Source organism: Chelmon rostratus, chromosome 17 (genome assembly GCF_017976325.1).
Source record: "Chelmon rostratus isolate fCheRos1 chromosome 17, fCheRos1.pri, whole genome shotgun sequence".
NCBI lineage: Eukaryota > Metazoa > Chordata > Actinopteri > Chaetodontiformes > Chaetodontidae > Chelmon > Chelmon rostratus.
This window is the reverse complement of record NC_055674.1, coordinates 23545219-23781488: the sequence shown is the minus strand read 5'-3', so window position 1 is coordinate 23781488 and position 236270 is coordinate 23545219. Positions and strand designations below refer to the sequence as shown.

Sequence of the window (236270 nt, the reverse complement as noted above, 5' to 3'; positions counted from 1 at the left end):
TTGAAACGTTGCTTTACTCATGGTTGTCTTTTAATGTTCATATTTACGGTGCTACTCTAATGTCTTTACAGACATGCAACAACAATAAGATCAAATGCTTGTCCTGGTGTATTTGCTACTATTTTCTCAGTTTGCAAATGGCAGACAGTGAATTTTGAAATGACATCTGGTATTCTGTATGGTCAGTGTGTACTTGTGAAATACATGATAAAAGTAAAGAATATGGAAAAAACAAACAGGAAACAGAGGCTAGCTTAGTTCATTTATTTGAAATTAAAAACTTTGAAACAGATATTTTTTTTTAGTAAAAATGCATATTAAGATTTAATATTCCACCTTAGACATATTCTACACAGTTTCTCTTTCCTTTCCACCATATTTTTACGTGATTGTTCAGTTGGCCAATGGCAATAACATAACATTTTCAAAGAATAGCTGTACCCAGTCTAACGATTTGATTGCTCTGTCATTTACAGAAGCAGCTGCTGCATGCTCTGCAATCCTGTCCACCACATCAATTCACATTGCACTGTAGTACTACATACTGCAAAACCTACATTACGGGGGTTGTTCCAGTTCTTGCTCCACCCATTCTATTAGGGATACTGGCTTTTATGTGACATAAATGACGAGAAGGTGTGAAGGATACATTTTAGATGAACCACGGGCAGCGGTGGGGGACAGTCAAACCCACAACTTTTCATATTCCAACTGCTATCGTCTCATTATTAGTAATGTGGTCACTTCACCTGACTAATGCCTACTCCAAGACTTGCTCTGACAGTTTCACCAGGGCCTAGTGAGCTGGTGATGTTCTCAATAACAGCCTGTAGAACATAATAGAACATAATGTGTCTTCCCTTGAACTTGAAAAGTGGTCCACGGTGTCCCTGTCCATGCCCTCTCCTGGGATCCCTGACGTGTGTCACACATCACAGACATGGATGTTTTTGCCAGCTGACGTACACAGAGCTACCTTTAGTTGACGTTAGTCATCACTTAGCAGGCATTGGCCGAATGGTTTGGTGTCTTGTTAGTACAAGCTAGCACAGTGCAAAAAAAAAATCACAGTGCATTTTTTGTCCATGTCACTAGGTCTAGTACAGTCCATTCACTCTGTGTCTCCAGAAGGGTCTGTGGCAGAGCGGATGGTACGTAAGTCAGGAATTTTCAGCTTCTACAAACAGGGGTTTTAACAGCTGGAATGGGACACAATGAAGAAGATAGTGAAGCCAGTGCTGAAAATGTATGGTGCTGATCCAGTTTCTGAATGTCATCCTGAGTGTGGCTAAGAGTCACTAGACAATTAAAGCCTCCAAATCAACAGAGGATGCTGGAATGTGCTTTTTGCCCTACATGCTGTACTTCCTTATTTTTTTTTCAACTTGTTCGAGCCCTCGCCCCCTGAGCTGTCCATGCACAGTCTTTCCAGTCTGTCTCTGGACCCTCCCCCAGACAACAAGCAGGCACACAATGAATAGTATCACAAGGTAAATCTCTTTGGCATCTGTCCCACCCTCTATTTCCTATAAATCACTTTACGTACCACCCCCTCCATCATCACATCCTTTTATTTTACCTCTACACGTGAAGAAAATCAGCATTCCTCGCTGCAGTGTCATATATGTCACACCCCAAGGCATGGTGTCTCAGTAGGGGATTTGATATAAACTTTAATCATCATATTTTAGTTTACAGTGCTATATATAATACACAAGTCTCATTGCCATATAAAATGAGTACTCTATTTTAATTGGAAGTAGCATGTGATGATTCTATTTGGATATTTCAAAGGGTACTGCCAGTGTTGCAGTCAAAAACCTTTTTCTGGTTCAGTTCATGCCGTTGCTCATGAAAAAAGTTTTATTTTTACTATCTCAATGAACAGAACCAGCAGGGGTCACATTTTCTCCCTCTATTTAGCTTTTCATTCTCCTCCCAGCAGTTCAACACCAATGTTGTTCCAATGCCACACAAACACAGATTTTTCTAAGTAACAGCTACTGAAATGATATGACAATCAGTAATGAGCCAAACTTCAGGTCTGACTAACACATCCATACTGACTAACCTTTGGGGCTGCACCAGTTTGCACCCAGACAGAAATACATGTGCCTGTTTGTGCATTCATGAATCTTACAAATGTTAATGATGTCTCCAAAAGACTTTGTTGTTCGTGTGACATTTCTCTGCTCCTACTTTTGTTGTTAGTCTAAAACTAGGGCGGTTGCAGTGCAATTACAAACAATACAGCCATGTTTTCAGTTACTATTAAGGATGCTTGCTTCTCCGGTGCCAATAATGCATCTGTCCAATTCCTTGTCATGAACATCCTGAGAAATAGAAGAAATATCTGGGAACATATTCACACATATTCAGAGCTGGTCATGCCTGCCTTTCCCAGTCCTGGACTAACCTAAACCCCAGACTAAACCTCAAACCCCAGGCCCAGGGCCTTTTCACACTGCAGGCACTAGATTAAATGTAACATCATGTGTACCCCAGGCTCGGTCTATGTTTCCACTCTTCTCCACACTAAATTTGGGCTCTGCTCAGCAGGTGATACTAAATCTAAGTTCATGTACTTTCAAGGGTTGCCTGCAGTGCTGTTGATGGTGATGAGTCAAGCAAATGTGACATCACATCACTACAAGGATGACAACTACAAATACAACAATAGTAACGAGGTCCAGAGCGACCAACACTTAAAAAAAGAACAGTAGAGAACACTTGTTGGACAAACTAGAATGTCCAGGCCCTCGCTCCTGTCTGGGACAAGAGTCCACTCAGAGGGAGCTGGAGTCAGCTGTTAGAAAACAAAAAGTGGAGCAAAAGATTTCTCAGTATCTGGCAAATGTAGGGATACAGCAAAGAGTCAAAATGTGCAGGGAAAAACTGAAAGAAGTTGAAACAAGAGTAGCTACTGAAAAAATAAACAATCAAAGTGCAATGCAGTGGAGCCAAATGAAAAACTTTGAAGTGGTTTCACACACTAGATACCAAGCAGATCATAAAAATACATAATTGGTCCTGCTGTTGCCTTTCAGTCACATACGTCTGAAATATTCCTGTCCAGTGGGGCAACAAGCATGTGTCTTTCATGTATGCATTTACAGAACGAAATGCAAGTATTTGTTAAAAGGACAATTATTTATATTGTGGTCTTTAATAACTGAATGAATAATTTTTTCATTGTGACATGAATTTGCCTTGTCACATTAAAATCAAATCCCAACACAGAAAACAAAGTGACGAGGTGTACAACGTTTCAGCATCACCCAGCAGAGAGCAGCATTGAACTGCCAGTACGAAATACAAAGCATTGTCATTAGTTTGGGTGAAGAGGTGCAGTAGAGCCTTTTCTTTTTTGAGAATGGAAAGGCACTGTCAATGCCAAACTGAAAAACAATCAACTGTTGAATCACAGCTTGAGGGGCAGAACCATGGGTAGACCTTATTACTGCTGAAAGGAGCTGACAGCGGTCCTGACAGCCAGTGATTCATAATAAAACAGTTTCAGTCGATGCTACCATTGACTGTGCATTTAGTTACATTTCTGACTGAAATGTTGTGATTTTAACGTGGCATGGAAAGTTCTCGTCACAATGGAAAACAGTAGATTGCCTCAGTAATTGCTAAGTAACTGTAGTTGTGCTTCCTTAACATTGCAGGCTGAGACTGCTGTTGTTGGTGTTGCAGCCAGCAGCAGCAGCCTTGTGCTGTACAAGCACTGCCCCCGGTGAACAGAGCACTTCTTGCCCCAACTGTCCATGATGTCCACATTTCAACTGCAGCTGCACTTAAATGCAGACAGTGTGGACTGAACTATGATGCGATGGTTAGGTAGAAAAGGTGCTGTGCACATATCAAAGACTGAACCATTAATACATGCTGTGAACAGCAGCAGGTATTATTATATTATATTGGAGTTTGCAGCACCCCACCCCTCTATTGACAGTGACATACAGTTGATGACATTTTTCTATGATCAACACATCCATAGTACAAAAGTCATCTGCCATTATGTCAAAGCTGTTGTAAATGTACTCTGTAGTGTACTCCATGGCACCCACCAAGGTGTGTACCAGCTGATCAGACGTGTGGTCCATTTCCACTGGAGATGTGTGGGTCTAATTGGGCATGGCTGGAATTTTTTGGGATCTGTAGTCTGATACCAAAGATGCCAAAGGGATTTGTAGTCCATTTCCTGTTTGGTCACCGGTTTGGTGAAAATGAGGCTGGGACATGGTGGGATTTGTAGTCCACACTGAGGTTTTTTTTTTCCAAATGGCAAGAGTAATCCACAATGGCTTGTAAAACTTGGATGTCTTTTTTTCTCAGTATGTAAAGGTGAAGAATATTTCAATGAGTACACAATATACTACCATGCAACGACCACACATGGACACCCTGGGACGTGTGCACTGTTCAACTACACAGAAGAGACATCTAAAAGACAGCAGCTACAGGCTGGGATACACGGGTAGCGTTTGGTAGCAATGGTGATTGGCAGTCATTATTATCAGGGAGAGAATCTATTCCTGTTAAATGCTGCATGTTTGCAGGCAAAGATGGCATTAATAGTTTCATAGTGAGTGTTTTTGTAATGAAAAAAGGTTAAACTGGGCGTTATAGTTAAATATAATATAATGGAACTTCTTAATGATTAACATGGGTGTTTCCAATGAGAAATCCACATGTGGGAAAAAGATCCCTGTACATATCACAACTAATATTACAACAGGAACTGCATCACCGACGACACAATTTCAAAATAAGGTTGTAACATTTCAGCAAATTTAAAATTCTCTGTAACTTCCTTTAAAAATGAAATGCGAAGACATTTGGTCAGGATTATCAGCTAGCTAATCAGAGTTTAGTTAAGCCCTCCTGTTTGTCCTGCACACCCCAAACTGTTAATGTAAGACATTCTTGCCTAACTTGATTGCTTCAAAAAGTTACCCGTGTAACAATGCCTCAAAACTTTAGACAACCCCCCGCTTTTAGCCCACAGTAAAACATTATAACAAAGTTACATTTTTCATTTACAGCAACAATAAATCTCTTAATAAGCATCCTCTTTTGATAGTTCTTGATTGCCAAATGGGATTTTTTTTTCCATCCTTTGGAAAGGGCTCATTCACTTTGTGATTAAAACCTCCAATCTCCGTCCAGTCTCCTTCCTCCATTTATTCCTCTAGTCTTTCTTCCTCTGATTTGGTCTTCTCTTGTTTCCTTTCAGCATTTCTGTTTTATTCTCCTGCAACAACAAACAACAAATCAGCAAATATCCTCAGGTTTGATCATCGACTAAACTGAGTTCAAAAAGATTAGAAGAAATCCACATTAACGCTCAATTAGCTAATCACTCTGAAAATATAAATATATATTTAAAGGATCAGTTTAATGTTTCTGGTGGTGGGTTTGTTCACTTTCTTTTCCAGAGTGGAATTAGAAGATCAATATCAATCTCATGTCTGTGTATGAAGTATAGAGACATCAGGATATGGTTAGCCTAGCTGAAGAGTGGAAACAGGGCGACACAGCTACCAACACTGCTAAAGCTCACCAAGTAGCACGTATCTCATTTGTGTAATCTGTATCCAAAAAGAAGTGTAAAAATCACAATTTTTGTTTTTGTGGGCTACATGCTGGATGAAATACGATTTATCCATCCACCCAGGAATTCTGCGCAACATATCTGGCTATCAGGTGGGTTGTCAGATGTGTTTTTTATACTTTCATTTTAAATGCAAAGCATATGTCTCTGAATATTCCAAATCGTCCAGGTCATATGATGCCTTGAAGTGCAAGGTCAAAGGCAACTAGTCTTGCTGTAGATTTCTTGAAAACATTTGACCTTTCGTCCAAAAAGCGTCTTCAGTTCTGACTAAGGGGTGAAGGGATCCCAGACACTTAACCTCTGTAGTGTGCTTCACACATCGAGAGTGACTGAGCTCACATGTGGGTCACCAGGCCACACGGTTGTTACATCAGAGATGTGAACATCACAGGAGAGTCATACAGAGGGTAAATGTCTGGGACTGTACACCGCTCTGTCAGGGCTGACAGAGCTGACTCAGGCCAGATATTTACAATAAAATACAAAAGGATAACACCCAGCAGTCCAGCAAGCATGCACCAAGGATGGAACCACAAACCCCCCATCTCAAGCAGCATCTTCCTCTAATGTGTATGTCAGCACTTTTTTTGTTCAAATGAACATTGACAGTTTGGCAAATTTGCTTTCCTAAGTCCTGTTGAGTGCTATTGCGATTATATGATCATGATAACCAAGACCTGCTGCTGCAGCCACCTCTGATCCTAGAGTGGGAGCATCATTATACTGGTCAAGAAATCAGTGTCTCCAAGGGGAGGCAGGTTTATCTGATCCTCTAGTTTGACTACAGAAACCGGGGTTTTGTTTACATGATGCTTTAGACATCAAGACCACATCTACATGAAGTCATCCATATTTTAAAAACTGAAGTTTTGAAGTTGTTTTGAGACCTCTGTCCACAGTTAAACACATAAATAACCAGTGACATCTCTTCCTCTTCACTCTCCTTTCAGTCGGCAAACAATAAAACTGCATTAAAGCAAACATCTGGTAAGAAGTGGGACAGACAGCCCGGCTGACCAAATAATCATTTCATGCAGGTCACAACATCACCTATGAAAGCAACATAAATACAAGCTAATAACAGTTGTGCTGCATCACTGGTTATATCTGTCTTTAAAATGCATGATCACACAAAAAGTTAGAGATAACAGCTTAACTTTGTTGCCTCACACCCCCCGTTTGTGACTGGGCACACAGCTGGTTACTCTGCCACATGACAGCAGCAGTTCAATTACAACCCATAAATGCTATCTATTATTCTTCCCAAGATGCAATGCTTGAAAAAAAATCATTATTTCATAATCATGATGTTGTCTGACAAAATCAACAGAAATCCTCAGCTATGCTGGCATTTCAAATGAACCATCACAGATAGTTAGAGGTGGCTAAAGGTTGTCCTCTTTACTGCAACACAGCCCCCGACCCTCACTGGACAGCTTATGTCATTGTTTCGGAAAAGTACCTAAAACAGACTGAAACACCAAGCTGCCATTTTAACATTTATACAATCTGTTTTGACAAAGCTCCATTTTGGGGGGAGAAAAACTCTCTTTTATTCTGGATGAAGTCTGAAATTAAGCGAAAAAAGGCATTAATTAATGCTTATGCATCAATAACATAGTGTGGACATACTCCAAGCTTACTGCAGAAGTCCTGTTACTGATCATCTATGCATGATTGTGAGGCTGTTAAGTCTGGACACGGTTGGGACAGATTGGTGGGTAGCTTGATAGAAAACAACATATAATGCGCAAATAACACAAATAATTTGCTTGGTACAGTAAGTACGTTTTTTTAATTGTCTGAAATTTGATACATACAGGTGGTCAAGGTCCATCTATTGATGGCGAGAGGGGCAGTGGATAATTCTTGGAATTGATGGTCTACACATGCTAAAAGGCAGACTGAGGTACTATGTTGTTTTCATTTTTACTATTATTATGATTAGGATTCACAGGAGATACTGAGCCAAGGAATGTCAGTTTGGCAGGAAGCTCTATAAAATTGTCCACACTACAACCGTCAATGCTGTGTTTTGTGTGTGTGTGTGTGTGTGTGTGTGTGTGTGTGTTTACCTGTTAGAGTGGTTCAGGGTAGGCCTGTCTTGGGTTGTAGGTCATGTCAGGGATGTAGGACTCGTGGAGGTCTGGGTCTAGTGGCAGGGTGTCGAGGGGCAGATCAGCATAGCCATAGGGAGGGTAAGAGCCATCTAAATCTGAGACACAGAGGATCAGAGAGGAAACATGATCTGATCAACCAAGTATCTTTTACAGATACACTTTACACCACCCAGAACACACCGGTGTCATGCATATTTTACATGTTTTATCATTTAACGGGTTGTGGATGAAATATGAGAGATACAGTGTTTTAATTAGTGAGTCGAGAGGTGTTGTTATGCTAAAATAAGCAGACATGAGAGTGATATAATTTTCATTTCATTCTCTGAAAGGAAGCAAATATATGTATTATATAATAGGTCAAACTATTTCTTTAAAAAACATCATCATCTTTTAATAAATACAGACAAAAAACAATGTAACGATGTGGAGTTAAAATGAAACTTAAAACTGACACCTCCAAGCAGTTGGAAGTCATGTCAACTGTTGCCAGGGCAATGATTGGGATGACTAGAAGATGGGAGACTCAGAGGAACATTAGAACAGGAGCACATTGCCTGTGACAAACACATCCCTATTATTTATGATGACACTGACATTCACTACAAGGTTGTAGTTACCAATTCTTTGGTTAGACAAGGGCACAAAGTGTGATTTTATGCTGTGTTCCACAAAGTGGTCAGTGGTCTTCCTTCCACAGTTGCTGAGGTTATCCATATTTTCCAGGACACATGTCTGGTTATTGGCTTCAGTGTAAGGTGTTCAACTGAAAATGTAAAAAGCCGAGCCCCAAAGATGAATGTGTGGAGGTTGACTATAGGGAAGGTTTTACTGAGAGACACTGAAATACTGAATAAATTAGTTGATTTGGCTCTGACAACTGCATTATGAAATCAGCACCTTCAATTGACCTCCATTACAATCACTGACAGCTGTGTGTGTGAGTGTGTGTAGGCAACTGTGGTGGATTAAGCATCTGGAAAAAAAAATGACACATGAAGATCCTGGTTTTAAATAGGACCAATGCCCTCGTCAATCACACACACACACACGCACGCACGTGCGCACACACACACGCACGCGCGCGCACACACACACACACACTAGGGATGAAGACTAAAACATTAATTAAAGATGGTGAGATGGAGGGATTTGCAGAGGAAATGAGAGAGGAACAATTGAGTGAAGGGGAGAAAATTGACAGGGAGTAGCGAGACAGAGAGCTCTCCTCTGTTTGAGCGGTCTTCTGTTTTTGTCATCACTCCTTCTTCTCCTTTGTTCAAAGAATTATCTCTCCTTCACTTCATCTTCCTTCTTCTCCCTTTTTCTTCCATGTTCATGTCATTTTTCAGTTCTCTCCTCCATTCCTTCATTGTCTTCTTTCTCTTTCCCCTTCCTCTAATTACCTTGAATTTCTTCCTGCAGTGTCCTCCATTACAGCAGTTGATTTATTTATTAGCTTTGATAGTTTAAGATTGATCTAAATAGCTGTAGGTTTGAATTACAAAGCAGCAATACATCTCATCACATTTCTTCTGTATTGTATTGACACAACACAATATGAATGCATTTTGCTGTATAGTACATACAAAAGCTTTTCAATTGTACAGTCTAGACACTGACTAAGCACTTCAACTTGCACCCAAGACTGATGGGTGGAATTCATGTAAATACTAGGGATGCCCCCATCAAGTTTTTTTTGGCCAACACCCATTATTGTCATCCATCTTAATAATAAAAAACAATAATGTTAATGTGTTTTTTGCTGTTGTTAGTTGTTTCAAATTTTCAAAACCATATTTTTCTAACTGTTCAATCATTTTGACCTAATTATTTACCTATATCATTCCCCCTGCTGCACACACACACACCCACACACACACACGCAGAACTGCAGTATCTTGGAAACAGCAATTTCAGTTTATAGTCAATCCAATCCTAGCCTAATCTTTTTTGTTTTTTTCCTGTTGACGTTGTACATGGTTGTTGTAAAATAGTCGAAAAGATAGTTTCAGTGCAAATTAACTCCAGGAGGAATAACATTCTTCTTAAAATAATCAGCGACCTGAGACTAAATTCTGATGAAAAATAAAATTCCTGTCCTCTTAGACCTAAGTGTAGCTGTTGCTATGATTGACCATCAATCATCTAGGTTGGTTGGTCTTTCTCTGTGTTATGCTGGTTGAACACATACATCCAAAAGAGAACGTTTTATCTCAGTCTTTGAAACCATTAGTTTTTTGAGAAACATGATATTTGTTATACTTGTATATGCAGCAGTGCATGGAAGCAAGGCTTTAGACCCAAATACACGGCTCTGAGCAGACAGGTTGAAAAAACAAAAGCAAGTATTAATAATGTAAAGCTGATACCAACCTCCAATCCACAAAAAGAAACAGGCAACAAAAACTGAGGAAGCAGGCTAAGGCAAATCCAAGAACAAAGGTGAAACACAAAAAACTAAACAAAGAACAAATCAGGCTCGTATGAGGAACTAGGCTAGAATACTGGCGAGCAGCAAATCCAGATGAGTTGCCAACCGAACGTGGGAAAATACTTAATTAAATGACCTTAAATTATGGACCTCAAGAGGCTAATTCAGAAAGAAAACATACAGGAAACACACCAAGAAAGGAATAAAACAAAAAGTGACAAACAAGGCTAGTAACCTTCAAAATAAAACAGGAAACAGAATGAGCAAACCCCAAAACCAAACAATATCCAGTGTTGCAAAAAGGAGCTGCCCTGGCGTATTACTATTCTCCCTATACATGCTGCCACTTGGTAACATCATAAGAGACCACAAATGTATGTTCCATAGTTATGTGGATGACACACAACTGTACATGGGGAAAATAACTCTCTGCAATGAATTACAAGTATTGGTGCAATCCTACATTCACATCGAAACCTCATGTCCAACATCAACCAAGTGACAAAAACAGTTTTCCACCTTAGAAACAAAGCATGACTGTTTATGAATCAAAAAGATGCTGAAAAACTGATTCATGCCTTTATTCACCCCCTCTCGATTAATGTAATGCACTGTTCACTGGTCACCCAAAAGAAAACATAGAGAGACCTCAGTTCATTCAAAACTCTGCAGCTCAGCTATTAACCAGAACTAAGAGAAGAGAGCACATTACTGCACTGGCTTTCTGTAACATTAAGAATTTATTTTTGGGAGCAATTACCACGCGTCTAGCATTTCTTCAAGATCAGATAGCAACAGAGCCATTGGGTCACTTTGTCGGTTGTTCAACGACAGGCTGGTCCTTGTAGGCATCAGAGGAAAGCAGGAGCTGACTTAATTTAAGTAACAGTAAATTCAAATTTTCCCTATGAAGCCAATGTGAGATTGTTGGCTATTCAAACAGCTGACCTTTTTGAGGATCCAAATGTGTTTGGTGAACAGAAGCCTGCTTAGGTTAATTAAAGCACTTATGTTTAAATGATTTATTATATCCTTGATGACGACGTGGCTGTGTTGTGGGGATTCTCCTGAGTTCCAGTGGGCCTCGTCCAATAGAAAACCAGGATTTGGATTGAAGCCAAATCTTATACTCAGGTGAGATTTTCAAGATGTTGGTGCTATTCCTTTGTTCTCTGTCCTGACTTCTTTATCAGGCTTTAGTTTTTACCTGTGGGCCTTTGTTGTCTTTTGGTTTTACATGCAGGCCTGTCTTTGTTCATCCATGTGGTGAGGCCCCTTTGGTCTGAAGAGGGGCTGCTGGCCACAGTCTTTAGAGCACCCCAAAGGCCAAACAGTTCATGTGGGTGTGGATAACCTGAGGGTTATGCAGTCCATGTGATCCTGGGAATGGAAAAGGGGTTCAAACAGTCCATATATTTCATAGACTTCATAGGTTTCATAGAGGCTCTGGTGTCTTGGTAGACATTGAGGCAACATCTGGGCAGACGACTACATCAAACACCATACATCAAACACAAAATTCAAATCATGGATAAGCAATGCATCAACTCTAGTACAATCCCTTGCTGCTTTTGATCATTGATGATAACGTGAGTGGAGTGGTGCTGAAAGCATGGTTGCACAAGCAGGAGGGAATCAGTCTGGCCTGAAGCTTTTGAACATACTTTTACATGATGTGTACTATAATCGCTGCTATAATCTGGAGGGAGCCCCAGGGCGATCATACTGGTGGGTGCTGATAGGGTACACATGTTTAAGTTAGGGATGAGGTAGATTTAAGGGTCATCATGGTAGGCATTTGTGATTTCCTAAAACCAACATTCAATACAGACTTCAGTTGGTTTGTAGTCTGCCTTCTACAATGGGTAGATGAAGAATGAATCCTATTTCGAAGAGCTTACAGTCTACATAAATCGGAATTGCACTGTCAAGACAATACACCAGCCGTACCTGTGAAGGTTGTACTACAACAGTGGCGGTTTTAAGGATCTGCTCAACCAGGTCCAGGGAGACCAAATCAGCTGGAATCTCACATTAAATCTCTGACTACTCACACATATGTTCTGTCTTCTTTTACAATTTCTGTCTCAAAGACATGCAAGGTGTTATTGATGAAAGGAGAACGTCAATTCACAGTAGACGAAAGGGGAGTGATGTTAAGAATTGGTGCATGCCACTGGGGTTAGCTGGAGCATGCAGCTATCACTATGGCACTATACTAGGGCGGGTCTCCTGAGTCATAAGGGCAAATACGACCATGTCACTGCAAATGCAGTAAGCCTTTGAGCCAGATTGTGTCATCCTGTAACGTTTTGTGGATGGCAATGGTGATCATTTTGGTTGGAAAGGCAAAGAGGACATTGTCCAGGTTGTGGTCTATGGCTAAAGATGGGGGCAACTCTCTTATGACTGGCACTGTCAGTTCAAAGTCAAAGACAGAACTGTCGACCAGTATCCCTAGCATTTTACACACAATCACCTGAATGCACCAGATTCTGAACTAGTAAGTAGGTTGAAAGATTGTTCAACTCAAGCAGGGATGTGCTGCTGATTGTCAAGCTGAGGTCCTAGAAGTGAGGCAGGGACTGGTAGAATGCCTGCAAACCAGGTATCTTCTGTCTCTTAAGGATACCGAGGTGGATGGGGCACCTGCTGTTCACATGGGTACAGTTACACCAACATCACTGGAAACTTGACTCGTATGGGAAATGAAAACGTGCTCTGGCGGGATAACTTTCAGCATTATCTTGGGACCATAGAACCTGGCTGACTTTGTCCAGCTGGTTGCCAAGCCTGACAATAAGGTCCACCCCCAAGAAGAATGGTGTGTGTAGTTGGCGGGTTGCTCTCACAAAGTGCACAACTGCAATCTGCAAACAGAGGGCCCATACCTCAATTGCCTTGAGGAAATTGAGAAGGCAATGGCTTTAATGTGTGAAGGCTAGGAGGATTAGGTTGATGAAGGCCATAGAACAGGTCTTGACTGACAACAGACTTCTCAAAACAGAGTGCTAAATGCACATGTGGTGTCACACTGCCATTAAGGTGTAGACTTCAGACCACACAGCGGCTGTACAGTGCTTTACAGCAGGGAAAGACCTGTGACTGAGAAAAGAGATTGTTTTACTGCCAGCAGCTGTAGGCTCAGGAAGAGGCATTGGATGATGGCGAAGTGTCCATCTGGGACATGGGTGCCTGCATGACCAAATTACTTTAATGTGTCCACCTGAGACCAAAGGTGTCCATGGTGGCAGTCAATGAGGTCCTGACCGATGAGCAAGGTTCTGTGTCAAGGCTACAGATGTAATTGGAGTGCACAGGCGTCATCCACTGGAAAGTAATGTCGACTCACGTGCCTTTTGTGATGGTCAACTTATCCTGTATGTACCTGTAGTGCTCACATTGCAGGACACGATTGGTAACGGCTTGCCGAGGGAGAGCATCGCTCTAGCACCTCTGCTAAGAAGGAAGTGTTATGGCATGAGAGAAGTGCTATTATTATTATTATTATTGTTATTATTATTATCACTCAATGTGTGTTTTTCTCTGCTGTATTCAACCTTGTCAAGCTACCCATACGTGCTGTCTTGTCTGTTATGTCTTGTGTCACTTAAAACAAATCAATCTTTAAACACTGGCTGGCACTTGTCCACTATCAAGTCATTCATATACCTAACCATTATTAGTGACAGCACCAACTAAAAATAAATAGCTGCTAGCTGATTTTTTTTTTTTTTGTACACTGAACGTAGCTAAGAAAATCCACATATTTTGCATGTCTGAACCCAGTGCTCCCAGTTTAATTTTCCTTTTGTCTGCAATTGCATAGCAACTACTGTGGTAATGGAGTGCCACGCTATCATTAGCTGACTGTAGTGGACAAAAGTAGCAGATTATAGAGAAGAAAATATCTGATTTTAAAACCCATAAAAGTATGCCTGGATCGGTCTCTGTACTCAATTTGGGGATCAGCTCAGGGCACCTATAATACTGCAGATTTATGACAATATTGACACAAATGTCACTTTTTCGACATGCTACAACTTTCACAGTTCAATTCCTCAAATCTGTGATTATAGCATCAGTACTGTTTTTAAGGAGTCTACAAAATCTCATTAGGTTGCATCAAGATTTATAGCAATATGATGGAAATTGAATGTTCATCACATGTTCATAGAGTGGACAGTGGCAACAGCACTGCCTGTGTATGACATGAAGGCCTCATTGGGAGAAATGGCAATATCAAATAAAAACAGATGTATGCATAAAGAGATTTTAAAATAAAATGCTAAAATACAGGAACTATTGGATATATTACTTGAACTTTCAAAGTATTGTTGAATTAAGGGTAGCTATTATACATAGTATGTATGTCCTTACATCACAGTTATATCAGGATTACCATGTTTTCCTGATGTTAATTTCCCTCTTTTTCTTTCTCTCTGTCAGCCCTCCATCATCCCTCCCACTTTTATTCCATAACACCTTTCACACATTTATCCACATGAAATCACACACACACACACACATACACACAGGTTGTAGCAACTTCATTGCCCATGTCTATTCTGTTAACAGCAGGGAGCCTACCAGCCTGAGTGCCTCATGATGTGTGTGTGTGTGTGTGTGTGTGCGTGTGTGTGTGTGTGTGTGTGTGTGCTCATGTACACAGTTCTTGTCCTGCTGTTGAAAAGGTATGTGACGGGAAAATTAATATGATTGCTCAGTATGTGCACAGACTGGGTGATTGCTGTGCCTGTTGATGTCCAGCTTTATTTTGGCATAGTGTTATTTTGTTTGTTGTGTTTTCAGTGTCTGCTGCTGTGGTGACAACTCACTTTACCCCTCAGCCATCTGTCTAATGAGCCTGCATGTTTTATTTAAGGGTTCTCTCCACCTATTGTGAAGTTTCAAGCAAACTTTGGTATAGGTGGGAATGTGTGAGAAAAGAAGATGCAGGGGGTCTTGTGGGTGATGGAGAACATAAAGGGGACCAAAAATAGTGTGTGTGTTCAGAGTCTAGATGGATGGAGGACAGCAGTTGCGGCAGGTAGCCGAGTATTCCAAAGATAATTCATTTTTTATCGAATGTCTTATCTCTCCTCTCTGGAGAGATACAATTTGCTAACGTTAGCAGGCTTCTCATTTTTAGCTGGCCCTGGCTGTGTCTGTCACTGGTTAAAATGATTAACAGTACAAGGGGCAGATTACATCAGATGGAGATAATTAAAGTTAGTTTCAAAGAATAAAACATGTTTTGTTATTGTGAAGTCTAGAACCCAGTGCCCAAACAGAATATAATTTGTGAGGAAGAAGAGACATCACTCTGTTACACCACTCTAAAGCTCCATTAGGACTGGATTTATGTTTCCTCTAGGGGAGGTGGGGGGAATTTAACATCACCTGCGCTGGTTAGTGATCTTCATCCTGTTTCAAGCACATATGTGTCTAATTTTGTCAATCCCACTCCAGTAATAAGGCTGCAATTCCCTACAGCTTTTCAGCAAACTTGCTGATCCTCACGTAATTGAAATCCCATCCGGAGCAACATATGACTTCCTTTAAGTAGATCTCAGAGATTTTTCCATAGGAAGAGCATACTTGTGATACTACTTAGTTTATTTTTCTAATTAGTTCATTGCAAAATTTGGCTCTTGTGCAAAAATGGAGGATTAAAAAAGGTTTTTGCTAATCTAATAGACGGACTCATGCTAACACCAACATATAGGCCCATTTGGGAACCAACAAGATGACAGAAAAGAATAAAACCATCAGCAGAATAAGATCTCAAAAAGCTCACTGAATGTGATATTGTGATATCAGCTACAGGTGGGTACTGGTATTCTCTTCTGAGCTAAATTTTAGCCTAACATGTGGAAGTACTCTGAATTAGATATTAGCAGTTCCTGCACAGACGTACAGACAATTATCATGGATACTTATTTGATAAAAGTAAAAATGTAATGAATCGTACATTTTTTTGTTGTGAAGCATCCTTTTTCTCTTATTTCTATTCATGGACATCAAAGATAATGCTATCCTCAAGAGGAGTCACACTGATTATTATCAATGTCTTTTTCATGTTTGCGTGTTAAGAGTTGACTGAGCTAAAACTCCAAGAAGGAGTATGATTTTTGAGTCAGCTCTCACCACCATGGGAGACTTTTAGCTTTCCCGTTTGGCTTTGTGCTGCTGAATATCTATTACAGACCAGATTTTGTCAGTTCACATCGGTTAAAATGAGGTCAGAATGGGGCTTAAGACCACAAGTGGGCTGTGTGTTTTTGTAGTTCAATGAGACCAAGAGTACAATTTGGTTGTTTTCCCTTTCAGTTTTATCCCCATGCAAAAGTTTAGATAATATGGATTATGTTTCTCTACCCATGTGGACAGGAGTTTCAAGGACGTTTCTGTATTCTCAGATCTTCACTTTGATGAGTACTATATAACATAAATTTCTGTCAAAACTATGAAAATACATATAATAACTAGATGTTATAACCCGCAAGTCTTCATTAACTGCTGAAGAAATATCACTGTTGTGTTGAACTTGTGTGTTACATGACCATCAATGAGAGGTCACCACACCAGTCGTGTGTTCTGTTTGAGTGTGTAAGATCCTAATACTCACCATCAGCTAGGTATGTAGGCTCCAAAGGAACTGCAGTATGGGCCTGCAGAGAAACAGACAGACAGAGATGAACAAAATATGCAATCATTTTGTACACAGTTATGACAACATAGTTTTTGTCACAGATGTTTGCTGCATAACATCTGTGTGATCCAGTAGCCAGCAATGCACTGCTCTACGTGGTTATAATATGGGAACTGTACATATTTTCTTCAGATTATTAAAATTAGCTTGATCACCAAAATCAAATACAATTTGTTCAATTATTTGGATTACTATGCATGTTTTGTTTTGGCATCATCAGTGTAACATCATTATATGATTTAGTTCTTGATTTTGCGTCGGACAGGTGGGAGGCCTGTTGTGTTAACATAGCTATTAGCATTCATATCTCTCACAACACTGGTCTGTACAATCTGTACAGTATGAGGGAACATTTTTAGTAAGCATAAGAAAGTATGCATAACAGATGGGTGAGGCAATATGTCGAGGAGTGTGTGTGCGAGTGTGTGTGTGCATGGGTGCGTTTGCGTGTGTGTGTGTGAACAGTCTGTCATATTGTTAAGATAGTTGTCATGTGACTCTGGTGTGTGCAGCGGCCAGTAGCTCCCTCAAACTATGCTTAAATTTTTGTTCTTATTTGTTAATTTTTAGACTTTATTACTGAATATACATTATCAGTGACATCATACAACAGCAAATGACTTCATGATGTGGCGATCACAAAGACAATAAAATCATTCCCCGACCAGAAAACGTGGATGAATAGAGGGGTGAGGGCCTGACCCAGAGCCAAAAAAGCTGCCTTTCATGCAGGTTACATGAACATACAACACTGCCAGCATAAAAGAGGCACAGCAGGAACATCAGGAGACACTAGAGAGAGACCACCAACAACAGCAAGGAAATGTGGCAAGGGATCCAGACCATCACGGGCTACAAAAGCAGGAGTGTCATGGAGGCCAAACAATTTAAACACATTTTGATAGTGGATGTGAGAAGAATCCTGCTGAGAATGAAAACGAGTAAAGCTGCTGGGCTTGACAACACCCCTGGCTTTGTACGAAGAACATCAGCTAGTTGATGTTAATACAGACATTATTAACAAACCACTGTCACAGGAGAGTCCCAGCTGCTTCGAGACAGCCACCATCATCCCTGCACCTTTAAAGATTTATGCTTTAGTGTAAATGACTACCACAATGGTCCACTCACCCCAATTCTCATGAAGTGCTTTGAGACACTGGTTCTACAGCACATCAAAAACAACATCTCAGCCAGCCTGGACCCTAAAGCCATTTTGCACACCAGCAGATCCACAGAGGATGCTTTCTACACTGCCCCACATCAGTTGTACCTACAGCATTTTTAAAGTGGGTGTTCAACAGTGTTTCAATTCATGTCCTGAAGATTAAACATACATCTTTGCAAGCAGACATCTTCCCAGATGCCTCTTTGCATCTCATTGTGCCTCATTAGTTGTCCTTCCTGATGTATTTAAGTCTGTGTTTTCCCCTCAGTCTTTGTCAGTTTGTCTTTGTTCCTTTTGTTGTCAAGCGTTCCTGTCAGCATGAGTTTTTCCTCTGAGATTCTGTGATTTTGGATATAGATTTAGTTTCCTTCAACTTTTCTTGTATTGGACTCCCGTGGTTCCTATCTCGTTTTGCCTTTTTCTCCCCGGACTTGTTTATTTTCTAATTTTATGGATTCCTTCCTTGGTTTGGATTTTGTTTGCTGCATCGCACTTTTTCTATGGCTTCTGTCCTCTGCTGCCCAGCATGCCAGTCTGTGCCTCTCCAGTTCCTGGGTTGATGACCACCAAGTCTGCGCCTGATCCCCTGTTGGCAGAGCGAATGACACCTTCCCCAGGTGTTTCATTGGTGGTCAGGCCGACACTCACGCCCGTGCAGCAGCGATCCTCTGAGCCAGGGTTGCAGTCATCTCCTGAGCTAGAGTTGCAGCAATCCACTGAGCCAGAAATGCAATTTCCTCCAGTTTCTGAGCCACAGCAATCCACTGACCCAGAGCTGCAGCGGTCTCCTGTTAGTGCTGCCCCCGTGCTGGCCTCCTATCCTGATGTCCCATTGCTGGTCTCTAGTCCTGCTATCCAGTCGCTGGCCTTCAGTCCTGTTTCCTTCTCACCAGCTTGCTGTTTGGGTTCCTGGCCACTGGTTGTTGTCCCTGGGTCATTGTTGAACAACAGCAAAACAAGTAATCCTAGTAATTGAAAGACAATGCAAAGCCACACTGTTGTAACACATCTGTCTGCTGTCCAGACCTATCTTGCATTGAAAATGTGTGGCACATTATAAAGTAGAACTCAAGAAGACCAACAAGACCCTGGACTGTTGACCAACTGATGTGATATCAACCAAGCAAAGCAAAGAATTAGTTTTATCAATTAGTGTCCTCAGTTCCCAAAATGCTTACTGAGTGTTGTTAAAAGAAAATGTGATGCAACACAGTGGTAGACATTACATCATGGTTTTTATGCCTCCAGGGATACAAAATTGATATATAAAAAGATGGAGAATACAACCCACTTGATAATAACAGTACTAATAAGACAATAAGGATGACAATAGAAATAAGACATAAATACATACATAAAATAGAAAATAAAATCCACTGACTAATAATAACAATAATAGAGTACAGGTAAGTCATAGATGGTTGAAGACTAAAGTGAAAAGATACAGGTAATGTGTGCCACAGCTTTGGGGCATAATTGACAAAGGCTGCATCCTCGATTTGTTTTGGCAGTTGCTGGGAACCTCCAATAAACAAGCAGCAGATGATTGCAGTGTTCTTGAAGGCAAATTGTGAGCAAGGGACTTAGCAATGTAACTTGGTTCTAGCCCATTGAAGGCTTTGTATACAGGGAGGAGGACATCATTTCTTACTTTCTCATTACAGTCATTACAGCTTGAAAAATGCTAAACTGGATGAGATGCAAGGACAAATGTGCTTGGATAAAGCTTGAAGAGTTTGGATGCCCAACAAGCAGCTGTCATGTGACCGCATTCTGACAGAGACAGTGTTATGCAGGCAAGTTTTATGGTGAGCAAGCAAAGAGCCAAGAAGCTTAAACATCAGGAGAATGTGTATCCTTTGCTATTCTTATCTTTTGTATTAGTATAACATGACGCTGGGTAGCACCGACCAGCCTGCAACCAGTGATGTTAGGATGTATCCCATCAGGCTTTATGCGGTCTTTACAGTTCCAAAAGATGTAGAAATAGTCCAAAAAGCCATGGGTGAGGTATGCCACTGTCAGCCATTTATTCAGGGCAAAGGGTCTGCTGAAAGATTGAGTTCCTTTCCCCAAGGTTTGAACGGGGACTGATACATGCTGTGACTGACAGTCGCTCAGTTTCTCCATTAGCAAACTTTGGATTTTGACCAGCCTTATTGCTCGTGGTGTGATTGGTGCCAGGATATGCCACAGTTGATCCCATGTGTTAAAGTCTGTCCATTTTCAGCATCTTGTACAGAAGCTGATACAGAGTCAATGAATTGCTCATTCTTACTTAACTGAAGCGTTTAAATCTTCTTTTCAAGCTGTGCAAGTCACTCAGTCGCACACTCTGTGCAGCTAACAGATTTTGCCATCTTTTATCTGTCTTGATCACAGGTTTCCAGTCAGACACAGCAACAGGACATGTACTGTTTGGTACTCACATTTGCACACTACTAAGAGTGATAAAAAATGTGGTGGTAGCCTTCCGTTTCTTTCATGAGTTTGAGTCTGTGTGATTTACGTATCCAGGATCCACTTTCCAAAACTTTTGACAGAAAAAAAGCAAGGATATTACGACCCATTTACAAAAAAGTTGGGATGTTGTGTGAAATCTAAATGGAAACTGAATGTGATGATTTGCAAAACATTGAATCCGCATATTCAATTGACGAAGAAAACATATCAAATGTTGAAATGGATAAATGTCATTGTTTTCTGAAAATTATATCCTCATTTAGAAAATATTGCCAGCAACAAGTTTCAAAAAGGTCAGGACAGGATCATGTGTAACACTATCACCTCTTCCTTTAACACCACTATGTAAGCATTTGGGAACTAAAGAGGCCAATTTCTCATTTTGAAAGTGGAATGTTTTCCTGTCCTTGCTTGATATAGAATTTCAGAAGCTCAACAGTTCGTGGTCTCCTCTGTAGTATTTTATATTTCTTAACTTGCCAAACATTTCCAATGGGTGACAAATCGAAACTGCAGGCAGGCCAGTTTAGCACCCGGACTCTTTCACTACGCAGCTGTTGTGATATGTGCAGAATGTGGTTTGGCATTGTCTCACTGAAAGAAGCAAGCACTTCCCTGAAAAAGTCATCACCTACTTGGCAGGATATGTCGCTGTAAACCTGTAAATATCGTTAAGCATTAGAGCAGGCTACCCATGCCATGTGCACTAATGCACGCCCATATCATCACGGATGGGCCTGAGACCCTAGCCCATTTTTCAAGCCAACCACTGAAAAAAATCAAAATAGAGCACCCTGGTCAGACTCCCGATTGTTTAGAGGACACTTTTGGTGTAGAATTATTAAAACATATTTAATTGTGATCTGTGCTGACTAACACATGTGCTCTTCATGTGGTGTTGAACTTTTGTGTCACAAAAACATCTCTGCATGCACACACAGGGTTCTTACCATTTCCCAGGCAGCGGGGTCGTGTTTGAAGAGTGAGTGTGTGAGCTCCACTGACACTCTCTTCCTGTAGTCTGAACTTTTGTCCTCCGAAATTCGGAATAGAACTGCTGCAGCGTAGGTGGCTGCAGGTAGACAACAACATTAGTCATTTACAAACAAACTTAAAGGAAAAAGCAAGCAACTCATTTGCCCTCTTTGAAGCACTCAAAGGGCGAAATGTCATTTCACCCACAACATGAATAGTTTGTTTGTCCAAGAATCCACATTCATATTTTATTTAGCCAACTATCATAATATTTATGAGGACTTTTCTCAAATTTCCACTTTTTTTTTTTTTTTTGCAAAAAATGATCAAAGTGGGACAATGTCAGCCATTTGAGACAGCCACTGCAGTTTTCTGCATCAAATTATAATCCAATTCACAATCATATTTGAACAGAATAAAAATTAGCCATGAATCTCAACAAACCAACATGTAACTACAGCATTGGACTTCACTTCTCAGGCAAACCTTGCCTCTTGTCATCATAGTGCAATCATTCACTTATAAAGATATAAAAACAAGTCATTTCTGATTTGATACCTAAAGCTAATGGAGATACGTAAGCTTTTATGGAGTTATTTGTTGTTATACTATATGTTTTTTTATTTTCAACTAATCCTATGAAAAGTCTAAAAGCAATGTATTAGTTTGTAACTCAATACTTCATGACTTCTTTACCCTCTCTGTGGCACTGAGCCCTAATCTTCAAAAAAAGAGTAAAAAGTACATAGTTTCATTTAAAAAAAAAGGCCAACTTATATCCCAAGACAGCTGAACAGTGTAGCTTTTAGAAAATGTCTGTCAATAAGGAGGACTAAGTGCATTTAGTGTAGCATTTAGAGTATGCAAGTCTCAACTAAATGCTGCTTTTCATGATAGACAGTATGACGCTTCTCTTGTTCCACGTATTAATTTGAAGAAAATCTCCTGTAGATTGAAAGCTTCAATGAACATTAAAGTCAAATGCCTCATATATTTCCTCACAACCATAAGGAGACTTCTTAACATCATCTTTACATTAAAGCAATTTGGGTTTGGAGAGAAATATATCCTGGATATGCCTACTGTCTGCTTCCCCACAGGCCTGTGTATGTACCAACAATCAGTGATCGCAGTTCTTTCCCCTCTCATGCAGGACATGAGGATGCCTGATTTCCCCCCTTTTTTCACCATTGTTAATGAACCCCTATGAATTGCCAGCTAATAAGCTAATAAGTTGTCTTCAGGTATTAAAAGAGGTGGAATTGGGTATAAGTGTATGTAGATGACCTGGTCCTTTATGTTTCTGATCCAGTAAGTTCCATTCAGCAAATTTTTGTCAATTTCTGTCAATCTCTGCTGGTCACAGGGGGGCTAAATCTACCAAATGTTCCATCATATTTCTGTCAAAAAGCTAACTCTTGCCATTCCTTGTCCTTTAAAGGGTGAGCAGCTGCTTTCTATTCAAACCTAGACATCACTCCTCCAACCAAATAGTTACTACCACTTTGAAAAACTGCCAACAAATTAAACAACATTTACGCTAGACTTTTCTGTCCCTAGCTACACCTATTTGAAACAATCAATTCTTTCAACCAAACAAGACCGATTCATGATTTTCCGCCTGGCTAAGGCCTACCCTGCCTGGGTGACCTTTATGTCGATGGCCTGTTTGATATTTTTGCACAATTACGCTACCACATTAAACCTTCAGCACTGTGATTTGTTCGGGGGGTAAATGCACACATATTTATATAGCTTGTATATTAAGTGGATAAGTGGATAAACGTTTGCAGATGCATCATTGTATGGGTACAAACATCTTGGACTATGACCTTGCACAGTGCTCAAGGTTAGGTTTACATGTTGACATTATGTATCACCAGTTGCCCTTTTTTGTATTTTTATTTTTTAAGTATTTGATAAATGTATTCAAGCACAATTATCATGGTTCATTTGAATTATGCATCATTCTTTTTTTTCTCATGAGCAGGTAAAAGGGATAATGACAGGATATTACTGTCATGAATCTGTAATACTGCATTACCAAATGCGCAGATTGTAGAATAAACTTTGGTTTTAAAAATGCTTCATGATTTGTCTCCATTGAACTTTTTCACATTTTGTTTTTTGTGACAGTGTATTTCAGAAAATGGTAACCCATCAGTTAAAGTTTCATCAGCTCTCAAGAGGTATAGACATACATTAGTCTGAAATATCTTTGCAAAACATAACACATATTGCGCACTATCAGCTGTTAGTAGAGCGTTGCCTCTGGAGCAGAAAAGGAGAGAGAGGCGTACCGATTCCCTCATTGTTGGAGTGCAGCAACTCCATGAGGGGTGCTGACGCTCCCTCTGCATCAATAAGCTCTGCAGACTGTTTATCCAGGGCCAGCTCACACAGGACACCTGCCGATACTCGCTTCACGTTCTCCACATACGAGTACAGCAGCTAGATGCAGAGGCACACACACACACACATACACACAAATAAACCTGTGACCTCAGAGTTTGAGATGGATTTTTAACAGTAAAGGTTTGCAGACTTGCAGACCAACAACCTTCCTGCAACAAACTGTCAGTAACAATATGTTGCTGCTCTGTAATCAGTCCAAACATGTATCATTTTTGACTTAGCACTAAATATGACTGATATTTATTGATTTAATGTCACCACCGTCCCCACCCATTTCTTAAATGGATCAGGATTTGAGATATTTTTGTATGACTCATTTTGTTACATTCATAGGCTGACCAAAAAGTGTCCCTTAAAACCAAACGTACGTCTTTGGTAAAAACTTTTATCTGGAACAAAATCTGTCCTAGAAAAAGCAAAATGTCTTCAAGGTACAGGTAGATTTCCACCAATGAAAGCTTCTCCCTCCACTTCATCCTCCATACAGTGCAAACTTTTATGATGCTTATATCATGTCAGCTAATTCAGTAGTTTGTGCAGCCTGGTAGCCTTCATGTCATATGCATGTTGTAGAACACATGTGAGTGCACCTGTACAAATAATGGAATGGTTTGCATGCTGGCGATCTCTCCTCTGTTTATAGGGTCTCTGGCCAGAATGTGGAGTGCTCCTGTGCAGCCCTCTACTATTTCCTCCATACGAACGCCATCCTAGCAGAGAAAGACATAAGGACAGAGGCAGAGAGACATCAAAGAAAGAAATAAACCAGTTGACTTAATACCACTACTGACACTACTGCATCTTTTTTTTACGCTTTATGTTTTTCCACTTTGGTGACATTTTTGTTTGAAGGAAACAGAATAGGTAACCTTATTGTAATTTAGGGGTGCAGATTATTTTAACAATGAAATCTCACATGTGCACCTCTTTGTGAATAGGTGGTATTCATCGACTTCAAAAGAGCAATTGAAGGCATCTTTGTGCAATAAAGGAGGTTTATTGAATCTGACTTTGAAAAGGAAAGGAAAAAAACAAGATTCAGGAAAATAATAATCACTTATAAATTAACATCTCTGGAGTGGCTGCATATCAAAAGTTATCTTTCTCCTTGATGGGCAGACTAGAAAAGCTCAGAGAGTTTCTATAGCCCAACTTGTAAACCAAACCAAAGTTTGCATACAGCTCTATACAGTTTAATTGTTATACAACAAAATATGTCAAATTGCTATTAGATACATCCTGATGCTAACACCTTCAGTCATTTTCTTATGACTGTAGCTTTTGGCTAGGAGACGATGTCGTCAGGTGGCATCCAACCGTCCTCGGATGCTTCGACCCTGAACCACATTGTCCTCCAGTTGGTGGGCTGGCAGTGATGGCCAGTTATTGCCCATCTGCTCCTGGCTGCCAGCTCAGCTCCTCCCACCAGTTCCAGAGCCAATAAGAGGCTCTTTCCATTACCTCCCACAACCTGCAAGCAGTCTTCTTCTCCCTTCCTGCTGTCCCCCAGCTGAGAGTGTCTTCCACACAGACAGTGCTGAGACACCCCTGCAGCCAACCTCACCTGGACATAGCCAGGCCTGCCACCCTTTGCCCATGCATTTTTGTACCCAGCCCTGGTCCTTTGTGTCTTTCCTCTCCGAGGCCTCTTTGCACATGTCTTCCCATGGGATCATCACTTCAATCATGATGATGCTACTAGATGATTGCCAATTTTTAGCTTTAATTTATTATTAACATTGTTGTTTAGTATTGTAATGTCCGGTTGCTGTGATGTATAAATGTATGTATGGATTTAACTTAACTTTAAGTTGTAAAGTAGACTTAAACTTTAAAACCCAAAAGATTAAACTAGAGACAGGCAAAATCTAACATTGTAAAAACATCCATAATAATGATGGGAGAGTTTCCCTTTAACTGAGTTGGAGACAGTTGGAACTGCTGCTGGAAAAAATAAATCACTGTGCTGATTCAGGTAGTTACAGACAATTCAGTTCAAAGATTAGTAGCCAGTGATTTTGTACTGTTTTTTGTTCATTGCTTTCTAAGCTAAACAACTGCATCACAGGAGACTGACATTTGGTGCTGATTGTACCTTCATTTCAAAAGTTCCTTCAGTCTGTTAGTGGTGCAAACTGTTCAGTTGTGTACAAAATTAAGGCCATGCAAGCACTCTGTATAAGGTTAATAGCTGTGTGACCCTTCTGTTACTTCCTGTGGCTAACCAGGAAGTACCATATTGTATAGCTGATGGGTCAATATTGGTGCATCAGTAATGGGGTCTTCAAGAGCTATTGATTAAGGCACTGATACGGATGATGCAGTTGAGGTTTGGTGTTGTGAGCGCATGTGTGTGTGTGTGTGTGTGTGTGTGTGTGTGTGTGTGTGTGCGCATTGTCCAGACCTGGTATGTCTGCTGTGCGGAGGATGCGTGCCTCTGTGTGTCCTGGTGAGCCTTTAGCAGCAGGTTGACTAATCGTGGAATAGCACCCGCCTCCCTCAGCGGCGCCTGATTGGCTGGGCACAGTGCCAGGTTCCGGATCAGACCAACTGTAGCCTGAGAAGACAGAGATCAAAGCGTTTCCTCTATTTGGGTCAGCTTTAAAGGCAACTTTACATGTGGTGCCTCCAAATGGCAGTACTCGTTACTGTTTGGAACTTCAGCAAAATGCATGCACTGCACTCATGTTTACCAACCAGTGTGTGATGCCTCATATCAAAAGAAATCACAGGGATGAGATTAAAAAGATCTAACACTGTGGATGGCTTACTGCTGAGGAGATGGCCGGGCCGACAGCCAGCATCTGAACATTCACAAGAACTCTGAGCTATCTCATTGCTACACTAGCAAAGTGCTAAGAAAAGCCCTTTTAAAGCACTACATGCATAGTCTGTATCCATGCAGGCCATTCAGAGGGGCTAGCATCAGTGAAAAGCATGTTGGGAAAGTTCCTCTAAAATGCAAACACATCACAAATGCAAAATTTTAGAATTCATGGGGAGAAATGTTTTTGTGAACGTTTTTTTGAGAAAGGTTCCTGGTGCAGAGCCCTGTTTTTATGGCCAAACATTCTAATAACCTAGCAATTTTTTTCAGCATCTGCATATCAAATGACCCCACATCCTGACACCCACCAGTACTGGCACTGAAGTATCACAAGCTTTTAAGTACTGAGAGCTGGCATCGTATGTCTGGGCAGTTTCAAAATCTCCTTTACTTCAGCTTTTAGTGCTAATCAACTTTTTATTTACTCTTTGACAAGAAAATCTTGTAGGTTAATGTACATTCTTAGATAACCTTTCTCTGTGATAAACTGGGCCGACTGGACCAGGAGCCAACAGGCCCCCTGCTTAGCTTTATAAGTGAATCCATTTTTCTAATCACTGAGTTTTAACATACTCACTGCCCAGATTATGAGGAAAAGCACTTGTTTTTTAAATTGAGATGCATGCACAATGAACTGAAGTAAATGTCTTAAGTCTGTCTGAAAATTAACACATCATTACATCATTGCCTCATGGTACAAAGAGTTAACCTGCTAGTCATATTATGTAAATCATACTTTAAAAAAATGTAAATCTTGGATCACGATGCAATAGTTCAATAGAAAATTCTATTCACACAAAGGTTATGATAATCAAAAAAAAAAACTTGGGACTGAATAACTGTCACATTCACAAGGGATCCCTACATCTGCAGAGCGTGACCCACTGAAATATCTCTACTTACACTTCATGTCCACTCTGCCACTATAGTAGTGGTGCCATCACAGTGCACACACTGTATCATCTGCCTAGTCATCTGACTTTTCAAACGGGCAGCTGTGGCTTAGTAGGTAGAGCGGCCATGAATGCGGCCATGAATGAGAATATTCACAGGCATAGAGCGGCCATCCACTAATCAGAAGCCTGGTGGTCAATCCCTGGCCGCTGCAGTCTACACGTCGAAGAGCCCTTGGGCAAGACACTGAATCCCACATTGTTCCTGATAGCTGTGCCATTGGTGTGTGTGGGTGGTATCGTTCCTAAAAATATGTGAATGCAAAGCGCTCTGAGTGGTCAGTAAGACCATAAAACCATTACCAAAAAAAAAAGGATTTCTTTTTTGGTTTCTGAACCAAAATTCAGGTATTGTATTAACACTAGAATTGAAAAAGGATAAAAAGACATCCGGTCCTAATGTTGAACACGTCTCTTTCAGATTTAAATCCAAGGTATATAGAATGGTACTGTATCATGATGTCATATCTGAGAGCATTTTTAACATTTGGAAAGAGAGCAGCCTCTTGTCCCTCCCCTCCCACACCTTCTCTGACTCTGTAAAGCTTCCTTATAAAGTCACAGTGTCCATTTCTCCATTCCATGTCATTAAACTCCAATACCTCAGTTCATTAATATAATCTGCCTGAGTTGGCCAGACTGTCAGACTGAGAGGGAGAAGAGCAAGTGTGTGTGTGTGTGTGTGTGTGTGTGTGTGTGTGTGTGTGTGTGTGTGTGTGTGTGTGTGACTGAGTGTGCAAGTGGGAGAGGGACAAAACAAAATCTTACTGTTTCTTACCGTCACCCAGTGAAAAGACCCACACCAACAGTGAAAGTATTCTACTAACTAGTATTGCATGTATATCCAAAGCCAGAAATATCTTATTCTTTATCAATGTTTATCAAAAACACATGAGTGAGCCACACCATTGCACTGGGTGACATGGTCCCTCGGTATCATGAACACACTCACAGGTTGGCGAGGCCATCGGCCAGCTCGCCCTTCCTGTTTTTTCAGTCCGTTCACCATCTACTGCTGCTGGCCACCAGGTTAAATTAAACTGATGTCAGGCAAAGTCAAAAAGGTGCCCCTTTCTTGTAAACACCGGAGTCAGATGCTACAGCTTGTTCATGGTGTTAACAGCACCACACATAGCAGCAGAGTGCAAAAAAGCTGTGGCAGCTTAGTCCCTCAGTCGTCGCCAGTCATCTCCAGTCACCCCAACAAAAGGAAAAACACCACAAGGGCCGTTCAGCTTCTGATATGATCACTCTCCAGAGAGCTGGCTGTTTCTGCCAGTCTGACTGGTCAACTGACAAAAACACATTCAAACTCAAGGAGGTAGAGCTAGAGGAGAAGTAGCTCAACTTCCTCAACAATGTCGACATTTAAGCAAGAAGTGAAACGGGCCAAGGTGCAGTCTGAACTCCTTGGTGTTTAAAATGAGCAAATGGGTTTCAACTAGGCTGCTTTAAACGCAGGGAATGAGTGCAGGCGGAAAAGCACACGATGAGCACCTCTGCTGCTTTTTATGCCAAAAGCTTAAAACGACAAGTTGCATGATGTAAATGTAGCTCAGAAGCTAACGTAAGCTAAATTATTTTTTCATGTGTACATCAATCTTTGATGTTTTGATAATGACATTAATTTATCTCATGACTCATGGTCCGTTGGCCTTTGAATTGATGTGCTTTAGAAAGCAGGGAGTGCCGAGCCTGACACGCCCAGATCTTTGAGGGCGAAGAGGAGGATTTGGTGGTTCACCGTGTAAAACGCTGCTGAAATGTCCAGCCAGATGATAAACAAGACTGGTGGGGGTCAAGAAGGTTGTTCTGGTGGAGATTTGCAGAAAGCTGAGTGAAGACAGCATGTTCAAATGTTTGAGAAAGAAATGGAAGAAGATCGATGCGTCGGTCTGTAAATCTTTACATCAGCCATTAGCCAGGTGTGGGTGTGTGTGAAAGTGGCCAGGGTTTGAAGAATCGAGTCTAACACGGTGCATGATGCCTACCACAGGTGTGATCCATTCACTATCATTTAATAAAATACACCAAACTCCTCAGTGCATCAGTGCCCTATATACAGTGTGTAGCATTTCATGCCAGGCTGTGTGTTATTTTGTTGACCCTCCCAGCGGGGGAAAGCAGTGCACAGAGCAGATGAAGTGTGAAAGTTGACATTTTAACTAAACCATTTAGCTTCATTTGCACATCTGATTGCCAAAATCTGAGTCATGCTAGACGGAGAGTGAAAAGGCTTTTAGTGTCTGGATCAGCAGATCTGAAAATGACACACACACCCTTACAGAGTGAAGTGGAATGAATTTAGGCAATAAGAGCAAATCAGGTCGCATGTAGCTGTGTGTGTGTGTGTGTGTGTGCGTGTGTGTGTGCGCGCGTGCGTGCGTGCGTGCGTGTGTGTGTGTCTGTGTCCTGAGACTAGGAGGAGGTGTTATCTAAGAGAAAATGACTGGTGCCTATTTAGCTGCAAGAGCAATTACACACATGCACACACACTCTCTCTCTCACACACACACACACTGTGCATGCAACTACAGTAAGCACAGGTCAAAGATGAGATGAGAAGGGGGATCTGTGGACTGAAAGATGATTATGGACAGTTTGTGTGATAATTCAACCATTAAACTTGAAATTTGTATGATTGTGGTTTATGTAAAACAACAATAACTAATCCAATATATTTTTGGGAATACAAATGAGAATGATTGACAGTGACTTGAAGATTTGAAGATACTGGACATTGGATATGAATATTTCACCATTATACAGATAAATCATATAATCCGGCAAGCATTTCTCGATACGTAAACCCCACTATCCTCTTGTTCCTCAGACTACAGGACAGCACACTACCACAGAAGAAGTACATGGTGCTGTTCTTTTTTTCATTTGCTATTCTGTAGTATTTTCCTCATAATATGCCATAACTCTTTACAAGAATTGAATGGAAGTGCAAATTGTACTGTTTTCCTCCTAATAATGGCTTGAAGCAGTGTTTTTCTGCCCACCATGAGCTTCTAAAAATGTCCCACATGCTGTTTGGTAGCCTTTGCTGTGGTTGTGAAGCTATTAGCTGGTGCATTAAACATGGCCATGAGCTTTTCTTTGTTGTCCTCTCCCACCAGTGTGAAATATGGCCAACATTAGCAGATATCAAAAAGCAATTTGCGTCATTCACATGGTGGTCAGTTTGAATTAACGCTGAGCAAAGGCCTACACAGCAGAGAGAAAACATGTCAAAACACACCAAACAAATAATATAAAACGTCCACCATATCTGTCTTTGGACACTGTTGACTATAAACCACTGCTGCAGGTTGTATTACTGCAAGATGCAATACCAGCCCCCCCACAGTAACCCCCTGAAGGCTGGCTGTTGGTGGTGAGCCTTTAGCCTTTCCTCTACAACCATCATCAAGTTAATTTGTCCCATACTTTGGCTTATGACCAAATTCCTGCAAAACTAATGATATTCCCATCAACCCTAGCTGTGCTATGGGTTTTGCATAAATTTACAATTTTTCAGCTGACTAAAATAAAATGATGAAACGGTTAACATTATACCTGCTACAAACTGGCATGCTAGCATTGCTCTTGCAAGCATTCAGCTGCTGTGCTCAAGTCGAAGCCAACACAGAAAATCCCAAAATTCACCATAAGTTTTTTTTACTGTTCTGTTCTATATGATGGCATTAATTATTATGATGCAAATGTAATTATAGCAGTTTTCTTTATTTTACTGAACAATAATAATGTCGGCACACTCCAGGCTGTAAAGTAAGGATCCAGAAATAGCTTCATTGTCAGTATGTTGTTCATTTCCTCCAGCACTCTTGTTTTGTAAATTACGAACCTCGAGGGACTGCCTGCAGGGCTTTAGACAGGACTAGAGTTTTGTTCATTTCACTGGGATTGAAATCTGGCTACTGTCAGTCCTCTCTCTCCCGCTTTCTCTAAGTGCCGCTCATTGTCAGCCTTTCTTCCTCACTGACAAACAAAATAACCAGCTTTGTCTCTTGAGCTCTCACTGTCTCTCTTTCTTTTACCTTTCTGTCTGTCAGTCTCTCCCGGGACACAGCACGCCAGCGGGTGTTGTCACAGTCGAAGTGTTCTGGGAGTGAAGCATGATGGGAGATGTGTATCACAGTGTGTTTGTACTTGTCTGTGGGTGCTGTTCGGCCTGTTTATTTATATATATATATATATATATATATATACGTGTGTGTGTATGTCTATTACATACACACAGACATACACACACACACGCGTATATACATATATATATATATATATATATATATATATATATATATATATATATATATATGTACAAAAGAGAAGGAGGAGTTGGCCAGTGGATTCAAGGAAGTTGCTGTAAAGCTGCACACACCTAATCCATATTCTAATCAACAATAGAATGTGTATTGTAATAATATATATACGTGTGTGTGTGTGTGTGTGTGTGTCTGGTATTTTTGTTTCTTTTCCTTTCCAGCTAATCCATCGTGGCTGATTCCTTTACCTTTGCATGGTAATGCATGGTATTAGGCATCAATACAAACCACTTCCACCCCTCACCTTTACGACAGGCCAGTAGTGCGGCTGCCCCAGCAGCTTGACAACAGCTGGGATACCATAGTGCAGCCGTACTGCATTCTGGGCCAGTTCGGCGTCCTGGTGGCGAGATGTGAGGTGACGCAGGGCGCAGACCGCTGGCTCAGCAACATCCTCCTTCTCCCCAGCACGAAGCACAGCATGGATCAATGCCTCCACGCCGCCATACTGAGTCACCAGAGTCTGAGGGGTAACAGGTTAAGAGAATAGAGTAGCTCATCGGAAATACAGGTGTGCCATGAAGCTTCCTCTCCGGTATGAAAGTACAACACAGAAATTCATTTCAAAACATGGAGTGGAGAGAAAACATCGATAAATAAAGGCATGTGTGTACAGTGTGTGTAAGTGTGAAAACAACAAGAAAACATTCAAAATCAATATGATACATAGCTTTTGTACATTGATTTTCCTCAGGAGTGCAGAATGCAGATTGTCTAAAGTGAAGGATATACAGACACCTTTCAGAATCTTTCTTTAAGTAAATACTATAGCACAAACACACAAATGTGTGTACTTAGGCTGCTTGCAAACCTTTTTGGTATGGGACAGATGAGCTCTGGTGTGTTTGCCCATTTCGTGCAGTTTGTTTGGACTGTCAGTGATTTCTTGGTCTGGATTAAACCAGCAGCTCTGGTTACAACTGATCTCTGGTGAGCTGATATTTGTATTGTATGTATATATTCAATTTTAGCATGGATTTAAAGTTTAAATTATTGTTATCCATCGGCTGACCATCAACTGTTGAAGAAGCAATCTGTATGAACAGTCTACATTAATGTTACCTTATTTCTGAAAAATTCGGTCTAGTTTCAGTCTTATTTGTAACTGTGTTGTTTTTGACACCACAGAAGATAAATGAACAAATCAGTAAGTAGCAAGCAGCACTCATGATGAAGGATGGCGTCATGAGCAGTCATGTCCAGTAAATGAGTTGTTTGTAAAAAAGGCTGTGTGAACACAAACTGGACCAGACCATAAAGTTAACAATACGTTTTTTTCTTTGGTTCAGACCAAATTAGGTTTTGCGGGTGGTTCGCTGGGTTTTCTCTTCCCTTTTGTTTGTGCATGGGTTCAACCCCTTTTGCGCTGAACAGAAGGAAGTGAAATTAAAGCTGTAAGCAGCAACAAGTGACTGTCAGGCTTCACAGAAGTTAGCAAAGTCGCTTCATCAAGTTCAGTCTTATTTAAGCAAGGAGGGAGGTCAATCACACGCTTGTTTCATTAGCACAAAGCCTGCAGCATTTCAATAGTAATGCACTCAAAGTCCCACCTTCTGTCTCCCCTTAATCACATGTGTATGAAACTCAGTGTGAATGTTCAGGAGGTAGGACGAGATGTCTCTAGTGAGCTATAATCAGGTTGCTCAAAGGCATCCAGAGTTATGAGCAAATATGTGATAGGCCAATCAATGTTGCACTTGGGCCCAGAGCATGCACACCAAAAGTGGTGATATTCTGTCTACTAGGTTTTCCGGTACATGTTTGTGGTATTTGAGGTGGCCCTTATGGGTCTGTGCCAAAATGGTTGGCTATGCCTATTCCCAAACATGGTGTAAAGATATGTACCCAGATTTATGATGATCAAACAACAAACAAATCATCATAAAGTTGTGGCCACTTTTACTTTATGACCACCTGGTAAGCTCTAACCTGAATTAAGAATTCTATGAAGTAATAAATCTCATTTGTGTCTCATAACTCAGTGGCCAAACATACGAGTTATTATAACATCGCTAGGATTTAGTTCAGGATATAGTAACTCAAAATAATGTCTCATGATAATGACATAGAAAATCTTGGCATAGTATCTCATGTGCTGTAAAAAAAATTATGACTTAAAACAGGTGTTTGATTCAGAATGGTGAGATACACTACAGTATGTATAACTGATTCTCAACCATTCAAGAAGAGGAGAGGTTGCTATAGCTGCATATTAATACCCATGGTATTTGGCCATAAGCCACAGTCATTTGGCCATCTCATGATGGTTACCTTGTTACGTGAGTTATTACAGGTGAGGTTGGACAGGATACCAGTTGCGCAGGTCAACATGTTGACATCATCTGAACCCAGCTGGGTCACCAGTATCTGCAACAGACCATCTAACCCCTCCTGCAGAGAGAGACCAATGGAGACAGACAGAGAACAAAAGAACAAATCTGAGCAGTGATATCTTGGATTAAGTAGCCTCCACACAGCAGGGTCACTAGTAACACAGTGTTACAACAACTGATAGTAAAAAAATATTTAGTAAATAGTTATTTCGATCTCATATCAGATAAACGTAACGAATGTATTCACATTTTTGTTCACACCATGAAACACTTGAAATTGGGTAGTAGCAGGCCTGTCAACTCAAGTGGGCTGAAAAGATGAGTTATGACACCTACAGTGGTTTCTGTAAAAAACAAAATAAAAAATAAAAAACAATTTGAATATGGATGACTGTGGCTCAGGTAGAACAGGTTGTCCACTGATGACAAGGTTAGCAGTTCAAACCCCTGCACCTCCTGTCCACACTTCAAAGTGTCCTTACCTCTGTGTGTGGATGGGTTGACGACAGGAAAAAATGCTTTCTCAATGGATCCATTTACCATGTGGAACATATTCTACTATCACATCCACTTGTTGAATTTTGCAAGCAACCTCAGCAGGTAATCCCCCCATCATAAAATATGATAGACAACAACTTTTGCATATTAGATCACTGGTTAACAACACCACTGTTCACTGGTTCACCATGATTAACAAGGAAATATTCATGGGATGGGATTACCTGCTGCTGCACCTGGAATATGGAGGAGACAAAAGAAAAGAGGGTCGTGGCCCAGGTCCTGGAGCAGGATGGGCTTTTCCATGGAACACTAAAAAGTACAACATCATGGTTTCCACAGAGAACAGACAACCTGTGGCTGCAGTGGTGAAAAAAGTCCTGCTGAGGTTTCACGAGCACATCAGCTGTCCTGTGCATAGTCTTAACACTGCCTCCTGACAAGGATATAACGCCCTCCCTCCTCCCCGTTTGGCAAATAAGGCAGACATCAGTTCCGCTTCTGCCAGCCTAAAGGCAGAAACTCAAACAAGACTGACTGATATTGCAGACCAACTCAGGTGAGAGTGCCCACCAGAGGACTATTAGCCCAGTATCTCCAGTACTCACCTCTACTATCATAAAGTGCTTTGGGTGGTTAGTCAAAACCTCCACACTGCCCTCTCCCACCTGGACTAGAAGAATACATATGTGGGAATGCTATTGACTATAGTTCACCATTCAATACCATTGAGCCCTCTGAGCTCATCATTAAGCTCTGAGACCTGGGGCTGAACACTGCCCTCTGCGATTGGATCCTGAACTTCTTCATGCTAGGACATCAACCTCCATCAGCAAATTAAAGGAGCTGATTGTGGACTACAGGAGGCGACATGCTCCCATCTTTATCAGCCGGGCTACATTGGAGAAAGTCAGCAGCTTCACAAAGACAACAAGACAACAGCTCTTCTTCCTCCACAGGGTGAGGAGGTTCGACCACATGAGTAGTGCGGTTTATTTAAGTACCTATGAGGCCTGTGCATTTGCGCAAGCACACAGTTAAATTGTGGCTAGTTTTAAAGGTTACCACAGTTGTTGTGGCAATGCGTGGCATTAGGCAATATAGGTGAATAAGCATAAGTAATTTGTGTTTTGAATGATTTTAGTTACTTACTTGTGCAGAGCAAAGTAAGCTGCACTCGAAATGTCCATTCTGATGAAAAGTTGCAGTGCAGGCAGAGGTCAAGCTCATCCAAGAGGGTAAACTATGTGAAGCTAAGAGTTTTCCTTGCCTGCAGGCAATGTGGATGCAGAACAGTGTGGCTAAATATGTTAGTAATTGCTGTATTGCAAACTTTTCCATTCCACCCCCCTGAAAATATCTGAAACTTAGATTCAGTACGCAAATGTAGTTCCGAGCTAAATCGGGAGAACAGTGGAAACAAAAGCAGAACCTATGACAACAGCCAGACCCTAATTTATGGGTCATGTTTTGGAAAAAGCGCAAGTGCAGAGGAAGTGGCCAGGATGAGTCAGTCTTGGGAAAGAATGGAATAAAATGCTGCTTATCAGGTGCTATTCATATGCTGCCAATTACAGTGCCTTGAGAAGTGAATCACTCCTGTCTATTAAAAAATTATAAGGGGTGAACTTCACTTAGTGCCACCATGCGGCTTTGGTATCTGAACAAGGCATCAAACAGGCTCCCTCACCAACAGATATGTCTCTGCAGGCAGAGAGGGACATCAGAGGTTGTACCTTGCTCCCCTGTGGCCTGTGGCACTAGTAGCAGAAGCAATAGTAGCAGTGGCAGTAGCAGTAGTAGCATCAGTAGTAGTAGTAGTAGTAGGTGAATCAATACCTACCTGTTTGGTTGCAGCATCTGACAGATTGCGGAGCGTCCACAGACAGTTCTGGATCAGACGCTGACTGGAACCTGTAAGATGTTGGCCCAAAGCCTGCATACCACCTGGACACAGATGTGAAAATACACTTAGATGCTATACAAACATCAACACTGGTTCTACATTAATGTTCAGTGATGTGGACATACCAGCCTCAACTATGGCTGGCTTGTTGCTGGGACAGACAGACAGCACTTTGAGAACGCGGCTTGTGGTCCACAGTAGCTTCTCATAGTTGTAGTTCCTCATAATGAACACCAGACCCTCTGGGCCCCCATTTGCTAAGATGATCAGCTGACAAGAAACAGGAAGTAGGAGGTATAATTCTATTTAAAATGAGTGGGCACAAGAAGGACTTCCTACCAAATGTCAAGGTCCTCTCCTCACCTTGCTCTCCTGGTTGCCGTAGGACAAGAGCTGCAGACAGTCAGTGGTTATGGCCAGAAACTTGGGGTTACTCTTTTTCAGTAAGGGAACCATCCTCTGCAGGCCATCAGCAAGACGCACCGCCATCTTGGCCCCTTCTTGGTGCAGCAGCAAATTGTGGAGGGTAGTGATGGCATAAAATAAAACTGATTCCACTGGCGAACTGCTTGAGTGAGATAAACAGAGAAAGAGAGAAAGAAAATAATAAAGATATTTCTTAAAATGAGCTAATTTCAAGGGGTATTAAGCAATATATGACCTTTACTGACCTCTGTCAGCCACCAGTCTCATTCTACACAAGTTTAGAGGACGTGTGTGTGTGTGTGTGTGTGTTTGTGAATGAGTGCTCTCTGTTCAAAAAATTGAAAATGTCAGTGAAGCAATCATTGAGACGTTAGTATGTATGAGCAACCTTTTGAACTTATAACTTGACAACCAACCTCCCAAGCAAAATAAACTGTTTTCATAACAACATCAAATTAAGCACTGATTGACCGCTAATACTATATGCTTAAGATATATTGACACAATTCAAGTATCAGATTTAAAAAATTTAACTAAACTCTTTCAACTTAGCCAGTAGTACAGTATATTAGCCAGTATATTTATTTATTTAATAAAACTGTATATTACAGAATAAACCAATCATGTAAACACAATAATTTTGGCAACTGCTCAGTGACACTAACAGTGAAACAATTTTTTTTTTTCACCATTTCTTTTCAAATTATTTTATCATCTCTAGCAACATGAGGAGTTAGCAGCAATTAAGAAATGTCTACACTGGTTGCATAATGGTTCACGATTCACTCATATTATCCACGTACCCTACAACAACGCATCACATAGCCCACTGTATTTTTACCATTCAAGTCAATTTCTTACATTAATGAGAAACACCCAAAACACCCAAAACATGGGTGACCTTCACTCAATACATTCTACAATTCAATATAATAGCATTCTGTGGAACTGCTGCTGCTCTGCAAACATGTGGCTACACCTCCTGTGTAGACACCGTGTAGATCTTGTTCATATCAAAAGCAGCAGCAGCAGCAGTTCACATGTGGTATAACATGTGACACCTGTTATCAAGGAATCCTCAAAGAATAGAGTGCTAACAAGTAGTTTCAGTTGTCTAAAATGACCAGAGTACCAATTTCTGAAGGCAACTTCAGACAGCAGATTTCCCATGCCAAATTTTTGTTACTTTTACAGAGAAGCAATGTAAAGCATCCTGACTGGGAACATTAAAAAGTAGCATGGGATGTGCAGGACAGGAGGGGGTCTGCAGTGGGTAATTAAAACTGCCCAAAACATCACAGGTCCATCACCTGTGCATCAGTGATACTGGGCTCTATGCAGGCTCATCACCTCACCAGTGGATATTAAAAGACAATTCCCTTCCCACCACAGTCTGTTCACCCTGCTGCCTGCTGGCAATCACAGAAGAACACCAGACTACAGAGCAGCTTCTTTCCTCAGGCTGTGAGACTCCTCAACTCATCCTCCACTTTCCACCATAAAAATATATACAGTATATAAAATGTAGCACAAAGGGACTAAAACTAAGACTTCACTATACAACCTTGTGTTGGAGAATGATACATAGATTAACTGAGTACCTCGCTGTTGAAATGTGAAGACGCTCATATAGCTCGTAGAAACGGATTGAAATGGGAAAATGCTCATATGGGCTGGAAGTTGATGTTGTGCAACCTGCTTTGTCATTTAGGTTGGAGGACTTGATGTGCCCAGTCAGTCATCACAAAGGAAAGAGCAACTACATGAATGTATTGTTATGGCAGTGAAGCTCATCTGAACTGATAGTCATCTTCTATCCTTAGAACATATGAACTCTGTCAGTGAGAGTATGTTGTGGGAAAATATTTAAATTAGAGAATGAGAAACAGGACTATTTTTATATTAATGTTGAACACACACACACACACACACACACACAAACACACACACACACACACACAGATACACAACGACTCCATAATGCAGGAGGTTGCATAGGGTGACAGTGGCAAAGAACAAAACAGCGAGGGTGGGAGTGTGTATTAATAGGCAGAGGTGAAGAGGGACAGTGAGAGAAAAGCTGCATGTTGATAGCATTAAGGGAAGTCACACACACCAAGTAGGCTGTTCTGTGTGAAGCTCTTTTAGTTTTGATTTTTTATTCAATTTTCTGCCACTTTCTGTGTGAATTAAGCTCCCAAATCAATTAAGAGTGTGAATAATCCTCAGTTAAGCCTCAGTGTAAGGGATTAACTCTGCAGCCCTGCCTGGGGGTTGGAAAGGCCCCAAATTTGGTGCAAAAATTGAAGGCTAGCCTGGTAGCATCACCTCATACAGTTTTCAGTTGGCCCCTGGTTGCCATATTGGATGCGGAACACTTTCAATATGTCATCACATGGCAAAAAAAACTTTTAGATTTTGCTCACTTTTAGCTCTGCTAAACTTTGTTAAACTATTGTACACTTCATCCCACAGTTTCTGTTTGTAGAGATGTGTGTCTTTCATCTATTGTGTTTAGAATCAGGAAACAAACTGTTGATGACCATATCCTTGGCAAAAGCAGCTATAAGCAATACTTCCATAACAATGCACAAAATGGAAATGTGACCATTTGGAAATATGGAGAGGTCACTCATAGTGATGAACCAATACAATTATCACCTGAATCTGCAGCTCTTCTCATCTTTACAGAACTGTTTTGGATCATTTTCATCTCTCCCACAGCATTAAAGGGGATAGACTCAAAATACAACAGCTCCTTGCTTCATAACTTCAGTTTCAGATATCTATAATAGAACTTTGGCTAGCAATATCTTAGTTTGAGATATATATAAAGATAATCAAGATGTCTTTAAAAAAGTGTGTTGAATTGCAGGATTGAACAAGGATAACCATATGCATTGTCTCCCATTTTATCTGCAGTGTATGTAAATGCATGGCAAATGCAGTTAAGTCATGAAATTACAGTATGAAGACCATGAAGGCAATAAGTATTCTGTTTTATGCTGATGATGTTGTCCTCGTTATTGGTAAACATGACATGCAAAGCCATATTGTTTTGCATATATGGCTGATGTGAGAAATGGAGGTTTCTTCTAAGTGAAATTAAAACTGAAAAAAGTATTGACATTTTCACTGTGACCTTGGACCTGTCATCTGCTTTTCCAAATATCATCATGCCAACTGATTTTTTTAGAGCAACTATTCATGAGCATGAAGAAAATCTAAGCTCTGTTTAAAGGCTTATCCAACATTATGCATCTATCCATATTCATATCTGTGTAAGATGCAGCTCCCATTCACATTTTATATACATTATTTTATTATTATTATCTCCTGAGAGAGAGTTGTACAGAGTAGGGGCCAAAGCTGGCTAAATCCAAATATAATATAACAAATATAAAAAAGCATTAATAGTATGAATAAATAGTGCATAAAGTATTCAGTATACAATGATAATATAATAATGACATTACTAATAGAAGTATTTGATATGTGACGAATGACTGAATACATGCCTCCTTTATCCATAAAGTTACCAACCTGCATTGACCTGTTATTTCAATTCAAGATGATTATAAATCACATGCACATTTTTGCAAGAGTCAAACTTTTTACGTCTTATCCTTGTTTTAAAGCAGCTGTGCTTTATACTTTTATAATAACAATGTATCAAATGACAATCTGAAAACAATGTGAAAGGGGTCATATATGAACTTGCAAAGTATTATCAGCTAAATCTGTAACTTCACTCGGTTTAATGGAGCTTTAACGCAAGTTCAGCTCATTGTTTGGCTGTCCAGCCCAAAACTTTACTGTAGTGTCATAGTGTCGCTTTGGTTGCAACAGGCAGCTGCCCTCCCTCAGCACCTAACTGCAGAGAGATGCAGTTAATGGCTCGCTGGTGAACACACAGGAGAATTTAGCAGCGAAAAGACACACTTTTTTCTTCAGGAACTGAAACCAAACAAAAACAGAGTAAAAACAAAAGGTAATATTGGACTTACATTTATTACATGTCCAGAAAGGACTCCAAATGAATGGTAATGTTGCTTTGTAACTGCTAGATGTGTAATTAGGCAACAGCTTCATAACAAGTTTGCCATCTCAGATTAAAAGATGCTGATTTGTCACTCTTGTATTCACAGCTTGTTTCTGCTGCCCCCATGTGGTCAAAAAGCAATTATTTCAAGCATTTCATGCAATTTATAGTAATGGAATCAGTAATCAGTAATGGAATCAGTAATGTATTGTATTGTATTGCATTGAGGTATGCTACCTTAGCATGCGGACCAGTGCTGGTATTCCTCCAGACTTGAATATGGCCAACAGTCCCTCCCTCTGGTGCGACAGGCTGTGGAGCACGCTGGCCGTGCAGCGTGCTGTCTCCATGTCAACCGCTGTCGTCATGGCACGCACCACAGCACCTATCATAGCCGGAGACTGCACCAGCACCCGACGACTGGCCTCCTTACGGGTCAGCTGGTTGACTATCATGGCCGCCTTGTTCACCACGACCTAAAGAATAGAGAGAATAACTGGGTGTAGAAAACATGTGTCTAAAAGCTCAATAAACACATTATTAGTGATACAGTGTCACAGCATCATACCGGATCATCATCTGCCAGCAGTTTGGTGAGCTCTGGCACTGCCCTGGTGGCCAGCTCAGCGTCGTCCTGGTAGTTTATCAGGTGGACTATAGCTGTCTTTAGCAGCTGGGACGGCTCAGCCAGTCGTTGCACATTGCTCTGCTGTGTAGGATCTGATTGGACGGGCATGGCCGCTTCCCCCTCCACCAGGGTCTCTGGGAACATGGCGGCCCTCACGCGCTGAGCCCTTGTTAGTGAGTACTGAGCATCTAAATCTGTCATAGGGAGACGGACATAGAAAAGGAAGAGGAAGAATGTGATACTGCTCGTGTGTGTTTGACATGAATAACTCCAATGAATAATTTCCAGTGAGAAACATGCTGTCTTCACTTAGAGACTACTTTTAGAGAGGAATACAGAGGACTGATAGAGAGCTTTGTCACATGATGCAACATTCACCTGAAGCTCATTATCAGCAGAACCAATGAGCTTGTGGTGGACTACTGTATAACATAAAGTTTATCTAGTTTTCCTGAGGTTTCTTCCATTTTGCCCATGAAAGGAAGCCGTTCCTCATCCGAGTCGAGTCTACAGAGGATGTCATTTGTTGTATTGATTGTGAAGCCCCTTGAGGTAATCTTGTGATGAAGGGTTATATGAATAAAATTGCTTTGACTTGAGATTTGTTGTTCTGTTACAGGTCTATAAGTGAGTTCACTGAGAGAAACAAAAAACAGTCAAATTCCTTGCATGTGTTCACAAGCTTGGCCAGTAACGCTGATTCTGATGGCACACAAAGTTGTAACCATGACAGCACACGATCCTTCAAACATGAATGAAAACTTTAAAATGTGAATGATTCACACACATCTTCACCCTGGCAGTACAGTCACCACAGTTTCAAGGTGGGCCCTTGAATGACTATGATGTGGTTCAACAGGCAGCACTAAAAACATGTGAGTTAGTTCCAGAGGACTGCCGTTTCAAATGGGGAGAACATAGCCACGACAGACTTACTTGGACAGACTTACTTGGACTTATTAGTGAGGTGCATGATTTCAAGAAGCCGTGTGATTTGAGCCAACGGTCGTGCAGACGTATTTGAATGACCTCAATGTTAAAACTGTGTTTAAAGATGCTAATGCAGCTGGTAACTATGTCCTCATTCAATAAGAAGATAAAAACAGTAGTGTTTGGTGTCCACCAGTGAACTCCCAGAAAGGTGCGTGACAATGAGAGAAATCATCTATCATTACTGTCACAGAGCTGGACCCATCAAATCTTGCTACACGTTTCATGTGGAACCAGCTGATGTGTCTGACAACCTACAACACAAAATCATTGAGCTGCAAAGCAACAACCTACTGGCAGTTCTTTTCAAAACTGACTCTTGCAAAGACTCGCTCTGCTCACGACTGTTTACACCTAAATTCCACAGCGAAGGGCTGAGTCTCATTCTGGCTGATCATGGCTTGAGATGGTCTTGCATGGTCGTGAAGCATGCAAGACACCCAGCCATGTTGGCAAAATCTGTCCACAGACATATAACCCCCTGGCAAAGTGCTCAAAAGTGCTTCTGTGGTAGTTCCCGCTACAAAAGTTGTCTCCAGGACCACATTTTGCCATAACGATTTTAACAATTTATTCATGTCCACATTAAAGAGAGCTCAGTACAAGGGCTCAAATATAAGAGGTGCAGAAGGGTACATTGACGAGATCACAGACCAGTGGCATAGACCTGGGCGAACATGAAGTTCACAAGGGTGTTGGTACCAGCATCTCTCTACATGACGGCACAGTCACTTTAACTGTCTGTCAAGTGATATGATATCACAGTCAGCATAATGATACTAATAAACCACTTGTCGAGAATCTACAAAAAGTGTCAGTAACACATAAATTAGCATTGGGAAGGAATTAACTTGAACTCAGATAGAAAGAAGAAAAAGCAATCCCATATGTAAAGTGATGGAAAGTAAGTTACAGAAAATTAAGGCAACAAATTTATACATAAAGAACAATACACAGTAACTTCACAAACAATGATACTGCAGTAAAGGAATAGTCCTAGATGAATGTAGAACCAGACTTCAGCAGGAAAATTATGTAACAGACGAATACATGAAGAAAAGGTAGAGACTGTCACTGGAAGCAGCCGATAAAAGAGGTGATAAACTCAGAACCACTTTCTGATAGAGAAGTCATTGTAATTTCAATTGTCATTTCTACATTTACCCGGTTAGCAGAGGAGAAGTGTACTTGTGCCTGTCTGTTAACTGGTCGCTGCTGAGTCAGTGGGGCGACATCAGGGGTTGAAGGTTGGTTAAAACACAGAGACAGAATGACCCTTTCACCTTTGCATTCATGTGACAGTCTTTTATATTGAAAGTAAACAAATTCAGAGAGGCGTCTGACCAATCCATGGATGTGCTCAACCCCAGTGTCAAGGTTCCAACCCACCTGGGAACGCTGTCCCCTAGAGGCCACATGACAATTTGGTAAAGTGACATATTATGGTCATTTTCAGACTCATAATTTCCTTTGGGTGTCTAATAGATAATGCTTACATGCTTTTATGTTTTTAAAAACACATGATTTTTCTCCTACGATCCATTGCTGCAGCATTTCTATTGGCCTCAGTTTGAAACGCTCTGTTTTAGTGCCTGTGTCTTCAAAACCCCTCTCCTGAAAAGTCTACTCTGCTCGGACTGGTCAGCTTCCACCCAATGACTTCTGTATCAGCTCCACAGATGTTTATACAACTTAATGAATCACATAAGCAAGTTGGGCCACCATGTGTAACACGTTGGTAACCAAAAACCCTTCCATACTTTCTGTTTTACATCTTCAAAACAAAGCCCAGTGAAGCAGAAAGCATTTGTTGTGAAGAGATACAGAGGTAAAGTGTTAGCATGTAACATCATATCATGGAGCACTGGAACTTGTGTAATGTTAACACTGTAGTTGTCAGGATGGTGATGGTTGGAAGGTATGATATGAAACAAAAAGACGATATGAAACATAAATTAAGTAATTATTTCTGACAAAAACAAAAACACCTAATAAAGTAATGGCATAGTGATTACTGTAGTCACCCATGTGTTTTCTTCTATGTACATATTAGCTAGGTCAGCTAGGTTACCGTAATGAGGCAGAGATTTTTGCATGGAATAGACCTTATCCTATTTGATGTCAACATAACTAAAAGTGGAATTAATGGTCTTGTAAGTAACTTGCTCAGGTACTTAAAAAACTGCTGAATGACTAAAGTATCAGCAGCTACTGTGACCTATGGTCAAAGATCATTTTTCCACACATAACCTCTGTGTTTAAGCTCTACTACACATTTCAAACAGGCATGAAAATGAGGGCTGTACTGTGCCCGTGTTTCATAGAGTAACTGAATCTTTTATTAGAGATGTTTGTACTTGTCAAGATTCAAGATTCTTTATTGTCATTGAGCAGGACATGTCAATGAAATTTGCAATTATCACCATATTTATGCTTTATAATGTTTGTCCAAGCTGCAGATTATCTGTGCAATATCCTTTCAAAATATTGTAGAGAATGTTGTATCATTTATATTGTGATGTGTCAACAATGATAAAGTTTGACAAACAGAAATGTCTTGTGTTGCTTACAGAGTCAGTATTTGCAGTTTATAGTTATGGATTACAAGTAAAACCTTTTTTTTTTTACCCTTCTACATACATGAAATCACACATTTTTCAGAAAACCTTTGTGAATGATCATGTTATCCTCATCATTTCTCAAATACCACAAAACCCTCACTAAATTTAAAAAAGACCGAAACCCTCCTTAAAACACTTTATTCATAGCCACTGACATGTAAATAGAAAGTGGGTATAAATAATGCACACAGTAGCAAAGCCCTAACTGTCATGTAAACTGCCCAGATCATGGCCTTCATCAAGGTAAAGGATTTCTTGTACACTGAAGTGTCAGCAGGTCACAGTGGACATCCTGACGTCCTGACTGTCACCTGGATACCGAGACTTCATGATGTTGCTGGCTGCTGTTTCGTCTTCAGGTCATGACACCTGCCCTGCGATATCTTCCTCCTGTGATGGTATCTCATACTGTGAGCAGAGTCTAGTGCGTCCAGGAACACCTCATCAAACACGAGCTTCATCAGGTCACTAAGACAATCTGTAAAACATGGCAGATTCAGTGTTTCTTACATTATATTGTCATGTTTTATCAGAGCCAACAATTTAAGCCTACAACTGAAGATACATTTGGTCTTGAATGAAGGAGAAGCGTGTAGGTGTGCGGTGACTACAGTATGACCAGAGGAAACCAATATTACAGAACATGTGTAACAGACCCGTCCATCCTAACTGTGTAAATCTTGAATCTAGCTTGTTAAGTGCTTAAGCTTTGTTAAGTTAATGTAGCCTGATGGAAGTGCTGTGACATTTGGAAGACTTTTTACTATGTTTATTTTAATATTTATTGTAATTCCAGTAGGCATCATCATTCATCAGTCATTTTCACTGACCGCATTAGTTTCATTAAATAAACGTCAACTGTTACATACACACAATTGCAGGGTTATTTGAGTAACTCACAACATGTCAACTCTGTCAAAGCTTTGGCACAGTGTGCAGGGTCATAGGTAGCATCTAGGCCTCCTCCTCCTCCTCAAAGTCAGGACAAGGTCTCTTTGTTGGTGTGGATGTTAGAAAGGTAAGAACAGGTAACTGTTTATCAGGAGTAATCCTACTATATCCGGCTACAAACCTGTACTGAAGAGGAGTCCTCTGCTGTCCTTATGGTTTTTCTCTGTGGTGGGTCGGTCTGGTAGTGATGTGTTGTATGCAGGACAGTTACAGTTTACTTCAGCATTATCCAAAATATATAATTACAGCATGGCAACAGCTTCAGTTCAAGTGGTAACAAATCATCACAACTGATTACAGAGAACATCTGACTTTGACTTTAACTTGTGTTGTGGCTAAAAGCTTGAAAATTCCTAGTAAAAAAATAAAACTTTGAAGTGGGACTCAGTGTTGTTTGTAATGTAATATAAAAGGGGAGACCCAGACTGTTGACAGTATTGCTATATGTATTTTACACTTGAACTACAATGGAGATGTAGTCAGTAACACTAGTATTGCAGTAGCGCTAGGTGTATCTGGCCTTAGGCTGACTTTGCACACACAGTCCAGAAGGCCACTGCAGCTTTTGGATATGTGCAAGTTAGCGGCTTGGTGCAAATCAAAGTTACACATTGTTTTCAAGCAAAGAAATTCCTTGCAGTATGACCATTTGTTTTTCAGCTGTGTACCATGGGGCATATCAAGTACATTTACATACGGCAGCAACATACACACTTACTGCGAGGAGCAGAAGGAGCTTTCATGTAAATTAATAACAAAGCCAGCTGAGCTGATGTTGCACCAATACATTTTATAGTTCCACAAAAAGCAACGTGAAAGAAAAAGAACAATTATCAACATCCGACCTATCACTCGTTATTTAACTGGCTAAAAATGAGGCTTAACATTTCTCGACTGTCTGTCAATATTAAGATATCAAGCTAAGATCAACATGCAAAATAAACTGTAAAGCGACATAAAAACAGCAAAACTTACAGTTTCCAAGTTTGAAGTCAGCATCAATCCGCCCTTGAGTGTCATTAATCCTTTCTACTGGCTCTCATTGAGAAAGCGGTCCAAAGTAACATTAAAATGGTTTGAGCACACATAAGCATTTTGTGTTTAGCATGGCAGTTCCATTTTCTGTTCGTCCAGTAGTAATCAATCCAATTTTGAGAAAAAATCCATTCTTCTGTATGGAAAAGGTCTGAAGGAAAGTTCTAGAGATTAAACACCAGGCATGGCAGTGGTCCAGCTTCTCTGCTGTCAGAGAGGCCTGTTTAATCTCAAACAGGGCTATTCACTGGCCAATTCTGCGCTCTCCTCCAGGAGGGTTAGATCATCTCAAATACAAATACCAGCACTTGTTTAATTAATTCATCCACAGCTGTGGGAAAGGAAACCGAGCCCTTAGTCTGCGGGGAACTTCAACCTTTTGGCGGTTGGTGCATTAAAAGGTCTCAGGTTCCTGCTCAGAAATACCCTTCACATGTATCAATACAGCGCAAGTAAAGTGTCCATATTCTAGGAGGCAGAACAGACAACCACGTCATCTGGCTCTGACTGTGCACAGTTGGTGAATCTGTGTGTCCTATATGTTATGTGAAACTAACCAATGAACATGCGTGATATTACTAGGGACCTACCCATAACCTTATAAACACTGCAGTTTTCATTCAGTCAACATTGGAGAGGTTTGAAAAATGGTAGTACTATTTTCAATCAAACTTGTTGCAACAATTTTTACAAAGCAACAAAGACAAAGCTTCAGAGCCTGATGGGTTGGGTCACTAAGAGTTTTTCTTTTTCAAAAATGTTGTTATGCAGTGTCACAGTAATAGTGCTCTTTGTGTGGAATGTGACCATCCAGGCTAAATGCTGCTTCTGTCTGCAATACAGAAAATTGATTTGTGTATCGATAGTCATGAACTTTTTAGCATAGGTTTATTCTGTGTCAATAGTTAAAGTTAACAGTTAAATAAATATATAAATATATAAATATATTATATCCTGGGTCTCAAGATTCCAAGATGGCGGTGTGTGCACACGCAGCGGCTTCTCTCTCTCTCATTGTGACAGAGTTTTTGTGTTTTTCGTCGTGCGAGACACAGTGTCTTTGTTCGTCTTCGTCGCGTCTACCTGTCTACAAGCACACGTACAGTCGGGAGTTTTTACTAAATGTCGACAGGATCAGTTTTCACAATCTAAACCCTGTGCAAGAGGAAGAGTTTACAGCCATACTGCTTGTGGCTGGTTACATCCCTCCGAGCTCCAATGAAAACAACAGGAGCGAGGCATTGAATGAACTGTACCAACACGTCAGTGAGCAGCAGACTGCCCACCCAGATGCCTTCCTCATCCTGGCTGGGGATTTCAACCATGCAGACCCAAAGAGGATGTTTCCGAAGCTATACAAACACATAGACTTTCCAACATGTGGACATAACACACTGGACCAGGTTTACACCACCCAGAGAGGAGCTTACAAGGCCCTTCCCCTCCCGCACCTCGGCGCCTCTGACCACATCACTGTTATGCTAATGCCAGCATACAGACCACTGGTTAAACTCACCAAACCAGTTCTGAAAGAGGTGCGAGTGTGACCTGAAGGGTCTTTGGAGGAACTTCAGGACTGTTTCAACACCACAAAATGGGACGTGTTTAAACAGGGTGCCACCTACAACAACATCAACGACCTCCAGGATTACACAGACGTCGTCACTGCTTACATCACCAAATGCATCGATGTTGTAACAGTAACAAAGACCATCACTGTCCGGGCCAATCAAAAGCCATGGCTGACAGGAGAGGTCCACAGGCTGCTGAAGGCCCGTAACACGGCCTTTAGAAAAGGAGACGAGGAGGGCCTGAGGACAGCCAGAGCCAACCTGTCATGCGGCATCAGAGAGGCCAAGAAGGTGTACTCCAGGAGGATAGCTCATCGCTTCAGCGACAGCAGGGATATGCAGAGCCTGTGGCGAGGGATACAGACCATCACGGACTACAAACCCCCACCGCAGACCTGTGACAGCTCCACCTCCCTGCTAAATGAGCTAAATGACTTCTTTGCTCGCTTTGAAGCACACAACAGCACACCTGCACAAAAATCCCCATCCCCTCCCGGCGAACAGGTGCTGTCGCTGTCCCCTGACAATGTGAGGAGGACACTCAGCAGGATCAATGCTCGCAAAGCTTCTGGTCCTGACAACATTCCTGGTCGTGTGCTGAGGGACTGTGCCGGAGAGCTCACGGATGTCTTCACAGACATCTTCAACATCTCGCTGAGCCAAGCTGTTGTCCCCACATGCTTCAAAACCACCACCATCATCCCTGTCCCAAAGAAGTCGTCGCCCTCCTGTTTCAACGACTACCGTCCGGTAGCACTCACCCCCATCCTCATGAAGTGCTTTGAACGGCTAGTGTTGAAACACATCAAGACTGTCCTCCCACCCTCCCTGGACCCCTTCCAGTTTGCTTATCGGCCCAACCGCTCGACCGATGATGCCATCTCCACTGCCCTCCACTCAGCCCTCACACATCTGGACAAAAAAGACTCTTACGTCAGAATGCTGTTCATAGACTTCAGCTCAGCATTCAACACAATCATCCCACAACAGCTCATCACAAAACTGGACCAGCTGGGATTAAACACCTCTATGTGCAACTGGCTGCTGGACTTCCTGACTGGGAGACCTCAGGCAGTTCGGGTCGGCAGGAACACATCCAGCACCACCACACTGAACACGGGGGCCCCCCAAGGATGTGTGCTGAGCCCCCTCCTCTTCACTCTGCTGACCCACGACTGCACACCGTCCCACAGCTCCAACCTCCTCGTCAAGTTCGCCGATGACACAACTGTGGTGGGTCTCATCAGCAACGACGACGAGGCGGTCTAAAGGAGCGAGGTGAGCCGCCTGGCCTCGTGGTGTGAACACAACAATCTCTCTCTGAATGTGGAGAAGACGAAGGAGATTGTTGTGGACTTGTTGTGGCGAGAAGACGCCCCCAGTATGCCACCCTTACCATCAATGGTGCTACGGTGGAGAGGGTAAGCAGCACCAAATTCCTGGGTGTGCACGTCACTGAGGACTTCTCCTGGACCACCAACACCGCTGGCATCACCACATCGCTGGCCAAGAAAGTGAACCAGCGCCTCTACTTCCTCCGCAAACTGAGGAAAGCTAGAGCCCCAACCCCCATCATGCACACCTTCTACAGAGGCACCATCGAGAGCATCCCGACCAGCAGCATCACCGTGTGGTATGGCGCCTGCTCCACGTCCTGCAGGAAGAACCTCCATCGCATCGTGAGAGCAGCCGAGAAGATCGTCGGTGCTTCTCTCCCCTCCTTCCACGACCTCTACACCTCCCGCCTCTATCGCAAAGCCCTCTGCATTGCGAGAGACCCCACCCACCCGTCACACAGCCTCTTCAGCCTGCTGCCATGAGGGAGGAGACTGCAGAGTCTGCGGGCCAACACCAGCTGTTCATTGTTTAGTTTGTACAGTTTTTACTTAGTTTGTACAGTTTTTATTTAGATTGTACAGTTTTTATTTATCTCTTTTTTTAATATATGTCCTGTCACAAAGGGTTGAAGAGTAACGCAATTTCGATTCTCTGTTTGTCCTGTACATACTGCAGAATTGACAATAAAGCTGACTTTGACTTTGACTTTGACTTATTGAACCGATCCTGGGCTTTTTTCTGGGCTTTGTTTTTTTGACATGGTTCTAAATGTTTTGCTCGTTGAATTGCTCAGGGACAGGTGAGAATGTTCTGGGATGTGGGGATGTGAAGTTTTCCCTTTTAGTATAAGTAGAGAGCATATCCAGACACTATTGTGTGAATTTGGTGGAATGTGAAAGTGAGATTAGGATACATTTGAATTGAAACTATTAGGCTGGAGGATATATGCTTATATGTATTACTTACCTACATCTAGATTTATTTGTTTGTTTGTTTTACTTTTTCCATTTCAGAATGCCTCCAGCACAGAGAGGTGTTCTTTACAGTGTGCAGGATGTGACTGATGCCATCTCAAATGGAGACAGTGATTTTGAGATAGAATCAGAGACTGATACGAGTGACAAAGAGGCAGATGAAGATGCCGGTGAAGAGGACAAAGAAAATCTAAAGCCCAGCTCATAATTATGTGGACATTGAGCCCCAAACTAACAAGCACACCATGCCACATGACAGGTATTGTTGGCTGAAAAAGGATTTTATCAGTCCCAATACTGATTTTTCTGGTCTGGATATCACCAATGATGCCCTTTCCCTCCACACATCACTGGAGAACTTCTGTCAGAAGTTTCTGTCAGAAGACATGATTCAGGCTCTGACAACAACACAAATGAGTACAGCTTTCAAAAGAATGGAACATCTATAAACACAAGTACAAAAGAAATTGAAAAAGTGATTGGCATGTACCTGAAAATGGGCCTAATGCACATGTCTGGACTCCGTATGTATTGTGAGACAGACACCAGGTACACCCCTGTTTCTTGTGTAATGCCACACAATAGATTTAAATCCCTGTAGAAATCATTACATTTTGTAAACAACTTGACAGTGTCTGAAACACAAAAGAAAGACACACTCTGGAAATGCAGACCGGTCAAAAATTGTTGACCGATGATTTCAAAATTGACTGATGTATTGAAATTTCCAACTTAAGAGTTGCGTCTGTAGATGATACTGACTCAGTTTCCATTTTTAGTGCAGACTGCCAAGGATTAAAATGACTGAAGACTTTTGACTCTAAGCCAAACCATTTTTGAGATAATTGCAAAAGCAAAATTTTATTGTTACAACGCCACCTTGAGGTCAATGAGTGTCATTTTATGAGCCTGATTGTGCAAACAGCGTGCCCATTTTGGTTACATTTGACCATGCAGTTGTTGCTGTGGGAACATTTTAAAGAATAGAAAAATGAGAACAAAAACATAGGGTTCAACAGTGAGAGTTTGTACTTGGACTCCAACTAAACTGGACAGTGGGACAGTGGCAAGTTTACCTGAAAAAAAAGCACCTGAAGAAGACAACAATGACACCATCCTGGTCAACAAAGGTCAGAAATGTTCTTCAACCTGCTCCCCTTACAAGTAGAACATCCCATCAGCCTCCTCAGCCACATTGGTAAGCTGTTTGAATGCACTATCACTGCTTGCCTCAGAGAACATGGGACTCCTGGGTGTTCACCACTTAGGCTTCTGCAAATACACACCCACCCAGTCACTCACGGTTTCACCAAAAAATAATTCATGGTGGCAGTATTTTTTACATTTAAAAGCCTTTCAACAAAATGTGGCACAACTGATTACTCGAAAGATTACGAGACCAAAAACTCAAAATTCCACTTCCCGTCCCATTTCAAGATTCCTCCACAATACAAGGTCATGGTTTCCACTTCCTTCTCCACCTCTCCATTCCTGAAGTTGCTTTGTGACAAGGTGCAGTCCTCAGTACATTTTGTCTACATTTCTGAAACCTGCAACCCTCCACCCACCATAGCATATGTCTCACAATTTGGTGATGGCCTCTGTTACTGGACTCCAAAGCAAAACACTCCAGACATGCATCACAGCGATAGAAATCTGGTCCAGCATGTGGAGAATTAAACTCCCCAGCAACTTTAAGCTCATCCTGTTCACCGGAAAGCCCCAACTGGAAACAAATATCCATCTCACCCTCCCCAGCACTCCCATCACAGAGGCAAAGTTTTTAGGAGTCACATGTCAGAGGAACATGACGTGGACCATCCACATCAGTAGCCTGTAAAAATAAGGCAATCAAAGACTATCACAACAGCCTCACAACACCAATTCAACGGACTGCAAATCATCCAAAACAGGGCATTAAAAATGACATGCAGACTGCACCAGAACATCATCACCCGTTTCATCCACAGTATAGCTCAGGCTCAAAACCATTCAAGAGGAAAACAGCTGCCTCACAAGGAAATATACAGAGATCAATTCACAACCCAGCAATGAAGAAGCTAATCCATAGAATACAACAGGCCTCCGCAACACCTCTCTTCATTATCCTCCAAAACAATGATCATAATTATCGTTATTTCACACACCTCAAACAACTACATCAAATTCATCATTTTTTCTAGTCAGTAGGCTCCTGTTTATTTTAGTAAAAGGTAGAGGAAAAAGTACAAAAGAAAGGAAAAATGACAAAAAGAGAAGGGGCAGAAGGGTTCGCCAAATCTCGGTCCTGTGTTGCCCCCGACCTCCCAAGTGGACTCGTCTTCGTCAGCTCCTCCTCACATAGTTTTAAATTTTGAATTGCTTTTTAATGGATAGAAAAACACACAACCCCTGAGCCATATTCCAGCCATAACTCATGAACCAACTGCTTCTTCAGGAGAGGGAAACATGGTTGTGTAGATGTGTGCACATGGTGTTACCCTAACCTGAGTTAAGTTTGCCTCACTGAAGCCAAATGAGCTATATAGTCATTTGGATTGATGGGCATGAAGCCTTGTGTTTCTGTCAAAAAAGATTTGAAGCTTCGTGGCTTCAAATGGAACAAGCAGAGTGACATTGAGAGGGTTTGTAATACTTATAGCAGCCCATCAAGAGTCCTTTGCTCTCATTTGTGAGCAATGAAAGTCAAAGCGTGTTATTATTACGTGTGTCATACTTTTTTTCAGAAGTGCTGAATTAAATGCTGACATTATTGTGCAATGCATTATAGTAAAATGATTAATAAATGCATTGTCAAAAAAGACCTTCTATAAAATATTTTTATATGAATGTACTTTATTGGTTTGGTCCAGTGTCCACTTTGGGCCTCATGTTTATTTATATTTCATAAAAACTGTACACTGCCTGCCACACAGGAGTGAAACAAGCCTCCGAGCGTCAGTTTCATCCACCCATCTGTAGAATTTGTTTGGTTTTTTTCCTGCAGCAATACCTCTGCTTTCAGCTGACGCCTCCTACAGAAGTGTACTAAAGCGAAGTGTCAGTGAAGTCTATTCTAATACCATGTTTTGAAACAGAGAAGTTTTCAAGGCTAATGGTGAATAAATGTAGCATTATCTAGCTCATGCTCCCCTCTATTGGCTAAACCTATGCGCATGGTAAATATGGAAACAAGAAAGATACCAAAGCAACAGTCGCAGTTGGGTGTAAAAGTCACAAACAAGCCATATTTGCTTAAATATGAAAAATGCATCATGCCTAGAGCTGCCTCATGCCCCCAGCACAAGCTATTTTTCACACATCAACAACAATGATAAATGTCAACTTACATATTCATGTGCACATGCACACACACACACACACACACACACACACATACGCTGACCAAGTCCACCATCAGTTTAAAGGCAGGGCACACAAAGATTTCAAATGTTGAAATTTCAGGTCAGAGGATCTGCTCAAGGAGGAAACTAATCTGTGCAAATTTTGCATGTAGATTTTGATTTTGGTGAACAATGACAGGAAAATTCATACTGTTGGCCAATAGAAGCCACTTTGACAGTGCTGACCTTTGAGGGGACGTTGAGTAAGAGAGTCCACAATCATAGTTTACTATATGTGTGGTACCGTTCACCTTTGTCAGAGAAAAACTGTTACCCAAAAGGGGAATGGTTGGCAGACATTTATGAGGCAGGAGTCAATGGTACAAACGTCTTTTGAATGAACTTTGTCAACTTGTTGCCCATCTGGTGATTAACAGTTACAATGATCTCAGATCAACTTATTTTAGTCATGAGTCCAATGCATCAGGATAATTAGGTTTCGTGTGTTTTCAGCTCTGTTAGACTCTATATATGAAGGCCGGGTCAGGAAGAGGGCGAGATCCATCACCACGGACCCTAGCCATCCGGGCCACAGACTGTTTGTACCTCTTCCATCAGGAAAGTGGTACAGGAACATCCGCACCACCACTAACAGACTGAGGGACAGCTTCTTCCCCAGAGCTGTCAGAGCTATCACCCCCAGCAGCCCCTCACTGGAGTGAGAGACTGTGAGAACTATGAGCCACTGCACTTTAAAACTTCACCTTCACCTCCATCTGCACCTTCTGTGTACTTAACATATTAGTACACACACGCTTAACTAAATGGTCAGCTATTGCACACAGTATATACATTTTAGTATATTTCAGCTGATGTTGGTATACTTCATTGTTTATTGTTTAGTATATTTTTATTGTCTTAGTATATTTTCATTTCTGGTATATTTTTATTGCATTTACGCTTGTTTTTACTGCATGTTAGTTTATTTTATTCTAGTACCTTTATTTTATTTTATTATCTTTCTTATCTTTCTCATTATCTTGTTTCCAACACGGGGGTTGCAATGCAAATTTTATCAACATGTCATGTCAGTGACAATAAAGGCAATCTTAAATCTTGAATCTTGAATATGTTGAAAAGTTAAAACTTCACTAAGCACAAGTCTATTGTTTTCCATTCTGGGTAATTTACATTAACTCTTCAAATTATGGCTCCTCTTAAAATAGCTAGTGAAGAAGTAAGTGCTTCAGTTTCATGCTGTCATAACACAGCTTACTGAGGAATTTGATTTCTCTTGGAAAAATGTCTTGGAAATGAACGTTGATGGTTTTGTGATGTGTAGGAAAGGAAAGTGTTTAGACATTTTCGTGAAAATGATATTCACTCATAAACTGACAACATGAAGGTGCTAAACTTGCAGAACAGACTTTGTGAATAGCTGTGGGTATTTCTGACTGAATGCTCAAAAAGCATGTTTGGCTTCAAACTACAAAGTCCACAGCGACACCATGGGACCAGATGCCTGTGCCAGCTGCAGACTGGAGAAATTGACGTCATGGAATAAGCCGTTCCACGGGGGAAGAGGGTGATTAGAAAATGTCCAGGAAGTGAAGCAAATCGTCTTCTTGGTCTGGACAGGGGTTCCAACGAGCTCAGCTGTGTTTCTCGCTGTCAGATGCAGGCTCACTCACAAGCATTTTGGTTTCAACAATGAGGGATAAGATGCACGCCGAGCCCAGTTATCATGGATAATCCCACCAGGACCTGAGAAAAAATTTCAGAGCAACCAATTTGTTTTATCTCTAAATTTGTATGGGAAGCTCCCAGGTGAGGGAAGTAGTCCCTTTCCTTACAGCACCATTTCTAATGGTATTACACTCTCTAAATATTGTGTGGCACATCCAGCGGTCTGCCAGATAAAACATCCAAATGTTTGTTAGGACACTACCTGCTTCCTCACTCCTGACAACACCACACCTGTGCTTCTTCACTCGCGTAAAGTGAGAAGTCTGTAGAAAGGCCTACATGCAGATTCTAACAACAATCTCAGACTGAAGAAATACCACCAAAATCCTGTCCGGCACTGTAAATCACAAGCTATAGCCAGATTTGGCCTGAAGCCAGAAACTGGTTTCCTGTGAAGATGACGCAAGGGAATCCCAATGACATGACCGTGTTTATTGGTTGAAGGATTAATGATTGTTGATCCGTATTGCTGAAGTAAATAAACACTATTGTACATGTAAAGAGCAGCTGTCTGTGATTATTTGTGCATATTTGGTAACAGCTGGTTGCCAAGGTCAGTGCTTGTAATCAACCCTTCTCTGTTTACCCCATAAATGTAAAGTGGAAGTGCTGTGAATCACTACTATCTACAGTATCTCAAGTTTTACTTATTTGCAGCTCAATTTCATAGCATACTGAATGAAGTGAAACCAAAGACAAGCTTGGAAATACAGTAACTTGTGCTTCACTTTGAAAAAGGTCAGTGATATGCAATTATACAGCATATGATTCACCATAAATAGGTGGGAAATTTCCAGTTTGGTTTGGTTCTTTGATTAAACACTGGTACTATCCTTACGTAAGTTCTCAAAATGACCATCCCTGTTTTTAATGCTTGAACTGACTAAACATTAGGTTTCAAAACACCGTCTTTTGAAACATTTGGTATCCCTCTGATGGTGGAAGTACTTCTGTGTGAGAGATTTTTGGGATTCAGGACATTCATTTTGAATCATTGATGTTTGTGACATTAGCTAGTGGCACCATGGACAAAGACACAGCCGAGTACATTTATACTCTTGATCTCATTCACAGCCACTCTGACATTTACTAATGTTGACAGTTTCACTGGTGGTTTGACAGGTGGCTCCATTCAGCCTTTGGATGAGACCTCTTGATCTCCAGATTTGACGATTATGTGACTACCAGGAAAGTGTGACTCATCAGGCACAGCATTGGCCTACTTCAGGAGGGAGGGAAATCTCTTTGGCTTTATAGAGATCCTCCAAGAAATCCTTGACAAATTAGCTGAAAGCACCTCTCAGTGTGGTGCCGATCCTACAAGTGCAGACTTGTTGCAATTACTGACTCAAAGAGACCCCTGTCTTAAAAAAAACACACTCAGTCAGTTGATGTTTGTCCCTTTCTAGAGTTAAGTGTTCATTACAATGGCAGCACTCGCCCTTCCCAAAGAAACCTATCATTCTGTCCTTTAGAAAACAAATATTCAGCCCTCTGTTGCATGCAATGCATGTGAAATTGAAAAATCTGTGACTTATGGACTGCACTGCACACCCACATACCACACTTCCTGTGTGCGGTGTGTTCAGTGTCACCCCCTTTTACTTTTCAAAGAGTAGCACACAGAATGCTGGGAAGTCTACAATATTATTCTCCACTATAGACCAGCTACTCAGCAGCGCCCCCACTTTTTACTGTGAAGAATTAATTGTTCCTCAATAACAAGACAACTTCAATCAGATCCAGCGTTGCTGCTGATGTAAACACAGATGAGCTCAGCAAACACTGCAAAACAGATGGAACCATGGGAAAATGTTCCTGTATTACATTAACTGAGCTCTTCAAGGCTGTCACTGAGTCCAGCTCATCCACCTCCTGTGTTGATACCTACAGCCTTTTTAAAGACCTGTCTTAAATGTGGGGAGTGCTGCCCTCTAGAGGAGCTTTGCCCTCCTTGGTTCACTGGCTGTGGTTTTAAGAATCATCACACTTGTATTTCCTTTAGTTTTGGCTCAGTTTGGAAATTTTAATGTTTAAAATTGTGTGTGATAACTCAATAAGCTGTGTAATTATTTATTGACCCTCCCAACTCAAAGATTGTGTTTCTCAATGAATTCTCCAAGTTGCTGTCCTCTCTTGTTCTTAAATTTGATAAAGCCATTGTTGTTGATGACTTTTACATTTGATGACCCCTCTAACTCCTCAACTCAGCGATATCTAAATATTTCTTGTGCAACAGGTTTATATGATAACATATAATAATAATAATAACCAACTAAAGGCTGATATCCAACTGGATACTGGAGAAGATAGATTCAGTGCAAATTAACTCCTTTCTTCAACAAAATAACCAGTGACCTCACACTAAATTCTGATGAAAATAAGGTCTCAGTTCTTGTCCTCTGCCTTTGATGCAATTTGACCATAATATCTTACAAATTTTATCTTTTCAATCACTTTGAACAGTTGGTTGGTCTTTCTGTCTGTGTGTTAAACATGTTTCGAACAAACATCAAAGGTAGAAAGTTTGACGTCAGTCTTGAAGATCATGTGTCTGAGAAACATGACATCTGTTTTGGGGTTGCAGGGAGCTGATTGGTCCATCACTGTTCTCACTATACCTGCTGCCACTTGGTGACATCATTAGAGAGCACAATGTATGTTTCCATAGTTATGCAGATGACACACAACTGTACACCTCTGCTGAACCAAATGATGCAATAGATCAGCTATAGACTCCATTACTAACTGTCTTTTGGCAATAAATCAATGCATGAGGAATAATTTCTTGAAGGTAAACCTACTGCTGTGGCCCCGCTTGCCACTTTATATATTTTATATTTCTATTATTATTATTATGTACATTATATTCTTATGATGTTTATACATATACTATCATACACTATCATATATCAATATATACATATGCTATCATACACCACATACTTATACTTTCATATACTATTTTATGATTTGCTATATTTCTATTATTATATAGCCGTTATTATTATTGTCATTGGTGTACTATCTCTCTCTCTCTCTCTCTCTCTCTGTTAAACCCAACAGGTGGAGGTAGATGGCCGCTCACCCAGAGCCTGGTTCTGCTTAAGGTTTCTGCCTGTTGTAAATATCATGTAAATGTCATGCCTGATTAGACTATAAACTGCCCACATCTTAGGCCACAATTGTAATTTTTTGGTTACAAGAAACATTAAAGTTTTAAAAGGTAAACCTTTGCTTTTATGACTGGCATACAGCGATGTGTATTTGCACATAATGACTAATAAATGCAACTTTAAACTTTAAACTGAGCAACACAATCACCTTTTGGCAGGGAGGTTGTCCTTTTTTCCTGCTAAATGTGTGTGTAGGGTTGCCAGCTTCCACTGGTAGAAGTACTGACAGCTGGCAGATGGATAGTGGTGGAGTGACTTTGTTGCAGCGTGTTTTGTTTAGTAAGAGTAACTCTTGTTTGATTTTGAGGGATGGATTTAACCTGAGTAGATCCATGTATTCACTTGTGCTTACAAGTGTCTCCAGATTGCCTACAGCTACCAACTGCTCACTCTGCAGACAACCTTGTCTAAATTTCAGATCAGTCCTGCAAGTGCAACATACAAAAACACAGTTTAAAAAGCACTAATATCACTCCTTCAAGCCCCAAACACAAAGCCACATTATTCAGAAATGCAGCAACAGTTCATTCAGAACCTAGTACCTGAGAGCTTGCACTTTTGCCATATTCTCAAATTGAAGCTCAGAGAAAAAGGAAGATGAGCTATTTTGAATTTGAATATTTAGTTCAATGAATAATTTGATCATTTCAAGTATGTTCACAGCTGTTACTTTATTTTCTGTCTTTATTTCACTTCACCTGTTTATTTGTGTGGAATTCGAGAAAATCACAACACTCAATCTTAAATCTAAGCTTCATATCAAAATGTGACTCATGGAACCAAAACTAATAGAGCTAGCTGCATGTATGAAGATGAGACACATTCAGTAGATGCTTCTTCAGATGTTAAGTTCCTCATTCCAAAGGAAGGATATTCAGAAATCTTAGTATTGACTTCGCTATAACCAACTACTGCATTTTCTTTCTGTATTTTGTCTCAACTCTGGTGTATCCACTCAGTTTCATTGACATGTTTTGGCCCTTGGAGAGACTTACTGATGCATAGAAGCTGACTAAAGAAATCAATGAGAACATTTTTTATCTACTTGATACCACAAGTGGAATCAGTCAGAAAGTTACAGTTAAAGCATTTATGTAAGAAGGATACAGTATTTTGTATCCTCAGTACCTCCTGAAAACATGGAGGAGTCCAACCTATACTCAACTATGTCATATTCTTAAAAAGTGTATGATGCGGTATCATAATGCTGACAGACTCAACTATAAGATACTCAATCTACAACATATGAGCAGCAAGGCTCAGCTACATCATGTTTCCCCTATGGATACAACCCAGTGCCCTCATTTCAGCTCCTCTCATCTTCACTGTTGCATAACTCAGAAATTACACTTCAAAACACACAGAGACAGCACACGTGCACATGCTTGTGTTCATTCTACACTGGAAGTATGCATAAGTGCACATGTCCAAATGTGAAGACAAAGCAAACAGTCCACATGGACTGCACATGGATGTTTCCACAGCGTGCCTGTGACCCCACAGAGGCATGGGATAATGATTCAATGTTATGTATGTTTAACACACCTTCAGGGCTGCACGGATGGAAAGAATATCATTTGAAAATAAACGATAAGGCTGCCGATATTCTGTATTTCTTCTTATTGTCAACAAATTCCATGACAAGCCCAAACGAACCAGGGAGATGAGATGAGAGTTTATCTCGCAGTACTTTCTGACTTCCCCACTCTGTCTGTGGTTCTCGACTCCAAGCCTGTTGGTTCCCGCTGAAGATGTGAATCTTTAAAAACGCCACACAAATATTACAGTTTCATTTGGACAAAGGCTCAAGAACTTCTCAAAACAGCTGGCCACTGAAGTTTTTATCAAACATTACATTATCAAACAGGAGGAAATTCTGAATTTGTTGGCAACTATTTTCAGGCGGGTCTTTCTGGAAACACGATTGTGTATATGAGATTGAATCAAAATAAACCGCAGTGGCAGTTCATGTAATGAAGGAACATATCACCCTGTGCAACAGTGTGTGTGGCTCATTAATGTGTTTTTAATAGATTTTGGACAATGATGTCTTGTCTAAAGGAGAGAATGATAGGGTTTCTTTGGGAAGGGTGAGTACTGCCATTGTAATGAACACTATACTCAAGAAAGGGAAAATAATCTACTGACTGAGTGTGTTTTTTCAAGGAAAGGGTCAGATACATTCATTGTTGTTGATGAGACTGTGGGAGTTAACTACAGAGGAAAGGTAGCACCTAATATATAATATTCATGGCATGTAACTAGTCTTATTATTGTCTATATTTAGTTTTGCATTTTATTTTCCAATGCAGGCAATGTGTAACTGGAATTTTCAAGGTGAAAGTTTAACATCATGGTGTAAAACTGAGGACGAAATGGTCAGCCGTCTCAGTTAACTGTGACAGTAAAGTTTGTAAGGCAGCATGGATTATTTCCTCCTGTGTGTGTCCAGTGGATGGCAGGAAGCAGAGCGTAACAGAATAAAATGAGGACAAAACAGTTTCTTCATATTTGCTGTGATGGATTATCTCACACTGTGGAAGTTGATTTCATAGTGAAGACGGATGAATGGCAGCGGATGGTTTCGTTGTCTGAAGAAAAACAAGTCCTCTTACCTGCACTTCCTCCAAACAAACGTTATATTTTCATTTGGTTCGATACTGATCACTATTTTAAGCACATCACGAAAAAACACTCAATCAAACGACTATATGTTTGTCATTAAAATTCATTCAGTGGTGTCTGGGATAATCATGTGTATCACACAACTCAATGGGCAAACAAATAAAGAAGCAAATTATGAACCAGCAAATTAATGTACCAGCAAATGGACCAATGTGTTTTATATTACATCAGTTCATTTACTCAAGCAAAAACCAGAACTGTGAACACAGATGAGACACACAGATACACAACAATTAAGACCAGATATCTGTGATAAACAGAGAGAGAATCAGGTGATGAAAGACTGTGTTAGCAATAGAAAGAAAGACAAAGAGAGCCACGAGAGAAGCAATGGCAGAAATAAAGCAAACAAACCCAAACACTCCATTAAAACAAATGATTCCTGAGCTCAGTAGTCTTACCTGTGGGGCTCTCCAGTCCACCAGCTGCTGCGTCTCCTCCTCCCCCAGCGGTGGCAGTCGCAGGTGCAGTAGTTGTACTGGTTGTAGTACTGCCAGTGTACTTCTTACGGCCGCTGTACTCAGTGCTACTCTCATCGTCGTGGACTGTGGTGGCTCCTGATTGGATGCCAGAGTCTGAGGCGTAGTAGGTCTGCTGCCACTCCGCCACCTTCACCACACTGTCCGCCTCACTCACTACAGGGAGCAACACATGGCTGGCATAAGACACTAGCTTCTGCTACTATGACTGCTTGTTGCTCCTACCGCAAGTACTACTGCTACTGTAGCATTAGAACTACTAGTGCTATGACTGCTAGTCAGTATTCTTTATGTCAAGTATTGTACTATGTTACAGAGTAAGAACAAAAATCACACAAAAAAGTCACGATTAAGTCAAACTGTGAGACTAGAGGAAAGGCTGCCGGTGCGTCTGCAGCTGCAGGAGGGTGGAGCTCCATGTCCAGAGAGGTGACAGTCACTGCTTAACTGTTGCAACCAGGACAGGGCTAATAAGTTGTGAAGAGTACAAAAAATGCACAACGGTGCTATCAAAATTAGGGATTATGGTAAAGATTAGCATTATTGTGTCTTTGCATATATCGCTTCTATTAGTAATACCACTGCCACTGCCACGATCATTACTGCCACTGCTACTGCTGCGACAAGCACTACTACTACCTACTACCACTACTACTGCTACTGCAATCGCTGCTACTAATCAGGATGGACATACCAAACTACAGTTACTCTCATTTGTATAAGTCTTTTTTTTTTTTTTTTTGAGTACTTGAACTATTTTGAGTAAAACCAGTAATTGGTGGGATCACATGGGTCACAGAGGAGGAGGCATTAACACCAACCAACCAACAGAAGGAACAACACTGTTGAAACCTCTTTCAGATATCTGGCAGGCAAAACATCTAAAGGACTTGATGAAGGCTTTAATTTGGCGAACGTGCAAATACTACTGCTGACATGTCTACTGCTAATACTGCTACTTGTACTACAGCTGCTGCTACTGATTCCAATACTACAGCTGCCATTTCCCGGGCTACAACTGATTGCACTACTGATTATATTGCTAGTACTAATGCTGCATCTACTTCAATTACTGGATCGTCTGCTGTGTCTAGTGCTGCCACTACTACTGCCACTATTTATATGCTACAATTAATGTCCCCAGTACTGCTACTAGAAATACTGTTACTAATACTGCTGATGAAGCCTGACCACAGTCATAACCAGCAGATTTATGATCAAATGCATTTTATAATGTCTTTGAGATCAAAAGCTTTGAGACTAAAAGCTGTCAAGATTGACTTTGCTTTGGTTGTCTCTCACAGACATCCTGTATGGAGTCCCATACAGTTCTGTCCTTTACTGTCGTTTCCCATCGTTTACTCTTCAGTCTTGACTGTTCAGACTTTAAAATATCCCTTCTTAATGTGTTCCAATGCATGGACAGGTAAATAAAGACTTGAAAAACTTGAGAGTTGAAAAAAGCTGGGAGCCTATCCTAAAAGAATACCTTGTTCCACCTTTGTATTAAGAGGAATCTAATAAATGTATTAACCTAAATGTCATATCTTATGCACAAGGAAGCTGAAATCACTTTAATAAACTTTGGAACGTTGTAAACAAGCTGATTTGAAGTTGTTTGAGGAGATTTGAGGAGAAGATTTCTGTCACGTCAGGTCGTCCTTTGAAAATAATTTGTTGTTCACAACTTAGCAGGTTGTCATTATACACTTGTGCATCACTGGTAGTTTGAAATAGAGAGCAGAATTCACTGTCTAGTAAATGATGAAATTGATGATGATGATGATACACTGTGAGAAGATGATCGTGATCACCATCATAATTAAATGAAGCTTTAAGAGCAGTTAATACAGGTTAGGCACAGTGCGTGAGAACGTTCCTCTGCCTTCTCTCATACTGCCACTGAAACTAATGGCTGATTCTTCCTTTTCGCTTTTTTTGTCAACTTGAAAATTTGAATTTATAGTAGTGGTAGATCATCCTGTTCAGCATCTCCTGCTCCCACAGGTCTGACACCTACAGGTTATACTTTGTTTAGCCAAACTGTCCAAATGGAGGTAACTGTGTGCTTTAATGAGACACAGCTTAAATGCTGTTTGGCTGATCACTCTTTTCCATAAAGTGTTGGTTTGTACAGAACAGTTTTCTGGCAAATGGTGTAACAAGACTACTTACTTACAATTTTGGCTGAAGAATTAGGGACTTTTATTCTGTGTGGTCGGCACTGCAGCACGCTCTTTTAGCCAGTCCAGAGGTAAGTATCTGACCAAGCCTTTGTTTTTTATGGTCTGGCCCTGACAATCAAAGTCATTTAGGTCAGACGTTTTAATGCAAAAACTGATTCATATTAAATAGATGCACATGATGTATGTTAAATGACTACCATGAAAAGACTTATTTACCCTATATTTTAATAATGACACGGTTCAGTCAAAATGGTGATTATTATTATTTATAAGAATGGCCCATTTTTAGTACTAATAAAGCTGCAGCTGTCTAAAACTAGTCTAAATAACACTGAACCAAATGTAAAGTTTTTCCTTCACTTTTGCATTGAAACGTACAGCCGAGCCACAAGGCTCAACACATTCTGTTAAGTGTAGTAATGACAACACAAAGGTTGAGCGTTCCACATGTTTTGTAAGGTTTGTTGAGGAAGACAAACAAAGGAGGACATTCAGTAATGATATTATGGGATATCAGGGCAGTAAAAATAGATATATCTGCATAAACTACTTAGAAGCGTAAACCTCAGAAAATGGACTATGCACATTTGTGTAAAATAACAAAAATGGCTTACACTGAGAGAATCACGAGGGTTTCTGCTTTCCAACTAGTTTAATTCATTTGTCAAAGCTGTGTGAAAATTAAGTCTCCGGTCAGCCTACAGACAAGCTGCACGACAACACAATGATTTAAATCAACAGTGATCACATCCACTTAACACAGTGAGCAGTTTGGGACTGTCACTGTGAGTGACTGTGCATATGTACTTTAAATATATACAGCTTATATCTAGAATAGATGGAACAAGCCTGGCTGCTGTGGTGACAGAACACTTACTTTGCATGGACATCATCTCTGGCCAGTGGTACCACTGCCTTTACTGACCTCTGACCTGCAGAGAAAGAGAGGACGCGTTAGGTCTTTCACTCATCTTCACTTTTCTGTTGTTGTTTCACTTCTATTGTAGTAGAAGTATATTAGTTATTCTATTTATCTTGCTGTGAAAGTAAAATGAATGGTATTTAATTCTGCGCTTTTAGTGCAATATGCAAATAAGGAAAAACAAAACACAAAATCAAACCAAATTTTAGTAAAAAAAATATACTGTCATATCCTCTGAATTTTCATATTGCGCATATTTTCTTTGAGTTTATTCCCATGTTGTTTCTGTTCAAAATAAAAACAATAAAATGCTATATCGTATACCGTCATAATCAGTTTCCAGTTTCCAGCATTGTGTTGACAACTTCCCATATGCTCGAGAGTTCTCTCTGTGTTTTAATTGCATTATTAAATACTGCAGTGACTAAGTACACAGAAAAATTCAGATAATAATTCAAAGACTTTCTCATGAACAAGCAATCCTGTTTCCACTTAGTTCAGTGTACATTTTTCTCTCTAAATACCATTTTTGGCCCTAACCCTTACAAAGCTGCAGGGTACGACATCCATAATGAACTTGAACATGCTCTTTACGATGTGTGAGCTGTAAAGAACACACTCTCTGCTGCCATTGTGAGAAAAGATTTCTTTCCATAAAGCCAAAAAGGGCCTGAGGAGCAGCAGCATGTTACACAAATGTCAATATTTGAAGCGTATTAAACTCTAGAGAGCAAACTTATCAAACTCCCAGAAGCAACGGCTGGTGAAAGGTCACAGCGTCTCATCTTCCCTGCCAAGAGCCCCTCACAGACCCCCACTGCCTGGTGGGAAGACACACTCACGCTCAGAGGTGGATGAAGCGTATGGCGCGTGCCCCAGTCGAGCTGGATGTACTGACACCGCATGTTGACCCAGGACAGATCACGATTGGTTGGCACGCGCTAGTTCCCTGTCGGTCTCTCAATAACTAGCTGACATGAAAAAATAAAGACTATTTGCTAACAAAAGCTGGGTAAACACCATTGAGAAATGTATTAGAATGGCTTACATGGTAAATTCAGTATACTATACATCGCCACAGTTCTAACTCCATCAGCACAACAAGAGGGTCATGTCACCCTCACAACTCTGCTGCCTCACTTTAGCTTTGCAGTTCTTTGGTTTGGTGTTGAGCTTGTGTCAGTGACACACAACACATCCTGAACAGCTGCTCACATTAAAAGTCTCAAAAATCGAGTCACATACTGAAAGACTGCATGTTTGATAAAACCGACATCTAACCAGACAAGGCCAGGGTCATTGTCTTCCTGATGAAGCAAGCTTATCTGCTGAATAGGTGACTTCATTAAACTACATGGAATAGTGCAGTGAGTGTGTGGCCTGTTTTTCACTTGGTGTGACATATGACATGACTCTATCGTTACACTGCTTGAATTAGAGCTGTGGAAATGTGTATTATACTGAACAGGTATGTGTGTGTGTGTGTGTGTGTGTGTGTGTGTGTGTGTTTGCTTGGCAGGTTTAAATGTGTCCTCTGATCTCCCCAGTACAGTGAACATACCTTATCTAATCACATCATCAGACCACATAAAATCAATTGACTCTTACTTACAACACATTTTCTGCACACTGGGAGACAGCAGCGGCTGCCTTGAACAGTGAAGTATGGTTGAAAATCAAATATAAGTTGGTGGGATTTTTTTTTTTTCATTTTGTGCCTCCTCACTGATTAAATTAACATTGACCACCTCTTTTGTCTGATGACTGTGTTGGTTAATCAATAGAGGCAGGCTGCAGGAAGCAAGCTAATCATTAGCAATGATGATAAGTGAAGCTCTTGACTAATGATATAATGTCAACCTACACCAGGCAAAAAAGGTTAAGCACATAAGACTCTGAATCATTCTTTATTCGACTGATTATATTCAAATATATATAAAATATATATATTGCCGTCACTCAGGAGTTATTGTGGGTTGTCCATTTATCACAGGGTTGGTGGTTTGATCCACAGATCCTGCTGAAGTTGCCCCTGGGCAAAGCCCTTGCCTCTGATGGTGAGACCATCAGGACCATCTACCACCTTGTGTGGTAGCTTGTTCCTGAATATCGATTCATGAGAGGCAATTAAATAAAACATTCGGAAGAAAATAATTTATCTTAGCTGGGAACAGAAAGTCAAATCTGGCAAAATATTTTCTGTTTACAGCTCAGACAATTAATTTATAAGAATCCTTATAACGATTATTGTGATGATATATGTGATCATTTTTTGTCATATTGCCCAGGTCTGCAAATTAACACTAATGCTAAGCCTCTCCTCTAGCTCTGAATAGTTCCTTACATTATCATAGTTAGTATGGCTAGTGAAAAGTAGCCTACGGATGCCTTTAGCTGTCTCATCTGTCAAGTGGCCCCCAGCTTGTTCATTGTTGCAGTCCCATGACAACATCCTGTATCACTTACTTTGATCATGCTGCATTTGTTGACAAGTCCGCGAGCTCCGCCAAACTGATTTGCATATTGAGATCCAATAACAATGCTTGTAAATCCCCAAACTCCATCCCAAGCCTTCTGAACAACCAGAGGGAGTCATTAGTGCAGCATCTAGGACAGGAACCCTCCCAGGCCGCCCACAGGCGAACACACAGCAGCATGAAAAGCACTTAAAGTCCTGGTTTGAGCCCAAAGAAAGTGAACTGATGAAATCCCGTACTGAACATAAGGCAGTCAAACTCAGTACATTCAGCATGTGTTTAACAGGGTGGATGGGTTAGCAGGGGTTGTGCCATCATGAACTCCTGCAAGGTGGCCACAGCAGGCTTCATTTTATGAAATGATGAGCCGAATAACAAACATACATCTTTTCCCTCTAGCTCACATAGAGTGCACCAGAATGCTTCATTTACATATTAAAATTGTACAAAAAAATGTTTCAGGGGAGCATGCTCCTGGACCCAACTGCAATCCTTTCCCACTTGCTTTCCCAAAACCTTGTGTATCTGCCCCCTGAGCAGACAGAGAGCCTCAGTGTGGTGTAAATTACTTAGAGTCCCTGCCTAATTAAAAACTGAGCAGACTCAGTAGGTTACATACGGAGTGAAAATGTCATGGGAGGCTTAGTCGCTGGATATTGAAGCATTACCCCTTTGGTGTTTAAGTACTGCAAATTATATACGTAGAAAAGAGGAAATGAGAGAAATATAAGAAGAGAAAGAGAGAGAGGGCAGCAGAGTACAGCGAGAGGAAAGAAGGAAAAAGAAGGAATGAAGAGAGAAGAGATGAGGATGAAGTGAAGGAAGGTGAAGAAAGAAGGGAGGTAGAGGAAGAGCCTGACAGGAAGGGGAATGGAGAGAGAATAAAAATACCCTGTACCTGGGGTTGTTTGTGTGTGTGTGTGTGTGTGTGTGTGTGTGTGTGTGTGATGACACGTAAGCCAGTGTCTGCACTTATCTCATTCCCCCTCAGCAGTAAAATCAATGCCTAATTCATGCCCACAGACACAGTCTGGTTTACTTGTCTAAGTGTTTGTTGCTATCACTGTCACTAACACAGAGCTTTTTCCAGCCTTGTTTAGGGGCACAGTCTTCTTCAGCCTTTTTACACTCGTTTACTTGTATTAAGGCGGGATTAGGAGGAAGCTTTAATAGTTCGTGTTATTGGAATGGAGAAAATGTAAAAGCCCAGCAATGTTCAAAGTAAAAGCGTGACAAAAGAAAAGTCAAAACCAGGGAAACAGCCGTGTAAAATAGACACATTTTTGTGGTGGTTTTCATACTTTATAGTTTAATTTGCAATCACATTAAAATGCTTGAAAAGCGATTCATTGAGTGGCTCATCGAGGATCTGCTCCAGCGGCAGATGGAGTTGTGTTCACGGCCTGTCTCAAGCCTGCGGACAGCCAACGGCCATAGTCCTCTGATGCAGCAGCTACTCCTGCAGACGTCCCTGCCCTCTTGGTTTCCCCTCCTTGATATCAGTTGCTGAGGGTCGTAAAGGCTCTGTCTTCAGCGATAATAAGGCCATCACGCTCACTCTTTCTCTTCAGACACTCAGACCCTGTCCTCTAACCTGCTCTGCTTCCCACTCACAGAGCCGACCATGTGTGGTCTGTTTCAGAGAGCTCTCCTCACTGCCAGCTCCACCATGTCCACAGACTTGCTGTTCTCTTTGTCAGGGCCCCCCAGCACAAAAAAAACCCTGAAATTCCTTAGTTCCTGTTAGGATCCCTGAAAGGCAGTGTGCAAGACCAAAATATACTCACACGCTCAGAAACAATCTCATCACAGTTCCTCCATCCCCTGTTTACTTGATGTTCGATTGGTTGCTAGTAAGTCTTCAATCTGCAAAGACTGCACCTGCTGCCAGCTGATTTAATGTCAGTGACCACCCTCCGCTCACCTTTGTTTAACAGCTTGCAATCAAAAAAGCAAGGAACTCCAGTTAATCACATCTGATCTTTAGGCAGGGTCATAATAATCCTGGGACACTCTTTAAAACCTTAGACTCAAGATTGTTTCCAGTTGAATCCGCCCAGCTAGCTCTATAACAAAATAGTGAAGATTTAGCAGCACATTGACACACAGTTCAGAGAACTTGATTCTGATTCAGTCTCTCTGTCAACCCAGGGACACACGCATCCACCTGTCCTTCAGATGGCATTTGGATTTTAAAGGTAGTATGTCAGAAGGTCGGTCCAGATATTTTAGCTATTATTAACTGCTCTCTGTCCTTTACCCTCCAATTTTAAACATGCTCCTGCCTTTTAAAGAAGCCCTCTCTGGATCCAACCAATCTCTAAGATGGCTTTTTTTTTTTTCTCAAAGATTTCACTTAATTCATGTCTTCTATGGACAACAATCACATTTTTGAAAAATTTCAATCTGGATTTTGTTTTCCACAGGTCAAGGTAACCAATGACTCAGATAAATATGAATATGCATGGCCAAAGTTAAGAGAAAACATTAAAGCATTTCATTTCTGTGCTATTGTTATCAGTTTTTATTGACTTAACTTGGAGGAGGGTAAGGCTTCATGTTGTGGTTTTACTGTGTTTTCCAGCCCAGATATTGTCATCTGCAAGCATCTATTTGCAGAAAAATATTCAGGTGAAAAAACAGACCCTTTTGTGTTCAAACTTCTATTCCTCAATGCCAGTAGCACTCGCAGTGACGAGCATTACCTTCCAAAGAGAGCAAAACCATATCTGTACTCCAAATGGTTCAAGGAAAGTTTGCAGTTTACTTTTCGTGTGCTTTGGAGAGGTGTTTTAGGATCATTGTTACTGGAATGGTAAGAGGCGTTGGTGTAGTTTTAAACCTTGGACAGACTCAGGCTAGCTGTTTCCCTCTGCTTCCACTCTTTATGCTACGCTTGGCTAACCACACCCTGACACAAACTTCGACAAAGAAACACATTTCCCATATTGCTACTATCCCTTTAATGAGGGAACGCAGGATAAGATCTTGAAAATTTTATTTTTTTATATAACTTTCTCTACAACCTCCCTTTTAACACCCCCCTCCTCTGTCACCACTCTCTCCCTCTGTGTCTCTGAGGAAAACTCACCCAGAATGTGATGTGGAGTCTTGAGATAGATCAGTTGATTTGTTGCATTGCTCAATTTGATGCTAGTATTGATTATAAAGACAAATCTTGTTATACTTAACGCTTTAGCAATCACATTACCTTTGGTTGCTCATTTATTTGCTGTCTAAGAAACTGATTAATCAGTGGTAAACTGCTTTAGCGCAGGTTGCAACAGTTATCATTTCAAGCTAACTAGCTTGCTAAATTGCCAACAGTAGCAACTGTGCATTACTTCCAAAGGCAGTATTTCAACCAGCCAGGTGACTTGCCCACTTAGGGTAGTTCTAGGCATGAAAAAAGTATTAGGCATCAATTGTTTTGTTTTTTTTTTCATTTGTGCAACTAATTTTTTTCATGTGAAAACCTTGCAGACCGTAGCATATATTACAATATTTATCAGCTTTTTTAAAAAAAATCTTATTGTAACACAGAAATCTAAATATAAAAGTAACATGATAGAATAAATGAATCAATTCAACAAAACTAAATAAATACAAATAAGAACAAATGTAGGATCAACATATACAGTACAAATGCTAAATCTTATTCAGTAACATCTGTATAGAACGTAGGTAGTCATTCTAATATAAAAGAACTGCATGCTCAAATGCATCAAGTAACATCTGCATAAAAATGTATTGGAGAAGGGTTGTAGTCAATGTGAAAAAAAAAAGAAAGTGTAATTCAAACTTTAACTGCTGGATGCAAGATGGGTGCTCCGAAGATGGACTACTGCAAGCACATCTTAGATTTGTCCTGCGCCTTCTTAAGGTGCAGTTTCATACAGGCTATATAAATGTGGTCAGCCTGGTGAAAAAAAGGTTGGAATTTAAATAAAAAAAGGAATAACGGTATGGATGGGGGAAGTAGGGGTGCTGAGGAGGCTGCAGCACACTCTAAAACCATGCATTATGGAGAAAGAGGAAGAGAGAGAGAAAGAGAGCTCACATGGACGAGTGAGAAAGAGGGAGAATATGGACAGAAGTGTGGTTTATCAGTGAACTATAATCTATGGTGAACTGGTTCTGGGTCACATCTCTCGCCCCCGTCCTGGCGTTGTCTCTCCCTCTTCATCTCCTTGCAGTTCTCATACATCAGTTCTGTGTTGTTGACTGTGTAGTTGCCGTGGCTGCTTTGACATGCAGTATGTTGGTCTTGCAATGTGACCGTACAGAAGCTAACTAAATGTGCGCTACAAATAGAAAGAGATGTACTGTCAGCTTATGCTAAATAAATATGTGTTATATGAAAACAAAAGATACGTGTCATCCTTTATGTGTTTGCTGTCTGCATGCGCAATGTGGATGTCATGAGGTCAAAAGGTCAACTAAATGAATAATTAAATGTAAAGAAAACTAAGGTGGGTGTAGGAGGTTTACAGACATTTTTGCAAGCTGTGTGGCAGCAGTTTTGGCCATCACACGCTCGTTCAGACACACATTCATAAACTGGCGGCAGAGTCCACCATAAAAGGTGCTACCTGCTCATCAGGAGCAGTAACCTTGCAGCTTGTGCTTGACCCATGGGGAACCGGCCAACCCTGGCCAGTAGCCTGTTTGCTCTCTTCAACGTAGCTGTCACCAACAGACAGAACTTCTGAGGGGCATCAGCTTCTCTTTGAGAATCCTGCAGCCCCTCTTGTAGATGAGCCTTGCATTCACGATGCTAATGGCAGTGATGTAACCAGGTAGGTTGGGGTTGGGAGGTACCAGCAACATGCCTTCATTGCTGTTTTATAGAGATGCACAAGCACATCTGAAAGATCAATGTCCCCCACTCAAAGGCCATCAAGTTTATTTCTCAGCCTTCAAAAGAAATGTTAACTGCCACCCAGTGAAATATTTGGCATGAGGCACTTCCAGTGAGAGGAATAAAGTCAAGCAGCCAGAGATGTGTTTTGAATGTTTATTCCAGCAATCTGATCATTAATGCTTGATTATAATACATGTAAAAAGGTTAAGGTGACTACTAACACCCATCAGCAAACCATGTTTCTCACATTGTAACATTGTCTTAGACTTCGAGTGTGTGACACTCATCCATTGATCTTCATTCAGCTGCAAAGCACTAAGTGCACACTGGAAGTGATTCTGTGATTTAAAAAAAAAAAAATCTCCACTCTTTGGCTGAGCGTTGGGGGTTGCATTGTGTCATTACAAAGTGGGTTGGTGACAGAGCCTGTTCAGCAGTCCTTTTTTCAGGTGTACTGTTCCATGACAACTCCTGGATAGTGCATTATAGCCAGTGACGGTGCTGGGTTAGATTTAAAGTTTCAGCTTTAGCTTGCTTTCTTTTCTCTGAACATCCAGCTTGTTAAAAGTTCAAAATGGTTCCAGCTCAGGGCACATCACTACTTGGAACCTATAATAAACATTTTCTTTCTTGTCTCTGACTAGCTGGCACTACGTATACATTTTCAGAGTAGACCAATTTAATTCAGCCAGAGAGTGACAAAGGTTATTTCCTCTCTTTGTTTTCTTCAAGGTCAAAATACCTCTCTGTTCTTTTCTGCCTCTCACAAGACCCACAGGAGCACACACACACACACACACACACACACTCAGCAGTGTCCAATTTTATCAGACAGGAGGGAATCCAACAGAGATGAGAAAGGAGGCGAGAAAGCGAACAGTGAGAGATTTGACTTGTCACTTGTCATTGACCCCGTCAGCTCCATCTTGACGACCCAGTACACCTACTGTTTGTTTGTCTCTTTGTGTGTGTGAGTCATCTGCCCAGGCTTGACAGTCGAATGACAGTTTGCCTCTGAAATGCAAACACACACACACACATGCAAGCACTCAGCCATGTTACAGTATTTCAGTTGGCTATGTACATGCCCTGTGTGTGTGTGTGTGTTTGTTCTCTGCACACTGTTGTGTGTCCATGCTAACAATGTGATCAAGGATGCTTCGATATGTGTTAAAATGGGAGCGCATACTTGGTGGTGGGGCGGTCTGGGGGGGGGCTCCTTCCCTAGAAAAAAAGATAATTTCCTGTATTTAGGCTAAGGCTAAAATGACGGTTGCAGGCCACACTATTCCCACTATTCTAGTTGAGTCTGCTGCTGTGTGAGGCGAGTGAGAGAGCAGGGCAGCAAATTAGCTTGATTGAACAAAATCACAGAGGGGTTGATAAAAAGTGAATAAACTATAGATGTCCACTGGCTCCACTGTCAAATTTTAAGCGATGGCAAACTCATAAAAAGGAAAATAAACCTTTTGATGCAATCGAAAAAGAAGGTAAACTGTGTCAATCTGCATTTGCCGTCCACTACATATGTACAAATAATAACATCAGCTGGGCTAATGCAAAATACTAAGAGCCATGTTAAAAACCTGACTCTTGGATTCGGCTCATCCCAAATGTCCCATCCCCACAGCCAAATCCTGTCCGATCAGTGAGCTAACGTCTGCAAGCTGAGCTGGCAAAGTCGGGCAGGTTTGCCTGACTTTCAGTGGGCCAAGCAGTTTCATTCAACATACGCTAGCATATCTTTCCAGTGGTCTATTCTCAGTCCACGATCGCAATTAAGCTAAATGGGAAGTGTCTCACCTTTGTGAGCCTCCTGTATGTGTCAGAGACTGGTTGACAGCCAAAGCATGTTGTGGCAAACAATCAACGACGGGTTTGACTGAACCAACTGAGAGGGTGGTCCAAAACTGTGTGATTTTTTGTAACAAGCACAACAAATATGTAAAATCAGGAAGTGGGTAATACTTTTTCACAGCACTATATATATATATATATATATATATATATATATATATATATATATATATATATATACACTTTATGATGATAAGTTTTTTTTTAAAAAAGACAAATAATGGGGTAACAAAACAATAACTTTGTTTGCCCAAATGAATAATGGGGATACATTTGCTCCACTTCTTCCATTAGTCAGGCACCTCTGTTTGTTCATGCATGTGTGTGTGTGCGTGCACGTGTGTGTGTGTGTGTGTGTGTGTGTGTGTGTGTGTGTGTGTGTGTGTGTGTGTGTGCAAGCACGTGTGGGCGTGTGTGTGCGTGAGTTATCAACCTACTGCAGTGAATCTGATGACAGTATAACTCCCACTGATGGCTATCTGATTACACACCTGGCAGGGAAAACACATACATACACACTCAGAAACACCTGCCTGTGTTGCGAGCAGCTGCCTGGCAGACAGTTAACTTTACCGAAGATCAGATTTCTGGCATTTTTGTTTCCAGGGGAAACTGTGTGAGAGAGAAATGAAGAAATAGACAAAGTAGGAATGTGTGTTTCACTGTGAATGTGTGTAACTGTCAGATAAAATGTTTCCTGACCTCACAATTACTCAGTAAACTAGTGCCCGGATTTTGGTCCAACCACAGCACAAAAGCAACTAATTTCAAGGTTTAAAACTATAATCATTTAAATATTGATTCTGTCCTAATGCATTGTAATATGTTTATTATTAGTATTAATGTTAACTCAACACTTCATCCATCTTTCCCTGCTGTATTAAAATTCAGTGTAGTGTACATTCTCTACATCACTGCTTTAACAACTGTTGTTAAGATATTGTCCTGCACAGAGCTTTCACAAGTCTTCTTATCTTGCCACCTGCATTGCAGAACTCCAAATGTTATCCAAAATATCACTGTGAACTTGCATGAGAGTAAGGTGTGTGAGTCTTTTTGAGTCATGTGTTGTACCACAACCATGTCTTCAAATGTCATAGAGTGGAACATGTTCTCTCAGATGAAGCAGCTGAGAGAGGCATAGCTTACCTTTTTGAAAATAGCCCTTGTTTGTGGATGGAATCTAGACATGCTTGTGTCTTTTATGGTATCACAGGGAAAATCACAGATGACGTTGCTGATTATTTTCAGCTAGATCTCCTGTTGGGCTCTGTGGATACCATGTGTAGTATGTTCTCCATCACTGCATCATCTTGAAGTGTTTTCAAGATTCAAGATTGTCTTTATTGTCACTGAGCCTGACATGTCAATGAAATTTGCATTGCAACCCCCGTGTTAGAAACAATAAGAAAAATAAGAAAGATAATAAAAAATAAAGATACTAGAATAAAATAAACTAACTAACTAAAAATGCGTAAATGGAATAAAAATATACCAGAAATGAGAATATACTAAGACAAAAAAAATATACTAAACAAGAAACAATAAAATATACCAGTGAAATGTACCAACAGCAGCTGAAATATACTAAAATGTATAAACAATATATAGAGTCAAGGTCAGGAAGGGGGCAGCCCACGATGCCCTGTGCAGTTTTAACCACCCGTGCCAGTTGTTTCCTGTCCTGTGCCGTGCAGCTGCCATACCACACTGTCACACTAAGGCAGAGGATACTTGTAGAAGTTGACGAGCAACCGAGAGGAGAGCCCAGCTCGTTTCAGTTTCCTGAGGAAGAAGAGCCTTTGTTGTGCCTTCTTCACCAGGCCGGAGGTGTTCATGGACCAGGAGAGGTCAGATGTGATGTGGAGGCCCAGGAACATGATGTTGTCCACACGCTCCACCACTTCTCGTCCATGAGGAGGGGGGCGTGATCCGTCTTTCTGGACCTCCTGAAATCCACAATGACCTCCTTGGTCTTCCCTGTGTTCAGCACCAGGTTGTTGGCTGAACACCACTGGGTGAGCTGGAGTATCTCCTCTCTGTAGTGGGTCTTGTTGTTATCTGAGATGAGACCCACTACTGTAGTGTCGTCCGCAAACGTCACGACTGTGTTGGTGGGGTGGATGGCAGCACAGTCGTGAGTAAAAAGGGTAAAGAGGGCTGGGCTGAGCACACAACCCTGTGGCGTGCCCGTGCTGAGGACCAGAGGGGATGATGTGATGTTCCCTATTCTCAACACCTGAGGCCTGTTGGTGAGAAAGTCTCTGATCCAGTGGCACAGTGACGCAGGCAGACCCACTGCGTGTAGCTTCAGCGCCAGCTTGTCTGGGATGACGGTTGTTGAAAGCTGAGCTAAATTCTACAAATAGCATCCTGACGTAGGTGTTGGGCTGCTGCAGGTGGGTCAGGGCTGTGTGCAGGGTGATGGAGACAGCATCCTCTGTGGACCGATTCCCCCTGTAGGCGAACTGAAGGCTGTCTAGGTCCGAGGGGATGAAGCCTCTGATGTACCTGAGAATAATCCGCTCAAAGCACTTCATGATTACCGGGGTCAGAGCAACAGGCCGGTAGTCATTCAGGCAGGTGATGAATGTCTTCTTCGGTACCGGAATGATGGTGAAGGTCTTGAGGCACTCAGGCACTCATAGACAGCTGCAGGGACAGGCCTCGGCGATTTTGTTGGTGAGAGACCTGGCGTTGGTGAGGAAGAGACTGGGGAGACAACTCTGTAAGGGTTAGCTTGTAGCCTAGCACGCAAGCTGGCTCTCTTGCCACGCTTTTGTTTACGGTGCCTCCTCCATCTCCTTGACAGCGGTGGGGGGATGGTGGTGGGCTCTGGGGTCCGTAGCATTTTGCAGGTACTGTGATGAGCCTCCGCAAACTTGCTGAATTTTTTTGTTTTGTTGAGGCTTCCCAATAAACAAATAGCATTTTTGCACTTTTGACATCAGTGACAACAGTCCCTCTGCCTACTGACAGAGCCGTCTTTAAGGTCAAGTGATTATGACACAAACTGTTGCTGTCATAAATGGCTAACTACTGTCACAACCATTCCTGGTGTAAATAATTTTCATTATTTGTATTCAGTTGTATTTAATCTATTTATTTCTGGGTAAATACGTTTTTGGCAGGCAGTGCCAACAGGGGGTGCTGCAGCACGCCCAACAGTCCTACCACTCACAATGATGAGACATGATGTTCGTTTTTTAAAAAGTAACTTACAGTATGTTCATACCTCATTTAAAACACCCTGATTCTTTTCGAAAATAATACCTGGTAAAGCTATTATATCTTTAAAAATCTCTACTTTTGTTTTTTAATCTGGACAGATTTTAATCAGCTGTTCAATGATGGAAGCTTCTTTAAATTACCTGCTGAGTTTGAAATGTACTTCACAAATTATTATGGTTCACTGACTTCAATAACTTTTACAGCAAATGACATACTTCGTTTGTTCCAAGAGGCCATTTCATGGTTAGGGTAACTGTTATTTTTACTGTCAGGTTTTCAGAGTGTGACAAATCATTGATCAATTGATTCATCAATTACCTTCCCTTCTCTACCAAAATAGATGGAATTGGAGATATTTGTTGGTGCTACTTGAGTTGGGTTTTAGGTCAAAATGCACCAATCCTTCACTTATTTTCTTTTTTAACTGCAAGGGTTTGTCTAATTTTACCTGGTTCCTTGATTACATTCTAGAGCTGACACAGTGGTCATCGACCTCATCTTCATCAATGACAAGTCTGCATACAGTAGGGAGATCGAGCTGATCCTCTGCTCTTTTCTATTTACATCCATCATCTGGTTTGGTCTGTTTTGGTGTGCCACCAAACAGGACAAGATCAGACTGCAATGGACTGTAAGGACTGGTGAGAAAATGAATCATTGGTTCAGGACTTGCACACCTCCAGACCGAGGAAACAGGCAGGAAGCATCACTGCAGACCCCTCACATCCTGGACACAACCTGCTCCAACTCCTCCCCTCTGGTGGGCGCTGTAGATCACTGAACACCAAAACAACCAGACACAAAAACAGTTTCTTCCCACAAGGCATCACCCCGATGGTTAACCCTCCAATCACCCTAACCCTCTGACACCAAATCATCCACTGACTGGCCACTTAAAATCCATTAATGCAGGATTTTAACGTGTACATTCACCTCTCACAGTCACTATCAACGTGAATCCCAGCACATTATTAATTTCATTGTATATATTGTTCATTGCTATATCATTCTATATCAGTATAACTGTATAATGTTGATCTTGTATATTTTGCACTACTACTACTATTCTTTGTATCTTTTATGTCGTAGTTGAGCTGTATGTCTTTTTTCTTTTTTCTATGCATGTACATTTACAGTGTTTAAGCCGAGTCAAATTCCTCATATGTGCACACACACAATTATCCAATAAAGCCAATTCTGATAACAATAATTTCTACCATCTCTGCTCGATCAGTCATTGTGGAAATACTGAGACAGGCCTGGCAGGACAGATTTAGACTGAATGCAGAACAGTTTAAAAGTAGCTCTGGATTAAATCTGTAAGGGTTGATCTGCTGGCTGGTGGCGTGCTGCACTGTTATCATGGTCAGTTCTATTTCAGATAAAACAATAAAACATAACTGGCACCGTCTGATACTGAGAAATAGTGAGAGCATCTGGTTTAAATGTTCTGTTTATCTGGTGCACAGATATCTTCTTTCATCTGGAATCCAATTCGCTGGCAGAATAACTGTATAATTAGCTATTTATTTCTGGCATTAGCATTATCTGTTTGTGTGAAAATGTCCTTAGGAGTAAATGTAGGCCTAACAGTCAATGCAGTGTCTGTTGACTGTTTGATGGAGTTTAAATCAGCAAGTTAAAGCAACTTCATACTACAAGCACGTTAATAGTCTGCAATGAGTTTTGTGATATTCATCTTGCCAAACTAGCAACATTTCCAACAGCCATTAGCACATTAAGATTGTTACTGAAGACACTGATTTTTACACCACAGCTGCTATGGCTCAAAAACACTTTAGACCTCAGCTTTTAGACAACTTTGCCTTTGTTCACAATGAACATTTGAATTTTTCATTAAATTTAAATGAAAGAGGTTGAAAGTCCATTTTTTTTTCAGTACCATTTTTTAATAATGTATTAATACATACCAAATGGCTTAATTAGTGGTAAATAACTTATTTACTAATGCTTTATGAAGGAGTTATAATCCTTTAATAAGAGCAACTTTTAAGTTCTTACAATAATCTATGAAATCTGCGGTTATAAAGAAAAACTGTGTTTATTGGTGAGAGTTCCCTATCTAGACTGGTTTTATGTGTCTAGGATAGGGATGGATATTGTTACAATTTTAACAGTGCAACAGAATTAACGGAATCAATATTAATTAATTAATATGTATAGTAAATAATATACACTGCATATATATCATATAATAATAGATATAGAATAGTTTTTTTTTCTCAGATGTGCCATAAATAACTTGCATAATAAATAACTGCAACAGCATTGTTTTGAACAAATTACTATTCCAGACCATACTATGGTAACTGAAGTATAAAATAAATAATTAGCAACTACACAGCCAAAGTGTTACTGACTGTTATATTAGCAAACAGTCTGAGTGTCCAGAGGATTCTCTGAGCACTTTGGGAATATCCAAAATGCATCACAGCCAAATATCTTTATTTCTCCAATACCAACGCTGATAATGTTAGAGCTTACAGATACTACAGCCTTTAATAATTTACCCCCAGGACCTGTTTAATACCTAGTTTCAGTACCCGTCCCTACTCGTCGTCGGGGTCGATTTTCAACCCCACCCCAGAAATAATTACAACTGCAATTACCTTAGCAACAAATGTCTGGAAGCAGGTTTTTTCCTGTGATTTCTAAGTGAATTGGTGTTCTCGGTTGAGATCAGAGATAATAATGTCCTCGGGAAGTCACAGTGAATTATATCAATATGTGTTTCATGTCTGTATGTTCAGATTGTAGGTGTACAATAATTGACTCAAATTCACCTCAGACAGTATCTTTGCCTTCCCCTCGATTCTCTTTGGGGAGACTTTTGGCTTTTCCTGCTGAATGTCCACATCTATTACCAACCATATCCTTTAATTTCCTGGTCAAAATGCCACCCGGAACAATGACGGGCACAGTGGATATTTTATTCCTCACCTCCCCCTGTAAGGTTAATTCTGTCCGAATGGGCCTAAAGACACATTTCTTCCCCTGATGGGACGATAAAGTTCTCGTCTCTCCTATTTTATTCCAAATGTTAGTAGGCTTTAATAAATAGATTCTGGTCCAGATCCTCTGCAGCCCTTTCCAGTAGGTCAGAGGTCAAACGGCCCATTTGGTTGGCCTTCCTACTAAACCTAAGCTAAAGCCAGCAAGCTTTTTCATAGCTTTGCAACTCAGTTCTTGCTCTTCTTAATTGCTTGTACCTGCGCATTAGAAAATGATCACTTAATTGGAATTAATAAAGCCATTAGTCAGAGCTCATAAAACCTTTGAAAATGGTATTTTTTTATCAATGTCATGCAATGCCATGTTTCATCCATGAAGGGAGAACTCAACAGCACACTGTGGTCAAACCGTCATAGCAACTTGCATGAAGCGTGGGAGTAAAGAATGTGGTGAGACGGAAACAACAGCCTGTTCTGTGCTTTCTCAAATGCACAGTATCTTATGAGGAACAAACCTGTGACAGTTTCAGGTCAGGGGTGGCGTCTTTTTAGCACACGGCCAGCCTCTTTATTTTTCCATCAGGAGCGAAAGCTTCAAGCTCGGAGATTTTCACTATTTGACAGACAGATGAAAACAGCCTGTGATCATTTCTGCATCATAACCACGGCTGATATATTAAGGGCAGCACAATATCAGTCTGCTTCAATGACAGCGAGACATGAAAGGGTACAAGGCAGACTGAGACAGAGAGGCATGAACACAGGAGGGAATATAACAGAGACACAAATCAGAAGGTACATGAGAGAGGAAAAGGTAAGATGAAGAATTTGGCTTAAAATGTCATGACAGAGAAGGCACTCAGAAACACAGAGCAAAAGACAGGAAGTAGAAAATGATTCAAACATGATGGAAGGATGGAGGGATAAGAATGTATAGGTTTACTCTGATCACCTGGTATTCAACCCTTCCAAAGTTCCAACACACTACTCCTCTTCTCCATCCACGACGATAGCTCCCTGCTCTGACTCACATCCACACCCTGCTGCTGCCTACTGCTTCTTCTGACCTCCAAGCCATGATCAAACCCGACAAGGACTTGGTTAATGATCCTCTTTGTTCTGGTCAGGACACCATCACCCCCCATCTTCCAGTGCAGGCTGAACACCTCCTGACAGACTACACCCCACACTAGCACTTAAGGGTTAAGTATGCTTGAAACTATATGGCACACCATGTAGGAAATCAACAGGTCCAAACATTAAAACTTCTGAAGGTAAAGTCTGCGATAACAGAACTAAAATTACAAAGGAACTTGCTGAAGAGATATTTAAGTGTGGTTTTTAAAACCTTTTCAAAGTTCTGTTTGCATAAATACTCAGTGTAATGTCATATTGTGAAGGGAGGTTGGCTCGCTGGAGGTCTTTCTTTGGTTTGATTATTTTCAGTTTTAAATTGAAAAATGTTGCTTTGATTGCATTTGAATCACTGTGATTCCAATAAGTTACTTATTCATTAAAACTAAATAGAAGTGAAGGAGTAAAGAAACAAGTCAGGATGTGGCACAAGCTTTACAGTAGCTGTAGAGTGGTTTACTAGTTTTCAACAGACAGTTGTGTTTTGGGCTTCCTCACTGATTACTGACTACTGAATAGTAACTGAATGATGCCTAAGGTTGTTGTCGTCCTTTTGACAACATTTAGCTCTTGTTTCTGTTGAGGATGAATGTTGTAAAAGTATTGTGAGTCTCTATGTAATGTAATGTAAAGGGTTAAAGGGAGGAGGGGATAATAAATAAAACTAAATGATGGGAGAGGGGAAGGAAGTTAAACGTATTCTGTAGAAAAGGAGGTTAAATTAATGGAAGGCAAACAGCCTTTCCTCCCTCTATCTTCAGCCTTGTTTTCTTTTGTTTTTGTGTTTTGCTTACTTAAATTCCTCTCTTTTCCTCTTCCCAAACAGGAGGAAAACATCAACATGCACACCGCCACTCTATCGTCACACCACCTCTTTTAGCACAGACGTTTATTCATTTATCAGGCAAATGACACAGCAGCTGCCGGTGACACAGCACTGCTGCAAGGCTTTGTTTATTATCATTTTTTTTATAATACAATGTCAAAAAGTGGTTTCTCGGGGACCCAGGGGTAAAATATCATGCAGGCCTCGAGTCACAGACAAAGAGGAAAAAAACAGCAAAATTGCAGTTGAAAGGGTTTTCTTTCATAGCAGCAACACTCCGCTGAAACCCCTGCACCCTGGAGAGTAGATTTCCTGGAGAAGTATGCTGAATTTGTAAAGAACCATTTAAAAACACTCTCACAAGAGCTCTTCAGGTTCGCTTTCATGTCGTATTGTTGCATTGGCAACACTGAATGTATAAAGCTGCACCTCCAACACTTAAAACTCCTCATGTGGTTTTAAATTAAGCACCTGAACACTTTCTATCAGAAATTAGCCACCGGCATGTATCAGTGCATATTCTGCCATGCAAGGCTGCAGCCAATCATGCTAGAATCTTTGATATGATCTACCCTGTTAACTGCCTTTCAGGCAACACTTCCTTCTGGGCAGTGTACCTCTCTGAGTGTGGACAAGCAGGATGTACTCATGAAACAGTCCTTGCCTTGCTGTCATTCCATTACCCACAAGCTTTGTGGAGGGGTGCGAAATGGATGAGGAAAGACTGAGGTTGAACTAGTAGTGGCTAACTGCTCTTGCACATGCACAGCTACAAGTATGACCACATGAATTAATCATATTATTAAACTAAAGCTCCTCCAGAAGGAGACCACAACTAACGGTAGTCAGCCATGCTGCAGCAGGAAGCGCAGCACCACAGGGTTTTAAAAGTGATGCTGATCAGCGATCGATCAATGATACCCCAACAGGATTTTCAAACTGTCTCAATATACCACTCTCCCAGCAGGAACGACAGCATCAGTCCTTTCAGCAAATGTCCCAAAAGGACAGCCCTGTAGCAGATATAATCATTAAAATGGTAGCAAAGGAGAAAGCATGGTTATGGTTATGTATAATAGTTGTCGAGATCATTAAATGAAAGCAAAAAGCCCCCCCCCAAAAAAAAAATAATAAAAACGCATTCAGCATACTTTCATGATTTTATTTTAATAACAAGCACTAGAACATAAATCTAAACATAATCACTGCTCCCCCTGGTGGACAGATTAAGTGTTGCAACTGGTTGTAACAGGCGTCTTCCAGCCTAGGACTGAGCAGGGACCCGGTGAGGATCAGACACAGAATATCCCCCCACCAAGACTCCACCACACCACTGGCAACAAGATGTCTTTATATTTCTTGAAACATGGATATCCTCCAGTTTCAAATTTCTCTGACATCATTCAGCAATGCGCTGTCAGCCAGTCAAATACGTGCAAGTGCAAATTCCCAGTAGACGACTCTGTATCTCACAGTTGTGAGTTGTGGAGTTGTGATTAAGTGACTGTCAGCATGATAAATTCCTGTCCCATAGTATCATAGCAATGGCTTGGTTTGATTAGCCTTCAAACTCAAGTGTTACTCACACTCCCAGAGTTGTATTTTGTCTTCTCGTCAGTACTTGTACTAAAAAAAACTGCTATTTTTGGTCACTAAGCCTTTGGGACTCATTTGGGTCATTTGTCTGAGACAACACAGAGATCTTTATAGTAACGTCATAACCAAAAATAAACTCCAAACACATGACTTGAGGAACCTTCAGGACATTTGTCTCCCCTAGAGACTCCCAACTCACTAGAGAGCAGTGCTGTCATTTTCATTTAGCTGGATCATGGAGGAGAGTAACAATGGATGGAAGGATGCAAGAACAGTATGATAAGGGATTGTACGAAGGAAGAAGATGTTAAGTATGTCGACAAAAAAGGATGGAAAGAATGGGAGTAAAGGACATATGATGATTATGTGATGGGAGAGGTAAGAGAGAAAGACAGGAGGGAGACAAGGATGGACTGCTGAGGATGCAAGGAAGTATGAAGGAATGAACAATTTAATAAGAAGAAATAGAAAAGAATGGAGAAAAAACAATGAAGAATGAGAACACACACACACACACACACACACACACACACACACACACACACACCCACACACATACACACACACACACAGTAGGGGTCTAATATCCAGTGAGTGAGCTAATTATGAGTCAATTAAACCTCTCCATAAACACTGTGATACTGTCCTGCTTTTAAAGACAGTTGAATTTAATCTACCACAAGGTGCATCCTTGTTGCTTTGTGTGTGTGTATTAACTGTACACATTATGTTAAATGGTAAATGGACTGTATTCATATAACACTTTTCTAGTCTGCCAACCACTCAAAGTGCTTTACAACACAAGCCTGCATTCTCCCATTCACACAGCTAGGCCTCCTGCTCATTACAAGCATTAACACACTCACACACGGACACTCAGCATCTGGAGCAAATTGGGTCTCAGAATCTTGCCCAAGGAAACTTTGATATGTAAGCTGCCGAGGCCAGGGATCAAACCACCAACCTTGTGATTAGTGAACGACCACTCTACCTCCTGGGCCTCAGTCGCCCCCAAATGTGTAAACAGTATGTTTTTTAATGTGTGTTTACATATGTTACATATGTGTGTGTGTGTGTGCGTGCGTGTGTGTGTACATTTGTATGCATGGGGAAGTGACAGCCCGTCTCTCCCAGCAGACTTCAGAGCCTCTGCAGCAGGAACTATCATCACCCACTTCAATGAGAATGTCAACATCCAAACACTCCTCCTGCAGCTGAAACGTCAGGGCAACTTTCCCACTAATTAACAGCACTTGGCTGTTTTCAGGGAAAAAAAACACTGCACATCTAAGTACAGCAATGAAGACAGATTATGGATGAACTCATTAGCATCCAGGCGAATAAGAGAGGCTGCTCTGTGACTGCAGACTTGAATTACCTGAATGGCCATGGAATACTTTGCTGTGCAGCCTTTTGAGTAGTGTGCTAATTGGAGAAATGTGTGTCCTGTGGTGATGGGAAAAGATACTACTTGAAGATTCCTTGAATCAAAAGGGTTAATGTCCTCAGGAGCATGAATATGGACAACAAATCCTTAAGACCTGTGAGAGAGACAACAGGCCTCTGTCATCTGTCTGATCTGACACCTCTGCCATTAAAGAAATAATTCTGATGAATATGCTTACTCATGTCTGTACATTATGGAGCTGAGCTAGCAGTCTTATAAAATAGCTTTGCTTATATATATATATATATATATATATATATATATATATATATATATATATATATATATATGAATGTCATGCTGGGTAAGACAGGATAAGTGGATATTTGCAACTTGAAAAATCTATTTCAGATATTTGAACATTAATTTGAAAAGATTTCCCAGACATACAGACTGCTACCCAAGTAAAGAAAACTAAAACAGCAAGGTTGGGGGTGTATAGAAGCAGACAGTAGTGTCTACCTGAGATCTGCTGTAATGTGAAAAACTGACCAGCTTCCACAGCAGACTTTCTGCAAAGCAGACCGTGAATGGTAATCTGCAGCTTTGGAAATAAGGCAGGAGAGGGGATAATGATGGGCTCCTCCACTAAGCAAGAATGATTTCCCTAACACTCATCGAGGATTTAAGTGTTCCACACGTCTTTACCACCCATGCCTTCAAATCCCCTGGAACCACATGGGGCGGGGTGGTACTGTACGCATGTGAAGTGAAGACGAGCAGACGAAGGGTGGACACGTTTAGTCATCTGACCCAGCAAATCACTCTTAATACTGTTCTCTTGTTCACGGAAACATCATTGACAGGTGATCTGATAGCTCTGGTGGTTGATCAATAGAGGCAGCCGATGAGGGGGGGTATACTCATCATTAGTAATGCTGATGTGTGAAATATGATCTCGCTCTGCAAGGATGAGATGAAATATGTCAACATTTCCTTTCTATGGAAGTCTATTGTCAAGGAAAACAATGGCGAGCTCACCTTGTAATTAAACTTAGTATGTTGTAATTACGAGACACAGATCTTGTTATTATTATATCTTTAGCTTATCTAAACAGGCCATAGGAAATTATGTTGCAGGTTGCTATGGTGGTCGCATTGTTCACAATTAGATCTCAAAATTTAAGGTAAATATCTTTGAATTACAAGATCACGATCATTTCACAGAATTCCACTTTTTCACGCTTCGAGGTCCTGCGAGGTGCATGCAGTGGTCACTTTAAGCATGTGCACGGTGAAGAGAAGCCATAAACACACACCATAAACAAAAACTGATGACACACTGACCCACTGCTTGCAGTGTGTTTGCCTATTTGGTGACATGGTCAGTTTTTGCAGCCTGTTTCTGTACTTGCAGCCTGTTTTGTAAATGCTGCACACGTGTTGTCAAATTGATGATGCTTTCGTAATATGCTTGTGTTTTGTCTATTTGCATGTGCTTTTTTAAGCTGCAGTGTATTGACGTCTCAGGGCCACTGTAGTGATGTCACTTGAATGTGAACATATGTGGTTTTGGAGCATTTGTTCAAATGTCTGATGCTGTTCTTCTTCTCAGTGATTTCATGTTGTAGGTTATCAGGCACATCAGCTGGTTCCACACTGAACATATGAAAATGTGAAAATATGAAAATATGTTCAGTTGCTTTTGTTTACTTTTCATGTCCTGAAACCTCTCTCCAAATGCCTGAAGCAGCATGTTCAGATGTCATAGCAGCAGCTCCTGTTGCCAAGGAGGAAAATGTACAGTGTTTAGTGCTTTACAGTTGCACTTGACACTTTTTCCAGTGCTTGCAGCTCTGCAGCAACAACATGGCTCTCCTTCACAAATTCTCCTTCTGAATGAGCTTTCAGCTTCTTAGCTATTAGCTCGCTCACCACAAAACTTGCCTGCATAACCGTGTCTCCGTCAGAGTGTGGTCTTGTGAAGCTGCTTGTTGGGCATCTAAACTCCATCAAGGAGCGTTAACCTTATCCAAGTGCATTAGTCCCTGTAGCTCATTCAGTTCACCATGTTTGCAGCTGAAATGACTCTTGAAATTGATCCTCTTTATCACCGTGAATGAATCCACACAAACCTCGGCACACTCACACTAATTGTTTGTCCATTTCTGTTGGAAAACGAGATATTCCACATTTACTTTTGATTTCTTGATAGTCACCATGATGACCTGATGCACAACCACTCCATGTATGTTGCATTTGAGAACCATTTAGAAAGATGTGTTAGTTACTACTTTCTGTTTCCTTTTGTCAATAAAAGTTGCTGTCTGGAGTTTTTTTTGTATGTATGAATTATCTCATGTGCCAGACAGGCTCCAACCCCTGTCATATCATAGATACTATACTATATATAGCTCATTGCCAGATCAAAAGTTCCATTTCTTCTTAACTGAAATACTCTGGTGTTTCTTATTAAATAATTGTTTTCAGCTCTGTTGACAATCTCCCTAATCACTGAGAGCTGAGGACACACCCATCAAACACATATAAAGCAACTGTGGTAAATGTAAAAAAAAGAAAAAGTCTCTAGCCATTTTGAAGGACCAACAATTAGTGTTAACTTTCAGTGGAATAAAGCTCGGATTAAAGCTAATGGTTGTGCAGGTTAATCAGTGGAAGCAGCCGGAGAAGAGGAAGTGAGCTAATCATTAGCCGATGATGAGGAGCTGACTGGAGACTCTGATGATGACTGATGAAGCTATTAGGAGGATAGATTAACAGGTAGTGGCGGGGGGAGCCGAGGAGTGTAAAAGTGAAGAAGAAGAAGTGCTTCTGTTGATGAAGAGGAATAGAGTGGTCTCGAGGCTTTGTTTAGGAAACATCACAACATGACATTAAAACCATCGAGTGAAAGTAAGAGGTTGTCAATAGAAATCCCTGTATTTACTGCACAGACATGACAGTGGTAGCATTGCTCTCATCCGACTCTCAGCAAGAAGTTGAATGTTTCATTTAAGTTAAATATTACATGGACATTTTGTTTTCATATCTCAGCCACCACATACAGTGAACAGTTTATGGCTTATAAAATGTGTTTTAGTCCATGGAGGCCCATTAACTCCCATTCATTTATTTATTATCTAAGTCAGCAGCTGTATACGCCTTGAAATAACAATAAAAAATTCAAAATACTAGCACTCACTGGTAAAGTACATGATGATGACATGTAGAGGGTTAATTATTTTACATTCTCTGTTTGAAAGTTTAAGTGAATGTTATATTTTTCAGAGCCAATACAGTCAAAGCCATATTCAACGTATTACCGGCCCTGAGTTTTCATATTATTAGGATGTCAAACAATTTCACACAGTGGAAATAAAATCATGCCAGAATGCAGAATTGAAAAAGCTATTTTAACTAAGCATGACTAATTTTTGGTGTCATATATTATTATTTTTGTTCTATAATTGTTGAACTAGAGGAGCCGCCCAGTTCCTGTTGACCACATTGCTCTTTACAGAGATTGGTAACATAACAAACACACACTCTCGTATATTAAGGAGCAAACAGCATCAGAAGGCCCAACGACTGTCTGCAGTAAACACCAGTCAGAAAAAAGAGCAAATATGAAGAGGGAAATAAAAAAAGTGCCTGCAAATGTGAGCTAATTAGTTCTCCTAATGGTGTGTGTGTGTGTGTGTGTGTGTCTGATTGCTATGTTTATCAATTTCTATACTATGTATATTAAATCCACCAAACCTATGTACACACACACACACACACACACACACACACACACACACACACACACACAGGCACAACACAAACACTGTATCATTAGTTGTAATGTATCATATCACTGTATCATATGGCTGTAAGAGCAGACATGTTTCCTGGACTTTTACACACACTGGCCCTCTGGGTTGTTTGTAACGACAAATCAACTACCGTAATGCGTATGTGTGTGTGTGTGTGTGTGTGTGTGTGTGTGTGTGCATCTAGGTGTGTATGTGTGCCTTCTCTGCCACTTCACATTGCTGTTATACTAGCTGGAGGCCATATCTTATATTCAGCTCATACATAAGTGAATAGCATTTCCATGTAGTGTGTGTGTCAGTGTGTGTACACATAGTGCAAGCATGTTCGCACATCCATGGGTTCATGCTTACATGCTACCTTGAATTTGTTTCTGCATGTCTGTGTATGCAGTAAGCAAGAAGACATGAACATATATCCTGTTACAAATGAGAAGTGCTTGCTTCTCAAAAAAAAATTACAGAAATGTTATCCTAAAAAAATATATAGATTAGAATATAGTTAATAAATATAGACTGATTGGTCCTTATTTGTCAACACTTAGAGAAATCTACAGCGTTAGCTTGGGCACACCAGAATTTTTTTATTTTTTTACTTTTATTTACTCTTTACTGAAACACACACGCAACATGCAGTGAAGCTGCAATGTGCACCTGGGGAGCACACTGGGGGGTTAAGTGCCTTGCTCAAGGGCACATCAGCCGGCTAATGGAGGGGGAGAGGATAGTCCACCACACCCAATTTTTTTCTGCCAGTCCGGTCCAAATCATTTGCAGGTCCTGTTGTTTTAGCAGCAATAATATATGTTACTTTTATCAATTGAAATGACAAACACCACTGATGACAGAGCGCTCAGTTGTTGTTGGGTAAAATAATTATCACTCTGTCTTAACATCACAGCCACAAAGTGTGTATTTCTGCAGTAACACAAGTGTGATAAGTCCTATACCTCATGTTTCAGTGTTTCCCTTTTTAATTTCCAACTTTCAGCACTTCAAGTTATCAGTATATTCTTAAGTATACTACTGGTTCCTACATAAAAAATCCTGGTGGCAATCCGCAGACTCAGGACTATTGAGTTAGACTGCTCTGCCAGTTACCCTGCTCTGACTTGCCCTCGAGCAGCGCAGACATGGTCATCAAATGGACCCAGAGGACTGTTATGTCACCTGACATGCGCACTATGTGAGTTCAGAGAGGCTGAGTGTGTGTTTTGGTGCTAAACAAGTCATTGGTGAGTTGTATGTGATGCAATTTGAGGTGTATATTTATATATTTATGACTACAGCTTCTTCAGAGTTCTGTTCATTTCTTTCTGTCAAATAGTGTTATAGGGTTTATGGTACTTTTTAAGGTATGTTTTGTTAGAAGCTTGACTTCTAGTTTAACAGCAGCACTACCGTTCTCTGTTCTGAATGTTTGTTCAAATAGCTTTGTTACAAACAGGTGACGTGACTGCATGACATTAACGTTGTAGCTTGTTGTGTCATCCTTCTATGCTGCTATCAGCGGCCGTGTGTAGATACCTTGCTGTAGCACCTCTTGTGGACATTTCGAGTACTGCCTATCATTCTGTGTAGCCCATTTCCAGCAGACGTTGTTTTGGTTATTTCCTTCATTATTCTGACCAGTTTGCATTACTATATTTTGTTTGCATATGTTCCTTCGGGCAACCATAACTTTATATTACACAAATTCTAATTGGCTGTCTATTCATACTGGGAACAGGATTCAATGTACACTGCATGTACTCCTGAGTCAGACTGTTGACAACCACATTCTTTTTAGCTAGGTGTACCTAATAAACTTGGAACTGAGTGTACAGCCCTCATGTGAGGCCAAGGTGTTTGAATTGATAATGTCTTATTTAATATCCTGCTCAGATGAACCAATGAGTAGCTACTGACTGCTGACAAAATGTCAGCACCTTCAGTTTCAGTAATGGCAGGCTTTTTAAATCTTGTTTGGATGTTTTTTTCTTTCTTCTGCCCAAAAGTCGAAGAGAAAATTTGTCTAGCAAGGACAGAGACAGACCCAGAGAGAGCTACAGCTCTGGGTTAAGGACTATGTTAGGTACTTTGTCTCTGCCTCATAAAGTACTGGGTATAACTGGAATAACAACTTTTCTATTGAAGATTTCTTGGATCAGTGCATACTGGCATGCTGACATTACTCTGGGCCTGCGCACGCTTGTATGCTTGTATACCTAGAATGCTGTGTCAGGCACAAACAAAGCTTATCCTGGCTTTATATGTCCCATTTCTTCCCATGCGTTGGCTATGATGCTGTTTGGAGTTTAACAAACCAAAGAGGACAAAGAAGAAGAGATTTAGCCATTTTGCCAAAAATAACATTAAAAAGCTAGTGTGGACACGCATCATTTTGACATGTAATCAGCATTTTTAATATTAGTCGGTTTAGTGTGTACATCTCTACAAGAGAGAAGGGACAACGATCGACAGACAGAAAGACAAATAAATACAAATCTAGAAAAACACCAAGAGTGATGCCAGAGAGACGTGAGAGGGAAATAGGAAGATGGAGAGAGATAAACACTAGACAGACAGCAAGGCAGAGAGAGACAGAAGAAGAAAGAGAGAGCAGATAATTACTCACTTTGTCTGGCTGCTATTTTCATCTATGACAATGTGGCACAATAGTCCTTCTTAACACAGAGACACACATAGAGGAAGCTCAGAGAGAAATGAAACCCTTTTCATCTTCACTATGGATAATCCGGCGCTATTAGGACTGCTGGGAAAGATAGAAGAAGAGAGAGTGAGAGGGATGACTGATCCACCAGAAAAACACTTATTTTCTCAGCAGCTTCTGTCCCAGTTTTCATCAAACTTCTTCGCTGTCACGATGTCGTCACAGAGCAGTCACAAACTGCATTTGTACACCAGCTGTCCAATCAAACCGCACCCACGCTCTCTCCGTGACAATAAATTCAATCAAATTAGAGCAAGGATTGTTCCAGGATTTTAATACATTTACAGGAGCGTGTCTTACCAAAGAGATATTCTCATAAATGACACAAAGTGGGCACAAGAACTCAATGCATAAATAAAACTATATATAATACATATGAACAAAATGCAAATAAACTGCTATCCAACCCAGGATGGATTAAGAACACAGAGAAACATGCAGTGATCGTCATCATGTTCATGTTAATGTTATGCTAGATATATTTTGCAAGTACGTGTGAATGTGTGTGTGAGGCTAAGGCAGGCATGATCGTATCTGCTTTCTTGTCAACAAATCCCACTGAAGAAAATAAACCAACAATCTATTGATAATGCGTTCTGGCTTTCCAACCCTCCTCGAGTGCAGGTGATTCCTCCTCTCTTGGTGTTGGCACTGCAGTATGTGAAGGTGAACCTGGTGCCAGCATGGACAGGTTGGCCAGTCGCCCAGTGTAGGAGGCCCCAGGGCAGCTGGTGCAAGAGGCCAGATGCCATTTCATGGTGCATGATGCCACTCCTGTTTTTTTTAAAACCTTGTGTCCTGTGGAATCATGTCCATATTGGATTATTCTTCCATTTTTACATTTGATGTAAATGTGTTCTGTGGGTAGTAAGACACATAGCAGAGGTTCTCGGCATGTGAGACCTCAGTGCAGGAGACCAAAGTTTGTGTCTCACAGACCTGCAATTAATATAATGTACAAACTTTCTCTAACCCTAACAAGGTGTTTTGATTGCCAAACCCTAACCGTTTGGTTTTCCCACTGCTAGACGCTAATCCTGCTAGGCTCAATCATTGGCTGCAGGGCGGTTTGCCTGGGACCACCATTCTCACGTGTTTTGGCCCTTATCCCAAAGAATGAACAGGGACGTCTTCCTGACACCCCCTGCAGCTAACCTACTTTAGGAGTTGCAAGCTCCTTATCACGTCCTCTCAACCACAGCCAAAAGCTTGCCTTCTCTGCTTCCTCAAATATCTGCCTGGTGGTTTTGTACAGTCCTCTTTCCTGCAGCCTTAGGTCTTTGAGTGGGCAAAACCACTTACACTACTAACTCACATTGTCCAATGGGTAAGGCGAAGCAGGAGTAAGCTGTTCTCGCCTGCTGGTCTGTGGAAGTCAGTCTTTTCAGCGAGGCTCTGCTTATATCATTCTCCACATTCACTGCACCTCTACATGTTTTTAATTTTGCATCATCCTGAGAGGCTGGTTCATGTTGTGGATATGAATGTCTTCAATGCATGCAGCCATGCTTGCAGCTTCACCATAACATTGCCCTCTGCAGTTAGACCAGGACAAACCCAATTTCATCAGTTTGTCGTTCAGAACAGAACACAGAGCATCAGCAGAGGCTGACTCAATTTATACCCCTGCTCAGGGTCCGGACACAACCCAAAGCCAGCATAATTAATATATAAATACAATTAAGGCATCCCGCTGGAATGGCTTCTTGCTTGCCTCTCCGTTGGCCCGTTGTATTTAATAATTACTTTAGTTTTGTTATATTCTTATTGCAGCCATGTTATTATTAATATTATTGGTTATTTTATTGACCAATAAAAAAAGAAGCTTCAAACAGCAGGTTCACTGCAGGGTCAGCACACAATAGCTGGCTGCCCCCCCACCTCTCTGCTGTCTGTCTGCCTCCTCCACTTGTCATGTCTCATCTCTTCTTATCCCTCCATCTCACCCTCCCTCCCTGCCTCAGCCCCGTTCTTTCCCATCTGTCTCTGTCTCTGCCAATCATTACCTTGCTCTTTTTTCATCTCTTTGACTTTTTTCTCACTCATGGTCCTCACTGCTAACTTGCCATCTGTCTTTCTCTCTTTCACATCCTTGCTGTCTCTCTAGAAATAATTACACACCATGTTAGGTCTGTTCTGTCTGCCAGCACCCACACAGGGCAAATGCAGTCACGCTCACACACACACAGATACACACAGCATATACTTTGGATGGCCAGTGTGTCGCTGACTTTGAGATCACCTACAGTAGGGAAAACCTGGCATCGCTAATGTCCACTAGGAGCACCAGCCAATAGTTTGGAATTTGTTATCGCACCAACATGAACAAAAGAACAAGAAGAAAACACAATGTGACCCAAAAAATCTGGTGCAGTGATATTAGCTGTGTAAATGTCAGTGCACAGCTAAATGTCCAGGGTGCAGGAGGCAGAAAGTCCAGATGAAGGCACTGTCAACCAGAACAGGGTGCCGACTTGCACAGCCGATAACAGTTTGTCTTCAAGCCAGGCCTTCAATAAATTAATGGATGCAACTGTGTTTACAGTAGCTTCTTAGCAGCCACCGTATAAGTGCAGAACCTTGCTGCCAGCAAATAAACCTGAGCATGAATAGTGATTGGCTGACACACGGAAACAGTCAGCTGGCAGGAATACCAGAATCAGATCAACAACCAAATCGAACCAGCTGAATGTTGGGCCGCAGTCATGTGCCAGTTCAACTGCAACTGTATCACATTTCATCTTAGCAAAGAAAACATACAGCAGCCATGTTCAGTGCAGAAGGAGGCACGCAGCACCACAGCCTCGTTGGTTTATATTGGCAGGAGCATCCTCCAATTTCGCAAAGTCCCAGTATTAGAAATCTCTGTGCTCTGTTCCATCCTAATCTCTCCTTGAAAAACATGTTAGCATATTACAAAGACTCCACAAATTTTCACTTTCATAACATTGGTAACATTCTCTCCACGCTAAAGCACTTGTTCAAGCATCTGTCTCGTCCAAGCCTGGCTTTTCTCTGGCTCACCTACATCAACTATTAGCAAACCTTAACTTGTACAAAGTTCTGCTGCCACAATATTAACCAGAACTAGAAAATGTGATCATTTTGCCCCTGTTCTCACACTGGCTCCATGCATGTTAGATTTGACTTCAAGATTCTTCTTAGCACCTACAGTCACTCTTGATCCACCTGTTATAGCTCTACGATCTCAAATTGCCAGTCTCCTGACTATAATGGTGTTAATGGTCTTATATTCAAGACACTACCTCAGTCAGCTTATTTAAAACTAAACTCAAAATGTATATTACTCAAGTATGGTTATCCAACTTATACTCAGTATACAGTATGTGTGCATGGTTATACAGATGTAGTGTATGTTATACTTATGAAGCCGTTTGACACATTTGTGCTTTGTGACACTGGGTTATAAAAACTTTGACTTGACTTGATCACCCAGTGAGGTTTTGTGGCTCATAACAATTTCATGGTACGAATCGTAACTGACCCCATTTATACTTTGTCATGTCTTCTGTGTTGGGTGGATCAGATAGCTATTCAACAGAAATAACAAGGTGAAAAAACAAACTGCTAAAACCCCCTGGAGGGTAGTTTCAGATGCATTCTAACAAGAAATTAAAAAGGTGTAGATGCACTCATCTATCTAGGATACACATGTAGTCTTCACGTCTCCCAAGCTTAACTACATTAGATTGCAGTCAGTAGAATTTGCCTCTATAACCAAGCAGCATCCAGCCAAAAACCCAGCTGGTGACCCGCATGCTGCCTCCAGCTGGCAGAATGCAGGTATCCAACATCACTCACCAGTGGAAGAGGCCCAGTCTTTAGCCTATGTTTGATAAGAATGACTTTGCCACAGAGTTGCTGCCAGAGTTTTTGTCTGAGCTCAGCTTCAATTTTGTGTCTGAAGTGCGTTTTGTTGCATTTGTAAACATGCCCAACAGTGACGTAGCAGGTATCTGGATTACACCTGTACATAACTAGAGCAAGGCGAGAAATCCAACCAAAGGAGGTCAGCAAAAACACAAATTTCTCTTTCTCAACTCCTCATCTCTAAAAACTGTGATTCAAGTCAGAAATCAGAGATTTGTCTTAGACTCGGATCAAAGTTTTAGCTGTTAAATTATATCAGTTACCACATAAGCCTTTTATCATCTCAAAAATATTGGTAGAGTGGTATTCATGTCCACACACGCTGTCACTGGCCTCCACGTCACTTACTAGGCTAAGACCAAATTATGGCACTGCCATGCTTCCTTCAGTCACCTCTCTTTCTAGGGCACTTAGTGACACATGTGGGGCTTTTTTTCCTATCTTTATTCAAGAGCGTGGCCTTTCCATTTGAGAGCAGGACTTAATGGATTCCCATTCAGATTTTGTAGTTCTTTGCCTCAAAAGCCGGTCCTCACACTCAAATGGCTCCTGCTTGCACTTGCATTTGCTCTGCTTCTGCTCAAGCCGCATGCTCGCACTCTTTTATAGCTGCTGCACACATTTCTTACATTCTGTCTTCAGCCCTTCAGCGTGAGCTCGTGAAACACATGCTCTCCTGCATCTTTCTTTGTGCAACTGCCCTGTCAAAATTCCCAGACCAATAGAAAGCCAGGTGTAGCGCTGGCCAGTGAAATGAGCCGTGGCTTGTTGTGGCCTTGTTTACCGCGCCGGGCGAGAGTGAATGAAGCCGGTTAAGTGTGTAAGTCTTGTGACCAGTCTGTTCCTCGAGTCAACACAAAACACGGAGAGGCTTCTTGTTACTTTGCTCCGCACAGTTGGAACAAGAACATTCAAACATTTTCGGTTTCATTTTTCTCGTCGGTCTCTCTCTCTCTCTCTCTCTCTCTCTCTCTGTGCTGCTTTAATGCTCGGTTTGCTTTGCTGAACACAATGACTCTAATCCTCTCTCCATTCGTCTCGGCTCCTCTCCCTCTCCTCTCCTCTCCTCCTTTCCTCCTTTTGATCTCTTCACTCCTCCCACTTAATCTGCTTGTCTTTTTTTCATATCTCTCCTCCTCCTCCTCCATCTATCTCCATCACCTTCATCTACACTGACATCAGACTTTTTAGAATATTTAGATTTTGGTCAGATTTCTCCTTTCACTTGTCCCTCTGTATATGGAATATATAATGTATACTATACTGTTTTACTGTTTTTTCTACCACTGTCTTCCTCCAGCTTCATCTCATTGTTTTTCAATTAATCTTTTTCTTACCTAATTAGTCTTTTACCAGAAAGATTAAAAAGTGAACACTGTTTTGAGATGAAAGTAGCAGATTAAAGCAAGTGAGACAGGAGAATACGAGGGAGGTAAAGTATGGAGAGAAGAGCTGGAGGACGGTGGGAGACATCAAAATAAGTGCAGACGCCTCTGGCACAGGTTTGTCCCTGTGTTCGTTTCTGGTCTTATCTGTATTTAATCAGCTGACGTGAAACAGCACAGCAGAAGGTTTCATACATGCACGCTCACACACACATCCAAGCAGACAGGCCGTAAACAGAGCCACAGACACAGTTTGCCAGTGAATAATTCACTCTTCACGTTTTTGTTGAATTTCAATAACTGAAGATTAACTGACAATCAAGATTTACAGTCTTCTGCAGACATGCATACAAAGAAAGCATTATGAGCTATGTAGTGCAAAAATGGCTGTCACAAATGTTAGTGAAGGCTTATCTTACTGTAAATACTCAAGTAAAGGCAAAATGTTTTGAGGCTGCTCAGTAATTAGGTTAAAAAATCAAAAAGTAACCTAGGGTGAAATGTATTACATTTTTGCCAACAAGTCAAAATAAAGGATAACTGAAAGAGATATGAACTTTGAATTTCACACACTGTAGCTCCTGGTTAGTAAAACAGTACCACTTGCCCTCCAACAATATCTTCTTGTATCTTGCATTTAAAGGATAACTTTTGTTTTTTACAACCTGGACTTTATTTGTAGCATTAAATACGACCATTTACTCACCCAGACAACTTTGGTGGCATTTGGAGTCATTTTGAAGAAATTAGCCCCAGAGGAGCGGCGTGTATATCCGTATAATGCGAGTAATTGGGGCACCCGTGCGTAGCCTCTATAAACGCATAATCTGCGGCGAAACTCGTTCATATTTCAATATTTTGTTATGATATGCTGGTGCTATTCCCCTCTGAGCCCGTGGTGGCATGTTATCAACATCCAGTGTCTCTAGACAACTACTTCTGACGTGGATGACGTCATTTTCGAGCGCCGCGCGCTGCGAGCAACCAGCCACAACAAGGCTAACTCTGCGGCGGTCGGCTAGTTTAGCTGTAGTTTGCGACTGTTATTTTTCACAAAATGGATGAATATTTTTCCGACTCTGAGGTGGTGGACGATGACTTTGTTTACGATGGACGTCGTTACCGTTTGAGCCAGAGTACACGGACGAGGAGCTCGTTGAAAGGAGGACGCGGAGGCAGAGAGAGGAACAGCTGGCCAAACAACAACAAACGGCTGCGCGTCCACGAGTAGACGGTAACTGGTGGTGTTCTTGTGGACAATGTTCATCGATGACAACAGAGGAGGATGTGTCAATAAACGTCTGTATCACAACACTGGAGGATTTCCGCGCAGTGATAAACCGGGCTGTGGTGGAGACGTTTTTTCGTGTCCCTAAAGTGAACTGGAAGACCCAGCCAAAGCCTGCAGGACCAAATGGGAAAACTTTTCGATTGAGTAAGTAGCTTACACACATGTATAGATTGTTTATTTACCTTGGTTTTGTTTGCCAGAAGTTCATCATTGCGCGGAAATCCTCCAGTGTTGTGACACAGACATTTATTGACACATCCAGACGCGTATCTCCTGGCTGCAAGTCCCACTCTGAGCAACAGAGGCATTCCTCCTCTGTTGTCATCGATGAACATTGTCCACAAGAACACCACCAGTTACCGTCTACTCGTGGACGCGCAGCCGTTTGTTGTTGCTTGGCCAGCTGTTCCTCTCTCTGCCTCCGCGTCCTCCTTTCAACGAGCTCCTCGTCCGTGTACTCTGGCTCAAAACGGTCGTAAACAAAGTCATCGTCCACCACCTCAGAGTCGGAAAAATATTCATCCATTTTGTGAAAAATAACAGTCGCAAACTACAGCTAAACTAGCCGACCGCCGCAGAGTTAGCCTTGTTGTGGCTGGTTGCTCGCAGCGCGCGGCGCTCGAAAATGACGTCATCCACGTCAGAAGTAGTTGTCTAGAGACACTGGATGTTGATAACATGCCACCACGGGCTCAGAGGGGAATAGCACCAGCATATCATAACAAAATATTGAAATATGAACGAGTTTCGCCGCAGATTATGCGTTTATAGAGGCTACGCACGGGTGCCCCAATTACTCGCATTATATGGATATACGCGCCGCTCTTCTGGGGCTAATTTCTTCAAAATGACTCCAAATGCCACCAAAGTTGTCTGGGTGTCTAAATGGTCGTATTTAATGCTACAAATAAAGTCCAGGTTGTAAAAAACGAAAGTTATCCTTTAATAACATTCTGTCTCACAGAACAGATTCATAGACTAAATTGATTTACAATCCACTGAGAATCAGTTGATAAGTGGTGACAAAAAAGTTGGGACAAACTATAACTGGAATTAGCTTTCACAATACTCACATGTGTGACTCCACTGAATGATTTCCAGTGAGACATGCTGTCTGCCCTTACAGAGGAGCACAAAGGACTGACAGAGAGCTTTATCACATGATGCAGCAACAATCACCTGAAGCTCAGTATCAGCAGAACCAATGAGCTTGCGTGGTCTGTTGCATACCTGCCCATCCTGGGAGGGAACTCCCTCCTCTGTTGCTGTTCCTGAGGTTTCTTTCATTTTGCAGAAGAATCTATAGAGGAAGTCATTTGCTGTAGGGTTTGTGAAAGGGTAAAGGGTGTAAATAAAACAGTTTTGACTTGACTTTATGAAGTTTTACTCTGTTGTTCTTGTTCTGCTGCATGTGGATTATTGTTAGTTCTTTCAGAGGAACTAAAATCAGAGTCAAATTCTTCTTCTCTGTAGCCACAACAACAGAGAATGCTTCAAATATGGATGCTGCTGCAAAGAAGCCGCAAATTGTAAAAAGTGGATGCCTCACGCACATCTTCAACCAGGAAGCACAGAAGATCTGAACAATCAGTACAGTTTCAAGGTGGACGCCCAAGATTAGTGTCACCAATTCAGTATCTGACCAAAGGTGAAATATGGTCGCAGTCTCCTGTTTTAAGCATTCATATGAGCTTTTGCCATAATCAGTGTATGAAGTTTTGATTTCTGGCCAAAAATGGTTTTGTGAGGTCACAGTGATCTTTGACCTTTGACCAGCAAATTCTAATCAGTTCAACCTTGAGTCCAAGTGGACATTTGGCCAGATGTAATGAAATTCCCTCCAGGCGTTGCTAAAATGTCACGCTCACGACAATGGGATGGACGGATGTTACTTTCAGTCCATCAGTCTTTCTTGTAGCTATTTTAAAGGACTGAGTAAGTTCCAGGATTAATGTCGATGGTCAACCATCTAAATCTTCCTCTATTTGTTCCCATAGAGATATCACTACGTTACAGTACTTACATTTATCTTCTCCTAAACTAAACCCAGACAGGGGAGAGTATTTTAGTTAACAGGTGAGTGAATCCAACTTCTGAATTATCAGCTGCTCAGTGAAGAGAGCAGCTGGCTCTGGCAATGCTAGGTGAGCAGGGAGGTCGCTGTGTTCAAACAACTGGAGTTTGGAGATGAGAACTGGATTAACTGAGAAGTCAGTATATTACTGCAGAGCAGAGAGGCAGAAAACAGACACTTTTTCACTGACCTGACGATAGACGAGAACAATACCTGTAACCACGGTTAGCGGCCACAACAAAGATGACGACAGCTGTTGCCTACAATCGACTTTTGATTGATTGTTCTGGTGGCTGGACAGTCAGAGGACAGTATTGAGGGAAACTGAGTGAATAGATCATGGTGTTAAAGTGTTGGGTACTTTGAAAAGAAAAGGCCAGGGAAAGAAAGCCCTTGTTTGAGCCACTGGAGGGCTTTTAATGTGAAACATCTTAGCATGATATGACTCTGACATGACTGATGGAAGTAGTGCTGTGGGAAAGTTTATGAGGCTGAATGTATGAAGACAACGGGTAATTATGAAGGAAGTATTGAGTTTTGCATTAACAGAGAGTTAAAACAGGTCGAGATCAGAAACAGACTGTAAAACATGATAAAATATACTCAATCAAAACAAGAGAAGAAGAAGTTAAGCCCTGTCTCTCATATGAGCCTGTTTTCAAAGGAAAAACTGATATGTATAATTATGATTGTTGTCTTGTTGTTAATTATTGAGAGTGTATATGTGGACATATTTCTGCTTCTGCTGATTCTTTGCCGTGTTCACATCTGTGCTTTTCAACAGTGTGGTTATGATCTGATCACTTCAGGTGCATTTTAATACAGGGCTGGTGGGAAGGGAAAAAGACACGCTGTACATTGTTACCTTGGTAACAGGTCAAAAACCCCTCACTAGCCTGGTTGCTCTGGTCAGCCTGACACAAGGAGGACAGGACATAAATCAGGGGGGGAAATGTCAGGGTAGGTAACGAAGGAAATAAGAGGGGAATGAAAGATGACAGGTGTAATCAAGAAAGAGAGGTGGAGAAATGGAGGCAAGGCGATAAGAGGAGGGAGAGGCGAGGAAGAGCATGAGAGAAGAGCAAACTGAGGAGGAAGGAGATAACAAGAGGGAGAAGAATGTGTGATTGTAAAGAGAAGAGACAGGCTTTTCAGTCCTCCTACATGCTCATCACTCACTCACACACACACACACACACACAGTCAGAGAAGTTTAGTATTTTTCTTAGGCCCATTCAGTGTGATCTGCTCGCACATCTCTCTCCCTCTGCCTGATTCAGAGCTCAGCAACAGGCCCACACAGTCCACATAGGTCTGCATGGAGCGGGTTTACTGGTTTGGCTCTCCGGTTAACAGGCACGCATGACAGGTTCTGTTCATCTCTATTATATTTCACTTTATGCTACAAAGCACACATTTTGAATAAATCTGCAAATGTAATGATTGTGTGGCACACATGGGAACAAAATGGCCAAAGCCCCAATTAGTCATACCAGGCCCACAGGCCATGACGAAAATGGGAAACGATCACGAAAATGCCAATCAATGAGTTATTGATTGTGATAAAGATAAACTGAGAGGAAAATCTGGATGTGAGGTGCGTTAGTGGCATCAGTTGTGTTAATGTGGATGTGCGTGTATTGTGGAGTAAACAGACGCCAAGCAAAGCTAAGCAAAGCAAAAGGACGTGCAGCAGATGTGTCATCCCACCTTAATCCCGCCTGCAAACCTGTGATTGGCTCAGTGGCTTTTCCGAAGTGGAAACAGTAGTAAAAATTCGCTGTGGGTGGTGATTCACAGGGCTGAAGCCAGGTTAGCAAACACTGGAGCGAGCATCTTTACATCGAGGTTTATTAAGACACCACTGAAATGTCAAACTGCTAACAGGACCAAAGAATCCTGGTGCAGTACTCTGCTGCCTTTTTTAAAATGATGAGCACACTCATTAAGTCACTGAAATAAAAACATTTATCAACATTAGAGCTGTGTGTTGGCTCTGGCAACTACTGAGCTGCAGCATTTCCAGGCTTTGTCAAGATTATTTCTTTACACTTGGCTTCACTTCCTAACACTCCCACTGTACACATGAACGCACACACACACACACACACACACAAAGCTCCATCCTGCCCTGCTGGCTATCTCTCTCCTCTCCTCTTCCTCCCTTTCTGTCTTTCTCCATCTTTATTCCCCCTTCACTCCTCATCAATCTCATACCCTTTCCTCCTCCTCTTTTCTCGTCTCCTCCTCTGCCGCCATGACTGCTTTTATAAACCTTAATAAGATACACACGCACCCAAACACACACACACACACACACACATTAATACTATAAGTAGAGGCAGATATAGTGACTGAATGAAAGAGAGAGAGGTGGACTGTACTTGGCCAGTGGGTTGGCACAGATACAGCAAATGTAGAGTAGGCCAATCTGACAGGAGAGCATGTGCACGCACACACACACACACACACACAGTGAGCAAGCAGTATGTGCATCCAAGAAGAATGGTATGTGCATACAAATGTATGCATGCATGTGTGTGTGTCCATGTGTAACAGATAGAAGAAACTACAGGAAATACTCGTGGTTCTTTTTATTTCTTATGCTGCATGTTCTACTGCAATATGTATTCATTTGCAAGTTTACCTTTCATGGTAATAGGAGCACTGTAGTTGTGTTACTGCGCCCTACACTGATTGTTAGCAGACATGCAGCGTTGATTTAAGTTTCTTCATCCTAACATCAGCGAGGTAGATCATGGAAAATGTATTTTTTTTGTGTCTATTGATGGCAAACACACATCAAGAATATTTATTTCATGGTGTTAATGTAGGTTAAGCTGAACACACATATTCAGTTACTTGAATGTTGTTGTTGGAGACACAAGCTAATGGCATTGTATTTTATTTGAGTTAAGTGTTGTCAGTTTGGAATTGAAAATGAGTCTGCAGTAGACTTGACTGTGAGAGAGTGTTGCTGTGAAGCTACAGTTCACATGACAGCGTTTCGCTCTCTGGACTCAAACACGAGTAAACCTGAGTTCCACAGGAAGCCAGCGTCCAGTCTGTCATCGCGCACCAGAACACGATTTCAACGCACACATGCACACAGTGTGTCTGTCTGTCAGCAGTGTGGACGGATGTTTGCGGTGCACGGTACAATTACGTGATTTCTGTACATGATTTGTGTGTGTGTGTGTGTGTGTGCACCACGCTTGACTGAGGAGAGAAGCAATAACAGCAATACAAAGCTGATAAAAAAAGAGAGAAAGATAAAGAAGACATGCGAGGGAAGAAACGAGGGATGATGAAGAAATGCATATGAGGAAGGAAGGAAAGGAAGCATTGTCACGCTGTGTTTGTGTGTGTGTGTGTTTGGGGTAGAGCCTGCTACCTAACAGCTCATTATCATGCAGACTGTCGACTGGAGTATAGCTCTGCTGCCCTCACTGCTTCTCTCCTACACAAACACAAACTTCAACAATCACACACACACACACAAAGCGAAGTGAAGGTGCACGTGCATGCATGCACACATACGTCGAGGCTAGCAGAGGGTGAGCAAATGTCGTGAGGAGAGGATTCTGGCTGAAAATCTACCTCATTTTAATCTCTCTCTCTTTCTGTCCCTCACCTGCTCACACACACAGATGCAAACACACACACACACAGACTGGCACACACACCTGCAGGTCAGACCTGCTGAGGTTCACCATGGCAACGAGCTGAGGTACCACTCTGCTGTTAGGGGATAATTTTCTCAGTGGAAAGATTACAGGAGCATTTTGGGAACCAGCCTGTAAGCAGAGTCATGGGTTTGATTCCCTGTGAACTCTGTAGCATCCGCTTTGTTTGTGGTGTGTTTGTCTTTTAATGCCTCAAAAATATCAGGCAAAGTGCAAACATTGACTACATCACGTCAAACTATGACTTGACACTTAGCTGTGTGTATGTGGATGGATTAATGCTTCCTGCTGTGATGATTCTGGGTTTTCAAAAATGAGTCCAGTTTGAACAGTCTGTCCTGGGTTACGAGGGTCCTTCCTGCACAGACGTTAAGATTTTTATTAAATCTTGCTTTTCTTCTGATTACAACACAATAAATCATGGATTGAAAGCTTGATGATTTATGATCATGCAGACACCAGTAATTTCAAGCTTAAAAACAATTATAGTGTATGAACGTCTAGAATCTTCAATACCAGATAATTCAATACTACTGAAAGCTGCTTTAAAGGAGGCTTTATAGCCCACAGAATAAGAATAATAAACTTAATTTATATAGCACAAACAGCAAATAATGATACTGTGTGATAAAACAACAAAAACAAGAAAAATACAATCAAATAAAAGGCTGCCTGTCCGTGCCTTTTAGTTTAAGAGGTTTGAGTCAGATGATCTAAGACAGTGGTCCCCAACCTTTTTATCACAGGACCGGTCAACGCTTGACAATTTAACCGCAGCCGGGAGGGAAGCTGGTGTACGTAGATTATTTATATTGTAAATATAATAATAAACGTAAATCCACTGTGTACTCGTATGCAACTTTACTAGCAGCTTCCTCGTAACAACATAACATGAGTATAAGATCAAAGTCTCTGGTAACATCCTCTCTGCCCACTAAATAAATTATGAAAAAAATGAATGTGGAAAAATAAATAAATGACAAGAACCAGCAATTCCACATGCTCTCAGTGCATTCGCATTTATTTTTGTGGTGGCCCACAGTAATTTCTTCTGTCCTTCATGTTCCTGTTTTCATACTCTGGGGGCTTGTGTTTTAATTCAGGGTGCTTGGTCTCCAAGTGGCGAAGCAGTTTCCTCTCATTAGAGACCCGGTCGCCGCATATGATGCAGAGCGGGCTCGGTGTGTGGGAATCACCTGTTGCAATAAATTCATATTTCAAGTAGCACTCCTGGTGTTGTGTGCTAAAAGCTTTTTTCTTGGAAGTCGTTGACTCCTCTTCTGCCTCTTCACTGGGCCTTTTCCCCTTAGCAAAGAAGCTTTCCAAAGACGTCTGTGGGTTAAATTTGAGCGCTCAAGTGACCGAGATGTAACCGAGAGAATCCAGTCATTTTTTCAAAATAAAAGATTTTTCAAAATAAAAGCTTGTTCAGACTCAGATAAAAAAAAAAAAACGAAATAATTAATTATTTCTTGTGCGGCCCGGAACCAATTGATCCATAGACTGGTACCAGTCTAAGAGACCTAACAGGCCCATATGTCTTCACCATGTCAGACAGATAGGACAGGGCAAAGCCATTCAGTGTTTGTTTGTTTTTTGTTTTTTTTAAAGAATTCTAAAATGAAGGTAACCAATGTAAGTTTTTAAGACTGGAGTAATGTGGGCTCTCTGTCTGGTTTTCATCAGAACACATACTGCTGCTGCGTTCATACGAGCTGTAACTGACCAATAGCTTTCTTAGACACACCAAACAGAGGAGCGTTACAGTTGTAAGGAGATAAAAACATGTATTAACTGTTCTGTATCTGCCTGGGAGAGAAACAGTCTGACTCTGGCATTATTCCTTAGATGATAGAATAACACTTTAGTCATGTTAACACGAGTCAGTGATAAGGTTTCTGACCTGTTCCGTGGTGTTTAGCGTCAGTAGTTTTATGTGTTCAGTTTCTCTCTCTTAGCTTTTGCTCCAAAAAGAACAATCTCAGTTTTGTCTAAATTTAGCTGTAAGAAGTTTTCCACAGAGTCATCCACAAGCTGATGTCTGAGATGGATGTAATGTAGCTGTTGATAGAACTGTGAGCATTTGAGCTTACAGACATATATAGCTGGGTGTCATCTGTGTAATTATGGAAATCAATGTTAGGATTTCGAATAATATTGCCAATGGTAATAAATACAGACTCAGTGAAAGCCCTTTAATACAATCATGCTTCCTCCTCTGACTGATTAGTGGACACTGAACTGCACACGCTGAACTGTGGCATCAGAAACATGATGCTGTTGTGGTTATATGAAGAGAAAAGAAAACTCTGCGCTTGTCCACTTTGTACATCACACTTCACGAGTAATCCAACAATCACTCACTTATCAAGCCTGTTTACATTCAGGCCTCAGCTGGCTTTATTAATATTATGTTTGTTCTGATCTTGTTTCTGAAGCTGCGGTTGCTTTTTTGTCTTGCCAGAGTCGACAACACTGCTGGCAGCACGGCTGAAGCTTGTAGAGGAGGGACGGTGGGAGTCCAGCAGAGCACTGGATCAACCGACCATGATGTAATTATAATGAACAGGGGGAACTGGGCACAGATGTAGCTCACTTAAAGGGATGGTTCAGGTTTTTTGAAGAGGGGTTGTGTTAGGTACTTATGCATAGTCAGCCTATTAGCCACAGCAAATGGTGGTCAGCACACCCCCAGTTTGGGAAAGCAGACAGTGCCAAACAACTGGCACTGTGGGCAGGGTCAGCAGCAAAATGTGTTTTAGGCACCTAAAAGAAGGCCCACCTAAAATATTTAATATCAGTCAGAGTGTACACTGTTCCTTCCTTTGGCACTACATTTTCTCAGCTGTGAACAACACTCACACCACTCATACATACCTCTCGCAGTCTCCACCTGGTCTTCACTTGCAAAGGTTTTTTCGTCTGTATCCTCGGGGTCATAAAGGTATCCTCTTGTCTCCACGGAGTCCAGCATTTCATCACTGCTGTCATAATCGCTGATTTTTTTTCTTCCATAAAAGACTGAAACAAGGACCCAAACAGCTGATCCGCAGCATAATACAGCGTGCGGCATGTGTCAGGGTATGAAAGCTCTACAGTTGAGAATATGTAGGGCCAAAGGGAAGTGCTGCCTGATAGCAAGGTAAAACGCTGAAAATATTCATGATGTTGCATACACTTAAACTGATATTGATATTTTCTAAGGTTGAGCAAATGTGTTTTTGCTGCTGACGCCTTGCACTGCAGCACATTGCTTTGCTTCCGTGCCTGTGTTACTCTCTGCTGCTCCAACCCGGGGGCATGCAGACTGCCATCTATGTAGGTAATACAGTGACAAAGTGTAAGAACCTCACACAACCCCACTACTAAGAAGTTGGTGGTGGAATTCAAATGGCTGAGAGAAAAGAGAGAGAGGGAGAGAGTGTGTATGCTCATGAAAATGTGTGATGTGTGTTTCTTGGTGTGTGTATGTGATTTGCATACCTCTGATGTCGCCCTGGTTCAACTGGCCTCAATACTCTGCTGAGCCCTGAGGTGCAATCACTCATGCACACAAGACACACAGGCAACACACGCACACACTCATATGTACACACACGTTTAAAGTGGTAGAGACGTGCACATATTGGCATAGGACTACATGTGCCTGTACGCGCACACACACACACACAGACAAGCTCAGAAGCCCAAACACTCACTGATATGGCCTGTCAGCTCATTAGAGAACATGTATGTGACTCACTCTCACCCAATCAGAGCACTCTGAGCCCCAGAGATGAGCTTCACTCTGCTTTAACCTCGGATTATTCACTACCACTGTAAATACAGCAAAGCTCAATAAAATATTTTGTTGTTTTCTGCTTAAAATCAATATAATGCTGTGATATTATCATAGAAATGGGTTTAATTCCTGAATTTCCAACATTTACAAGGAGCCAGGAAAGCGCAGGTGAGTGGTCAGAGCCATAAGATCTGACATGAATTCTCTGACACAGGAATGATGATCAAAGTGGAGATGCTTTGGGAAAAGAAACTGAGCAGAGAGGCAGAGCGAGCTTGCTGAGATGGAATAGATTGAATAATGAAAATCATAGACATATAGATGGAAAAAAAATGTGTTCCTACATTTACTCATTTTTAATCTTCTTCATCTAGTCCACGCAGCTTAAGCTTGATACATAAGGACATATACTTTATGATGATAGGATCATTTGGGTTTTCTCAAAAACTTAAATGTACTGGGATCTCCATGATAACTACCAGTGTGGTAAGTATCCAGGAACTGTGAGATTGGATCTTTACCTACAGTGAAAGGTACCTTGGGTCACAATTTTTTGTTGGTTTGGGTGCAATAAACTGAGTTGTGATCAAATGCTCTTTTCTGTACTCAAACAGACAATCTGACAATCCTGCAGTGATTGGGCCGGTGTGTGGAGGTGTGAAATACTACTTCTGTCACAACACCATCCCTGTTTCCATGATTCAGTGCACTGAGACAACAAAGACATGCACGAGACAGACTTGGTGAGAGATCAAGGAGGCAGCAGAATGCAGCCAGAAGGAATCTATAACACCTTCCTTCTGCAACCAGACCTCTGCAGCTGCTCCAGAATCTGCTGCCTGTCTGAAGTTCTCCTCTATGTTCTGGCTCCCTGCTGCAGCTCGTATCCAGCTGTGGACTAGAGTTGGCCTACCAGACAGTGGCAGAAACTGCTTCTGCCTTCATCCGTGAAGGCCAGCCATGATCAAACCCTAATAATAATAATAATAATAATAAATTAAATTTCTAGTGCACTTTTCATTGGCAGGATCTCAAAGTGCTACAAAGTTTAAAAAAAAAACCCTAGACTCCAGCACAACCACTGCTCTCGTCCGCCTGTGGATGTCTCCAGGAACACTGTGGTGCCCTATCCCTTATCCTAAACTTAACCTAAACCTAGCCTTAACCCAAGTCTTCACCCTAAAATTTAATGATTTACATTATAGGGTCAGATTGTAGCATGTGCTATGTATGGTACCATGTACACACACACACACACACACACACACACACATTTTATAAACTGCAGAAAAACAATGCCACTATTTCAGTCAACAAAGTTGTCACCCATACATGCACAAATGGCTGCATTTATACTGTATTTTTTTTCCAAAGGGCTTTACAATTTGCCCCTTCACACGAACACTCAAGCTAGAAGCCGCCATTCATTCAGCATTTATTTAAAATTATGTCGAGAGTATGGTTAAAATGGCAAATACACACAAAAATCCTATCACAAAGCCTCTGTTGGAACACAACATGATCAACAGTGTCAAATAGTTTTGTTAAATCTATAAAGAGGGCAGCACAATATTTCCCAGCAGTACTATGTTTAGCTCTGAAACAAGACTAGTGTCGACTGAAAAGAGAATTTCTTGAGCTGATTATTAACTAACGGGATGAGACATGACAGTTTAGAAACGTGCCATCAGTTGTTAAGATGTTCTTTTTTATGCATTTAGTCTACATGTGCAGATTTCCACACCTGAGGGATAATTTACACAGAAACTGAGAGATTAAATGGGTTTATACCATGGTCTGGGTGAATACTCGATTCTGATTGGCCGCAGGGTGTCCGTTAAAAAGTGTTATAGGACACCTGTAAAAGAAATTACGGTCAAATAGTCTGATTGTTCTAAATTATTGCGCTGGCTCAAATGCTAGTTGGTAACCGTGGCAACAGAAACTCAGAACATACATTAACATGGACATCAACTTTGAGAGCTACACTGCCACAACTCACAATGACAATTTGCAACTGTTTTATGCGTCTGTCCAGTCAAATAAGGAAGGAGGAGAACACAGTGTTGCCAGTTTTAGGAGTTTGAGCGCCGGCATTAATCGACACTTAAGAAACGTCAACATCATTAGCGACACTGTGTTCAAGAGCAGTAATGCTGTTTTTAAGGCATACTGAAGCATCACAGAAAGAGTGGGAAAGACACCAGCTTCCACCATTCTTGTATCCCTGAGTCGGACCTTGAGATAATCAGATGTTCATCTGCGCTGTCTCCCGAGACGCCCCTCGGCCTCGTCAGAAAGGTGTGGTTTGACATCCAGCTGTGTTTGGCTCGGCGTGGCAGGGAGCGGAACCGTGAGCTGACCATGACATCTTTCAGCATCCAGACAGACGAGGACGGCGTTGAATACGTCAGCCTGACGCATAATCCTGACTTGCCCATTTAATGATCAGAGTGAGGCTATTTCTTGCAATAAAACGATTTAGGAAACTATCTGTGGACTCTTTGAAATAAATTTTCGCATCATCCTCTGGACAAACACAAGCGGTAAGAGGTGCACTTGTCCTCTGAAATGATTCTTTGTAACGTAACATAACGTTAAGCAATCATCTCACTCCCCTCCACTGATTAGGCCTAATATAAGAGCTGCGGCCGACTGAGCTGCAGGTTCTGTGGCCAGAGCTGGTTACCTTGGCAACGCGTCACAACGAGAGATATTAAAAAGTCCGCTCAGCCGCTTCTTGTGAAAAACTTAGGATTTTAACGGTAAAAAACAACATTAAGGTATTCATAATTGATTTAATATTTATTTTTTTCGTAAGTGACCATGGTATAAGCGGGATAATGCCCTTCGAGGTGTCCATTATCAGAAATGAATGGACTTCGCGTCAGATGGTTCACGCCTCCGCGTCGTCCATTAATTTCTGATAATGGACACCTCGTCGGGCATTATCCCTTACATGTAATTGGCTCAGAAATGACTGGAGTACAGAACTTTGAAAAATAAGAGTCTAGTTTATTCTCCCCAGTTGCTTTCCTGCAATCGATAGCTTGAAGTGCCTCCTTAACAGCGGAGGAAGTGAAGGCCTGTAGGGTGAAGTGGCATTTGAGCACAAGAAGGGCACATGGGCCAATGGCTGACTACGCTGGTCGGGGTGGCCAAAGACACTTGGTGGACGAGTGGACGACCTGCTCTATGTGCTCAGCCACAGCCACAGCCTTTACCAGTGCTCTCATCTCCTCAGTACTGTAGAATACAAACATGTGCAGAATTCTGACGGTCATACAGGAAGAGCCCATATGCCATTAAAGTGTTTCCTCATGAAGTGAACTACCAGAGAAACCCACCCACAGAAAAACTTTACAACACACACACACACACAGACTGTCTCTTATCAGGTCTGAGGCAGACTGTGAATCAGTGTGTGTCCTCACATGCTTGGCAGAGCTGCCCACAGTATCAGGCTCTGTGCTTTTCTGTTGTCTTGCCAGGATGGAAATTGGCATAAGCCTCTAAAATTCATTCTAATGTTTCACTTTGTGATAACGCATTCATTTTTCACTCCTTCAACTGGTACTTAGTTATCCCCAACACCAATTCACACATTGTCAGTCGCTAATGTATCCTACAAAGGCTTCTGTACCATTAAGCTCACAGAAGCCAAAGGAAAACGTGATTTTGAGGTCTTATATACTGTGAGGCAGCTGTTCCTCGTGTCTGGCTGCTAACAGTTTCTCCCTATAGACTTCATGTTATTTGTTTGAAGTTGACTGAGGGTCTCTGCATGGTTGTTGTGCCATTTGTTGCACTCTTGCAGAGTCACACCAAAAACTCATAAACAAGTGCACAATTGCAGCTGCCCTACAGACTCTGCAAAGTAACTGCATCTGTCGAATCAATTCTGTGGGAAAAAGTATATTTCTCTCTGAAATGTAGTGAAGTACAAATAAAATACTATAGAATTACTCAAGTTAATTAGGTATCAAGTACACTACTTGAATAAATGAAATTAGATTGCTCATGGATTTAAAGAACAAACAAAAAATACAAAATGTAAAAAATGTGTGAAAAATGTTGTTGTATAACTCGATCAGCTGTCAGCTGACATGTGATGAAGAGAATGTAGCTCAAAGGTCCACTTACAAACATTTAAAACACTCACACCACTGAATAACTCAGAGCTTTTTTACCACATCACTCAGTCTTCATTAAGTGAATGTGCATAAATGTAAACTTTCGATCATGTGATAGTGGTCATATTTGAGGGGGTGTATAACCCCTTTGTCCATTAGAATTCATTGAAATCTCATAGATTGTGAGATGCAGTGAAAACACACAGAGCTAATCCACAAATCTGCCCAGCAGAAGTGCTGCTTTGAGCCTGTTGACCCCTGAGAGAAAAACTAATACATCATATATATGATGTATTACTAATACATAATGTATTAGTATTAGTATTACTAATGTAGTATTAGTATTACTAATGTAATGCTAATACATCATACATATGATGTATTAGTACATAATATATTAGTACATGTATTAGTACATGATATATTTCCTCTGAAATGATCCCAGCACACCAGAAGATCATGTGTCAATAAACTAGTGGGTAAGTTGTGTTTTTCAGATTGGAATGAGTTTACACATTCAGTATTAAACAGATGGACAGAGAGCAGTGGAGTATGCCTGTGCAGTAATGAGCTCAAACAGATTCACACACACACACACTCGACCTTTCACATTTCTTCCTGCACTAGTCTTTTGAATGAATTTGGGTGCAACAGTGAATAGAATGACTTGACTTTGTCCCCCATGGACACGACACAAACACTTCAAATGATTGTCAGTCATTCTGAAACACTCACACACTAGTACACACTAGTATTTGGTATTTTCAGTCAACAAATTGTAAAATGTCATAATAATTACCAATCATGTTGATTACGGCAAGATCGTCACTATTATTTTGGTCAATATTGAGATAACATGATTACTCATTGACTTCATCATGCATTTATTGCATTGTATTTTTTTATCTTGGCTCTGTAACAGTGGACAGTGGATAGTAGTAGTAGTAGTAGTAGTAGTAGTAATAATGATAATAATGATAAGAGGAAGAAGAAGATATAGAGACTTTTTTCATACATGATGTGTATTAGGATGTTGTTTTTATTTGGTATATAAAATGTGAGAAAGACTTGCTGAAATGCAACACAGTAACAGGTTTATCTCAATTATCTTGTTTTCAGAATCATTGGAGATCAAAATCGTAATTTTAAATAAATTTATGATTATTTGACCTGCTCAACTTAACAAGAAAGTCCTGTTGAAGAACAACTGTGTCTGCCAAACTGTGGACTGAGACGACTCAATACTTCATGTTGTTTTAATAAAGAAGAGAGTGAATAATTGGCCATTTCCCATCATGCTATAATCACCATGGTCTGATCTCACGCTGTCCACAGGGCGAAGAGTCAGAGCAGCAGGATATAGTGAAGTTGGTTATCTTGCTGTGGAATTGGAGGCGTGCAGCCTGTAGCCTGCTGAGCCTATCGGGCTCAATGTGGCTGTTTCTGCTTGTTGAATTTCTCCCCCATCCCCTGACCACAAGTGAAGAAATAAATGTTGCTTGTTCTTGTTCTGTCTATCAGCGCTTAACCTCTGTCACATATACTCTGCCATCCCAGTAGCAACTTCAGAGTTGCTTTTATTGCAAAGCAACGGCGGCAGCAGATGTTGGGTTTGCATTAGCAAGGCATGAATTATAGCACAGGCAAATGGTCAGTGCCATGGATGCCCTGTGGTGTGGTTCAGTAAAGATATCGCCCACTCTAAAGATTGACAGCTAACCCACCAGCAACCATTTGCTGGTATGTTTTAGTGATGACCATGCACAGGTAAATGTAGGTTTGTTTCATGAAAACTATCCAGGAGTACCTGTTTGGATTTACCTGACCACTAGTTCCCACTACATCGGTAGAATTTAGAAAACAGAAATGGTCGCTGAAGCTTGGCTGTACCTGCTGAGTGACCATTCTCATTAGGTGAGCTTTTCTTCTTGGTAAACCACTGTCTTATGTCCATTTCCACACAGAAATATGACTGATTATATTTAAACCAAGCAAGCCAGATGCTGGCTGAAGTGAAGCATCATACAGACTTAAAAAAAAAAAAAAGAGTGCTGTAGTAAAACCATGTGGTCAGAATCAGAGCCAATCCCTTCAGTCTGTCACTCCACAATAAAAATACAGTATCTCATTAACTGTTGCAAGTTGAATACAAAAGAAACATTTGAATAAGGCGCACACATATCCAATAACAACAATAATAATAATAAAATATATATACACACACACATGGGTCTGCCTACAGCACAGTAGGGCTGGGTGATAGGACGATGTGTATCATCGATGACACATATCGTCCTATCACACACGGAGAAGGCCGAGCACCCACGTGTTGCAGCGTAGTCGGGGCCCACTGACAACAAACTCCGCACTAAGCTGTAAGCTGTTCTGAGAACACTAGTTAAAGAAATAAAATCTGCTGAGTTTTTCTCTGTGATTATGGACGAGACAGCCGACATTACAGTTTAAGAGCAGGTGTCTGTCTGTTCCCGTTTTGTGACTGAAAATCTGGAGCCAGGGGGATTTTTTGTCTGGTTTATTAGACATCAAAAACAACGGCAGACACACTTTTTCAGCTGTTAGAAGACGTTCTGGTGAGATCCTCTCTGCCAGTTGGTAAGTGTAGAGGACAGTGAGCTGGCATCAGAACAGGTCTACAGGGGCGTACATGCACTGCACTGCTCATTGGTTGTGCATAATGTTACCCAAAACATTCCCGCATGTCACAACTTCATGGTACTTATAATACCATGTGACATGATCACACTGATCAGAAATTCCCCCACAAGACTCACCTGGCTCCAAGAGTTTCAGGGCAAGGAAGCATCCTCTGAGGCCTCTGTGTCCGACGTGCTGGACTGAAAACGGCCTCTTTGCAGTCCATTGCTTCCAACTACAGCGCGCTAATGGAAGGACCCATGTTTTAACAACAAAGGCGATGCAGGAGGTAACACTAACAGTCTGCCTTTGCACCTGCAGAAATTCAGGACTTTTTTCTGGTTGCAACTCATGCTGAAACTCTTCTCTCGCATGGAAACAGTGAATGCTGCACTCCAAAACAGTCAGTTGCACCTACATAAAGCTAAGATAGCTCATTATAACTTGTATGGCTTTTAAAAGACGGGCCCCTTGTGTACTGTTAACCTAAACCGTGCTAGGTGTATGGTTTTACTGTATTAAAGGTGGTGGCAGATTTGTGTTGTGTTGCACTTGGCCTATAATTTATCTTATGAGCATTTCTACTAAATGATTTTGGTGGCACTGATTATGACTTTCTTGTGTGTCTTGATAGTGAACGGTAGTGATGAAAGAGTGGAGCTGTCCACGGTGATTAAAGTTACTTCATGACTTATTGACCATCAGAACCACGGGCAGCTCCATGTTCATGGTCGTCAGGACGTGTGGGTTTTCTCCAGCTTGGGTTGCATCCAGCTTCGGTAGTGTTGGACTTTGTTGGACTGTGCACCTGGCAAATGTATGTTCGTATAAGCCTTTTTACTGAATAATTTTGGTGCTTCATGGTGTGTATCTCTAATCCCAATGAGTATTTTATCTGTGTGCCTGTGTGCTTTTGAGTACTTTTTCCAAATCCTTATTGCAGCAAGTCATGTCGGCTATAGTATTTGCACAAGGCTTATCTTGGGCCTGCGAGGTGGGCATTCAGCTGTTTTGAGCACCCACCAGCAGAAACATAAATCAGCACCTATGCATATCGTGTGATTATAGAAAAACATTTATCATTTCAAATTATGCTCTCTCACTTATTTCAGCTATGCATCCAGTGTTTTGACCACCATCTTCATCTAGTGACTGGTAAAAAATTAGATATTATATATATATGTGTGAGTGTGTGTGTCTGTGTGTGTGTATGTATATACTGTATATATCAGCACATGTACCTTACTGTGGTTGTTCAACTAAAGTTTGAGTGAAAGATAATAAGGTAAACTATGGTTCTATAAACTGGACAACAGAAACTCTGGTTTTGTGAGCGCAGTGCATTCAGTGCAGCACCGCTGCCACAGTGCTGCTTTTATTCCCACAATAAATTCAACTTTAGAATATTCATTGACAGCCCTGGAAGACATTGAGATTTTACAGCAGTATTTTGGAACTAAACATTTCTGTGTAACTGCAGATTTGGACATTCATAAACTGGGAGGTATGTTATTTGAGCGCTTTACTGTGTGTTGTGATGTAAAGGAAGCTGTAAAATAGGTTATAAGAATATATAAGACTATTGTCAACTGTGACACCAGCTTTGTGAAGATGAAGAGACAAGAAGGAGACAAATTCTGTTTAACAGAGACAGAGAACAGCCTGCTTCACAAACACAACTACCAGCCCCAGTCTCTGCTTCGCCTGCCTTAAACAGGACGTCTCTCACCGGTAACTCATGCTTGAGGCCTGTAACATAGGCCACACAGTGTTTCACTGTCTTGAAGCTTCTCTGTTTTATGTGCCTGTTAAAAGCTCGGATGAATGGGGTTGTAGTCAAAGCCAATCCCGTTTTAAGTTAACTGTTTACGACCAAACACATCACATTATATTTTTTCTAAACCCCTAACTCACCACAAATGGTATTTAGAGCTTAATTATAGCTCATTAACCAATTTGAAATCCTAATGGTGTGTTTGTTTTTTTTACTGGAAAGCAGTAAGCTTGTTGGTTGAGGCAAAGGATTTGAAACCATACAAAGCATCTAAACTAACTAAAACGCACTGAGATTCTGTTTCCTTGTTATATTTCATATATTGTGAGCATTATTTTGCTGCTGTAGTTCAAACTTGAAATTGTTCCATGTTTGCATTTGGTGTTTTACAGACCAATATCTTTTGTTGTTTATTGTTTGGCCTATTGCTTGTCTTTGACAGGGCAGCTGAACGGAGTCATTAAGGGGAGAGAGTGGGCATGACATGCAGCCAAGTAGTTTGGGATTGAATCCCGGGATACTGCGGAAAGGAAACGGCCTAAAGAGCTAAAGAAAAGCAACATGAAGCATCCTGACTGGAAACAGTACAGACATGAGATGTGCACGGCCCAGGACAGGAGGGCTCAGCAGCAAGTCATTAAAACCAACCAGAACATTACTGATACCCAGCTAGTCTTTGGCTTTATATCCACAGATGCATCGTGCTGTTTCTCTAGCTCTCGGACCGTTTTGTGGAAGCTGAGCTCCACATGCTTCCTCCAGGCTCCTTTGGCCTGGCTGATGCTTTGTTGTTGTTGTGATCTGAGCTTTTCTGGGTGGCGATGTGCCAAATGGCTTCTCATGTTTGATGTGTTTCCTGTAGTGTAGTTGACCGCCGTTCGGCAGTTTTTGCAAAACGCTTTGCGTTCGCCAGCTTCCTTTTCGCCAGTGTCAGTTCTTGAAATGGGAAAAAGTGAAATGCTGCCACACATGAGCTCTAAAAGTTGATGGAGCATCTTAAATCTCTTTTTCGTAATCGGCACATTCATCCATCATTTTCTCATTGACTTTATCTTTTAGCAGCGCTTGGCTTGCATGCAAAGGATGATGGGAGTCTGTCCTCTTGACTACCTTGTGCCCCCTGCTGTTGAAACAAACACAATACCATTTCAACAAAGAGAGACAGTAAATAGATACAAACGTAAATGTGTTGTAGAACGATAACCGGACCTTGTATTCATGGTTATGATTTGGTTCATGATTTGTAGATGATAATAAAAATTCTACATGTAGAATAAAAAAAAAACTGTCAAATCCATTGCAAATTATTATTATGATTATTGTTTTATTCAACATTTCATGAGGTGTGTGGTTCATTCTGTTATTTAACATGTGTATGTGAGGGAATAATGACACTTATATACACAGACTGGCTACTGCATTTCACACAGTAACCTTGCTGTTTGTGTGTGTGTGTGTGTAATCATTTCCTCTATTCCCTGGCTTATTCCTTCTCATCTTACACTGTGTGTATGTCTCTCTGTCTCATATACACACACACTCACATGCCGTGTGTTTACAGCTTTACATGAGAGAGAAAACTGAAAAATGGAAGATGAAGAGACATCCAGATCCAAAGCAAGGTCAGCGTGAGGAAGAGAGAAATGATGAGAATCTTAGACAAAAGACACAGACAGTCTCTCTCTGACTCGATCTCTCTCTCAGCACACACACACACACACACACACACAAACAAAGAGATCCCCAGAGAGTGTAGATTTAGGAGTGGCATCTCTACAACCACTGCATTGATTTTCATGTCAGCCAGTAAAATATCCTGCAGCCGTCTACTCATTCTGCCTGTCCTCTGTGAGAATTAAGCCGCTCCGTCACAGCAGCTCGTGTCATGCCCAGTTTACACATCTGACATCTAACACCTTTCAGATAGAAAATAAAATTGAAGATTTTTGATTTGAAGATATTTGGTCATGATGGTTCAGACAGTGGAACAGAGGTCCCACCCTCTCTGTCTGTGTTTCTCCCCTCCTCAGGGTTGGTTTTAGCCCACATTGCTCCACTGTTGCCTGCAGTACTCGCCTGCACCGGCATCAACTTAAAGCTCTCCCAGTGGGGCGGCTGTAAATAAATACAGTTTTATTAACATTCATTACTCACTAAAATGCACTCTGTGCTTCCTCAGGGTCCAAAGCACGTTGAAAACATTAGTACCTTATCAAAGATTTGCAAAAGTTTATTGAATTTTCTTCACTTTTCTTCATTTTTTCAAATAGCCAAGCTATCATGGTGCATGTGGAATGCTGCTAACTCCCAAAACCAAACTTAGACCCTTGCTTTCAGTATACAGGGCTACTGCACACAGCTTTTGTCATTCCTTTCACTGCACACGGTGTAAAATGTAAATAAAACAGAATCTAATCATATGAAAATAAACCCGTGTAGTAATATCCTTCATACAATGTGTCCACAAAGTGTTGAACCTCGCTCCATCCTTGCTTGTGAGCAACTGAGCCTTTCCAGGATGCTCCTTTCATACCCAACAAACCCAATGATATTATCACCTGTTACCAATTAGTTGATGAGGTAAAACATTAAACATATTGTGTTTTTGCTAGCTGGTGAGATTCCTATTATCTGAAGTTAGAATGTCTTAATGATATTAGCTTTGATAAACCAACACAGATAAGGCGATGTTCAGACTGGCATCAGCGCGCAAAATCGTAGCTCCATCATTCATTTCAGTGAGTCCACTCCATGTGGGGTTCCAGCAACAGAGTTGCCAAGCTCAATTCTTGCCACAACCCAAAGCAATGTCATCCAGCAACACACTGCATACGTGCCCATTACTGTTGGATTACTTTGCAACATTCACACAGAAGGGATGAGAGTCAGCAGCTCAAAGTCTGACACCATGATACTGTGCCAAAAAATGGAAAAGTGGATCTCTGTCACAGATTGGGAGTGAGTAACTGACCCAAGTGAAGAAGTTCAAGCATCTCTGGATCTTGTTCACAAGTGAGGGTAGGATGGAAAGCAAAACTGACCGATGTACAGGAGCAGACGAAAGGGAGTTGAGCCTGAAGGCGAAGCCTTTGATTTATTTGTCAATCTTCCAACCCTCATCTATGATCTTGAGGAGGGTCTTGGCAGACCCAGAACACAGTGGAGAGACAACATATACCATCTGACCTCGTTTAGACTGCTACCACCACATCTCAAACCCAAACGGATGGATGAGTGAACAGCCAGCGTAAAGGTCTCCCAATGGGCTCCCATCTGAAAAACCTTAAGGAATATTGAGGGATACACACTTATTTGCTTTCTTGCAGAGAAAGACAGGAGAAGGTCAATATCTGTCTGTGTGCTCAGTATAGACATGGATCCAAGCCCAACATGAAGACTTTAAGGGGGAGGTTCAATGGATGCCAGCCCGGTCTCCAGGAGGACCCCGGCCACTGTTCAACAAGAAACAGCTCCAGCTCGTACTGTAACTCTGCCCAAAATTACAAGTTGCTGGTTGGATATGCTGTTTGTGCATGTCATGCAAATGAGATTCAATGCATTCATCACTGAGCTTTAGAGATGCTGGTGGGACAGATTTAGAACCGAGGAGATAATCTTCAATCTTTCTGCTGACCTAATTGCCCACTGGCTCGAGCGTCATCCTTAAACTACAGACATGAGAGTAATATCATACCAACATACCAATACCAATACCAACTCTCGACAAAAACAAATGAGTGTATTTCCCAAAATGTCTACGTATTCTTCTAAAACTCATCGATGTGTTACTCAAACTGGCTTTTCCAGAACGGAATCTTCTGACCATCTCAAGGTCACAGGAGGCACTCTAAAACCTTCAGACACAATGGGAGCAAACATCCTGAAGCATGTATACGGACTATTTAAGTTTAAAAGAGTGATTTTTAATGAGGGACTGAATTAGCTAGGTCTTCAGGCACATTCATCCGAACTGATAAGTTAAATACCTAATGTAAGTGTGAGCGTAGCGCCTATTGGCCTAAAGCAGTATGTCTAACACTAATAATGCAGAGGTGGCTAATGAGCTAGCCCTCCTAATCTTCATTTAAGTACTCCCTCATTCAGCTGGCAATTGGAAGGTAATGTGTACTGTTGGCCTCATTTATCAGCTGCATGAACCGTTACAGCAGTGGTGGAATAAAGTTTACAGAAGCTGGTTTCACACAGGTTTGCTGAAGTTTGCTGCTTGAGTCACTTCAATAAAGATTCAAGCTTGTTCATTTCTTTTGTCACAGTAGGAAGGCATGGACTTCATTGAAGTCATTTTGCATCTCCTACTGTGAAATTCATAAATTCATTGCTTACTTCTTTCATCAGTAGTTTTCATACTACTAACTCCAATCACAATTTATGTTTCACACGCTGTGTGAAACATAAATAAAACTGAATGTGATAATTTGCTAATCCTTTATTACATATACTCAACTGTCAACAGTATTCTCTCTGTTGTTGTATTCTTTTATCTCGTGAAGCACTTTGTGTTGCATTTTAAATGGATGAAAAGTGCTGCATAAATAAAGTTTGATTTGATTTGATAAACAGCACAAATACAATATATTTAATAGGGCTGAGGCAATGAGCCTGGTTTTCCGTTCTATACTTTCTTGATTCTTGGGAGCCGATTTGATATGTATTGCAATTAATAATGCTGCGATTCTACCACTGCAATTCCATGTTATGATGGTGATCTGCTTTTTGAACATGGGAAACAGTTGAAACGTAAACTTTGAAAGACAGCATGTAATGAGTCATGTATAATGCTTAAGTTGCAGAGTAGCAGAGTGAACTTTCCACAAAGTATAGGAAACATATGCGTGTAAATATGCGCATACACACTGTTTCTTGTTAAGCACTGGAAATAAAATGACTAATTTGCTAAGATAATATTGTCGTTCTGTATGTTCTTCCAAATCTACGTTGTAAATATATGGTTATTAGGAATCTGATGCTCGCAACATGTTTCAAGCACAGGTCAAAAACACCTGGAACACTGCACAGTTCACCGGTAGCATGTGACGGGATCATGACTGAGTATAAAGGCATCCTTGAAAGGCCCAGTCCTTCACAAGCTGGGGTGGGGCAAGGTTCACCACTTTGTGAATGTTGACAACTATACAGTAAAAAAACAAATCAATAAGTTTTCAAGATATTTTTGTTGGTTATGTCCATATTCTAATGAAGTTTTGATTCCAGTAATTGGTCAATAATGTTCTATCCAGTTCTATGACATTTATGTTTCATTTGACCATGCATGCATTCACTGCACACAGGCACGCAACAGTACAAGAAAATGGCAAAGTTCATATTTCTTTATGAATTCATCAAAAAGAGCAACACCTAGCTGATCCGAATCAATAAGTGACAGCACTCACAATGATTGGTCATGAACCTCGGCCAGCAGTAAGTAAAAGAGAAGGAAGCTAAAGTTTATCAACGTAGAGGAGAGGAGGAAGCTAACCGGAACAGCAACCCTTTACAACAAGGAGGAGGCAGAGCTGGTGCTAGCAGCATCCACGATGATGATGGGATCATCGCCCAGTTTGTACATTCTGTTCAAAGGACAGATGCATCAGGCTGTGATTTTTATAGACTGACAGCTGATGGCACAACGGATATCACCACTGCACTGAGACACATTGTGACTTTTTATGATTTCTTCTTCAGGGGCACTGCTTTGACAGTGCCTCCAATACGTCAGGCCATGTGTCTGTTGTTCATGCCAGGCTGAAAGAATTGTACGTACACTGCTGCAATCACTCTCTGGATCCTGTACTTCAGGAAATGGCACATGATTGAGCTAGATGGGAGGAGGACTAAAATTTGTGCAGGGTGTTGCTGTGCTTATCAAAGAATCAGCTAAACACAAGAAGCTGTGTGAATCACGCTTTGGATATGTCATTGTGAACATTTTGGATTTTTGTCCTATGTGGAGTGCACAAACAAAAGCATTTCAGTGCCTGGTCACACTGGAAAGTTTTAAGGAGGACAGAAGCTGAGGAGGGAAAGTAGCTGGACTTTATAAACAGGCACTCAAAGGAAAAGCTCTCCTCAGTTTCAATGCTATGAACTGTTGCTCTGCCCTTGTGAGGAAGTGGTGACAACCTTGCAGAGCAAATGTGCTCTTGATGCACTGAGTGTGTGAGCCTTCTGATGGAGTGAGTATAGGCACTGTAAATTGATAGCATATTGATAGATGTGATCAGCAAGGTCAAAGCCAGTGCTACCCAGAATGGTGTAAAAATCCCCAACGAAGCTGAATCCAGGGTAAGTACAACACCTGGCTGGTCTCGTCAGACCAGAGGCGCTGCAGCACTGTCACAGGCGACGTATGAGGTCAGATGAAGAACACCATTTTACGGAGTGGATTTGATTCAATCCGAAGTCAGCGGGAGATTCAGTCAGGGCAGAATTACAGTTGCGGCATTAAGGGAGACGGCTGCTCTCAATTCGGCAAATGGAAAGACATCTGCAGTAGTGGACACACAGTCTCTCTATCGCCCCATGGAGTTTGACTGAGGCTGACTGGGGAGATGTCTTTAAAGACTGCTCCTCACAAGACAGTACAAGAGATTGTCTCAGGTCTCTCAAAACTTTGAGAAAAGTTTTTCTGCACTCAGAGGCTCTAAAACCTGGCACCTAAAACACACCACACACTCGCACACGTGCACAGCAAGACATACTATGCATAGCTACAGATTGCAAAATAAACAAAATAATGTCCTGTTGAATTATTCTTTCATTTCAGCTTGACATTTCAGTCCAATACTTGTTTAATTAGGTTAATTAAAGTATATAATTTTTTTTTAATGGTCATAATCATGTCAGAAAACATGCACAACCATTGCACATTTTACAGCATATATCATTTATACATATCTTTTTCATAAGGGTGTTGACCCCCACTCCACCCCAACTCACATATTGCATCATCATCAAGTGTAGTTGCACCACATCCAAAATTATGTGTATCATGTCTGTTCAGTTTTGACCCAATTATGACTCCAAGAGGGAATAATATTTTGATGTAAAAAAGAAAAATGTTAATATCCTCCACGAGCTGTGTGTCAGCTCACGCTGCTGCGTCAACTGCACACCCTGTGGTTGATGAGCGGCCGAATCAGCACGCCAAAACGCATTAACCAAATTCCTGTTTTCCAGCATGCACCAGCTGTCTCTTTCACCTCACACGGTATCTTTGCCTCATACCTCTCCCTCCACATTTCCCCTTCAACGCTCCCACACTCCCCTGGGGAGTAGGAGGTAGTAGTATCATAGCTGTAGTAACATTGTTAGTAATGGCAACAGTACAATAAGCAGCTGTTGTTGTGGGGGAGTAGCAGTTCTTACTGTGTAGTAATGGCAGCACCAGTTGCAGTACTGGTTCACAGTAAAGTGTTAGCAGCAGTATTGCAATATGGCACTAAGAGCAGCAGGAGCAGTAGGTATCAGAGCGGCGTCAGAGCTGAAGTGGCAGTACGAGGGGCAGTGTTATTAGCATTAGAAGAGTCAGTATATATTAGTTCAGTTATAGTGGTATTCAGCCTCCGCTGCATTCCACTGGAACCAATCCAGCAGCAGCAGAATGAGGGTATAGCAGGTGTTTGCACCTGTGAAGGTATAGAACTGTGACAATGTGAAGTGAGGTTGAAAGATATGACAGTGGTCACAATTCCAAGCTTTGATAAATATGTATGAGAACGCACCCAGAAAACTGTTTTGTTATCACTTTCCCTTAACGGGAGAACGCAATCCATAATTTATGCAACCGAATCCAAGCCTGTTCTGTAACCTCTGATGTTTCTCAAAGGTTTGCTGCAAACAGCCCCATAGCTGCAGCATCACCAGTGCGGAAAATGTACTGTTCTTCACCTGTCAAATCATCCTGGGAGTGTGTGTGTGTGTGTGTGTGTGTGTGTGTGTGTGTGTGTGTGTGTGTGTGTGTGTGTGTGTGTGTGTGGAACCTCTCCCTGTCCGCTGACAACTGCTCCCCACGGCAGTTGCAGCAAATAAATAAATAAGAAAGTGTTCTTAGACAGCTTGTCTGGATGAATAATAGTTGTGTTAGACAACTTAATAAGAATATGTTGTTGGTCGAGTATTTTGTGTTGCTGCAGACCTTCAGTGGACTTCCCTCGTGGAGCGAGCTGCAGCTAATGCACAAATACATCAAGGAACCCCATGTGAGAACTTGTAAGTCAAATCAATTGTACACTGTACAATATGCTCAACCAGTCACCAGAAGTGCATTCATTCTAAACAAAGCTCAGCGCCTGGGGAAGAGCTGGCCCAGCTGCTGAACTCATCATGGCAAACAGACGTCAACAGACATCTACAGCTCTGCCCGTTAAGTGAAAATATAAAAGAAAAGGCGATTCCAGCGCCGCAAAGCTGACCAGGGCTCATTCAAAGCTGTCTGCCTCATTTCCTGAGTTAAATTGGTTTCTTATGCCGTTTCACAAAATATTATTCATAAAACAAATCACATCATAAAGCATGATATGTGTTTGAACCCCACCTCTAAAAAAAGACAGAGTGTGAACTCAGTGTTAATGAAAGCTGCGTGGCTGTTAATAATCTGTCTGGAAGCTGATATCGGAAATAAAATGTGGTGGTTCAGCACTGGGAAAATAGAAGTTAGTGGATCGCACAGTTTTTCTTTAAGAACTGAAGGTTGTGTATTTAATGGGAGGAGGCCCAAAAGAAGACTGTGCGACTATATATATATATATATATATATATATATATATATATATATATATATATATATATATATATATATATATATATATAGACAAAGACATTGAGAAAAATCTTCAAAGTTTTTTTTTTGTTGTTTATTATGAATGCTCGTCTGAGATGGTCTCTGACTTCAGCTCATCAGTTCCAGATGTTAAAGGATTTAATATGAGACCATGAGAGAAAAATAACACCTGTACATTGTCAGAAATGAACAATGTTTGACTGGATGACTGTTACGTCGAAGCCAAAGTAATACAGTGCTAAACTTATGTACTTATGACCAGGTTCTAGCAACCAGACTGGCTGGTGTAAGATGAGATTTATTTGTATTACCGTATTTTTCTCAGGTTTATTGAGAGAACAGGCAAAAGTAGTTTCAATTCAGTAACTATCGAGTTTCTGGTTAATGCTAAGAGTAACCAGCATTACACTGGTGGCAGTGGGTTCATGGAGTGCTCATTTTTGCAGTTTTGAGTTTCGCCAAGAATTAACGAGCTTCCTGCTCCATCATGGCTACAAGCTAATGCTAAGCTAGTGACGCTTAATATGAACAAAGGATGACATATGTGAGCAACAGTGGCACAGAGGAAACACACTTTCTGCTCTCTTCATGGATTTTCATGCCGCTTCAGACTCTCACTCTGAACGCTGAGTCGTGCCTCTGCCAGTTGAAAAACGTGGTCAGTGTAACGACCAAGTTTATCGTTAACACCAACAGTAACCAGCATGAGCAGAGACAGTGTAAAATGATCTCTGGTAGGCTACACAATGACATTACCTTGACTTCCATGCAGAACGGTAATGTACATCCCCACATGACTATTGGAGGCTGCGCAGCCATTGGCCGCTGCCAGGGCCAAGTTCCACCAAATTCAATGGTTTGCCACCCATCGGCGCAGATGATCAGCCAAACTGACCCCTGATTTAAACTGTCAGCATACAATAAAGGCTAAACTCCAAAACATACAGTGAGTAAGGGGATCAAAATGCACACTGACCTGCAGTCCCATATTAAACTCAGTCTTCACATGTACGTATAGTAGCATACATGCAGCATTCATAAAAATGAAATATAGCAACACATGGGGGGGCACCTTCATTTTAACCACACAAATAGAACGAAATTATTAAGAATATATTAGAATCTTTCAGTATTCTGCTGTCAGTCGTATAAGATGAATTGGATCTGTGCTGTGCCACCGTTAAATTCACATCAGCAATGAATCATCATCACTTCAGGCTTTTCAAACACAGCCTGAAGGCTGGAGTTCCCTTGGAGGGAAAACAGGCTTCACCTGATGAAATGGTTAGAAAGGTGATAAATCTGCTCTCTCTCTCTCTCTCTCTCTCACACACACACACACACACACACACACACACACACACACACACACAGAGCAGGTCTAGAACCTGCAGGAGGCTGTCGTACGAACAGGTGACGACTGCTGATGCTGTTGCTGAATTATTTAACAGCAATAAAAATAGATGAAAGGTTTTACATATTGATGGGGTCTGTTACAGGTGAGGCGGTCAAACTCCCCATTGGTCACTGTTGGTCATACACACACAGGTACACCCAGTGAGGTAGGAGACATATACACACACACACATATGTTTAAACACACACACAGGCACATACACAGTCAAATATTGAGAGCAAAGACTGCACCCTCCCAATCACATGCACCGGTGCTCACACTGACACACACACTGTATTGGCTAGCTCTCTGGCTGCTACATTGCTTGTCACAGCCAAAGAATGTGGAGTCAACAGCAGAAACAAGGAGACAGTGTGAAAATGTGTGTGTGTGTGTGTGAGAGAGAGAGAGAGAGAGAGAGTGTAAGAGAGACAGAGAGAGAGAGAGAGTTAAATACCACTGGTAACAATTACATCTGTCCTGAAGGGCTCTCTCTGTCTCACTACAGATGCATTTCACAGCTTCACCCTCAACATCTGTTGGGGATGAGACGCCTCTGCTGCCTGCAGGGACACACATGTGCACATGCACATACATGCAGAGTGGAGAGGGAGCTTTTAACAGCAATGTTCATATTTTACATGGAAGTTAAAGAAGTAAAGCTCACTGAACTGAAATGGGAGTGTGCATGTGTGTGCGTGTGTGTGTGTGTGTGTTTGACAGAGAGAGAGAGAGAGAGAATGAATGTCATGCAGGGGCAGAATGCACGGAGACACGAGGCGACATGGAAAGCCACACCGGAGGGACTTGAACCCACAAACCGCACTATGTGTTTCCAAACAGTCTCATTCCAATTACACACACACACACACACACACCCAAGAAACAGCGACGTCAAAGTCCTGCGCACTGCAAGATCTCATTATCCATATTAATCTTTCTAATGCAGACATGATCGCTGCACCTATAGCAGCGCGCATCTCCAGCATCCTAAAAAATATATCCGCTCCAAGGATGCGGTTAAAGATGAAACCCGCATTAATTCAGATCACTGTTCCAGGAATCATGTGTTTCTGTGGGATTTTAAGATGTCAGTGAAAAGCTGGAGCCCTCACCGTGGAGAGACACATCATCAGACTGATTGAAGTTTGGGGAGGACAGAGGGGATGCAGTTCACTGCCTGTGTGTCTATCGGTGGTCGTGAGGCTGTATGATGACCACCGACTGGAGGTCACTCTTCAGCCTCCTTTTTATTTACCACCACATCTGTAGTGGCCGAGCTCGTTCTCTGGCTACCATGCGTAAAAAGACGGGTCAGCTGGGTTTGGTTACCTTGTTAACTGGACAGCAGTCTGGAGCGGCTCGCAGCAGTGACGGCTTCAACTTTCCCTTCCTTCCTCTGCTTAAATCCACAGTCCGCGCAGTTCAGGTGCAGGTCCGTCCCTGTGGCTCGTTCCCCCCTTTGTACCCGCTCCGTCTCGCTGGGTCTCACGTTAAACGCGGTGTGCAGCACGCAGCCAGCCGGGCGGAGTGAGGAGGGCGAACCGGCAGCCGCTCGGCTGCTACAGCGTCACAGCAGAGGAGGGGGAAGTGAAGAGGTCTCACTCTGACGGCGAGGAGCGCCGCGTCCACGCGCCCGCGCGTCCCCGTCAGATGTGATCATAGATGTGATGTGGTGCAGCACCTGCTCAAAGCACAACATTCATGGTCAGTTTGTCACACATCATTGTTACCTGCCCTCAAGAATCACAAAAAGAGCTGATGGAGAAAGTGTTGAGATTTGTTCAGCTGAATTTGCATTTTAATATTTCAGACCTCAGTTCCAGTGTCTCTTGGATTTCTGTACATCTATATTGGACTATCTCCATCTCTTCATTTATATCCAGATGTATGCTAGTCCAGAAAGGAAGTGTGTCCTCTATGTGGCGAGGCTGGAACAGGGCAGCTCTGGTATGGTTACAGTTGGGCACAGATGGTGGTTGTGGTTAGAAAGGGCGAACATCAGACACACTACTGGCTGCATTCGAGCTGAGCGTTGGCATTGGGAGTAAATTTAAGTCCGGTATGGACACACTGTGATTCTTGGAGATAATGGGCTCACACAAGCAAGTAGTAGACCATGAATGCCTTTGAGGAGAGATTTTCCGTGCAACCTATTATCCCTCTCTATGTGGTTCATGACGTCTCACCCCTCATATGACAGAAGGCTTTTTGGCTTTACTCTTGTACCTTCAGAGGTGATTTAAGGCACGCAGGGCTGAGACCTGGACAACGCTGATGTATTGTGAGTGAGTTGCTGTCCATCGATTTCCACTGTGGTCCAGAGACCGACAGCTAAACCATTTGTCTAACTGTAATATGGATAGTCACAGCCCTCAGTTTGCTTTTAAAAACTGTTTTTGTTGTTATGTGTCTGCCTATCATATACCATCTGATAGTTTCCTCTGAAGTGCACACATGTATTTAAATTTAAGAGAGACCCACATTTAGACTGTATATTAAAGCAAGAAACAAAGTGATATATAATGATATAATGAGATATTATGGGATGGATGGAAGACGTTATCATGTATGTTGACCTCTTCAATCCATTCCTTAACACACTCTCTTTATCTCACACTGTTATTTTCTATAATGCATAATAATTGTTAATTGTAGACAGAGTAAGGAAATACTTCATGAACTATTATTGTTCTTATTTTTTTGATCATTATTATTGTTATTATTATTATTAATCTGCCAATGATTAATAATAATAAAAATAATAATAACAATAATAATGAACTTGAACTATACTGTAAATACTGTATGAAAAACATTAGGTGTGAATTTAATGTCAAACAAAAACAATTCAAACAAATAACATATTAACTGTTAACATGGTAACAATACTGCACGCATTATGACTTCACAGCTGCTCACAACATTTTATGACAGTGGCACAAAGATTTGTCTGGACATATAATGAACATGGATGAATAAACAGTCATTAGTGACTAGTCAGAATATTTATCTATTCCCATGAGGGCTTTAGACATGTTGCCTACTCAAACAGCAAGTTATAACTGCTTTGTTTGTTTGTTTTTGGTTTTAAGTCAGTAGTTAGCAGGAGGGAATCAGTGGAATATTCCCCTGAGAGTGTGATCTGCCCCCGGCCTCGTTGCATTAACTCCACCCTGTACGGCAGCACCATCACGGCTGTGAGTGAGCCTTCTTCTCAGACATAGAGCATCTCTGTGCGGCGGAGCGCAGTCTCCGCCCCGCGGCCGGAGAGCAGGGAGCCGCGGAGCCGGGAACACCGGAGCAGAAACACTGCCGCAATTATTACCAGGTGATTGAAAAGGATGTGCAAAGTCTCCGTGACTATCTGCTATTAATTTAATTTTCTCGCCGTGGAGCAGAGGCGAGGCTGCGACATCACATTTCCAGTTGTGCAAGCAGAAAAATGTGGAGCCATGAGCTGTTACACAAGCACACAGTGTGCTGGCAGGACTGACTTCCCCAGAGAAGAAGAGCATGAGGAAAAAGAGTGTTTACAAAAAATGATTATAAAAAAACAACAACTGTATATGAATAGTCTATTACTGTACAGAAGAGGAGGTGATTAAAACAGTGAGGTTAAGTCCAGTATGGTGACAGGACAGAGCGCTGTCATCAGGAGAGGAGCTCCACAAACATGCTCCCAGAATGAAGACTGCTGAGGTGGCAGTGCACCTGACCTCTGGAACAGTTCACTGATTTCATCAAGTACAGCAGAAACTCATCATTACTTACAGTCTGTTGGTCGTTTTTATGATTAATCAATTACATCTGTAGTTTATAAAAAAGGGGAGAAGGAAAAAAGCCCAAGGTGATGTTTTCAAATTGCTCATCTGGTTTGATCAACAGTCCAAACACCCAAAGATATTCCGTTTAAAATGATACAACAGCAGCACATCCTGACCACAGATGATGGACCAACACATTTCACTTCAGCAATTAATCATTTATCGAAATTGTTTGTGAATCGTCTTTTTTCTTTCTGCAGATTCAAAGTTAGCCTCCACAAAGTGATAGTGATAGCCAGTTTTGCTGGGGTCCTCAAAAAAAAAAAGACAACAACCCAAAATCACACCATTAATAAGACAAGAAAATATCAAACACAAAAATCAGGAAATAAGTGACATGACTCCACACTTGAAGACATAAATAGCAACAACCTGTAGCAAAAACAAAAACAGTGTTGTCACAAGCACCCACCACCAAAAAATAACTAAATGTCATACTTATGTGGGAGTCATCAAATAATGTTTTGGTGACTTTTTGAAGGAACATCTGTTTTTTATCAGTCTGACATGGGTGGCGAGTGCATTCCAGTTGTTATCATACAGTTTGTTCATGGACTTCTATGTAGTAATCAGCTAAACAGTCATTTCATGTAATGCTAGACTAAGAGGGTTAAACTCAAGTGCAGAAATGCAAAGATTCAGAAGGCTGGAGCAGGGCTGTGTAGCTGGGTCTATGCGCTGAGCACAGCACAGAAAGATGCACAAAGAGAAAGAGAAGTTCTGTCTGGGATGAGGTAGAGAGTGTGACAGTAACCACCTCTATGGGTGCCACCTGACACGCGTTTGAGCCTGTCTAGTTGTCGCAGATGAAAATTCCGCACAAGGTCCAGCATCTGGCATGACTCCTCAGAACCCTAACCCTCCTTGCTTCACTTGGGAAACAGGGAGACTCAACCTCAAAAGACTGTCATACCCCAGGAGCTTAGCCTGTTTTTGCCTCCTGCTAGAGGAGCAGAACAAAGTGGTTCTGGTTTACAAACCCTGTGGGCTTGTGGGCTTGGACCGAGGGGATTTCCGGTTCATGTTCCTATGTAGGAAACAGGGAAGGTTGATTGCCAAGGGAGCAAAGAAAAGGTGACATACCAGAGGAGGCATTAAGCAAGGTGTTATGAGTGTATTTTGCCCTGGCAGACAGCTCCAGGAAGATGGGTTTGCAGGTGATGGTGATGCAGCGGAGTGATGCCACCATCTCCTGATCAGTTCTCTCCACTCGGCAGGTCTGGATCAGCTGTGTGGAAGAGCCAGTCAGCCCTGTGTTTTCCCTAAGACGCCTTCACCTTGGTAATACAAAAAGTGTTTGATTGTTTTACAAAAAAGTATTTGATAATTTTACAAAAAGTGTTTGATCATTTTGATTAGGCCAGTGGCTCTGGCTTGTTTCCAAACCCTGAAGGAGCGACGAATGTGGGCTTGGACAGAGGGGTTGGCCAGTTCATGTGGGCTGACGATGGTACCCACAAGAAAGCCTGATAGTGGCATCAAGGGTGGAACACAAGGCTCTGCAGACTGAATGGGTAAACTGCTGTCTTCTGCCTGAAACGATGTGCATGGGCAATCCATAGAGAAGAACATGTGTTTAACTAGGAGGTCAGCAGTCTCCCCAACAGAGGGGAGTTTCGACAGGGCAAGAAGCTGAGTATAGTGGATGCCTTAATTTGAGTGAAAAATAAAAGAATGTGTGTCTGCCTCCATGTTTGACCTGCAGAATTACTTAACTTTTTAACTTTTTCATGTTGTTTTTTGTGTATTTGTGTTGCAATGCCAGCTCAGCAAGCACTGGCTTTACGAAGCCTGTTCTGATTTGGGATCCTCGTCAGTTAAATTTACTTGACAGGCCTGCCTGCAGGTAATGATATAGCTATGTACTGTATGTGTAAAAAAGAAATGGTCAAACTGCAGGAACTAATTTCCTTGGCAACAGTGTGTAACTTTGATTCGCACCCAGCAGCTAGCTTGCTCAGACCATGCAAAGACAGATAGAAAGCTGGTGGCCCGCTGAGCAGTGAGGCCAAGGCTAATAGGGATCAGATTCATGGTTAAACATGCTGCGGTGAAGTTTTTATTTTGGAAACTGTGATTGTGGTGATTTTTACGGTGGAAGTGAAGCTACCTGGAAGAGCTGATGGGAAACATGGCGAGCGGTGTCTGCTCAGGCCTGTGTGAGCTTACCGATCAGAGCATTTCATACAGAGAGAATAGCTGTGGGGCAGCAGCGGACAGTATGAGAAAAATGCATTTTTTACACTTAAAATGAAAGTATGAACCTTGAAATTAGCATAATATTGCCTCTGTAATTTTTTTGCTGACTTTGCCAGAAAGGTGATAATTCAACCATTTACTGAGGTCTTAGTGGGTGGCAGTGGTGTACTGGAGTACATTACATTGAAAAGTGTTGCTAATATTGTGTCAACCCCATACATGAGGCAGGCAAAATATTATGAACACTGGTTGACACAATGTAAACAAAAATGCATAAGCTTAGTAAAAGTAAAGATGTATGACATAGCTATTGTATTGGATTGCATTAGATAAAGGGAAACCTGAAAGGCAAAAGGTAATCTTTGGAATTCTACAAAATCTGTGATTTCATAGTCTGGTTTTGTCCTTTCTTTCGCTCCTTTGTAAGGATACTGATGGCACAGCTGTTCAGAGGGAGCTTGAGCGAGTTACCTTTGTCATCTACAGCGTCAAAGTCGAGGGAGGTGATGCCACCACTCCTTCAGCTGACGTTGGAATAAAGATCAAGGGTGTTGAAGTTCTGCATGACCTGGGAGACATCGCCTCCGCATATGCACTCTTAATTGGTGTAATTTATGCACTGAACCTCACTTATGATAAGGTACTGAAAGCTCTTCCTTCAACTGGATGGTGCCAGACTCTCAACCAAGGTACAGATGCTGGAGAACAAACTGTATGAATGAACCAACCATTGATTTGGATGCCGAATGTGAAAAGTCTACTGTACTACTAAGTGACAAGTGAATTGAGAGACAATGCAGCACCAGAATTTGAGACAACTGGATGGATATTTTTTAGACTTTTTATCAACAAAATGTATCCAAAACAACTGCAGTTGACTTACACCACCATCAGCCATCAAGCTGACACATTCAGACTGGCACGACATGAGGTGGAGCTTCAGGAAAGTAGAGGTGTGGGACTCTAGTCACGTGACTTAACTCAAATCAGACTTAAGTAACAAATTTGAAGACTAAAACTTGAGACATTTTTTCTAAATACTGAGAATGGAAGGTATGTGAATGACTTTTTTGTTAACTTATCGGCTGATCAAACATGAGCTTCTTAGGTTAAAGCTAAGTTAAACTTATTAAACATGTTGCATATCTGCATTGAATCATGTTATGTTACTAATCCAGTGGGATGTTTGAGTGATTTGCACTTTTAATTGTTTATATATGACTCCTCACTGATGTGTTACTATTTAAACAGATTGAGCAAATTGTCACACATCACAAACCCCATGCTTAAACAGTTGCAGCTTATTAAATGACAGATCATGTCAGAGTAAGACAGACACAGTGTATTTGTCCTCCTGTTTAAATGGAAATCCACAGGACCTGTGGGTCTGTCAGCCTCTGCATTACAAATCAATTTATCACATGTCTTATTGATATGTATGTAAGGATTATTAATGGGCCTGAGGCAGAGGTTAGGAAGATAATGTTCAAGAACTTCTCATTTTGTAACCTGTGTGTCTGTGTGTCTGTGTCTATATGAAACTAAAAGAATATGTTTTTTTTTAAATAAAATGTGAGAAAAAGTTCTCGTGTTACAGTAATAGACCAGCCAAAGACCAATGTAATTATGAGCTGCTGATAAGTGTGAGTGTGTGTGTGTTAGAGAGAGATACAGAGAGAGAGGAGGGTGGGGAATGACTGGAGGTCTCTCAGCTCTCTGAATCCTGTAGAAACAATCTCATCATGAGCTGCTGCTGCTGCTGCTGCTGCTGTCAGCCTGATTGGCTGCAATTACTGCTGGCTGAACAAGCACTGTAAGTTTGTGTGTGTGTCTTTTGAACATGGTTTCCATGGTGAGAAAATATCCCTCAGTGCTCTCCTCACACCACATCTTTTTTTGCTTTCGTATTGTTTCTTTCTTTTCTCTTCGATCCTTTATTTTAGTTTATTTTTTAGATTTGCAGTATTACTCTAAATTTCAGACAATACAGCTGCTAAGAAGATGTTATTTTAGCCCACTAGCCTCTACATTGCAGCGTATTATTTTTCAGTATGGAATTGTTCAGCTTCTGTTGCTTATGAGGGCCATGAAATATGTACTCCGTAATGGATGTGATTTGAAATGTAGTGAGGTGCATTACTTAAATAACAACGTACTTCAGTTTATTAAGCATTATTTATTGTAGAAGATATTTGAAAGTTTAAATTTTGCATAGATGAACAAAATCCAAAACCTTAAACACATCAAACTAGCACCGACTTGCATCTTATATAAGCCCATTAACATTCTGATTCAATAGAAAAAATATCTGTTTTTGACTAGTACTAATACTCATGTCATGACAAAAAACTGATCAGGGATTAAACAAATTCTGACTAAGTGTAAGTTAATGTTGTAATTAGATCATTTTAAAACTGATCTAGTTGAGCAAAAAATAGAAAAAACTTCACCGTCCAATAATTCTTTAACTACAAAACAGCTATTATTTACAGAGGAAAGGAGCTTTTTGATGACTTTTACCTTGACAGACCAACATCCTCATAATATTAAATGTCACAGACACTTATTGGCAAAAAGTGCTGCAACAAAATGGTGACGGTGTGATAAAGGGTCACCTTAAACATTTGAAAGAGATTTTTAGACAATAGACTTTCATTTTGGGCTGCACGGTGGCTCGGTGGTTAGCAGCGTCGCCTCACAGCTAGAAGATCCCCGGTTCGGAGTTTGCATGTTCTCCCTGTGCAGCGTGGGTTTTCACTGGGTTCTCCGGCTTCCTCCTACAGTCCAAAAACATGGTTAACTGATAATTCTAAGTTGTCCGTAGGTGTGAATGAGTGGTGTGCTTGGTTGTCTGTCTATATGTGGTAGGCTGGCGACCTGCCCAGGGTGTCCCCTTCGCCCGAGAGACGGCTGGGATAGGCTCCAGCCTCCCCGTGACCCTGCAAAGGATTCAGCGGTGTATAGATAATGGATGGATGGACTTTCATTTCAATGTAGGCCTAAAACATGCATAGTTGTACTCAGGTGGATAAACTAACTGCTGTAGGTTAAACTGTAGTGGTGAACACTGTATTGGTTGGTTTAGATGTACTGTAGGTTTAAAATCAGAAATACTTAATTGGAAATTAGGTCACGTTACAGTTTCTCTGTTCTACAACAGAAATATGCAACAGCACAAATAACTGACCCGGCCCCCACCTTACCCAACAGGCCAACCCCCTGTCCCCCACCTCTCCATTACAGCAGATCAGGTGAGGAAGGAGTTCAAGAGGACCTGGGTGTACACCAACAATAAACTGGACTGATCCACTAACACTGATGCCCTGTATGGGAAGGACTCCATCTGCTGAGAAGACTGAGGTCCTTTGGAGTTTGTAGGACATTACTGAGGACTTTCTATGACTCTGTGGTCGCATCTGCAGTCTTTTACGCAGTGGTCTGCTGGGGCTGTGGAAGCTCTAAGAGGGACAGAAAGAGACTTAATAAACTGGTCAGGAGAGCTGGCTCTGTCCTGGACTGCCCTCTGGACACCACTGAGGATGTAGGTGAGAGGAGGATGTTAGCAAAGCTGACATCCATCAATGACAACCCCTCCCACCCCCAACATGACACAGTGGGGGCCCTCAGCAGCTCCATCAGCAACAGACTGCTGTAAGAAGGAACGCTACTGCAGGTCCTTCATTCCATCAGCTGCCAGAGTGTTCAACTCCAGCAGTCCTTCATGTAGCACATGGTCCCTTGTATAATATGTACATATATATAGTCAGCTTTTTTTTGTATTTTGTATTTCTCTATTTCTGTTCCTATTTTGTTTTCCAACTGCTATTGCCTGCTGCTGCAAAACCCAAATTTCCCTGGCTGGGGATTAATAAGGTCTCATTTATCTTATCTTAAATAAATTAGATCAAAAATAGCAAATGCAGGTTAGAATAAGTGTATGTAAAATATATACATTATTCTACAACATATAGCCGATATAGGAGATAGTAGATAAAGAAATAGGAATATTTGCATTACACTACACTATATAGCTATGGCATGAATAATAATTTTGAAACAGTTGAATAACTGCTCAGATGAATAATTTAGGGCTGCACGGTGGCTCGGTGGTTAGCAGCGTTGCCTCACAGCTAGAGGATCCCCAGTTTGATCCCACCTGGGGTCTTTCTGTGTGGAGTTTGCATGTTCTCCCTGTGCAGCGTGGGTTTTCACCGGGTTCTCCCACAGTCCAAAAACATGCTGAGGTTAATTGATAACTCTAAATTGTCCGTAGGTGTGAATGAGTGGTGTGCATGGTTGCTTGTCTGTATATGTAGCCCTGTGGTAGGCTGGCGACCTGCCCAGGGTGTCCCCTGCCTTTGCCCGAGCCCCCCCATGACCCTGCAAAGGATTCAGCGGTGTATAGATAATGGATGGATGGATGAATAATTTAATAATTGCACAGAGCTGATACAAAAGAGGAATAATAACAGTTGTACTCTTAAATGTAAAGTGGTCTACAATTCAATGTAAACATTAAGATGTTTTTGTGCATATTAACATTCTCAGCAGCAACGGCACACATAAATTGTCCAATAATAATAACAATCAAACAAAAATAGAATAATTGGTAGAATCTAGATAAATGCTCTTTAACTGCAGTAGGTGGTGGTAATGCTCCACATTTGGCTCCAATCGGACAATAAAATACAAAAGAAGAAAATGACCACCCGAATTAGTGACAAATCTAGCGAGCCTCAACATGCGAGTTAGGGACCAGCCTCAGCATGCTAGCTGCATCAGCTGATTAAAAAGCTGATCCAGTGGGTTTCTAAGTTAAATGCATAAGATACCACCCTGGTCGAATGAGTAGTCGCTTTTCATTTCCCACAGCAGGCCTCTCAGTTACCACCACTGGCTTATCACTGGCCAGATCCGTGGCTGGCTTCAGCAAGGACACAACCTTTACCAACTTGTCAGTATTTTTAATTTTGTCTGTTACCCTGCGTCATGGTGTAATGTCTATAAAGTTGAAGCTGACAGAGTTTACAAGGTTTTACAGTGATTTTGTTATAAATGCTGACTTTCAGATTTCGAGTTAACTATAGACACTGTTGAAGAAACTGGAGCAGGGCAACTGTAAAAATAACCAACACTCAATGTGTCACTTTCTGCAAGTAATACACAGAAGAACATATTTTCCCAATCCCATATCTGACAGGTCTGGCCAAACAGGAAGGTCAGTAGGTGCTGCCTTAATGGACTCACTTGTTGTAGGCTGTGCTCTGGCTGTACATGATGTCGAGGTGGATGTCTCTCCATCAGGAGCTACTGTAGTGGGTGAACATGGGGTTAGTCGTATAATTGCATCTGAAACAGACCTCTGTACTTTCTCTTCATCACTGTCCTTCCTCTTCTTCTGCTTTCTCTCCAGTGGACCAGATGGGTTGGATCTCTCCATCATTAGATAAGGAAGGAATAAGAAAAAAGACTACAGTTGTTATATCTTTCCAAATCTGATGTTTTAAGTTGCTCTACTGCTTGTCGTCTGTTAATGCACAACATTCACATTCATACCCCACATACCATTTGCTTTTTCCTTGATGCTGCTGTTGATGACAGTTCAAAGTGTTGTGTCACAAAACTGACTCAGCAAAACCATAAACACCCCCTCAAGACCGGTTTGTGCATCTCTTGGAACTTGGCAGAACATTTTTAGATAAATAAAAAAACTACTCATCTTTACAGAACCAAAAGGTTGTTTACAAGAACTTCATGCTGTTCTGAGGCTATTTCCAGACTTCAAAGAGTCCTGTGCAGAGGACCAAAACTGCCAAATCAGAAATAAATAAATGACTTAGCTCAATAAATAAATAAATATGGCATAAAAAATATTTCTTTTATGTATTTATAAAATGTGACATAAAATGATAATTCAGTTTTAATTTGCTTTATGTTTATATTAAATAAGACTTTCCCATTTAATTTTCCATTTCTCTGGTGATACCAAAAGTGATACCTTCAATGGCAGTATTGCAGAACAGGAGACAGTATTGCAGTCTTACAGTGATGACTGCAATATTTCATTACGCACTGCAATTTAGTTTAAAGTGAGATTTAGTATCAGTGAAGTCACTGCATTAGGCCTTCTGTGACATTACCCACTGCAGAGCTCAGAGTCTTCACTCCTCAACCCCAAGGAGTTTCATTTAAAATGGTCAGCAACCAAATTCACAATTTTAAAGCATTTATAGATGAAAAGCCAAGTCAATGATCATGGTCTATGATGAATAAATATTGTTGAACAGCAAAAACCCAACCTCCAGAAAAATCTGTATGGGAATCTTCCCCCAGGAAATTGTAATTTCAAATATTTTTTCCTGCATTCTAGTGAGGGGGGCATTAAAAAATGTCACTCTCAGGAGAATCTGTAAGTAGCTTCATGTACAAACAGTAACACTGTATGACGAGTTAGTGAAAGAGAACAACTCAAAAGACAGTGGATCCTGCAATATAATTTAAAGATAGATTTTAATAAACTAGAAAACCAGCTAACAGCAAGAATAAAGACAAGCAGTAGAAAAAAAACAAAAAACAAAAAGACAATAAAAAAGTTACAAAATAAAATCAATAGACAGATCAGATTAAGTTATGTGCGTGATATACAAAAGAGTAGAAAGGAAATTGCCTTGTGGAGAATGGCTCCATTTCACAGTGGATCTTGAATTGCACAACAGTAAAATATGAATAATAAATTCAGTGTCTTTGGGCTATTGCACAGTAAAAATATGTAAGCACAGTAAAAAAAAAATCTAATATTGCACAAGATAAGTTGCACAGATGTAATGGATACCAGCACATGTTAATATAAATAATAGAGTAGAGCAAAAAGTAGGTTTGTGATGTTGTGATGTGAAACATTCATACACTGTTATGTTAAATGATGCTGGAGAATACTGAGCATGCCTCTTCAGGGCAATTGGTTGGACACAGAAAAGCAACAAAACAAAACTGCAAGGCTACCCAATTAGTAAGCTGCTAGATGTACCTAAACTCATAAAGACTAAACGATATGCTGTTCAGTTCATTTAATAAATAAAACAAGCAGCAGAATGGCATTAAAATAAACCAACTTAGCTAAACAGTAGGAAGATTAAACATAAACTGCCCTTAAGGGACAGAACAGCAACAATGTTAACTAATTGCTAAGTTAACTTAAAATAATCAGAGGTACTACCAAGTCAATGGGCTACAGTGTGCTGGAGACAGCTCAATGTTGGAAGGCCATCTAGCTGTGGACATTTGAACTGGTTCCTGGTGTGGAGGGGTGAAATGAGAGCGGTGGAGGTTGAAAAGTGTTCTGGAGAAAGACCTCAGCGTCATGTAGTGTCCAGAAGGTGATGGTCTGCAAACAGTAGGGGACTTTTAGTCGGGAAGGGCAGAGCAGGAATGACTGGAGCCCAATTGAAGTCATCTTCTTGTGGGCAAAATCTCTCCTTTTGCTTCCAGCACAGACTGGGCGAATATACACAAAGGGACATGTATTTGAATCCAAAAAAGACCACAAGAAGTGCTGCTTCAGGATGGACAGGGTGCAGCTGACCCCAGGGTGACAGGTGAACCAGGAAACATGTGCCCACTAGAGAACGTAGGAATGGACAGTGTCTTGAACAAGAGAGACAATTAGGTGGGCTAGTACCTGGGTCTGCCATAGGCCATTGAGTCTGCTTAACAAGTCACCAACCTAAATCTTCCAAATGACCGCAGTCACTACACAGGATAAGGGAAGGATGGTGTCAGGGTTGGCAGGAGCTTCGGGAACATATTGGCGAGAGAGGGCATCAGGTTTGACATTTCTGGAACCTTGATGGTAGATAAGATATAAGAGCAGCATCTGATAGCAGTGGGAAGAAAAATAGCAGCAGAGACACAGAACAGTAGAGAAAAAAATAAAATAAAAAGTAGACTATATATATGTACATATTATACAAGCAAAATGAAATTTGACTATATAAAAGAAAAAAGTATGTAGAAAAAAATATGAAAAAATATGTAAACAGAATGTATTGCCCCAATTGCTGTTGAAAAAAGAACAATGTATGCTGCCTTTAAATTAAAAATAATAATAAATAGTGTTACTACTATTGCACAGAAGAAGAAAATATACAAAACAGTAAATGATATATAATATTGCACAAAATGTAAAGGAAATATGTAATATTGTACAAAATGTATGGATATGAGTGTAATTTGTCAAACAACATCAACACAGTCTTATGTTAGGTGATGCTGGAGTTGAATAATCTGACAGCTAATGGAATGAAGGACCTGCGGTAGCGTCCTCCTACTAAAAGAGCTGCTAAGGGCCCCCACTGTGTCATGCAGGGGGTGGAAGGGGTTGTCCATGATCAGTGTCAGCTTGGCTAACATCCTCCTCTCATCTACATCCTCAGTGAGGGTAGTCCTGGACAGAGCCATCTCTCCTGACCAGTTTATTAAGTCTCTTTCTGTCCCTCTCAGAGCTTCGTAAAAGACTGCAGATTCAACCACAGAGTCATAGAAAGTCCTCAGTAATGTCCTACATACTCCAAAGGACCTCAGTCTTCTCAGCAGATAGAGATGACTTTGGCCCTCCTATACAGGCCATCAGTGTTGGTGGACCAGTCCAGTTTATTGTTGAGGTGTACACCCAGGTATTTGTATTCCTTCACGATCTCAATGTCAAATCCCTAGATGCACACAGGTGAAGTCTGTGGTGCTTTCCTGCAGAACTTTATCACCATCTCCTTGGTCTTGCCGGCATTGATGTGCAGGTGGTTTAGTCCACACCAGTTGACAAAGTTAGTGATGACTTCCCTGTATTCCAAATTGTTCCCCTCCAGGAACTCTCTCCAGGCTGAGGCCCATGTCCACAGAGTTCATCTGCACAATACTTGAGCAGTCTGGAGCTGATGCCATCAGGGCCAGTAGCCTTCCTTATCTTCGTCCTCTTGAACTCCTTCCTCACCTGATCTGCTGTAATGGAGAGGCCAGGTGGGGGACAGGGGGGTGGCTCCTGTTTGCTGAGGTGGGGGCCTGGGTCCGAAGTCTGTGATGTGGATTGGAGGGGGTGAAGGGCTGTCTGTTCTGGGCTCTGGTGGTTTGGGGAGGGAACGGGGGTAGAATCAAACCTGTTAAAGAACAGGTTCAGCTCATTTGCCCATTACCGGTCTCCAGATTTTTTTTTCAGCTCCCTCTGCACTCTCCTCAGCTCAGTTCTATCCCCAGCCTTATAAACTCCTTTCTTCTTGTTCAGTAGGGTTTTCAGTTCAGGGGACACCCAGGGTTTGTTATTTGGGAAACACCGTACCTTTATGGTCAGCACAGTGTCGTCCACACTAAAGTCAATGTAGTCCGAGATGTATGTTGTCAAACTGTCAATGTCCTCCCTGTGAGGACTGCACAACACTTCCCAGTCAATGGTGTCAAAACAGTCTCTCAGTGCCATACTGGACTCATCTGACCATGTCTTCACATGCCTAATGGTTGGCCGTTGTTTACTCACCAAAGGTATGTAAGTAGGTGATGCGATGTCTGCAGCTGTGAGACGATCGAGTACAACGCTTGAATATGATCAAACTCCCAGTTTATTCTTTGTGGTAACTGGCCTTACTTCCAAGGGGTGACTGTGGCTCAGGAGGTAGAGCAGTCATCTTCTTATCAGAAGGTTGATGGTTCGATCCCTGACCTTGGGGTCTAAGTGTCAAAGTATCCTTGAGCAAGATAATGAACAAGTTGTGAATTGCTCATAATGAGCAGTTGGCCTAGCTACCATAGGTAAATGCAGGCTTGTGTTGTAAAGCGCTTTGTGTCTCAAGTTAAGACTTTTGCAGTGTGCATTTGAGTCCAGTGTCTGTTGGTACACTCTGGTTGATGGCTCTTTCCAGCCACGCACTGAGGAAGACCCAGACTCATCAGCGATTTCCTTTAGTGATATTTTTTACTGTGATAGGCAATGAAGGCTTTTAAACTCCATGGTTGGCTCAGTTGGAGTTATAGCAGCAGTACAGCAATTATGCTGTTCAAATAAGACTCAGAAAGACTGATGTGATGTGCATTGTTTTTGAAAATATGACTCATGATATGAAGTCTCTAGAGGAATATGTGTGCTCTGGGGCCAGTTGTCTTATAATCCATTAACTGTCTTCTGTCTGATCAGAATCCACAAACTGCAGTCTAAAATCAGGAACCATCTAGAGAACACGGGGGAACTAACTTGCATTCACACACTAATCGAACAGAGAGATAGTGCTGTCTAACTGACAAGCTTGATTAAAATGTATGAGATTTTTGTACCTCTGTTTAATTAAAATCAGAGGCAACGTTCGTTGCCAATATGTGTACATACGCAAGGAACTTGATTCTGGTTTCAAGCTGATGGACTGTCACGTTGTCATTTCACGTCATACTGATATATAAATTTTATACACATCTGTGAAGATTCATATCCAGGCCATGGTACTTCTAGGTGCTTCTAGGCAGCAACAGGTCATGTTTGAGGTACTAGAAGAACTCTCACTATGCTGGGGGCTTGTTTCCCACCTGCCTGATCTCAGCAATTAGCTTGACTCAATTAGTCAATTTTATTAGGATGGACAAAACTTCTAATATAATAAACCAGATGACCCTTAAGACCCATGTCTTCATTGTGATTTACTGATTTTGATACCTTAACTAACAGTAGTACCCTTGTTTATCTGGAGGAATAATTCCTGACACACATGGACAGCAATAAAGCAGAAACCATTCTGCTGCACATGCATTGTTTTTGTTTTTTCTCCAGCAGCAGCAGCAGCATTATGTCCTGCTGTAATTGGCATTTCTGAAACAAAGTCCCAGCTAATGACTCAGTGTTATCAATGGAGCTCATGCTGGTGGGTGGCAAACAGAGAAGAAGGCAACAGACTGCTGTCAATCTGCTGCACAGGAAGACACTGAAAGCACAGAGAAGCAGGGGGAGAGGCAACAGCCGAGGAGGTGGCTTGTTTTCTCTGTCGCATAGCTGCTGTCAGGAAGCGTGCACACGCACGCACAAACTCCCACACACACACACACACACACACACACACACACACAGACATATTTATTTGTAGCAAGTGTAAAGCTGTTTTGTGAGATTTGTTCCACTCTGCTATGGGTGACACAATAATAAAGAATAATAGTATGGTATGAACACTGTATGTTCACTTGATTTGAATTCATAGTAGAAATGCAAACAAATCATTAACAATTGAAGCGCTCTTGAAAAATCTTACCTTACAGACCTTTTATAGCAAACACTTCTATGTTATGTTATATATGGAAACGCAAAGATGTCATTTCTAGCATTAATGATTGATGAATTTACCTTAAGTGAGCCAGTCACAGTGATGTTGCATGTTGATCGCTCACAGACATACAGGAGCTTCCTCAGACACTGAATAGAATGGAAACATCATTAATGTTATTAGTAACACCAGTTACTAAGAACAGGTGTTGGTCTTGACTAATCAAAATGTCAATGAATAAAAATGGTTTACAACAGGGACCTGGAACTGACATAGACTAAGCAAAATGCTCACCTCACGAATTTGATTCTACATCTGTGTAAGGTTAAAGCAAACATTAACAAATGCTGTTAATTACACCTTGTGACAGTTTGATTGTTTGTGGGTTTTTTTTATTATCATTTTATCATTATTTGGTTCGGGGTGCAGCCAGGTCTGTCTTCTAGCTTTTAAGATCTGTCAGTCAGGCTTTGTTCCTTTTGTATTTTATTTTATTTTTCAAACTTCACAAAAGGATGTTCAACAATCAAAGTACACAAACAACATGAAGGACATACTCAACAAAACACAACAAAAACAAAACAAAAGACAAAGACAAAATCTCAGTGCAAAAAGCAATATATTCATATATTTAAAGACTTACACAATACACCAAAAATCCACAAGTTTTCTTTCACATTTTTAGCCCTTGTAAATACTGCCACGCAAAAAAAAAAAAAAAAAAAAAAAGATTGGATTAACAAAGTTCAGTTCAGTTCCGAATGCGTATCAGCAACCACTAAAATAAATAGATCCATAAAATAGTATTTTCACTTATGGTGAGAAACAATGAGTCAGTCCAGTCTAGTCCAGTCAGTCTGAGTATCTGCTCCAGGCTTTTGCAGCAGAGTGGATGTGGAGCGATCTGGGAGAATGTAGAGTTATGCTGTATTGTAGATGGCTGTCTGTGGTGGAGGAATAAACGGTTCACAAGGGATTAAACAACCTTACTTTCTGTTTCCCGCACAATTGAGCATGTTCCTCTGTCTGATACTCTCCTCTGCTTGCAGGCTCTCCTGCTCTCCTCAAAAAACAAATGGCAGATGAATGGAGATGAACTGTGGCGCGTACCAGGAACAAATCAGTGAGTGTTGTGACAATGTGTGTTTCCAGGAATGTACACAGGTGATGAAATCTAGAGAAATCTAGGTTGTCACAACAAGTCAAAAAGTCTGCCATGAAAAATTCCTCTTTTTTTTGTCCTCTAATGGCTGTAGCAATTATGATGGGAGCAAAGGAGGACGCAGTATGAAGAGACAATCTGGAGGATGAGGAAAGAGACTTAGAAAGATTATATGCAGATAAAGCTAACATAACACATTTTAGAGAAAGAACTGAATGATAGACAGAGAGCGAACATTTTGAAATTTGTAGCATACAAATACTGTAAAGACAAATGATTTAATAGGAAATAACAAAACTCTTGATAAACTGATGGAAGTTTTGCTGGAACAAAAAACTAAAAACATTTTCAAAACTATATTTATCTTATGTTAGTCCTCCAGTAGATGTATGACATGAAATTATTAGGAAACATAAAAGTCCAGGAGTCAATGGCTGGTCAAATTGAATCTAGCAATTGTCAAAACAGGATTCATGTGGAAAGTGTAAAGACTACATTAAAGAATTGGAAGCCAATTACTCTACATTGTAAAAATGTTAAAATACGGGTTAAATGTCCAGGTAGATTTTCTTCCAAATATTATTCATCCAGATTGGTGTGGCTCTTCACAAGGTAGATCTTTCATAGACAATATCAAACAAATAATCTGATATATGAAAACTTCTGCTTCAGTTTTCTTAACTGATCCTGAAAAAGCATTTGATACATTTTGCTTGAATTGTGTGTTTAGGATGCTTTAAACTTCAGATATTTATGAACTAGTTGGATAGTAACAAAATGTTTTATAGCACAAAGTGTACAAGTATAATATTTGTTTTCTCTAAAACAAGGATGTCCTCTCTCTGCTTATCAGTTATAGCAATCGAAATGCTAGCTACAAAAAATAGGACTGAGAAGGTTGGAGAGCAGAGAAGTAGCTTAGAATTAAAAATGTATGTGGATGATGTAGATTTTCAAATTCAACCAAATATTGCTCATCTTGTTGCACTGGTAGGAGAACGTAATCAGTTCAGACTGAAACCTACTTATGCATTGGTTGTGAATTGATCTTCAGAGTGTACTATTCACTTCTGAGCTCTGCTGTAATCTAAAAATCTTGGTATACATAACCCTAGAGAACCTTCACCTCACATTGCTGAAAAATAGAAATATTATTAGATGCAAAAACGTGAATTATCTAGAAACAGCACACTGATATATTGGAATGAAGAAGGTGCGACTCCCTTTATTTTCAGGAGGGAACACGATTGGATTTTGAATCTCTTTTGACTTGAAGAGTTTTCTGTAATATATTTCTGTTTACTGAATATTTAGATAAAGGTGTTGATATCATTTAGTTTTTCTCTATATATCTATTAGACATTTATTCAAACTGAACATATTTTCTAACATTTTGGAGGATACTTGACCTTTACATTGTTTGTAAAATTTGAGTCTCTACATGTGGTATGAGACATAGTGGTTCTTGTCACGTTATCCGACTGGCTGTAGCTCCTGTTCTGTGTGTTTAAAGTTTTTGATTCGCCAGAGGCCTCTTGATGTTGTTTCTCACCCTAATAGTGTAACAGGATTATCTATGTCCCAGTGCCTGGGTCCTATGAATTGTGATTATGTAGAAGGCCTGATGGCTGAAATGCCATCCTAGTAAAAGAGAAATGCATATGGAGCATTTCTTTTTCCTCTGCTCACACATACCCCTAGAAACACAGACCACATTACAAAAGAAAACTTGATATAAAACCATAAACACTTGACAGAAAATTCATGTTGGAGAATGACTCATTTAACTTCATAAGGACACATAACTGTGATCAATTATTGAGTAATACCTCGTTTTATCTATATTCTCTTGAACAAAGGGGAAGAAATCATGTCATATGACGGTCTTAGAGTAACATATGGTAATATTTGTGACACATATAACCATCTGCAGCCATACCACTGACCTGGAAAAGGAAACTATCATTGTACATGTATCTCAATAACGGATCTGCTGCACCACCAGCTGTGCAGTCAACATGGGAGGATTTGTTTTAACATGCATTTACAAAACTTCTGCACCATTAATGTCATCATTATATTTTACAACTAAAACTAATTTACAGATGTTTGCCTACTAGCAAAAGGCTTAGTAAATGGATCATTCAACAGTGTGGCTTATGTAGATTTTGAGAGAGGGAAATGAGTCAGATCTATTCCTATTTTGGTATTATAAGGAAGAAGCAATATTGTAACCTGGCATGCCAGATGGTTTGTTACACAGAACCATCTGGGAAGTTGTCCATGGAAACTGTTTGGAAAAGGGCAGACAGTTTCAAAAAATACTCGGCAGGTGATTGGATGAACCATCTGTCTAATCACTGTGTATTAGAGCTGTCAAAATTAGCCAGAAGTGATGTTCGATTAGTCCTTCTGAAAAACCACACAGAATCGAACCATTCGACTATCTGTTTTTGTACATTATGTCCATAACAGGGCAAATCAATACAACAGGAGACGTACAACTTGTATATTGTTTCAGCATAAACACGTCTTTTAAAAAATCTACATAACTACAAATTACAAAATAAACAAAGTGTCATATACTGTGTTGTTGAATTATTTCCTCATTTAAGCTTCACCTACATGACATTTTCAATCAATGAAAAGGGACATTATGTTTCCAATTGGTGCTGGTCCACTTGTCCTGGAATATTTCAATGTCCCAGACAAATGGGTCAAGTTCCCGTCACATATTATCTGTGTGTTTGTGTACTACCAGCGCACGTCCAATGAAAGTGTTTGTGTCTGACAACATTTCATTATGTACAGTGCAGGCCAGAAGTTTGGACACACCTTCTCATTCAATGTGTTTTCTTTATTTTCATGACTATTTACATTGTAGATGTAAATTATATTCTAGTTTCTTCAAGATAGCCACCGTTTGCTCTGATTACTGCTTTGCACACTCTTGGCATTCTCTGATGAGCTTCAAGAGGCAGTCACCTGAAATGGTTTTCCAACCGTCTTGAAGGAGTTCCCAGAGGTGTTTAGCACTTGCTGGCCTCTTTGCCTTTCACTCTGCGGTCCAGCTCACCCCAAACCATCTCAATTGGGTTCAGGTCCCGTGACTGTGGAGGCCAGGTCATCTGCCGCAGCACTCCATCACTCTCCTTCTTAGTCAGATAGCCCTCACACAGCCTGGAGGTGTGTTTGGGGTCATTGTCCTGTTGAAAAATAAATGATCGTCCAACTAAATGCAAACTGGATGGGATGACATGTCGCTGCAGGATGCTGTGGTAGCCATGCTGGTTCAGTGTGCCTTCAATTTTGAATAAATCCCCAACAGTGTCACCAGCAAAACACCCCCACACCATCACACCTCCTCCTCCATGTTTCACAGTGGGAACCAGGCATGTGGAATCCATCTATTCACCTTTTCTGCGTCTCACGAAGACAAGGCGGTTGAAACCAAAGATCTCAAATTTGGACTCATCAGACCAAAGCACAGATGTCCATTTCTTGTGTTTCTTGGCCCAAACAAATCTCTTCTGCTTGTTGCCTCTCCTTAGCAGTGGTTTCCTAGCAGCTATTTGACCATGAAGGCCTGATTCATGCTGTCTCCTCTTAACAGTTGTTCTAGAGATGGGTCTGCTGCTAGAACTCTGTGTGGCATTCATCTGGTCTCTGATCTGAGCTGCTGTTAACTTATGATTTTTGAGGCTGGTGACTCAGATGAACTTATCCTCAGAAGCAGAGGTGGCTCTTGGTCTTCCTTTCCTGGGTCGGTCCTCATGTGTGCCAGTTTCGTTGTAGCGGTTTATGGTTTTTGCGACTCCACTTGGGAATACATTTAAAGTTTTTGCAATTTTCCGGACTGACTGACCTTCATTTCTTAAAGTAATGATGGCCACTCGTTTTTCTTTAGTTAGCTGATTGGTTCCTGCCATAATATGAATTTTAACAGTTGTCCAATAGGGCTGTTGGCTGTGTATTAACCTGACTTCTGCACAACACAACTGATGGTCCCAACCCCATTGATAAAGCAAGAAATTCCACTAATTAACCCTGATAAGGCACACCTGTGAAGTGAAAACCATTTCAGGTGACTACCTCTTGAAGCTCATCAGAGAATGCCAAGAGCGTGCAAACAGTAATCAGAGCAAAGGGTGGCTATTTTGAAGAAACTAGAATATTAAACATGTTTTCAGTTATTTCACCTTTTTTTGTTAAGTACATAACTCCACATGTGTTCCATTCATAGTTTTGATGCCTTCAGTGAGAATCTACAATGTAAATAGTCATGAAAATAAAGAAAACACATTGAAAGAGAAGGTGTGTCCAAACTTTTGCCCTGTACTGTGTATATATGTTTATGTGTGGATATATCTATTATTGTGTATGTCTGTGTGTATACATATACATATTTGTGTATATATGTATAAGTTTAAGCATTAAGTGATTCTGGAGAAAGATGATTGAATGCTGAGTCTCATTCCCAGGTCATTAAATACTGATGCTTTAGATTGGTAGCTGGACCCGATTTTTTTCTCTCTGCTAATATGTTGTCATTTTCAGCTGGTGGCATTGTTTTTCTGATGTGCATGTGTATGTATCCTTTTGACCTTGTGTAATAATGAAAAGAAAAAAGAAAGAAATAAAGTCTTTTGAATTTGACAGTGAAAATGGCTTTGGGAGCAGGAGGAAGGTGGTAAGCTGCTATCTAACATCCGCGTTCATGTGAAGACTGACGGGTATCAAAGGTGTGCTCCATTGATTTAGCATTGCATAACATTCTTGGACTCATAATGGCCAGTTTAGGATCAAAAGCAATGCAGCAGAACTAGAGATATCTTTGTTTTTATTTCTGCGGCCTTTTCATTACCTGTCTGCTGGGAGCTGCTGCTGGAGCCTGGAGCCTGGAGCCTGGAGCCTGGAACCTGGAGCAGAGATGAGGAGTGGGCTACAGAGGTCTGGTCACTTCACTTATCTGGCTCTACAACAACAGATTTCTTTTATGTTTTTATGTTTAAACTTGTAGTCTTCAGTCCCAACCAGCGCTGACTCAAGTGACATCACTTGAGGACTTTTATCAGACTCTCTCTGGAGACACTAAAGGCATCATACATGCAGTACATACACGTATACAACTTTTTCACATATGTTGTAGTACTGCTCAACTGCTTCGATGTGTGAAATGGGGACTCTTGTGGGTGTGTGGCATCATCATGACATCACACGTGACAGCTGTGGGGAACACTAAATCAGTGAAACAGCAGGACCCTGGACTAGAGACTGAATGAAGAGAACAATCACATCAGTTGTCTGTGAAGACCATTCGGCACAAGGAGTTTCACCTGTTGCAGAGACATTTTGGACATGCCAAGAGGAGGACGCCAAAAGCAACATATGGAGTCAAAAGACAAAAGAATATGGAGTCTATACACTGTGTGTATACACATTTTAACTGAATGACCACATCAAAGAGCGAATGGCCAAATGGACCAATGGAGCGGTAGTCGAGAGAGATAACCTGGTCTCAGAAAGCAGGAGCTGTGAGTTGTGAGTTAACCACACACACACACACACACACACACACACACACACACACACACACACACACACACACACACACACACACCCCTCAGATAGGAAAGGTGACATTCACCCAGAGAACGTTAGGTGACATTTTCACACCGACTGCAGCCTGCAGGGAGCCTTGAATTTGAGATTCATCACTAGCCTAGGTTAGTGTAGCAAAGTAGCACACACTTGTTAAAATGAAAGCACACACACTAGAAGCATTTTTGGCACACACACAGGTACACAGACATTATTATTAACGAGCAGAATGTGTGTCATTCTGTTATTATTATCAGTATTGTGTGCACATACATAGACACAAAGACCACTGTTGTCAATTTGATTGGTGGACGGACACTATGCCAACTCCATCTTCTCTCTCTCTCCACTCTACTCTCCCCCAGTCTTCATTTCCTTCTTTCCTTTTTCCACTTTCTCATTCTCTCCTCTGCCACCTGCCCATCTTTCTCCCTTCATACTTCATATGTGTGAGGCACAAAAGATGTTTCTAGTAATCATTAGGTATGTGTGGGTTGATAAGTGGAGCATTGTGACAAAGAAGTAACTCATTGTTAAGAAAAAAAAAGAAAAAAAAGGTCCTACACAACGCACATATCAAACAAAGACTGCGTATTGTCTTGGGGACTCCAGTATATAGAGTACATCTGCAGCAAGGTAAATCATTGTTATTATTTTCTAACAACAAATCATTTTTCCAATCTGCAATGCAGAGCTTTCAGCTTAAAGGTGCCCTCTGCACTTTAATAATAAGGTTATGTCTACATTCAGTGTTCTTCACCACAGTGCACTGTGTGTACTAGGGCTCTCACCTTTTATTCGAAATCTGAATTTTTTGATAAAAATGTATAATCAAACTGTCTTGATCTGATCGTATGATAGCAATGGACAGATGGGAATAATGCCACCATACAGTATGTGTTCTTGTACACAGGCATAATTCCAATAAAACAGGTCCACAGTCTGGAAAATACACAGCACTAGTTGTGGTCAAAAATTCGACAGGGTACTTTTCAAGGCAAAGCTCCTTGACGTTGTCCTTTGTGAGATGGTAACCTCTGTGTCTGTTCAAAGATGGCCTCTGGTGTCAGATGTGAATGTCCTCCTTCAGTCCACTGTCCATCCGTCCACTGGTATTTGACCACTTCCAATGGACGCTGTGAGAGGTTTTAGTCTGGTGTTCACAGACAGCTGCTGTTGTCTGTTCTCAGTGTTCATTCAGATTCTTGTCCAGGGAGGCCCACTGGGATGTCTCTGGTCAGCCTTTTATCATCCACTCCTTCACAGTAATCATCCAGGAATCACTGGACAACCTCAGAATGATCAGGGAGGCCAAATGAGAGATTTAAAAGATTTTAACTTTTTCACTTAAATTTTTAAATCACAGAAAGGGTTCTCCCACTGTAAGAAACGACACCCCTCTTTACTCTAAACTTGATGATGATAACGATGTTTTGAATATCAAACTGAGCTGTTTAGGTTTTCCAGTTTTTAGCTCAGAATCATTCACTGATTTGACTATCTGAGAAGTGGCAGGGTGAAGTCAGTGTCCAAGCAACTCAAATTTGTTAGTTGAGGATGCAATTAATAAATAATAAAAAAAAAAAAAAACAATAAAACCAGAAGTTTGAACGGAACAATAGAATAGAACAGTTGTTTTGAGTGTGTGTTATTAATGGACAAAAACATACAAGTTTTGTGGTAGAATTCAACATGGATTGACTCAGTGGACAAGTTTATTGTGTGGTTCATCTGTCCTGTTTTCAATTACAGTTTTGACAGTATTTAATGAATTTTTACAAAGTACCATGTTCTTCATATTCAGTATATAGATTTCATTAGACCGTTTGGAAACTGTGGGACCAATGTGTTAACACTGAAGTGCCTTGATGCAGGCATGTGTAATGATGTGTCATATTGATCTTATGATATTGATCATTTGTATTGTGAAGGCAGGTTTGAGATCAAGGTTATGTATAACATTGGTTTTTAAGACAAATTATATTTCTGAACATATGAGCTAAAACAATTAATTGTGATTAATAAATCAAGCATACTTGCAATAATCAGTTGATATAACTTTACATCAAAGTTCAAACATATTTAAAATGGAAATCCTCTAAACTTGAAATGGCAAGTTATATAAATATGAACTTGACCATGTGCGTTATAATGATGTCAAAAGTGAGTTTGTTTCGGGTTTTCGTGCACTGAAGTTAAGGTTAAATCAACTTAGACAACTTAAAAAACAATGTGGAGACAACTACAACATTGTAGTCACTTCAACTACATGAACTTTATTTAATGAGTTAAAACAAAGGTTGTCTTCAAGTTTAGTTAATTTATGTTTTCAAGGCAGCAGGTGAACTTTCATTTGCAAGTTGAAATAACATGAAATGTCTTACAGTGAACGTGCATTTATTTGATAAGTATTGGATTTTTCTTGTGAATAATGAGAAATCTTTTGTTTTAAATCAGGAAGTCAAGGTGTGTAACTTAAAACAACTTAAAACATTCATTTAAATGAATGGAATCATATTAGTTGTATCAATATTTTGCACTAACTTTTGCAAGTTAAAACAAATTCTAGAGTTATGTGGAATGAGTTATATTCGTTATTTGTGTGACATATGTGAAACAGCAAACCTGTTTCCAAGAAAACTGTGCAACAGTAAATGTGTTTTTAGGGAAATGCAATGCCAACCAGACCATGGCTAATGGTAAAATGTTCATTTGCAATATACTGACTTTGTTTTCTGACAAAATATCCAATCCTGCAATACAATATCCTCTCGTAGTCACTACAGCATGTTAAAACTGTTTCTGTTAGGGCACTGGCAGCTCTGGGTTAAAGTTAGGGGGACTTGGTTTAATACAGACAGGACTAAGGATATGAACGCCTCCAGTATCAAAGTCTTGTGCTTTCTACCTCCACTATCCACCCTGGCCACATGGCATCACTTCATTGACTCAAAATGCATTTCACAGCACAGTGTAATTGGGAAAACAATTGAGTGATATATAAAATATATTTACCAAGAGACAGGGTTGGAAACAGAACTGGCCTTATGACTCACCACAAAGTTCTGAGAAATCAAGCAGTTAAGCCTGTCTGTCCAATCCACTTTCCCCCAGCCTTATGTTCTCACTCCTTCTATGTTTCTGTTTCATTCATCCTCTCCCTTGCTTTACTCTACCCCCCGCTAACCTCTTTTCTTCATCTCATCCCCTGATCCATCCCTCTTTCCCTTTCCTTCCCTCTCATATGTACTTTACCTTCATCTTTGCTCTCGCTATCTTTGCTCCCTCTGGCAGTCCCCCTTTGTTTTTCTCTCTGCTTCCTTCTCTGTTTTTGTATGCTTATTCCCTTTAAGCCCCCGACCCTTCAGTGTGAAGGATTACCCATGGGGCCGAGCTCAGTAGCTTCCAAAGCTTCCATTTTGAGTTTTATTTACCCTGGAAAGCTTTTGCTCAGAGCCTCCAGAGAAGCATGGCAAGCCATTTTCTTTGTGTATTTTAACCTTTACTTACCATAGCAAGGCTGACTGAGCATTGGCTCTTTTCTGTAGAAGAACATGGCTTCTCATTTAGACACACACCAACACATCAGGATGTGAGCTGCTCAGGATAGCCGCAGCCTGTTACTGTGTGGGGTAGGCCATGTATTTTTATATTGACCCGGTGTATTATGCACTGAATTCCATGATTTAACTGTAAATGACCCACTGAGGCAGCATATACTCGTTTTTTTAAACTCCTTTGGCTATACGAAGCGCCAGTCATCTGCACAATCAGTTGCAAATGGCTTGATCTTTGCTTTTGCAAGTAAGAGAATGAAGCACTAGACTGTCATTGGCTACTGTTGGCTCATGAAATGGAGGATCCTAATTGGTCAAGTAAGGTCAGTGAGTCTTGAGATCAACATTACATCTTTTTCACAAGTCTTGCTGAGCTCATCTGTGTTTACATCAGCAGCAATGCTGGCTCTGATTGAAATTGTCTTGTTGTTGAAGATCGATGAAGTTCTTCACAGGTTGCTGCAGAGAACTATGGTGGTGCTGAGTAGCTGGTCAGTCGTGGAGAATAATATTCTAGACTTTCTAGCATTCTATGTAATAATCTCGGAAAAGTAATCTTTTCTTGCCAGACGTATTGCTTTGTTATAGACAGCCATGGCTTCTTTGTATATATCAGAGTAACCTCTGAGCCCAGTTTTACTCCCTTTTCTTTCAGCTGCTCCACAGATTCTCTTAAACTCTTTAACACTGCTGTTGTTTAACCATGGAGAGATTCTGTCTGTCGACCTCTTTTTAAACTTTAGTGAGGCAACAGTAATTAAAGCAGATGACATGGTATTGTAAATATAGCCTAGTCACTCAAATGATCTCATAATATTACAGAACTTTGCTTCAGGGATTGCCATCCAGGGATTGTCTTTGAACCAGGGATCGTCTTTTTTAAGACTAGTTTGGCATCAAGAAAGACAAAGATGGTCAGACGCAGGTAATTCTAGTACTGAGACATTGTCAGTGTTCAACCATGCTGATGAGTGGCTTCATTTACACGTTGCCTAAGTTCGAAGTAACCAGTAAATTCACAAGCTCCATAACTTTGGAGTCATTCTTTTTGTTGATATGAACATTCAAGTCTTCATTCGGGATTAATCTGTCATATCCAGTGATACCAAGTGCCATCAGCTCTGAGAATTCCTGCCACACCAGTAGTGCTATTTAGCCAGATCTCAACTAAAAACATCAAATGCAATTTCTTTTCACTTATCAGATCATTAACCCAGGGGCTCATTCCAGATGCAGGGATTCTGTAACAGGAGAGGAGACACTGAACACTGACACATTCAGGTTACTGAGACAGGTACCAGATGGTCTGTGCTTGCTGGGATGTGTTTGACCACGCCACCAGCTGTTTAAGATGGCGTCTGTCTCATTTCTGATAGATACCTGAGTGATGATGTCTGTGGTTATTGTTGTTTAATCGTTCACCAGCTTGATTGAGCTTCAATGTGGCAGCTTTAGCTAACTCCTTGATTGGTCATTGTTGTAGAGGTTGGGTCCCTGGAGAATGTGACACCTAGATCTGTACTTAGATCACTTCACTGACTTCGAAATGTTGCTCACTGTCTACAAATCACTCAATGATCTAGCCCCAAATACATTTCTGACCTTACTGCTTACAAACCCTCCACATCCTCAGATCATCAGACTATGGGTATTTATCAGGTTGGACAGTTCTGCACCTCATAATTTAACAATGAACATAAAAAAATATGGGCAGAGGACATAATTATTCTGAGGTTTTGCTATTTGGTCAGTGTACTTTTCCTCTGAGTCGGTCTGAAGCTGAGCAGCAGAGGAATAAATTCTTAAAACAAACAAGAGTTTGAAAGTTGCAGCTACAACAAAGCTGACTAAAGCCAATATATAGTAATTATAATAATTTAGGTGACAAGAACTGCAGAACCAAAAGGTGATCAGTGTTAATTAGAAACAATCAGGTTTTACAGCGTTGCATCAGAAAGCAGAAATTATATTTGGATTTGATTCACCTCTCCCTTCTCCCTCCATCTACACTTCCGTCTCCCCAAATCCTGAGTTGTGTTTTACAGCCTCTTTGTGTTCATGCTTTCAAAATAATAACATAAACAATTTGTCTCTCACGCTTAGAACTCCAGTTGGCAGAGAGTGGTGTGTGTCCTATCTTATGTTGCAGGACAGCAGGCTTTGCTACCAAAACAGAGCCTGGAGCTTTGGACATCAATTTCCTCTCAATTATATTTGGGACATGTTTTATTTTCATTAATCGCTCTCAGAAAACACAGCTTTCCCTCCTTTCCTCCACCACTTTCTTCCTCCTGCCACTTCATCCTTCTCTGCATCAGTCCTCCTTCCCTCTGTCTTATTTCTCTCTCTCCTGCCAATCAGCTCTCACCTCTCTTTGCTTAAACTGTTGACAGTGACATTGTCTGTTCTGAACTGTTTCTGAAAAGAGATGTTGTAGGTGATTTTCTTCGCTGTCATTTTTAGATACTTGGAGAAGAAGTAACAAAATGATTCCTTCATTGTATTGTTGTGTTGGCAGAAATGTCAGACAGATATTTCAATAACTCACCAGAGCTAAAACTACCTGTACCACCAGGCTGATCCAGCATGTTATCAATGCTTAGTGATAATCATGCTTATTGACTTCACGTTTCTCCCCCCATCATCACTGTTACAGCATCACTGTCGTGCATCTTGGTACCATTGCAGAGTTTTGTTTGTCTGTTCTATCAGCGAGTTCAGGGATGCAAAACACATTTTGGGAATCTGAGATTCAGGATCATCGAAGAATATCATTGACTTGAGTCATTTTTTTCTTACCAGTTGTACGACTGTCCAAATCCATTTGACTGATGGACAAGTTCAGGATAAAACTGTTCACCAACATGATCTGCAGCTCATTTGTAAACTGCTACGACTACGGCTGCTGCTCCTGAATCCCACCCAGCATCCAGGCTCTGAGTTCTGTGGATATTATTGCTGCCATTCTCCTCCGTGCTCAGATTATTAACCAGTGTCATTAACCAGTGTCCTGGAGTATCTCTATGCAGTCCAAAATCTGCTTTTTGTCCAGAGTCAGAATGGCTGCAATTGCTAGAATTTCACCCAAGTTGTAGGACACTTGAATTTCCCTTTAACATCATGAAAGCTGAAAATGATCCAGATTTGTACTTCTGGCAGATTGGTCTCTCTATTTCTCACAGCCAAAAGTGTCTGTAGCTCACTTTGGTTTCTCTTGATCCTCCTGACTACCCCTTCAACACTGCCCCTATTCCAGATGAAATCTTTATTCTTCCCTTAAAAATAGACACAGTCACTGTTATTTTCGATCTACTTTGCTATAATTGGCCTCCTTCACAGTTTTTACGAGTGTTTTATTTTCTTGAGATGATGAGAGGAACCGTTCTAAAGAAAATGCCTGCAGAAGTCTCTGCGGAGCCACACAGGGTCATCAGTGTGACCAACCTGGAAAATAGCAGGAGATCCTTCTGTCCTGTTTTGCACAACATTTAATAAGATTTAAGTGGTGTACTCTGATTTCAAACATATGTCTGTCTCGTTCCTTCTCTTACTCTCTTTCCTTGTCTCTCCTGTCATCTGTCCTATCTAACCTGTTTGTCTCTTCTCTGTCTTGATTTTTTCTTCCCACTACCTTTCTCTCTTTCTCCTCTGCCCTCCCCACATCCATCTCTGCTCTCTTCACTCTTTTCATACTCTCCACTTTCCACTCATCCATCTTTTCTGTACTTCCTTAATTCCTTTCCTCCTTCATCTAACACTCCCTCATTTCCAGGACAGTGACATTTGGGTTGTGGTTTATACTGTTGCCAGGTCACTCAAAATGGTTTCTGCACACACACACACACACACACACACACAGAGAGAGAGAGAGAGAGAGAGTGGACGCATGTGACACCAAAGTTTTACAGCCCTACTTACATAAAAAAAAAGCAAGCAAGGATGATGGAAGTAGTGTGTGTGTGTGTGTGTGTGTGTGTGTGTGTGTGTGTGTGGCCTAAGGGGAATTGTGTTTTTGCTAAATTTATCAGCTCCAGTTCATCTCCCAAGAGCTGAAGACCCAGGCTAGTGCCTTTGTTAGCTCAACCATGACTGCATGGTGTGTGTGTGTGTGTGTGTGTGTGTGTGTGTGTGTGTGTGTGTGTGTTATTTGCATTTCCGTTGCCTCAGTTTCCACCTCTTTTTCTCTCGTCCATCTTTTCCATCTCTAGCTTTTTATCTTCTCCTCTCAGTGTCTCAGTCGCTCCTTCGCTTCCAGCAGCAGCACTATTACTATGTCATGTAGTCTCCAAAAAACACACCCATGTGTCTGATTACAGTTTTCAGCAAAAATGATTCTCATTCAGGGTCACTGTGCCATTTAAGCTCCATTTTAAAAGAACAGCGAGACACCGACTAAAGACAGATGGATCTTTGTGTGTTCACCAGGCCTCGATCAAGCTGTTTTGGCCTCAAGCATTTTGTCCATGATTTGAAAATAAAAAGTGATCCATCGTTTTTGAAGATGCACATTCAAAGTCAAAGTACATAGAAATGATTTGAGAAAATGTGAATCTTGCTTTCACTTCATGATCATGAACCAAAAACATTTTTTAAAATAATGCCATATTAAATGTAATGATGTGACAGTAAATATCTCACACTCATGATATAATCATCCGTACAACATTACCTGTACCTGCTTATCCTTTGCAGGGGGCTGGAGCCCCTCCCAGCTCACACTGGGCAGGTCAAGAGTTTATCACGTGGCTAACGCAAAAGCAGTAGGTAGACAGCCAGTCACACTCTCATTTAGGTCTCAGTATATCTTTCACCTTCTCCCAGTCCAGTTCCAGCCAGTATGTGAATGGAAAATGTAATAACTAGCTGCCTTACCTATGGTCCATGCAGCATTGATTTGAGTAAGGCAAGTGGAAAGTCCTGAACTTGGACACCAGAAACTGGGACTCGCTCTCTGAGTTCCATGTGTTGTTAGGTTTAGGCAACAAAACCACATTGGTTAAATACAGAATCTCTTTCAAAATCTTACTATATGCATTTAAGGCTATCCACAACCTTGCCCCCCCATATCTCTCTGACCTCCTCTCAATAGCCACCCCCTCTCGTTCCCTCAGATCATCCTCCTCTCTCCACCTCTCTGTGCCCTCCGCCCGTCTCAGCACCATGGGGAGCAGAGCTTTCAGTCGCTCTGCTCCCCAACTCTGGAATTCACTACCGCCCAACATCAGAAACATTGATTCTCTCCCTACTTTCAAATCCAAACTGAAAACTCATCTGTTCCGGACTGCCTTCTCTTTATAACTCCACTTCTCCTTGTTGCTTGTTTTTACTTGTTGGGTTTTATTTATTGTGCTTGTATTCATCCTGTGTATTTGTGTTTTTATTGTGCTTGTATTTATCCTGTGTTATTTGTGTTATACCCGCTCTGTAAAGTGTCCTTGAGTGTTCTGAAAGGCGCTTCCAAATAAAATGTATTATTATTATTATTATTATTTTCTTTTAGTCTAAAGGTTTTTCTTCTATTTTTGAGTTGCTTTCCTTATATTTATGAATTGCCTCATGGGCCGGATCAAATTATTACATATTACAAGAGATGTTCATGATATGTACCGAAAACATTTGTGCTCCCTTGAGGACACTTGTTTTCGGGTTCAGGGAGGCAGTGACAAGTATGAGCCAGGAGAAAGCTATGCTGGCAGACTTTTGATCTGGTCTTTCATTGTTGTGCAGCCAAATTCATTTAGAATCCAACCTGCATGTCTTTGATAGAGGAGGAAAAAACATGAAAAACATCAACACAGGTGAATTCAAACCAGGACCTTCTTCTGTCAGTCAGCAGTGCTACCCACTGAGCCACATGAAATTAGACATGGATACTCATGCTGTTCTCTGGATAAATCCTTTTAATTCTTCACTTTTCAAGAGCTTTCCTCTTCATCATCAGCATCGCCGTCAACTCAATATGTCAACATGAATAGAAAATATGTCAATAGTTAATTTAAACACAAGATACTTGTGCTCAAAAAGGGGATTCATTCTCAGTGAAGAACCTTGGAGCTCTAATCTGCCTCTATACATGCCAAAGAACAGTGATTCCTAACACGTCTCTGGGGGTCGTCAGGTGGAAACCTCCCTTCAACAGTGTTTCGCCTACTTAGTCCCACTACACCTCCAGGAGGCTAGGCGGTGAACTCCGGCGTCACCCCCCCTAGTGCCAGTTCACACTGCTCCTACACAATCCAAATAGCACCGCCACGTTCAACTGACCCAGGCCTGTTTAGGAGATGCTCCAGGTAGTGGCCAGTACCGATGCTACCATTTAGCTAATGCTAATGCTATATGCTACCTGCTAAGAGGAACAGAAGAAGACAATAAAGCTAGATTCACCTATACTGTTAATGTTAACTGCTAGATGCCAATACTAACTGCTAAGATACTATGATACTACCACCGCTTTAGCTATTGTTAGCTGCTACAATGCTATCACAGGCCTAGATGCCACATGTAACTGACAATTGCCGCACTACCATCATCTACACCTGCCTCTCACCAACTGCACCAATGAAAGCGGGGTGTGGGGATGCAAACCCTGGTTCGAGTAGGGGGTACAAAGAAAAGAGGTAGAGTCAAAGATGAAAGTAGGGATTGGATACAGACCCTTGATCGGGTAGGGGGTAGAAAGTTTAGAGGGTGCTGAAGGTAGAGGCCTAACCCACAGACTAGACAGACATAACCAATAATGAATGATATTTTTATAAAACTTGAGCGGAGCACATTCATTTTTCAAAGAGGTTAAATTCTTGTGCGTTTAATGATCCAGTGACCTTTCATGTACAGTCAACCTCTGGGCAGTCTTTACATTTTTAGCCACACTTTTGGCAAAGCTCTAACAATAATAAAAGTCAGCATGACGTTCATTTTATCTGGATTATTTGGGTTATAATGAACACTGCCACCTCTATGGGGACTATAAGTTCACTTCACCACTCTGCTGCTATCACCATCATTTCCAGGTGGTCATCGTGTAAATGTTTGTGCACATGTGTGTCACATAATAGGTGTACATGTGTGTAAGAGAAAGGAATTTTAAGTCAATAATGCCAAATTTGCCCCATAATATGTGTGTGTGTGATATCCAGTAATAATGAGAGCTATGAAACACTTCCTGTGAAATTTGAAAATCACTTGCAGGCAAAGCGCTCTGGGTAACACCATTTCTCTGGCATAACAAATGTGTGTGTGGGCTGTGAGGAAATGTGGGGCGGTGGGGACTTGATGGTCTCCTAAACAACAAACTCTGTTGGATGTTAATTAGCCAATTAGCTCTGTAACCATGGATACATGAAGGGAAAGCAGCAGTCTTTTTATAGAATAAGGGTTGTCACACTTTGAAATTACACATTGTTTTCCAGGCAATTTCCTCTATTTAAGAAAAACTGGATTTTTCTTCATTTTCTGAGTCAAAGACAATAGCTCATTATTTGTGATGTTCATTTATAAATTCTAATGCTCCACATGCATTATTACTCTACTTATGTATACACTGCACAAACAAGAAGCAGCTATGACTAATTGCCTTTAAAAATAGCCAGACCCAAAAATATGACACTGACACTGTGTGCAGCCTTAGCTGTTTGGTATCCAAATTGACAAAAAAGAAAATCTCAAAGTTCTTTAAGTAAATGTGCCCTGTGGAGTTTTCTTGTAAAGAAGCAAAATATAATGTATGTAAATATAAATATGATCAAATTGTAAAAAAAGAGAGTCAATTGTGGAAATCAATATTCTATTGTAAAAAAAAAAAAAAAAAACACCACTACCACAATGACTGTTCTTACATGGGCCTGGGCTGCTGCACTGAATGATGGACAAAGTCACACAACCATCTTATTACTGGGAAAATTTAAACTTAAATCTTTCTGATCATGTCATGTCATGTCTGGTGAAATTAATTCAAGAGTTTTTACTGCTTCTCTAATGTCCACCCTCTCTCCCGATTTAGTGAATTAACAGTCTATTTTTAACCAAAACAGATGTGGTGGTGATTGGTGGAAAAATGAACCAATATTTTGTTGTTTTATTTAGTTTCTGTTGAGTTTGAACAAAGTGTGTTTTACAATGATAAAATCACTGTTTCTGTAAATGAGGTCTGGTGTCTTTGGCAAGAGTGATATACAGAGACATGCACAAGTTTGGTTTGAATGATAAAGGATTTATCTTGTATATCCAAGATGGAGCGGGCAGGGAGGTGAGGTGAGTCAGCAGGTTTTCTGGTGGTGGACTGGAACTGGGCAGACTTGGAGAATAGACTAAGTTACTCAGAAGACAGGCAAGGCAAACAAAACTTGAGAGAGGGACCAGGTGAGCTGTGATTGTCGGGAACTGCCCTGTCCTGACACACACCCACCCACCATGAAGGAAACCCTTCGTAATTAGTACATACTGACACCCCCTTTGGCACGCATAACAGGTTGTAAAGACTTTTTTGTAGCCATCTAAGAGTCTTTTAGTTCTTGTTTGGGGCATTTTTGTCCATTCTTCCTTTCAAAAGGCTCCAGACCTCCACCTTTTCTATTAAATGACATTTCTTAATTAAATCATGAATTGAGGAAACAGCAACCTGAAAACACTTTGCTATGTTATCTGCTATGCTTTTTTTTTAGCCTTCTGCTTTGTGGACATCAGTTAATTTAATTTTCAGAGTGCTTGGAAGAGGCCAGAGAAGCCCATGGCTGCTTACATTTATAACTAAAGTAACTAATGTGTATGTATTTGGCCCATCGATCCTGACCTCCTTCTTACATTTGTCACTCTATACTAAGTCACCTGATTTTGTCCTTGCCTCTGTTATACTTACTATGACCTCTAAAGGTCTCTGCCAAACAATAAATGTAAATATAGGTCACGATAAGCTGCTTGCAGGATGATACTTACACAGTTATCCATAATGGCCATTCCAAGGAGCCACTTTGTGTATTTACTTTTGGTTGGTTGTTTGGAAAGCTGTAGGCAGTTAGTGCAGCTTGCCCCACTATGTGTTTTGAGTAAGTACCCGTTTCCCCAAATCTCTTCAGGTGGCAAATGCAAAGTTAACACAACCCATAGTGTCACAATAACCAGATTTCTGGGAAAAATCAGACGGGTTGACCCATAACAGAATCCTCTTTTTAATATAGAATCAGCGATCTTCACTTTTCAGGACCAGAGTTAAGTATTTCAATTTATCTACATGTGTGAGAGAAAAGTGCTTCGGCTTTTGACAGCTAGAAAACCTATTTTTTTCTTCTTATTGTTCCTTCTTCTTCTTTGTAGTAGAATAGCATTATATCACCAAACAGGACTACATAGATAGAGGGAAGAGGCCCAAGCACTGAACCTTGATGGATCACATGCTTTATTGTATAGATGGGGAGATGAATTGTTGACAGTAAAGCTGTCAAACTGTGAACCTTTGTGAGACAGGAACTTAACCGAAACAGTGCTACTCTGTAGACTTCTTTTTGATTGATTTCCTTTAAAAATACATTTGTTTAAAGTTTAACTTTGTATAGTTTGTACCATCTATATATCAAGATCAACTACCATCATCCCAATGTGATGATCATGCTTATCGTCACTGAAACCTATGTGCCATCCCTGTGCCATCACTTGAAAAATGAGTACAGATTTGGAAGTGCTTCCCAGAGGTCCGTTTCACAAAGCAGGTTTACTGAAAACTCCGAGTATGTTAACCCTGAAATGAGGGAAACTGAGTTTTCTGTTTCACATAGGAAGGTAAGTCAAACCAGAGAAAGAGGGGTAACTCAAGCCTGTTTCACAGACAGAGGTAAGTTAAACTCCGAGTCAGTTACCGCAGTAACTGACTCTATGAACCTAACCTGGTCGGGACCAGGTTTTACTCAAGGAACCTCGAGTTTCTCTGTGTCTCCGCCCTCTTTCAACCGCACACCGCATTCATTTCCTCATTCATTCATTCAGTCGGCAGACGAGTTTTGGCATAGTTCTGCCGTCTGTTATTAAAAAAAATCATTAAAAATATCAGTCAGTGAGAAGTCCATTAGGCACAGTAGGTGGTGACTTTTTTCGTTAACATGGCATGTTAACGTCTTTCGATCATGATCCCGTGGATGAAGGTGCAGCGATACTGCGCAGAGAATTAAATATTCGTCGGGAGATAGTTATCAGACCACGATGTTCTTGCTTTTCCAGACAGTTATTGATTATCGGCCACCACCCGTTCTTCGTGCATCTGCCTTCTTTCTGTTGGCTGAGTAAAAGTCTGTGTTATTTTAAATATAGGCTTAATTATTTAACATAACATGATATAGATGAGAACACTTTTTTCATTTTTAAATTTTATTTCATTCGTTAACAAAAAACAAAACATTATATGAACACAATATAACCAATTTTACAATGAAAGGGAGCCACTTAATATTTACTTTACAATGTAAAACATGATCAAAATGAGGTAGCTACCTCCATGAGATCATGCCGAGGTCTTACCTGTTTGAACCATGTTTTTATATTTGAATTTAAGCTGCTGCCAAGTGCGCTTCTCCCCCGCGGGATTGCACCTAAATGAAATAAATTAATAGGCAACCATTCAAGCAGTTTTGCCCTGTAATATTATTGTGATTTCAAAGGACTACATTTATACTCACGCATTGACCCGAGCAGCAAGGTTCTCCCACACCGTCTCCCTCTCCTTCGCAGCTGCAGCGGTGTTGGACTTCCGTCTAAAAACGTGTTCATATTCGCTGTATGAGCGCATTAAAATGTCTAATTTCCAGTGGCGTGAAGTATGCAGCCTTCCGCTTCCCCGTTGCCATGGTGAATCCTTAAATCGGGGTTCCATTGATGCTGTCTTTTTAAAGTTGCGGTGCACGCGCTTAACTCGAGGTGAACCTACTCTGAGTTAATCAAACTAACTCAAATCTGCTGTTGTGGAATCGAAAACTCAGAGTTTCCTATCTCAGAGTAGATCAACTCAGAGTTCAGGGTTACACTCAGAGTTTGTTGAACCTGCTTTGTGAAACGGACCCCAGATGTATTATGGGTAGCATCACAACAGCTGCTAAACATGTTGTAGCTTCAACAGCCAAACTGCAGCTAAACAACATCTGTGTCTGGTTAACTGTCGATGCTGTGTGTGTTTTATGCTTGTATATGTGCTGCAGTCAGCTACATTTGAAAACATGTGTAGATATGTTTGTATGGTATGCATGTTGTTTGTATATATATTTGTATCCCCATACCTGGCAGTTGCTAGTACAAATGACAAAAAGACACAGCCAGAAAAAGACAAATAAAGTGTTAAATACAAGCAGAATATAAAACAAGACATTTTGCATTGAAGTTCTTTTGCAATGATGCATGTTGCTGCCATTAGCAAAAAACAATGGTCTTAATTATTGTTTTTTTTTGTTTTGTTTATCCACTCCAACACAAAGACTGTAGTCAAATTCTGTGAACACGTTTTCTGCTTCACCAGAGGAGATAAGACCTAAGACTACGCTTACACCAACATGGCTGAGGCACACAGTGCCACTCCCCTCCCCGACTTACAACAGTCTGATCACCTCCCTCTGCTCCTACACCTGAAGTACGCACCACTATTTGAAGTGGTGTGTTCTTCCAACTGTAAGCGTGTACTTCATGTACAAGCCTTCAGTGGGAACAGCTGGAGTGTGGCCAGAGGGAGCAGACTCTCTTCTACAGCACTGGTTTGGAACACAGAGTGGAGTATGTTTGCCACTCAAGCCACCCTGGACTTCCACATGGACATTGATTGTGGACAGAATGGAGGAGGCATAGCAGCCTCAGGTGGAGCACTTCAACAGCAACTCCAATGTACATGGCAAGGCATCCAGGCCATGGCAGTCTACAAACCCATCCACACCACACCCTCAACAAGAGACACCTTATTTCCTGATGATCTTAACAACTTTTAGGCCCACAACCAGGAAGCAGCCATCAAGGCTTTGCTCCCTGCAGATTAACAGGCCCTCACACTCTCCCCCACCAACACATTTGCTGCACTACCCAACATAAAAGCTTTGTATGGCTTCTGACACTGATAGCATCCCTGGAGGCATGTGCTGGGCAGTTGTCAGAGGTCTCAACTGACATCTTCAACCTCTCCAAACTGATCACCAAACTCAGTGACCTGGGTATCAACACCTTCCTCTGCAACTGGATACTGTACTTAGAGTACTAACCAACCACACATCCTCACCCTGAAAACTGGTGTCCCACAGGGTTGTGTGCTGGGTCCTCTCCTTTATTCCGGCCTACTGAACATCTGTACATACGTGGTTCCAGTACCATTATTAAACTTGCAGTCAACACAACAATGCTTGATTTCATTAACAGCAATGAGTTAGCCTACAGGGAGGAGGTCCAGTACCTGGCGGCATAGTGTGCCAATGACAACATGGCCCTCAACACCAAGAAGACCAAAGAGCTCTAAGCTCTTACATACACATTCATATACACTGTACATATCTGACCCATAGTGTATACACCATATTCACGTCATACCATGCATGCATATATATCTTAGTATATTTATATCTACCCCTAACTGATTATTCTGTATAAAACTGTACTGTACATACTTTATGTACATTGCTCTGCACTTTTTGCACCTCTAGTTAGATACTAAACTGCATTTCTGCTCAGTACTTGTGCAATTACAGAAAAAGTGGAAGCCATTCTATTACTAGCAATTTCACCATGTTCAGTTGAGTGTGGGAGGGAAATGGATTACTTAGTCTGTATAGAAGTACAAGCAGTGTGTCAGTTGCTGCTAAAGCTCTTAATCTCCCTCACACAAACACACAAACACATAACCACAGAACAATGTATCATTGTATTGGAGATTCGCAGGGAGATCTGGATTATATTTTATTCATGACACCCTAAAGGCTCTTATTACCAAGTCAAGGCCCAAAACACTCAACCAAAACAGAATGAAGAGAACAGAGGAAAACTGATCTCTGTGCAGCACACTGTAAGAGAGAGAAACACAACTGGACAGGAGGGAGGGAATGGGAGGACACAAGCAAGCGAGGAGCACCAGGCTGAGAACAATAGCACATGAAAGCCCAGTAGGGCATGAAATAATACACCACAAGGGCTAAAGGACAACAAGGGCTGAAAACTGGAGCCAGTTTGTGGCTTAGTTCTTGATCAGACAATAAAGTTGTACATCTTAATTTATTTTTGCATCCTTGTGGTGCTGGAATGGTGGTGATGCCTTAGCCGCTAAATGGATAGTAAGTTCACAAAGTTTATTCAAGGATACATACATGCACCATCCACTCTTGCCCACAACTGACTGCACCTCTGCTGTGGAGCTGTTTGTACCTAGGTCAGTTTTATGTAAAAGTGGATGGTGGAAGACAGCTAATATGATAGTTTGCTCCATTTTTGAGTCTGTGGCTCTCCTTCTACTCAACGCTCAGCATTGTGAACACAGTTTGCAATTGGACAATGGCACAAATATGCATGTCAGAGTTCATCAAAAGTTGAATTCTACACAAACACTCGACACCAATTCATTTCAAGCTACGAGCAAATCCACTGATCAGGGGTTATTTTATTTATTATGTTATTATATTTTATTTAATTGAACTTAAAACTAATTGAGCCATTGGACTGCAGTTCCAATAACATCTTACTGCGTTGTTGTTATAAGTGTGATCCTTAAATGCATTGAACTTCATGGAGCTTTTTTGTCACAGTGAGGTTGCCAGCTTTTGCACAATCATGTCCACACAAAGACTAAAACTCTGCTCACCCAAAATATCTGGAAAACTATGCTGCTGATAAGTACACTGCAGAAAAATGCTATGAAAAAACTTTTAACTCCCCCTAAGACCACACAAAGTAATTTGTACATGTTCATTTCTGCTCGTGCAGAATGCAAATCTTCCACAAGCTCCGTCACCATCTGTCCATATCAAACATTTTCTGTGAGACAACACAAATGCATATCACCAAAGGGCTCAGAGGACACCATGGACCAGGTAGGAGTTCACAGGGGTGAATTTATTGACTTTTGCCATGACTAAACTTCTGACCCTACAGTTATTTGGTGGTCTTGCAGCTGTCTCTTGAGACAGGAACAGACAGAGCACAGAAAGATAGCAAAGGGCACAGAGATCAGATCAGGATACGGTGGAAGGATACACACAATCTATTGAAACCAGGACAGGCTAAACACAGACTGTTACTCACTGCTGACACCACCAGCTGAACTGTAATCAAAGCAGATAATTTTTCGCTCCTTTTCAAGAGTGCTCGAGTGTCAAATCGCTCCCTGACATAGGACTGTTAACATGCTTTCAGAGTATTACTGAGAAATTCTTTTATCATCTGACCTATGATATCATCTGATCTGATGCTCTGCATGATACTGCAGTTATGCTCTCATTCATTCTCTTCCAGTCCTGGTGGAGCAGAAACAGAAAATTTGACCCTCTGACAACAGCCAAAATGTCCAAAAACATTCAAAGTGATTGAGCAGAACATATGTACCAATATGTGTATGAGTATGTCTCCATAGCACAGAGCGAAATCCATTTTTATAAGTCTGTAGATACCAGTTTGACATTTTGTTGTTTTGTCCCATGAACACTGAAGACCACAATCATCAAGACATTTTGCTTGGTTATCAGTGAGTTTGTGTTTTGAATGTTTTCCCTCAGTTAGTTTGCCATAAAGAAACTGTTTTAGGAGTTGTGTCTGTCCAGTCTGATTTGCCACTTCTCATGCGTGTCATCAGTATCAGGAGACATATCTAACCAGCTGACTGCGACCTTGAAGATGTGACTTGTGCAAGAAAAGTAATAACAGGGAAGAGTTGCTCACATTCATTATCCTTTGAACCAGTGGCAGTACAAAGAAGTGGACCAGAATGCAAAGACTGCTGAAAGAAGAAAAGTATAGCGTGCTTTTTTTTTGCGGGGATCCCAACTTTTCTGGAATGAGTTTACGACCTTACCCTGCCACTCTCCTAAGCTAAGCACGATGCAATAGCTATTCAGCCCAAAGCTGGTGGTTAAGCTAATGGGCACCGAGGACTAGTTAAACAGTAGTGAGCAATAAGGCTCACATCTGGGGGCAAAACCACATAAGGTTCCCTTTAGCTTAGCCGGACTTGGGGAAGTTAGTTTCCAGGTATTGTAACAGGGAGGCGCGACGTAGGAGTTTTTGCTCTGTCAGTAAAAGTCCTTTTTTTCATATTGTGGTTAGCAAGCAGTGAAGGCTAAGACAGGAGGGGACAGGCAGATCTTGATATGCAGACACTGCAGACACTTCACAACAACCATTTCAACATCTTACAGTTTGGTATGGCAGTTTTGCTCTAAGACACAGCCTTAAACCAGATCTTTTTTCCTACAATTAGAATATTAAACAGTGCCTTATCTTTTTAGGGTAACTTCATCGTAGAACACACAGAGTACAAAGATGTTTTTCAACAGAGGCATGGCTAGGCATATGTCCTCCAGTGTAGAAGGAGGATACAGTATGTTCGTAGAGACTAAATTTCCAGTTTGAGCAAAAACTAAACATGAGAGTCCTCCACATATTTCAACTATGAGTCCAATTCTATGAATATAATCTGATGAATGTCATTATGTTCTAAATGTGAGTCCCATCAGTACCTTAATCACATTATAATTGTGTTGCTGGTGTACATGTCTTGGTGTGTGGGAATCAACTGTCGCGACAAATCCATATTTCAGGTAGGACTCCTGGTGTTGTCTGTTAGAAGCTTTTTTCTTGAAAGTCGTCACTCTTCTTCCGTCTCTTCACTGGGCCTTTTCCCCTTCGCAAAGAAACTTTCCAAAGACGTCTGTGTTTTTACTCATTTTGCTAGCTTTTGGGTTAAATTTGAGCGCTCAAGTGACCGAGATGTAACCGAGAGAATCTGGTCATTTTTCAAAATAAAAGATTTTTCAAAATAAAAGATCATTCAGACTCAGGTAATTAATGAAATGGAAATAATTAATTATATCTCGTGCTGGGGACCACTGCTCTACTGTAAAGTCACAACTGTTGCTGATGAAGCTTAAGATGCTGTCCTGAAGGGAATCTACTTTTTCTATGACGACATCGTCACCAAGCAAGAAGACATCCACTTGTTCATAGATGCCACTCCTTCCATCGGTGGGTACTACGGCAGAGGGGGATTCTCAGCTGAATGGCCTCCTAAATTTGCAATTCTTACCCCTTCTTCCACCATCTGCAAATTGTATCCAGTCATCATAGCAGTCATTCTTTGGGGGCACGAATGGTCAAAAGATAATCTTCTTCCATCTTCTTCGACAACAGCTTCATCGACATAATTAACACAAGACGGTCACACTGTCCAGACATCATGCAGTTCATGCAGAAGCTCACCTTAATTTCAGCCCAACGCCAGTTCATTATCTATGCCTCCCACATCCCAGGCCACTGACTCACTCTCTCATTTCTCATTCAAAGAAATTCAGACAATGGACTCCAGCCTCCGACCCTCTTCCGACTCCAGTCCCCATTTTTAGCCACCATCTTCAACTGACCCCAGAGCTAGAAAGCCTATTGATCACTTTGCAAGATGCTATTCAACAGCGTCGCCCCAAACACTTTCATCATATCTGACAGGATGGAATTGCTTTAAAGCTTTCCACGCCTCTTTCAACCTCTCTTTTGACGTCCTAACTTTCTCCAGCTTTATCTCATTCGCCCATTCAGTCCTTAAGCTTAAATCTTCCACCATACAATTTTATAACAGCAGTATAAACTTCATTAAATTGTCCTTGGGACAATTGTCCCTCCTTATCTCACTCCCACATCAGCATTTGAATTTGAAGTCTTCGTTAGGCTGAACTGCACTCCACTTTTGAACATTGGCCCTTACCTCTGACCTCCTGGCCCACTGCATGACTACTCTACATTCAGGTTCTGTCTCTGCTCATAGGCAAGGTCTTAGACACCATGTTCTTACTATCCCTCTTTGGCGTTCAGAGTTCACCTTTGCTACCCTCGACTACCAGCCATCCCGGCACGCAGCCATCTCTGATATGTCCACCGTTCACCCAACTCTCTAGTCTTCAACCTCAAACAAAGCAAGACCAACCAGTCTGGTCTGCCTCAACCCAATCACCTCTTCCGACTAGATTCAATTTTAAGTCGATAAAAACAATTTGACCAATAACAAAAACGCCCATGCATAGCTCTCTTCTGGAAGTTCCTTTGGGTCTTAACCAGAACCAAGGACATCACCACACCGGCAGCCAACACTGGTCCATCATCGCACCCTATCCATCCAAGCTGGTGGTCCCTCCATCCTCTCAACCATTTTCTTCTAGCTTTTCCTCTTTTTCATCCCCTTATCCTCTCAACCCTCTTTCATCCCCCAGCATACTAGCACATCCTCCTTCACCATCCCTGCTCTCCCCATCCAAAAGAAGCATTAAATCATTGGAAAAATCATTCATCATCAATCATTGTTGTGTCTTTGTCAATGTAGTGTTGAAATTACATTTCACTTAGTATAGTTTGTATAGATGTATGAACAAACACCTGACCAATTTGTGGTTCTATTGTGCCTTATTCCAGCTCCTCAAGTGATTTAAGACAGTATTAATGTTCTGTGCATGGGTGAAGAGATTCTAAGCTCAAAAGGTCCAGTTATGATTCAGAGCATTCCATTCAGTGAAGGGAGGTGAGGTGTGACACATGACCCAGTTCTGAACACTCACCTGGAAACAAGCCATCCAACAGGCAGTTCCACAGGGAATGAGTATTATTCATTGCAATAAATCATTCATCACATTAAGATCTCTGCTGGTAGGGCTTCATTCTAAAGACAGGCAGAACAGCTCTGGGAAACACTACATCAGTGAAACAGCAACTGTGACAAAAGACTGACACAAATGTGATCTTTCAATCACATGTTGACACCTGGGCTGAATTAGTTTAGATTCTCTTCAGTATATATGTTCATATTTTTCTGTCCATAAAAAAAAGTTTTTGGTGCACGGAGGACTGCCAATATATATATATAACGAGACAGAGCAGGTTAATATAAAAATAGTAAAATGGAATAAGTGGCATCTAAAAGTTAATTTTATTTCTGTAGGGCAAGATCACAATCAAATTTGCCCCAAATGGGATATGAATCTGTACAGCATATGACACCCTGTATCAGAGCAGAGGCAGGGAGACAGGCCATAGACAAACAGAAGATCATAAGCTGATAGCTGATAACAGACAGGTATCTCACCAGCTATTTGGCATCTCAGACATGGACCATCTGGCAAACTGAAATGGGAAAGTGGCAGATAAAATGCATAATGAGGAGATGAGTAACAGGTGTGCAGGGAGGAGCGGGATTAGGTAACTGGCAAGAGTGGGAACACTTGCAGAGAACATCTACAGCAGGCATCTCAAACCGGTTCCATAAAGGGCCGCGTGGCTGCAAGTTTTCATTCCAACCAAGGAGGAACACACCAGGCTGGAATCAATTAATCAGCTGATCTCAGTCTTCAGCTGATAACTAAGTGATCCCTTGATGTTGATTGGTTGGCCTGATGTGCTCCTCCTGGGTTGGAATGAAAACCTGCAGCCACGCAGCCCTTTATGGAACCGGTTTGAGATGCCTGATCTACAGGATAGGTGGGGGAATGTAAGGGCAAGGTGACAGATCCTCTTCAGCCCTACTGAAGGGAAAGACAGGAAATTACAAATTGAAAAAACACAAATAATATGTGTTTAGATCAGTCTGTTAGTTTTAGAAAGAGGTCAAAGCAGTCAGCTCATGCAGACAGGTGCAGGTTGGATTGCCAATATAAATCAGTATAAAAGGAGATTTGTGATTTTGCAGCCCTACTAAAAACAACGTGATTGCTCTGTCAAAAAATGTGGGGTAAATGAGAATTGTGGAAAAAAAAATCTAAATGTGTGTGGCCTCATGAAAGTCTCAGGTGGATTAAGTAAGTAACTTTTGAACCATGGTGTAGCACATTAGCAGCACTGGGCAGGATGTAAAACAAAACAAAACAAATTATGTTGTGCATATGAAGTCAGCACTTCCACTACTGGAGATAGGAGCTGACAGAGTGAAGAGGGTTTAAACAAAACGTCAATGTGTTCAAATGAAAAAGCAATAAAACACACTTTCATTGCTCTTCTACCTCCTGCTGGTGTATTGCGCCTGGAGGGCAGAGCTGCAGACTGCAGACATAAAGAAAAAACCTCTTGGCCCTCTGATCGTACCTATTTAATGCAATGACTGCTAATGCAGCTAGCACAGCCTAAGGCTTCTCACAAGATCTGAGAAGTTTTGCGTGTTGCATGTGTGTGGTTATTTGCATTGCAGACAGATTGTTGAAATATAATTAAAAAAAAGGGACATATTTCTGTTTAGACATGTGTGAGTGTATGTGTGTGCAAATGCATGTGTGTCAAGTTGTGGAAATATCAGGAACATTTCTCAAACTTTTCTGCCTACAGATCTCATGCTCTGCCGACTCCACCAGGAGGATCTCCTTTCTTTGCCTCATTTGACAGCACTTCCATCACGCTGCACTCTTCCAAATGCCAACATTTGCTCAAAGCTGTCACAGCCACTGAGGAAAGACGGAGAGACTCTGCAGTGTGGGTGAGGTAGAAATATCAAATAATGTCCCCACTCTCAAATTCAAGCCCTACAAAAATATCTCCTCTTATTGCAAGAATCCTCCTCAGTTGCTCATTTGTTTTGCCAGTGCATCGTAACCTCTTACCCCCCTATCTCCTCACTGTTTGTTAATCTTGTTGATCTGAAGGCTAGAGCTTGTCCTCCTCCAGTGCTATCATCAGTCAGTGTGGATAAAATAAATGCCTCAAATGTTAAAATACTTCTTTCACAAGACCATTTGATCTGGCCCACCAGGCAATTCATAAACACAAAAAAGCTATTCAGAAATGCAAGTCTCAAGTAAGCAATTCACTTTTTTGGCAGAAAAATCAAATGATATAAAATGGTAGACAAATATCCTTCCAAGTGAATCTTGAAGGTAACACACAACAATTGATGCCACATCAATGCACCATGGCCAATGTCAAGAAAGCAAAAGTAGATGCACAGTATTGTGCTGTCCAAGAGAAAAAACAGTTTTTGAAGTGAAAGGCACATCAGTGTGCCTTAAGTAGGTTTGCGGGGAGGTGTTCAGTGATGAAAAAAGCTAGACTTGACCGTCATTACATGCTTGAAACATGCTGAATGAGTTGTAAGAACAAATGGCAATGACAGCTTCTTTTCAAGCTGTGCAATTCTCTCAGTTGCTCACACTCTATGCCGCTCGCATATTTTACAACATTGTCTATGTCCTGATCCCAGGTTTCAAGTCACAAACAGAGCAAAAAGGCTTGTGCTGTTTGGAAGTCACACTTGCACAGTACCGAAGAAGTAATAAAGGTGGTAACCTTTTGTCTTTCAGAAATTTACGTCGCAGTGATTTATAGGTATCGAGGATCCACTTTCCGCAACATTTGGCAGAAAATATCAGCAGAAGAATGTAAGCAAAGCAGAGAGTGTATGTGTCAGGAGCAGTCGGAGTGAGAGCCTGAAATGTCATTCAGGAGCTTTTTGGTGTGTAAATCACTCTTTTTTTTTTTTTTTACTTAGCCAGGCATTTTGTGATCCATCACACATCCTAATGGGTATTGTGATGTGTGTCATTATTTTGTCACTGACACTGTCTGCTATAGTTCATTTGTCTATTAAAAACAAGCCAATAGTCATTCTCAGCCTTTTTTGACACTGGATCATTTTGAAATATTGCAAGGAGGAATGTGCTAAGAAGGAGCTGCCACAGTAAGCTGCATGCACCACACCAAAATTTTTGGGACAGAAAAATGAAGAAAGACAACCCTTTAACCTGGCGCCGGTTATAGCTACCAAGGCATCAGTTTTGATTAACTTACAAAGTGGGTAACTTAATGTTACTGAGCTAATGTTAGCGAGCTACCTTCAATGAATGATGTCAGCTTTTTCTATATCGTAACTCCCTTGGAACTCAGGGTATGTCATAGTTTTGGGTTTGACTTTAGTTATTTCCTGTTTAATGTTGAAAGAGCATCTTGTGTATCATGTTTTGTCTTTTTCTCATCCTTGTTGTCATGTCCCGCCGTGTCTGATGTGTGTGTTCACAGTGTTTAGTCTTGTCGGGCACTTCCTGTTTTATTGTGAACCCTAACTCTCCTCTCGTTTCAGACCCTGACTTCCTGATGTGCTTCCCGCTTGTCTGATTGTCTGCCCCGCCCTGATTGTCTCCACCTGTTCATTGTTACCTCATGTATATATAGTCGGCGTCTCCCTTTGTCTTGTGCCAGATTGTCTTGTACGTCATGTGCCCTGTGTCTTGTCTTGCTATCCGTCCTGCTAAATATATCTACACAGTTAATTGCCTTTGATACCTTAGCGTCCTTAGTTCTCTTTTGAAAGCCTTAGCGATTTTTGTTCTTGCCTTTGACACACCTCTGAGCCCTGAGTTTTTGCCTGTATTGCCTTTTTGCCTTTTTGTTAATAAATCAGCCATAGCGCTCGCTTTTTGTTGGAACTGTGTTTGGTCTCCTGCATTTGAGTCCTGACTCCTTTGAGCCCTTGGGCCTTTCAGTACAATCTGGCCAACTATGGACTCAGCGGAGCCAAACCAATTCCGGAATGCCCTGTCTGCCCAAGGAAGTCTCCTCCATCAACATGAGGATCAACTCAGGAGCATTCAACAGGGGGTCAAGGCACTCGCCGACCGACAACAGGAGCTTCAACACACGGTCATGAGTCAGGTAAACCTACTCACCGAACAACTCCTGAAAATCAGTAACCGTTTGGACGATCCCCCTCAGATTCCCTCTGCCGCGACCCACGCCGAACCGGCGGCCAGTGCTCAGCCAATCAGCAGTCCGACCCGGGGAGCCCCACGCCTCGCCTCCCCAGATAAATTCTCCGGAGACTCCGGGGATTGCCGGGCCTTCCTGGTGCAGTGCGACCTCCACTTTAAACATTACCCAGGTGCGTATCAAACTGAACTTGCTAAAGTCGCATTCATAATCTCGCACCTCACAGGGAGGGCAGCAGCCTGGGCTACTGCTGAGTGAGCAAGAGGGTCAGCCTTGTGTCATGATGCTAAGGTTTTTTCTAAAACAATAACAACTATTTTTGACCATGAGTCCCCAGCCAAGGACGCATCTCGAGCGCTACTGCACTTGCGGCAGGGACACCGCCGTGTGGTAGACTATGCCATCGACTTCCGCAGACTTGCAGCCGACAGCGGCTGGAATGGCCCAGCTCTGAATGACGCCTTCATCCACGGACTCTCAGACGCCATAAAGGACCAACTCGCCCCGTTGGAGCTGCCGCCCGACTTGGAATCCATCATATCGACCGCTGTTCGCATAGACTCACGGCTATGCGAGCGTGAGCGAGGTCGCCGAAGGGAGGCGTTCCCCATGACGGAGAGTTGGAGAGGCCGTTCAGGTATTGCGGGGGGACAGCGCGCCCCTCCTCCGCGGGATCGGAATCTTAATCCGATACCGCCACCTACTGGTCTCGAAGAACCCATGCAGGTGGGACGGACAAAATTGAGTCCGGAGGAAAAGATGAGACGCGTCACAGAAAAGGCGTGCTTCTACTGCGGGGAGCAGGGCCACCAGGTGGTAAACTGTCAGGTAAAAGACCGGGCTCACCAGCTGAAAGGAGGGAGGTGGTGAGCCGTGCTAATGACTTGTCTAGACCTCCCCGCATATTGACCAGAGTAATGCTGCGTGTCAATAACCAGCTGATAGAGCTCGAAGCCCTCATAGACTCAGGGGCTGATGATAATTTCATGGCATGGCAATTAGCCAGAAAATATCAAGTTGGAGTTAGAAAACTGTCCAAGCCCCTCAACGCCAGTGCCTTAAACGGCAGATTCCTTTTTCAAGTAACTCATATCACGGAAAACTGTGAATTGACTGTCGATGCGAAGCATCAAGAGACTATTTGTTTTCATTTATTTAATTCTGCCCATCACCCCCTCATTTTAGGTTACCCCTGGCTTAAGAACAACAACCCTCAAATAGACTGGGTAACGGGGAAAATCCAGGGGTGGGGTGGGAGAAGCAAGAGTAATGTGTTTTCTGAGTCTGTTCACAGTTATGACCCTCCTAAGCAGCGTTCGGTCCGACCAGCAGAGGGAGCGGAGGAGCGTTATCCCGACTTGGCTAAAGTGCCAGAATGCTACTGGGATCTCAAGGAAGTTTTCAATAAAGAGAAAGCCACCCCTCTGCCACCTCACTGGGCTTCTGATTGCCCCATTGATCTACTTCCAGGTGCTCCCATCCCCAAGGGCCGGCTCTACTCTCTCTCTGGACCGGAACGTAAAGCCATGGACGACTACATTCAGGCGTCTCTGAAAGCCAGTATCATCCGTCCTTCCTCGTCGCCTGCTGGGGCGGGGTTCTTCTTTGTGGAGAAGAAAGACGGGTCCCTCCGACCTTGTATTGATTATAGTGCCTTAAATGATATCACAGTAAAGAATCGTTACCCTCTGCCTTTAATGAACACTGTTTTGAACTTTTGCAACAGGCTCGCTGGTTCACGAAGCTAGATCTCCGGAACGCTTACCACCTGATTCGTATCCGTGAGGGAGTGGAAAACCGGGTTCAATACCCCCAGTGGCCACTATGAGTACTTGGTCATGCCCTTCGGACTCACCAACGCGCCTGCAGTGTTCCAGGGGTATGTGAATGATGTTCTTAGAGACTATCTGAATGACTTTGTCTTCATCTATTTAGACGACATATTGATCTTCTCCCCGGACATAGACTCACATAAGCGCCACACATGGCAGGTGCTGTCCCGCCTGCTGGAACACCATTTGTATGTGAAAGCGGAGAAGTGTGAATTTCACAGCAACCAAGTTGGGTTTTTGGGGTATGTTATCTCTGAGAATCAGATCCAGATGGACCCAGAGAAGGTGAGCGCAGTAGCGAATTGGCCGGTTCCATCCAACCGTAAGAAACTGCAGCAGTTTCTCGGTTTTGCCAACTTTTACCGCAAATTTATCCGCAACTTCAGTACGGTTGCTTCACCTCTCCACCAACTAACTTCTGCAAAGTCCGTTTTTCAGTGGTCCTCTGAAGCTGGAGATGCCTTTCAGCGTCTAAAGTCTGCCTTCACCTCAGCACCCGTTCTCACCGTGCCCGATCCACAGCGGCAGTTCATAGTCGAAGTTGACGCCTCTAATGAGGGAGTGGGGGCGGTCCTATCCCAGCGTAGCGCACAGGACAACCGGATTCATCCCTGTGCCTTCCTATCCCGTAAGTTGTCACCTGCAGAAAGAAGGTATGATGTGGGAAACAGAGAGCTACTAGCGGTGAAAACAGCCTTAGAGGAATGGAGACATTGGCTGGAGGGGGCCGAGCATCCGTTTGTGGTACTCACCGATCATAAGAATCTCGAATATATCAAAAAGGCTAAAAGACTGAATTCAAGACAGGCACGCTGGGCTCTTTTTTTCAGCCGGTTCCGGTTTAGTATTTCATTTCGTCCGGGTTCACAAAACGTCAAACCCGATGCTTTGTCCCGATTGTACGAACCGGAACCGGCCGCCAAGGAACCTGAGACCATCCTACCACTGAACTGTGTGGTAGGTGGGGTTTCGTGGCAAATAGAAAAAGATGTGCAACAGGCCAATGAGGGATTAGAATCCACGGCAGGGTGTCCCAGCAATCGGTTGTTCGTACCGGCTCCGCTGCGGTCCCAAGTAATTCAATGGGCACACACATCATTGCTTACCTGTCATCCTGGGGTCAAACGCACGTTATATGTGGTACGTCAAAGGTTCTGGTGGCCGACATTGAGAAATGATGTTCTGGAATATGTTCGGGCTTGTGAAGTATGTTGCAGAAACAAGACGCCCAAGCAGAATCCGATGGGACTCCTCCAGCCCTTGGCGGTGCCCCAAAGACCCTGGACCCACCTTTCTATTGATTTCGTGACCGGACTACCCCCTTCCCGAGGTAACACGACCATACTTACTGTGGTAGACCGTTTCTCCAAAATGACTCATTTCATTGCTCTGGCTAAACTCCCCTCAGCCAAAGAAACGGCTGAAGTTCTCCTCAAGGAGGTGTTTAGGATCCACGGTCTACCCAAGGACATTGTTTCTGATAGAGGTCCTCAATTCATTTCCATGTTCTGGCGGGAGTTCTGTAAGTCACTCGGGGCCACTGTGAGCCTGACATCAGGCTACCACCCCCAATCCAATGGGCAGACTGAAAGACTTAACCAAGAGTTAGAGACATGTTTGCGATGTCTGGTTTCCCAGAATCAGACCTCTTGGAGTGATAATCTCATATGGGTTGAATATGCACATAACACACTTCCTACCACAGCAACAGGCCTGTCACCTTTCCACTGTGTCTACGGTTACCAACCCCCGCTATTCGAGGTGAACGAACATGACGTCGCGGTGCCATCTGCTCACGCTCTTGTGAGACGCTGTCGGCGCATCTGGGCAGCAGCCAGGAAGGTTCTGCTCAGGAGTCAGGACCGGATGAAGAAGGCTGCTGACCGCCACCGCCGGGATGCTCCGCAGTATGCTCCAGGCCAGAAGGTCTGGCTGTCGACCCGAGACCTCCCTCTCCATGTTCACTCTCGGAATCTATCACCTAGGTTTGTAGGTCCTTACGAAGTCGCCAAAATTCTTAACCCTGTGTCTGTCCGACTGAAACTTCCTAGGTCCTTGAGAGTGCACCCGACCTTTCATGTGTCCAAGCTGAAGCCGGTCCACGAGAGTCCTCTGGTCCCCGCCACCACACCGCCCCCTCCTCCTCGCATGGTTGATGGAGGCCCCGTCTATACAGTCAAAAGACTCCTCGCGGCACAACGTCGGGGCCGAGGCTTTCAGTATTTGGTGGATTGGGAGGGGTACGGACCAGAGGAGAGGTCATGGGTGCCGGCAAATTTGTGATGGACAAATCTCTTATTACTGACTTTGAAAGACGCCAACAGAACGAGCCTGGGCCGTCAGGAGTCGGCCCTAGAGGGGGGGGTACTGTCATGTCCCGCCGTGTCTGATGTGTCTGTTCACAGTGTATTCCCAGAAGATGACTGTTGACTTTGGTCCTTTTATGTATTCTCTTGCGCCTCCACCAATAATTAAATTATCCAATCCAAATCTCCATAACTGTACAAAAAGGCATTCATGGTCCCTGGAGAATCACTCTGGTATTTCATTTAGCAATACTAAGAGTTTGTCATTTTTGGTTCAGAGTCAAATATTTCAACAGTTAGGCAAGAAAGAAGTCTGATGCCAAGTGGCAAAATGTTTTATTGTCAGAACCATGAACTTACTGGACTGAACTCCAAAACACTATGTTTGGTGAAATCCAAACACATGACTGTTATGGCTGAGTGAATGCCTGGATTCCAAATGCAGGACACAGATTCAGATGATTTGGATTAAGAAAGGATTTATTAGCTAATCACTGACAGACAATCCGTACAGATCCAGGAAGGAGCGGGCAGGTAGATCCGGTGAGGTGAATCCAGTCTGCAGGATTACGGGTGGTGAACTGGAGCTGGGCAGATTTAGCAGATTGATTCACAGGGATGATGATGATCCTAAAACACAAGGAGACTACATTTTAGTTACTTGAAAAAAGGCAAGGCAAAACTCAAACAAAGAGCAAGGCTAGGAGAACAAGCTGACCAAAGCATGTTTCCGAGCTGGTGAGGAGAACTGGGTGTTCAGCCTGTGGCTGGTGATTCACGGATTGGCTGCAGCTGTGGTGGCACGAGGATCAGGTGTAGGTGAGTAGTGGTTGAAGAGGAATCGCCCAGACACACCCACACACAAACAATGGTAGACACAAGGAGAGGACTCACAAGACACAGGGACAGGGAAAATCACAGGGAAGCACAAGGAAGCCGTCTGCTGGACAGCTGAGGATGGGCAAGTAGTTCACATTTCTTGCACATTAACAGTCTATCACTACTCGCCATGAAATTTGACTGAACTTAAACAATTCTGCAAGCAAGAATGGACAAAAATTTCCCAATGTAGGTGACATAAGAGACTGTCATGACCCGTGCTATGCACGCCGGTTTTTTGTTTAAGATTCCCCTTGTGTGTTGTCTTTGTCTGGTTTTTGTAACATCCTGTTTTATTTTGAAGGTTTATGTTATGTTTCTTTGTTTACTTTACTTCCTGTGTTTTCCATCCTTGTGATTGTCTGATGTGTTTGTTTCTTGTCTTTGTTCATGTCCATGCCTTGTTTCATGTTAGTGTTCCACCATCTTCTGTGTTGTCTGTGTTACCCACCATTGCCCTAGAACCCTTGCCTTTGCCATAGACCCTCTAGTAAGTGTTTACCTTGTGTTGTCTTGTTCAAGTCCATGCCATGTTTCATGTGAGTGTTTCCTTGTTTTGTCCTTGTCTCTAACCCTGCCACTAGCCAAGTGAGTGTTGTCCTTTGTTTCTTAGTGTTGTCTTTGTCACTAGTCAAGCCACAGCCCACGTAAGAGTGATTCTTGTTTTGTCTTTGTCTTTAACCATGCCCTGTGTCCTGTAAATGTTTGTCCACCATTTTCTTGTAATGATGATAAAATAAAGCATGATTAATTTCCATCATATTTAAGCACTCACAGTTTAAGGTTAGGAATAAGGAAATTTATCTGCATTTAACCAAAACCCTCACCTTAACTGGGAGCCAATGGAGCTGCTGAAGGACGGGGGTAATATGGTGAGAGGAGGGGGTCTTGGTGATGATGCGGGCTGCAGAGTTTTGAACCAGTTGAAGTTCATGGAGGGACTTGTGAAGGACACCGAAAAGGAGTGAATTACAATAATCAAGATGGAAAGTGACAAGGCTGTGGACCAGGATAGCAGTGGTGTGAGGGGTGAGAGAGTGACGGAGACGGTTGATGTTGTGTAAATGAAAATAGGCAGACCGGGTAATATTGTTGATGTGAGAGTGGAAAGATAGTGAGCTATCGAGGATGACACCCAGACTCTTAACCTGAGGGGAGGGGGACACTGTGGAGCTGTCAAAACGAGGAAGAAACTGTCAGTTTTGGATAGTGATGCTTTGGTACCAACCAGAAGAAGTTCTGTTTTGTTACTGTTAAGTTTGAGGAAGTTAGAGGTGAACCAAGATTTTATCTCAGAGAGCCAGAGGGTGAGGGACGAGGGTGGGAGAGCAGTGGTTGGTTTACAGGAAATATAGAGCTGGGTGTCATCCGCGAAGCAGTGGAAATGGATATTAAATTTGCGGAAGATATTGCAGAGAGGGAGAAGGTAAATGATGAAGAGGAGGGGCCCCAGGACAGAGCCCTGGGGCACACCAGAAGAGACAGGGGAGGGCTGGGAGGTGAAGGATTTAAGTTGGTTGAACTGAAAATAACAAACGTAATTGAACGTAACATGCACATAGTGGTTACATCATATCAATGACATGATAGGATGCCTCTGCCTCCTCCTCCTCTTCCTTGTGTCTCCCTGTGTTTTCCCCTTTCCCTTTGTGTCTTGTTAGTCCACTCCTTGTGGTTATATCTGTTCGTGTGTGTGCCTGGTCTGAGCGTTTCCACCTCTTACCACGCTTCACCTGCACCTGATCTCTGTTACCAATCAGCCATCACAGCCGCAGCCTATTCACTCAACATCCACCATGAGACAAATACCCGGTTCTCCTTGTCGGTCTTCACCTGATCGTTGTACTAAACACGTCATGGCCACTGGAGCTTCCTAGTGTTTAGTTCATGTAACCTGTTACACAACTCAGATAGCAAGTGAAGCAAAAAGAGCTGAACATATTTGCTTCACTGTTTACTGTTGAAACAGCTGATGTGCCTGACAACCTACAACATGAAATCATTGAGCTGCAAAGCAGTGACAAGCTCAAAGCTAACACCTGGCAAGTGGGCATGCACAGTTGTTTTCTGACTTAACTACCGGACTACACATGAAGAGGTTTGTTTTTGGCTTTTCTTCATTGCACACACTCAAAGCTGGTAATCCACAATGAGGGTCAAGCAAGATGACTGATTTGATAGAATTGATTTGTGGTCCTGTATCTGCACTGTCAGAAGACATTTGCATAAAGCTGAGCCTTTCTCAGTTTTCCTTGTAGTGCCGCTGAGCACCTTTTGAATCTCTGTCGTTCCGCTGGGCTGCAACACCAGGTCTCATTAACAATGAATAGCAGCCTATCACTGTCCCAGCTTTAGAGTCCATAAGTGTTACAGTGAGAGGCTATAGCTATTTTCTGGAAGCAGTACCAGTGCAGATTGGTAAATACTATATTTGAAGAAGGATTTTTTTTTCTAGTGTGTCATTTTTTTTATGCAGTACGTCCTTTTGGCCATACAGTATAATGCACGCAGAAATATGCAGTCAGTGTGAGAGATGGGTAGTGTGCAACTAAAATGAGAAGTGTGTGATAATCAGCTGTCTGTGATGAGTTTGCACATAGTATGTGTGTGTGTGTGTGTGTGTGTGTGTGATAAAGAGATAGAAAGTGGATGACAAAAGCAGAGGAGGAACGAGGGCAGAGAGAAAGTGCGAGGGAGATGAAAGACACGACGGCTGAGCGACGAGCGCAGAGATAATGGATGGAAGCAAAGAAAAATAAGAAGGACAGCGAGAGAGAGGCCGGGGGGGGGGGGGGTTGAATTACAGATACTGACAATCACATTGATAGAGAGAGAGAGTCTGAGAGAGGGGGAGAGATACAGAGACTTTAATTCTCAGATATACTCAGAGCAGTTCAGGCTAAACAGTCCCAGTGGTTTGGAGTTGTGTCACAACATGAAAACAGGTGAATGTGGTGAGCCTGGGGGGGCACAGCGATGTAAATGGGTTGGATGTGTCAGCATAAAGGGAAGAACAGGAAGTGTTTCATAGTTACACTATTTAAGCAGCTTAAATTGGCAGTGACACCAGATACAAAGAAACAGTGTGTCCTTGTAAATTAGCTGGATCAACTGAACTACAGTCAAAACAATACAATATCCACTGAACACAGCACGCTCAAACATTCAAAATGCAGTTAGAGGATAAAAGATGGTGATTAAGTCATATATATTTTGTCAAGTCAGATCAGTCTGAGTCAGTGTCTTATCTGAACACCATCTAGATTTATGAGAGAAATGTCATGCTAATAGTTCAATTTATTCACTTTTCAGTAAATTTAAAATATTTGTCCGTAGTCCAGCCAAATTATTTTAAGTTTAATTTGCATTAGTCAAACATAAGCCTTGTTTTCTGAACTAATGGAGGTTTTGTCTGTTTCACTGCAGTTTTCGTTGGTAGTAATAGTAAGCATTCATTAAAATGACCAAACATCCACTGACCAACATAGAAAAGAACAAACATGCACAAGAGTTTTACTTCATTTGATACTATACTTGCCTTTAGTTATCATATTAGCACAGTTCATAGGCCACAATTCATGCAACCTGAGAATGCAAACCAACGGTCCTGATTGTAACCAATCTGTTCTGAAGGATGGCTGATCCAAACATCAGTGAGAGACCAGCTGAGAGGATTAGAGCTGAGGAGATGATGGATACATTTAGAACCGTTCCACCCACAGCAAAGTATTTTAGAGAACGTTCACTCAGTCAGAGCCACAGCGGGTGGGATTACTTTGTTCACTCCATGTTAAAGTGAAAGGTATTAACACCCTGAACTACTCAAAAAGGCAGCGGCTCTTTGACTCTACCACTGCTGGTCCCAACATTACAGCAGATCTTTACCGTCATTATGTCTAGACTATCCAGCACCTCCACTATATGCCAGCTACTACTGTTGTGCTAATAAAGTTGTTCATTGTTTTTACATCCTGACGTAAAACAGTGAAGGATTAAATTCCTGCCAAGACAGCTATTTTGTTTGTGCCAAGTATTTACCATATGAAAATGGAAAAGCTGGATCCACATCCAAATCCCCAACAAAGTGGCACAAAGAAAACTGAGTTTACAAATAGTCCTGCAAAATGTGTGCACCTCTGTCAGTTCAGGATTTTAACATTCAGTGTGCAGCACTCTTTAATTCTATATGTGTGAATATATAACAGAATTCAAAGACGTAGCAGTTACATGAGGGACACTCATCTATCTGCAGCCGTAATTCTACTAGTGGAACTTGGCAACCCTACACACACTTCAGCAGGGAAAAAGCGCCTTTCAGCTGTAGTTGTGTGGCATGCTGGGAGAGGCTGCACAGAAAGCTGAAGGGCCAGAAGAAGCCTGAGCTGCTGCCCGCTGCAGGGACAGCCAGCGGTAGCGGGGTGACATAAGTCTGTTACCGACCTTGTCTCCGCTCGCAGCTCCTGGCACCACACTGTGGCAAAGGCTGTTACCTATTTTATGGGGATAATGACTGCAGTCAGAAACACCAGCAGATGATGACTGAATTTCAGGTTTCTTAGCTGTGAAGAACAGTCAAGACATTCATATGAGATTCAATAAACAAAATGCACTCCATCCATGCAGTTTGGGTTTAGAGCACACCATTCTATTGAAACTGCATGTTGCTACTTCCTTGGAGTCATTAAGACTGCCTTGATAAAGGTGGAGGTGGTGGGTGCTGTATTTCTGGGCCTGTATAAGGCTTTTTATGTCGTCAGTTATTCAGAACCAGAACCAGCCAATGGGGTCCTTGGTTGTCAGCTACTGCGCAGTGCAAAGTTCCTTTGGTACACTTGTTCAAGTGACTGATGAACACACCATGTTTCAACACAGATATGCACAGATTATGTTGGCAGGCCTCTTCCATAATGATGATGTAATCTGATTTAATTTAGTTATTTTGTGTCTTTAAGTGTTTGCCATGTGTCTCTTTCTTGTGGCCACCTGAGCCTCCTCTTTTAGTCATGGAGCACTTTTCTTTAGATTAACTTCTTTTTTGTAATTTTTCATCTCGTCAGGTTAGACCACTATTTCTGTTATGGTGCTGGACTTTGAGGACACAGTGCTGACAATTGTTCTAATTCTTTCCTGTTTTTTGCTGCTAAATATTGTGCCCGTTTTTTGATTTCTGATAGCATCACGTCAAATTCCTCCATTACTCCACTCTACTTTTTCACATATTTGTAGAATGCAAAAAAAAAAAGAAAAAAATACAACATTGTACACCTGAGGTCAGATTTTTATCTTGGCCTAGCCTTAACAAAAGCATATATACATTTACAAATGTCTGCTACATTCAAATATTGCTGTGCTCTGTTGTATGGGTGTTAGTTACAGCTGCTGATGCTACAATGACCTCCTGTTTTTTTTTTTTTATTATTATTGGATAGTGCTACTACTGACTGACACAATACTATAGTCTTCAGGCATCTCTTAACAGGGCTTTTATGGTGCAACCCGTTTATTAAATCACCACTTGAGAGTGAGTCAGTAGTTAATAAGAACTTAGGATGAAGTATTGATTTTTGTTCTTGAAATTAAACCTGCATCTCGTCTGTCGTACCTTTGCATTAAATAACCCAACACAATTTGTTCCATCTAGTATTTATACACATACTAATAATGTTGCAGCAACTAAAGAAAATCACATTTTCAGGATTATTATACATGTATGATTAGACGTGTGTGTGTGTGTGTGTGTGTGTGTGTGTGTGTGTGTGTGTGTGTTACGAAAAACAAACAGCAAGCTCAGCCTGACTTGCTGTTTCTGCTCAGGGATCATTAAAGATTCATTTTGTCTTACATAAAGAAGAGGGAAGGAGAGGTCTGACAGCCGTCTGCAAGACACACACACACACACACACACACACAGGTAGGAACTGTATGTCACCATGTCAGGTCTCTTCAGAATGCGACTTCTAAGTTTGTCTCACCTCTCTTCAACCTCACCTTCATTTTCTCTCTTTTGATTATGGATTGACAGAAAATGCATCCTTGGGGCTCGGATTTATGATATTAGGGGTGCACAGCAGGGGGCAAAACCTGTCTTCCTTCCTTGTCAGCATATTGACATAGCTTGCCCGACAGGTTAGGACAGCTATATATAGAAAAGTGGCATGAACATCTTCATCTCCATAGTGGCAAACTGAAAAAAATATATATATATAAAAAATATATATATATATAATTTAGAATTATGTCTGCATACAGAGGCTGTGATGTGTTTCAGTGGGACAGGAGCAGGCAGGTCAGGAGGGGGGCAGCACTGTTCCACTGGACACTGTCTCATATTCAGGAGAAGAAGAAGAGATGGTTTCTTGGACAAATGGGTTTCCATCACCCACTTAGTGCATAAACAAGAAAGAAAGCTCAAGCAAACATTATGGGGATGCTGCTTTGGAATCTCAATGAGTTTCCATCCAGCTTTTCTGGCGTGATGCTTCATGATCCACATACAAATACTGGAAATATATCTTCTCTCTCTCTAACCCAGTTTCATCCTGTCTCAACCATTCACCCACTGTTTGCCGTCCTCCATGTGAAAAGAGACATCTGTCAAGCCGTGAGGCATTCAACATTTCTCTATCAATAGACACACACACATACACGTACACAGAATTAAACAGGATTAAACAGAGTCAGGCTAAAAATTGCCCTGTCATTCTATAGAGTCACCGTAGAGCCTGTCACTGCTGCCTTACAATTAATTAATTCATTAAAAAGTTGTTTTTCATATTCTGTCTTTTCCCATCCTGCCATCCAACCACTTTCATCTCCTTTTTTTCATAAAACATTTATCTATAGCAGTTTATTTTAAATCACCCACTTGTTCAAGCCTCTCGACATTTCAACAAGTCCTCTCAACTAAATCTGATCTGCTGCCCCTATGGTTGAGGTTTGGGGTTTGTAATCACAAAAACTACTTGGTTTTTTAGCTCTTTATTTTGATTGTACTGATTATTTAACATGTAGACACAGTTTGAGACTGTCTGGTGAAGCTGGTAAAGACCAAAAACAAAGCTAACGGGAGAGTGAATATTGGACATCAGCACAAATATGACTCCACTTTTGCTCTGTGTTTGCTGGATGTGTAAACAGGAAACTGTTTGCTAAATGTTCACCGTAACAACTTCATAAGATACATAGATATGAGGGATTTCCTAACTTCAACCTTTTACTAACTCTGACTTCTTGATACAGGTCTGAAATGTTTTTGCTTTGCCTCACACTTAAGCAATGCTGCACTTCTTTCTTTAAAATGCTGTATTTTACTTGATTTTATGCTTTCTATGTTCTCTATTATTTAACTTTATTACTATAATTCAGTGGTTTGATTTTTGGTTTGTGCATTGTGTTCATTTTCATCCTTATTATCATTTCATCCCTGTTTATATGTTAATTACACTGTTTCCATCTTTATTTTATGACTCCTATTCAATGGTTTAATTTTCTATCTTGTGTTATTCATTCACTTTATATGAGACTGTTGTGTGTTTTAACCCCCACAGCACTCCAAAGGGTGGTTGTTTCTGGGGCAGCTTCCACAGATAAATACATACATACATGCAGACAAATACCTGGAAGTGTAACCCTGAGGCTGTCTACAGGAAGGGACAGAGTAGACTCTATTTCTTGAGGAAGCTTAGGTCCTTTAAAGGATAACTTTTGTTTTTTACAACCTGGACTTTATTTGTAGCATTAATTACGACCATTTAGACACCCAGACAACTTTGGTGGCATTTGGAGTCGTTTTGAAGAAATTAGCCACAGAAGAGCGGCGCGTATATCCGTATAATGCGAGTAATTGGGGCACCCGTGCGCAGCCTCTATAAATGCATAATCTGCGGCGAAACTCGTTCATATTCCAATATTTTGTTATGATATGCTGGTGCTATTCCCCTCTGAGCCCGTGGTGGCATGTTATCAACATCCAGTGTTTCTAGACAACTACTTCTGACGTGGATGACGTCATTTTCGAGCGCCGCGCGCTGCGAGCAACCAGCCACAACATGGCTAACTCTGCGGCGGTCGGCTAGTTTAGCTGTAGTTTGCGACTGTTATTTTTCACAATATGGATAAATATTTTCCGACTCTGAGGTGGTGGACGATGACTTTGTTTACGATGGACGTCGTTACCGTTTGAGCCAGAGTACACGGACGAGGAGCTCGTTGAAAGGAGGACGCGGAGGCAGAGAGAGGAACAGCTGGCCAAACAACAACAAACGGCTGCGCGTCCACGAGTAGACGGTAACTGGTGGTGTTCTTGTGGACAATGTTCATCGATGACAACAGAGGAGGAATGCCTCTGTTGCTCAGAGTAGGACTTGCGGCCAGGAGATACGCGTCTGGATGTGTCAATAAATGTCTGTGTCACAACACTGGAGGATTTCCGCGCAATGATACACTTCTGGCAAACAAAACCAAGGTAAATAAACAACCTATACATGTGTGTAAGCTACTTACTCAATTGGAAGTTGCCCACTTGGTCCTGCAGGCTTTGGCTGGGTCTTCCAGTTCACTTTAGGGACACGAAAAAACGTCTCCACCACAGCCCGGTTTATCATTGCGCGGAAATCCTCCAGTGTTGTGATACAGACATTTATTGACACATCCTCCTCTGTTGTCATCGATGAACATATCCTCCTCTGTTGTCATCGATGAACATTGTCCACAAGAACACCACCAGTTACCGTCTACTCGTGGACGCGCAGCCGTTTGTTGTTGTTTGGCCAGCTGTTCCTCTCTCTGCCTCCGTGTCCTCCTTTCAACGAGCTCCTCTTCCGCGTACTCAGGCTCAAACGGTAACGACGTCCATCGTAAACAAAGTCATCGTACACCACCTCAGAGTCGGAAAAATATTCATCCATTTTGTGAAAAATAACAGTCGCAAACTACAGCTAAACTAGCCGACCGCCGCAGAGTTAGCCATGTTGTGGCCGGTTGCTCGCAGCGCGCGGCGCTCGAAAATGACGTCATCCACGTCAGAAGTAGTTGTCTAGAGACACTGGATGTTGATAACATGCCACCACGGGCTCAGAGGGGAATAGCACCAGCATATCATAACAAAATATTGGAATATGAACGAGTTTCGCCGCAGATTATGCATTTATATAGGCTAAGCACGGGTGCCCCAATTACTCGCATTATACGGATATACGCGCCGCTCTTCTGGGGCTAATTTCTTCAAAACGACTTCAAATGCCACCAAAGTTGTCTGGGTGTCTAAATGGTCGTATTTAATGCTACAAATAAAGTCCAGGTTGTAAAAAACGAAAGTTATCCTTTAATGTGTGCAGCAAGATGTTGCAGATCTTTTACCAATTTGCATTTACAAGTGCAGTTTTCTTTGCAGCCATCTGTTGGGGCAGCAGCATCAGAGCCAGTGACACTAAGAAACGGAAGACGCTGCTAAAGAAGGTCAGCTCTGTGCTCGGGAGCCCCTAGAGTTGGTTGTTGAGAGAAGGATGTTGCACAAACTGCTGTCTCATTAGTAGGTCATGCAGGGGATGTGAAGTGTTGTCCACTATGTTGGGCAGAGTGTTTTCAGTTAGAAGCTTCTTAAACTCGTAGTATTGCTGCAGAAAGTCCTTCCTACCCACTGCAGGGAGAGGAGAGCAACTTTCTGAGTAACTTTGCACAGTCAGATTTAATTTAAACTGTGCGACCTCTATCTTATCTTAATTTTTTATCTAGTATAGCAGTTTCTATGAACATGTGGGCATATTTTTGAAATAGTGTTTTTCTTACCTGCCCCAGGTCTGTTTAGTGTAAATTGTATCTTTTGTAGTGTGCAAATAGCTCTTTTCCTGCTTTTATGTTCATTCTGTGTTGTGTTTTTGTTTATGTAAAGCCCTTGGTCCATGTGATCATATGTTAGGTTAGTCGTGTTAGTGCAGGTTTAAGGTCGGGGAAAGTTTGTGAAAACTGATGTTAATCAACATTCAGTCTGTGTTGCATGTTCCTTCATTACTAGTCTTTACATTGCTGTCTTTGCTGGGGCAAATCAATAACTGAAGCAGGCAAATCTGTCAACACACTGTGAAACGCTGTCTAGTGAAGTTTTTCAGTGATTTCATCTCTGTGTCTAAATGTAGATGTACATGTTTATGAGTCAAGCTCTGAGTTTTCCCACTAATAAAAAGCAAATGAATGTAAAATATGAGTGATTACAAAGATAGCGTCCTGTGGCTGTTTCGCAATAAAGACCACCGCTCTGATGTGACAGTAAGACAGCATGGACAGATGAATAGACATGTATTGATTATGTGAATGTACAAACCGTAATGATGGCATATATGTTAGCAACTTTTCCTGTCAATCCCTCGTGTGTTTGTAGGTAATTTGAATCATTCGAGGGAAATTCAGAGTCGGCGACTAATGATGAAAACTACATTATCGCGAGAAAATTCCAGAATGTCATGGCTATTGCAGAAAGAAAGATGACCATAGATACTGTGGGCTTTGATATAGTGCAGAAATAGTGAAAGGATTAAAATTGAAATTTCTCTTTTCCCCTTTCATAGTCCATTAGATATTTGCTACAATCTATCCAAAAAAAGCAATAAATTGAATATCTAAATATTGAGACAACTTTAATTAGTTTTCTTCTTTTTGCAACATTTCAGCACTTCGCTTTGGAAGCACAGAGGAAGCAAGGGTGAGCATCTGTGTTCTGATGATCTTCCTGCTCAGTTCTGTCCATCCACCCAATCAACCATGTTTTCTGACAGATGATGGTGGCTGACTATCATCTGTCAGAAAACATGGTTGCCTGGTTGGTTGCTTTCTTTCTTGGAGGCTTTCTTTTTTTCTCGGTTGCTTTCTTTCATGTGCAGATACATGACTATGGGCCAACAACAGCCTGCAGTGTCTGGAGTCTTAAAGATTACCTCTCTTTCCCTCCCTCTTTCTCTCCAGTGTAAATGTCTTCCTGTTCTTTACCCTGGCAAAGCTGCAGGGAGCAGCAAAATGGCTTTGGCTGATGATGTTTGGTCACGTTTGTTTGATGTGTGAGTGTTTGTGCGTGTACCCTGCAGTGAGAGAGAGAACAAGTCGAAGCTCAATGAGTAAGAAAGGAGGGAAATATTGAGACTGAGCTGGCCTGTGCTTAGTCCTGTATTTCTTTTCCTTCAGCAGGCATCCACCCTGCATCGTCTTCTCTTTTACACCATCCAACACCTTCATAGCACACATGCCGCTCATACATGCATTTGTAACAGGAAGGTTAAATTATCCATGCCCACTTCAGTGCTACACATGACAAATGGGACCAAATCAAGTTATTGATGCAAGAAGTAAATACCTCCCAAGGAAGCTCTGATCTTCCTCTTACACTGCTGTGCAGAGCCATGGGAGGAGGCCTTAAGTTGGAGGTGTTGTAGTGGGGGGTGGATTCACTGAACTGATACCTGTCAACGCTGGAATTAGAAAATTCATTAAAGCCAGGACAGAAATGTATGCCACTCTTGGCCCCATTGTGCACCACAACTAGAACTACTTATCCAAATACATGCCATATTTTAACTTGTCCAAAAGCCACAGAACACAACAACATGGCTAAAAACATTCAATGCAATAAGAGTATCAGTGTGAGATTAATGTTCATGCTTTACCTTGAGCTGGATGCTCACTCAGGGGCTGAGGAGGTAACGTCTGTTGACCATGATGCTGGGCAGTATTTTAACAGTGAATAACTATTCACTATTGCTAACAGATAAATTATTTAAAATGTTTCAGTCTGTTTATCCTTGTGCTGTGCGTGTCTACAGCTTCCTTTGCAGAAACATTTTCCAGCATCCCTGTTTGTTTCCGTGTTTGAGGGATGGGAGTATCGACACTGCTACTTTGTCAGGTCACTCAGGTGAGATAGAATTTCATGCAGACATTCCTGTGTGATGTGCTGCTGCATATTAAACATGTTCTCAGTAGAGGCTTGCAAATACAGAAGCAGGGCTTGTGAACACACATAACATTTACTGCTTGGATTGATTAGTGATAACATGAATATTAAGGCCACCATGCCTGGAGATTGTCAGCTGAGCTGAGATGCTGCCTGCATAAACTGGCTGCCCATTGCCCATTGGCTCAACTAAACCATCATCCAAAATATTATTTCTTATTTTGTTGTTTGGGGTTATTTTGTATATCATTTGTAATTTTCTTGTCTATTTTTCTTTTAGGAATTGCCTGTGCTGGTGTTCTAAATCAACTTAGAACACCAGCACTCTTAAATACATTTATCTATTTTAAAAGAGTATTTTATTTCAGTGTGGTGAAAGTGCCTTTCTCAAGTGTAAAAGATTCGGGTGACATAAGGAGTTCCTCTGAGGTGTAACCAATCAGACGCCACCAGGGCGTGCGTGCCTGGATGCGCTTTTTTTCTCTCTCTCCCTCTCTGCCGCGATCGTTTCCGAGGCCGCTGTGTGCTAACCTCCTGCTGCAGACTATTCTGTTTTTTAGTCTGAGAGAGCCAGATATTCTAAGTTAAGTCGCTTTTGCCGTCAGAGCAGAGAGCGAGCCTTCTTTTTTTGTCGTGGGTAGATGAGCGGACCGTCTGTTTTGCAACAGAAGCGGAGGAGAACGTACGTTGCGTTGGTTAGCATTCGGCGCTAATTCAGCGCTAGCTTTAGCGCTAACTCCAGTCATTAGTCACATCCATTGCTAAATAATAACGGTTATACATTACTGAACTCCTGTGTCCCTGTCTCTTAAAAAGTGGGATCCTGAACTGATGAGAGCCGAGTAATGTGCCCTGTGCCCGGAGTGAGTGTGTGTATGTGAACTGTGAGCCTCTGGCCGGGTCTTTTCTTGTCTTTTTTTTCTTTTGTTATTTTTTTTTTCTTTTCCTGTCCCTTGTATGGATTCCTGTGCCGATCTGCAAGACATCTTCTACTGAGGATTCTTCCTGTGTCTGTAAAGGTAGAACAGGACCTCAGTGGTCATGGCGAGCCAACCCACAAGATAGAGATTGAGATTTATACAGAGACTGTGATTTATCTTTAAAAAAAAGGGCTGATTTATTGAGAACTGTGGTTGATTTTTCATGCCTGAAGAGCTGAAAAGCTTAGAATTGTTTTTATTTATTTTTCTACAAATTTTATTTTTTCATTTAATACAATACAACATACTTAAAAACTTACCTTGATGTGTGAGGTTCTTTATTCGGTCACTCAATGCTATTTTGCTAATGCACCCTTTCTCCTATAGCGACCTAAACTTCTGACTACTGGTCCACAAGGTATTTGATGCACTGGTGAAATAAATATTTGTATCTCCCAGTCTTTTACCATTAACAGTTAGAGCTGAGGCAGGTTACACATGCATCTGAATTATGAGATACATTTTTAGCTTTTTAACTTATTTATTTCTGCCATATTAATTAGGCTCGTAAAAGAAAGCACTTGAAACTTACAGCACAAACACATGAATCCAAAGTCTCCGGCAGCTCGCTTACACATCACCTAAGTTAACCAAAAACACCTCAAAAACACACCAGCACATAATACATCTCTTTTATCTTATCATAGGGAAAATTATTATTAACACATGTTCACGTTTGCAGTGCTATATTATTGTCTTCAGCTGTGGAATAGTAACAGGAGAAGCAAGAAAACAACATGCAGCTCCTGCCGTCACTTGCCTGTACTGAGTGAGGAAGAGCAGCGTGGTCCCCCTACTGGAGCTCTGAGGCAGATCCACAAACAATTAATCCAGAGCGACAAGGGTTCTTACATCACTGATTGCATTGTTTTAACTGTTTTTTGGAAGAAAAGCCAGGTCTGGGTCAATCAGAGGTAAATGAGCTACAGTTGCTGCTGAGAAGTGCTTCAACTGAGAATAAGAAAATTTAAAAAGGTCCTCATCGTCATCAACCATGGCAACCATGCACTGTTAAGATCTCACTTAGCTGCAGTCCATAGCCATGTCTGGCGTGTCAGGGTACAGTATAACCTGATCTGTATGACTGACAGCACTCTCACAGTAACATGTAGCTTCATGCAGAGAACCATGACCTCTGACTCTGCGTGCAAGGACAGAAATAGAGAGTAGCTGTGAAAGACAGGCAGGGATGCTGTCCCTCAAGGATGAGTACAAGGAAATGACCTCTAGCATGACAGCATGTGTGTGCCTTTGTGTGTGTGTGTGCCTTTAAGTGTGTGTTTGCACGCCACCTCACCGTGATAAGGCTCTTCTCCATGCCCCATAAAGCCTCCTTATTGCCTTATCTCACTGCTATAAATCTCTGTGTGTGTGTGTGTCTGTCTGTCTGTCTGTCGCCTGCATGGCTGCACACTTATGTGACTCTGTGTAATGTGCTTATGCTTGAGTGTGTGTCCAGCCTTAAGGCTATTTCCTCTCCAGTTTCCATCTCCATTCTTTATTCCTTTTATCTACAGCCCTCAGAGACTGAAGGACTGTTTTTCTTTGTCTTGGAGCTAGTACAGCAGCTATCTGATCTAACCTCGCCGCTCCATTTTTACAGCAGCCAGCCTTTATGCTGTTTAACTCCTCTGAGCACCCGCATACTTAGCAGGATTAGATGTAAGAGGAGTGAGGTGTCGGGTGAGAGCTGGTGTCATCGCGGTCATCAGATGGGCGGCAGAAGTGTGGCTCAGTGATCAGAGATGCTGCCCTCAATCCAGAGACTTCACATAAGCAGTGAGAGTGAGGAACTGCTCAGCTACAGACTCTGAACATGTGCAGCTAATGCATGGAATTGTCTTACATATTCATAATGTGCTCTATGTGTGATAGTTCAGTGGTTAGCGCTGTCACCTTACAGCATGAGCATCCACTCTTTGATCATGCTGTCCTGCTGGGGCCTGTCTGTGGAGATTTGGCGTGTTCATGCTCCAGTTGTCTTCTCAATTGCCTGTAGGTGTGAATGGCTGTCTGTCTATATGTGTCACCCGTGTGATATTCTGGCAACTTGTTCGTGGTGTGCTCAGCCTCTTGCCCAGTGTCAGCTGGGTTAGACTCCAGGAGCCTGTTTCACAAAGCCAATTTATGAACGCTGCTTACACACAGATCACAAATGGTGGCGTCACATCTTCCTGTTTCACAAATGACTGCTGCTCACAAATGGCATACACACTTGTGAGGAGAAAGAGGAGAAAAGAGCTTTTCAGATTAGAAGAGTTTTACATGATCATTCCCATCCACTTGAGATAAGGGGCTGAGTATAGATATGGACTGTGAATACACAGTGCCTCAATGACCAGAAGTAGGTACTAACAAGTCATATTTACTCTATTATGTGCATTTAAGTAAAACCTTCACTCCAATGCACTTGAATAAAATCATTGTGCTTCTTTAATTTATTGCGGGCGCTCTGTTATCCTACCGCAGCCATGCCTCCTCACGACTCTGTTCAGAGTGGAATAATGGTAAAGGCTACAGCAAGAGATTCAGATAAGACAAAGCATCTTTGACAGTGGGAAAAACAGTGAGGCCAGAGTATGGCTTTCAAGTGGTGTTAGCAGCTAATATGAACAGACCACAGCAGAGAGTGCAGCATGCAATAGTTATGAGCACTGGTCTGAATTCAGGGCATCAAGGAAGCCTGCTGACACTGAACTGACAAAGCAGTAAGTGTGTCTGTTAATGTTATTAACTTTAATACTATACACACAATATATCATGCTTCAAAACTACTACTACTCATGCTATCTCTTGTAATGTATGTACATATTTAAGCTAACAGTGTGCTTATTTGTATTAATCATTTAACTAGTCATTTGATATTACACATTGGTCATGTGGTCAGGGCATATCTGATTTGCTGATTTATTTGCCAGCTCATTATAGAGCAGACAACAAGAAAAAAAGTCATTTAGAAAATGTGTTTACATATTGGTAAACTTCAGACCATCTGTGGTTGCCATGAAATCAGTCATATCCACATCAAATAAAGGAAGCAAGAAAAAGACAGTAGTACTTGTTTTTACAAATTTTTGGCCACTCTGCTCACCTTTTCATTGCAATTGAAATAATTTTCTTGATCAACACACAACACAAGGAACTGAACCCTGACACATCATGCAATATGGTAGTTCTTACTTCTCAGAAGCTCTGTTATTGGCAATGCAGTTGAAAGATTTCTACTGAAACCTCTGTAGTAGCTAAAAATCACACTCACTCACACCAGGTTTACCATATGGTTGCCTCAGCCAAGCAGTCAAACAGTGCTTTTACATGCTCCGTGGGGGAAGAGCTGACGAATAGAAGCCAGCCATTGCACATGTCACTGCACACACCTTAAACATTCCAGGATACTGTTTCTGATTTAATTTTCCATTACTACCACTGGCACTTGCTTGCTGGTGCTCGCTGATTAGTCCTCCACCCATATCACCCAAAATCAGCATGACCCCATCAGCAGGCAGAGAAGAGCACACACATATTAACTTCACTGACTTGTTGTTTTATATATTGCTGAACGAATGACTTCTCATCGCTACATGATACAACTAATGTCCTACATACTGCCACCTGTGTTACCAGAGGGGAAAGTTGCAAACATGGTCATGTTTCCCGTCGAAGTCACAGCCAACCTTTTTTCTCCTTAGAAAGCTTTAAATTATGGGAGATTTACAAGAAAATATTTTAACAGGAGGACAGCGGGAGTTCAGGGGAAAAAAAAGGAGAATCCTGAGAAAAATGGGAGGGTTGACTGGTCTGCAATCTGCCCTGCATCTGAGTTTTTAAACTCCTCAAGCACAATGAGGTAACACAAATCATCAACATCTTGCCCAAGACAAAGATAAGCCTGAAGGACTAATCCATAATCTTTCAATATGGCAACCTTACCCTTTGACTGGATGTGATAGTGGAGACACATTTGCAAAAAAAACTGTGCAGTCCACGTTGCTGAGGTTTGGTGAACAAAGGTGCATATCATGAGGCAAAAGGCAAGAGGTTAATTCCCAACCGCATCACAGTCACTAAAGATGCCAGGAAGCCAGAGAGACTGCAGAGCACTTTATTACTGATGTGCACAAAATGGTGGAACATTGCAATTATGGGGAAATGATCTGAGATAGGATTGTTGTCAGAATACATGATGCTACCATATCAGAGAGATTACAGTTGAAGCCCATATTGGATCTAGCCATGCCTATTGCACACATCAGACAATATGTGTTAGAGGAAAAACAGCAAGGTGTTTTACGCTCAGCCAACCCCCCACCAGACAGATGAGGTGGCATAGCACAGAACTCGTGGAGTGATTGCACGGTAAAGGATGCTGAATGCAGGAAATTCCACAAGAAGGGATATTTTGCTGTTGTATGGAGGTCATCTAAAACCCTTAATTTTGCTGAGACAGAGTCAGCAGTAGTATATTTGGAAACAAAGGCAGTTCAGAATCCCCAGATAATATTCTAATGGAAAGAAATGCTTACTCCCACCTTCAAACATTCTTTTGGCTCTAAGAACCAGCTGCTGGATGCCATTGGACAACTGGATGCTGTGCTGCAGAGGGGAGACACAAAAAATTGAAGATGAAGTTTTTATTGTCAGGGGATTAGTCACACCATTGCTCGACCTCCATGCAATCTTGAGGCTACAAATGATCCCCTATAGCTTCACAACATTGTGGATGCAGACACATAGTTCAGCTTGAATGACCCAGAAGTGTCTACAGGGATTGAACCCATAGAACCCATACAGATGTCAAGTCAACCCGGACCCAGTCTGTATCATCAACTGGTGGCCCACAGGTCACGTCTAGCCCGCCACGTTCCTATCTGGCCCGTAGAATAAGAATTAATTCAGAAATTGTCCAGTCCTTCCTGAGAATGTTGATCAATTAGCTTGTTAACCCCCTAGCAACAAGCCAAAAAGTCTGTATTCCATAGTTCCCCTGCTCTACAGATAGAAAAGCTTAGTGCTTTTCCATGACTATTAGATGGAAGAGGCATGACTTGGGTTTATTTTCACGACCAACTGTAATGAATCTCAAAGTGAGTATTGATGTTTGCTTCCCAGGATCCTCTAGAGGAGGTTTTTTTTTTGTGAAGATGAGGATTCATTCATTGTTAGTTGAACTGCAGGGTTTGTATTCAAAAAAAGTGCGTGATAACTAATTCACCCATTCTACACAAAACAGAAACTCAGAGAGAATTACAAAGCTTGTCTATTAGATGCAAGACCCAGCTTTGTTTTCATTGGCCAACTGTTGTACTGAGTCCCAGAAGAGGAATTCTTAGGTGAGTTAAAGACTCATTCATTAGTCAATTGTTAGTGATAGTGAATATACAGTGTAGCTGGAGACCATTTACTGTGAGTCTGTCCCCAGATGAATTACGTGGTTTTAATGTGGCTGATTTCCCTATCGTTACATCATTGAAACTCCAAGGGGCGAACCACCGTGGAAAATACTTGAACAATAATCGTAATACTTTAATAACTAACAGAAAATACCTTACCTAGATTTATTGAGTGGACGAGCTAAATAACTAAACGCTTACACAAGGAACTGGTAGAGGGAGAGCCAGAGATGGCGGGCAGGATGCAGGGCAGGAAGGTTCCTGGATGGCGAGGGTGAAGGTGGATGATGGTGGAATGGAGCCAGTAGATGCAGTGGAACACGTTGAGGAATGGCAGATGAGGCGAGGCAGCAAGGAGGGTATCTAGAACATAAACAAATCAGAGTTAGAACAGAAAGAGTTTTTCATCAGCCGGAGAATCAACTTGCAAACCAACAACAGACAGGCTAACTGGCCAACTGAGAATGGTGAAAGGCCACTCATCGCCACAGATGCAATCAGTTGACTCAGGATCAGGAACAGGTGTGTCTCCATCACATCAGAATAAGCCGACACAGGGCAGCAAATGCTCCAATAGGTGGAGCCAGAGGTGGAGGGCGTGACAAAATGTTGTTGTAAGAACATGTTATATATGGGAGATCAAATATGGGAATATGGCAATTTTTCCTTTTCTGAACAAACAGTCGTGTACAGATTGTAAAGCCCCTTGAGGGAAATTTGTAATATTAGGCTGTATAGATAAGATTGACCTGGCTTCAACCCCATCCAGAACTGATCAAGGCTTTTGCTGTTTTGCTGCAGTAGTCTCTTAGAATAATCTAAAAATCAGTTAATATCATCAAGATTATTCAAAAGTATCTCTACTTGCCTGTGACTGTTTCTGACTAGTCTATTTCTTGTATATGTTCTGTTGTTCTATTATTGATTTTTCCTGTCCCTGTTGTTTTGTTTATTTTTTGCATTTGACTAATCCAACATCTTAAATCTTTGTATGAAAACACTGTTTAAGTTGTAGTGTTTTATTTTGCTTGTATATGTATGTAAATATATGTAAAGCATTTTGGTAAAATGCTTTACATATATTCAAATAAAAACAGTACCAAGATAATATACCTTATGTTTGATCTTATCAACGTCATTGATTTTTGTAAATATGATTATTCTGAATTTGATGCAGCAACACAGAAGATGAGGTGTGACAGCTGGACTTTTCTTTTTGAGTTATTGTTGTTATTATTATGAGGGGTGCCAGCCAGGTCTCTCTCCTGGAATTTAAGAGTAGTCTGTCAAGTTATAGTGTAGTTTATGATTTTGGTTTTCTTGTTCATGATCCGTTTTTGTCACTTCCTGTTTTATGTTAAAGGTTCACGTTATGTGTCATCTTTTGCTTTACTTACTGTGTTTTTCCCGCCTTAGTGATTGATTTGTTTCACCTGTGTCCTATTAGTTGCCCTCACTTGTGTATTTAGGCCCGTGTCTTACCCTCAGTCTTTGTCAGGTCGTTGTCTTTGTTCCCTTGCCATGCCACGTACCATGTAAGTGTTTGTCCAGTGTTTCCTAGTGTTGTCTTTGTTCCATGTGTTATGCCCGTCTACCCTTGTAAGTGTTTTACAGTGTTTCCAGTATGTAGGCTTTTTTTCCATTTTGGACTCAGGTTACTTAGAGGATTTTTTTTGTTATGTCTTTGGATTTTGATTTTTGCTAAATTCTCGCCTGCCTACTTGCTTTTTCATTTTCTTAGTTTATAAATTTGTTTAAATTGCACCAGCCCTCCCTCGTATCTGCATTTGGGTTCAATCCCTGTTCCCCTGAGACCCCACCTTCCTGACAGTTCTCATTTTAAAGTAAACTGCATAAAGGATGCACATACATAATTATTACACCCTGTACAGTTAATGTGACACCACAAAATGCACAAAACCAACACCTTGTGTGTTGCAAAAACCCCACAAAACAATGCAAGAACCAACAAGGACAGATATTTACAAAATACCCACAAAATCCTGATCCAGTCCACAGATAACTCAAGGCAATCAACTCAAAATTCCACTCTGGGTTTTCTGTCAGCTCAACCAAAAAACGATTCAGTCAATTAAAAAAAACAAGCTCAGTTCAATTCAGTTTAGTTCCAAGTTATAACAGTCATTTCTGTTCATTTCAGGGGAAAAAAAATAATAATGTTGTTGGGCTGTCTTGGTTGACACGCCTCTGCAACATCGCATGGCAGTTGGGGACAGTGCCCCTGGACTGGCAGACCGGGATGGTGGTCCCTCTATTCAAGAAGGGGGACAGGAGGGCGTGCTCCAACTACAGGGGGATCACACTCCTCAGCCTCCCTGGTAAAGTCTATTCCAGGGTACTGGAGAGGAGAATTCGGCAGATAGTCAAACCTTTCAGGAGGAACAATTCGGTTTTCGTCCTGGTCATGGAACACTGGACCAGCTCTAGGCCCTCCGCAGGGTGCTCAAGGGTTCGTGGGAGTTTGCCCAACCAGTCCACATGTGTTTTGTGGACTTGGAGAAGGCATTGGACCGTGTCCCTCGTGGCATTCTGTGGGAGGTACTTCGGGAGTATGGAGTCCGGGGCCCTTTGCTACGGGCTGTCTGGTCTCTGTATGACCGGAGCAGGAGCTTAGTCCGCATTGCTGGCTGTAAGTCAGACCTGTTCCCAGTATATGTTGGACTCCGGCAGGGCTGCCCTTTGTCACCGGTTCTGTTCATTATTTTTATGGACAGAATTTCTAGGCGCAGCCAAGGGCCGGAGGGAGTCTGGTTTGGGGACCACAGGATCTCATCTCTGCTTTTTGCGGATGACGTTGTCCTGTTGGCTTCTTCGAACCAGGAACTCCAGCATGTGTTGGGGCGGTTTGCAGCCGAGTGTGAAGCGGCTGGGATGAGAATCACCACCTCCAAGTCCGAGGCCATGGTTCTCGACCGGAAAAGGGTGGCTTGTCCCCTCTGGGTTGGAGGAGAGCTCCTGCCTCAAGTGGAGGAGTTCAAGTATCTTGGGGTCTTGTTCACGAGTGAGGGAAGGATGGAGCGTAAGATTGACCGGCGGCAGCAGTAATGCGGTCGTTGTACCGGTCCGTCGTGGTAAAGAAGGAGCTGAGCCGAAAGGCAAAGCTCTCGATTTACCAGTCAATCTACGTTCCTACCCTCACCTATGGTCATGAACTTTGGGTCATGACCGAAAGAACGAGATCTCAGATACAAGCGGCTGAAATGGGTTTCCTCCGCAGGGTGGTGGGGCGCTCCCTTAGAGACAGGGTGAGGAGCTCTGTCACTCGGGAGGAGCTCAGAGTAGAGCCGCTGCTCCTCCACGTCGAGAGGAGCCAGCTGAGGTGGCTCGGGCATCTTTACCAGATACCTCCTGGACGTCTTCCTGGGAGGGTGTTCCGGGCATGGCCTGGGAACGCCTCAGGGTCCCCCCTGAAGAGCTGGAGGAAGTGTCTAGGGAGAGGAAAGTCTGGGCTTCCCTGCTTCGACTGCTGCCCCCGCGACCCGGCCCCAGATAAGTGGAAGAAAATGGATGGATGGACGGAGAAAAAATGTACTGGACTGGACTGACTGATCTTCCTCATTGCTTTCCTCTTCAAAGATTTTGAGGATCCAGTGACGCTGTTCCCTTCCAACCTCCTCAGCTGTAGGGTAACATGGCTTCAGCTTAGCCACATTCACAATACAACGGTCCTCCCCGGTCTCTTCGAGGATCACCTCAGAGTTTAGAGGCCCCACTTTTCTGGTTACCTGATACTGACCTTTCCACCGTGGCGCCAGCTTGGCCGAAAACAATTTATCAGCCTTAGAGTAAGGGTGAGTATGGACCGACAGGAATAAAAAAAAATTAAAAAATCCCATACTTGTACCTGTGGAGAAAAAAGCAAATCTGGAAGGATTAGTTTCCATCTGTGTAAGGAAGGGAGGGAGGAAAAAACACAGACACATGTGTCATGTTGCTATGGTTTCATCTGAGACTCAACAGTCAGACAATGACTGAGGGCTTTTTTCTCATGTATTTTTCATTTTACCCCTCTTTTTGTCATCATGTTTCTTTATGCCTCTCCTGAACAGTCATCGCAAAGATGCTGAAAACCATTCCAGTGAGTCAGTTTTGCCAAAATTATGGGTTCTGTCTGAAAAATGGCTGTCCATTCAGCGCCAACCTCAGGGAAGAAGGGTGTAGGAAAAATGGATGTATGGAGGAATAATAAGGGGAGGGAGCAGTGTTATTCTGTTGGAAAAAGGAGGAAGAATGGGTTAAAGGGAATATGGTGGAGTAAGGAATCTATGAGACAGGTAAAGAAAAAAAACATGTAGACTAATGGGAGACATGAAGCAGGGAAGGGGGGGTTAGAATTAAAGAGATTATGGAAGTAAAGAAAGGGAGGAAATGATCTAACGATGGAGAGAAGGAGGGTGATGGACAGCAATCCATTGAGATTATTACAAAAACAGAACAGCAATATTGCAAGGAGGAGAAAATTAAAGGCAGAACAAAGACAGGGCAATCTGGAACAGAGACAGAAAAAAAGAGCTATGGCAGAGTGGAATGAAGCGAAGCGAGAGAGAAAACAAAGCTGCCGGTAGATGCCTCTGTGGGGACGAAAGAGCAAACAAATGCAGGAGGGAACGAGTTTCATGGAGCCCCCTGGTTGTTTTCTGGCCAGGTGGAAGGCAACGATAAGGGAGGAAGCCAGACAGAGAGAGGTGTGTGTGTGTGTGTGTGTGTGTGTGTGTGTGTGTGTGTGTGTGTGTTTCTCAGAAGGAAGAGGGAGGAGAAAGGAGAGGGAAGGAGGAATAATGACAGAGAGGAGGCTTGAGGCTTGATAAGGAAACTCATATTCAGTCATATTCACACAGTAACACCGTCTGCTGCAGAGTGCTGGGAATACACACAAACAAATCAATCAAATACACACTAATCTAAGTATGTACGTTGGCCACACTGGATCCCTATTACTGTCCATGATGTAAGTGATTTTTTCTAACATTAAGCAGTTTTATAGTAATTTACAGTATTTTAAATTATGTTCACACGTTCAAATCCATGTTTATTGGCCTTCAGCCTTCTTATTCCCTTTCTTCTGCCTTTCTTGGAATGTGACAGCCACCTGTTGATCAGGCGGGTAGTGTGAAGCCATTGGCAGGACTGTGTATGGCCACATACACATGCACAAGACAAAAGAGTGACCTTCACCATAGTCTGCTAGAGGTAAAAATAAATAAATAAATAAAATAAACATTTTGTGTTTTACCAGGAAAAGTCAGATTGAGATTTTAAAAATCTGTTTTGCAAAGACAGGAACAGAGCATCAAGTGCATAAACATGACAACAACAGATCACAGATAAGATAAAAGTGCAAAATACAGCAACACAATAAAGAAAGCAGCATTAAATTAGGCTTATGTTTGTTTCTTGTTGCTCACATGGCAATGACCACTTTCTTTATTCTGAATTCAAAATGTAAAAATCCTAAAACTAAACATTCTAAATCACACCCTGATGCTGCAGGCACTTGGTACAGTCCACTTGGCCGACCTGTGTTTAACAGCTCTGCTTCGGCAGTCACACCTTTTGCTCAGGTCCCTCCAGCAGCAGCCAGACTCTCAACACTGGTAACTCAAAAAACAAACCATTAAAACTTGAGACATGTTATATGAAAGCAAAGCAAGGTGTCAATCTTTGTGTTTGCTGTCTGCATGTGCAATGTGGATGTCATGAGGTCAAAAGATCAACTAAATGAATAATTAAATGTAAAGAAAACTAAGGTGAGAGTAGGAGGGTTACTGACATTTATGCAAGCTGTGTGGCAGCAGTTGCAGCCATCACATCCCGTTTGACATCAGAACAAAACTGCTTATAAACATGGTAAAAAAAAAAAAAAAAAACAATATTCAATACAGCGTGGTCTCATTTTAATCAAGTAATAAAAGATAATAGAAGAATTTGATCTTCTGTGATTGGGTAAATCCTCTTACCAGTTTTCATGTCTGAGTGGTTGTATAGTAGTGAGAGATCATCTTTTTAATCCTGATCTGAGGCAGTTTCTGTGTGCAGCAGAGTGGAAGGAGCACGATCTCACTAAGAAGCTTATCCAGTTGTTTTGGTGGATCGAGGTACAAGAACTTTGTTCTGGACTGACGTTGGGGTGACCCACCACATTCAGTGCCCAACATTACAACTGTTTCCATCTTATCATTGATGTATCATGTCATTTTAGTCATTATTGGGTTTTAGTAATCTCATTAGATTTAGAGCATAAGAGCATTTCACTTTGACTATCTGACCTATCGGGCACAGTTTATTAAATTACAGGGCTGTATGTCTGACACCATGGTGAGAAACATGGGGGGCCTGTCACCTTCTCTGTTTACCCTCTACACCTCAGACTTCAGATATAACTCATAAGTCCTACCACCAGCAGAAGTTCACCATCATAAACAGTCCAACTTAATTCACTAACTTGTGCTTCAGATTTAATACTGCACATACAGTGGACTATATATGCCACTTCTCATACATATCTATGATCCTAACTGTTCGCCTGCTTATATTTTTGGCATTGTGTATACTTTGTATTTGCACCTTATCGATGTTTTATATTGCTTCACATCATCTCTGATAGAAGACACAGGTATGCATTTTTTAAGGGATGTCTTTTTCTTTTTGGTATGTCTGTATGATCTCACCTTTCCTAGGGTCAAATGGTACCGTTTGATGTCATGATGAGGATATTATAGTCAGTTAAGTGTTGCACTTCTCTGGTATGCACATCGGAGGGCCAGCTTCACTCCACTAATGTTACTCCACTTACAACCGTTTTCATTTTATTATTAATACTTGTTTTTTCATTTCACTGCATAGGCCTACACACTGAATGATTTTGTTTGTTATGTGTGGCTTCTCTGGATTGCATTGTCTACTTTATGTAGTGTAATTTATTGTTTGTCCATATAAAATGAAAAATAAATTTACTCCAAAAAACACAGAGTTGTTGACATAAAGGTTTGTCAGAAATGTTCTTAGTTGTCAGTGTCTACTCCCTCAGCATAATGTCACTGGGGGAGAAGCTGCAGGCCCAGACTGAAGGAAAACAAACAAAAGACAAGACACTGAAGTTACTTAAGTGGCTGCAAAAGAAACACATGAAGAAGAAGAAGCTCAGATGCACTCTCTGCCACCACAAGATGAAAATGTTATCTGCTATCACCTAAACAAGCACAATGCCAATCAATGGAAGAACATCACTCTTACACTATGGTTATCACCAGCATCATCATTCTTTTCTCTCATTATTATTGTGTAGTTATGCTTTGTAAAAAAAACACCCTTTGAGTAATTTGAAATGTTAGATGATCATGTGTGTCACACTTAAAATCAGTCTTCCCCTTTGCCAATTATAAATTTTAGTAACTCATTAGTAAGATGAATTAGTTAAGATTAATGCATTGATGTATGTAAACTGTGTTAGCTGATTGTAAAATGGCACCAGGTGATATACAGTAAGAGAACTAAAGGGAGCAAATAGCATAAAATATCAAATGTTCCCTGATGCAGCCATTATGTGCTTAATGCCTGTATGGCATATGGAAGAAAAGACGTCTTGTGTATGTCCCAGCTGGCCCTTGGGACCCTGAACTGACAGTCAGGCGGGATCATCTCTAACTGAGCGTAGTGGGCAATTATATGTTAACCCTCCTTTGTACAGCACTGTCAAATATATTGTAAAGTTGTTTTTGTGACTTGGCATTCAAATTCCCTACAATAACAATTTTGGAGAGCTTATTTTTGCTCTCAAGTTGCCATATCAAGCTGTTAAATGACAAAATGCTTTCAACTGGCCACATTCATTTGCAGATGAATGCCTGACAATAGTCCTGAAGTTCAGTGACCTGCTGAAGTAAGCCTCCTCATGTATGGCAGTGATGTATGGCGACTGCATACAGAGGATGGATGCTCACTACACCCTAACAGTGGATAAAAGTGGTCAGTGCAACTGGTCTAAAGTCTTTACAGATTACTTTAGGAGTGGATCTTATTGTGGACTTTTTCCGTGAGTGTATCTATGTGCTTGCAGATACAGTAGTACTGCAACTGACTCTTGGATCTCTCTCATCATACCCTCTGTAGTAGATGTTTAGGTCATTAACAAATTCACCAGTCTGCAGGATTCACAGTTGCCTTTTCTGTTCCCTGCCCATCATCATATTGAGCCTTTTCCATGCTTGCTTTACATTTTCTGTACAGAATCATTGCTCAACCATATTTTAGGATCTTTTTTTGGCTATAAAAAAAACTTTGCATAAAAATTCCTTACTTTATCTATTACTAAATCCATTTCACGTTTCAGAAAAAGCAACCTTCCTATGTTAAACACATTTTAAGGTGTTCTGAGAGCCATGGTTTGTTATTGCTGAACAGTTAACAGTAGTAATAACAGTGTCCTCACAGAACGTAATACATCTTGTGACTGTATCTGTCACGTGGATCAGATGTCAAAAGCATCTGCCAATCAGTGGTGTCAAAGCAATCCTTAAGTTCTTAGTTTAGCTCGGCAAAAAACTATATTTTCTATGATTTGAGACAGTAAATTCTTTATCAGTAGCCCTCTGTAGTTTTCCATCAAATATGTTACTGTCATATAAGTTTTAAATACATTTAAAGTCAACATGAAAGGATTACCTGTACAGAATATTAGGTACTTGCACAGCATGCTTAGCTTTAAATTGCTGCTCACTTCATACAAGATGTAACTTGTAATATGAAGACATTGTTGATTGATTTATTGATAAGACTTTATTCATTTCACAATGGAGAAATTCACTGGGGCTGATCCCATCTGGTCCTGCAGAGGGAGGAGTGGGGGGGGGCTGAGGTGTGCTGCAGAGGGTGGGGGGCGGAGGGGTCTGGTGCTGCAGTCTGTGTGGCTGTGGGGGAGCAGGGGGCAGGTGAAGGTGGTCGGGGGAGGGGTGAAGTGCCCGCTGGGCAGGAAGGGGGGCAGAGGGGGAGAACCAAATCTGCTGAAGAAACAGTTTAATTCATCCACCCAGCGCTGGTCTCCATCAGCTGTCCCTCTGGCAGTCTGTCCAAATCCAGAGATGTTCTTCAGTCCTCTCCACACGTCTCACGCGTTGTTCTGGGCCAGCTTCTCCTCCAGTTTCTTTCCATAATCCTTCTTGGCCCGCCTGATCCTCCATTGTAGCTCTCTTCTGTTCCTCTCTGTCCCCTGAGTTAAAAGCCCTTTTCTTCTGGTTCAGGAGGGCTTTGAGCTCAGGGGTGACCCAGGGGTGGTTGTTGGAGAAGCACCGTACCCTTCGAGTTGGCACAGTGCTGTCCACACAGAAGTGTATCTAGTCCGTGATGCAGTGCGTAAGGCCGTCGATGTCATCTCCATAAGAGCTGCAGAGCATGCTCCAGTCTGTGGTCTGAACAGTCCCGCAGTCTCTCATTAGCCTCCTCAGTCCACACTTTCACAGTCCTCTTCTGCACAGGTTATTTCAGAATATGTACTGTGCAACATGACTAAAAAGGGCAAAGCAGGAAAATGATATTTGCTAATACGATCAAAGCTGCATGGGAAACCATCTGAAGTTTTAGGATGAGCAGACATTATGATTCTCTCCTTTGACTAACAATAACCTTTGGTCCAGCCTTTTACCCAAGCATGTCCTCCCGGTTCAAATAAACCTTTTCTTATGTCAGGATTTTTACTTGTCTGATGAGGAAACACACACACACACACACACACACACACACACACAAAGCCCAAGGTAATAAAGAAAACGTTGAGCTGAATAACACCAGCGGGAGGGAAAGAACAAGATAAGAGAAAAGATATAAGAAAAATAAGAGACAGGAAGGGAAAGTTAAATAGAAGAGTCTGGACCAATGAAAACAGGGACACAAGAGAAAGATGTGAAAAGAGAAGGAGAACATGAAGAAGAAAGGGAGGAAGAAATTATTTATTATAAATTAAAGAATATAGGTATATTAGTTCAGATTCTTGCCAACAGGGGGCTTCTATCTGAGGAAATTTTTCAGGGTCCCTAATATCATTTTTAGTCTGAAATAAATATTTCTGAAATAAATTGTTGGTGTGTTTGTCCATTCCTATGTTGCTAAGATCATCCAGGTAGCCTGCCATATCACAAACTCAGACCAAGATCAAGGTGCCAGAAACAGAGAGGGAGAACACAAGGAGACATTTGTTTTTCTTCATGAAAGACAAGTGCCCATGTAGTTCTCATGAAAACCTACACAGGCATTTAACAAGGACATAGGATTGATTCTGATGTTGGTGGGGACATAAAAACAGCCCACAGCCTATTCAAAGCCATTGTTATACAGTACAATAATCGTCAGCCTTACATTTGTCACAATGCTAAATCCTCATTACTAAGATATCACCAAGTCATTATTCTACCTCACCTGTGACCCTGCCTCTCCACCCCCCGATTCATCAGAGAGCAGAGAGTCTTTGAAATCTGAAATTACAAGGCCTTGATACAAGGCAGGATGGATCCATGCTTTCGTGTTGTTGACGCCAAATTCTGACCCTACCATGTGAATGTCGCAGCAGAAATCGAGATTCATCAGACCAGGCAACTTTTTCCCAATCTTCTATTGTCCAATTTTGGTGAGCCTGTGCGAATTGTAGCCTCAGTTTCCTGTTTGTAGCTGACAGGAGTGGCACACGGTGTGGTCTTCTGCTGCTCTTTTGCATACCTCGGTTGTAACGAGTGGTTATTTGAGTTACTGTTGCCTTTCTATCAGCTCGAACCTGTCTGGCCATTCTCCTCTGACCACTGGCATCAACAAGGCATTTTCACCCACAGAACTGCCGCTCACTAGATATTTTCTCTTTTTCGGACCATTCTCTGTAAACCCTAGAGATGGTTGTGTGTGAAAATCCCAGTAGATCAGCAGTTTCTGAAATACTCAGACCAGCCCGTCTGGCACCAACAACCATGCCACGTTCAAAGTCACTTAAATCTCATTTCTTCCCCATTCTGGGAATCAGTGGGGGCCACTATTATATTCTTTCAAGGGGTCCAAAATCTCTGGCGGCACCCCTGAATTGAGGTGAGTCAAGGATACAGGAGTGCACAGGCACACACACACACACACACACAGATGCACATGCAGGCAAACAGACACTCTACCTGTCCTGTTCTGTCATATTTCTGTTCTATTTGATGAATAATAACATGATTTGATTGAATACACCACAGGTGAAAGTGAAAAAAAATCCCTAACTCAGATAATTGTCATTTATTGAAAGTTTTTTTTTCTGTCCAACACCAGCAATATAAATTTGTTCTGTTTATAATCTATGCTGTTGTGTTCTTGAATTCCTGTGATTATTTCTCAGTGCTTGTCTCTCACCCTGCCTGTGCATCCCTCCTCTCCTCTGTTTTCTCTCTCCCTCTGTTGCAGGTTGAGTGCAGGGAGGCGGGGTGATCTCCACGGCAGCAAGTCTCATCAGGCTCACCTGTTCGCAATCAGCCCGACTTAAACCACCTCCAGACTCGCCTCTGTGCCCGATGATTCCCTTTACTAGCTGCATGTTTCCCTGCTCACAAGCTGATCTCCTGCCTCCTGTGTCCCACGTTCATCAGTGTAGATTGTTTGAGTTCTTTCTCCTGGACAACTTTTGTTTTTTCTTAGTGAATATTCCCCATTCTAGGTGATTTTGTGTTTCTTTGTTACATTTACCGTTACGGCGATTGCAGTTGTTAAATCTTAGCTCTAGTGTTTTGCCCCCCGCAAAGTGTTTTTTGTTACTTTTTGTTGAAAATAAATATCTGATTCTGTACCCTGCATCTGGGTCCTGGCTCTCTTTGACCGAACCGTAACATATGCACAGTTAAGGGACAGATCATGTCTATGGTGCCCATCAGCTGTTCTAAAAAGGCACACAGACTCTGGTCTCCAACATGATGCACTACATAGTTACCTACCATCCCGAGCTCCACACCCTGACACAATGTCTGCACTGTCCACGTTGCAAAAGTAGCATGTTAGCAGAGATGCAGCTTTTCTCTCTCTCTCTCCCTCTTTCTGTTGTGTATTTTATATTAAGGGCGTCCAGTGCGACAATAAGCCCTCACTTCAACATCATGATGAAACCAGCAATGTTATATATATCTGAAAAGGGCTTGTGTCAACTTATGCTACAATCTGAGGTGTCCTTTTGACACCACCTATTCAGCTATTGAAAATAGATACAGGCAATACATGTAAATACATCACATTTCAAACAACACTTCAAACAGAGCTCCAGCACTACTCCATATTCTCCTGTTGACCTTCTCCATGTATCATGAGGCCAGTAGAGCATCAGATTACAGACCACAATATTACCCTGAGTCGACTTCAACATTTCCTACTAAATTATGCACAAATCACCTCATCAAACCTAACATTAAGCCAAACTGTTTGCTGCTCAGGCGCTGTGAATGTTCAATTATTGATCTTTATGAACATTCTGCACTTTTGATCAAACAAGCCACAGACCCACAGACAGTGGTACAATGAGCAGCTTGACTGCTTCTGAAGTAAATGTGGTGTTTTTACTTGCTGCTAACCTTAAATGCACCACATCCCAGCTCGACTCAGATGAGAAGAACTGAACTGGAATAATAACTCAGATGTCAAAACACATCAAAGAGAAAGAGGAGAGGTGAGGAGAGGGAACAGGACAGGTAGGGGAAAAAGAGAGGGGGAGGAGACAGAGGTGAAGAAGAGAAATTAGTGAAGGGAAAGAAATTGGAGGGTAAGGTGTAGTGTGTGTGTGTGTGTGTGTGAAGGACAGCTGGGACAGTTTGTGTTGAGGATTGAAGAGTCTCAGACGCCCCAGCAGCGATGACACACCATAAAACACTGACATGAGAGAGTAAAGGTCAACGAAGGATAGAGAAAGCTAAAAGGGAATGGTGGAGTGAGAGATGTAGACAATGTGAGACAGGGAGTGAGTATCAAAAAAGGGATGATGAGAAATGGAAATCAATAAGATAAAGAGAAACAAGCAAAAGAAAAAAGGAAATCAGAAAGAACGAGAGCGCTATATCAGAATCAGGGGCCAACCAAAAGGAGTGTTTGACTGTATCTTGGCCAGAAATGATCAGTGCTTCTCATTCCTTTATACTTGGGACTTCTTTGCACTGTTTTTGTGGAGGGATACTGCCCTCAGAAAAACAACAAATGCTTAAAATGAACTAAGCTGACGGTGTGCTGAGAGGGCCTTTGAATAATGGTAGTTGTGTCCGTCAGAAGCAAAATCAGAGTTAATTTGGCATTGTAGTGCTACAGAACCTCTCAGCTAGGAGGTCGAGGTAGGTGATGGGGCGTATAATGTTGACTGACTCAACTGTGTTTATTGATCTGTCTCTAACCTTAAAGCACAGGTTTGTAATTTTTCAAGTCTGACTTAAAACAATAGTTAGACATCCATATGAACATAGAATCAGGTTTTGCTTGCTGTAATCATTCCTCCTGCCCATAATGGCTATTGAAAGATTATCTATTCCTAACGTACTGACAATGTAGGTGATGGGGAACAAAATCCCAAGTCTGTGCAAACATATGTTGAAACCTCATCTTTAGTTAATATGAGACTTCAGCAATCTAAGATGAATCAATTGGATATTTCCAGAATTACAATCTTTTTCAGTACAAAATCCTGTTTTGTTTTGTTTTTTCGTTTCCATCGCTCCAATGCAGCTCAGCAAGGAATCAGTCTGAGCAAACACAAAAAGGAAAATCAGAGATTTTTGTATTAAAAACGCTGTGTAAAGAATGGAACAGCAACGGCACCTTGAAGGCATCAATATAGATATTGCGGTTCTTCAATATCAAGAGATAAGGAAGAACTGGGGTAGTGCTTTTTATGTGCTGACAATGTGTAGTTCAGCTCAATGATGCTGAATGTTCAGAATTTCAGATTCAGTCTTCTTCTGAGTTATGTCCAACAGACGTTACATCAGAAGTGGCGCGGGTAACCGGAACGGATTGAAATGACGAAGTTTAAGCCTTCAAAGGAGTTTAAGTTTGAGTAAAACAGAGAGGGCAGGGAAGTCATTTATGCTATGGACAGGGAAACTGAAAAGATATTCACCTCCTTTCAATTTGAAGAGAAAGAACAAGTTCAACAGCTGCTTCATTCAGCCGCTACAAGACAGAATCTAATATATGAAAGGGTGTGCTTTCACCAAAGCAGTCGTCATGTAGAGGTGCTGAGTGAGAACAGGGAATGCAGGATGTTAATGGTTTAATGTGAAACACAGGAATAAATAGTTCAGATCTTGGCGTGCAGAGTTGGGCTGCAGTCGGAGAGCAGCGTGAGGGTCATAGGAATGCAGAGATGGAGAATGAGTTTGGCTGGCTAACAGCAGTGGGTCTAGGTGCAGTATGACTTGAGGAAGTCTGGGACAGAGAGGGAAATAACTGCAATACTAAAAATCCACAAAGCACAAGAAAATTCACAGAGCAAAAATCATAGTAGCACTAGCACAAGCACAAGCAGGGAGTCAGAGCAAATATACTACCAGTTTCTAAATTCAGACAAAAGTTCTAGTACAGCCTAGAAACTCACTATCTGATGATATAGCATCTATGGATGGCATTGCACTGGCACAATCTGGGAGTCATCTTTGATCAGGATTTGTCCTTTAATTGTCACATGAAACAAATTTAAAAGACTGCCTTTTCTCGCCTGCATAACATTGTAAAAATCTTCCTGTCACTTCCTGTATCAACACGACACAGAAAACTAGTCCACACATTTGTTACTTCGAGGCTGGATTGATGCAATCCCTTACTATCAGGCTGTCCCAGTTTGTTGCTAAATACTCTCCAGTTGATCCAGAATTCTGCGGCACACGTTCTGACAAAACGAAAGAATCGTATTTCTTCCATATTAGCCGCTGTGCATTTGCTCCCTGTAAAATCCTGATGGTTTAAATGGTCAGGCACTGTCTCATCTGAAAGAGCTCATATTACCCTTTTGCCCTTCTAGAAAACTGTTTTCCCAGAATGCAGGCTTACTGGAGGTCCAGTCTTGGTCCGGGGTCCGCCCTCTCTGCATTTAGGAGCAGGCTTAAAACTTTCCCAGTTTGATAAAGCTTACAGTTTGGACTGGCTCAGGCTTGCCTTGGTCCAGCCCCTAGTTATGCTGCTATATTGTCCAAGGATCGGGTTCCATTCGGCTCAAGGGGGACAGTACAGGGAAAGTGACCCACAGTACCAACACATAAACCTACATCAAGCTAGATATTGTGGAAGTGTCTGAGGATTTAATTCCACTAAAACAATTTGTAATTTGTAACTTTGACCAATGCTGTCTCTGTGCTATGATGCACTCTAATATATAACTATTGTTACATAGAAAGTTGGCAGCTGCTTTCTCAAGGATTTTAGAGAGGAAACCACAATTGCTCCCTAATGCTAGCCAAGTATTTGTGCCTAAACTAAACCATAACAACAACATCAGAAAATAAACATACTAAAATGTTTTGTACTGTAAAAGTTATTTGGCACAGACAAATAATGTCATCCTGCTGATATGGGTCAATTCAGGAGGCAACAACAACATCACCTCTTTCATTGTTGTCTTTCAACAATTCATGACGAGCTCCCAGAGGTTAGGTGTGCAGAATTTAAATTCCTTGGAGAGAGAAGCCAGTTGTTGCTTTGACATCATGCTTATTGTTGCCAAAACGAATGAAATCTCAGGAAAACTCACATGTGGGATATTTACAAAGCCTAAGCTGCAAATTACAATGAAGGGCACAACATTTTGCAACACAGGATTTTTTAATTTTTCTAGTGTATTAGCTGAGACTAATGATGTAAAATGAGCCCAGCTGCAGGTTATCTGATTTGCATAAAGTGCTGCTTAATAACATTTGACGTGTGTTGTGTCTGTCTGGAGAACAATTGACTGTAAAACAAGTGTTTTCTCCTGCTGAACATGGAATATTGGTTCAGGAGAAGACACCTTTGGGACTGCAAGTGTGCATTCATGCTGCAAGAAGAAGGCCTTATGTGAGAAAATATGAATCAAAAAGCCTCATCAGCTCTACAAAACTATCAGTGACTGAATGACTTTTGGCATAACCTAAAAATTCCTCTGACGAGAGCATTTCTCTAAACGGATACAAAATCCCAGCCTTCAGTCATATCACACTGGACTGAAGCTCCAGGAAACAGAAAGGTAAAGTCATGTCAAGTGTATATACAACAGGTGGATTATATGGATCTTTTCATTTGCATTTCTCCTTTAATCTCTCTGTGTGTGTGTCCAACCCGTTCTCATTCCCAGGCCATCAAACACTGATGCTTTGTTATGCCCCCAGGCAACTCACACAGACACACAAGGGATATCTGTGGAAATATTATATGCTCAGAGCACCTGCTCCATCCATTCACTCCAATATTAACCTGACAGTAGCATCATAAGACACATGCACATACGCTATATGAGCACCAGTCCTATTTGAGAACCTAGGATCCACTGCCAGGTAGTATTTTCCTCACTGTCAATTCCCATGTTAAGGTTTCTCTTTTAATGATATCCTCAATATGTGTCCTTGACAACTCCACAATGTGAAAGGTTAATGTTATGGCCATCAGTTTTAACTATTTCTCCTTCAATTCTGAGAAATAAAGGGTTTTATTGTCAGTTTTGGATGATGGATGACCCTCAGCCAGCATTGTAATGGAGATGAAGCCAGTCGGCTTTACCTTAGGAGTCGCATCCTTCACACACACGCGCGCACACACACACGCTAGGTTGCCATCATTTTTGTGGACATTGCATAGACTTACATTCATTTCCTGGAGACTTACCCTAACCAAAACCATAACCACTGCTTGTCTAACCCTAACATTTACCCTAACCTTAACCTAAACCTAATCTTGTAAACAGATTTATGTCGCCACACATGACACACACACAAAACGTTGGGGAGCTGTATAGGGTGATGGTTAGTGGATAGTGGCTCATTGTTTAATCATTCTGTCATTCTGTTTTAAGTAAGATGATTTCATACTGAATATCCTCAGGCACATTTTGCTGGAAATGTAAAATTCAATGAGAAACTTCCCATTTTACAATCACAAGCTATAAAATGCCTTTTGCAAACAGAGAGAGTGGCATCTGGATTCTGGATTGCAGCCAACCAGTGGCCATTTTAAATGGGACTAGGCCCGCCCACCAGACTTTACATTTCACATCCCTCGTTTTACCCCTGCACTTGTCATTTTCATTTATTTTATTTAGCTGAACTTTACATGGTGCATTGTATTCAGCCTCCACTGTTACATAATTTAACTACTTATGCACATGTAATATTTAATTTTTATGTGATTTTAATATTACTAAATTATTGCCTTACTGCCGTCCATCTATTTTTATTCTACTGTGTTGCATTTGTGGGAGTAACCATGAAATGTGCTTTGTTAAACTGACATACTCCCAAATCCAAGAATCATAAAGATACATAAAATCTGCAAGGTTGTGTAAATTGTTGTCTGTGCCTTCTGTCAGAAGCCTGCTGGATATACTTGTGTGCCGAGGCATGTTTGCAGCCTGGTTTCTTCCCTTGATGATAATTAAAGTGATCATAATGCCTTATATGCTTTGTCTCATTGTGTCTGTTAAGCTGTTTGTTTCACTAGCGTCAAGTTTCGTCTCACTTCCTGTTTTATTGTGAAACCCTGACTCTCCTCTTGTTTCAGAGCCCTGGCTTCCTGGTGTGTTTCCCCCCTGTCTGATTGTCTGCCCCGCCCTAATTGTCTCCACCTGTTCCTTGTTACCTCATCTATATATAGTCTGTCTCCCCTTGTCCTGTGGCAGATTGTCATGTTGCCTCTGTGTTTCATGTCAGTCCAGCGTTTCTACCTTGCCAACCTAGCAAACTTTGAGAGCCTTTTTGGTTTCCTAGTTTTTGAGAAAACCTTTTGTTTGTTTTGTGACCCGTGTGCCTTTTGTCCTTTTGTTCTCCATTTTTGTATTGAGAATCTTTTTGTCATCATTAAACCAGCCTTGAGCCTTTTTCCACCTTTTTCCACCTATAGTATTTTGTTGACCACTGGTCATGGTATAGGCAGAGCTGGATACTAAATTGCATGATAATACATAATAACTGCTACTTCTACCATCTTTTATTTATTTGCACACAATTATTGACTACACAGAGATGACAAACCCTATATAAACATAATGCTTGTCAGTCCTCATGTTGCAGGATTACATACAGAAATAGTATGTTGCTTATGAAACAAGATGTAAGAAGGACGTTTGTATCTTAGCTATATAGATATATATATATGTATGTATATGTACGTGTGTGTATATGTATATATAACATAAATAGCTAGTTAACAGATAGTATGCAACCTGCTGAGCACTAAACAGCAGAAAGAGTTTGAGACTAGCTCATGAACATAGTGGAGCATTTAGCACTGAAAGTTCCTGAGTGACTGACAGTACAGCTTAATGAGCTTTGATTCATACATTCCCAACAGTGAAGATGTCGGGTGTCAGGCCTGCACTGCCCTGAAAATATGGGAGACTATCAGATAAAGTGCAATAAAATAAAATCTGAGCAGAGACGCAGAGGGAGTTTTAGAGAGACTGGAGCAGGAAGTAAAGGAGGATAAAATAACAGGGAAAACATGTTTTGTGTTGCATAGTTTAATAGTTCAGTTTTTATAGTTTTCAAGGACAAATAGAACCAGTAAATGCAGTGCAACAGGACTGTTTAATTTTCCTCACATTGTTAAAAAGTACTTAGAGAAAGGTAAAAAGGTGACTTCAAATGTGCTGAATAAACTTTACTGTTACATTTTTGAAAGGGGGAGTAATGATGATGAAGGTCACTACTGTTGAATTGAACACCTTTAGGCTACAAAATACACTCACCGGCCACTTTATTAGGTACACCTGTCCAACTGCTCGTTAACACAAATTTCTAATCAGCTAATCACATGGCAGCAACTCGATGCATTTAGGCATGTAGACATGGTTCAGACGATCTGCTGCAGTTCAAACCGAGCATCACAATGGGGAAGAAAAGTGATTTAAGTGATTTTGAACGTGGCATGGTTGTTGGTGCCAGGCAGGCTGGTCTGAGTATTTCAGAAACTGCTGATCTACTGGGATTTTCACACACAACCATCTCTAGGGTTTACAGAGAATGGTCTGAAAAAGAGAAAATATCTAGTGAGCAGCAGTTCCGTGGGCGAAAATGCCTTGTTGATGCCACAGGTCAGAGGAGAATGGCCAGACAGGTTCGAGCTGATAGAAAGGCAACAGTAACTCAAATAACCACTCGTTACAACCGAGGTATGCAGAAGAGCATCTCTGAACGCACAGCACGTCGAAATGGGCAAATGGGCTCCAGCAGCAGAAGACCACACCGTGTGCCACTCCTGTCAGCTAAGAACAGGAAACTGAGGCTACAATTCGCACAGACTCACCAAAATTGGACAATAGAAGATTGGAAAAACGTTGCCTGGTCTGATGAATCTCGATTTCTGCTGCGACAGTTAGATGGTAGGGTCAGAATTTGGCGTCAACAACATGAAAGCATGGATCCATCCTGCCTTGTGTCAACGGTTCAGGCTGGTGGTGGTGGTGTAATGTTGTGGGGGATATTTTCTTGACACACTGGGCCCCTTAGTACCAAATGAACATCGTTTCAACGCCACAGCCGACCTGAGTATTGTTGCTGACCATGTCCATCCCTTTATGACCACAGTGTACCCATCTTCTGATGGCTCCTTCCAGCAGGATAACACACCATGTCATAAAGCTCGAATCATCTCAGATTGGTTTCTTGAACATGACAATGAGTTCACTGTACTCAACTGGCCTCCACAGTCACCAGATATCAATCCAATAGAGCACCTTTGGGAAGTGGTGAAACGGAAGATTTGCATCATGGATGTGCAGCTGACAAATCTGCAGCAAATTCGTGATGCTATCATGTCAATATGGACCAAACTCTCTGAGGAATGTTTCTAGTACCTTGTTGAATCTCTGCCACGAAGGATTAAGGCAGTTCTGAAGGTACTAGCAAGGTGTACCTAATAAAGGGGCCAGTGAGTGTATATTGCTTTAAATGGAAAAACATCAGCAACATGAGCCCTGATGTCCAAACCAACAATAAATTACATATGACATATACATTCAACACATTATCAGTTATAAATATAAAATCACCTTTCTCTATACAGCTAGACTAAAAAAAAACAGAATTAACCAGAAAAGAGGACAAAACTCACAATTAAACAAAAATGAGTGACAATAAATAAAAAGTCTGTGGACACCACAGAGGGTACAACAAGCAGTATTTTGCCACACTTCCTATAGATTTAACAGTAGAAAAAAACATCACCAAAGCCAACAAAGAGATGTATAAACAAAGAAAACTTTTCACACGTCATAGCTCGCCCGCACACAATGCTATGTTGCTAGTTGCTGACGCTTGTTGTTGTTCTCTCCTGTCTGAACAACATACTGTGAGTTTTGTGCATCACAAAGTCCTCCACAGTCTCCTTAGGTTCAACTTCTCTGCTCGGTCATTCTCAAAGCATAATATAATCAGTCCACTCAGCCTGTCTGTCCCACTGTAACCCCTACTCTCACAGTCCATACATCTGCTGGTCATGCCACATAGTGGGTGTGTTTGATTTAGGTTGCATGCTCACAGGTGGTGCATTCAAACAGTGATTAATTAAGGTAGCTTCAACTTGTGTTTATCCATCATAGTTGATGATGAGTGACCGTGACACATCTCATTATGTTGGCTTTTGGTGAGTGCGCAGATGGCTGAACAGAGTAATCTGAGCCAGGACCCCTCTGGACCACTGAGCAGGTCAGGGAGGGTGTAGAGTTCTGAGGCGCAGCCACGAGTCCTGTCTTGGCATATCTGCACTGCTAGCTCTTCAACATAGCACAGGAGCTTCCCCAGCTCTCACAGAGGATAGCACCCTCCTGGACTTTTCTTCTCCAGGCAGGCTGGTCCTGAGCTGGACATTACCAGCTTTTCAGGTCAAATCCAAACCCCTTTCAGTAGCCTTTCAGGGTATCCTTGTAGTGCTTTTTGAGACCCATTGCCCTTGCTTGCTGTTTTTCAACTCACCAAAAACACATTATTTTGGCAGTCTCGCGCAGGGCATTCTGGTCACATGGCAAGTCCATCTGAGCTGTGTCCTCACAAGCGGAGTAGGGATTCTAGGATTGCTGGCCTTGTTGAGGACATAAGTGTCAGGGATTCTGTTTTACCACCTGATCCTCAGCACTTTCCTCAGTCAACCCAGGTGGAAATGGTTCAATTTCCTGTCATACTGCTGGTGGACTCTTGAGGCTTTGCACACATATAGAAGAGTTGGTAATACGACAGCCTGGTCGACCAGTCCTTTCCTTACCAAGTCACATACTGTTAGGAAGCCTCTGCCCCCTGTTCCTTAATGTAGCCTGTACCATCAACTCTGATGAAACTACGCTTGGAGCCTACTTTATTTGCTCCAGATGATGGAAATGAGTTTACAAGGTTAGTTAACCACCACCCAGGGTTCGGCATTGGCAGCTGCTGACTGTGCCGAATCATCAGTGAACACACACATTCAACAAGTATGTTTTCCAGAGTGTCAGCTGAGTGTGTGTCACTTCGCTGCAGCTCCATCCTCCTGTTCTTCCTGCAGTGCTAGCTTCTACTCTGCTGCAGCTGCTGATCTGGCTCCTTTTCTTCCAATTCCACTGACAGACTTTTGTTTTTACTCTGTAATGGCTGTGAGTACAACGGTGACTTTGTTCCAGTGACAAGACTAAATGTAATTTGTTAGTTCCACCCCTGTAAAGGCTGTTAGTCAAGGTAACAAGCAAAATTCAGTTCAAATGCAGTTACTTACAGATACTGTGTGCTTCACAAAAGAAAAAAAACATAAATACATTAAAACTGTGTGCTTTTGGTCTGGATCTGATTCCTACCTCACACTAGACCCATGGTCATAGACCCAAAACTTTCCTCCCATATTATTTTTCATGTTGATATTGTCGTAGTCCATGGATGGTATCAAACAGGCATCAAACCACCGACCTAATGAAAAGTATAAACAGTGTTTTACCGTAATAAAATCAGCTTGAAATAAACACAAATTACAAATCCTGTCTCTTTTCTTGAACAAATAAGCTAAATCCTGCCACACAGGTTTGGGACAAATAAAAAATGTAGGTCTTGTCATTGTAAAGTTGCATTACATTGTGTAAAGTCAATCTATTAGTAAGACGGCCATGTGTACAGTAGCACTTACATGTATGGAAGAAAGGAAAGAGCGGGTGGGTGGGAGGAAGGAAAGGTTTCCCCCTCTAGCCACCCAATCTCAAGTCCTCCACCTCCACTGAAGCAGAAATGCCATAAAATAAATCTATTTTCTCTGGGTATAAAAATACCACCAGTTCTGATTTTCGCGCTTTCGGGGTAATGGCTTTCTTATCTGGGCTCTCTGTAGTCTGGAATTAAAGGAAAGTGAAATATAGGCATGCAAAATTATACAACCTCTGGACATGCACACACACATTAGGCACGCACACACATACACACACATTGAAAGCAAGAACAAGTATATATACAACCACTAACCTACTGACAAACTGCATGCACACAAAAATACATCCTCAAAGCAAATCCATACCCACATTACATGCTGTGAATCTTCCACCCCACACACACACCACGGGCAACAACAACAACAAGATAAAGCCAGTTAATGGGAAGCGAATTATTTGTGCACCAGCAGTCTGGTGCCCTGCCATTCTGACCTTGGGTGTTCTTCATTGAACAAGCCATGTCCTGACTTATTAGCAAGACTTCCCAAGGCACTGCAAACCACATGATTATGTCTGAGCACTGGTCCTGCCATAGTATACTAGGATTAGTTGGTGTTGGGTGTAGAACTTTAAACAGTGAAACACATCTGAATTCAAATATTATTTAATAAGCTGTGAGGGCCCATCTGAAATGACTGCAAGAATCCTTGCACTGACAGACAGGATCGTGATTGATAAACAAAGGCTTAGTGGGTTTAACCAAACCTAAAAACATGTCCCTCAACATGATGCAGGGGCGCAGTTAAAGAAGTTCTGACGATCTGATGGAAGATAAATGCCTTTTTGTTCTAAGCTGTTCAACTATATCTCAGTATTTAACAAATGCAAGTGGCTCAGGTGTTTTCATGTGTCTTAAGTGTGGAATGTCAGTCAGTTGGTCATGTATGCGGGAGAGAGATCTGTCTGATTAAGAATGGTATTTGACATCAGGTGTGATTGTCCTCTGTAGCTTGATGACTTTTGACCCTTTCTTGTTTGATGTCAATTCACCCAAATCATTTTTCTCTGAATGAGTTGCTGTCTTTGCACAATCCAACAGATTTAGGTGTTGAATTGCTTGTCGTAAGTACTAAATGAAAGTCTCTGCCAGTCCAGCCACATAAGGGAGTCCTACGGGGTCAGTACTGATCTTGAGATCTTGAGATATTGGTCTGTGTGAGTTGGTGGGTTTCCTGTACACTGTGGTCTCATCAGCAATCACATGAACACTGCTGTCTAGGAATGGAAGCTTACCATTGCCATTGTGTTCCTCTGAGTTGTTGCTGATGTGCTGGAAGAGCCTGTGTTGCTGGAGCAGTGCAGTTTGATGAAAGGATCATCCATGTACAGCTACCAGGTCCCAAGTGTGGTGGAAACTGTTCTCAGGGCAGCTGTTCACAATGTTTCATGCACAAGTAAGCTACAATGGGCCAGGTGGGTGACCATATGACTGAGTGAACATTAGAAGTCCAATCAGGATCCTGAGCTATATTACTTTAGCTATCAATTACAGGCGCTTATTTTCTGAACAAAAGTCTGCAGATAAAACTTGGCCTGTCACCGTGTGGGCCCACCACCCACAAGGAGAATAAAGGTCATGTGCAACCTTGCCATGCTGAACCCCGGCTGAGAAAACTCATCCTAGGAGTTAGTCTATCATTAGCAGTACCAGCTGACTGCTGTGGTGAAGAGCGAGTGAAGCCTATCGGAGAAGCCTGGATTTACTATTCAAGTTTATATTCCAGCCCTCACCTGCTTTGCATAGAAACCAAAAGTATAAAATCACAGATACAATAGTATAGGCTAATAGGATATTTGTTACCTTGAGTGGAGGCATTGCTCCAGTAGGTAATGTTAGAGATATATCAGTTAAGGCAGAAACCTGAAACAAAGGCATGTATTTACAGCATATGGGACAAGGTGATCAACACAATCAGGATATTTTGAAAGAGCATCACCCTTTGAAATAATACAAAATCTGTGGACCTTAGTTCAGAGGCAACATGAGCACTTTGGATCCAGAGAACCTGTGTCTCAGTATGATGGAATGAAAAACTGCATTGTGGCAATGACATCTGAGACAGTGCAGCTTCGAAACCCTTTATATAATGATAACCCATATACCTACAAAATACCGCGTGTTATTCAACTTTAGTTTATTTAGTTGTGATGACTCATTTGAACAGCAGTGAAAATAACAAACCCTGTCAGAACTTATTATCCATAGTTCTGATGATTGTGTGACCTCAGACTGAGTAGGTTGAAGCAATTTTGTGTGCTTTTAAAGAACATTTATTAAAATAAAACATGGCAGTGATTTCCTGCTTGCTCACTGCTGTAAAAAGAAACACTCACCATCTAAAACACCTGCACTGACGAGATTCAAGCACCACAGTAACTTAATAACTAACTTAATGATCTCAATGATCCCCTGACTCTTCCTCTAGCATCATCATCTAGTCAAAATGATACATGGTGGCCATGGTAACATTAACTGCAAAACATCAGCATATTACTGTTGTCATTACCAGCATGTTGCCATGCTAATGTTAGTATTTAGACCAGCGTACCGCTGTGCTTACACTGCCGCCTCACATATCCACTAACGCGGCTGCAGACTCTTAACATAAACACATATCTGACTCTAACGTGACCGTGAGGTCAAAGACTGTGCCGATGCCCCGTTCCACACATTTCCTATGTGCCCCATCCCTTCTTCTATCACAGGTGATCATCATTATTTAATCAACACTGTTGGATCCCAAGATAATTGGTCAGAAATTAGGTGTTAATCATTTCATCATCCAAGAAAAATAACATTCTTCCAATAATTTGGCTAATTGGGAAAAATATGCTTTACAGCTAACAGAAAAATGGCTGTGACATCCCCATCACGCTCTACAAACAAGAAATGTACCTTATGCTACATATCCTGTCAGTCAGCCTATACTGTACATTACCTTGTGTGTTGTAACATGCTGGATGTAATGGGATTGCCATTTTCACCTGAGGGCACTGCTAGAGGAAAGCTCAAAATGAAAAGCGTCTATCCTCTGGGGAACACAAGTTCTCAGTAAATCTCATGGTTGAACACTAGTTTCTGACATTTTTATGTGCAGCATTAGGATTCATCCAGTAAGGAAAATGAATATCCACAGAAAATTGTATTAAAAATCCTGCCAGTACAGCAGCTGTTGGGATATCTTGGGCAAAATGTAACACTTTGTTCTGTTGTTCCTTGAGTCAGGCCAAGGTTTCAGAATCAGAGTGTCCCATGCTCCAGCAAAGTGCTCGCTGACGTTGCTTTATTATTAAAAATAATGACAGACACATGAGTCACTCTGGCTCTGATAAAGACGGAGCGTGAGATGCATGACTCACTTTGACTGATATTGTTAGATGCTCCAGTCTATTGTTCGACGTTATTGTAGTCGTTCTTGTTTCTCTCTTTCTCTGTCCTCCTCCTTCAGTCCTTTTCTTTCCGTTTTCATCTTCTCTCATCTGTTGTCAGTCAGTCTTCCAAACTGTGACACTGACAGCGTTTGACAGAAGCAGGCATGACATTATTCCCTCCTTTTTCCCACTGTTTGTCTGTCTTTTCCCAGTCATGCTCTCTTTGTCTCATGTCTTTATGTTTCCTCTCTTTGTCCCGCTTATCTCCTGTTTCTCTGTAATCTCTGACAGCAATAACAGTTCATTTGAGGGTGGTATGATTTTAATAGACTCATCTATTATCAGTAACATGCACCAGCTTAGAGCAAGTTTTCATGTCAATAATTGTTCTCTTCTTGATACATTTTAAGTATTTGTAAGGCTTATTTTGGCAGATTCTAGAAGTGTCCAAGCACATTTGTGGTCTAGGTGAGCTGCCAAAATGGTTTCCCCCAAGAGCCACCCCAAAAACCTGAGCTAGACCATTAACTTAGTGTACATAATGTCAATACTGAAAGCAAAGGAACAGACTATGATTCATTGGAAGAAATTATAAAAATGTCTGACGGTGGCCATTTTGGCACAAAGAAGTGAAACATTTTAAACAGTGTTTTGTTTGTCCTTGTGTTGGCTGGGTGGGCCTGAAATCTAAAGGACCAGAATTCAACATACTGCACACTCACATGTTGAACAAACAAGACTCACTCTGTAAGCAAACCAAAGACAGTCAGAACCGGCAGAAACAAAACTGAGGATAACACCTAATCCAACCTAGGGTTGACCTGATCATACCCAAATATGGATCGACACCAACACTGACAGCAGCATGATGCTCCACCAATTAATGGCCATTGCCAAATTAAACACACTGATAGAGAGTCTGACTGGATCCATGCAGCAGAGAAACTGACACACAGACCTGCGGCAACAGAGCAGGGCACTGATTAGACTAATTAATTATAGTACAGATATAAGAAATAGTCTGGATTCAGCAGGTCTTTGTTACGAGGTACTGGGAGGACAGGTTAAGACCTCAATTTCCCACCTTGTACCTGGGCTGTTTTTGTCTTTAAAAACTTAGAATGTATGACTCTATGATCACCTAATTTGATACAGTGACCATCTTTAAAGATCCCCTCCAGACATGTTTTAAGATTTAATTTTTTTAAAATTAATTTTATTCACTTTATTGATCCCAAACTGTGAAATTTTTCTCTGCATTTCACCCATCACTGATTCACTGAAACACACACATGCACATGCAACATGCAGTGAGACACACAATTTATTTTGCTAAATTCCTTAAAATGACATTTATTTCTTTTTTGACTGTATTTGAAATTCCAGAATCTATGACAATAATTATTTGTCATTTCCAAAGTTTGATTGTTGGTCACAAGATGTCTCCTACTTCACTGAAAAGTCAGCTCTCTGTGTTTGTGCACTGGAGGCTTCAAATTTCTACATCACTCTTGTACCAGCTGAATCGTAGCTTCCAAACTAGCTCTGATGTCTCATATCACGCTTGTAGGTCCACCCCTTGAAACTGGATTTTCAGGTTTTTTTTTTTTTTTTTTCCATTTTCAGTGGATGAATGTGAAAACATCTTTCTAGAGTCAAATTCTGCACATAGACCATTCTGCACAGTGCGGCACATATTCAACTATAGAAGACAAATACATTTTTGAGTGGGATAAGTCCCAGGCCCTGTTCATTGATAAAGGTAAGGGTGACAGATGCATCTATCTGTCTTCCCAAACAGATAGCACCTGTGGCTCTGGTCCTATATTCTCACTGGGCCTCAGAGCGCCATCTAGTGGGATGCAGTGGCAGTTTTATTACCAAATGGGTAGATTGAAATTAAAAAGACCTAAAATCCGATAAAATGCATAATTTTAGTGAACAATTACTGACAACTTTACAATAACATCCAGGGTGTTGTGCTCCTTTGAAAATGTCAATGCTGAGTTTCAGTTTATTTTGATGATAAGATAAGTTAATAATTTATTTTTCCCCAGCTGGAGAAATTTGAGCATTACAGCAGCATGTAATAACAGTTGGAAAATAGAAAAATAGCAACAGAGAGAGAAATTCCAAAAACAAAATAAAAGATAAAAAGCTGACTATATATATGTACATATTATAAAAGCAAAATGAATTTTTTGACTATATAAGAGAAAAAAATATGTTAAAAAATATATAGTTGATTTGCAAACAGTGCTGAGTGTTTCATACTCTTGCTCACTGTGGTCTTGGTTGTGTAAGTAGCATATTTGATCTGCTGCTGATATGTTTTGACTCTTAAACTCTTAACACCAATTTCGCAGCTGATTGCTGTTGATAATTTACAAGTTATCAGAAAAAACTTGGCTGGCTGCGAAGCATAATCCTTGTCGAGAAAGTTGTGTCTGTTATTCCTCTCTTGCTGATTGAAACAGCATGGCTAATCCATTCATTATTTCATGCTAAAAGTCCACTTGCTGTCACAGTGACAGATGACAAACAAGACTTGTTTAGACTCAGCTTTGCAGTTTTGTTGCCTCAAGCATAATAAAGATAACTTCTATTTGCCCTTTCGAGCAATAAGGATTGCTCGTTCCTTGCTAATGTTAGCATTGCTAATTTGCTACCATCTGAGCTCTCTGAGACGAGCTTGTTGTGGCTGTTGTGGTTTTTTCCATCTTATTTCCTGCAGCACATACACATGCACACACACAGCACTTCCATCATGATCAGCATTATCTGATCGTGCCCTGGCCTTCTCAGATCCTCTCAGGTACATAATATTAAACAGACCTGGGACTCGCAGTAATAGAAGTGACCCCGATGAGGGGATGCTATTCTATTGTGTATGCCCTCACACTGAAATTCTGACATGAGCTTCATAGATCACAGGAATGTTCTTGACACACTGTGGTAGTGCGATATAAAAGGGTTGTCAGGTTAGTTTGATGTAGTTATATGTATGTATATATATAAAGTTAAAGCAAATGTATAGTTTATAGTTTTATTTCATAGTTCTTGGCTCCAGGCAAAGTATGGATATTAAAGAAAATTGATGCTTAGGTCTCCCTGTTGGTGTCCCTGTGTCTTGAGCCGGGTCAGCATCAAACCACTGTTAACTTGCTAACATTCCCTCAGATGCACTGACACAGAGTGGATCAGTTTATGAATTTAAAAAATGTGACATAGGAGACAACCCGGTGCCAGTAAAAGCTCCAAAGTGTGTGGTGAGGAACTATGATCCTGAATACATTAAATTTGGCTTGACAGAGCCCCTGTTGCTGTGAACCCATCATTAATCAAAGTGGACATCCTGGATCAAATTTGCTCTCTCACTGGTACCTAAACAGGCACCCATCAACACAGCACCTTGCATTGTTTCAGCACAGGGCCTTAATGTCTCTTTATCTTTTTGTCTGTCCTTTCAGTCTGTTCTTTAATAATGGAAAATCCAGACAGTCCTGGCCTTTCTCTGTCCCTGTTTCTGTCTTTCTTGCTCTCTCATTTTTCACAGACCATTTTCTCCAGCCATGCTTTCAGAACGATGTCAACAGATATCAATCTGTCTGTCTCTCAGAGTGTGCCCCATATAATGTGAGAAGCAGTTATCAATTTGTCTGAGTGAATCTCTGAATAATATGAGAATGAATGCTCTCATTTAAATAGCTGTTATTACATTCTCGCATGAGCTGGCTCGGACCGAATTCATCACCAGAAATACTTTGAGAAACAAAGCCGGGTAGCAGATAAATTAAAAATCAGCAATGAGCTCCTTGGCCTCAGAAAGACAATTTAAAAAGACCATCTTATCTCATCTTTCCCAGTGTTTAAATTCAAGAAGAAGCAATGCCCCCACCTCCATCCTCCCTCAAAGATGTATTAAAATAAAAAAGTTGCTTATCCATTTGAGGCAGGGCAAACTCACAGTTCATCATTTAGTGTGTCTAAAAATCACAAAAGCTCGGGAGAAAGTGTTACCATTGTCTCAGCCTCCGATTTAAATCAGTTGCAGTCAGTTGAAAATGAAGCACAATGTGTATCAATTTTGTTAGCAATCATTTTGTGTGGAAGTCACTTTATTTCAGAGGGCAAAGAACTCATCTTCAAAGGACTCCAAGTGATGCTGATTGATGTGACAATGAAGACAGCAGCGTTTGATGTTTAAATGAGAACCCTGATCTGTTCCGGTGCTGCAGCGCTCCAGCTCAGAGTCAACTTGACTGTCTCCATTACTGCTTTTACATTTTAATGCTGTTTCTAAGAGCACACTGAGAGATGTAGTACCTGTCTGTTATGTATTGGTAAGAGTCATGGGTGGGGTCAGAGCTCAATTGCTGGTCAATCAGAGTACTACATTTGAGTTTTAGATCACATATTTGGCCGTCTGACTACTCTGACTACCTTTGAAAAGCCATGCTGGTGACACCTACAGCAAAAGGATTTGGAGCACGTGACCAGCCTAATGTTGGCTGGGGAAGGCCAATCAGCGTCACAACTGAGGCCCAGTTCCAGTGCCCCCCTAAACCCCAGTCTGAGTCATGTAAGCGGCAATTGAGAAGTGTTTAGAATCTGTAATGATGGGAAAGATGTGGACTGTATGTGAGTTGCATGAAATACACAGTACAAACTTCTGTGTTTCGGCTGAGAAGCAAATGTTTGCAAATTTATGTGAAGATTTTGATGAAGAATTGACGGTTGTGACACTGATGTGGGTTTCAGGAAGTACATGCTACAAGCTAAAACACTGAAAATCAAGACTATAACTACAAAATAGTTATACCCTCCTGCAAATGTGCAGCTCAGTTTGTGTCGAAGAATGCTGCAGATTGTCTGATCGTCTGTTTTCAGCTGGGCAGACAATTATGTCCTCTATGAACTCCTAAGAGCTAAGACCAGAGATTTGGGGCTGTGTCTCCGTGCCTTTTAGTTCTGGCCTCAGGAACAATCAAGAGGTTTGAGCCACAGGATATAAGAGACCCAGCAGGCGCATACGTCTTTACCATGTCAGACAGATAGGACGGGCAAAGCCATTCAGTGATTTAAAAACCAATAAAGAATTTTAAAATGAATTCTGTGACATACAGGTAGCCAATGTAAAGTTTCTAAGACTGGAGTAATGTGGGCTCTCTGTCTGGTTTCCATCAGAACACGTGCTGCTGCTGCGTTCTGTACGAGCTGTAACTGACCAATAGCTTTCTTAGAGACACCAGACAGAGGAGCATTACAGTTGTCCAGCCTGCTGGAGATAAAAACATGTATTAACTGTTTCGTGTCTGCCTGAGCGAAACCAGGTGTGTTAATACACATGGGAGTGTTGAGCTTTTCTATTGTTGACAGATATTCAGCAGCCTGATCTGTCTGAGGTGATGAGGCCTGATCGCTTCTCATTTTTGCTACCAGGTTTAATATTGAAAAGTACAAAGAAAAATGGCAGCTAACCTCATCTACTTAAGGTGTCATGAAAAACGCAAAGCAGCTAACAATCTCCCATCCATCTCCAACTTGTTCCCCATGGTGCCAGTCCAGAAGGCAGTTTGTTAGTACTGTTACTCAGTGAGAGCCTCCCAGAGTACAGTCAGGCCAAAACTTCTTCAGCACTGCCACCAAGTGGTACAGCTCTGCAGCATCACATACAGTCTCCATCTATACACACATCTATACATGCACACTGTATTATCCTGTTCAGGGTCTTGAGGCTCGCAGTATATTTCTGTGGATGTTTTATCCAAATGACGCCTACAAGTTAATAAAAGCATAGGAACTTAAAGTTGCACCACATACAGTATATATTAACAATGGATCAAATGACTATGTCTAATGTGCAGGGGTGCACATAACTGTTTTAGTCAGGTCAGGTACTCAGGTGAGCGTCAGGAGGTGGTTTTAATAAACACAATCTTCCTCTCTGTCCTCAGCGTCTCCCTCACTATCCTCCACTTCAGCTTCCTGCATGGTGGTAAATGATGAAGATGCACCTCCCAGGCCCTGCTTGAGCTTCCAATTAGCTGTCTCCATCCGTAGGCCAACATCTGGCTTTAGTCAAATGTCAACTGGAGCTTGACATGCTTGTTTGTTCAGAGAAGCTTGTGCCAGATTTGTGTGCTCTTCACTCTTTTCATATTATCAAATAATGGATGGATGAAATTCTCTGAGCCTGTATAAAACGCACCCATTTTCTCTGCTAGATACGGGTGTGAACGACGAATCTTGCACCAAATTTTGGTGCACTCATCGTTAGCTTCAAGTCACGTCAGAGAAAAGTCTTTTCTTCTTCGCCGTGAAGCAATATTGATATTGCTTCAGGGTGTCCTGCATGGGGTTCTCCATCAGGGATGAAAGCTCTGCCGTCATATCCCTTTACCCCATCACCTCCACTGGGTCAACAGGGAATCCCAAGACAGAGCTGGCCTTACTGAGTCTCTTCCTGTGTGCAGCTGCTCCAGCAGACCACTCCATAGAAGTTGGCTGTTGCCACCACAGAGTCAAAAATGTCCTCAGGAGTGCCCCCTGCTCTGAGAGATACTTAGTATTGATGTTTATCAGCCAGGTCCTGCTGAGCAGTGGTATGATGATGATGTAGGAAGAACTCCGCTGATAGAAGCTTGAGTTCCAGAGAACTTTATTAACAAGCAGTATCAGATCAGATGCCGGCCATCTGAGAGAGCTTCAGGGTGAAATCATTAACATAGAGACAACACAATATAGAGCATGGCATTTTGTCTTGCTCCACCCATACTTTCCTCTCTCAGAGACCAGATCATGATCTGGGTATTGTCCCACTGAGGAAAGTTTTCCTTTGCAGCAGCCTGTATCCACCTCCATAGGAGATTTAAGTCCTAATAGCTCCTATGTAAACATTACCACCTCTGGTTTCCCTTTTCCTGATCTGACCCTACGTGACACTGCATGATATCACATACTACAGCTAAGAGTGGTCTACATTTTAAACATCGGTTTACCCCTGATCATGCTTAATCTGACATATGTTTGATATTTTGATTCATCTGATCATATACCTCAGTTTGACATGTCAGGTTGTTCCATGAATAATAGCAGCTGTGCTCAGCTTGAATTCATACTGGTTTACAGCTATGGAGGACAAAATCTCTCCAGAAAATCAAACATTTGCTCCTGGTGACTGCACTCTGACTACCTGTTCTGTCTGTAGCATATCTTGAGAAAAATCGCTTCTCACATCCAACATATGTTCTGATTTTCTGTTTAAACCGTTCTCTCATAATTTCATCAAAACTAACACAGTAAGAACTTTCCTCCATCTCATTCCATTGCAGTTTTCACTTCCTGCCCTCCATCTGAACTTAACATGTCATCTGCATCATGTGACTGCAAACAACCTATTAGTGAGGAAGCTGCTAAAAGAGAGAAATAGGAGTGCTTGAGCAGTACTAATGAAAGTTTAAATGCATAGTGGGTAATTATCTACTATAATGAAGAATAAAGCAATTTTAACTGAGTCCGCTAATGTAAACCACCACTATTACAACAACTGGAAATGAAACAACACACTTACCGCAGCATGTCAGTCAGCACATCCTTTAATTTATTGTGTCCAAACCTTTCAACACTCCGCTTTTTCTTCGGATTTTCCCACGTTTAACTTTCTCTCCTGCTGTCCTCCCATTTAAATCCTTCCTATAAATTTCACGTATTTCTGACCTAAAAAGTTTGGCTGTAAAGTTGATTGGAGGCACAACCATGGCCAGGCCTATTTGCTGTGTTGGCTACATTACCCTTCAATAACACAGGTGGCATTATGTTGAACATTAGCTGTAACATCTAGTGACATGAAATCACTTACTCAAACCACATCCGCTGATAAAATAAATAGAAGAAGAAGGAGCTCAAGGAGCTCAGAAACATACTCCACCAATGACTGTGCTTATACTATCTCTCACATCCTTTTTCAGAATCTCCCTCTCCTACCAACTGTCTCTCTTAAAATCACAACTGAATCATAAGTGATGTGTACAGATCCTTCAAGCAATACATCAGTAAACTAAAAAAACACTTTCAACCAGGTATCTGACTCTGACCACCTGAGTCACTTAATGCAGGAAATAGTCAACCCAGTCTTTGTTCCTCTGATATTATAAAGCAAGTGGTTGCCTAGTGCTGATTTGAGGATTTGCTGTATGTAATCCTCCTTTATTTTCAAATTCTAGTGTTGACAGGCATGATTTGGTCATTGCCAGTGCTTTTATCTATTATCTATACTATATCCTTTGCAAGGGGCTGGAGCCCATCTAAGCTCACATGTGGATGAGAGGCACAGTACATGTTCCTGATCTATCACAAAGCACATCTAGAAAAACACTAAATCACTGAATTGCTGCAGTACCCCTTTAAGGTAGTGAAACCTCTGAACCAGCATTTAGATGTGACCTTTTCAAATGAGGAAAAAAAAAAAGAATCTCTAACTCTTTTTAATGAAGGAGGTTAGTTAGAGCACAGTGTGCCATTGATCTGATATAGTGAGCTTTAATCTGTATGTGAGCTTTAGTCTCTATAAGCTCAAAGGAAAAAGCATCAGTGGTGTTGTGGAACAGCACAAAGGCTGCATTACATAACACTGTCTGTGGGCCACAGACTGACTGATTCCTTAATCAGCCAACGATTCTTCATCATGTGATGACTTCAAAGTGATTTTGTCAAATTTTACTGAGGGAGCTGAACACAAGGAACGGGCCAGTGAATAAAATCATTATTCATGTTTCAAGGACAGAAACAATCTATGATGGAAATAGAGGAATGTGTCCTATTAATAGGACAGTCAACTTCACCTATATATGAAATCATAACTAAGGGTAAAGGTATCAGATTCAATTTCAAAGTAAATGTATAAGGTGGAAACACATCACTGAACACTGACATCTGCTCTGGATGGTTGGCTCTGTGCCAGTGAGGCTTCCTCAGAGTGATGATGCTCTGGTCACGTATCACCCATGCATCCTGCATGTGAGGATCATCACGTACGCCCAGAACTGCATGGCAACTGTTGTTAAGTAAGCCCTCATCTGTGTTTTACAGGCAACAAGTATTTCCACTGTAACTTATAATAGAGATGTTGAGCACAAGCGGATCTTAAACAGCAGCCAGATGTTTGTTCGTTGTAAAGTCTTTCACATTAGCTTGTAAAATAAATACCTTTTTTGCACCATAACTTGTTCATTACCCAGAGCAATCTGTCCTAAATGCAAGCTAAAGGCTAGGGTAGATAATGCAATGTGTAATGTGAAAGTCTGAAAAAATTGGCTCTGGTTTTGATAATATGGTTTATGGTCAGCGTCTGCTGGTGATCCACAAGGCTGAATTTCTGTTAAACCCTAATTTAAAGCAGTTTATTACTACTATTGTTGTTTTTTGTTTTGTTATTTTTCTCAAATTGCTGTGAGCTGGAATGACCAAGAAAAAATGAAACCTGACCCAGTAACTGGAAATGATGCGCCAGATGGTGGCGCTGTAATTAAGGCTCAATTTTGAAAAGGCTACACCCTTCACAACGCAAGTCTGATTAACCTGAAATTGGACACACAAGTCCAGCTCAATGTGCTCTACAAAAAAGCCTCTAAGACCATAAACATCTCTGAATACAGACAGAAAACCTACGATTTATTTCGTGAGGTGAGCAGGCCTTTAATCATATTGTTTGTAATCTTTCCCAATTTGATGGGATGATCTTGTAAGACTGAAATTTTGATATGTCAACAACATATTTATGCAAACACAAGTTAAGACAGAATTGTGCAGATGTAAGTTTAGTATGATCTTATGGAACTGTCATCTATCATCTTGTTTGCACGTGTTTAGTGGTTACAGCAATGTTAAATCAATGTCATAGTGTTGAGCATTTCAGCTAGTTGAGCTGTTGAGGCAGCTGGTAGAGATGGAGTAGATGATGGGATGAGTTGACCAAGCTGGGTGCGGAGCTCACTAAAGTTATGAGGAAAACACGACTTGTTGGACTGATTTATTCCTTCTCACACACCCACATCTTGCACACTGAAAAATGGAC

At 41.5% G+C, this 236270-nt stretch overlaps 1 protein-coding gene across 1 annotated transcript; it reads right to left on the bottom strand.

Moving 5' to 3' along the window:
• Window positions 1–5135: 5135 nt before the first annotated feature.
• On the bottom strand, window positions 5136–128984 carry jupb (junction plakoglobin b). Its single transcript, XM_041956793.1, has 17 exons — window positions 128928–128984; window positions 65813–65867; window positions 62672–62905; window positions 41801–42054; window positions 41470–41708; window positions 37128–37329; window positions 36890–37034; window positions 36702–36805; window positions 34299–34418; window positions 32272–32490; window positions 26318–26470; window positions 24504–24623; window positions 23799–23949; window positions 21474–21595; window positions 16809–16851; window positions 7699–7838; window positions 5136–5260 (listed from the first exon to the last, which is right to left on the bottom strand). Exons 2-16 carry the CDS (start codon window positions 65826–65828, stop codon window positions 7702–7704), a joined length of 2259 nt encoding a protein of 752 aa, XP_041812727.1. The 5' UTR covers window positions 65829–65867; window positions 128928–128984; the 3' UTR covers window positions 5136–5260; window positions 7699–7701.
• Between the last annotated feature and the right edge of the window lie 107286 nt (window positions 128985–236270).

Coding starts and splice junctions, on each gene's coding strand:
- jupb (XM_041956793.1), bottom strand. Junction 42,055..62,671: donor TGGACTGGAGAGCCCCACAG/GTAAGACTACTG, acceptor TCCCTATGACAG/ATTTAGATGCTCAGTACTCA. Junction 26,471..32,271: donor ACTACTGGCCTGTCGTAAAG/GTGAGGGGTGGA, acceptor CTGTCTTCTCAG/GCTACAGTTGGTCTGATCCG.